Source organism: Cinclus cinclus, chromosome Z, assembly GCF_963662255.1.
Source record: "Cinclus cinclus chromosome Z, bCinCin1.1, whole genome shotgun sequence".
NCBI classification, from domain to species: Eukaryota; Metazoa; Chordata; class Aves; order Passeriformes; family Cinclidae; genus Cinclus; species Cinclus cinclus.
In genome coordinates, this window is record NC_085084.1 from 12,618,853 (window position 1) to 12,855,228 (window position 236,376).

Sequence of the window (236,376 nt, forward strand, 5' to 3'; positions counted from 1 at the left end):
TGGATAATTTATTTTGGATCCTGCTATTGTGCCAGAAGTATGATATATAAATATTCCTAAATTCATCTTCAGCAGTTTTTGCTGAAAGTTGAACATACATAAATCTGTTGTGACATTCATTCTTATGCTTCATTATATGTTCTCAAGAGTTTTTAGAGTCTTTTATGTCTTTGTTTTTCATTTACTGCTTTTGCATTTGTTGCAAAGATTAAATATATATGATATATATTTCAAGTTACCACTCATAATTCTTCAGTCCTGTATATAGTTGTTAAAAAAATGCCAGACTGATATGAAAAGTTTTGGTGGAATGAAACAAAAATTGAAAGCAACACTCATGACAGAACTTTATGGTCTGTGTTCTGCTATTTACTCTGTAGATATATGGGTTTATGATGCAAACCTTGCAAAGTTATTTCATTGCTCTTATATGTGCAAACAGTTTAATTGTACTTTGAATTTTGAAATATTTGATCTCAATATAACATTACATGATTTATTTTTTGCAAGAATATACTCAGCATACCTATAATTTTTCCATTCTAAACTATCAATCCGTCAACTCCACAAATGATTTTTGAATAAATTATGCATTTTACAGCAGATGATTGCTTCAGGGTATTATATAACTTTAAAAAAAATTTACAACTTCCATCTAAACATCTGTGTACACAGAAAATGGAAAAGCAAATACATGTGCCTCTTCTGCTATGTAGTTAAAGGGCACTTTTTGATGGAGGTGCACCTTACAGTGGAGTTATCTGTGTGCTGATTTCAAAGTTTGGTGGAGGTACAGTCAGTAATTATACAGACCCTGCACTGCTCTTGGAAATGAAGAACAGACTGCCATGTTCCAGTGAAAGGAGGCCAGATGACTAACATTACACATTGCTTTGCATTAATACAACAACTTCTCTCAGTTTCCTCATTCATGAAGTGGAAAGGCATGGGTGAAATCTGGGAGCCTTAACTGAAATTTATTGTTGTTTGAAGAGACCTAATCCCTCTGCTTCTGAAAAAAATGTTTTCACAGCACTTGTTTGGCCCTCAGTTTCCTGAACTTAATACATACCTGCAGTTAAGATTCATGCCAACAGAATTTCATTCCCAAAGTCACATCTACCTTTCCACAGAAAGTTATCTGTCTGCTAGTCATGTACCAGAAAAAAACTACCTGCCATTTCAACCTCTTATTTCCCCAGTGTTTTTCCATTATCTGGAGGAAAAAGCATAGTCTTAATCTACATAATAAAATCAATTTAAAACATGTTAATTATATGGAATATGCATGTATTTATACATACACAAAGTGCCATGTACATTAGCAAATGCCTCTTTAAAGATGAAATTTCTAAATTTTAAATTAAATACCGCATTTCTTGAATGATAAACTTGCAGGTGGTTGGTCTCAATTTTACATTTATTGAATTCTTGTTTCTCTAACGCCCTGTATCAGGTTTGAGAAGACAGAGGCTTTACTGATTAGTATTTAGATATTTGTAAGTTGTGAAAACAGATAAGCTATGGATTACCAAGGGTAAATTTAAGGTTCAGAGAAATTAAAGAAAATAAAACCTGAGGCAAAATACATTAGTTTAACTCTCTAGCAGCACAGCTCCCACTATACCAGATAACAAAGGTATCTTAGAAAAATGCAATGTCACAGATTCATGTGGAACATTAGGAGGAGAAGTATTCAAATCTTAAACCTGAAATTTATCTGTGTAGGACCCCCACAACTTTAGGTCTTTAGAACAATCAATAAGCTTAAATACTTGCCCACGTATAACTGAGTGGCAGCAGTACTCACATTATAAATTACAACAATAAACCAGTAAGTTTGTCAAGGATGCTGGAAAGGCAGTATTGAGGTAGAATAAAAAACAGAGTCAAGCTGATTCATGAAGAACCATGTGACTCTATTTCTTTATTGAAACCAAATATTCAAAAAATATTGACTTTTTACCTCAAAACCACAGATTACAGTACAAAATGATAAAATTGTTGGATATTAGGCAATCACACATTTACCAAAGTTGCTTGTATAATCGTATTCCATTAATCTAGGGACGGAATATGCATAACCATGTCATTAACAGGTATTGTAAAGAACATTAATGCATGAATTGCTAGTCATTTATCAGGTGTTTTCTAATGACTGAGTGCTTGTTTTACAAAACTAATTTTAATGTTTGTATTTACTGGGAGAGCTGAAAAGATACTATTTTACTAAAAGGTTGCCCTAAAGGTGCTGTTGCAGCAAACCTCCACCATCAATGAAGTTTGAAGCCTGTGTTTGGCATGGCAGACATAGTATTCTGTTTGACATAGTAACAAAAAAAATCAAACATTGAATATGATCTTGATTATGAGGTTCTTTGCCTTAGTTCCAGATGGAGTATGGATGTAACTCAGGGCAGTGTAGACACTGAGGCTATTGTCAGTTGGAGCTTGGAGCAATTTACTGCAGAAACTCTATAATCATGGTGGAGGCACCATCCCTGCAGGGACTGAAAAGATGTGCAGATGTGGCTTGGCAGTGCTAGTTTAATGGTTAGACTTGATGCTTGTAAAGAGAAAGACAGAACTGTCCTACTGTTGCCCAGTGGGCTACTGCTGAATTAATGCATCAGGGAGAAAACATAGCGAACAGGACACAAATCTCTTGTTTTGTTCTGGCTTTGCCTGTTTGATGGGGTTTTTGGTTTGGTTTGGTTTGGTGTGGTTTGGGTCTTTTTCCAGTGTGACTGTTTAAAGATTACATGTATGAATGTGTATGAATGTGAAGGTCAACGGCTCATTTGGAACAACTCCATGTATGGACATTCAGGTGTAAGAGTAGGTGAGGGGGTTTATTCTGGATTAGATTATTTCACTTGCAAAATGTATTTTATTCCAAATAAGAGTTCCCCAGAAGAGGAGGTTTTTCACAAAAGGTGTTTCAGTCAGTTTTACCACATATACAGAAAATGTACAATGAGCTATTTTAAAATAAACACACTTTCTTCAGTAGGAAATACTGCATTGTATCTTCTCAGATGTGCTTGCAACCTACTAACAGGTGATGTTGTCATGGATATAAAGGTCTTCATCCAGCAGTGAAATTTGTACCAGCCATGATTTCAGTGACTGCTTGTCAGTTTAGGGATAGTTGTCTATTAAATTTAGAGATATTGTCTTAATTTAGAAGAGCACTTTACTCAATATTTGGTAATTGCCAGTTCTTCCTGTGACACTTTTTACAGAATCACTTTCTTCAGGAAAAAAAATGGATTTTTTGATTTATTTTTACTTCTTTGCATGAGTCCTTAGATTTTAGTGCTTTTATGTCAGCACCATATCATTTCACTTGCTGCAATAATTGGTAACAGTCTATTCTCAAGTGATGCTGCTAAAGAGGAATAATCTGGTTCCTCCATCATTTTACTGATGGGAATTACAAGGACTTTCACCCCACCTGCTCAAGACCTTGCGTGCTTTTCTTGTACTGCCTTCCTGGTAATGTCAGTTAGTTTAGTCTGCAGTTCAAGTGCTGGAGTCCAAAGGTACAAGATAAAGCAAGATCATCTTTACTCATTACACCTAGATTAGAGAGTCTGCTTCCATTCATAAAGCTGTTTACAATATGGAAAATTACTACAGAAAAGTGGCTTTTCTCTAACAAGAACCTCCTCAAGAGCTATCTAGAAATCTTAGAAATCTCCCTGTTGCCATCAAGTTATTCTCTCATTTCGTGTCTAATTGGGCAATGTATCTAATCCCTCTGTCTTTGAACTGTTGCCTTGGGAGTGTGAGTAGTGTTTGTCACTAGAAATGATTGCACATATTTTTAGGGAGCGCCATAAAATAATATAAAATATTATATCAGCATATAATTGATGTTTTACTGTACATAAGACTCACTAGAACGTTATGAAGACCTCCCAGCTGAGAGGGAAATGAAATATTTCTACCAGCAGAAGCTAATTGGAAGAAGCTAGCCTCATGCCTACCATGCACTGCTGTGATGATGTACAAGTGAATTGGAGAACATCCATTTGCCATCATGCATATTTCCTGAGCAAATAGTGTAGATACACATCAAATTCCCTCTCCTAGAATAAAACATGGCTTATAGGTATCTGTCAGGACAGCAGTCACTAGAAAACAAGGCTGTGTCTAAATGTTAATCTGTTTCCCAAAATATCTCTCTTTCTACTATCTTTTTGAGTTTCATTATTATTAATGCAATTTCAGTTTTGCCCTGCTTCCAATTTTATTAATTACCTTTCAAAAGATGAAAGATGTTAAGATTTGGAGCATTCTGAAAGGGACATTAAACAAACCTAATTAGATATATTCCTTGCCATGAAGTCTCCTATTGAAGCCTGTTTTGTAAAAGGAGCTAAGTATATTAAATTGTTAAATGATAATTAGGTGTGAGCATTAATGGTAATGTATAGTTAACCTAGTTTGTCCTATCTGATCCAATTAATTTCTATAAATGCAATAACTTCCTTTTGAGTTAATTCAGTTAAGCCAGTGAGGCCAGCTCTTGCCCACTCAGGAAGGTCTGTTGTACACAACAGACTTTAATTCTTATTTTTGACCAGCTTTTCAGGAGGGATTAATACGATCAGATTGTAGTGATCATGAAACTTTGGGCCCACACTGTAACTGACAAATCTGACTCCTGTTGCTTTCACTTATTTAGGCTAAACATCCATGTGAGACATTACTGGATCAATAAGTAGTGTCAAAGAGCCAGGACATTGCATTATTCTTAAATTTAATTTAATCTTAAATCAATTTTAGAATCAGCAGACCTTCTAAAAGAATATAGAACTATTTTTTAATGAAGAAATGCCAAAGAAGAAGTCTTACAGTTACAAAAGTATTCCTAATTTTACACCCAAGCATCTATGGAATACATCTGTGCAATGGAAAAATGGTCAACTCTTATCAATTTTCAGTTAAGTATTTAATGTTAACGCAAGCAGTCTTGGTAAACTAATGGCACGTTACTTAGCAATCTGTTGTACAATTCATATTATTACTGTAATTTTATTGAACAAATATGAATGTTGCAGAAGAGTGTATTCAGCATTAAGTAATATTGCCAAGATTATGTCTCTTTTATACCCTAAAGGTTATTTGAAATGCTTACATTGCCAGCAAGGCCAAGCCCTGACATTTCTCAGTAAGGATTGTGGGTCAAGTACAATTTGAAATACATATTTGTTTGCACTCAGATATCCTTAAAGATGCATGTATAGGTTTGGATAGGAAAAACATCTGATTAAAATACTGTGCAAAGGTTCAACTTTTATGTTATGTTCTTGTGCATTTTATTCATTGACCAGTCATAAGCAGGCTTCCCCAAGGCTCAGTATTGGAGACCAACCTGTTTAATATCTTTATCAATTATTTGGACCAAGGACTAGAGGGCATCCTCAGTCGGTTTGCAGATGACACCAAATTAAGCAGGAATGTTGACCAGTTGGAGAGCTGGAAGGCTTTATGAGGAATCTGGACAAGCTAGATCAGTGGGCTGAGGCCTGTGGTATGAGGATCAACATCCTGTACTTAGGTCACAAGTACAACAAAACCCAAACCAATGCCACAGGTGTGGGGCAGAGTGACTGGAAAGCAGCACAGCAGAAAAGTTGCTGGTCAACAACCAGCTGAACGTGAGTGAGAGTCTGCCCATGCAGTCAAGAAGGCCAATGGTATCTTGGCCTTTATCAGAAATAGTGTGGCCACCCCATAGGTTTCACCTTATAGGCACTTTATGTGACTATAAAAAAAGTTAATTATGTACAATAGATGCTAATAAAATTGGAGAGAATATTCTGAACTCCAGTTTCCATGTACACTTAACACATTATTTGTATGGCTTGGAATATGTTTGCCTCATTTGTCAGAATACCAAACCTGCTGTCATGGAAGATCTCTGTAGACATGTTTTAAATCTAAAGTCCACTACTAATCTTCTAAGGTAAAATACAAAGCAAAGGTAAATGGTTTTTACACTTCATCACTTCCTTTATGATCTGGAATTACTTCACTGGCAGTAGAGGAAAATGTCTACTTCATTCTTTAATTAATATTTTGAACATTTTTTAAGCTCCAGTGCCTCACAGCCCTTTTGTGTTGCAGTGCTGTAACAAGATCTTTGGAGATTTGTAAGATGCAATTGTCCACATTTTCATTTTAAATGGTCTGATGCTTTATATGAAAAGAAAAAAAGAGCAATTAAGAGGAGAAAAACCTGCATTTCAGATAAGACCCTAAATCGGCATTAGTAATATGGTTACCCATAATGCTGCTGAAGCCTTTAGGGAAAAAAGCATGACTCCATCCTATTGAAGTGGTCTAAGTTATGTCCATAATAGCATCTGTGTGAAGATGTGCTGGGAACATGAATAACTCTGCTCAGATTGAACCCTTAGCAAGATCCTGCCGGAGTCCTTCATCAGGCAGAAAAAAATAGTTCCATTTGACTTCTAATGAAAGAAACTTAAGGAAAAATTATGGAATTTTTTTTACAGAGCTGAAGAGATATTAACCACACCTTCTATATAAAAAATGTTGATAGTTTTAACCAGTGTGTAAGAAAAATATCTAGTATTCAGAAAAATATTTAATATTCAGAAAATTTTGAATATCAAACCAGGATTACTTTGAATATGAATTTTACTGCATTTATCAAAATATTTATAAATATTAAATTCTTTATTATTTTCTCAATTCACTGTTAAGATAATCCTCTGAACACTGCTTGCAAGTAATTATTTTAAATAAAAAGATGCTTCTCAAAACTTCTAAAATGTCTCTATGTTTTTTTCTGCCACAAAATACATGGGATATTAAGTAAGGATTTGTGAGAGCAGTAATGATGATGCATTTTTGATTGGGAATAATGGCCACGCAGATTTATCCTGGAGCAGCTCAAAAAGGAGCATAGGTATATGGTCTATACAGGTCCCTTTTCATGTATTTTGGGTGATTTAATAAACAAACACCAAAGGAGAGACAAGGTCCTTGAGTGACATGAACTGGGGGCAGGCTGACTCCAACTCCAAAGTGGTGGATGGAAAGTAGAAGCATTTGCTTAACTTCTGTCTAAAATTGCATTATTTTCAGAGTGAGTTTTATATTTTTGAAACAATTCATAGTTTGTCATTCAGGTTTATGCCTCTGCAGTATACTGAGATACAACCTCCTTGTTTGGTGACACTGACATTTTCCTGTTCCTCACCTCGTGCATGTGTGAACAATTGCTTCCTGGATGGAGTGCCCAGAGAATACAGGAGAACACTTTAGTTTAGAACTACTACTCAAGATACATATTTCTGAGCTTTCTAGTCCTGTGATTTATGACATTAAGTTAATCTTGTTGAATCCAGATAAAAGGTGCTACCCAAAACCTGTCAAGGTAATTGTTCTTCTTTATCCTCTGAGACAGGAGTCCTTTGTGTCAAATAAGCATTTTTTAAATGTTCCACCATAATGTCCTCCTCATCTTCAAGATCTACATCTTCTTTCATCTCCCACCTGAAAGAAAAAAAACATTTCATTAATTTTAATGTGCTTTAAAGTAGTCCTTAGAACAAGTAAAAAAATACAGAACTTGTTTTTATCAATGCATTGCCCTCCCCAGCCATGGTTACACCAGTTGAGATTACTGAATCACACAAAATACAACCCCCAAAAACCTTGCTGCATAGAACTTGGCATGGACATAAGGCAATTGACAAAATTTGTCAGAGCTACTACAAAATCTTACTTATATTTACTGCAACAGTATTTTTTTTTTCCATTTTATGTGTCACACACACATTGGTAGAGGTGGAAACCTTGTAAAACTTGCAGAGAAAAAGTGGAAGAGCTAACACACATTTTGGAAGTTAAGCAGATGCTCTCAATACTCTCTAAGTTTGCAGTGAAATGTCACCACATGAAGTCCAACCCAAATATTTAATGTGAGTTGTCATAATTCTCTGGCAGTGACAGTACTATTTCACAAAATACTACAAAACTGACTGGCTCTTTGTTTCTTTAATGATCAAGTATAACGATCTAACCAGAAATAAATGACATCAGATTCTTCCTTCCCCTTGTGAATACTCATTTCTAGTTTAGGATTAAGAGCTAATACCACTAAAACTGCAAAAGTGAAGGACTGTGAAGATGATTTTTTTTTTCAGTAGCAGTCAAATATAGAACCTTAAAAGTCATGCAATATTCTGTTAAAGAAAATCAGGATAGTAAATGCAGTGCTGATACGTGGTCAGGCAAACTTGGTATCACTCCAGTTATGCCTACACAATGGTCACTTCTGTGGCTCTACCTCTTTTACAAGTTCTGTGGATACTTAACAGTTTCATATCCCTTTAATATTACTCTCATTCTGTTCTATGTAGATAATAAAGTGTAGGCTCCCAGTTCAGACCACCTTAAGACAAAAAGGTAAAACGCCAATACTAAAACTAGAAATCACATTGTCAAGTATTAAAACCAATAGGTTATAAATGAGCCATAGAATGATGCAGAAAAGTAGGAGATGTAAAAAGTCAGCCGAACAAGGACTGCTTTTAGGAAACTGTCAGGAGCAATACTTTAATTCTGTCCCCACACTTCTTAGGTCCTCATTCATACTGCAAAAATCAGAAGTCATATACAAGTTTAGATTGGTGAATAAATCAAATATAATACAGAATGGTGGGATGACTATATTTCATTCCTTATGTTTGCAAGTAGAGAACAGTCATCACTGGCAATAGAGCATGGTGTACACTTTGTATCTATTTACAAGTTTACTAAAACCAGAAGGAGAACAAGTGTAGTAAAAATCTCGTTGTTAAAAAACAATTAGAAAAAATATACTCAATGGACATGCATAAATTAGCATATATCCTTCACACCTTTACCTTAAAAACTGAATCTGACAACCATTATAACTGCCTGAAGGAGTATCAGAACAAGCAAAGAACACTATGAATAAAATTATAATCACTGAATGCCTATGATCAAGGTTTTGCAATAATTAATTTCCTATTACTCCACTCATATGTGACTGCTATCATACTTAACCTTATGTGCATATTAGCATTAGGTACAATTAATTGCTATGTCTGTCTGCTTCATTCTCTGGTTTATGATATAAAATCTGGCTGCATGAACCTTCAGTGCAAGCATCCCCAGTGAATACTGTTTAACAGAGTGACTAGTTTTTCCTTTTTCTTTTGGTAATGTACCTTCTCTTCACACTTAGGAAGAGTTGTGCAAGCCTTAATTTGAATTTATGATCCTCAGCCTCACTACCACACAAGCTGAAGGAATAAATTTTAATTTGATTTGTTGCATATTTTTAACTAGAGGAGCTGTTTGCTTAGAAGGACTGTCACATCTATGGAGACAGAAGGCAGAGTGTAGCATTAGGAGTGACCCAAAATCATGTATTCCATATCTTCTCTACATGAATCCATGCAAGGTAGTTTACTATTTCTTTAAGACCCTGAGTTGGAAGCAGAACCTCTGTGTTTTACCACGGTTCAGGAAAACGGGAGGGGTGCTGGGAACAGACACGTGGACCTCTTTGTTTTGCTCTTTCCGGACTCTGGAGAACCTAAGAAAGTGGGGCGCTCTGGCAGGCTGCTGGCCACGGCCTCTCAGGAACTGAAGGAAAAAAAATCAGACAGCGACCCTTGCCACGGTTGCTATAACAACCACGGATTTTGGAGCCCGGGAAGATAAGATGTTTCTCTGGACTTTCCGCCGCTGCTGCTCAGGACAGCCGCCGGTCACCAAGGGTCGGAGCCGCTCCACAAGTGTCCAGCTGCTGAGAGGGTTGTCCTTACGTCTGCTGAGAAGTTTGCTCTGGAGTTTCAGCAGCACTGACTCCTTCAGGAGAAAAATATGTTTTCTAGGTTTTGTTTTTTTCCCCGCTGTCATTGTTGCTTGGGGAAGGAGGCATTTGGAACCACGGATGTTCGTTCACATGGTGTGTTCTTGCGTTTGTCCCCTGTCTTGGCCGCATGGCCCACAGAGTGAAATCTGCACCACTTTGTCTGTGTTCCCTGGGACAATTCAGGAGACCACCTCTGCATTTGTGGGTGAGGGTTTAACTGTTTGCCTCTCTATTTCCTGGTTATTGCTGTTTTCTTTTAGTGAACTGTGTTCTTCTTTTTCACTTATACCTCTTCTCATTGGTAGAGGGGATAGGTTGAAAACTAAGGGGGGAAGTTATTGCAGAGTCTCTGTCCTGTAAAATAGTCTTAAACTAAGACATATTTGGCACCAAACTAAAAGGGGGTCAAGAGAGAAAGTGAAAAAATACAAAATAATTTCTGTATTGGGTACAGAACTCCCTGGTCATCACATTGCTTGGTGTGGTCATGGCACTATGGCTCCTAACTTTGTATCTAAATCCAAATACATGGAACCATCTGCCTGTGATAGTGCTCTTCTTTGGATCAGGTAGAGGAACCAAGATACAGTTGATGAAGTTTATGATACCAGTTTATGGAAGGATAATATCAAAGGCAATGAAGATAATTTGGTAAATGTATTCATTGTTGTTTGCTTGACCTGATCTGGGCTGCTGTCTCTGGGGGTTTATTAATAATCACACACAGCCTGTAGGGGGAAGAGGAGAAGATGATTTTTCCTTTTGCCTTTCACCTTTCTCCCCTTCAGGTCTGACACATCACCTCTTGAGAAACCTGAATTCCCTCTGGATGCTAAGGACACCATATTCGTCTTGCTGGTTCTGCTCTGTCTTTTCTGTACAGTCTACAGCATATTTGGAATCAGGATGGAGATTTCTAGGGAGGTGTCTTGGAGTGATTTATGATGGTATTCTATTCCATGGTCCTCTGCTTTATGCCCAAAAATGGTTGCTGTATCTTTAAAGCCTGGGACTGGTAGTGTGTGGGACTGGGGACGGGGGATCTTTGGGCTTTTGGTGGGCATTTTTGAAGCCTCACTTTCCAGGCATTCCATGGCATTGTGCAGTTTGGCTTTGCTTGGCTAGCTTAATTTTGTTGGCCCAGGCAAAAAGCTTTTCCCTCCTCTGGCTTAGAGAAGCTGCAGCAGCAATCTTCCATCTGCCTTGAGGTGAGCTCAATAGCTGCTGGTCCAAAACTCCAGGAGTGGGACTGGCTGGAGCAGGGCCACCCCATTCCAGCCCCAAACCTTGGGGACACTGAGCCAGGAAGAGAAAAAACAAAGATGCTCCAGCCCAGCTGTTTGTGTGCTGTGGAGAGGAGGTCGATGCCAGAGAGCCACTAGGTTTTTGCCTCCTTCTGGAATTAGTCTGTGGAATATCCACTATCCTCAGTGTGAAAGCCTGTGCTGTCTCATAGCATGTGTCATGGAGTATAGTTTGGAAGTCTCCCTCTGAACAAATACAAAACTCCGATAAGGTAGCAGAATATTTGAAATGAAATTGCTGTGGCAGTTCCAGAAAGGGGCAACTTATTGCTCTGTGCCGGGCCCTACTTACCGCTTACTTGCATGCTTCTTGTTACTATACAACAGCAGCTACAGCCAGAAGAGATGGAGAGTAAATTGGTGGATGCCACAGTCACTCAGGCTGCAGTTAAACAAGATGGGCAGCCTAAGTCAATAGCAGTGGCCCCTGTCCAATGGAGGAAATGTAAGACCAGATCCAGTTGCCCAGTAATGTGACCATGGGTAGTGTTAAGGCAGAATGTTCAAGGGGAATGTCCCTTCAGTACATCATGCCAACAGTACTACCTGGAGTAATCAGATCACTCTGATTGTACAGCAAGTTCAGAAGTTCAGATGAGAAATCCTAATTACCTCGCTGTCTTGGAAATTATCACAAACTGGCCTGAAGGGAGCATTTTGGACTAGCATCTGAAGAGGAAAAGGATTAGGTGACACATGCTGAGAAGGCCCTACCAGCCACCAGAAAGTCAGAGGTGACACATTCTCTTCACTGACAGTTCCTGCCATATTGTAGGGACAAGTCAAAAATGGAAAGCTGCCATAAGCAGCAAGCTTATGGAGCCCAAGCAGCAAGTCACAGAAACTACCAAAGGACAACATGGATCAAGTCAGGATGCAGAGCTGAAAACCCATCTGATTCTGGATATTGCAAATTGAGAGAAGTGGCCAAAACTATACCCGTACACTGACTTGTGGATGGTGGCAAAAACTCTGTGGGGTGGTATGATGGAAAAAGACCAACCAGCATTGAAGAAGGAAATTTGTCCAGGCTGCAAAAGTCTGGCTAGACATTGCTGCTAGGGTAGAGAAGCTTGTCATGTGGATGCCTAGATTCCTATGAGTCAGTCTAATGAGGAGCATTGCAGCAACAAACAGGTGGATTGGGCTGCCAAAATTAAAGGTAGATCTGGACTGGCAACATGAGGTAGTTATTTCTAGTTTGGTGGGCCCAGGATGCCTCAGGTTATGAGGGAAAAGATGCAACATGCTGATGGGTTTGTGACTGAAGGATGGACTTAACCATATCCCAGGTAACCCATGATTGCAAAACATGTACTGCCTCAAGCAGGCCAAGCAGGTAAAGCACATTAGTACAGGAGACAATGGGCTAAATATAAATATAGAGAGGGCTGGCAAATGGATGACATCTGCAGCAAATCTACCCCTGCAAGCCCTACGTGCTCGCAATGGTAGAAGCAACCACTGGATGGCTGGAGACCTACCCTGTGCCTCACGCCTCTCCTGTGGCAACACGGTGTCCCAGAAAGAATTGAGAAAGACAGTGGGACTCATGTTAGAAAGAACCTCATGGACACCTGGGCTGGGGAACATGGTATTCAGTGGGTGTATCACATTCCCTATGACCCATGAGCTGCTGGGAAAGTCAGTGCAATGGATTGTTAAAAACCACACTGAAGGCAATGGGACGTGGAACCTTCAAACATTGGGATCTGTGTTTACCAAAAAACACCTGGTTAGTTAACGTCAGCAGTTCCACTAACCAAGCTAGCCCTGCTCAGTCAGAATCCCTGCATATAGCAGATGAAGACAAAGTCCCCATGATGCATATGGTGCATGTTGGGATTAGTCCCATCTCAAGAAAATGCAAACCCATCCACGTGGGTTTTTTTTGCTTGATGACCTGGTTACACTTGGTGACTAATACAGGGGGATGGGGAACATTGTGTACCTCAAGGGGACCTGATTTAGGTGAGAACCATCTGTAACGTTGATTTATTTGTGTAATATTGGTTGTTGAATGCCACTGCCACTATACATCATAAAATATCCTCAGCAATGAATACAGACTGCTCAAGTTGCACCAGTAATGGACTAAAATAAACTCAACAAACATCTTGGGGAACAGTCAGTGACCACTTAAATAATACCTGTATCAATATAGTTATCTGTACATGTATATATGGCTACAGTTGAAAGGTATGAACAGCTGAATGCCATGTGCATGGTATAGAATAAGAGGTGAATATATAATGTCTTGGGTACAGAGTTGGAGTTTTCAGTGCTGTTTATTATAATTCCATTCACAGCTGCCATGGGCATGGGTTTTGGCAGAGATAATGCCACGGCTGGAACAGGAAGGGGTCTGTTTTTGGTCTGGCTCACCAAAGTGAACTGATCAGCAGACCCAGGCACTATATGACCTGTGGGTCTCTTCCTGCTTCCAAGCCCTCCAGGACATTTCTGCAGGACAACTGGGCTGAGAAGAAGCAGATCACTCCCAAGTTCATGGTTCAAAAATGATAGCCCCCAAAGTAACAGATCCAAAACTGCAGGCAGGAATGTTGGGCCAGTTTTTTTGTGCCCAGTGAGACAATTTTCCTCTTCCCCAGTGGGACAGCAACCTGAGGCAGTGGCACTGACACCAGCTGAGTCTGGCTGAGCTGAAAGGGAGTCCAGCAGGTGGCAGGAAGAGGCAGGAAGTGGTAGGAGTGACATCCCAGACATGCACCCGTGCTGTCACACAGAGGGAACAGGAAAACTGGCACTGCAGGCGTGAACCTACACTAGACAAGGCCAGCACATCCCATCTGCCATCAGAATCACACCATGACCCCTGGATTCCTTTTTTTTGTTTGTTTGTTTGTTTTGTTTTGTTTTTCCTTCTTCCAGAGGGGAAGGTGTAGCCAGGAGAGCCTCTCTACCATCTTGTCTTTGTCCTCTGGGGCACATGTGCTTCCTGGGTGGCAGCTGTCTTGTTTTCTTTGTTCCCAGAGGAACCAGTTGACTCAGCACCTGTGTATCTAGTGATTTTTGTTTTCTTTGTTGTTGCTGTTTTCTTTTAGTGAAATGTTATTTTTTTCACTTCTATCTTTTTGCACAAGGTAGAAGTGTCTCCTTATTGGTAGACAGGGATAAGGGAGCTAACATTTCAGATTTTCTGCACCATAACCTTTTCTTAGACTAAGACAAGGACAACAACTGAAAATGCTAAACAAGATATATTCAAAGCAGTTATTGCTGGAGGTGTAATATAGAAATCTAGCAGACTTGGCTAATGAAAGTTTAACAATAAATCAGCAGATTCCTTTTAAAGATACTGATTTCATACTTCTCAGCACATTTCATTGAATCTTAAACAATAGCATTGGTAAAAATTTTCAATATCATCCAGTTTAGATGTTCTTTAGTGTTCACTTTATAAGAAGTTACTTTACTACATTTTGATTTTATCCAAAAGTAATCTATTTTTAAGGCATTTAAGCAGATCCTTCTGTGTGTCTTCTGTGTATTCATTTAACAGCATCCATTAATTAAAGATCTATGAAATGAGCATGACCAACATCTAGTACCTTATTAATTGGGAAATTTTTCCAGTTTTATGCTTTAAGTCTGGGACAATGTAGCTTTTTAAAAGACTACTGGACTGTAAAGAAGCAGGCTGTAACACATGTTTATTGTTTAAAATGGGATGAGAAATTAGCTGTTTGTGTTTAAGGGGAGAAAGTCAATGTTTACTAGTAAAAATTGTTGTCCAAAATAGATGTTTTTACTAGCATATCAAAACTGTGTGACAATTGTTCTGGCAGTAGAAATTGATACAAATCCAACTAGCCAGTTAAAGTAATGTGAATATGAATAAAATTACCATCAGGAATTACTTTCAAAATGAAGACTCACCAAGTGAACAGCCAGCTTGCATACTTCTGTTGTTTTAAATCATTAGTAACACAGCTCTTAGAAAATAATTTCAAATTCAGAGGTGGCATATGTTTTATTTCAATCTGATATAACTTGGAACATTAAATAAAATCAGCATTTTAAAAGGATATTGGAATTACTTGAACCAACCCTTTATACCACCAGCTACATTTTGCTTAGAGTTCATTTAAGCATAAAAAGATAAATTCAAGTGCCCAGAAAGCCCAACTTTTAGTATATTATTATTATTTAAAAGATAGCATATGTTTAGAATAAAATGACATCACCTTTGTAATCTTTAAGGTAGCACCAAAAATTTTCAAGCCAATAGTAACTTGTGACTGTACATAATTAAAAATTTTAAATATATTTTCAAAATATGCTGAAATATCAATTAATGTAGACGACATATTGTGTGAACCTGACATGAAACACTTTCTGTGTTGCAAGTGGCTAATCAAGTTGGGAAAAATGTAGTATTTTTTTCAGATAGATACAGAAAAACACGTCAGCACAGATAAATATAGGAATCACTGAAGTTTTCTGCTGGTCAGCTTACACCTTAGATCATGAGGTCAGAATGACTAGCACTGGGTGGGCATTTGTTTCTCCTCATAAATAAGAAGCAAGAGAGGAAGTCCTGGCCTGCACATCCACAAGCTAACAAAGTGCAAGAGGGAAGTATTCGGTAACACAGGAAGATCAAGTGATTTCAGCTCAGGTTTCCTTAGCAATGTGTCAATGTGCTCCCTTGCTTATAAATACCATCAATATCCATTTCTATAAATCACTACACATAACTATTTTTTGTGATATTTTTGTTTCTCTCTATTAGATTCTACACAGTAAAGAAGTTAAACCTGTTTGCAGAGATGCAGAGAAAAATTTTCAGTGTCCCTGTAAAAAGCATGCTGGGCAGCCCCCCATTATTTTACTTCTTTACAGATTACCCCCATAATGTCTAGAGCATGCATAAAGTTGTTTATCTGACTTTCTGAACTAAGAACACTGTATACTTGTGCAAATGCATATATTTCAAATATATATGCATAGAACATACTTATATGTACACCTATATATATATATATATATATATATATATATATATATATATATATATATACATACATACATACCTACCTATACTCATGCAAGTAACACAGCAATGATACTGGCATTCAAGAGAGCTGATTTTATGGAAGAATGGGGTCAGTAACACTATGTCTAAGCTAAGTGCTTGGAGGTAAATATTCAAAGGATTACATCTTTTCAGTAATTTAAAATAACTTGGTAATAATGGATTGAATTTAATTCTCCTGAGCATTAATACAATTTTTTCAATACTATCATAGAAGGAATGTTATGATTAGAGCTCCAGTGATATTTTCATTCAGCAAATGTGTATGACTTACCTGCCTATGATTACATGATAGAAATGCATCTACTTAAAACAAACTGTTCTTCACATCATTACCTACTTGCTCCTTCTCTTTACCCCTCCCCATTCCATTTCAAATTATATAGCCTTTCCATTATGAATGTTGAAAATCCAGTGTAAATATTTTAAAGGACTAAAGTTTCTAATATGGTTACTGTGGCATATGTATGTTCTGTAAATACAAATACAAGACATATCTGCTGACAAACTATATTTGATAATTTGACAGCGTTGAGGCTTAGGAGTATAAAAAATTCATATTTTGTCAACAAGAAGCTTTCTCCATTTTTTAAGGAGGGGCTACTATGATAGCATAAAAAGATTAATATTTTAAAAATGCAAGGTTATTTTGGCTGTAGTATAATTCCCTTCTTAATGAATTGAAATTTTAACAAATATAAATTTTCTTGCTTTCAGAAGGATTTCTTTCAGTTCATAACTTGCTGAAAAAAAAGTGCAATGTAAGCAGGACATTTAGGGGAACCAGCACTATTGGTAACAAATTGGTATTACTCAAATTTAAGAAAATTATGGGCTGCTAAAAAAACTTGTCCTTTCATGCCCATTATAAATAAAAAAATTTGCTGTTTGGCCTACAGCCAGAATAACCCAGTTTTTGTGAGGACCAAAACTGATTTCAACAAGCCCAAAAATCTAGTTGATGCTTCTTTTTTTTATTTTCAAAAATTGATACCTGTTTGCATAACCCTGTCTCACTCTTCCTGAAGATTCCCAGGGACAGACTGAAAATGCGACAACCAATTGAAGCAGAGATACCATCCCAAAGAAGAGCAAATTAATCTGTAGATAAAAATTTACATAGCCCAACAAATCAATTTCAAACTAGCATACTAAAAAAATGGAGAGGAGATCAAGATAGATAAACAGGATCTCTGTCCACAGTAGGCTTCACTATTGGTCATTCAGGTCTTTCACTGCTAAACTGCAACCCTTTACAGAAACAGTTTGTTTCTGTTTGGAACTGAAAATCTAGTAACTTCCCCCAGTTCATTCCAAGAAAGACAATATTGCCTACATCAGTGTAACTAATATTTACATCCAGAAACAAGAACACCAGAAAAGCTAAGAAGAGAAAGGTAGGTGAAATGATGACTGACAGTTTTGGAATTTCATCATACAGATTTGGCACCTTGCAACCAAATGCAAAGGGAGAGCTCTAGAAGAAATAGCACACCTGAATAAATTGGCAGACCTTTACTTTCTCTGTTTAGTCCAAAGCCACTCTTTAAACTGTCATTAACTGGAAGAAAAAATATGAGTAAACAAAGGTGAATTTAATCTGGTTTTAACCCACTACAAAGACTGGCGACTTTACAGAATAGCATGCTGAGCTCTGGAATGGAAAAGTGAACTAATGGAAAGCATCTATAAAAAGTTAACTTCATACTGCTGCATATTAAATAAATTTTAAAATTATGCTGATTTATTTACTCAAAATATATACACATGGAAATCTTTTAACTGTAAATAGCTTTTACTGTATTTCAAGATACTTTATTTAAAGCAGTTTCTAAATAAGGGAATGAGTAAACAGAAATATGACATAATGAAATAATATATATTACATATCTCAATGTATCTCTTATATACTGTAATTTTTTTCTACTTCTTCATTCCTTAGAAAGTTAAATGCTACAGTTTTGCTTTAAAAATCATAAAATATGATTTAAAATCTTGTTTTAAAAATCATAAGGCTCTAGTTTTCAAATTAACTCAGAATAATTTAAATTGTAATATTTGCTTCACTAGTGAAAGCAGGAATTGAGGAATTTTCTTCTACTTAATATAGAATATACAAAAGGAATTGGCCTGTTACATTATTTTTATTAATCTGTCAGTGTTGCGATATCCAAAACCTGGGGTATATCTGCAACCAGGAAACTCGAAAAAATGTGTTTACAAATTTTTCTGAACAAAAATCAATATGGTGAAGATTTTTTAATAGATGTATAACTTCTTTAACATAATTTTGAAGAGGAAAACACATTTCATAGCTAAAAATCAAAAAGTACCTTCAGAAAGTTTAACAAGTCAGCCTTTGCCAGGCTGGACCACTGCAGCTTTGGTCAGAGATGTGGGGAGAACAAAGGATGGTGTGCAATATGCCATTAGGCTGCAATATCAATATACAATATATGTGAGGATTTGACTAATTCCTTAACACAGAAGAAAGAATGACTGTGAGATAGTTGTATCTTTCTATTTCAAATGACTCATGGGAGCCATGAGAGTGACAGAGAAAGGGCCTCTTATGTGAAGTCCCCAGCTGCCAGGCCCCTTGTCTCTCTGCGTGATGAACTTTAAAAGGTTTGGATTCCATCTAGAAAAGGTTGCCAACAGGTATCTAAATCTCAGAAATCCTCTAATTTATTTGTCAAGTATATCAAAATCATGAAACCATAGAAACATTAATATTGGAAAAGATCTTCTGGATCATCAAGTCCAGCCTTTGACTGAACACTACAATATCAGCTAAACCATAGCACTAAGTGTCATAGTTACTCCTTTCTTGAACACTACCTGGGATAGTGATTCCATCACTTCCCTGGGCAGTCCATTCCAGTGTTTAGCAATCCCTTAGGTGAAGAAATTCTCCCTGATCTCCAAACTGAACCTCCCACAGTGCAGGCCATTTCCTCGTGTCCTGTCATTAGCTGACTGGCAGAAGAGACCAATGCCATCTCACTACACCCTCCTTTCAGGCAGTGGTAGAGTGACAGGGTCTCCAACAAGCAGGAACCAGCACTGGCCTCATTGAACCTCACACCACCAGCCTGGGCCCCTTGGCCCAGCCTGTCCAGATCACTCTGCAGAGCCTGCCCACGTTCCAGCAGATCAACACTCGGCTCAGCTTAGTGCTGTCTGCAGACTTATGGAGGGTACACCCACTGAGGGGATCCACACTACCAATAAAGACATCAGGCAGCACTGGCCCCAGTACTGAGCCTTGGGGATTCCCAGTAGTGACTGACCACCAGCTGCAGCACCATTCATCCCCATGCTCTGGGCCCAGCCTTCCAGCCAGTTCTTAACCCAGTGAAGAGTGCACTTGCCCAAGCCATGGGCTGCCAGCTTCTCCAGGAGAATGCTGTGGGAGACAGCATCAAAGGCTCTGCTGAAGTCCAGGTACACAACATCCACAGCCTTTCCATCATCCACCAGGCACGTCACTTGGTCATAAAAGGAGATCAAGCTGGTCAAGCAGGTCCTGCGTTTTCTAAACCTGTGCTGGTTGGGCATGATTCCATGGTTGTCCTCTAGGTGCTGCATGATGGCATTCAAGATTATCTGCTCCATAACCTTGCTGGACACTGAGGTCAGGCTGACAAGGCTGTAGATCCCCATGTCCTCCTTCTGATCCTTCTATTGGATGGGCATCACATTGGATGGTCTCCAGTCATTTGGGACTTCCTCAGTTAACCAAGACTAATGATAAATGATGGAGAATGGTGCGCAGTCAACTCTACAGAAGTCCCAGTTAGAGGTTTTGTTGACAATCCAGATACTAATTGGAAATTTTAGACCATTTAAAAAAATAGAAGACAGGTGGAGCCTAAAATATCTTGAAGTAAGTATTATTTAATGTCATTTTCAGCATTTTAAACAGGAATGTTAACTTATTTGCAGCTGCTTACACATTTCAGGAGAACATGGCACTAGGCAATGGGAGTATATCAACACTGACTAGGATAGGTCTGAGATATCAAAGAGATAAAACCCATAATAATTCATTGCAATACTTGAACTCCTAGTAATGCAAGTATTTCTGAAGATCGGAAATCAGCACAAAGCTCTGTGCTTTCATACAAATAATAATTCCTGCAGAAAGAACAGTCAAAGAAATAAAGAAATTAGGGATATTACAATAAATGAGACCATGAAGTCAAAGTTAGGGCAACATTCTCTCTTTTTTGAAATTCTGATTTTTTCTACATTCCTGCTTAAAATTAACAGCATTCTGGAGCACCATGTGCACTTTATTCTGGGATAAAATATTAAAAGACTAAACAGTTGAAAATATATTGGAATTGTTTTAATTATTCAGTATTTTTAACAAGCTTGACATATTCGGAAATTACAAAGAAACTTAGGACCATAAAGCCTACTGTGTCTGCTGCAGCTGGCACCTGAAATGTCTACTTCACCCTAAGTAGCAGTTTTTCTGATTCCTAATATCTGAAACAGTCACAGACATGGCTGAAACCATGAAGATAGATGTGGACACTGTGTAAAAGTATTATTTTTTTGTCTAAATACAGTATGTCGTCGTGACTGAGTCACCTCTGAGGAAGAGATGATGTGCCTGTAATGGCTATTGAATATTCTTACAAGCATAAGAACTTTTACAAGGCTGTAGAATCCCAGAGGGTAAGGGGCTCCAGCACCAAAAGCCAGATGGCTATGGAACCACCATGGGAAAGAACAAGATGTGGCTGCAGATGGCCATGCAAAGGTAGGGCAGCACCTATCCAAGACATACATCCTTGTCCCAGTCCCTAAGGCTAAGTAGAACACAGCACAGCACAACTTCAAGAATGGAGACCAAGAAGTTGGCATGTACTACAGCGGGGAACAAGGCCATCCAGGGCTCCTGAGATCTCCCACACATTTCCAGAAAGATCTGAAAGTTACCATGACTGTGCATGGTAACTAATTTGCATAGAAAGTGAGATGGCTATCCTCTGGGTGGGGAAAAGCTGTAAGAATGTACCCCCACTGAGACTGCATGCATGCCACATGCCCCTGGCCTTTCCATTGGCTACACTGACACTGGAACTGATTGACTGACTGATTGATTGCCCTCCATTTTCTATGATAGTCTTGTAATTTATAATAAAATTTGGTGAGTTTTTGTAGACTCTGAATTTTGTAATTTCTTTTGAGCACAAGAATCTACAAATTCTTGGATCCTCCCTTTCTCCTAAGAGTGACATGTCACACAAGTCAAACACAAAATGATGACAGGTCTGGCTCATTTTTATCCTAAGCTTCTACAAGTTGTGGTTAAATAAACAGCACACCTACATTAAATAGTTACTCCCAACCAACTTTTAACACCTCTATTCTCTTTTTCAGATGTGGACATACTGGTGCTTAAAACCCAACTGCAGTGCTGCAGAAAACAGAAGTATATTTTCCTGTCAAAAATACTCTACTTCTTTCTTATAAAAGATGTGTAAAAAGAAGAAAGGGTATTTGTATAGAATTTCATTCTCTGCCTTGAAATTTCTTTCAACTATAATGCTGCATACTCTAAAATCCATATAGAAAAGTCATTAGAAGATCAGGCAATGTGGGTACCATGGAAAAGACTAACTTAACACTGGGAAAGTATATGTAGAAAAAAGTACAATGGAGTGTATGTAAAATGCTTTTAAACAGTTTAATAAAATCGACATCATGTCAAAGTAGGAGAGGAAATGCTACATATGTTCATGTATACATGGTGTAAGTTTTGCCCATGTTTCTGCCAACCAAAAATAACCTCCTCTCCTCCTTATGTCCACCACTACCGCTGTAAATTCTGTGAATTTGATATCATCTGTAAGAAGCCAAAAGGGAAGGCAGCATCACTGACACAACAAAATATGGAAAAGGCAGGAACATGGAAAGAGACACTCTTAAGCAGTACCTTTCTTTTTGGCAAAGCTGCTAGATTTGCACACAGATCCATCTTGAAAATTTGCAAACTAAGAATATTCACACTTCCAGAGAAGCAAGCTGCAACTCCTTGCACAATACAGCAAGTTAAAGAAAGATAAGGGGAATTCCTTCTGGTATCTATTCAATAGACTGACCTTCCAAGACTGGGCTATTACTGGACTAAGTAAGTAAAAAGTTTTAAAACTAGAACAGTGTATTAAAAAATATCCAAAGATAAAAGAAAGGGCAAATAAATATATAAATCACAAACAGGTCAATCTTAGAACAGATAATGAGTAGAGTATTAATCTTGAAGAAATATATTAAATGGATGGAAATACAAGTAAATAGGAAAAGTAAATTATACAATTATTTCAAATACGAAAATATTTTTAAGACTAATAGCATTTAACAACTTCATGGAACTAGATGAAATCCACACCACCACCACCACCCGCCCTCCCCAGAAAAGAAGACATGAAGATAAAAGGAACAAAAACCTATATGCACAGAATGCTGGGTGAAACAAAAATACTTATATTAATCAGCACAGATTATTTGTTTATACCAGAAGAAAATTGTGTCTGGATTAATATTCTTAGTATCTGTAAATGGTATTGCAGATCATAAAGCTATTAGTCATGGAAAAATCAGTGTTTTCTAGACAGAAGTATCAACTATAGAAATTATTAACTCATAAAATTTTTTTACAAAAGTGGAAGAGAACCACAATTTTAAAGGCTCATGACAAAATGGTATTATTTTTTTTAAGTATGCTTCAATGTAAAAATATAAACTCAAAGAACAAACCACCAAAAAAAGTTCTAGTAACACATCTAGAACTCCACCTGGTACTACTACACTACATAGCAGTGCATAGCAAAATAGAATGGGTACCTTCTGGAAAATTGCGTAGAAATCTGAAAACAACTATTTATTGGACTTGATAATAAATAATGTTCAAAATAAAAAGTTTAAGTACTTAGAAGAAAAGTCCAGTAGACATATTCTCTGACAGAAATTCAAATATCTTAAGCTTTTTCATATGGCAGTACACATCTTCATACAAGCTATGAAGATGACAGTACACATATGCTGTTGTACAAGTATCTCTTTGCAAAGCATGAGTGCAAAAACCATTTCTCCTTGCACTTAAAATATGGACAATGAATGAAGCAAGAGTAATTTAATAGAAAGAATAAATTTTCATGTTCTTTTGCAAAAGGAACAGGGGAATTTCTGAACTTAGCACTGCAGATGCAAACCAGGGTTTGTACTGACTGCTGTTGAAAACTGCAACCCTTCTTTTATATCCTGTCATGGGTGAGACACTAAAACTTTGCTTATCAGGAATGACTACCTCATGGCCAGCTATCTACATTCCTAAGATCAAGCCAGTGCATGGGAATTGTTGACACCTTATGTTATGGTCAAGTATTTTTTACCTGAAGTACTCTTTCAGTTAGGAGAAATATTTGACTGATTTGTGGTCCTGAGAAGCAATATTGCTCATTATGTTAATATTGTCTTATCTATTCAGTATTAAAGACTCAACTTACTATGAGCTCAGTTTTCATTAATAAAAAACATATCCAAACACACACACACAAAGAAAAAAAGCAAAGTAACAACAATTTGTTAGGAGTTAATGTGTATTGCTACTGAACAATGAATTGTAAAGCTCAGCATGTGACAGTTAATGGTCTTCATGCAGGTTTTGTGATAAAGCATAGGACACATTAAAAAGCCCATTTTTTCCCTTTTAACTGCTAGTTCTATGGCTTCCTTATTTTTCTAAATTTGCTGAGCCTCTCTCTTTCTTTATGTTGTGGTAGTGAAGCAGATTGCTGATAGCACAATACTTAGGACAACACGTCTTCTGCAGCAATTTTGCAGGTAATTTCCTCAAGCACAAAAGAGAAAACACGTACAGGACAGAACTAGTCTGTAATTTGTGCATAACAAATTATCAATTTTGCCATTTCTCTAACAAAATCAAAATAATTTTCATCTCTTAGATTGATTTTTAACTGTGCTATTACAATATTATCCAATACTAGTAGTATAATGCATATTTAATTTTATTTCAGAGATAAAACACTTCGTGGAAGGAAGAGGAAGATAAACTGACAGAAAGTGAGGCAATTCTTCATGTTAAAAATATCCAGCATGAAAACATAGTTGTGAGTAAGGTAGATTATAAAGTATGCATTTATACAATAATTTAAGTACCATAATTACACTGACTGTTCATCAAAGGTCTCTTAAGGCTCATTAAAATCATAAAACATTTCTAATTAAATATATATTTAAATGAAGTTTCTATAACATATCTACATGGTACTTTAAATCAGACAAAGAAGTTCTGCTGAAAAATCTAATTGAAGTTTAGGTAAGAATTAAAGCTTAAAGATGGGGGCACAGTGGCTGCCTTTTAATTAAAATTGAATATTACTGTGTTGTCTCCACATTTAGCCCAAACTTGTCCAACAAATAGTCAATCATCATAAAAGTTCGTGTGCCAAACATAGTAATAAGTTTTTTAAATGGAAATAGTAACTTTCCAATTTATCAATTGATGCAAGTGGAATTCCTTATATCTGATTTAACTGATGCTTTTAGAAGGGGACAAGGCCTGTGTTCTTATTAGTCAAAGCCAGGCTGAAACATCCACTCATATATGTTCTTAGTCTCTCTATTATCCCTATATCTCTTTTATCCCTTTCAGACATGAGTGCCTCTTTACCAGCCAAGGCACTACAATAATTGGGCTTTGTCTACTCTACTGGGATGGTCCTTCAATATTCATGTATTGACTCCCACAAAGTGCCCTTCTTTCAGACTACACAGTTTCAAGCCCTTGAAGATTTACATCACTATCTATCTTCTGATCTCAAATAGCTTTGGTGTTACTCAGGTTTATTAACAGCATTGCTCTTTCTCAGTCTTACTAAGATGACTGCTTCCTTTATGCTTTCAAGGATATCACTATGATGCGAAATTACTTGTCTGCTAAAGCTCTTTACTGTCATTTTGAGAACTGGACCAATGGACTTCCACAAGTTTCACAACCCAGTCTTCAGCCAGGTTCCATAGGTTAAAGCTCAAAATTTATGCAAACGTTGTCCATTAGAATCTGAACTCATTAAGTGCCATTCACCATCAAAGTTGGAAGGGAAATAGAAGTCATGTAGCCCTGCACTAAAACCAGGTGTAACTATATTGGTTTGCTCAGGTCCATGTCCGGAGAAGTTCTGAATTCCTCTAAGCACAGAAAGTCCACAGCATCTTTGGGCATTTGCTCCAGTGTTTCATGATCCTTAAACCCAGCATGAATATATTTAGCTATCCCTACCAATTTTCAACCTTTGTTGAACTGTATATAATTTGCTAACTATATTTATTAAATAATATTTTTTGTTTTCAAATTTTAGATGTGGTTCCAGCGAACTATTAAATATGAAGCTCTGTTAGAGCTTTCTGTGAGTAAAAAGGGGAGACATGGCAAACTTTGGCTTTTTCTCCGTGTATTTTCAGTGAACGTGAGTAAACTGTAGCTTCCTTTGAGGATTCAGAATGGAAGGATCAGAAAGATCAGATCCTGAGAAAGAAGATCCAGTATGGAAGTTCTCCCTAGCATTTGGTGACACTCAAGGTTACAAAAGCTCCCTCCCACAGTCTGATGAAACAAGGGAAAACTGTGGGAACACCACCTGCAGGAGAGGTAAGGATATCCTTTGACAAAAATAAAATAACCTATTCAGAAGAGGTCAAAACTCATAGAACTCCAAGAGTATAGAAGTAGTGCATGGAGATAAGATGGTAACAGAAGGCTGACAAGCTCACATGGAAAAGGAAGGTTTTTACACAGGTAAGGGCAAAGCTACACTGATAGATGAAAACGGGAAAAGAGAATATATATGTCTTTCTGTCCTTGAGTAGCTCAGAAGAATCGGTCAAGAAAAACCCAAAACTGCCTCCTTACAAAAGAATTGGCAATGCAGTTCTTCAGTTTTCTGTATGGAGATTTCCAGTGGCACAACAAATCCATACACCTGATTTTTTAATACCTTATTCTCAAAACAGCCACATAGAGAAATGTATCTCTATTTAGCAGAGAGAAAAAACAAGAAACAAAAAAATTACAGTGGCCCATAGTTCACAGTCTTTTAAACTGGGCATTCTGGTTTTCACTGAATAAGCAAAGGAAAAAAATAATCTTTCAGCTCAGTTTTTCCTTGTGCTCTATTTGTTCTCTTTCCTGCAAATGGTTTCATTAGAAACAAAGAGGCATTACTTTCATAAAGATCACTTCAGGCAATTTTACTCTGTTGTTAAAAGGATCATTAGAGATGTTTTCTCTGGCTTCCACATCCCTCCTGGTCACAGCGTCAGGTGAGCTCCTCTGAAACTGAGCAGTATTTCAGCAGGGGGTGAAGCTGGTGAGGCAGAGATTAATTTCCAGAATTCAGCTTCAGAGGAAGGATGTTTTATAAGGAGCCTCAGAACATGAATATTGTGAGAGGTCAGAAGTTTTGTCCATCTTTCTTGGCTCTTGAGTGCTTGTATTAAGGCAGCAAGGGCTCTGTCCAACCTGAGCAAAAAGAGAGGTACCACCCTAGCATGTCTGGGCACTGCTAGCAGATTCTGTCTTTTCAGACAAAATAGGGTAAATGCAGAGTAAATGATTTGGACTATTTTGTAGGATTTTCAGTCTTCATTTTCTGCCAGCTATGTTTGTTGATTTCCTATGGGATGTCTACTTTGTCATTTCCTCCTCCTCAATCCATCCATGTTTGAAATTCACAGACTCAGAATAGTTTGGGTCAGAAGGGATCTTAAAGATTGTCTCATTCTATCTCCCATCATGGGCAGAGATAAATTCCACAAGACCAGATTGCTCAAAGCCCCAGCCATCAAGCTGCTGCCCTTGACATTCCTTTTTTCTTTTCCCCCTCTCTTTCTCTTCAGTCTTTTCTCCAAACGCTTAAGGGACAAAAGGCAAAAAGTTAGACCTGTCTCACTCTATACACATATTCTTCTGCATGCGTTTACAAACAGAAGGGTAATAATGTAGCACAGATCTGAAAAAAAACCCCAAAAAACAAAAAAACCCGAGCTGCAGTTTTAGCAATAAATAAATTCTAATGTTTACAGAAATACCAAGACCTCTTTGAATCCTCCCAAAGATTAATTAGAAAGTCACTCTTACAGGTTTTTCTCTCATGTGCAGTCATCTGGTGGACCTTACCCTTAAGAACTAATAAATAAATGCTTAAATATGTACAAACTGGTTGGTAGGTGATAAAAAGAGTGGTAATCTTGGGTTTTATGCAAAAAGGCTGTCCTGTCATTTTATTTTGGTGGACAAAACAGTATCATGTAAAAGTAAGCTTTTCAAGTACCTGGTATTATGAATTATTCAGAAAAACTCCAATATTTCCAATATTAATGCAACATGCAAGAAGTACAGAGATGTACAGGGCACACTGCTTTCATATTATTTTTGCATTAGCTGCACTAAAAAATGGAAACAAACCCAAGAAACCTACAAAAACTATAATCTAGTATAAAAAAACGACATATACTTTATGTCAAAGTATATCTGCATACTGAAAGATAATGTTATGTTTTTACTTTTCAACGATTGTTGAAAGGTAAAAAGATGAACAGTATGCAAGATCTACTGACATCCACAGATTCCTTGGCACATTAAATGTTATATACTTGCCTCTGTCTTGCACAATATCTTAATAAACTATCACCTCACTTTTTTGTACACAAACCTCCTGACATAATGCACAAAGAGGGAAGTCAAGGCTATCTAAAAGCCATAACTCCAGTTCTGCCCCTTTGATCTGCATTTTCTCAAGTAAGTTATAATTTTAAGTGATCAGAAGAGAAATAAATACTATTTGTGCATACATAATCAAATAAGCATTTGCTCATTATATTTGAGTGTGACACAGGAAAACCTTAATTTTGTCATTTACATATCTTGCCATATGAAATCCTCGCTTGTTTCAGTATAAATTATTTTTTTCATATTTAGGCAAAGGAGTGGGGCCACCATGCGAGGTTTTGTTCCAGCACAAGCCAGGCAGGAGAGATGCCTACTTTACAATTTTCCTGAAGATAAAAGGAACTTAGCCCCTCTGGTTGTTTCTCTCTTTTTGCTCCCTCCAGGCAATGGACAATATGAAAAGAAAGTGCAAAACCCAAGAACAAGTGAAGCGATGGCTGGCTTCAATTCAGAGGATTCAAGAATTTCTGCTTAAGAGAACATTTGACTTTAAATACAGACAGCAGAATTTCTTAGGAACAAAAATAATATTTTTTTAAAAAGTAGATTAAAATGTACACCAAATTCCTTAGAGTCAGACCTCAACAATATTTTTTTCTATAGAAATTAGAAAAATATAATTGATAAAATTAACAGGACATGTTTGCTATATACTTTGAAATAAAATATCCACCTGCATTCTGAAATAGCATGGGATGTCAGATGCTAAGCACATCAGCAGGTCTTGGCAAAAATAAATTTAAGTAAGATATGGAATGTGTTATGCACTGGTAGGAAGCACATGAATTAATTTGACCTGTCACCTGAAAGTTGAAGGAGGTGTGCCCAAGCTTTGATAAATAATCATGCTACTTTTATTAATTAATATCTTTAAAAATCTACCCCTATTGAAAGAGCGCTTAATATTTCACTTATTTCTCCTTCTAATCTCTTTTCTGTACCTGGAGTTATGTGATGAAAATTATATTCCTGAATTTCTCACATGACTGCATTTTAATCTTTCTTTTGTTTCAATACACATTTTGACAGCACACAAATTTTGTGAGGAAATGCCTGGGCTGATACTTTGAACCGATTCACCACCCAAGTGGCTACATTTGGGCTAAATGAGGTGTGAAGAGCCTCATCTAGGATCATCTCTGTCTTTCTTCATGTAGCCTCACAGTAGCAGCTTCAAAAAATGATTTGTCACCACCCATCAATAGAAAATAAATTATTACCATTCTCACTTGTCAATGTGCTTGTCTTCACTTTGGCTGGCCTAATGATTGGCAGCTCAAAGGCAACATTTCCAGCCTTTCTGGAGCATGATTATGACTGAGCACACTACTCCTCTATGCATCCTGGCCAGTAAAAACATTCAGAGAAAGCAGATTATTTCAATGTTTGGCACCGATGATTAGAGCATTAGCCATGAATGCTAGAGAAGTTTATATTTGACAGTCAAGACTGTTCAATTCTGACATTTATCCTCTCATTTTATTGCCTCTAGTAAGTGCAAAGTTGCAGCATTCATGTATGTGCAAAGAATGTACCAGAGTGAAATAATATGGGTGAGGAGAACGACTTCAGCATGAACTCAAGTCTTTCCGGTAAAGAGACAAGCAATATGTAAAAGTGAAAAAAAAAATTAAAACTGTTTTCACAGTTATTTTGTCGCACATATAAATAAGTCTGACAAAATATGGCTGTGTAAGTATTCAAATGGTAGCTTACTTAAATTTTTTCTGAATTTTAAAAAGCAGTCATGGCTGACCTCTTTGGATGAACCCTGTAATGAGACAAGAGCTTTTAAAAATCCCTTTGTTTTCCTTAGGATACAGAAAATAAAATTTTAAGTATTTTCAACAACAGCCACCTATACTCTAGCTTAAAAAAAAACTACATATTCAAAGCCTCCATTAAGGGATCAAGTTTTGGTAACTGAGAACTTGGAACTGTTAAGGGGAAAATTAATGTATAAATGATGCACTTAGTTGTTACTTGGGATATTGGATTATTTTGTTTCTTCTAAAGGCAGCAATTAGGAGAATGTTATGTCTGTACAATACAACCACAAAATAGTATTGTTGTTAGAAGAGTAGGGATGGCCCATAACCCATCAGACATCCAGTGCCATGAAGCAGGGCACAGAATGGATGCTGGGTTAGTGAAAATACTCGATCTTTGATAAGGCAAATGCACCCGGCCCTTGCAACACCTAACATATAACAGATTATGGTCACAACTCCATTCCACAGTAAACCATGTTAACTACCTGTCAGGGGCTGGGAATGGTATATCAGTAACAGAATGTACAAGACAGGCAAATTATTAACAAGGGAGTATTGTCCACATTAAACCAACATTTGCTCTGCTGCACTACCCGACTGGCCCTTTCCTGCCACCCCTGCACATGATGGGAGGTGGAACAGAATAATCACAGGGTCCTGGAAACGCCCCTCCTGGCTACTGCAAAAAGAACCCTGTTCTGGCTGGAATCCACAGCAAAGTGTGAATTGCTCATGGAACTGTGCTCCTTGGAGGGATGAGACTCTCATACTTTGCAGGAAAAGCTGAACATGTGTAGACTAAAGACTCAACAATAAGAAGAAAAGTTATAAGAAGCTAGTGAAAAATTACATTTCTTTAAATCTCACTAGAATTAGCTGTGGTTGGGTTTCTAAGTGAAATAAAGGAAGAAATTACATATAAAACCATAACACAGAAGGTAAAAGTTGTTTTTGGCATCTGTTAAAACAGTACAGATATGTAGTCTGTTGCATAACTAGGGATGAAAACTGAACCAGAAATTATATTAAAGAATTGGACAGCTATTATGTGGATAGGTATTTTCAAACATGTATCAACTAAAAAATTGCCGTAACCTGAAGTTTGCTGTCAGAGAGAAACACCTAGACAAAAGTTATATTGAAGATAAACTAAATCCTTCCCCTATTTTTACACTCTCTGAAGTGCCTGTCCAGAATATTCAGTGTTCTGGTTCCAGTTCATCCTACAAAGACTAACTCATTTACATGTGCTTTTCCCCCCTCATCTGCTATAGTAATGCTACAATATAAACAGAAATATAAAAATTCTTTCAGATTCAAAAAGCCTCTTAGAAGTTTTAAAGCCAGATATGTAAAAAACTTTGAAAATATTTGTATGGAAACCATTATTTTTAATAATTAAGTTTCATATACCATTTTCCTACTTTGTTCTTTTTTGGGCACAGAACAGAGACAAATCTTTTATTTCAGTATTGTATTTTCTATTAAGCATTCAATAAATGACTTTGTATCTAACTTACCACACACTTAAAAGCTTGTATTATTATAATTAGTATGTATTTTCTCTTATGTTTTTCTCTTGCAGGCATCACTGCCCAGCTGCTTCACAAACACTAAGCCAATATTTTTAAAATATTTGAAACAATATTTAAAATTTTAAAAAAATACTTAGCCAACATATTTTGAGAGGAATAGTCATTACCCTATTTAATGTATCACCAAACTGGAACAGGGACTAAAATCAAATTTATCTTCCTAGTTTGAGACACCTTTAACACATTATTGCAGAATACTTGGCACCACACAATGGTTTCCTTTCTGAAAGAACATCTCACAGTGATTTAATCCACTGATTCCAAATAATATAATCTCTGCTTCCAGTAGCCTGATCTGCACTCTGCACAAACGCTGCCCCAAACTGGCAAGAGTGCAAGAATTATGCACACCATTCAAGTGTTAGGATATCACCTCTTGCTGCAGCAGCCTGCCCCTTCACACATTCCAGCCTCAGGAGCCAAGCAGCAGAGGTCATTCATACAGCAGCTCGGTTCATTGTACTATCACACCCCAGCAACGGCACAACCCATGTTCTTCACACACTGAAGGTGCAATTACATGGAAAAAAAGGTATTGAATCCTGTAATTACAGCTCTCCCATGCTCTGTGCAGAAAATGCTCATGTGTCAGGGTATCAGCTCTGCAATACTCTGCACAGATGTATGTATCTGAGGATAATACATTTTTCTTACAAGCATATGAGGGTTATAACAAATATCTAATTAAATATTTGGGTGAGCATTTAACTTTATATAGTAATCAAATGAAGCTGAATTGGAATTTTATAGCTTCATATAGCAGAATTTTCTAAAAATTATCCAGTGCAATAATTCGTCTGTCTCCTGACATAACGAACCAAAATGTTAAATATTCTCTTCCTGTTATATTTTTTTAATACCTGCTATTGTCATCAGAAATACAATAGAAGGACCTTACTGTGCATACATTATTTTCTTTTGATTAAACAGGTGCACAGGTATTTAAGTAATTTAAAATAATAATTATATATCCCATTTTTTCATTTTTTAAATAAACACATTTTGGCAATTAAATTCTGAAAGGAGACTTCTTTCCTCCCTCATTTTGAAGGTAAGATTTCTAAACAATGAGAATAGACAGACTTATTCATTCTGGAAAGCTGTAGGACCTTACCCAGACTGATCTGGTTGTTTTGTTCATAAAGGGAATGACTCTTCCACATTATCTGTAGTTTTACTTTACTCCTTCACAATATTTTTGACTTCCTTAAAGTTGCTCACAATTTATAGGCTTTTAGATCAAATAAAAACAAGGGTTCTAAAACACTGAGGTGAAAGATTAATATCTACATTATAAAGAAAGGGGTTTCTATTACTATGGGGGGGGGGGGATTGGTAAAACATGGCTAAACTGTTTTTGCAGTAAAAAGTTGCTAAAGTAGAATTGTACATATTTTAAATAATTTAATATGAAAACAAGCCAATACCCTGTATGTTCAGGAGTTGCTGCAGAACTTAGAAATTCTAAACTATGTTCTAGAAGGCGTACTTTTTCTAGTTAAGATGTTCCACATCATTTTCTCACAGGCTCAAAGTCAAGCCTTTTAGAAACATCTACAAGGTAACACAAAAAAAAAAAAACAACAGAAGGTATTATTCACTTTCAAAGGATAGGCCAACATGGCATCAGTCCAACCACAAAAGGTGGGAGCACGTTCACAATAAAACAACATACACTGGCTCTGGAGTGAGTGAGCTACCACAACCAATGCTCAGACATTGTGTTCATAAGTATGCAGGGTTTAAACACTTGAACAGTCTCTGGCTGGCTTTGTAATTGATTTGTGCTACAAAGGAATACGAAATTAAAAATTAAATAACCACTGCTAAAGATGTACATATGATAATCTTTTTGCAATTGTTTTAGTTAATGATAAATACTTACATTTTTATCAGAGAAAACATTATCCACTCCCACCAAAGAATAATTCTGGCTTTAAGGTTTAGAGAAAGGCCATAATCTCAGCATCTTCAACAGCAAATGGTACTATTTCTGGGTGTCTGACTCTCCATGACACAAGTTTCATTCCCCTACCTGCCTTTGGATACCGTCACTACTTCCTTCTTCTAAAGCACACTAGTTAGCAAACAAAAATGAAAGAGAATATTAAACTGGAAAAAACCTGAGTTACTTACTCTGTCAACAAAACCAAGTATCAGTGGGTTTTGTAGAACTGGCATGAAAATTGTAAGGATAAATATTAATGAAAACTTTTGTTCCCATAACTGAACTTCAATAATACATTACAGGCTAGTAGAGTGCATAAGCAATATCACATGATGAATGTATGTCAGTAAAACTCATCAGAAGGGAAGTAACACAGGTTATATAGGCATGCAATAATGACTTTGAGAATGGCATTTACAGAGGCACCAAAAATCATAAATTCGCTGTAACATTTATGTTTTTTGTTGAAAATTTCAAGTTATGAAAGATACAAGCACGTGCTTATGGAAAAAAAAAAAACCTGAATTATAAGTAGTTGAAAGAAATAAATTACAAGTATTTCTTCTTGCAGTATTCAGGTGACTTTCAAATAAATAAGAGTCCTTGAAAAACAGTACGCAATCTTGGGCTATTCAGCCTATCAGTATTTTCCTAAGCATGGTTTTTAAAACAAACTTTTAAATTATTATTTTCCATTTAAGTAAATTAATGGTGCATAGATGCCAAATCCCTTACACCCAAAACTGAAGGCAACATTGCTGCTTATGTATGCAGCTCTATACATGTACTATAAACATATGTTTGAAATAATAACATGAAACATTTACTTGTAAAAAACACCTTGGGTTTAAACAAGATCAATCTTTTTTATTATTTGAAAAGGTAACTATAGTGCTCTCAGTAGTTCAGAGCAAAAGCTCATATATTAAGACAAGACTTAATCACAAGTCTCTTTTAAAGGATAAAGCTACCTTCTTTAATTATTACACTGAGGATTTTGTAATTCAACAATATAGTCCTACTAATAATTCTGTCTAGAAGAAATTTGCATGTTTGAAATTGGAGACATTTTAAAATACCACAGTTAAATCCTGACTGTAAGAGAAAGTTCTTTTTTATATTTTTTTCAGCTTCTAGCAGGTGGCCTTATTTTTTCAATAGTCACTAACTCCATGTATCTCATTTGAAGCAGCTATGTCCAACCTATAATTATTTTCTTCTAAGCAGAGTAATTCATGGTTAATTATTCAAAATGATTCTTCTTCAAAATCAAAGCCACTTCTTGCCATGGCACTTTTAAAATGCATATTATAAATAAAATATTCCTCAATGCAAATTTTTGCAATAAGAGACTGTCTATTTTGCCTTCTTTAAATAGCATTAAAATCTTTGTATAGAAGTAAGGACTCTGAGAACAACAAAATCACAGACAAAATTATTTGCTGCTGCACAGGTACACATATTCCATGCACATTGTCTGCTGTAGGATCAGTGTCTTTAACTGGCAGTGACCAGACTGAAGTGTTTTTATGCACATAAGATGGCTTCAACAGTAACAGGGAATATCCTGAGACCCCAAAAGCACTGTAATGACCCAAATCTTCATACAGTGTAATACAAGATTTGAACAAATCTCATTTAACTACAGCTTTGCTTATTCATAGTTATGTAAACTTAATGTACTACCTTACCTGACTCAGGCTCCAGAGAGATGTCACTGAAGCCTGAAGTACATAAATGGAGGTTATAACAAATATGGACAGATTTTTTACCAAGACCATAGTGAAAGGACAAGGGGTAATAGCTTCAAACTGAAAGAGGATATATTTTAATTAGATAATAGGAAGAAATTCTTTACTGGGAGGACAGTGAGACACAGGAACAGGGTGCCCAGAGAAGCTGTGTATGCCCTAACCATGGAAAAGCTCAGGGATGGGGCACTGAGCATCCTAGTATAGTACAAGGTGTCCCTGCCTATGGCAGGGGGTTGGAATGATGATCTTTATAGTTCCTTCTAACATGGACTGTTCTACAATTACTTGATTCTTTTCACTCTGAAGTTCTACTGGAAAGTCTGAATAGTTACTCACTGTCTCCACAAGGATTCTCTTCTGAACATGTTTAAAAATGAATTGGTGACTGCACTGAAATTATTCCTTCATTTGGCTGTCCCAGTTGGTGATAGCTGCCCTTCCAATCTGCTTGAGGTGCATGAAATGAACACTCCCATTTTTCATGGCCAAGTCTATCAGATAAATTTGACTGAAACTAGCTGAGAATTTCAGGAGCTCTGTCCTGCAGGTTTCAGTAATTACATAATTGGTTGAATTTTACTGTTAGCCAGTATATAGTAATCTCTATATTTAGACGGATTTCACCACTTCTGTCAAAAGATAAAATTAGGTGTCAATTAAATAATCTTGCTTTGAAAACCAATTGCATGCTACATTCCTGCAAAATACATTTGGACTGCGTACTGCAAAACAGTGTAATCTGCATGACCAGAGATGTGACACATCTGTGTTAATAGTGAAACACAACGGGAAGAGCCACAGTGCTGTGACTGCAGTTGGATGGTTCCAGGCTCTCTGCAGGAGCAATAGGCAGGGCAGAAGAGGGGAAGGGGTCAGCCCTGTATGTAATGGACGGAATGGAATTTATGGAGTTCCTCCTTGGCAATGGCACAGTTGAGAGCCTCTGGGTAAGAATCAAGGGGCAAACAAATAATGATGATGTCATCATGGGAGACTACTACAGACCTCCCAGCCACGATGATAACACTGACAAAAATCTTCTTTGAGGAATTAAAGGACACTTCCAAGTCAACTGCCCTTGTCCTTATAGGGGAATTCAACTTGCCAAAAATTAACTGGGAGCATCACACAGCCGGTACAACCCAAGCCAAAAGATTCCTAAGAAATCTGGATGACAACTTTGTGGACCAGGTCCTAAGGGACCTGACTCAGGAAGATGTCCTCCTTGATGTACTGCTCATCTAAAGAGAGAATCTCATAAGCAATGTGGAGATTGGCAGCTGTCTTGGCCACAGTGACCACAAGGTGATTGAGTTTAAAATCTCTGTTGAGAGCAGGAAAAGTGCCAGGAAAACCTCAGCTCTTGACATAAGGAGAGCAGACATCAGGCTGCTCATGATGAAAGTGAGTAAAATGTCCTGGGAATTTTTTTTTTGCGGTTACTGGGGTGCATCATTGCATTTTTTAAGCATCACCTCCAAAGTGCACAGGGGCAGCAATTCAGAGATGTTGGAATTCAAGCAGGTGTGGCAAAAGGTTGGCCTGGCTGAACAGGAATCTTCTATTGGAAATAAGGCAAAAAAGCAAGTGGAAGAAAGGTCAGATGACACAGGAAGAATACAGAGATGCTACTGCCACTGTAAGGAGAACATTTGTGAAGTCAAAACTGGAGTTGAAATGGACCGAAACCGTGAAGGTCAATAAAAAGAATTTTTCAAATATATTAATGGCAAAATGCAGTATAAAAACAACATTGGCCCATTACGGGATGGGGATGGCCACCTCACAAACAGGGGTATGGGTAATTAATGCACTTTTTTGTTTTGGTCTTCAACATGGATGATGGATCAAGAAGGTCTCAGTGCCCTGAGCTGAAGGATCAAGACTGTGAGAATGATCAACTCTGAGCTGAACCTGAAAGTGCATGGGATCTGCTGCTCCACCTGGATCCCTACAAATCTATGGGACCTGATAGGATTCATTCAAGAATACTCAGAGTTAGCTGATTTCATAGGAAAACCTCTTTTGATGATTTTTGGGTGGTTGTGGGAATCCAAGGAAGATGTTCTAGCTGAATGAAAGCTGGTGAACATTGTCCCGATTCCAAACAGGGCAAAAAGGACCCCAGAAGCTGCAGGCTTGGCAGTCTCACTTCACTGCCTGATAAACCTATGGAGAAGATTATGCAGGGAGGTATTGAAAAACACCTGAAAGTCAACACAGTAATCACCCAGAGCCAGCAGAGCTTCATAAATGGAAAATCCTGCTTATCAAACCTGATTTTCTTTTATGACAAGGTAACCCACCCAGCTGATGAAGGGAAGCCAGGGGATGTAATCTTTTTGGATTCAGTCCAGCTTTCGATGCTCTCTCTCACAGTATCCTTATAGACAAAATGTGCAGCACACAGCTGGGTAAACACATCATGGGATGGGTGAGCAGCTGGCTCATGGGTCAGGCACAAGGGGTGATAGTGAATGAGGTGATGTCAGACTGGTGACCTGTCACCAGTGGGGCTCCACTGGACTCCATCTTTATTTATAGCTGCACAATAAACTGCAATGATAAGGCAGGTGTACACATTTTCAAGAAAAACAGATAAGCACTTGTACCAGAATTCAAGTAAATGTGTGCTGGTACTTAACATGTCTGAGTTATCAAGCATATAAAATATTACTAAGTCCTATAAGAGTTTGCTGTTGAACAGAATTCACTGTCTCTTTTCTTTTGAAGTAAACATAAATTTTTGGTCTTTTGTGGAAAAAAACGCAGTTAATTTCATTTGGATACACCAAGTGAACACACTCCAGCACACCTGTTTTGATTCGAGAAGTTATTTCTTTTCCCTTTCCAGAAGCTACCAAAAAATTGTAATAGCAAAACATGAAGAAAGCTGGCTTCAAAAATTACCATGATAGTATCAGTACAATGTTTTCCTCACAGTTATGAAGTACAGATAAAAACCAGGGCTAATAAGTCCCGTATCCTATCTCAGAAATATTTTTTCATAATGATGAACACACAAATAACGCATGGACCTGCCTATGAATCTGGACCTAAATCCACAGAAAAATCTAGTACACTTTTAGCAGCTTTGTAGAGTAGCTGTATGGCACCCAAATAAGAGGATTTACTACTTATCTGCCACCTCTTTCTGAGAGTTGCAGACCATCATCGTTTTCCTCCAGCCCCCCAAAAGCTTGTCTTAGGCTTCTTCCAGTGAAAGACTGCCATTAAAACAGCTCTTCCACAAAGATGGTCTCATATATGGAGCATATTTTAAACAGACTTGACTTTTTGTTACTAGAAGTCAAGTACTGTGGGACAAGGAAAGAAAAAAATCACTTTGTAGAGATTTTTTGATTTTACTCATGGCACCTCCTTATCCATGCAGCATCAGAAATCCTTCCACTGCTGTGCTGTGTATATCGCTGCCTCACATTTAGCCTCTCTGAGAAACACCTGTCAGCCCAACCCAGCTGGCTGACTGGACACCCTAGGAGCTCTAAACTGGACCAGCCTCTAGAATTGTCTACAATACTTATCAGAATCACATACTTGTTATGATCCAACTATTGAGAGATGCCTCTGCCTAAATTAAGGTGCAAACAGGACCACATGCTGAAGTCAATAGCATGGATTCTATTTAACAGTAAATGTGAGGTAGAGAGATAGAAAGTAATGGGGTGGGGCAAGGGGAGGGAGAGAGGGAGAGAGGGAGGAAGATAAAGTAGAAGATAGTCACCACTCCATGGATCCAGTAGCATCCTACTGGGCCTTCTTCATGCTGGGATTGTAAGTGGTGGGGGTCCCTGGAGTCGCTCTTCTGGGGCTACTACATTACCAAGTTCCTGGTATCGACAGAGTGTAGATGCTGTTCTCAGAACTCATTATGATATGTGTATAAGCATTTCCTTTCCCATGATTTGGCACACACGCAGTAGGAATTTTTGCCAGGATGCATAAACTGGGATGCCCATACCAGATCTCACCTCTGTTAGGCCTGAAAGTAGCCCCTTCCTGCTTTAAATTCTTTTCTTCTGTGCTTATCTCAAGGTATCTCTGTGGTAGCTGTTCTTATGGCAAATTCCTTCTGTGGCCTTCAACAGTGTTTGAGGCAATTGTGATCTTTAAGTCTCTTACAATATTATGATAATAAAATGAAGTAAATTACCTGTTACTAATGAATCAAAATAAAGAGGCAATGCCAGACATTTCCAAGAGCAGAGCACCAAGACCAAAACTCCCAGAAATTCAGCTGTCACATTTCACTAGATCCTGTCTGTAAAGAAAGCTCTGCAACGAATCACCTGGCCATGTTCAATACTGCTGGAGACTAGCAGTCACTTTGACTGCTGGGCCAACAAAATCCTGGTGTGCAAGAGCTGTTTGTTACACATCATCACACCAGGCTGAAGTAGCATTTCTGTTTAACAAGGCCTCTTTTGCCCCTTACTCCCACTGGTCCACCCAAAATTCTGTCCTGACCTATCTTTCTCAAGGTGTTTTTTTTTCCTTTTTCCCACTGAAGATTTCTCTGAAATCTTATCCTACTGTAGCACATATGACAAGGGATCTTTTAATTTACACTGGCCTCTGATAAATTCTCCTACCTTATCAGAAGGGTTTCTCTCAAAATCATACTCAACTCCCAAGGCAGAAAGAGGAAAATCCCTTGAAAATCCCTAAGAAACATAAACCAGAAAAACAAAAACCTATGCTTTGGCTCCTTTCTACACCCTGATGAAGGCTGACAGGAACTAAAAAAATCCCCAAACTGACAAACACAATAAATTTAATTTCCAGAATAAAGCAATCTAGACTCAAGGGAAGAGAACCGTATAGAGAAACACTTTTATCTTTTACACAGAGAAACTGTCTATTTAACAGCATACATTGTATTATAATGTCTCTCATTGTTTAGGATATGAAGTCTCTCAGTGATAAAGAAAACTCCCCTTATTTTTCTGCTTATTCAGTTTTTTGTCTTTTGTTTTGTGTTTGTTAACTTGCCTCTTTGTTTTTGCAAGGAGACTAACCCAGGACTGTTTTGCGAGGAAGTCTGACAGTACTGATGTGAATTGCACCAACACAACAGCAGCAGAAGAACAGATCTGGGAAGGAGCAGATTCCCCAGTGGTGGTCTCTTTACTAAAAGAAATGTTAATAGAACCATATATTCCAGCCTGCAATGAGTTGTTACAAGTATTATCCAGAGTAATAAGCCTCGGAAGAGTGCTTCCAGTCCTGCTTTCTGCTGCTCATTGTCAAGAGCACTGATCTACAGGTTTGGTAGTCAACGGTAGTCAGGAAGGCAACACAGACAATTTCTCAACCAGTCATTTTTTGTGATCAGATAATCATCACTTCTCACACTCTTCCATATCCACAGATAAAAATGTTATTCCTTATTTTCAGCAACCTGAAAATATCTTTCCAATGATGTTTTGTAAGGCTTAGCCTAGTCATTTGAAAAATAAAAATGCATACTTATGAAATTGAATAACAGAATCAGTAAGGTTGGAAAAAAATCTCCAAAATTATCAAGTCCAACCATGAGTCCAGGTCCACTATGTTCACCACTGAACTTTGTCCCCAGGTGACACATCATTTTGAACACTTTCATGGATGGTATTACCACTGTTTCCCTAGCCAGCATGTTCCCTTGCTGCTATTCCATATTAGAGGGGTTGGTAATGGAGTTTAGCAGTGAAACGGAAAAATCATGGCAAAAGGTTTTGGCTACAAACCAAGAAAAAACACAGATACCTGAAAGGGAGTGGGCACAAGATTGTCCCTTGCAGCATATGACAAACCATACTCTGTGTTTAGAGACTGTAGACTACAAGAGCAGTGTTTTAGAGGCTGATGGAGCTTAAAACTGGACCTAACAAGAGTTTAAATATAAAACAGGAGAGAGATTTGTGTATGAATTGGCACATACAGGGAACCAGGGCAACCAGCAATTCACAGCCAAAATGCGGAGAGTAGCTTATTTCACTACTCTGCTGACAACACTGGGCAGCAGAGGCACATGAGGACACAAGCTCTGTTAGGCTTAGTTCATCCTAGAGAGGAGCAGAGAGGCCTGTTGCCTGACCCAATAAATCAAAGGGCTTCACGCGTGCGCAGTTATCACAAGGCTGTGCTTTTATGATCTCTGAGCTTTTGATCTCTCTCTCTCTCTCTCTCTCCCAGGAGGAGGCTCAAGCATGTCTGTGAGCGTGAGTTACCTCTACACAGGAATTCTACTTCTCAAAAAAGGCACAGAATGAACAAGACTAGGCATAATAAATGGACTTTTCCCCCTGGTATTCTTAGCATTACCAGCTGCAAGGTCACTTAAGTGAATTTACTATCCTCCTTGTCATTGTTCTGCTTTTAACTCTTTCCCCCAGTAATTAACATAATAGATTATGACACAGGCAGACATATCATAAAACATATGTCTTACAAGTATACTCAATATTTCCTAGGATCTCCTTTCATAGTAATTTAAAATTATTTTGCTGCACAGAATATTTCAGTCCTGCTGAGATGACCATGACTTCGTATTTGCTACAACAATCCTGGAAGGCATGTCAAAATTTTACAAGCAACTGTAATAACCACTGCTGAATTAGTATTTAAATCTACCAAATCAATCAGCTATTGGCTGCTAGCAGTTGGGGTAATAGGCTTCCAGTAGAAAAGCTCATGAAAAAGGAAATCCCACACCGACTTTGAAATACAGCAGCTTCTGGAAAATCCCTTCACACACTTCAGCAAAATGGTCTTCATCTACCTCATATTCCATTGGCAAGGGCAATCCCACATGTCCAGAATTATTGCTTGTCCTTGCTTAGCTGAACAAATCTAGATGCTGTGACTCATGAAATAAATTTACTTCGCACTTCTTCCCCCTCTCACTTAGCCACAAAGGTGAAGGAAACATGGACCCAAGTACATCAGCCTCTCTGCCATCCTAAGGCACACCCACTACTGTTGCCTGCATTTATCAATGAGGCCAGTAACACCTCTCATCTGTAGGGTTTTACACTGCATCATAGGAAGAATCACAGGCGATACTGCTGATGAATGTTGCTGCATGATCTGCTCACAATACTAAATGGTTAATGATAGAAGTGCTCACCTGACAGATCCTATCATTAACCGATTTAATTATTAGTTTAGCTTGTACAATAAAGTGGAATGTTAACAGTTCTCTTTTAATTTCTGCATTTAAAGAAAAAATAATTTAAAAAATAATATATGGATGATAACATAAGCTCAGTTCCACTTGGGTGGACAAGTGGTGATCCCTTATGTATTTAAATGTTCATACCGTTGTAATCTTAAGAGAAAGCTTTACTTGATTTTGAAAGATGCATAGGAATCAATAAAATCTGAGTACTGTATTTTCACTGTCTATATACCTAAATTGATGGACTATGACAGTAATATCTGAAATCCTTGTGTTACTGCATTGCAATTTCTACAACAGTAAGGTTAGATTGTACACAACCAGTCTAGAAGAAACACAAATCCAAGCCAAAACCAAGATACCCTTCTGTTTTCACAGCAACTGGTAATGCTATGCTGTGGTCACTTGGAGTAGAGAGGCTCTGCAGTCTCCATTCAGAAGGGTTTTCAAGAACAGACTGGATAAAGCTCTGGCCTGACTCCCTGTTAACCTCCAAAGCCTTTTTCCAACCTGAATTATCTCACAAGTCTGTGAGCACTCTAAGTGCTTCACCTATTATTGCTGGATTATACTAAATAAGTTTACTTTTTTGCATTACTTATTTTTTCACTGCCAGAATTCTATATTTAACTCATTCTTGCCTTATTAAGTACTGTGCCAAACAGAAGGCACATCTTTCTATATTAGCAACATTCATTCTCAAGTACTAACAAGGCACTTTCAATTCCTTCTGTGCTAATCAGTCCACATACTCCAGATTCCAGTTCAGGTGGTGGGTGTGGGAGATAGTGGAATCACTAGCATTTATGAAAGGTTAAGACTGCTTTATCAGATACTCTGGCTTGCTTCTTTTAAAAGACAGTTATTACAAAACTGAAAATTGTTACATTTTTATAAAACATATAAATGAGGAATAAATATTGTACTTTCCCTTCTGAATTTTAGGTGAGCAATAAATTATTGAAAGTTATATTCAATAAAGTTTTGTGTCCAAGAATTTCTTGCTTTTTCCTGTCATGACCCATGTTCAACTATTGCTTACCGGAACAAATTTTTTCCAAAACAAGTAATTGAAGAGATTCTGCCTATTTTGCTGAATTTATATGCTCGGGACATTTTTAAGTTCTCAACTAAAAAAGAGAGCCAGTAAACTTACACCTTAAGTTCCCTCTTAAAAACAATGTGCGTCACTGAGGCAGTATCTACTGTAATTTTCATTTTATATTTAAACAAAATTAGAACATTAACAGGCTGTATTATGAGTGACTTTTACCACACTATGCCATTCTAGCTGTTTCAGCACTATTACAATAAGGGTCTCAAGTTTGTAAAGGTATGCTATTTCAATATACATATTGACCATTATGACCAAAACCACTGTTAGTATTTCAAACACAATCATAAATCATGCAAAATTTTAGGAAGCTACTGCATATTCTGTTTCTTACTGAAAATCACTATGTATAAATTAATTTTACAATATGTGGCATTTTGATTTAGAGAAAGAAAACAAAGGAGGCAGACACACCCCCTCCCTTTTTACAAAAGAAATGTAATAATACAGACAACTGCTACAATTTCTGTGACTTTTTAATCAATAGAATTAGTGGACCTATTTCTTAAGAGTATTTCTTAAACTGTTCTTTCCATTTACCACTACTTAATTACTTCCCTTTGCTAAAAATAAAGGTCATAAACCATCCTGAATCTTGACTTAGATTTCATTACTTAACCTGCTAGTTGTAAAACCTTTAACTATGTTCCATTAAATTCATTTAATAGATGCAAAAGCTCACAAGCAATGATATGAAGGATAATTTACACTTGCAATGCATTTTTGTCCAATTAATAGATTGCCTGTGTGTTGCATACTTTGCATGACAAAAGAGCAGAATATTAAACTGCCATTTATGAATGCATGAAATTGCACTTCGCAAATTAGAAGTGCCGAAACAGAAATTTTTCACCCTGTTTAGGAAATAAACAGTCCTTAACCAATTAAATTGCATTGTAATAATTCTATGATTTATTGCAAGTTGTTTAACTTTCAAAACTTGGCTAACCCATATTAAGGTCACAATCCATCATGTCTTGCTTGGAAAGTCAGCAAATAATGGCTGTTGTAGTAGCTGCTTTTGATGATAGTATGAAAGAAGTATTAGCACTTGTCAACAAAACTGCTTACAACTTAACATTAGCATGCATGGGCTGCTGTACCTATTTATTATTCTGGCAGCTTCACACATATTGTTACAAGCTTATAAAACATTTTGTCGGGTGGAAACCGAATGTACACTGTTTGGTTTTCTGATAGACTGGCAGCATAAATGTCTGGGCTGACTTAGTTTAGGTTAAGTGTAAATAGAGACACAAATTCCTCAGCCTGTTCTCTTATTGATACTGAAAAGTACTGAATTATTCAGCATCCAACTCTTCTGTTTGTGTCTATCACAGTTATCAATTACCCATCAGTCTTCTTGTCAAAACAGAATGGATTAATCTGGCTGAAAACAAGACAAATAAGTGGATACAATAACAGAGGTGCAGGGTTGCCAAACTGTCAAAGGGAAATCCAGGCAGTGACAATTGCCGTCAAAAGTCAGATATCTGGCTTAAGTGAGCAAGTGATTTCCCTTTACAAGCAAAGAATGCACTTAGCTTACTCAAAGTAAATTAATCTACCTACTTTGCCTACTAATGTATTATCAGCAGTGATAGTGACAGTGATTTTGTACCTACTGCTCAGATGACTTTATAGCTCAATGCTTTGTGTGATAGTTGATACTTAAATATGAATATACACAAAATGTTATTTTATACATTAAAAGATAATTACTTGAATGCAAAAACTTCTGAGTGTGAATACTTGTGTTAGTTTGATCCATTGTACCTGTAAGTTGCTAAGAAAGATCAAATAAATCTCTAAATTCAGGCCTGTGAAATATACTCAACTTCTGTTAGATCTAGTCTTCCATACACCTCCCAAGCTCTAAACTTGGAAATTTTGCTTGGCAAACTCTTTTGGGCCAACTATTACACTTGAAAAAGCATGCAGATGCATGTGATTTCATTTGTATCTTTAAAAAGATGTTAGTAACACAGCCCCCAGCATGGAACAAAGGTTTGGCACCCACTGAGTCACATCTGGGATTCTATCAGAGGTTTCTGGTTTGCTTACCTTCTCCACCTCCTCCCTCCCACCCCCCCCAAAGTAGTACTATCAGAAAAGACTTTTCTAAATTATTTCAGTTAATCATTACTCATGCCTGAAGCCTTGCAATCATGGTAGATTTCAAGAGCTTCACGTAAGCCAAACTTTTCTAGTGCATACTGCACTAACAGCTTTTGTATTTAGCATATTTTATACTTATTTTAGAAACTTATTTGCTACCTGATTTTATTTCTTACACAGATATGGAGTACTGGATTTTTAAAGGCATGTTAAAAATTAACAGTATTTCCTACCATGTACAAAATAATGTTAATAAAGCAGATTATTCACAAAATCTTGGGACAAAACTTGCACGTTAAACAGTTTGACAGATCAAAAAATTGATATCCACACATTAGTACATAAATTATTGTAATTTCTTAAAAGTCAAAATATGGACAAGAGTACAACCAGAGTAAGAAATTTGTGAAAACAAAAACAACCCCCCCAAATGAACAAAATAAAACAGAAACAAAACCACAAATACAAACAAAGATAAACAAAAAATAACCAACCCTCTCCCTGAAATTAGCAGAGATATTTTGCAGTCATTTCCCCTACAGTCTTGACTCACTGTTGATCTGTCTGAATATTCACTAAAAATACAGTGAAAGCCATTATGTCACATTATTCCAGTAAAGTAGTGACATTTATCTGTTATATGTTAATCTTCTAATTTTTTTTTTATTTCTATTAAGCATGAACAGTGCCATGGCTGGTCTGTTAACCACTTGGTATCACACATCACGATCTACTGGCAGACACTTAACAGTCAAGAAAAGATTGCACTGTTATAGAAGTTACTCAGACTGTACAGTTCAGCATTGCTAGACATCTGCCCAGTTCTTTTAACAACACTAAGACTGCAATGTTAGAAATAATAAGTAAGATAAATTTTCTAATATTCCTTGTTCTTCTTTTGGAGATATGCTCATTGGGATCTTTGAAAATTTTTGTGGCATTGGTGTCAGGTCCAGGTCTGATTTAACTTTCATGATTACTACTAAGTGAAACAGTGTAAAGAGATCTAAGGATATCTTTCCGGAAGACCCTTTCCAGTTCCAACAAGGAAACAATAAAAATTTACCTGTTACTTAATTCTAGAGAAAACTCCTCTGTTCTCCAGATAATTAAGAAATATTTTTTCCCTGTAACTGGTGAGAGCCGCTATTATTATTATAAAAGGCATAAAATAATTTCAACAGAAGAAACTCGTTGCTTCATGTCAAAGGTTTTGAAAACTAGTTATAGAAATCAAACACTGCAATGAGAAGAAAATTGCAGCAGAAGCACTTACTCACTTCAAATGTCAGAGAATAATTTTCATTTTAATATAAGTTTTTTTTGTCTTTTTTTTAAGATCCAGCTTATTTGTTTATTCCAAAAGTTATTAATCAAGGCTACTAGATCTATCTGCATGCTTAAAAACTGTGTAATTTTTTTCACTCAATGTCCACTGGATTTCCAGAAAAATCATAAGTTTCATTAACATCTGTCATGAGACAATAAAGAGAATAATGCTGACATTATCAATCTGTTGAAACACCAGCCCAGATTTAACATTAAGGCAAATTTGTACCAGTTGACATAGCTCGTATAACTTCCAAAGATTGTTTCTTATGGTAAACATCTTTCAATTCTAATCTCACTGTATTTTTCCCCAAAGAGAGGCACATATCTGAGGACTAAAAGGATACAATTTTATTTCTAATGCCTACATATATGAAGACTGCTGCTTATGAGGCATTATCTAGGTGTGAGTATGAAGCAACAAAATGGCTGCACCTGTTTAACTTTTATTCTTCAATTTAGACAAAATAGTTTAACCAAAAACAAGGGCTGAATGTAGGTCTTTCACTATTGTGCTTCTGATACAGAGAATTGAGAGGCCTCTCCAGTGGCAGAGACTTCAGGATGACAAAGCTGTTGGAGTTTCGTTTGAGACAGTCAGCAAATACAGACTTAGCACCCAAGCTGCAGATAGAGAGACTTGACCAAACATCAAGATCATAATGAAAACTGAAAATAGGCAAGAGGTAAATAAGTATCAGGGCAGTTGGTAGTAGATTAACATTCCATAAAGCACATCTCACTAGATGGTTTCTTGCATTCCATTTTGCATTGTCAAAATGTTAGGTACATTAAAGCACATTCATACTAGCTACAAAATTAAAATCTAGTATGCATGTTATCAAACAGCTTTTGAGGTAATCAAGCTTTTTACATGAAACTGCAAAATCATATTTTTACAGCTTCAGTAAGATTATGTAACAATAAAGAAGATCATTTGTCCAGTTTATTATGAGGTTTCTGAGGAATTTTCCAAGCCTGAAAGACAAAACAATACAGGAGACTGAGGCAATCCTAAACCTACCCACAGAACTATAAAGGCTAGGATGCTGCTAAAGGATGTGTTCAGAATTCTTAGCAACTTTCATTATCCCACTTTCAAAAATTAAGTGAAATGCAATATGGCAAATTTTATTATCTTTCCATGGTTTGAATGTTTTGTTCAGAGATAGCTTCTCCAAAGAATTAAACTAATTATGTATAAAGTAGTGGTGTAAATGTTAAAAGATTTTCTAAAATGCTGACAGCTCCCAAACGGAAGGATTTTGAGTGTACAGACTTCTTATTATTGCTTGACATTATTACTCTTTTTATTACAAGCATAGCAGGTTAGGAAAGTGTTGGATTTATTAAGCTGTCCACCATACCTGGTCCTATTACTCACCTGCTTATTTCAATATGGTAGAATCTGTCTTGTTTAAAGCATCATGCCAAGCAGAGTTATTATCAACTACTTGGCATGGGGCAGCATTTGTGGACACACAAGGCCAGATGACACAATAAATATCTTTTTAGTATTTCACAGTGTTTGATGTGTCACTTCAAGCTAATTCTATGCATTTTCTGATGGAAAAAACCCAGCAAGTTAAATAAAATAGAAAAATAAATTATTGTGAATTGGTACATTTGAATGGTGCTTTATCTCATACAGTCTGTGAAATTCTGAGCCATCTTCAGACAGGCGATTATCATTCTGAATCATCCATAAAAAGAGGACAAGGATTGGAACTCCCTCTGTGATCACAGCTTATTCCAATTACCATCCTAAAAATACTCATCTCTCACTCTTCAAAGCCTGTATGGAAAGAGAATCCCAAGGGTGGTCTAAAGAGCCCCTTCCCAACCTACAGCCTGTTATAAATGATAAAAACAAGACCCTGGCTAAGAAACTGACATTCTTAACTGCAGTAATAATGAGATACATGAACTGAAAATTGCTTTTGAAAATTCAAACTGATCAACTGATCATGGCACTTCAATTGCAAGTCAAGGTATCAGGGTAAGCAAAATTTCCCTTTCAACTCATAACTGTACTTAAAGCAAAAATAATAAAAAAAATCTGCTGGGTATTGGAACTTCTGGATTATTTTCATCAGGAGCCCACATTGGTATTAATAGTGTGGGTTGCATTGAGTCAGAGTTACAAGTCTCGGGAACCACATCTGTGTCAAGCTCAATAGGAAGGGCAGCTTCCTCCTATTCATGCTTTTCACCTAAAGTTTTATTTTGAGAAGTTGTATTGGCCTAGAGGGGAAACAAATACCAATCTTTCTATTGAGCACTAGTTTTTTGAGAATGAAGTGTCTGACAAAACATCATCATTATGAGTAACTTGCTTTCAGAACGTACCTATGGGTATTCAGTAGTACAAGATCTGTCTACTTTTGCTAACACAGTTACACTTACAATCACAGAAGCATTCCAAATTTTTTGAAAATATCACATAAAGCTTATAAAAACACAATTGAAATGAACAGCAGTTTAAAAATTAAAATCATTGAACAAAATGAAAAGCACTGATAAAAATAACCATAATAAATGCATAGATCTGACACACAACTTCATGGTTTCTAGCGAAAAAATATCTTGGTAGAAAATTTTGTTTAAGCAAAAGTTAAGTCCTCCACAGAAATTTTTTTTTTGCACTGTGATTCCTTATTTTAGAACAAAGAACAGAACTAATAACACCACCTCCTATTTCTGTCCATTATTTTGATTAAATTTAACTGTTCCATCTTCCATCAGTTCAACAATGTTGTAAGCTTACTGAGCTGCCCATACATCTTAGATAGACTGTGTATTTGTTGAATGCCTCATATCTCTCATTATTTCTTATGGGGAAGAAATATATTTTATGCTGAATCTTTGAGTTGGTGTGCAGGAGACTGAAATGCAATTTTGCCAACATGAACCAAATGCAACTTTTCCATTTAACTCAAAATGGATCATGAGCCATGCACAGATCAGCTCAGAAATGTTCCACACTAAACTATGGTTAAAAATGGTTAAAAATCTTCTGGTTTTGAAAAATAACAGTTTTATTTTTCAGTGTTGATAAAAATTGTCTAAATAAAGAGTATTGAGATCAGAAAGACAAAGCAGGCATTTAAATATATAAAAAAATTCCCTTACCCTATGTGAACTTAATTTTTTTCTAAATAGCTCATAAGGTAATAAAAAGCATTCACACTGAATTTAGTATTACAGTTATGACTACTTTTATATTAAAATTTTAAATTATAATAGAGATCACTGATTATTTGCTTTATTAACAGTATTGATCAACTTTTTTTTCTTTATCAAGGTGAGGCTAGCACATAACAGCTAAAACCTATTTATCAATAAACTCAGGTAGGATTATTCTGAATTCAAGAGGTATGATGATAGATTACATAGTCATAGGTGAAAATATGTAGCCTAAGAATAAATAAAAAACCCAGTTATATAATTCTGGGTCCTAGCAAGAAATAAAAACACAATTGGGGAACCTTAACAAGGACAACAGTTTGCTGCTATGGCTATACTCCAATCAGTGACTACTTCAAGTAGTTTAAAATGGCTTAGAATATGGATGGTATGCAAAAATATTCTTACTTTGGGAGTACAAAGATAAATTAACAAAATTACATGTATTAATATGTGCAATAATTTGCATAAGCAGCAAATGTTTTGCAGCTTTGGAGAGGAGAAAAAAACAGATAGCAAGAGATATGAAGAGAACACTGGACTAACCAGCCACAGGAGACAGGTGCTCTGCAGGAAAATATTTTAAAAGATACCAGAAAGAGGAACTTCTTTTGGAAAAACCTTTCCAGAAAGATTTTAAGAAGGAAAACTTAGAAGGCATGCACATGAAAACAAGTGTAGGATGTTGACATCCCCTTCCATCAAATACTTTTCCCAATCACATTTATTTAGAGAATGATGCAAGGCTACCTTTCACCTGTCCAGTTTGAGTCTCTTCCTTATCAGTAACTATTACAACACGGTACTGAAGGAACTTACAAGATCCAGCTTGCTTACTAAAAGAATACCATGGCATTTATCTTCAGGATACTTTTGTGCTGTATAGAAGTATATTTTATACCTGGTAAGAATTTGCTATCTTTCTATTTCCCTTGTGTTGATTTTTAATAGGAAACCAGAAGCTCTGTGTATGATCTACATATTAACTGTACACACATTTTCACTGCTTTCAAGTACAATATAAGCTTTCTAACCTTGCATAACTTTCTGAGCTCCCATCAGCCTCACTCATCATGGGAAACACAATTCAAATTCAGAGAGCTTCTGTATGGTATTTCTGCATTATTCTCTAGCCTATTTTTTTATATACCCTAATCTATTTTTGACAGCAACCTCACTTTTAACAGAAATTTCCATTCTTTCTCCAAATCAATATTGCCAATACAGTAATAATTGAGGAAAGTATATAAATGCTTCAACATTTTCTCATCCTTTACTTTGCTCTTCATCTGGCACTGTTCCTACCATTCATTTAACTTGGTCATAATTCTTCTCTGGACTTAACTAACTCAATCCCCGCCCCCATCAAATCCTCATGAACAAAACAAGACCAAAGCCAACCTCATCAGCATCAGGTTTAAAACTTGTCATGCAAGAGCTGAATAGCAAGTTTATTTTTAAGTGTCAGCAAAACCAAATTGTGATCAAAGATTCTTCTACAGTTGGAGATTCATGGCATAGGAATCAGTCATTAATATCTGGTTTAGTATTCTGTATTGCCTCAGGGCTATGTAACTCTCATGGAGGCACAACAGGACTAATCCTGTTCTTATGGTAGCATCACTGAAACTGAACTGAGCCCACTACTAATGTAAGTCACCATGAAGAATCATTAGTATAGCTGCCCAAAATTTCAAGGTACAATTTAGACAACAATCCCTTTGAATTATCTCTTTCCCGTGTCTCCTGCTTAACAAGCAGCATGCTCGATTCAATGTGACATAAAAGCCTGAAATGTCATTCTATTTAAATTAAAAACACGATCTACTTCTTTATTCCTAAAGGCTGGACATTATTTCTTGACTTTATCTATTTATCTATTTGTCTATGTATCTACATCAGTATCGATCTGTATCTTTACAAAGCAACAGGAACTAGTGCCAAAACCATTTAATCTGCTGGGTACTGGAACTAGGCATCCTTTAAAATTTAATATAAAAATAATGAAAAAACACATAGCTGGATATTTCCAGAAATTATTTCACTAAATATAATTCAAGTTATAATCTTTCTCACCAGGCCAGACTAAACAATAATGTAGAATCTGATCAATCTCAGGTGTTGTTCTATATGAAGTTTAACTGTTAAAAGAAAAAATGCTAATTTAATTTGAGAACACACAGTTATTATACAGTAATAATCTGTTAAACTGTACTCTGACATGATGTACCCCATCTATGATAGTTAAATAACACAAAATTTAAATACGCATACAATGGCAGTAAAGGTAAGAGATCTGCTTCTTTACTGCTACTACAAAAATACATGTTAATTGTGAATTAATTTTTAGATAATTTCAATATATAAAATCCTTCTCAATTTAAAAAATATGAATTGAAGAAAACAAACATTTTCCCTTCAGTTCTTTTGAACTCTCATGTGCTGCTGTTTTCAATAGTTTATTTATACTAACTGTATGCACATGAGTTCCCAGGTCCATTTAATAACTGAAGCTAACAAAATAAACATAAGTACTAAATGCCTGATGAAATTCAAGATATCAAATATGATATCCTGTGTGAACTAAATGGCAATGTACTTGCAATTTAAAATATAACTCATCATAATGAAAATGTAAAGCACTAGTTCTGCTTTATTCAGTCTGGCAGGTTACCGATCCCTGTGAAGCTACATTGAAGCAAAGAGTAGATTAATAATTTAATTTGGTTCAGGACTGTGCAAGTGGGGCACTGCAAGCTACTATTCTGTAACCAGCTGTTGACCCTAATATGGATCAAACATTTAGGCACCTCTCTTCAATTGTTGCTGACCCATGTGAAACTGACTAGGAATTTTTATTGTAAACAAAACACAGTGGTTTAAAACAATCCCAGTTATCCCCCTGGTGGAGACAGTGGGTTTGATAGAGGCTTATAAAGAAGATCAGCAAATGAAAAAATTGCTAGATCATTTTAGGCAGTGTTCTGTGAATGAGCCGTTTTTCAATATCCCTTGGTGATGATCCCAGCCCTCTCAGATAAACCCCTACAAAGCAAATAGCATTCATATGAAGTTATGTTTGCTCCTTGTTATCACAACTTATGCCACTTAATTCATTATTCAATGAATTCACTTTCTTATTTATCAGATGCAAGGTAGCCATTTATCCCTAAAGGCCATGTATGCAAAAGACTGCTTGTAATGCTGTCACTTCAAACCTCTCCATGCTTTTACATTGCTTCAAGAATTAGAAAAAAAAGTAGCAAACAATTTAGGTTTATTCATGCTGATACTAAATCTTTATATGACAAAGGAAATGAAAGAAACATTACATAGCTAGCTTAAAATATATTGATACAAATCAGCAGAATATCTTATTCCCTATAGTTGGGACACTGACTCCTGCAGTATAAAACCCACTAGACTGTATTTTATGTTTTTTAAGAGATCTGATTAAAAAAAAATTTAAAAGTATTTGTTTTTCACATTCCTTCCCACTGCAAGGTACCTCAGCCTCTTCCCTCAAGTGCATTTGATATATTCAGTCACTACCACTACCAGAATTATCTGTTCAAGTGCTGAATTCTCATAGAGAGCATCTGAAAATCAGAGATTAAATGCCACAGATATCAAAGTCCAAAATATTCAAAATATCCTTTTGTTATATAATGGACTGTAAGACATATTGCAGCTGATTTTTGTAACTCACAAATGTGTGTTCTCCAGTGTTTTTAAATGTAAATTTTGCTAATGATATTTAATAGCACAAAATAAGATCTTCAACTCTTTTCGCACTGCAGTAGCAGTCAACAAGATGTTTCAATTTTACTCTATAACCTTATGCTGTTAGAATCATTAAAATGCAAATGAATCACTGAATTAAAAAGACTTCCAATACACTCTTAGCACAATTAATATTGTATAAAATTATCTGCGTAATTACACACACCAACATTTATATAAGGCATTGTAAAAAGTCACCAATAAGAAACTGTATGTAAAACTGGCAAGCACGGGAGAACAGGCATTTGCATATGAAAATATAAGTGGTAGTTTACAGTTAGTACTCTACGTGGCTATTATTACACAGTTCATTCCACATTTCAGACACTGAAACATTTAAAAAGTAAGTATTTTTGTTTTTTAGGAATTCAATCTAATGATGCATAATAATGTACAACTTACAAAAGTTTACAGTAAATATTTTCCTGATATTAACACTACTTTTAAAATTATACTTAGTGACCTGACATTACATAAACAATTAAAACAACAAGAAAAAAAAGCCACACCAAAAAAATCATCGCAGGTATACACCTCAAGAAGTGATTGAATAAACTTAAAATAGTATTCTAATTATAGGAATTTATCGATAAAGTTGCTACAATAAAAGCTGCTTTTTAAAACACTATATATTTTTTAAGGATGAATTGTGATTTGAAAATATGTGTGTATGATTCTTACTAATCCTGCTCATATAGCATCAGTTATACCATTACAATTCAGGAACTGATCCACCTGAATAATTAAACTTTTATTCCTGCAACAGGCAAGTACAAGATGTATTGCTTTCATTGAATTCATAATGCGGCAAGTATAGAAATTCATCAAATGTAATGCAAGACCCAGTTGTTTTCTCTGTATCATGTAGCAGTGTCAGTAGCTGGGCTGTGTGGGGAACTGTATTCACATTCACTTGATATTCTGGAGCAATTCTGAAAACTTAGCAGGGAATAATAAGAGCAATGAATGAAAACTTTTCTGTTAATATACAGAGTGTCCTAACTTTATCCTATATTGTGCAATGTTTGCATTTTTGCACATGGGAGATTTTAAAAGTCACACAGAGATTTTTGTAGTGTGACCGTATGCTAGATAAAGACATTTAAGCTGTCAGTATAAACTGCTTCTGTTTTCATTTTGCATTTAATTTCAATGCCAGACTCAAGGCATAAATTTTTCATCACCTGCAATGGTATGAATAAAAGATTAAAAAAAGAACTGAGAAGAAATTCTAACACATGCAGTGCATGCAGCACATTGTGCAGACACAGTGTGCATAACTACATGTTTAATTTCCATCACTTTTTTCTATGTCAGGAGCACTATTATTTAGTTCATACATCATGCAGCTAATTTCCAGGATTTCAGCTCTGTGGAATTCAAATTTATCTAGCTCTGGATAATAATCCATTCAACACTCTTGAAATCTGAAGATGATACACATATTGGTAAATTCACATAGTACTTTCTTAACATTAAATAGAATATGTCTCTTGCCATCTAGTGTTGGTAAGTTAAGTACTATTAAAATTTTTCAACAGCACATACTCTTGCCTTACTTCTTGAAACAACAAATGAATAATTATTTTCCTATGTTCCAAGAAGCAAGAATTACTAAAAAATTCTGAGCTGATTTCAATTTCTCATTAAGGGCTCACTTCATATTTTAGCTGAAGGATGCTATCAATCCCAAGAGGTGACGTCATGGTCTCACTCTGACAGAATTTTTTATTTAGCACTTAAGAGAGTTTTTAGGAGCATGTTTGGTTCACAGTATTAACACTCAGAGGGCCTAGTATGAAATTCTCTTATTTCTCTCCAGCAGCCTCTGTGGAATAAAGAAATTTCTGTGGAATATACCTTGTTTAGCATTAATGGCAGCCTCCTATTTATCAGAAAATGTCTAAGATTCCTTGCTTGACTTTTGCCTAGCAGCAAGTTCTCGGACACACTATACATTAGTCAAAAGTAATAATATTCCTCACTTTTGCACCATTTCTAATAATGTACATATGTATAGTAATCTCTATACACTGAAATTAATTTAAGGGGAAAAAATTACACTGTACAATAATCAATTTTAATATAATAATGTGTCAAAAATGTTTCCTGAAAATTAGTTTGAACTGTGGTTTGTAGTGCTTCACCATCAAGAGATTGAAACATCTGAGCAAAGGCAATAATGGTACTACTCCAGTCCCTGGGATGAGCACTTTTAATTTGAAAGATACACTTAATGGATGGTGACTTGATTAATGTGATTTATGGCTGTCAGAATCACTAGGAGGGAAACACAGCGTTTTACTAGTTGCTTTTTGACTTTTAGCAAAGCTGGTCCAAGTCACCACCTTTGAAGAACTTTTAGAAGGATTGCATGTAAGTTTTAATTTCTAATGTTTCTATTAAGAGTTCAAGCAGATAAAAAAGAGGCAGAATATGAATAATGAACTATTTTCACATGCAGTGAAAAGTTGTCCATTTGTAATAGATTGTGACATGCTGCCAGAGCTGTATGACACTACACTTAGGACACTTACTTGCATTCATTCTCTACTTCCTCTAAACAAATAAAACTACATTCAGTGTTTCAAGCTGTCAAGGCACAAAAGCAAAATTATGTATTTATTTTTAATGGAGCAACACCAAAGGCAGCAATGTATTTACTGGCAATTTGCTTCTCAGTTCCTGGCATCAGCTCTGTAAAGTGCTAAGTATTTTAGCCTTGATCCAGCAAAGATCTTTGCTTTACTTCACATTGGATAGGACACCATCTCCTATGAGGATCTGAAACCTCTTTTAACAAATTTAACAAATAATAGTCTGTACCATACAATTATAGTCTTACCACATGAGATAGTAGGCAAAGGCCAAATATGAAAATTTGGTCACTGGAAATAGCTGTTTGAATTTGCTAAGTTAAATACAGTTAACTTTTTTTTATATAATTTTTGACAATGATAAGATACACAGTTACATTACAATCTCATTTTTTAGCTGTTTCAAAGTGTATGAATAACTTCAGCATCTGGGCATGGTAACTGTATACATCCACCCACACATATTATATATGTATATATAAAACAGAAATTAAAAACTGTGAAAACAGAACTGTTGTTCTTTAAACACACTTAGGAGCATAGGATCCAAGGAATTAAATTGAGAGTGGAAACAAGAATAAGAAAATATCTTGTAAAGAATATCGAAAATTACTTCTAGTTCTTTGCACCACTGTTTACAATCAATATTGAAAATTGAAAGTCAATTGGCAGTTAGAAGGTAACATTTTTCCATGCCAGATCCTTAGAAAAAAACAACTTCAATCGTTTGGACTCTAGATTGTTTCATATATTCACAGAAAATACTGCATTTCAGAAATGGGATGGAGAACAGAAAGGCATTGGAAAATATTTGAGAAGAGGGATGTGAGTAGTCAAACAAACCAGTCCATTAGACTCAAGACACTTTCTGTTTGTTACAATTTTTTCCACCCACTAGGCGTTATTTCCCCAAAAAGAGAAAGTGTGGTGCGATTTTTACAGTTGTGTCCATGAATGAACTCACTACAGGTAGTGTTGAACAAGACGTAAATTTAAAAGTTTGTCTTATTCTCCTGTTTGCCTAGGGGGGTTGTTTTGATGTTGCTTATACTCCATTCAGTTCTGAATTTTCTAAATATGAAACTGGAGAAGCTGGAAAATTTCAGCCATTGTCTGAGTGTCACTGTGTAAAGGTTCATTTTAGATTTAGGTATTACAGATTTATATTCAACATCAATGATATTGAATTTTGGTGTGTAAATAATTATTCTTATAATTTAATTACAGCATAAGCACTTAATTCTAGAACTGCAAAATATAATAAAACTACATAAAGTGCTTAAATTAATTTTCATTTCATCAGCTAGGTGCTAATTTTAAAAAAAATGGTAACTATATGCCTTGAAGTTTCTAGGCTAATTGATAAAAAATTAGGAGCTACTCTGTTTTCATTATGAAGTATGGCCACAGAACTTGAGGACTTCTGTCCTTTTGAAATGAATGCTCACATTGTGGTTGTTACATTCACATTTATTTTTTATTTTTTATTTTTTATTTATTCTAGACACAAGCTCAGGAGACTTCCAAGCTTTGAGTCTAATAGTAATTTTAGCCTAATAATTCCATTTCTAATTCCATCTATCTCATTGCTAATTTTTACTTAAAATCACTATATATTGACAGTTTATCATAAATTTTAATGTATCATTAATTACTAATGTAATTTGAGAGTATAAATCTGGTTTAATTTAATAATGTTCTAAAGTGCAACATGAAGAAGTTGATAAAATAAGTTGATAAAAATAATGTTGCAGTATTCAATTTCTGCTTGCTTACTACAAATCAAAGATTTTCTTCTTTTCATAATACACTATAATATGGTTACGAGTGCATTGAAATTCATCTTGTTAGAATGGTAGTAATATATCCCACAAGGACTACTGTTCCTAGTAGCAATTTAAAATAATTATTGTGAGACTAGATGCTAGACATCAGGTTTGCAATAGAATTACAATGAGGGAAGTATATTAGAGACAAAACATTGCTGGAAGAAAACTTCATAATGGTGCAATTTGGAACTAAGCCTCAATTTTACAGTAATAGATTCTCTTTATGATGGCACAAAGGAGTAAATGCACTTAGCAAATTTAAATCTATTATTAATCACACTTTGTCAATTGCAGTGCAGAAAGGAGAAAAGAAATTAGGTTTTTATATATTTCTTATATAAAACAAGTTCTGCAATGAAGAGCGTTTTAGCAAAATCTCCTTGCTATAGCTCAGAAACACAGTCTTCAAAACTGCAGGGAGTGAGAGAGGTTCAAAAACTTTCTAAAATAGTTTTGCACATCTTCTTTTCAGGATAGAAATAGCTCAATATGGTACACCCTACATCACGAAAACACTTTCACTTCTAGAAACAAAATATCCAACAGGAAAGGTGAAGTAAATGTGATATTCATGACTGCATTCTCTGATCACTCCTCTTAAATGGAGGGAGGCTTGTACCGTTCTTGCTTTAATTATGTCATAATTTAAACAAAAAAAAGCATACTCATTTAAGTATCTACAGACTGATTTGCAGTTTAACAGACCCCTGGATGCTTGCAGAAAGATATTTCAGAGAAAGTAACAAAGTAATACAATATGGATTTTAGAAAGTCACCATGCTGCAGTGGAAAACATTTCTTATTCTATCACTGTGAAAAACTCTGTTTTTTTATACTCTAAATGGTAATTTTACATCTAACATTAAAATAACACATACATTCGGTACCTCTTTTCTATTAAAAATGAATGAAATTTTAAATAAAAAAATATATAAACTATATATCAATATATTAGACTGGCAGATGAAGAGTTGTTGGTTCACCACTGATCATTTCAATAAACAGATGTCTGATGGAAACAATTCAGATGAAAGTAAAACTTCTAACTTCAGCACAAAGTAATGTGATAAAGATATCTGCCAAAGCACCAGCATATGAAAGTCTATCGTCATTATAAAAGCTTGTTTTAAATAATATTATTTTTACATTTATTTTATGATCAGTAAATAAACATTTAAAAATAAAAAAAATATTACATTTAATAAATTCATCTCTCTTATCTTTGAGAGGGAGATTAAGTTTACACTTACTTGTATTTTATCTTGATCATTTAAACTGTGTCTAAAATTACTGACAGGCAGAGGATCTTCTAATCTTTAATGACTTTAGCTCCATGCATGCTCCAGCCATCGCCAGACAATAAATGCACACCCACACTGCAGCTTGCAAAGAATAGAGAATTTCAAAAGCTACTTTTAAATGAGCTAACTTGGAGACCAGAAGCACTTTAAGCACGAGCTCATGTGGGCTAATTTACTCTGTTCAGCAGGAAAAACTAGGCTGTGAGGTCCAGACTATAAGTTCCTGGTACTCAAGGTACCTTACGTATCATATCCCTTGTATTATTTCTGCTATCCTGTGGTCTGTAGCATAGCCGTGGCATGAGGAAACCAATCAGTCTCACTGTGAGACAAAAATCTAAAAATGGTTCCATGTCAATGAATTCATGTGAATGAACATGCATTACCCCATCCTTGTCACATTATTTCTTGGGGATGCTGCACACTAATTGAACCAGATGACTATAGTAAGGTCTGCAGAATAGCACATCTATAACATTACAAAGAAAAAGTTCAATTACTCAAACCAGTTTTCTGAAAGAGGAGTTGAAGCCTGCTCTTCTTCTACTTCCTTCTGAAGAAGGTACCATTTAAAGGAAAATGTGGACAGATGGAACTACCTGATCTGTATCCAACACCTAGAAGAGGTGGCATTATTGCTTCCATAATTACTTCTCAAGTCTCTGACAGTTCCTTCATACCAAGGTGAAGAATAACTTTCATTCTTCTTAAAAGTAAAACATTCAACAATCAGCAAAACCTGACTCATATACTTCCATAGTTTTAAAACCAATTACACAAGTAGAAAAAAAAATAAATTAACAATATCCTTAGATAAATTCATGACTCAAACTGTGAATTTTTTTAATTGTCCTTATGGTATTTCAGAGCACAACCTAGTTTAAAATAAATTACTCAGCCAACATTTTTGGAGGGTGTTAGAAATTCCAAGTTATATCTTCACTGTCTTTTCTTTTTTATGAAAGCCTGTCAATGTCAATTGATCATTTTCCTAGTTGAAACACATTCTATAAACAACAGCTTAGCATTCCTGAAAAAAAAATCAACTGAAAATTTACTAAAACCTCATAAATGGCCAGAACGATACACGCTGAAACCTCAGGATAGTGAGATAACACACATACACAGCTTGCTCAAAAAGTACTTTCTTCTGTACTTATGGACATAAGTCCATAAAAAAAAAAAAAAACAGCTCCACATTTCTATTTTTAGGGATTCCTGCAGAAATTCTGTTATTTTCTATTATTTTCTTCACCTGGTCCATACACAGTCACCAGTTTATAATTTACAGCACAGGTGATGATGCATATTTATTACGAAGTCATGCCTTTTGACTACGAAATAAAATTTAACAATGCCTGCATCCTGCAGTACTCTTAACATCATTAAGAAGTCCAGCCCCAAAGCACCCATAACAGAGCTGACCACAGCTGGAGTGTGGTGTTTTAAAGCCAGCCTGCAGTCAACAATTACCCATTCTGTGTGTCATACTGACTCCATGAAGCCTCTCTTTTTCAAATGCCATCAAGAATGGCATTTCTCACAGATTTTCTTTCCTTTCTCTGAAATATTCTGCCTGATGATCAGAGGTCACCAAACTAAAATACTTACTAGAGAAAAAACAAAATCCTGTCAGTTTCTCAGTATGGTTTATGAATTACAAGATGCTATCATAAAGAACAATAATAAGAAGAAAAATAAAATATATTACAGTAGCAGTTCCCAAGATGGAGGGAAACAATTCCAGTAGTATGCAACTTTTAAAGCCGAAGAGCACAATCTGGAATAATACAGCAAGAAGAATGCATACACCTGACAAAATCTGTTAAAACAGAAGTATATCCAAGTCTTCTGGGGCAATTATATGCTTTTAGGACATGGTTCTAAAATTATATTTTCTGTCTTTTGACCTTATATAATTTTCAAAACAAGCAAACAAAATTATTTCTGTTTATACAATAGCTACTCCAGGATAGGAGTAGGTGCTCTGACTATAAGTTCTAGATCAGGCAAATGGCCATCCACAACCTGAGAAAGGAGAAGTTTAGGCTAAATCTGATGTAGTACTTTTTAAGCATTTGTTGGCTTCACTTGAAACCTCCAGTGCTGGTTGAATGACAGCACAAAATTTCTTTTCCATAATAAATATAATCTAGGGGCAAATCTAAATAATGTGAAGTAGAGAACCCCACCAAGCAATTTCTCCAGCAAATGTCAGAGTTATTAGTTATTATATAACTTATTATTATCTATATAACTTAATGGAGTATATTACATGCGGATTATTAATTTCTAATGGGACTGATCATAAGACACTTTTTGTCTCACATTATCATAATTTCCAATTCTTAATGTGAAAGTCTATATACATACTTCCAGAAGCACCATGAACCAAGGTCTAAGACAGGACGATGAGACTTTTACACTAAGTAACAGCCATATAGAGGAATATATACACAAATGAAAGTTGCCAGCATCAATAACAGGCACTAAAGTTAGTTTGACTTTCAGATGAACCAGAGCTTGTTTAAACAGTCTTCATATTTGCAAGCATGCAATGAAGAAATATAAGAGATTAGTTTTGCCTCTAAATAAATAAGACTGAATAATGGATCCATGTAGAATTACCATCTACTTTTCATTATTAGCAGAGAACTCAATTTCTTATAGTTATAAAATGCGTAGATTGCAAAATTAGAAATCCCAAATTTTTCAAGCCTGTGATAACCTGCATTTACTACTATAAGTGTATCTGACTATCCTGAAGAGATGAATGAAAAGGTACACAATGAACTGCCAATTTAAAACTTTTAAAAGAAAATCAGCGAGTCATTACCATGAGAGTCAAGATTATAAAAGAACTAAAAATATATAAAATTTAAAAAAAAAACCCATATGTATTGCAAGAATAAACTAGCTGTAATTTAAAATCAGAAATATACTACATAGGGCTACTGTGCTGTGGGCTTGAATGAACCACTCTCTTTATACACAGAGAGATGCTTCCCATAAAAGCAGATTTTTCTTTAATCAATGACATAAATACCCATATCATAGTGGCTCTTGCTGAATGCAGGCTCTTTGCCATGGTGGCTCAGGAGCCAAATCCTTTTGAGAGTTGAAATTCTAGAGTATTCCCACTATGTGTTCTTGCATCTCTTAAGCTATGTAATTTGTACATAACACTCCCAATAAAGCCACTGTATTCCTCCTACCCTCATCTTCAGTACTGTGATCTGCTCATTCTTCTATAGTATCTTTCCCACCTCTGCTTTCATAACTGCCTTTTATTTCTGAATGTTCCTTTCTGGTGTCTGTATCTGTACCTGTAACCTCTTGTCTCTTCATGCCTTCCACTTCCTTCTTTCACAGCTGTGCCTCTAATTTAGAACTTTATTACTTTCAGTACAATTCTTCTGTTATTCCTCTCAGTCACAGCACTGAATTGTGACCACTGCCTCCAAAAAACACCAATCTTTGTTTATTTTTGTGTCTTCTCTCCATTTGCCCCTCTACTACATCATCCTGAATATCATCATCTTTGAATTTAGGTTAAAAATCTTTTTCTGCCCTGTAAAGTCTCTCTTCATTTTCAAAGGACCACCCACCCTTATTAGTTCAGCATCCTCCAAATGATACTTGTTATTTTGATGTTTTCATCCAAACTGCAACCAGTTTCTGATGCAGGTAATTTATATAATCACACACACACACACAGTCTTATTTTTCCATGCCCACAATCAAAAAAATCACCAAATTTAGTATATAACTCAATGTAAGAGCACTCTTATGGAGTGATCTGCCTCACCGATCACTTTTTTGCAGACAGGGATGAACCTTTTTCACTCCAATGGCCCCCTGCAAATTCATGTATTGCTGGTTCTCCTAACCTTCAGTATAAAATGTCTTTACTTCTTCACTCTGTCTCAGCTTTGAGTTCAAAAGCTTATGCCTCCTTCCATCCAGCTACTTTTCTTTGATCCCAATTCACATGCTATGAAGATGCATCTGCACATAATAATGGCATCAGTAGTGCATTAACCCCTTGCCTAATCCCCCTTTTTCCACATGCAGAAGGTTTATTTTAAGCCCTTTTAATGTGTTTTCAAAAGCATTTTAAAACTCAATTATTTGTACAGCATTTTATGAATTACACTGTAAGTCTATTTGTGTCTGTAAAGTGCCATGTTCCTTTAACAGTTGTTAAATGAGCAGTAAGATAGATATAGGAACAGCAAAATAAATCAGACTTCAAGTGATTACAAGTGAGAACAGGAAAGCAGTATTATATGGCATAAATACCAACAATAAATCCACTTTTATGGTACTGTAGATAGGGAGTTTTGGAGGGTTGTTAAGAATTTGGTTTAGCTGGGACCAAACACATTAGGTCTTGACTGCAGCTGTGTTCATGATCAAAATGGGAACAACTTCATATTGGAATGATGTTGTTGACTGATCAGAACTGTGACATGCTGTGTGATATGCCAAGGGAGAGCAAACAGCAGGAATGCTGTGATACTGGGAGATATGGTTTACTATCTTATATCCACATATCTTATATCTTAGATGTGGAATAGAAAACTATAATTTTGTGACTGGATGGTATGACTGGATTTGTAGACCTGATCAACAGCTGACAGATGGAGCAGTCTGTTTAGTGGCCCATAGGAAAAGAAACAACCATTGTTTTGGTTTTGAGCAGAACAACAGAATGGATTTGAAACATCAAAAATCCAGTCTGTAACAGCAGCTACAATATACTAGATTTAAACCTTTTTGGGGAAATCCACATGACTGTGCCTTCCCTCAAAAAACTGCACCCAACTTCAGCAATACTAGCTGTGCTACATGTAAAGACAGAACACCTTTGTACACCAGAGAGAAGCTGCATTAAATCCCTAGAGGCAATGCAAAGACAGGTGGCATCTTGTGGGAGGTAGAAAGCAAATGGCCATTTCAGAGAAGTGATACACCAAGAAGAATTGAAAATAATTAAACAGGAGGGGAAAGGAAGCTCCTAAAAGAAAAAAGGGATCATTCTAGAAGTTGAAAATAGTATCCTAAACTGTGGTAAGTTAGTTACAAAAACCCAGGGAGGCAGTCCAGAAAAGAGTTTGAGTAACAATCCATGCTGTCACCAAAAGCTTGCAATAGAATAAAAGGTTTTCAAACATATCAGGAGGTTTTCTGCTTGAATATTTGCATGGCTAGAAGAACATTTGTGTGCCAGTGTCATTAGGTTTTTTGCTGATTTTTTTTGTTTGTGGTGGTGGTAGATTTTTTTTGCTTCTGAATACAATATGGAAAACTTGAGGAAGTTCTTACACTTGCAGTCTTCTTAATAAATGTCTCCGTAGAAAATCTGTCTCAAAATAAATGTCAGTCAAAAAAATTATGTGAGAAATAGAGGAATAACAAAAGATGCACAGCAAAATTCCAGTACCAAACAATTCTGTTTCAAAGATGAACTGATTAGCTGAACCACTAACTGTAGTGTGCAACTTACCAATTAAAGCCTACTTAATTAAGGACTGCAGAGCAGTAAATGTGCCACTCATCTTTGAAATACGTTCCAGGAAGTACCTGCAAACAGTTTGGTCTCAAGACTACATCAGACCAGTTAGTGGATACTATAATAAAGAACAGAACAAGTGTACAAATGGATAAATTGCTTATACCATGTAAGAATCAGCCCACCCCTGGTAAAGGAAATAGTTTGTGAAAAATTTATCAGTGATTGGGTTTGTAGAGGAGATCTGCCCAATATAGTTTGCTCCAATTCTAAAAGTTTCTGACATAGGCTTTCACCAAAGCCTTATAAGGAAACCAGTCATGGTGGAAAAGAAAGAGTCACAACAGATAAATCTGGCTGAAGCACAGGACTTAGTTTACATGATGCATGCCACAGGAATTCCACAATGACCCAAGTGTTTAATTTATTCATGGTTGCTGAGGAGAGGGTGATTCAAATGTGAAAGGAGAAAGTTTGCTGATGATTCAACAGCTAATAAAGTCAAGAACTGCTGCTATAATCATCAAAAAGGCCCTTATGAATGAAATCTGGGACATTAGGGTGGTAAGTGAAATTCAGCAGATATGAACTTATATGCACAGGAATCTCAATCCTTACTGTACTGGCAAAATGATGGACTCTGAGCACATAATTACCAGTCATGAGTGAAATCTTGAGGCCTTAAATAGGTCTGAGAAAATGTATGTTCAATGAGGACATTGAACATATATTCAAAAAATGGGGGAAAAAAACCAAACAAATTCAAACCCAAACCAAAATTTAAGAAACCAGCTTTCAGTTCAAGCATTTGTATTAAGCAGGAAAATAAGAGTAATATACAAAGGAATGGATAAGTTAATGGCTTGCTCATGTGTTGAACACCCTACACATTTCTCATTTCCCTTTAACTTATGGGGAAAAAATATATAGGAGGATTGAACTAGGTACAAAAAAAAAAGCCCACAAAATCTAGAGTAGTGTGGAATTAGAGAGAAGAAATCCACTTTACAACCATCTCTTCCAACTTACAAGTTGATGGGCCTCAAGTGCAGAGAACAGCATAGCATCAAAGCCAAAAAAATTGCTTCATGCAAAGTGCAGTAAACTTATCCATTGCTGAAGATGCTAAGACTTTATGTGGACTGAAGTGGAGAATGGACAAGCTCATGGAAGAGAACTCCTTCATTACCTAGTATATAGTAAATAGATGCTTCCTCTGTTAATAGGAAGCTGTGAGCCTGAAGTTGAAGCAAATGAAATCAGAGAACATTCTGAGTTGGAATGGATCCACAAAGATCATTAAATCCAACTCTCAAGAGAATGGCCTGTTGAGGGATTGAACGCACTCCCATGGCATGATCAGCACCATGTTCTGACCAACTGAGCTAATCCCAGTGCCTGAGTGAATACTGAGGGATATTTTGATATGTCAACTGGCTTTTGGAATGTTTGCTACACCAGAACATTCCCCACTGTAGTAATCAAAGACAAAGCTGAAAAAACAGACTCAGTTTTTAAAAAGTCTGTTCATTCAGTAAACTAAAAATGAGATACTCTAGGTCCTCAGATTTCACAGTAGTAATGTGTCACCTAAGTTTACTATGCAATGTTGAGGATGACATCTACAAATGTCTTCTTTATTTTAATACATGGAGAGTTATTAGTACCATCTACTGTGTCTGCTTGAGTCATCTAATTTAGATTGAGTCAGAATCTTTAAAATTAGTGCTACCTACATGGAGGATCAGAAGTATTTCCAGACAGATCTAAATGAAATGCTTAAAGAAAAAAATCCATAAATATTCCCTCCAGTGTTACTTCTACTCTACCTACCATTTGCCTGATATTGTTGCTTTCCACATACATACCTACTCAATTATGAGTAAAAAAAATATTAGGATGAAGTATTGGCATTTTTAATGCCTTCTGTTGACACCTCCATTACAGACCTATCTCAAAGCTAAACAGATTCGGACAATGACACTTAATGAAATAAGTAAATTGCCCTTCTGTAATTTTTTACTTTCATAAACCAACTTCAAACTGCAGCTTTAACAAAATCTTTACTTCAAAAATACAAATGAAACTCCACCTCTTACATGGTCTTACCTTTTTCAATAACTTCACAATTAGAAGAGTCTGCATCCTTCAGGTTGTTCTGAGGCATCATCCACATGGCAGGTATCACATGAAATTACACAAATTATGCTCTACTTGGCATCTGCCTCAATTTCAGTTTAAAACAAAGTGCAGCTTCTCCCACATAGCATTCTGATTAAACAAATAAACTATGGCACTGACTGCAAATGTACACACCAGAGTGTAAAAAATGAACAGATACAATGGCCAAATCTGTATTTAATTTTAATTAAATTTCATTCTGTAGCTCAATTAATCCACAACTCCAAATGTCAGCAGGGCTTAGGCAAATGGAATGACATCTGCTAGACTACATGCTGACTATAAAACCTTCACTGCATGCTAGAGCTCTGGAAATGTACCAGGAGAAAAAGAAGAAAGAAATGCTCTCAATAAATATATATATGAATGTGCACAAGTCTAATTTCAACAGAACATAGGAAAGGTACTTGATAGAAAATTGGGGAAAATTTCTTTATTTTACAACTCTGGCTAATAACACTGCATAACTAAAACTGAATACAGTGTAGTCCATTAATAATAACATACTTACAATGGAATTGTGTTATTTTAAAGTAGTCTATTACGAGATACCTTATAGCATCCTGTGTAGCTAAAAGAAATAATTGTAAACACTCTGTATTATTTAAAATATAGGTATGCATCTGCATAGAGGTATTATCCAGAAGTTTCTGCTCATGTTTGAGATCTGTAGGAAGCCATTATTTCTGTCACAGAGAAACTGATGCACATTTTTAACAGCATTAAAGTACTTCAATGGTAATCTGACATCTAAATATGTTTACAGTGCCAGCCACATGACAGGTGGATTAGAAGAGAAGTTGGGGAATTTGAGAGAGGGGGGAAAAAAAAAGGCACTAACAGTGAAAGTAACTTCTCGGATTTTCTGAGTCACACTGCCATACTGATAACCATGTTAGCGCTTAGTTGCTTTTAATTTTTTTTTTCTCATTCTGAAAGATTGGCCCCATGTTAGCCATAATTTTGGACTGACTTTTAAGACAAATTACAGACAAAGACAGGTAGGGCAAAGGGAGCTTGGGATGAGGCCTGTGTACCTTTGAGAGTAAGGAGAGGTTTCCACAACAGTGGTTGTGAGGTAAACAACTTATTTTTAATATTACCACCCAATTCAGTGGACCTTATTTAAAATACACAAACAAGGCACAAAGCAAAAATGAAAGGAAAAGCCTGTATATATTTCAGCATACTCTATAAATAAACATGTATTAAGATGTCTCAATTTTCCAGATACTGACCATGGCTTTGATCAAAAAATATAAAATAATGCTGAACTGCAGGATAATGGATGCTCTGTCATAAGATCTGATTCTGCAAATACTTAAGTCAGTCACAAAATGTGTTTACAGGACACAGCCTGTCATTTATTTTTCAATTTACTGATCTCTCTAATTATTTCCTCCCCTTACTGATAACCAAGACACCAAGCATGCAAAAAGTGAAATAGAAGTTTCCATGTTTTTTCAAATTATCATTACAAGTCCTTCCAGCACTATTAACTGTGGTTTGTGCAGCTCTTGCGTATTTTCAATGGTTGCAAAATTATCAAGTGAAGCAAGGAATAGATAAAATTATGTACTGAAAATTGAATTCCATTCTTCAAACACCTATTTTTTTATTCAGGTGGGTAGATTATATGGCTTTAATAAAAGTACTTACCTATAATGAAAACAAAAATTTTTAAAAACCCAGAAGATGCAGACACTTTCAAGGACTACATCCCTGTCAAATAATCCAATTATTTCTATTCCTCTTGCCCTTTTGCTATATATTTTGAGCTTATTTTATGTCAAGTGCATTCAAGAGTTATATTTAAATTTCAGTCATTGAACTAAATAAGTCTAAATATGATTATACTCAATTTTTATTATCATCATCATATAATTAACTAAAGCACCATCTACAGTTTCTTAACCTATTTTTATCTTTCCTTTATTTTTGCTTTAGCAAAGGCTGCTCTCATAGATACAGAGAGAGAATTCATCTAAGATATCAGCCTACTTTACAGATAGCTGTATCTGTTGATACCATTCAACTTAGTTTTAACAAATTTAGAATCTCTAACAAAAACAGTTCAGAACGGCCTAACATGTCAAAAATATGGCTTCACCATATTTTATGTACCTGTTAGCAAGAAAAGTTTTTATTTTTATGACTACATGTAAGGGTAATATCTTCAAACACTTGAAAATGCATCTTAGAAAAAATATTAATATATACTTAGATACAAACAATATATTCTTACAACTATAAATCCATGCAAAGTATTTAACTATTAGGATTTTATCCTCGATGTTATATATAGACATAATTAACAGTTCACAGTTTCCTCTATAAAATTCAAAAGACATGGACGCCAACACCACTGAAATCAATGCTGAAACAGGCATTCATATCAAAACCACTAAGGTTTGACCCCAGAATCTCTATGTTTCACTTTCAGGTCTGTATAACTCTAATTCTACTGTCTGTAAATCCACCCCACTGACAATATGAGACAATGGTACATTCACTATTGAAATAACCATGATAAGAACTTTTTTAAGGACATTAATGTGATGTCATGAAAATACCAGACCCAACACCTTTGAGCTTAGTGCCGAAAAAAGAAAACAAATGTAATAAAAACACTTATCTTCAAATTTCATTCCAAGAAGATTAGGTGACTATTTCCCTGAATATCCAAAAATTTCCCAGCATGAGTACTTTAGTGTCACTGCATACCTGCATCCAACTGGGATCCAACCTGCCCCCTCCGTCACCAGATATATACATATTAAACATAATGCTTCTATGAAAACATAATGTTCAGAAACACTGATAGAGCACTGTGTGTCTCTCAATACATGCATAAAATAAATGCAGTACAGGAACAGCAGCTAAGATAGGTAACAAACCACTTTCACTTTTACCTTGTGTCACAACACTGCAGTATACATAAATAAACACGTTCAGTTATTCATCCTCCTCTGTGACAGTCAGCAGATTGCTGATTAGTACTACGCACCAAGTACATCTTCAGATATGTGCCTAGTTGTTCTCTTCCTTAAGTAGAAAAATTGTGAGCTACCCAAGTGATGGGAAAACCTGGATCATATTCACCCTCATTGCTTCCAGTCATCAGTAGACATAAAGGAAGAACCTATTAAAGGCCATAAGAACGGCAGTGCCTATTCAAGTGAATGCTTCCAGGGCTTCAACTTTTGATGCCCAAAAAGCTGCTCCATCATATCTCCTCCTGTTAGTGTCACTGTATAATTTCAGGTAATGAGGTAGAGGGACACACTTGGGCTCTTTATACACCAAGATGAGGAAAATTGGTTTTAATGCTACAAAGATGGGAACACTGGTACAGACAGCCACTAAACACTTCCAACCTGCTCTAGTGTCCTGGAATCTGGACTGGGAATCTTGTTATAAACACTACAAGTACAGAGCAGTATTTTATGTTCCACTGGTGCAAAAGGGACATGGGGTGCTAGATAAAGAGGGGACTAGGAAAAATGAAATATAAAGGAAAGTAAGATACTTCTTTGCAATAACCGCAACAAATAATATTGGATTTTTTTAATTTTTTTTTTTTTTTTTTTTTTTTTTTTTTTTTTTTTTTTTTTTTTTTTTTTTTGGTGGGCAGGGAGGGAATAAAAATGTTTGTGGAAAGAAGTGTGGTAGTTTCATCATAGCAATAATTCTGTGCTAGGAAGGTCAAACTCCCAAAGAGATTTTTGATTTTACAGCATAATTCTACTTCCTGATTCATAGTGGATCAGTGAAGATGTAACTTGTGAACAAATACCTTATTCCTTTTATTTATCCTTAGACTTTATGTGCAGCTCACGTAAACTAAAAATTATTATGGAAAATTAAAAACATTTGCATTAAGTATCATCCTATTTTTGGTCTTTTGTGAACTTGTCTTTTTTAAATGATAGAAAGGAAAGAGTTCATTGCTACAGGTGTTTATTTTTCCTATGTAAATGATGTTTAATATTCTGATTTTACTTTTTCAACAGATAATAAAGTTCTCTAAGGTTATTTTGAATGCACTACTTTTATTTTCAGACCTTGTAACAAGCATATCTGGAAGACCTACAGCTTGTTACTAGGCATACAGGTACCATATTGCCATTTTTAATGATAAGATGGGCAATTTTACTTCTCAGTAGTAGAATTCAAGAATGATTTCCCAACTACTGACCTCATCAAAAAAACTTCAGGACTATTTAAATATACATACATACATATATATATATATATATATATATACACACATGCATATTTTAATTTTTCTTTTAATTCAAGTTTTAAAAATTATAATACATAAAATGCAAGGATTGTATCAGAACCATGAATCATATTGTATAATGCTGGAAGGTAAGTATTAAAATAAAGGTTGCATACTACAATTCTCTGATTTTTTTTTAAGGTAAAATCAACTGATCTGTAAAACAAAATTAAAGCAAATGCATTTCCTAATTACTAATGCCAACATTTGTAGACTGGTTAGAAGTTACATCTAGAATCAAAAAACTACATGAAAAACCTGCAATTTCCCTTTTCTCCAATTCCATCATTATTAGTAATAAAATTAATTGTGGCATCTAATGTTTAGTAGGGAAGATACAAATCTTCACAGAATGTAAAATAACCTAGTATAAATCTCAAATCATGTAAGTAATCTAAAGAACATAAAATCTAATTTGTAAGCTTTTCTCTGATTAAATTTTGCTCCTTCAGATTTTTGTTGTTTAGATTTTTTTCTCTGAAGTTCAAGGAAGAAAGGAGTGGTTTCGATTTTACACTATGAGCCATGTTCCTACTGAGTGAGCTGTGCATATTTCTAGACAGACAAAGCACTTCTAATCTACCTGCCACTGACTGTCAGGTTTCTGCCACTCTCAGGGTGAAAATCAGAAGGAATATCACAAACTGATGCACAGACAGATAAAATAAACACTTAATTTTCAGTTTCAAACTCACCATGTAGCTGCCATTATGCACTTTCAAATTGCAAACAAATTTTTTTACACTAAATGTACATAAATGAAGAAAAGAAAAAAGAAAAATTGTTTTAATGTACTATGTGAAAACGGAGCTAAACCATTCACAATAGGACAAAAAATACCCAACTCTCATATTGGCTCCACAAGTCTTTGCCCCTTAACTCAGGATACTGTTCTATTAGTGCTAGACCTCTAAAACAGAAACAAACCAGGAAAGGCAAAAAACCCCAAAAGTAAAGTTTGAAAGGGTCTCTGCTCTGCAGACACAAGAAGTGTATTACTGCTTTAAGGTCAAATTATATCCATATGTCACAAACTCTGTTAATGTTACTCTTTTTTCCCCACCCAGAATTAATTTTTCTTTTTGATTTGCAAAAAGAAAATTAGGTTCAAGTCCATTTTCACAGTGGAATTGTGTGAAGAGATGCTGTCCAAAAGCTGCACATTTTGTCTTTGACTAACAGGCAACTTTTATGACATCTATCCTTCTTTAAAAAAAAATAGGCATGTGTATATGCATGTATTCACACACATACAGTTTGAAGTCAGTAGAAAGGTATTAAAGTACTATACAAAGTCTAAAATTACTAAGAAAAATGAGACTGTAAGGCACAGTGCTATACATTACAAGAGTCAAAAAGATCATCAGTTTGAAGCAAAAGCAGTACCTATAGAACTCTGGGCAGAGTAAACCAATGCCAAAAAAAGATTTTAAATTCTCTTTGCCTCAATGACTCTCTCAGCTTTCATTTTTACTGTTCACTTTGAGTCTTCATTCTTTAAGCAAGCTTCTCATCATTAAACAATCTACTTAATTTTATAGCCTGGATGTGTGCTGGAACAGAGTTAACCATTTGTACTCATGGTAAAAAATCATGAAGGTTTTTCCAATACCAATGTAAAGATATTAAATTTTGTCTTGTTGTAATTATTTTACTCACAGGAAATTCTTATTTTTACCTAACATAGTGCAACAATATTAGTGGACACAGTATCTAGAGACTGATAGGAGAAATTAGTTGTACAGAGTTCAAACTGAGGTGAAACTAATAAAACAATGCAAAAGCAAGGTATACTCACATTAGCATTTTAGTAACGAGAGACTTTTAAAGAGAGAGACTTCAAATATTTCCTTATCATGTTAGAGCTGTAACCTATACAAAAAGCCTGACATAATAAGACTACAAGTCCAACTGCAGCAAAGCTTTCATTATGAAGAAGGCAATATAAAGGAATTTATGTAACAATCCATTTTTTATGCACAGCTTCTGAGGATAAAGAATTTATCAAAACCTCTGTAACCCAAAATCTGCTGTCAAAGCTGTGCAGGTAAACCTGTCCCTTCCCCACATGGAATTTGTGGGGTTATGAGGATGTCTTTCATGCAGGAAATGGTCAGTGTGAATATGGCTAGCAGACAAGAATTCTCTCCAGTAGTAAGATTCATATACGGACTACTATGTCTTTTTTACCCTGTTTCCTCTGAGTAGCTGTTAATAACAGTTACTCCTATCTTGAAAATGCTGGCTAACTATTTAGAGGAAGTACAAGAGCTTGTAAGACATCCATTGCAATTCTATGTAAATACAGTGACCTCACAAGAACATGTTTCATATGGAACAAGTACCTTGCATTACAGATGCTATCACTTGTCCTTATCCCGATCTGAAACAATAAAATATTATTCTGTCTCCACAGGTTTGTCTGAAGAATCTTTCTAATAACAACAGATCTGAACAAAACATTGGATACAATTAAATTCAAATGAGTGACTCAGTACTATGGTCCTTCAGTTGTGTTGGGCACCCTTCATGGCATGTACATACTCTTTCACATGAGAAACCAAGACCTACTGGAAGACTTATTAAGACTGACTTATTAGAACTACCACAAATTCTTTCTACTGAAGGTCAAACGTATCATACACCAATATGCCAGCTTCTTCCTGGACAATAACTGAAAAGTAGAAAACCTAAAGTTCCTTAAAATTATATTTTTTAAACCATACTAAAAACAAAATTCACAGAAATACAAAATTCCTGGGGATTTTTCTAGAGATATAGTTGTTTGTAGCATGATAAGGATATCATAAAAACACATTCCCTTCCAAATTAATAAATAACTATAAAACTATAATCTTAGCCTCTGAAGGTGAACCTTGAATTCAAGAACAAAAAAATATTACACTCATAAAAATTACATAAGGACAAATAGGTTCCATTATATGGTATGCACAATGTGGCAAAGGATGTCTCAGCTGTAAATATGCAGGTTTTAATAACATAATGAAGCAAAACTAAATAAATTTTGAAATATTTTCAAACCTTGTTTATATTATTAATAGTACTGTGGAAATAATACCATTAAATACTGTATGTAATAAAACACATTTAAATGTCTGAGGTATAAAGGTTATTTCTCATTTATATCTTATTAGATGCTTCCCTTTCTTCCATAACACTGTTCATCTGGCTTACACTTCATACTCAAGTCATGCAGATTGGAGCTGACTCTCAATTACACAAAGTCTTTCTCCAAAGATGACAGACCAAATACAGTAGAGATAAAATACATCAAGGTTTAAAATAGGTCCGTTCAGCCCCACTGCCACTTCATCATGAAATGATATAATTCACTGATGCCTCTGCCTAGCCTAACATATGTTCTATTCACAGCCTCCGTCACTCTTAATTTGTAATTCTTTCCCTTTTTTTCCCCTCATCTTGTAATACTTTGCTTGGTTGAAGACAAATACTGAAAGGAAAAAAGAGTATTATCATATGATGACCTGTTCCAGGGTGTTAAGTCCCTGTCAAGGTTTGATTTTAACATGGGGTATTGATGACAGTACATGAATTCAGGCATCATGTCTGGAATTAGACTATATTAATTATCACTTGAGTGCAGTAGGCATGAAAGTGCTGTTTCATTGACTAAAAGGATTTGACTGAATAAAACTCATTTCTCATCTGGTTGCTTATGGATAAAGACATTTTTTCTCTTTGCAGTGGATTTTTCTTTATTAAATATGATATTTATAAGATTGAATACACTGTCTCATTCAACCACAGATATAAATATTTTTAAACAAAAATATTAAATCTATTGTTTTGCTGACAACTATTATATATCGTCATTATATTGAAAATATAAAAGGTATACACAAAATGCATAAATATATAATAAAATATTATTTTAAAACACAAAATTATGAAACAGTAATTTTTCTTTTCTAAAAATTAATTTTTATAATGACATATATATATGAAAAATATAGTATAATTTTATTTCCACTTAGTAAGAAAATGCATTTTTACTCTGAAAGTTGTTCCTTGTTTTCATGTAATCAAAAAATGAAGTTTAAATTATTGAAAAAACCCAAGGTCAGTGTATCCTAGTTACCTGGAAAAAATCTACTTTATAGCCTTAACTATGTAAACCATAACTTAGCTACAGAGAAACTGGAAGGAGATCTGAACTTTGAAGTGTCAATATCCACAGAGATAGGTAAACTAGCATATGGCAATACAATGATACTAATATATTTAAAAATGTGATTTTTTAAAAATTTATTTTTTTCAGTTACCACTCAGAAATATGTGTTTCTCACTTTATGTTAAGTGCTGGCTGCCTCATGTATTTGCACTACCATAGTTAAGTGCCAGGAAACATTACCACATATGATGGCCATTGCACAGATGTTGCTCATGTGTGCCGGAGATTCTTCCACCCTCTTTTTAGCATCCAGCTGTGCTGGGAGATGATGTTGGGGCAAACGGAAGCTAAAAGAGTTTGACTCACTGGACAAAAGTGTACTTCACTGCTAACACCAGCTGTGGGTATGCAGGATAATTAGAATTGTTAATATTTTTATTAATTATATTTAATCAGCCATGCACCTTCTATCTATCTACCAATCTCTCTATGTCTGTATTTTTAGTTTTCCCGAGAGACACTAAACAGAAGAGAACTATATAGTGTTATTACTTTTTAAAATCATGCTATTTGATTGGAGATCTGAGGGAAGAAACTACTTCTTACTTCAGTAGTTATCAATCAAGTATGGGCACACCAACTAATCAACAGCATAATAAACACATTGAAACATTCCAAACCTTCTAAATCTTGCCTAATCATAGTACTGAATTGTCCTAGCTGACCTAGGTGACCCTAGACATCAGGTGACCAAAATCACGTTTCTCTCTATATCAAACCATGCAAGTTTGCTGTCTCTTCAAGACCTGCAGCCTGAACATTGAACTTGTGTGTTCTACCCTGGTTTACAGCAGGGAAGGGATGCCAGGTCCTTTTTCAAACAGGGAATAGACACAAGAAGCTCTCTCTTTTGTTCTTTCTGGGCTCTGGAGAGGTCTGCAACACTTCCACTGCTGCTGCCTGCTGTTTGCCAAAGGAGGGAGGCCCACAGTTGCCTATCACCATGGATCAGAGCCATTCTGCAAGTTCCAGCTGCTGCCAGCAGTCCACCACCAGCCCTTCTTTACCAGCACACTGCATAGCAAGCCTGCCCTGCCATGACACAGAGCCTGCACCAGCACCCCGGCAGCACTGGCTGTTTTGAACAAAAATACCTCTTCCTACGTTTGGCTTGTTCCCTGCTCCCTGTTGTTTTGTTTGTTTGGGGGGAGGCAGCTTGTTTCCTTGAACTGTGGAGGCTCGTCTGCCCTGCTGTTTCCTCTGCTCTCTCTCCCAGCCCCAGGTCTGCAGCAGGGGACTCTCTGCCCCTCCTGTCCCCTGGCACCAGCCACCTTGCTTTCCTTCTGCCTCGGGGACCATCTGACCCAGCAGCTTCTGTGTCTTCTATTACTAAAATGCTGTTTTGCCACTTGTATCTTTTTGCATTTGTCTCTCCTTATTGGTAAGAGGGGAGAGGTTGAAAACAAGGGGAAGGTAACTTACTTCAGTCTCCATCCTGTAAAATTGTCTCAAAATAAAGACATCAACTAAAATCAGAGATCAGCTTTAGCTAGTCATAAAGAATAATTTTAAAAGATTAAAAATTAAAGCCATTGAGAGAACCACACTGAATAATACCTACCCAGATGTTTCAATTAGCAATAAGTTGAGGGAGGAGTTTCTCTAAAGGGATAAGCTAGATGATGATGCTGATTAAGGTGGCATCAGGAAGGCATTCACAAATCACAAGGATCACGTAGGAGACACCACCTTGTACTGCCATAGCTGATGATGCAGAAATTTTTCCTTTTAAATCAGGTAAGTTTTATGGACAGTATTAAAGGTTCAAACAAAGGATCAAGTGGGATCAACAAGCATTCTGTATTTTGCAGGAAGGAGTAGTCAGCCTATTAAACTTTTCTCCTTTCTACTACTTGATTCCCTTTCCCTTTTCAGGGCATGAATACCAGCATGCAGTAACTCTTTGCTTACTCTTGTTGTGATTAGTTCCTCCATTTCTGCAACGCCTTCCTAAGCCTCTGCTTTCTCGCACTCTTACTTACTACCTTTGCCCAAGGACATCATTCTACATTCCCCAAAATGACTTTCAAACTGTGACTGTAACTGAGCTATGCTGATTATAGTGTAAGTGTAGCAAATAGCATTTTATAAGCAGTATATCATTTTGTAAGACAAAATTCTTTGTCTTACAGTTATTGCACATTAGAAGCCAACTGTTTGGTCCCTGCTTTAGAATAATATCTGCGGAAAAGTATGATGTGAATGAATTGCACTATTCATTTAAGTCAAGAGAAAGCCAGAGAGCTTACTGTACAAAACCAAGGCTGATTGACAACAAAATGCCGCATAGGTTATGCAGAATCAGGGAGGCTACAGTGTGGGAATGAATGAATGAATGAATGGGAGCTGAATGGGTGACTCACCACACCTACACCCTGCAGTGAGGTGCTAGCAAATACCTTAAGAACAGCCTCAGTAAAGCATCATTATGCCAATGGTTAAGCTCCAACCAGCTCTAGGAAACTACAAAGATTATTTTAATATTTCTAAATGTAATTATGGGTATTGTTTTAAAATATTCTTCCTTAAATACCAACTGCAATCTGCTACCTCAGAAAAACTGTCACTAGAGCTCCCTGCTTATTTGGATGACTCAGTAATCAAATGAAATCACATTATCTTTGATCTTTTCTTTACAGTGATGTAATTAAGAAACTTATGATTTGGGAGCAACATCTTTTAGCTTGCAGCTGTCTTCTATGAATATTTACAACATATCCATCTTTGTATGGATAATATAATCATTGCTTCCTGATGAGAAGCAACACATTTTTGTATCTTTCATGAAGTAAAAGGCACATGGTATTCAACAAGCACTTCTACAGAGGTTTGGTTTGGGGTAAGAAACAAAAGTAAACAGCCATCAAGAGAGCCTAAAAGAAAACATATTCAGACTGCTTCAAAATGTCTGAACCCAGCACCATTACAGTTGTAGAAACACTGTAAAAAAAAAAAAAAAGAAAGATCAAACCAGGAATAAACAAGACCAGTAACAACTCATTCTCACAGGACCTGCCCTAGAAATGATTCTGCACCTGAGACACAAATACCAGATCTTCAGGGCTCACAAAAATGATGCACTTGAGATGCTAATAATTTAGACTGTATTAAATAAGCTAGTATTGTTCCTAATGTTGGTATTCAATACACACTATATAAAATAATTGTTTACCAGAAATATAATGAAAGGGAAAACATGCCATCAGTGTCCAACCTGCAGCACAGATCACAGGACACTCCTATTTGCGAGAAAAGTGGAGCTGGGAAAGTCCACATAATAAATTTTCTTCTGACTTCTCCTTGATTCTAAAGATATTAGATATTACCACTTCCAACATTTTGCACTACAGGTGAACATTTGAAATTAATGAATCTCTATCTATGTAGAATGGTTTATGGGAGGGCCAACTGAAAAATTTAGGACACTGATTACCCCATTCAAACAAAAATTGCCGGCATGTATATGGTTTTTTTTTGACCACAGTATAATTCATATTTCACATGTAGTATATGAGACAGATAAGTACTGTGCTTTTATGAAATTCTGGTTCCTGGCATGTTTCCTTTCTTATGACAGAATTACACTTATTTAAAGCTGCTGGGCTTTGTACAGGCTGTTTGAACTTCTTATTATGGTTCAAAACAGTCACATCTATTCGAAAATATTTCTGCACTGTGCAGGCAGGTGAATATGACAGCTTGTGGACACTTGTTCCTCTGACATTTCTGACTCATTAGTATAGTCTAATGATATAAAACTTGAAAAACAATTAAATGATTTGAAAGTTATTCCATAAGGCACTAAGAGACTATTAATTTCTTTACTGGCTAATGAGAGGAAGATGGGGATGATTCTTAAAACAAGGGTTTAAATCTCTGGGTAGAAAAAGATTATAATTTCTAGGTCTGATATACATGAATCTGTAGTGAACAGGCAACATCACAAGTTTTAATAGAAACCTGCGTAAGTATGAAACCTATATCAGTGATGTTTTGAATTCCAAAACATAATCTGAGATTTTGTGAAAAATGCAGGGTTAAACATTTCACAGTCCAAACCAAAATATTGGTCCTACTTTAAATTTCTATCATAAAATTACTTGCAAGCTGATTCTACTGCTCTAATTTTTCCCTAGGCAGTCCTAATAAAAATGGACTATTTCACTGCTTTGCTAGTAAAACTTCCAAAGTTTCTTCAATTAAAGTGAAAAAAAAAGGTGGAAACCATGATGATTCTTCAATAGTTATGAAGAGCAGAACAATTGTACAGGAAAAACAAGAACAGAAATTAGGTTGATTATTCAAGAAATTAATGCATACCTTTGCATGATTAAGACTTACAAACCTGAGGAATCTCACACTGAGATCAAGTGTAAAGTAAAATTGCAGCACCAATATCAGGTTGAAACACCAAATACTTTTACCTAAACTATTCTTATGAAGATTTTGAAAAGCAAACAAACAAAAACAAAAACCCAAAAGGATTTCCAACATCTATATACTTCAAATACTTTCACACTTCATTATTTGTATGAGAGCATGCCTACTATATATGCAAATTCTAACTATTAAATCATTGTTCAAATCAAATATGCCTTTAGCCATGAGAGAGCTACATCACTCAGATTGCCAGGGCTAACAAGCTGGCATGGTTTGCAAACAAAGAGAAAAACTTCTGAGCAAGTATATGCATCTGCATTCTTATTTCCTTGCTTGGCATCTTAAAACTTTATTAACTAACTTCTGAGTCAAAGCAAGCAGACAGATGAATCTAGATGAAATGCTGATTGCAGAGATTAAGATCCAGGACAGTCCAGTCCCCCCAGACTAGCTCAGCTGTCCAGAGCATGGTGCTATTAATGCCAGGGTTGTGGGTTTGAGCCCTATACAGGCCATTCACTTAAGTAGTTGGACTTCACGATCCTGAGGAACCCTTCCAACTCAGAATATTCTGTGGTTCTGTGATTTTTTAAAGAGATTATTCTCTCTTACATTAAAATAATGGCCAAAGAGTATCCTTCCCCATGACAAGAAATAGTGATTCAGGCTTGACCAGAAATCTCTGATTTAAACACATTCATTTGCTTGCTGAAACAGTATTAAATACATAAACTAAGGACCAAGAACCTATTGAATAAAGTTACACTGGCCTCAACCATAACCCTAATAACCAGTTTGTATATATTTGGTGACATTTTTTAAGTAGATACTTTTGTTTAGTTACTGATATTCTATACTGAAGAAAAATTGTGACAAATTTGTGAACAAAAAGCAGAACATCAAAGCAAGCATCCAGTAACTGTCTCAAAAGCTGAACTGAAACTTAATTATAGGGCAAGATTACTTTATATCTGCCTCCACTGTATATAGGAAGGTCTATATCAAGAAGTTATAGATAATTTTTTAAATCAATCAGGACAAGTTTCAGCTTACACCACAGCCAAACAGCCACCATTATGTGAAACAGTCTTTCTGTTCTAAGTAGAACAGTAGATGAGTATTGAGGAAACTGAAATTAAGTATTCCCACAAAACTGTTTTCTTATATTCTAACAGTTTCAGAGTTCCTTACGTTACCTCTTCACATTGTGCAACAGAAGGTTTCAGTCCATATACCCTTATGTCCTTCTGATTTAAATCTTGATAGTAAATATCAACTACTGGTACTGGGTGGAATAATGAACATATTACCTCAGGAAAAATGACCTTTCCTTTCTCTTTCAAAAATCAAGGCTTGACAGAATGAAAGTCACTGAGAATATACTAATTCCAGTAAACTGTGACTCACCATTAACCTTCCCTTTTTCAAACTCCTAAAAAGTTTATTGAAAAGCCAAAAGACATGGTTCTAATGAATAATGTTATAGTCTCAGTGAAAACAGTGGAGAGAGCTTGACATTCATATTAATATTAGTCAGCCTCAACAGAATTAATGCTATTCCCATAATTCATAAAACTATTGACTATAAATAATAGTTACCCTCTTAAGAGAGCTTCATGAATACCCAGTTAACTTACTAAAATGGAGCAAGTATTTTCTCCTCTATTACTAGACAATATACTAAGTTCCAGAACTTTCTGTTCCTTCTCATTTGAGCATGAACCACCCATGGAATGATTTGGGAGAAATATCTCAGAAGGAAGGACTGGCAGTATATTGAGGTTACTGAAGTGCTATCTACCCATCACCACCTACAGCTATATCAGTATTGTCTATCAGCCAATAAATAGATGAAATCAGATCAGATGAAGAACATGACAGATGTACAGAGAAAAAGCATTTCAAAGGATTTACAATGAATGTACAGTTTCCCTTGCTTCAAGTGAGACATACATAATATTGGTCAATTCAACCCATAGATTAGAATTCTGGGATTTTCCCCTGACACTAAGTTTCAACTATTACCAATGCCTTCAGTTTCTTGTTGCTAGGAAACTTCTTCCAATCCTGGTGGACGATCATAAGATCATAGGAAAATTTAGGTTGGAAGGGACATTAGGAGGTCTTTAGCTCAACCTCCTACTTAAAGCAGGGTCAGCCATGAGGTCACACCAGGGTTATCTAAAAATGGCTGAATGAGTGATGTCCTAGCCTCATTACATCCACTCCTTGTCTGGACTATATGCAATAATTGGACAAATTTTCATTCTAAAAACTGGCTGGTATGGTGCATTCTTCTTTAATAAGATGTGCATTCTTACCATTAGGGCTTTTAGCTGGTGTATTCTTAAATATGAACATCTCCACTTGCCACAGTAGCTTCCCCTAGAGTGGTGATGTTCAAAGTCTGTTCAAAAAGATGTCAGCATCTTACCTAAAAGATTGACTAAAGCCAGACAGTAGTCCTCTGACCTAAAGAAGCTCTAAGGAAAAAAAAAAAAAGTGTTGGCATAGTCTGAGACTGCAAAATGCCTTCTCACAGGAACTACAGATCATCAGAAATCCCATGCCTGCAAGAATAAGTTCTATTCTGAGATATTATATTGTTATAACTAATATGCATACTTACATACACTTCTACATGTAACAAACAGTATCTCTATTTACTGGTATATGCATCTTGCTCCATAAATTTTCAGAGTTTATAAAATTTTTAAATAAAAAATCCCAAAATATTAATTTAGGTACTTCCCCGAACACACATTTCCCTTTATAAAAAAATCAGGGAAGAAGCACACTTACTAGCTTCATAGACTAATGATACCAAACTAAAATGCTTTGTTTTGCATTTCAAAGCCACGATCTTCATTGTATACCTAGAAGTATTAACTTCCAGATAAAAGTCCACACTCATTAGGAAAAAAGAATTCAAAACTGTAACTTTGAAATAGCTTGGCAGAAATGAAGCAATTTCCAAAGATACCCATCAGATAATTAGAAATAGCGTAACTGGAACAGAAATGTGTACTGAAACACTAACTTTGTTGAACACTAGAGTCACTGAGACAAACAAAAAACTGTTACTATGAAGAAATAAATGATATAACTTTGTATCGTAAAATATACTGGTTTGACTGTTTATTTACATATTTCAGTTCTGAAGTCATGTATTCTGAATAAGGAGTAAAATAAAAATTAATAAATTCCTCAAGTACTGACAATATATGTGGTATGAAATTGAGAGCCAGGTTAATCTGTTATATATACAACTCTTTTATTCACCTATTGAATAAAACTATCAATATTAATACGTTCAGCACATTTTACCAATTTGATGCAATTACGTGGTATGAATGATGAGAATTAATTTTAATTAATATTTAATTTATTTGTATTTTTATGTGCCCATAGTGATAGATGCTTTTGCAAAAACATTTTGCCAAACAGCCAGTGTAATAACTAAAACCATTTCCACCATTATTATGCAGTTCTGTTTTCTCTTCCTTAGAAGCTTCTCCACCAACAAAAATTCAGCTTATTTCAACATCTGCAATTTACTACTGAATTTTCTCTCATTTTAAAATTCAACTCGTTCCATTCTATTGTATTATTGTCTACTTACACTAACATTTTTATTTTCTAGTTATGACAATTAATCACCAAGGAAGATTCAATTTAAATTGTGGATAATAAAGACTGAAAGTAGCTCAAATATCTGCCAAAGATTTTTCATCTTAGAATGGAGGGAGAACTTGAAATAAGTAAAAATTGATTTGATGCTTGGCTTTTTAATGTCTTATGCATTATAAAATGACAGATATAATTAAAAAAAAACAAACACCAAACACATTCCTTTAAGTTCTCATTTGTCCTCATTAGTATAAATCCCCCAAACTGATATTGATCTAACTATGAGATTATTATTTTTTCCTGTGATGAAATAATTCCTATTTATAAAGATATAAGTATCTCAGAAGCTTTTCTAACCTGAGATCATATTGTAATAGAATATAAAGATTCTGTATGTTTTTTCCAGAAATACACAACTACAATTAAACTCTAATTTATTTTCAAATACTATAGTTTAACTACCACTTTTTTCACTTGCCTATTTTTATCAATTATATATATCTGTTGTCTCTTCTGAATGAGAATATAGATTGACAGTATGTCAGTTTATTTAAATGCTACTTTTCACAGATTTAATTGATTTTAGGTATGACTCAGTAATCTCAATGCATATGCACTTTTAAAGAAATTATAGATGAAAAGTTTTACTACTGGTTTACTTAAATTCATACAATTCCTTAGATATTATGAACTCTTTTCCTCAGACAGCATTCCATTATGGTTTTTTGTGTGTTTGTTGGTTTAAGTCAAGAAAAACATTCTCAGTAGCAAACAGTTTGAACTGTAAATACCTGTGTTGGGCCACTACTTGGTTTTGGGACTAGACCGCTTTAATGGGCAGCTAGGAGATACGACTTGCTCGTACTCACAAGATGCTAGAATAATGGAGACCTGGTGGGATGAGTTAGTTCTTGTTTCTCAGTGAAAAACAAACTCTCCTCACATTCTCCACCTCTCCATTGTCTGTTCAGTTAAAGCTACTCAAAAGGTATCTCTTACTAATTGATTATGATAATGGAATACAACATTTGCAGGCCTCTTTCAGAATTGCAGCCTTGTTACATGCCAACAGAATAAATTCATACTAAAACTGAACCTGGTTAGCGCAGCTATATTTACAGCAGTACATCAGCAAGCAATTAGGGCCAATTTTATTGTCACCCAAGAAACATGCATCTTACTGAAATCAACAAACTGAATTATGATGACTTAGCAGAATGACAAAAACCAAAACAAAACAAAAAAAAAACCCAAACAAAACAAAAAGCCCAAAAAACCAAAACAAAAAAAACCCAAAAAACCACAAAAAACAAAACAAAAACAAAAAACAAACCCCCCCCCCAAAAAAAAAAAAAAAAAAAAAAAAAACAAAAACAAAAAACCCAACCAACCAACCAACCAACCAAAAAAAAACAAAACGCCCTACCCATACAACATTTTCCCTATACTACTGCACACTGACAGCTACAGGTTATTGATGTCTCATCTATCAGGATTTCCGGCATGGAAAAGACTGAAAATATATGGACACTGGCTTAATTTTAAACTGTCCTTTGAGATCTCCATGGCTTCAGTGGACACACTTTCTCAAGACCTTTCAGCTCTGTTTTTAGGCTAATCAACAGTAAAACTGGAACACTGCTCATCAACTGAATAAAACATTTAATTTCATCTATGTAAGGGCATAATAATTATTTTCATGGTACTTTAATACTTCTGTGTGGCTTTGGATGGTAATCTACCAAGGTAATCTACCAAAGTAATGGCAATTTAGGTAGCTGTGCTAGAACCAGCTTCTAAATGAACTAACTTTCCTGGAGAGTGACAGAAGGAATTGCCTGTAGCAGAAGTTGCAATGCAGACTATAGAATCCTTGTGGGACTTTAGACGAATACACCCCAAAACATCTTTCAGCAGACCTATACATACACTGCATAGTGCTTAAACAATTAAAGAGTTAACACAACAACAAACATGTACTTGGATTACTGGTTATACTACTAGAAGTATTTTTAAAAGCTCAACATGTGCATTAAAAGGCTGTTTGCCTTTTTTATTTTTTTTAGAAAACCATAAAAAATTTGGAGTAGCAAGGGTGACCTCCAGTGTGCAATTAAGTTTATGTCATTACACCTTATATGTGACAAAATATTTTCTTGGCCTCCTATTAATTTTGGCTATCCTAAAAAGCAATAATTTACTTTATTTCTTGTGCATAACACAGAGATCAAGAACATTGCCTTCTGCTTTGCACTGTGATTTTTTTCACAACATTCTGAGCTTCCCTGTTTTACAGGAAACAGAATAAAAAATAACTGCCTAAACTGAAAAACTACAAAAATTGCTTTTTGCTCCTGTCCAAAAGCAGATTATCACAGTCTAAACTTTTCTTCTAGAATAAGAGTGACTAAAAACATTTAGTGTATTACAGAAGCTTTTGCATTTCAAGAATACTAGAAAATCACAGATCAATAGCGCTACTACTGTGTACCAAACACCTCAGCTAACAATTCAACTCACATGCATTTCATCCCAAATTTGAGCAAATTTGAAAATATTCAGAAATTCTAACAAGTCAAAACTATCACAAGAACTTATGGAAAAGATGTGTTCACGTCTCCTGGTAAGCCAATCATTAGGTGAAGTGTCTAATATACTGCACAGGTACCTATACTGAGCATGATCTATTCAAGAAGAGAGTTAAGCTCATGCTCCAAATCTACATTAATTATATTGCTGAGTTCTGTCAGATGGATATCTTTGAATGAAATCTTTAGTCAGTGGGGTGTCTTTAAATGAAAATAAAACAGACATCGCCAATATGAATTCAAAACTAAGAACATTATTGATATATAACTTTTTATTTCCATCAATACGCAATTTAGCTTTTGATGACTACTTTTGAGGTAGTTTTTCTAATAAACTAGGGAGCATTTTTTAGCTAACTGCAAGGACACAAAAGATCTAATAATGGGTGCCAAATGTGGCTACTATGTCAATGCAAGTGCTATTCAGGGTCTGTCAGTGTTCCTTTTATACATCACTACTTTCAGAGGGTTATAATGTGAAAGTTAAAACTTGGTTCAGGGCTGACTCCTGGCATACTGTGCAAGGTGTCACACTAGATATCTTTCTGCTTTTTGATTTTTCCTTTTATCAATTAACTTATAAGGGATAGTCATTTTAACCCCTATCTACAGAGAAGGAAAGAGCTAGTTGAAGAATATACTTTTCTAAATAACAATAATATAAAAGCATCTTACTCCTTTAGAAACTTAAATGCTGCACACTCATTATCAAAATGTAGAAGAAAGACCTCCACTGCAACGTTAATTCAAAAGAATGCCATTTCATGATTAAGGGTACAGGAAGTTGGCCTTTTGGTTTCATCAATCAGCAGATTACATATTTGTCCACAATCTTCAAAATACTCTACTTTCTAATTCATTCTTTGGAGTTCTTGCACGCTCTTATAAAGTACTTTTACCCTCAGCAGAAGTATGTAAATTCCTTTATAATATAGATCCTATACTTTACAATGTTTACAAAGTAGAGAATCATATAATCAGAAACTGACTTTCTCTCCAGTAGAAAGTGGTGTGCCATAAACCCAAGGCATCGGTGCTTGCACACAGTTTGCACGGTCACAACATCAACATGGCATGTTATTGTCTCACACTAACACCCAGTATGCACATTACCCACAGTGCATGCTAAGTGATCCACAACTACAGCACACAGAAAACAGGTCCTACACTGGGCTACTGCACTCTGGGGACACTAATTCAATATATTCTATCAAGGTTAGGAAAGGTTTAAACAGCATACGAGCAAGCCTTTTCTTTCTTTCCAAGATGGACAGACCTACCAGTATCTTCATTATGAAATTATGAAATCATAATATTAATTTTAGTTCAAAGTAATGCTTTTCTGAGCCAAATCAGGGCTACAATATGTTTAAGTAATTAAAAATGTCTTAAAAGTAGCATAATTCATATATATATTTTTTATAATACTTATTTATAACAGGGGCCATCATATATTTGAGAAAAAGATTTTTATCTTTCACAAAACAGGAGTTTGAACTTGATAGTCTTAAACAATAAAATAATCCAGATAAAACAAGTACTTGTATTTATACTTTGTTTTTTATAACTCAGTATTATTTATTTGGTAAAAGGATTGAGAATACAAGAAGAGATGTCTTTCTAGTGTCTTTACAAGCTAGTTGTTGTTTGACCTACCGATTCTTAAAGTGTTCAATACTACAAAAAAAGCTATAAACCAAAGACACAAGATTATAACAATCCACTATGAACTTATACACTGGCTGCTTTATCTCAATTTTACTAGTTTATTTACTGCAATAGAGGCCATGCACCTACATATGTTCACAGCATGAAAAAAAAAACTGCATTCAGTATGTCACATAATACTGAAATAATATGCAATACAGAAAATAATACTGAAGTAGTATATAATACAGCGAAAACTGAGGAGTGGTTCAAGTCACTATGAGTTGCTTTAGAGCAATAATTATAAGATTAGTGAGTTTTATACACTATAAACTTCAGATTTCCTGCTGCATTATCTTAACACATGCAAAAATAAATGAAAATCAAAAGGTTGCTACAAAACTTCACTGGAAGCATATGAAGTACTTGTTACCACTATATAAATACCCACAATTTTTGTGCATCTGTCTTTCAGACAAGAAACATTATTTTTTTTCTGAACTAAGTTTATGTCTACCTATTGACTTTAACACAACATTTCAGCAATCTGCAGGTTCTTTAAGTGAAGACTTCCCCTCACCCTCTATCTGTGTACCAGGAGACCATTTTAATTCACTCACGAATAAACTCTCAAAGGGACTGGTATGTGCGGTAACATAGGAGCCAATATTGCAGCTATCAGTTTTCATACAACCTGGCTGGACCTTTACATTAGAGCTGCCCCACATTTATTGTTCTTTCATTGTAGCTGTCAGCATTGCCCGACAGTATATTACAAAATACATGGCTAAAAGTCAGTATCAATCAGGACATGATCATGCAGATAATAGCAGCAGACTATTGATAATAGACCTTAAATCAGATCATCGTGTATGAGATTCTTAAAAGCCAGTAGCCTTGAGGGCCTTCCTGCTCAATTCTATCTGGTGTAACACTAACTTACAAAACACCTAAAAACTTAATAGGAACGTGTAATTAGCAACACTAAAAATAAGTAACAAAGTCCTATTAATTTCTCCAAATCAAGGTGAGAATTAGCAAGGATTTTCCCTGTCTTCAAAATTATGTGTGCTAGAAATAGTACACAATACCTGCCATTATACTAATGCTCTTTCCCCCACCACTGGAAACAGCCGTTTTGTTGTGCTTTGAAACTCTCTCACTTTAAAAGGACTTCAACTTGATATGGCTATTTAAAAAGGAGAACGGAAAATGCGTATAGTTTAGCAGTACTCTTCACCAAACATGAAAGCACCACGTTAAAAACAAAAGGATCTAATTTGTCCTAGACATAAATAATAAAACAAAACAAGAGTTGCATGCAAATTTAGTAACATAAAATTTTAGGTGATAAACAGAATGGAGCCTGGCTTCTTGTTTAGTATTCCTTAGTTATCACCATAATTGCTGAATGTCTGTCATCACCAGGAGAAGAAAAAAGTGTCTCTCTCAGCTGTTCCCCTGCTTGTTTTGTTCACTATATTCTTGTAAAGTGGGAGAAAATAAGTGTCATTTAATGAATAGTGCTATTCTTTGTCTGACAGCTTCATATCTGTTAGGTGTAGGAGGCCTAGTACTTTCCTTTCTGATAATGTTTTTGACAGTGTGCTAAATTCCTCCCCCAAAAGGCCGGTGTATATATTCTGCTAAAAGAGGCTTCATCTATCCTGAATGAATGCCCTCTTTTAACCCCCTTCAGCTTCTGTTCTTACATTAATTGAGCTGATCAGATTGAGCATATGAATTTGTCTTTGATGTATTCATATGTTTAGTTGATGCCGCTTGCGCTCCCATTGGCAAGCAGGCAAAGCTCTCAGACAAATAGGGCTGTTTCCATGGTAACAAGCAATAGCTAGGGATCGCTTGAAAAATATTTTTATTTCAAAATTCAAACTGGAAAATTCTCACTGGATATGGGTCTAGTTCTAAATGTGTCATATCTAATGATGGATGCAATTAGGAATCCCACCAATGTTTTAAATAATAAATTAGACTAATTTTCTAGGCCTGGCATGATGACATACAAATACTAAAAAGGCATCTCTCTTTTCTTATCCATGACAAAAGACTTATTAATTACTTTTGTTTTTAGGATTTCAAAACTAATTGAATGGTGAGATAGTCACATAGATGCCTATGTGCTGGAGATGAGAAGCCTAGAGGTAAACTCTTTATAAAAAAAAAAAAAAACTTCAAGCTGCTTTGATATTTGGTTATTCCATGTAAAAGCAGGTGAAAAAATCATTCTACAAATGCTATAGCAGTTGGTAAATCTCAAAGGGTGAAAAATGCCCATAGCCATTTTTAATTACTGAGCATGAAAAAGGAGAGACGTTGAAAATAAGTTTTTTGGACCCTTACAATCTGAGAATGCCAGAATTTTAACTCTAATAAAATCTCATTTGAAATACAAGAGAACAATAAAAATATGGAGCTTGGGGGAGTGGTGAAAAGGGGAGCAAAGAAACAGAAAGAAAGGGGGGAAAAGGAGAAAAGAAAGGGAGATGATGATTAGACTATGATGGTTTGTAACTAAAATACATATTTTGCATTAATCTGTCCTGGAAGTTTTTCCCTGAAAATTAGATGCTTGACATTGGCTTTTAATAAACTGCTTGTCAATGTGCAGCAATAGTTTCAGGGTTCTGCTTCAACATACAATTATATTACACTGAAATCCATTGATACTATCTTTCATGTTACTTCCAATTAGACATGTTCCATCTTGAGGGGTCAGTCACTCATGTCTCAGCATTCAGGAAAATTCAGTTAAATGTTAAAAATTTGACAATTCCTTGAGAAACAAGGTTATGTTTTATGCACTTCACTTGAAATCTACAATGTCTCTGCAGTTGTCAGAAGAGGAAAATAGTTTGGAGGAAAATAAGGGTCATAATCACATAGACCTAGTCATGATGTGGTGAAGAAAAACTTAAAATCCCCCACTATATTAATTCTAAGACTCTTATGTATGGATTTACATTCTAAAGATGCTGCTTATTAGAAAAACTCCTTTTCTGAATCCTCACTCATCTCTCCTCTGCTAGTTTTACAGTTAAGGAATTCTATAAATTTTAAGAGGTACTACATTTTCAAAGACATTTTTTACAATACTTCAAATGTTAAAAGAAAAAGAAAATTCAATCATACTTAGTCACCCAAGAGGAAATCATAGCTTTACTTAAATTTGATCATTGTCTTCGTTAGACTCGCACTTTCAGTCTGGGAATATCTTTTATTAAATCAAAGGAAAACAAAGTTTGAGACCATTATGAAAGCCCATTTAGGAGGAAAGCAATACTGCTTTACCAGTTTGTTGTCTACTAATCTTGTGAGATTACAAAATTGGGCTCTGGTTTTACTTCAGATAATGCAGTTTCAGTTCCTAAAATAGATTTCTAATGTAGCTATTTTTTATTGCCCAAAAAAGAGCAAAAAATTACATGACAAATCACTGTGTTAAATTTTAAAAGTGGTGCCTGTTTAAGAAATTTCTAGCATTATACTTCTGATCATGGTCAATTTAATCTTTTTAACTTCTATACATAGAAATACCTAGTCTGTTGATAGTTTTGAATGAGAAATTCTGCATTTTTTATAAAATAGGGGTTGTTTATCTCAGAAAAAAAATGTTTTGTACAACATAACGTGCTTTGAGGTGACAGTTGACATGGCTTTCTAATGCACGGTCTTTCCAAGAACCTCTTTATCAGAAAGAATTGAGTAAGAAAGTAATTTTTGGTCAACATAAACACTAATAATAGTTAACAAAATGGAAGATACAATGTAATTTATCACTAGTAGCACTCGTCAAACTGGAAGATATAGTCACATGATTGAACAATGATCAGAGTCATCACTTGGCTGGACACAGCCTTGGGGTTGACCAAAGAGATGTGTGGAACCTGTGTATCACGGGACTGGGGCACATATCCCACCACGCAAAGAAAAGGGGTCTGTACTACCCCAAGTCTCATTAAAAATGTAACTTGAGATTTAGGACTGGTACTACCTGCTTCAGTGCCCCCAGTAAGACTCTCCCAACCACACTGCTCTCCCTCCTTCACCCTTTTTCCCTTGTACATCGCCACCACAGCAGGATGGAGAGAACTGAAGGCACAAATGGCAAAGATCCTGGGTTGGATAAGAACAATTTGCTGGAAACAGCAATGAGATAAGTAAACAAACTGCAACAGCAACAAAAATGGCAGAAGGTGTAAGAAAAGATACAGTTCACATGCAAAAAATACTCCTTAATTTTAGACAATATAGACAATACAAGACGGGTCCCTCTGCAATGTTTTCTTGACTGGAAGGAATCCCTTTTTCCCTGAAGAGAGCCCTTTTCCTCTGCCTCCAGCAATAATTTAAGGTGGTGCAGAACAACATCCAGGTCCCAGCCATGCGCCCTCTCAGTTACAGCAAAAATTAACCCAGTCCTGGCTGGAACCAGGACAACATAGTATCACAGTCCTTCACAATCTTAGATAAATCTATTGATCTATCTTGTCATGTCTCAAAATCCAACAGTAACATTGCTAGCACATGAGATCTGATTTGAAAAAGCACATGAAGCTGTAATTTATTTAATGAATATAGGACTGCATATGTATTTTTTAAGTCTGAATCAGAACCTCTTCCTTTAGCAGAAAATTAGTCTCTCAGTAGGGGAATACCTTAGAGCAGTCAAAAGAAATGTTCAAAGATACATTATGCTAACTATTAGCAGCAATAATTCATTATACTTTAAAGGTATTTTAAATAGGATGGAAGATTACAGACTTATTTTTAACCAATGAAATCAATGTGCACCCTACAATAAATATGTGGATGTGTAATTAATTAGGCCTATTCCAAAAGCAAAGTATTTGGTTTAATTCAGCAGATACAAAAAAGTATTTAAATCATAGTAAAAGTCAAAATAAGCACAATATGTATACAACACAGGATCAGATACTTTGAAAAAAGTAATTGGATAGATAGAGAAATTTAGGTTTTAGACAGTAAAAGATTATGAGATGTGGTGGTGATTCTCTTTTCAGGGCTTAATTTCTCTTATTTTACACTGGTGTTTTACTTTTAAGTCAGTTCCTTCTTGAACTTTTTGACTGAAAAAAAATCCATAACTACTAAAAATAGCAGTAGATATTAACGTAGCTGTTTATTGTGAAATATAACTACATAAATAAAAGCACCAACCACAACATACTTTTTTCCAAAATTATTTTGTGTAGATTAGAATGTCCTTCAAAGGTTGCTACAACTTTTATCTTAAACATGACCTTGTACTAACACTACACAGTCTATCCTATTTGCAGAAAAATCAACTCAACCAAAGATTAGTGGATTTTCTGAGAGGGACTTTGGACAAGAGCTGTGGTCATGATCTTGCTACAATGGAATAAAAGATCCATTCACTATTAAGATGAAACCAAATCAATATTCAGTACTAAAATAAAAACCAATGGAAAGAATTGCCCTTCACAAAGAGTAGTCAGTGAAGAACTCTAATCCATAACTTGAATTCACATAAACAACATTTCACAATTCACTGAGTTAGGAAAGAAATTAAATGACACTGAATCCAGAATGCGGACAACACAGTCCTGTTTAAGGCCCTTTTAACAATTTATAGGTTATAATAAGTGAAAATAGACATCCACTAGGTAAAACAGAGTATAGTGGAAGGCTGAAGGTGCACCAATGAGCACTGATTTCTAATGAGGCATAGTGAAAATCAATCAATCAATTAAATAAGTCTCTGATGCCATGATAAAGAGATTCAAAATTGCCATATTTATTAGAAGACCACAGAAGTACAGGAAACCACATTCTTAGATGATGACCCTGTAAACTGCTAATATGCATGGAATAGCACTGGATTTTTTTCAGTGCATATTTACACTCAATTGCATTTTTTCCAATCAAGAAAAAAAAACCCCTAAGAAGTGCATACCAAGTCTGCTTGGCCCACATTTAAACTTTGATGCTGCTGCTTATTCCAAACATTGTTAAAAGTACACTGGAATGAGCAAGCAAGAGGAATGGGCATAAAAAAAATCCTTGGAATTAAAGCCATATTTTATTATATGGTATTTTCAGTTCAATGCAATTATACCTTCATACCACTGACTTAGCACTTACTTCACCTTTTTATGATAACTTTTCTAATTTTCTTAGGGTAAAAACTTGGAGTAAACCAGTCAGTTAGCTCCAGATATTTCTCTTAAACCTTGAAAAAGTATTGAGATACTCAATTCAGAAACACATTTTTTTCCATTGATTAAATACACCAAAGTTACATATCTGAACTTCAATCCAGAAAATACATCAACATAATTGAATACATGTTTTAAGTTAACTATCTGCTTTACAACTTTTTAGAATTGTCTTCCTCAAGCCCTCAAGAGCTAATTAAATTTTCCCCTACTATTTCTTAAACTTTCATTCATTTTTTGATATGGATTCTTCTAAACTACAATTTAACAATTTAAAATCTTAGGCTATAAATAGTCCAAGTTCCAAACAATATTTTAAAAATAGACTGTGTAGCAAACATACGGTTTTATCTTTACATCAAACATTTACTTCCTCAAAAATATTTCAAGCCAATGGGAATTTTCATTCTAGTAAACTGCAACAAGCTGTGTATAGGCACACTTTGCACTCCAGCTGTAGCAGTAAAATTACTGAAACCATAATTCTCTTAATATTTAAATAATATATTAAAATTTAATTTTCAGCACCTGGAAGAATCTGTTTGTGTGCCAGCAATGAGGTAGTTAGGCCTGGAGCTGCTATACATACGGGATTCAAAAACAACCTATCACAAATAATTACTAAAAACAGCTGTACTCACAACACCAGTCATTTAAAAATCAGGTCAAAGCTGCCCCAATTCTTTTTCCATTTTCAAGGATTTCTGCAAAACAGTTCTGTAATTTTTATATTTTTGAGCTGGTTTTTGTATGCTAAAATTTTTTATATTTTTCATTCTTATAAGGCAGTATCTGAGATTTTTAGCTTTCCTGATACTCCAGGCATTTAATAGCTGAAGGTTTCATGACATATTATAAAAACATGCAGTGTTCATTTTCCAATACATCTTTCAAGTTTTTATAGGACAGAAAATAAATAGTGTAATATGAAAATATATTTGCTGACATACAACATAAAACTGTTACACATGATACTAAGTACAACTCAACATACAAAAATATATAGATACATAATTTTTAAAAACAAAATAGATCATGTGGCTAGTGAAAAAAAAAGATTTTTGTAGGCTTTCATTTGTTTTTAAGTTTATAGTTGTAAGGTGGAAAGTTTTGATTTTAAAAGCATTTTCCAAATTATCTTTTTTCAGAACCACTTTTTTTAAACTGATTTCCAGAAGTTGCTTTCTAGCAACCCCTACCAACTTTATAATCATTTGTAAAGAAAAAAGCCTATGTACCACATTTTTTATCTCATACCTTTTCAAAATGTATTTAGAAGCATATGAGATCACATTTTTTACCTTTTAGATAGTATTAATAATGTCTGCACTGAATCTGAAAATTTTTACAAGTTCAGAAAGATTCAGATAGAAGCTTCTCTTTTATAATTTTAAAATGTTCTAACCTGCATTCCTACACATTGAAGTAAAAAGACTCATAATGAAAACCATATATTTTATAATGACATACTGAGAAATAAAACACATTACCCTTCAGGGGGAGAGACCCAAGCATTTATACACTACTACCTTCAATCACTTGAATGCAAGTCATTCACACCACCACTATTGCTAACAAGGCATCCAATTTACGAAACAATGAATATTGAAATTACATTTAAAAGGTACAAATGACTGTCCAAAGAATGACACTGAAAAATATTAAGTAACAGCTCTACCTCAAGATAAGCCTCACAATTAAAGACTTTTAATGAAGAGAGCCTTCAAAGGCTAAATCAGGAGGCATTGATTAGATTGCTTCTAACTTTGTGTTTTGACACCTTCATCTTTCATGGCATTATATTGTCTCTGTGCATCTTACAAAGGAAGCATTTTACTAAGGCCACACATGAACAGGAGACAGCAGTGCTTATAATAGAGACTGTCAAGGGTGTGAGCCAAAATGGGTCTCATTTGGATTTCAAGTGAAGAAAACTCCTAATGCATTTCATTACAATGTATGCGAACCTCTGAAAAGAACGATGGATTGGGATTCTCATACCTATTAATTTATTGAAATGGATTCAGTTTTTTCTTGTATATCAAGAGGGACCATGTGTTTCAAGCAAGGTAACAATATTATAGTACCAAATAACTAAATATGCCATGATGACGTATGCCCTTTTGTGAAACAAAGAGGATGCAATTTTCTTGATAAGTGGGATTTGAGTTCAGAAATAAATCCTACAATAGCTTGGTAACAACTAAATATTCTTTATTACTATCAGATTTAAACATATGATCAAGAAGCTATGCAATATAAAATGGATTCCATCTTTGTTACCACACCATGTTTTTACCATTTGAAATTGCATACTCTCCCTTCCCCCTGCCAAATCATCATTCAGGTATTGACTTTTCATTTCACTGAAAGATTGAGTGATGTAATTTGGGTGCCACCTAAATAAGATACCTTTGATTAAAAGGTAACAGAACAGGATGCAGAAAAGTAAAAACATTCAAGAAAATTGTAATACATTGCAGATCAACTTAGCTCTAGAAAGATGCCTCCGCTACTGTATCACCAATTATCTTATTCACAGAACAAGAAGTTTATATAAATATTTACTTGTCTTTTTCCCACTTTAACTTTGATAACAAAACTTATTATCTGCTATTCCCAAACAGTAAATTCTGATTTAATAAACAGAATACAAAATCCTTTTGTATGATAAATAATTTTACCAATATAACTATTAAAAATAAGGGATATCTTCTCATTAACCTTAGAAGTGATTGACTGTGCTACACCAGCAACATTTAGTAAGTTCAAAGCTTGTCTATTTTTTAAGGAAATCTTACAACCTGCTAGTTGAACTAAAGGTTAAATATACATGAAGTCTTAAAACAAGATAAAAGTATTCCGTATGTATGTATCTGATAAGCAGATATTAAAAAACCCGAGGCCTTAGGAAATCCTCCATTGTCACACAAAGACTTCAAAGGTAGAGTTAAAGAGTTTGATAACTATGGAATATTAAAAAACTATGTTTATTAAGTTAGGAATTGACTATCAAGTTAAGAAATCCACTGACATCACAATTACAATAGAAAGAATTCATCAAAACCATAATCAGAGCTAAAGATGTGCTTGCTCTCACAAATCAGTTCTCAACAAGTGTTTTACTTGAAGAGGGAAGTCCAAGACACATTTAGCTTGTTTAATAACAATTATGAAAATACATATATGCAAAAGTATATAACTAATTTATTTTTATGTATAACATGTAAAAGCAGAAATGTAAGTGAAGTGTATATATATATATATACACACATACACTGTATAAATTAAACAAACATTTTGAAAATTTTCAGCATTTGCATCAACATGAATTTTATACTTATATATCATGTGTTTAAGTGAGGTATGCACAACAGAGGAATCAGCAAGAATCATACAAAACAAAATCAAATTCAATCCTAGCAATAAAGATTGCAGATTTCCACATGCAACAAAAACCACATAGACACATTTATTTTATTTTTTAAGAAGTCATAATTAAATTAGGATGATGTATGTTCCATATTTTATCTTGACAGTTTCTGCGTACTCAGGCAGAGCCCATTAGACACAAGCATACAACAGCTTACTTGTTGAATTATGTATTTCAAGTGCTTAAAATTACTAGGGATTTGACTAAATCTACACATGAATACATATTTTAGACATAATTTTCTGCACTGGCATTTCTTCTTCTAAGTATACTTTAAATTCTACCATGAACTCAGTTAAAATTAGGCTTTTCTGTGACCTTACAAAGGTAATAACATTATCTTTTAAATGTAAGCTTTATGACATTAAGAATAAATGCAACATTTTTTTCAGTTATAAAATTTGATCCATAAACTAAGTGATATACTTATGTTAATTTACCTTTTAAAAGATACTATGTGTTGCTCATTTTTTTTGACAGGGCATTCATACTGAAGACATGTTTAAAAACACTGCCTTTTCTCTAAATAAGGAAAATCACTTTATCTACTGTCATACTCATTTCGTGTCAATAAAAAAAATCAATCATCAAATACTTATTTCCAGTTCAACTTGTTTTACTCTGATTTATGCATGTTGTCCTAATCAGTTCAAATTCTTTCAATTCTACTTGGTATTCTTGGTAATATTTTTAACAGTATTTGACATTTTAAAAGAACAAGGAGGAAAAAAACCTTTATACATATTATAAGTTTGTGATCCGGCAATGCTTAGAACCTTATTTTTTTATAAGGAAAAAACCCACCAAAATTAAATCTGTTATGTAGGTTTCAAAGTCATAAAGATTGAGCCCATTGAATAAGGCAATTGCATCGGTTGTCTAAATGGTAGCAATGTCAATGTCAGATACATGGTTATCTTTTCATCTTGGCCTATTCTCAAATGTAAAAATCAAATGTTTGAAGGACATTTCACTGACCTGTTATGGCCTCTGCAACTCTCCAGCACAATACTACTATTCCTCATATAAGTGCCACATTTTGGATAAAAACCCACTTCATCAATGATGCCTTTGCGACATCTGGCGGTCCTTATTATACATAAACTTTAGGTTTGTTTCTTTGTCGGGTGTTTTCAGTTGCTGTTGGGTGCTTTTAGTATAGTAATTTTATTTTATTTATTTATTTATTTATTTATTTGCAAACCTACCAGCATGTGAAACTTTAGTCCAAAAGGCTTTGATAACCCTAGCAGGGGAACAAAAGCAATCTAGCTTGCAAAAAAACCAAGGTCTACCATGATTCCATATGGAGCAAAAGGTCACAAATCTTGAGAAGCAGTGACATCATGACAATAAGACACTTTTGAGACAGAAGCTGACTCATTTTGAATATAAAAAGGACACTGATCAAATTCTCCCACGCATTTAAAACTACGGAGAAGAATAAGCATGAGAAGAACCTGATGCAGATGTGTAACCAAGGAGAATTAAAACAAACCCTTAGTTTTCACAATTACAAGATGCCACTGAGAACTTGACAAGTCTGCTTCAGAAGATTTAAAAGCATTATTTTTATGTCATAATCAGATGCTGTGAGAATTTTATTAAAGAAAAAAACACTCAGTTCACAGGGTGCATGCTCCCTGCAAGAACTCGGCTCTTTTAAAATTAATTCCGTTATGCCAAGCTTGTTCTACATGTTTCAGTTCTATTATTTATCATTTCAATAAACTATGAGAAAAGTATTATAAGCATCAGAAAAATATCTTCCTTTCTTTATCCTTTTTCCTTAGCTATTTCACTGCAGTAGGAAAACCTCATTCTCATTTCTTTATTACATTAACTGCAAGAGTATTTGACACCAACTTTGTGAAACCGTAACTTTGCTATTTCTTAGCCCAGCAGGAGGAACTAGTGCATTAAAACTTCATTTGTTCTAACTATTTTTATTTCAAACCAGCAGTAATACAAAAATTAAATGTATAATACTTGAGATACAGAGCATCACTTCTTTAAAATCTACTTTGCTGCATCATGGTAAAGACTCAGTTAAACACACTACTGATCCAAAGTGAGTAACATAGTAAATTGTTCGGAAATAAGTTTGTCCCCATATAAACAGATATGTAGCATGTATAACTGACATTCAAGAAAAATTTCTAATAAATCATAGTGGAATCAAATTGAAAAAAATAATCTCTCAAAACTGCTTTTGGAATGGACTTGATTTAGTGAACAGTCTAATGATGCATTTCACTATTGCCTTATTTTACAACAAAAGATTTCTGCATCATTAGAATATCCAGTAGTCCCCATAAAAGCTACCATCCAAATTTTAATTAAAATTTCAGTACCCTATGTTTTCAGTGTACTTATATGGACAAGAGACCATGCACTGTGGCACAAGCACATCATTCTTTGCCAATTACAGACATGTAACCAAATATGTGAGATATAGAGGCTAAAGAAACACTGTTAATCCTAAGCAGTCTTCTCATGCTGCAAAAACTACAGGCATACAATCTAGCCTAAAATGTTGAAGTTATTGTACTGAATTCACAGAGACAACTCATTAAGAATGTGAATGAGCAGATTCACTACTACATTTTAGTATGTATGGAAAAAAAGATTAATCAGTCATCAAACTCCACGTACAAAAATTCAGCATGTGACAGGATAGATTAAAATCAGAAAAAACTTAACAAATTTAAAAAAAAAACACATCAAGAAATGTCATAAATTGATGGAAGAATTAAAATATCATGGTATAAAATAGAGCTTTCCTTCTGCAAAGGAAGCTCAATCCTCACTGAAATAAATATAAATAAGTAAACAACAAACTGACAACACACACTTCTAGAAGTATTACAGCAACTCCTTTAAGTTGTTGTGAAATAAAGCATGGTATTTTTAGACTTCAGAACCTAGTAATTTTCTGCAAAAAAATGTCACCAATAGCGAAAACACTATGAAAGCATGATCACACAAACCTGGTTCTGAACTCACACCTTTCCTGGTGAAAAAGTAATAGAAAAAAGCAGCACTGTTTGTCAGACGAGTATCTCTGAATCTTTCTTACTCAGAAAGTTGTAACCTAAAGCTATTTAACACAGATCAGTTAATGTCCAAACATTGAAGCTTGGGCATGATGTTGGAAAATGATCTGTGAGCATAACTTAATATGAATCCCATAGGTCACCTTGAACCATGAAAATATGGCACTGAAGTTTAGATCAAGAGATCAATGACTATTCATTTTTAATGCTAAAATTCTGAAACCACTCTCAAATTTTCTTATGTAACAACCATCTTCCACTGGGATAAGCAAATAATACCCAGTTGTTCCTGCATTCACTTAGAGGCTATAAAGTCCACTGTTTCTATTGAATGATCTGACAGTGACTCCATACGAAATAATAAATAATGCTATGACAAAAATGAGACAGAGATGGAAAACAAATTTACTGTTAAAGAGCTATTATGTATTTTTAAATGTTTCTTTTTTACTTGAAAGACAAGAAAACCTTTTATTTTCTATATACCATTTACAGAGGTTTAACTATATACCACATTAATGCTCTCAGGTTTTATCCAAATACACTGTTACATTAATTACCTATGTAATTATCCCAGGAGAAATCATTATAGTTATTTTATTGACTGTATTTATTGACTAATATAGTTTGATTAACACTTTTGCAGGAAGAGTTTGGCAGTATTTAAATTCAGCTATCACACTCCTTATTAGTACAATTAAAAGGATAATTTCTGTACTATTTTAGAGGGTGGGTTTTCTTACAAATATGTTTAGTTACTTAGTTAAAGTAACAACAGAAAGGAAATGAGCAAAAATACAGGCAATAATTTATGGTCAAACGTGAAACAAAACTATAATTGTCCCTGATCCAAATAGTGAAATCTCTTTAAAATGCAAAAAACTGTTATTAAAGTGAAATAACAACAGTTCTTTCTAAAATGGCAATATGATAGCTGTGCAGGACTTAACAAGGTATATTCAAATATCTACTTACAGAACCTTGTAAAGGTAAAGCAGTTATAACTTTTGCTATACCACCAATATAAGACATTCCTGCAATAAATGCAGCACCATTGTTTCCCTATCTTTTGCATGTATTCCTGAGCCAGCAGGCACTATACTTATATACAGTTCAATTTACCTAAATAAAATAAGACCAAAATAACTTTGCAATAAAAAAGCCAGGAATGTGAATGGTAAATTAAAATTATTTTATGGATATGAAGATCAAAAGTAAGGCAGATGTTCTAAAGAGGGAAACAGAAGATCAGACTATGGCTATTAAGAAATTACTTATCCCAGATGACCGTGGGAAACTGTTCTCGTCTGCCTCAGATTTTAAAGAATAATTTTTATTATATTGAACATTTATTTTTGGAAAAATCCGAAAATTAGGGAGACCAAGGAATTAGCAAATACAAAAATTCTAACAAATTCATGCTCATTGCTCTTTGACAGAGTAAAATTAACTTTTATCCATGGGGAATATATCAATTTAAAGATAATCTGAGGGAAAAAAATTGATGGGGAAGTGTAAGACCTCTGACTAGACTCCTTCCAGGGGATCCAGAGAGTTTAAGGAAGCATGACGTGGAAAAATTGTATGGAGATTTCATTCTTTGGCTTCTTATTACGGGTTTTTCCCATCAGCACAGGTGAAAAATCCAGTGCAGGTTGATTAATAAAATCTTCTAAGTAATTTCACATTAAACATTTTATGACTGTCTACATTGCAGCATTACAGCATGATTGAATCTTTGTTCCAGATAATTTTTGTAGTAGGAGAAAGTACTGGAAAATCATTAAGAAAATAGCCAGTAATTTATATGCAGAAAATCCCTGTATAAATTTTTTCGGTCAAAACTTCTGTGCATATTTTCTGTGTACAAAAATTTATATTAAAACTCTTTACATTAATCATTGCAATCAAAACTGTGTTTCCATTTCAATGAATATGTTGTAGTATTAAAATGAACAAAAGGTGAAAACAGTGTCAGTGTTTACTTTTGCTTCCTAAACTAAACAAACTAAATAGTATTCCTTCAAAAACAAACATTTTTGTTAAAAAGAAAAAAAATAAATCAATAATGAAAACATTTAAAAGAGTTGTGAAAGACAATAGTTTAAGAATGTTCATAGATGTGCCTTGTTTAACAGTTTTGCATGTTGGATGTGACTTTCACAGTCTGTTGGCTGTTGCAGGAAAGCCATCACATCTGTGACTTGGCTGTTGATTAATGAGTCTTTCAATTCTTCGCTACCATCTGAAGAAGGGCTGTGGCATTTCTAAGCTTCACTGGTTTACTTGCCTTCAGCTGTAGTCTTACCAAGGTATCTTCCATAAGGAAAATCACACCTGGTTAAGGCTAATGAAAACCTTAATATGTCATTTTCTAGACAAGTCAAAAAGCATGTAAAACCAGACAAAAGATGTATTCAAGCAACATGAATGCAGTTTTGTCATAACCTGCCAATCTAATGATTAACACGAAAAAGCTTTCTTCAATGACATTTTACAGTGTCAACTATTAGAATGACAATTCTTAATTCCTTCTTCGGTATATGAGGCAGGATGCACAATGGCTTCCCATTCTTCACAAAGACTAAATTTTGTTGCTAGACCCTAGAAAGAAGAGGGGAAGAAAAATCCCAATCAAAAAGTTTTTCTGGGTCGAATCCTTAGTAAGCATCAGAAATGCCCAAATTACAGTGTATAGGCAGATTTTAAACTTACTACTCACTTCACAAAGTGAGTTCATGTAAAATTGACCAACTTTGCTGTATCTGTGTCATGATTGTAAAATTTCCAAGGTCAGTTTGACATCAACAGATGGACTTGGTGAAGAAGCAATAAGATCTGTCGGGCTTGTCATCCTTTCTTAAGCAGTGTCAGCCAGGCAGGATGGAGGAACTATATCCAGGAAAGCCATGTGAGAAGCCAATAACTCTGGGAAAGCTCTAAGAGCAGATTCCAGACCTGGAGCCACCACCAGTCCTTCATACCTGCTTTGTGAATATTTCCAGGTCAGGAGAAGGCAAACAGTCTTCCCCATCTCCTTCAGAGCAAGAAAAACTAAAGGGACTACCACTTCCTAAAATGAATGGGAGGTAATTAAAATTAGATAAGCACTGGATAAGGTCTCACTAAAGCTGAATCACCTCCTCTTTGTTGTCACAAAGGAATTGTGCATAGCAACAGCCACCACAGATCAGCTACTATGTGGTAGCTTTGTATCTTAAAAGAGCTGTGTTCTACTCTTTGCTTTGCCACAGACTGATTTTGCAGTCTAGAATAAACCTTATAAGTTAGTTGCATGACCAGATTTTCCACCTATTTAATTCTGATATTAATACTTCCCCCTCTACCTTACAAGGGACTTGCATGTCTTAGCTCATTACAGCTTGCAAAGAAATTGAGATCCCCTTATGGAAATTGAATTACTCCACATTACTATAATTTTGATGAAAAATCCCTTATCTAAAAGCAGCAAAAGGGAGAAACAATGCCTTGATGGACAAGACAGACTTTTAGCTTGCAAGCTTGTGTCCTGCAGCCTCTTCCCTTGCAGGTGTAGCAAGAAAGTTTATAGATAAGACGAGGAGCTAAGCCACTGCTGTACAATCAGGGAAGTCAGCGCTTTGAATACATGGATTCACATTCACACACCTACCAGTTACATGTTACACTTACAATCACTATATAACTATGTATCTATTAAGAATGAAAACTTGGATCAATAGGGGTCTGAAAGAGGAAAGAGAAAAGATAAGAAAAACAAACATAAGTACCTTCACTTAAAAATCCCTAGCTAGAACAGGATTTGAGACAAAGCTGAAAGGAGGGCAAATTATATGCAGACAAAAGGAAATAGCTGTTTTTAAGAAAGGCCACCTGAGTCACAGGACAGCAATCTCCAGGTTAATTAGATAGTGATAAAAATGCTGAAGTGCCACACTTCCAATAATGATTTGTAGAACACAAAAATACCCAGTTATGAAGAAAAGCTGCATACTTTTAAAGGAACCAATGAATCCTAACAAAAAAATACACAAATGCATTATTAACACAATACAATGAACACACCTAGCAGTATTCCCATGAAAGGTGTCCTGCTTCTGGGCAGGACAGAGTTAATATTTGCAGTAGCCAGGAGGGGGCATGGCTGAGACCTAGAGGTTATTCTATACCACGGTATGTAATTTTCTAGGGGTGGGGAAAGGGCTTTCTTCTGGGGCGGGAGGGGGGTGAGGGGAGAAGGAGCAGTTGGGTATTATCTCTTGGCAGGTTTCCATGTGAATTGCTCACCTCCTTCTTGTACCCTCTCTTGTTAGTATTGTTGCTGTTACTACTTTTTCCCTTCTGTTTTCTTCTTTCAGTGCTGTTTCCAGTAAATTACTCCTGTTTCAATCCAGGATCTTAATGTTTTGTGCCTCAAATCCTCCTCTCCATAGCACCACGGTGGGGGTAAGGGGGAAAGAGGAGTAAGCAGTTGTTTGGAGAGTCTGAGCACTAAATTGTGGAGTACCATTCCTAAACCAATACAAAAGCTGTGAAAGGTCAAACGTGGACAAATATGACCCAATTTAAATGCGGAACCAAGATACTGTGAGACATTATTAGACAAAAGGTTTGGATCACAGGCCTCTGTCCTAGCCAACATGCTGTGCTTACTACACTTTTGAACACAAAAAGATGTACCAGCAATACTTCCTTCTTTTTCATTCACTTGATTTTCACTTTTTCTAGAAGCCAGGTTTGTGCAGGGAAAAAAGCATCAAATTAGCACGAAACCTTATTGCAATTTCATAGTTGTTAATTAAAAGTGAACTGCTAAGTACCTGCTTTTGTATCACAAAGCCAGCAAAGGCCTCACCATAAAGGACTTCCAAGTATTAAAGACTAGCTTGTAGTAAGTAAGGCTAAATGGGATTAGGCAATCCTTTTGTTTTTAGCACATTCTCTTGGAGATTGTCATCACAGAATTTTCTTTCATATGATTCATCAATGTATCTGCAGAAGACAGAGACTGATAACAATCAGAAAAGCATATTGCATATGGGGAGCCTCATCTTTAACCTCATTTACTTGTTGAAATTCATGCTGTATACATGATAGGGGCTGGAGTGGCAGTCAAGCAGTGTGTAATACTGTTCCCTTTTGCTTACTGATGTATGTTCTGCCACCAAAGCTCGAAAAGTGCCAGGCAGGGAACTAAGCCTACTTCTGACAGATTTTTTAAGGTCACAGTACAGTTTGATTAGCTATGTCAGAAGAGGATAAGCAGACGAAGGATAATCCTTATGGTGACAGATGTGACATATACCTTGTTATTGACCAACTCATTTATGGAACAGGATCCTTGCTCACTCAGAAAGGTCAAAGAGGGATTTTCCACAAAATCCCATTGGCTTTTTTTGGTACATCCAGCACTAGGGTCTAAACCTGACATCATGATTAACCAAGAGATGTACAATAATGGATTAATACCTTTCACCTGCTTCTTTTGATACAGGAGCAATGAGATACTGCCTTTCATGCATTTTAGAAAGCCTGTTCTCATATGTATTATAAGGGCATCATTTATAGGAACACCAAGCAGGTGATGATTACTGCAGTATTAATGGCATTCTAGCTCTTCACCAACTATCATTAACAGTTGCCTTGTAGCTGCAACAACAATATGAATTTCCAATATCCAGCAAATTTGGATACAAAAGGTATCATCTGAAGTTTAGAAGACAGATTAACATATCTAAAAGTACACTAGATGTAAGACTTCTGTCCTCTGCCATGCAGATAAGCTGTCTTGGCATCATGTCAGTAACTGCTCTTCCATAATTTGTTTCTTACACAAAGAAAATTGTTAGAGAACTTCCTACCATTTAATACCCTGGAGGTTTTTTCTCTCATTTCTTTAGGCTTTTTTAAAGTTTTACCAAAAAACCTTTGACAGACAACAAAACACATGCAGTTTGCTGGCATTCTTTTCAGTTTCAAAACCACATAATAAATTTTTCCACACGTTGATAAACTAGATTATAAAAGTGCGTTTTCTGGATATCTAGATAACCAACAACACAATGAATATAAACATTTTCTATAAATAGTTCACCATATGGCTATCATTCTCAACAGATGGTGTCTGTGTATTCACTAGAATATACAAAAGTTATGCAAATTTTGCCCTGCAATCATTCAAAATTCTAAACAAGATTTTCTTCAGTTTTATTAAGCTTAATCCAAGTCAAAACACATAATTTTATCACCTTGATCTAATATGGGGGGGGGGGGGGAATGCCACATATACTAACAAATTAATTTGCAAAAGGCAATACAGTTGAAACTATTTTAATAAACAGACATTAGGTACATGATTTTCCCAAACCTAGGACAGCACTCTGCTGCTAATAATAGTTGTTACCTACCCAAAAAGCAGACCCACTTGTAAACAGCCCAGTAACTCATCAGAAAGAACGCAGTCTGGTCTATGTTATGAAAAAATCTGTAGTCCAAGGTATCTGAGAGTTTCTATATATTTTGCAGCAAATATTCTCATATGCATTTTAAGGGCATCAGTTGTAGTAATATCAAGCAGGTGATTACTGCAGTATTAATCAGACCCTAGGTCTTCACCAATTATCATTCATAATTGACTTGTATCTGTAGTAACAAAGTCTACTAGAAAGCCTACAGATTTTATCCAGTTTTTGTAAAAATAAACCCAAAAAACCAAAAAACAAGCATTCATTTTTTTACCGTTTAAAAGCCAATATATAAACATCTCCATATTTTCTGTTGGGCAGTTCAGAGTATCTATCAAAACAACACATGACAAACATTTTCTGGAAAGTTCTTAAGCTACACTGGCTTATCTGCTGGAAATCATATCCTAATTTTCAGTCTAGACATTTTTAAAGCATTTCTTGTCCACTTGAACAAATACTAGTTTTAATTTCTATAGTTTTTCAAACTTCTTAGTGCTTCTCACCTGATGCACTTATGGTAAAAATAACACGTTCCCATTCCCCTCTCAGTTATTAAGTTGTTAAGCTTTCTGTTCTGAAGGTCCTGACTGTTGCTGGCTTTGCCAGTCATGACTTCTCTGACTGTTTCTACAGCTCTCAAGGCACGGCTGCAGCAGGATCTACATCATTTCAACTAAATCACTACTTGTCCCTGCACAGGCTTCTTGAGACTTCCCTAAGTGCAGAGGAGGGAATCCCAGCCAATCCTCCTCAGAACTGCAAATTACTCCAATAGTGGATAATGGCTTCAAGATACAAAAATGTCTCTTTTTTTTCCTCTTCTTTATAGTGATAGGAATATCTTTACATTATTGTGATGTAATCAGTGCATCTGGAAGTCCTGTACAACTGCAGAAGGCAGTTGTACATCTCAAAGCCCAGCAAAACAATAGTATCTTCTAACCATGTACAAGTTGCCAAGATATTCCTCCGAAAATCAATGGTAATAAATGTAACATATATAAAGGAGAGTGCATAAACAAGAAGGATAATGCATGGTACTGTGCTCTGCAATTGTGCCTCAGTGTTGACAACACACCAGCTTTTTGCCTACTGCTAAGTAGTTTCTGCATATTTTCAACATGCTGATTTGGCCAGACAATGAGAATTTTAACTTTATGAGCAGGACACAAATTAAAAGTTGAGATATGGGTTAATTAAATAACAATTGCTCTTCTTGCTTTACTACATGTATTAGAGGTAAGGAACCCTCACTTGTTATTGGAGTAGCTAAGGAAGAACTTGAAACAGCAGCAGGTATCTGTGTAAGTATGCAGGATTTTTTTAAAACTTCTGTAAATCAATTACATAAGTTACTTGAATGTTAATGGTCTTATTACTAAAAGATACAATATATCAAATATATAGAGAAATAAATTTTATTCTTGCAACTTGAACTATATATATAATATATACACAAACACATTATTTTTGAGTAAATTAAAATCAGATAGGTTGAAGTTTGTTAAATTGAATGGGTTTAGAACTTGCTAAATTAATGTTTTATCAAATGCTTTAAATTGATTCAATGTTGCTTTAAACTTTTTCTAAAGTTCCCTGATTTTCTCAAGTTTGCCAGTTAAGTTTTTCCTGTTTTGACTCTTGAGGAATATCTTGGCAGTATTCCTCTCCTGCATCTACCTCAACTCTGTAAGCCCCTTTGAGGGACTCAGTGAGAGGATTCTGGGGCCTTACAACCACCACATCTTTAATTTGAAAAATTTCCTGGACACTTTTACTTTTGAGGATCACAGGAATACATGGATTAGATTCTCATCACTGTGTGAAGCCAGCAATGAGTAGTAGACAACAATTCATTCCCTTTTTAACCAGTCCTAGAAGTCTTCTACTTTCCCCTAACCACCAACCAATTAATTTGCCTAACACTTGCTGGCTCTGGGACAATGCTCTCAAAACATCCTCTCACCTAACTCAGTTATTAACTAGGTTAGGGGAGCATTTCCCTTGTAAATGAGTCCCCTAAGCGTTTTCACTTTTTTTTTCCCCTCAAAAGAAAGACCATGCTTTTTTAACTTCATATGCAACTGACAGTATTTTTTCTTGAAATATGAAAAGAAGGAAATAAATATCATTCCAACATCACTGCAAACTGGTAAAAAAATTTTTGCCCAAACAGACATAACTATTCAGGGAAATCTTTACCATGTGTCAAAGTAAGGAGTAATTAAAATATTATGCCGCTCCAATTTATAAAATGATGGCTCCGACACAGTTCAAGTACTGCCCATGATTTTGTCTAACTCTTCTCAGGAGAGAAACAGTAGAAATGGAATAGGTTCACCATAAATGGAAGGTCATAATAATCACACACTCATTCAGCTTGAACATTAAGTCTTGAGCACAAGCTGAAATGTATGCAGTGCTAGGAAGGATCATGAAGAATCACCTAAAGATAGGGCACACCTGAGTGTTATTGAAAAGCTTGCTTGAGTAGCCACAAGAACAGCTAGAATTGTCCTAGTCAGCTGGAAAGTATCAGCAGACACACTTCAGCTATGCTAAAAATAAAGTCACATAAAGACAAGTTGTGTTGAGGATGCTGGTTGCTATGACAGATACTAGATCAGCTATTCTATTTTATGACCACGGTGGATCTAAACAATCTGTTGGTTTGTAGAGTGGTTGAAATAATAGAGCCATACTCTAATTATTAATTACTTATATAATGTCACTTCTAGATAAGAATTTCTTTACCATGTAGAAGGGCAATGAATGAAGACATTTTCAAATTAGGAAAGATAACAACAACTAGGGAATTTATTAAATTAACAAAAAGATGATACAACAAGGTTGTGAAATACAGAGAAGGACAGAGGAAGCATACACATGATTTCTTTCCAACATCTATAAAGAGATCAAAAGAAAAATGTGTTTTAAGGGAGCAGAGAATGTGAAATGTCCACACAAAATATTTCCTCTGAAAATCACAGCAGTCCTCCTCTCCCTTTGTCTCATATTGATAATAACACTAAGTGAAGTTCAAGAACCAGTTTTAGTCTAAGAGTTTCTATGACAGTCCCTTTTAAAAAGAAAATCTACTTTTAATGAATGACATGAGATAGCAGTCAACAGGAGAACCATAATAAAAACCCAAATTAATCCTGTATCGTCTCTGACATTTAACACAAGAAGTTTGCAAAGTTTCATATTCTGTCTGGTAACAGGTAACAATGGACATCAAGAAGAAAACTGAATAACAAATTTTTGATGGCATGACTTTTTGTGCAATTAATCTTATGGAAAAGAATAATTTGGGTAGGGAAAGAACCAAATTAAGATGGAAGACTCAAAACAGACGGCACAAGTATTTCATATATTTGAAATTAAGGAAGAATTTAATGCTTAAGGCAAACTGCTAGTGATAAATTGAGCAAATGGGACAAAAAACCCAAAACCTTTATGGCATGCAAATTCACACACTTTTGAAGTTTTCACACTCTAGCTTCTAGATAGACAAACAGCCCAGTTCAAAGACGACTGATAGGATCTTATTAGGTATCATCAGGAGGATTCAGAATTAAGAAGGGAATGTGTTTAGCTTTCACAACAGCAAATATTAACAAAAAACATATAACAAACAAACAAAAATCACCTCCCCCAAAAATGCCACCTAAATTTTTTCTGAATTAAAGAAATTGTTGTTTCTGAATTAAGCAGTTACATTTTAAACGTGAAAAGGCAGTAAAATGTGAGAATAAGTGTCATTGATTAAAAAGTATTAAGGAAATTCTTTCTATTTCTAGCTACACTTGTCTTGTCTTCAACTGAATTTAAGATACTTTGCAACCTCAGTAAACATAGCCTAAATTCTGTGCTGAAATTTCCCTGAGCAGTATAGGTTTGCAAAAGTTATTAATTTTTTTTTTCAAAGCATTATTTAAGTGCAATATCAACATACTCTGTCTCAGACAGAAAGAACAAATTATACACCCTCAAAACAGGAACAGAAAACAATCTGAGTATGGATCAAATACTACAAAAAAAAAAAAATGTTGCTCCATTTTAAAACTGCATATTTAAAAGGAAATGCAGAGTTTGTTTTATAAATTTTACCAGTAAAATCCTCATGTATTCATTATTACAAAGTCAAAAATATAAAAGGAGAATGTGATTATTTGCCAAAATCTCATTACCTGTGTGTCAGTAGCACCCTGAAGGCCATCTGATTCACTCCCAAATAACCTGGCAACAAGCTTGACCAATCCCAGTTCCATTCAGTAATGGCTGACTGTTGATACATGGCAAGAAGCTAGTTAGTTATTAATCAGCATTAATATAATTGGTACATCAAAGCTCCAGCTGTGATATACTAACCAAGGAGGGGGATCTAGAATGAAGACTTAGAAAGATGATATCAATCATGTTCACAGAAGGTTTTCTATTCCTTCTTAAAGCAGTGATTAATTAATTAGGGACCTAGCTACTATTTATAAAAAGATAAATCAGTTTTCTGAACCATTATTCTTCCAACTGCTAATGGCATTGTGATCAAATACTATGTCTGAGAAGCAAAGTAAAATAGTTGGTAACTTTTTATATAGCAACAATTTGCATTTTCTGCTGTCAGCAAAAATTTTGTAGTGAAAAATTTGGTATAGCTGGAATTCAAGAAGTAGCCTGTAACAAAATTAGAGTTATTTATTGCTGTATTATAAACAGCATTAAATCTAGACAACATGAACAAATATAACTCCATATTGCTTATCTGATAAACAAAAGTCATCTATATCATCAGTGGGAGACAAAAGACCATACACAACATTCTTATTTTTACAAAACAGTAAATCCTATTGCATAATATTTTTTTTATTCCTTTTGGTCAAGTAGTGGCTATAATTCAATCTTCTTGGGGGGAAATAAGGATGAAGTTATTGTTGGAACACTAAAATAGCACTGAGTAGTTAAAAAAATGTTTAAGCAAGTCAAAACAATAGAAATAAACCTAAATAACAGTAAAGTATAACTTGGAGTGCTTCTTTTTCTTCTCACAGACAGCACTTGGTTCCTCTGGGAGAGCAGAATCACTTCAATTCCTCCTGTTCCTTCCATGTATATTTTATTACTTTCCTTCTCCTTACTTAATTTACTCCCTAACCCTCATCTCTGCCATGCATGTTAAAGTAAAGTAGAAAAACAAAGGTGAAATACAGAGTAAGAAAAGGAAATAAGGGTAAGAAAAAAATAAAATACTGAGAAAGTGGAATGTGAATGAATATGAAAGGTTCTTGCCAGTGCTCCGGCATCTTCTACAGGCACTGGCAATAATTTTCATTATAGAAACTAGACACTCAGGTATACTTATCAGTGTTTTATAAACGGACAGCCCCACACCACTAAATAAATGTGCAATTTAATGGTAAAGGGAACTGAGGTATTTAAAACATCATTAAGCTTGGAAATAGAATCAGAGAATAGAATTATAGAATAACTGGGGTTTGAAGGGACCTGAAAGATCACCTTGTTCCAAGCCCTTGCCATGGGCAAGGCACACCTTTCACTAGACCACGTTTCTCAGAGCTCTGCCCAACATGACCAGGAACACTTTAAATGGATGGGCCAACCACAACTTCTCTGGGTAACCTGTTCCAGTGCCTCAATACCCTCATAGGAAATAATTTCTTTCTAATATCTAATCTAAAGCTACTCTTTGTTAGTTTAAATTCATTTCCTTTTGTCCCGTCATTACATGCTCATGTAAATTATCTTTCTCTACTTTTCTTGTAAGCTTCCTTCAAGTACTGCAAGGCTGCATTTAGGTATCACCCCAAAGCAATCTCTTTTCCAGGCTGAAGAACTGCAGTTCTCTTGGCCTTTCTTCATAGAAGGGCTCCATCACTCTAGTGATGATTTTGGTATCCCTCCTCTGGATTGGCTCCAACATCTCCATGTCCTTCCTGTGCTGAGTACGCCAAAGCTGGACACAGCACTGCAGGTGGGGTCTCACCAGAATGGAGCAGAGGAGTAAAATCAACACCCTTGACTTGCTGGTCATGCTCCTTTTGATGCAGCCCACAAGTTGGTTTTCTGGGCTGAATATGAGGAAGAACTTCTTTACTGCCTAGGTGACCGAGCACTGGAACAGACTCCGAGAGAGGTTGTTAAGTCTCCCTCACTGGAGATACTCAAGAATCATCTGTACACAATTCTCTGCCCATGTGCTCTGGGAGGACCCTGCTTGAGCAGAGAGGTTAGACCAGATGACCTAGTGTGGTCCCTTCCAATCTCACCCATTCTGTGGTTCTGTGATTCTTGATTGGAAGGTCCTTTTCAATACAAGCTATTCTATGATTCTATTGATTCAAAGATTCAATAAGGCATGTTTCTCTGCAGTGGGAACCCTTGAGAAACCCTGTGGAATTGGTATTTGTCTCCTTTCTCAGGATATTATCATAACATAACAATGATTAAGCATTCATTAAACAAGTAAGAAAAGCAAATATATTTTACAGAAATGTAACTGATGAAATAGACCAAAATAGTCCAAACTGGGCTAGAAAATTGCACTGCATATAAGCAGGGTTGCACAGAAAAAGGATGCATTTCCACACAAGTCTGTAAAGTGAATTTCATGTCACTGTAATACCACTTCTTTTCAAATATTTGGATTGAATGCTGAGTTATTAAGAATATATGAGAATCAATGGCATAAGATTTTTTTTAAGTATCAAAGTGGGATCAGAAACTATTTAGCATTTTGTGTAATGAATTGGTCATGGGGTGCTCCAGCAGAGATTTAGGCAACCAGATCTCTTTTCTTTAACTGTTCCATTAGCAGGAAACTAAATTCTGTAAGTAAATTATAATCCCTTATATATTACAAGCATGACTTAAAGAAAAACAGAAATTGATGCTTTTTTTGTTTTCTCTTTTTTGTTTTGTGTTTTGCCCCTGCTTAGTCTCACTGTTCTGTAAAATCTTTGTATTTCTAAAGAATTTTTTACCTAACTGTTTAACATATCTGTGAAAGACCAATGGGAAAGATTCTAAATGTGAACTTAGAGTTCTGACATGATTTTTCAAAGGACTAAGACTAACCCTATGTACTAATGCACAGATGTAATAAATGTCATTGCCAGAATGGGCTTTCCCACAGTATACTGAACATAGAAAGTGTAAGCAAATGCAAATTGGTCTTACATGCAATAATTCTGATAAAAGAAAAGGATGGTAATGGCTCTCTGAACATCATGATATTTTAGAGGGTACCCTCATTAGACTCCCAAGAAATAATATTCCTTTATGCTTCATCAAATGTGAACACACATAAATAATTCCATTTTCATACATTCAGATTTTGTCATTATCATGATCATAAAAAGACCAACAAGCAAAAATTATACTATAACCAAGGTTTCAGATTTTCACAAACCTGATTGAATATGTTTGCACAAGATTGTCTGTACACCTGGAAAGGGTTGAAGACAGGCCGCTCTTCTCTGCCCTTCAGCGTCAAAGGCAGGCATTGACTCGAGGTAACACCATCTTCAGAAGAATTCTCACAACACAGCTGCTCTTTCAAATACTCCTTTTGGAAGAAAAAGAAACCACAGAATAGTACAAGCCATCTAGTTTTCTAAGTGAAATTTAGTGTAATTGCCTACATTTCAAGCATGAGTTTACAGAATGCTTGATATAAGTTCCTTTTAAACTTCTTTAAAAATAGAAACCTTTTTGAGAATATCACCATTTTACAGTGAACAAGAAATAACCTCAAAAAACATGCACCCAACTTAAGCAAAACAAAATGAACAATCTAACCTATTGTTTTGAAATTGTTGTCTAATTATGTGTATAAGTTCTCATTATATATATATATATATATATATATATATATATGCACTAAGTATACATAGAAGTGAACAACAAATGTTTTCATGTCTTGAATTAAACTTTTTGGAAAACAGTCAACAATTATTATATGACTACAAATTGATTCTTCAATTAACATGTTCTAACCATTTTATTTAAACATAGGAAGCAAATATTCTCCCACTCTTCAAAGCTTTTTTTATATGCTTAAGCATTCAGGGACCAGAAGTAGTATGATTTGCATAGCAATTTTAGAAACTATACTGTAACAAATGTATTTGGACCCAATCTTTTCTGTTTTCACCTGTTTGATTACTCTGTAAATAAATCATAATTGCAGGCCACTAAAGTGTTTTTATTAAATAGAATCATTTTATGAAGAACTATAAAATGAAACATTTACACTTCAATTTGCTGGAAAGACTACTGTGATTAAACAGTTTACTGTTATTAAAATGAAGTCCATAACATGAAGCAAGTGCTCAAGGTGAGTCATTAGGATGGGTGGACACAAATGCTCCTCTTATTTGCAGTACTACCGAGATGGAATAACATGCAAACTACCTGCCAAGGCATCCTGTGTCTTTTAGTAGGTCTTTCTAGAAGAAGAACTTAATAATCTGTTTAAAATTACCCAACTATGGCCTGACCTGAAAGGCACAAGTTCACTTTCAGGCCATGCAGACTGTAGCAGTTTCTCCCTTGTGGTGGCACTAGCATATGTTGTGAAACCAACCGGGAGGAAAAAAAAAGTTTCATCCAGATAAGCCACATGATTTCTAGTATACTAGTACAAAGCAGGGACCTAGAAGTGCAAAAGCACAGGGGCAAAAGAAAGAGAAGGACTGTCTCTCTGCTGGTTGCAGTCAAATGTCATGTCTGACCAAGAGAATCACAAAATTGTCTTAGTGTATGAAAAAAGACCCCAACCAAACAAAAGAAGAAAAACAAATTGAGCTTTTTTTGCTTAAAACATCAAAAATCAACTGTGAAAACATACTGTCTTTTAGCTATTTTTACTCAGCTTTTCAAAAATATCTGGATTTTTATTTCTTCATTCACTCATTCATTCATTCATTCATTCATTCATTCATTCATTCATTCATTCATTCCATTATGCTGTAACTAAGATTTCAGGGCCACAGTGAAGGAGGCTATTCAAAAGATATTTTTGTACATCTATCAAATTTTCATAAATGTACTGCCTTCCATGGACACATTTTTACAAAATCTGTAGACTAAAGCAACCCAGACCTCTGGATGTAACAGAGTCAGTAGAAGCAGATTGTGTTGCTTTTTCAGAAACAATACTGGAAATAGCTGTCCATGTGTTGCCAGATGAAGAATTATTTGCTCAGCTGATGTAAAAGTACAATGCTTATTTTGCAAAACCAGTGGTCTACAGGACGGCACAATATGTATTCTGTAGGACATTAACAAAATAACGAACTAGCCTGGGTATGACATCTCATCTCCCCTTTTGGACAGCAACAGCAGTTCTCTGAACAGGTAACTTTGGGGTCTGGGACCACCAGAGACCACCAGAGGGACCCCCGGCACAGATGAACGCACGTGCAAAAGGTGGGGGAACATGTTACAGCTCCAGGAATTTATTATTATATGTATGTTCATTCTAGGAAAATCAATTAATATGTATGTAAAATACAGTATATAAAGCAGGAGCTTTTTCTGCACTTGATGTGCACAATTTTGGTGGAGACATCCCTGTGTCATCTGGCACTGTAATAAAGAATGCCGGCTTCTTAATGCTACGGTGGTGTTAGGGACAAGGTTTTTACCAACTTCGGTAAGACCTGCTTGCCAGTGTTTGAAAAATTCAAGTGGTATATAGCTGACCCCAGCAAAGGTATTTTTCTGTCTTTAATAAAATATGGTGGATTTGGTTGTGATTAAGGTGCTTATTCAAAAATGGTAAATATATTACATTAAGATCTCATTTAGTATAGTAAATACCGTAGGCTCTGAAAAAGTCATGTTTCAAAAATGTGAAAATATGAAATCACGTCTGTAAACATGTGAACTACATCCTTGCTACACTGACTGGGCATCAAACCAAGTATACAGAATGTTATTGAGCTTGATAGCTCAGAAGAGTTACCTCTTCAGTTGCCATTACTAAAAAATTATCTTAAATATTATTATTTTTGGTGAACACATGAAGGGCTGTAAGCTGTTTTGAGAACTACGGTATCTATTACAAGTTTTTATAAAATCATATCTCTATTTTCAAATCCAGCTTCCAAGAATCCTTTTTCACCTGCTTTTCTTAAGAATATTACTTAGAACAACAATTTTCTGTCTCATCATTTTGTTTTTACACATTTTAAACAGTGTAGCATAAAGATCTCTAAACTAATTTTAAGAACACAATCCCTTGACATTCTAAGGAGTTTTTCAACAAAAGAACGGACCTTTGAATAGACAATCAAATATATTTCTTGGTAAGCAGGTGCATAAAACATAAGTTTTATGATAGGTTTTGAAAGATAATATTGAAAAGTGTATTATAATACCATTCTAAGCATTAAAACGGTCTGTAATGGTTTCAAAAGAAATTGAAAGAAATAGAGTTAAATACTTCTGTAACTCAAGCTGGTCAGGATTTCTCTTCTTCTTTAAAACAATACAGTTTTTTCCACTGAGAAATGTTCTATTTTTACAAAAGATCTTACTAGCTGCAGAAATTCAAGGAGAGACATGTGGGATATGAAAAGTCAAGCTGAAGTCCCTCTTCCACCTAATTCTCTTAGCCTCATACCTCCTGTTGGAGCTGCTCCACTTTGTATAAATAACCAAATACTCACAGGAGTCAGATGTTAGATCAGGGTCTCCAAAACCCAGCATGTGCCTTCTATTTTTGACCATAAAAGTTACAAAATGCATTTTTACCACTATTTCTATGAGGCAAAAAAACTCCAACAGGGGAAAAAGGAGTTCTGTGCTGATAGCTAATGGTATGGAGGTTTGGGGAATTAGTTCAGATGTGGGACATGCAGATTCAATTCCCTGGTATAAACGAGGAAGTATAAATATTTGAGCCTGGATATCCCATCCCCTAGGTAACCATCCTAACTACTGGACTATATGCTATTTTTGGTGGCCTTTTCCTCACTCCTTTATACCTAAGAGTAATCTTGAATGTGCTCCAGGTAAAAAGGTTTTTATTTATTACAGTAATAATTTTCACTTCACTTCCTAAACCAGTTAATTGTTCAGGAAATTGGAACTTGAAAAGATTCTGTATGGTACTAATGTTAGATTGAAGTCTCTGCATATATGTTTATGTGGCTTTTAATGCTTCCAAAGGTAGATTCATAAAAGTCGTTTTTAAGCATATACTTAGGAACTAAAACAGTTGGATCTGATTTTCAGAAGCACAGTGCCAGTACTAAGGTGCTCTCTATGGCCTTCCTACAGACACTGCTGTCTAGTCAAGTTTTTCTGCTACCAGGTTTTTCTGAGAAAAATCCAGGCCTCTGGCTGTATTTTGTATATATGTATATATATATTTGCATACTTGTATATACCTGTGTATTTGTAATATTTTGTATTTTATTCTAAACACTTCTGTACACATGCAAGGATCTTAACAGCACCTGCTTACACATTCAAGGAATTTAATAATTACAGCTAAAACCAGAACTTTCTAAATTAAGTTGGGTAGATCTGCAATTTAAACAAACCTATATTTATTTCAGTGAATGCAATCTGAATGCTTTTAGTAACTTGAGGCAATTTAGAACAGCCTTAAAAATAATGCGATAATACTTTTAGTTTGCCAAAATAAAGCAAATACATCTGAATTTGTTTCTTGCAATTTTAAAAGCACTTCAGCGGAACAGAGTTGTCTAAATTGAGTAAGATTTCATGTGGATGCATTCACTTCCTCTGTACAGCCACAGGGGTTGCTTGTTTGTTTAAATCAAGAGAGTTAATTAACCACATGTAATTTTACTTTTTGTAACAGTCAATTCTTCAGCAGCCTCCGTTGATTTTTAATTTTTTTTTTACTGTGCTCAGACTCCTACATGAAGGAAGTTTATGAGCCATACTATTTATCTAAGTACCTAAATAAAATCTACAGTGTTTTCTATAAAGTAATGTCATAGTTTCTGTAGAAATGCAAAAAGCCTAAACTGAATGGATTCTATTAAATTACAGTATAGGATTCCATATTGACTTTAAGAACTATTATCACCTCCTTGACTACCCCTTAGCTGCCAGCAGATGTTGCCCCAGGCCAGTACACACCTAATTGCTCTATGGAAAGGCCATTTCCCTACCTCATTGAGCCGGATGATGTGATAAATTTGCCTCAGGTACTCCTTACCACCTGGTTTGTGGCAGATATCCAGGACCATCATGCTTATATTATGCTCAGTGAATCCAAGTGCAATACCTCCTTCCTCTAACGTTGCACCTTTAACTGTGACTGAGGCACTAGAATATAGAAAAGATACAGTTCTAAGTTAAATTTCTAAAAAGCAAAATATTAATAAAAACTCAGCTAGAACTACACTTGACTTATACAAATGCTGATGTACAAAAATTTATCATGTAACACACGCTACATAATAGTAATATACTAATTTTAATCACCTTAATAAGAAAGATGAACACATAAAATACTCCTTAGGGATAAAAAAGTAGCAAATATTGTCATTTCCCCTAGAGAAGTATCTCTGCTACTAGAAATAGCATTTACATTCGACCTCTTGTGCACTTTTCTTTGCCTGTCACAGCACACATTAAAGCCTAATTAACATGTCAAAAAGGTAGCCATTACTCCAAGTATAGGTTAGAAGTTTTAAACTGAAGTAGTTTTCTTTCCATTGGTATATTGTTAACCATTTAAAAGGTACTTATTTGCCACTTGTTGAATTTTTTTCCCTATATAGTTTTTCTTTTGTATTTGTGTGAAACTTCTACCAATAAAAATCTGAAGGTGACATTCCCAAATGCCTCCACAACTGTGCATTCAAATCTCTGATCATTGTCAGACTCTCTGCACACTAACACAAGTTACTATATTAAGTACTGTTACCAATAAAGCCTAAGAAAGAAAAAGTACTAAAATTTTCCTCAAACACTAGAGCTGCAACACAAGTATTTGACATGTATGAGTCAAGAACTTGAAAGATTAACAAGAATATATTGTCCTTTCTATAGACACTACTAGATTAACTTGAAATATACCAAAGAAGCATTCTCAATCAATTAAAAAAACAACAACCAACCAACAATATTGTATTCATTTAGAAGTAAAACAAAAAAAAAAACATTAAAAAAAACCTACAAAAACCTGAAAACAAAACCACTGCGGTTGCAGTTTACTGTTGAAAGTGTGCCATGGTTACAAAGTCAGTCCTTCTAAAAGTTGCTGTTTGACCTATGGGCTCTCTGAAATGCTGTACAGCTGCTGGACATTAAAGCTGACATTGCTTCCACATGCAGTTTCAGAATTTCCTACAGAGCAAATAGTTTCAAAATATAAACTATAATTTTGTTCTTTGCTGAATGTGATACTATGTTATTATGGTGTACTTCACAGAAAAGCTTCAAAGAAATTGATCTTTAAATTAAAGCACTCTTAAGGCAGGTATTTGATGCCATGTACAGATATAACCTGAATTTCTTGTCAAAATTCTTAGCAACTAACAGTGAAAAAGCTAAGGACCTCTGACAAAGGAATGTATCAGTGCCAGCACCCAAACTGTATTCTTTACTGCCTGTTACTGCGCAGGTGAAGCAGATTATTGGATTCAGGCAGCACTATGATTAATGACTTCCCTTCTGGATTTGGGACTGCCTATCAATCATGTCATTAGCAAGAATGTGCCCTGAGAGAGGCAGACCTCAGCCAAGGAATAACTGCATTCATCTTAATCTGTATATGCACCCAGCCAGCAAGGTCAGGGTCACCATGATGAAAAACAATAATCTTCAATTCAACAAATTACTCTGCAAAGACAGACATTTCTTTTCTTCTCAGGACGTGTGTTTTTTAGAATCTAATGTGACTGTTTACAGCTCTGGTGCTGCCATAAAGTGAAGGTTATTTTAATGAATAGCAATACTTTCAGACAGTACACAAGAAAGACAAAGAGTGCAACTGCTGTTTTCTGAACCTTTCAATGAAGGCTATAGTTTTTGAAATATTCTTTAGAATTAGGTTAATATATATTATTTAGACTTTTTATGTAGGTAGAAATCCTGATAATAATAACATAAAATCAAGCAAGAATTTTACTTACAAAAACCCACTGTACTTCAAGATGTTTATATGGCTGGGTAGCAGAGTCCCAAATAAAATTTTTGAAATGTATAGGTCTTTTTTTCTTTCATATGTACCTATTAGAAGTCTATAAACATTCACAAATATGAATACATATACTCATGTATATGCACATCCATCCAGCCAAATCAGAAAACAATTTGAGTAATGAATGGCTACATATACATACATAACCCCAACTTAATATATAGCATACAATTACAATATAGTAATTTCATTCATTAAATTCATAAATCTCCTCTTGAAAGATTGCTTTTAGTTTAGTAATTATATGGCTGGTAGTTACTTTAATTGAATATATGAATTTCAGCTTTAATATATATTATTTTTGTAATTTGCATTTATAATAACATTTCTCTAGATTTTGTATCTCAGGTATTTATAAACTGGATCTTTTCTTCCACAGATATTGACTCATAATATTTGAATGAAAACTGGATAAACAACGTTCTTATTAGACTTCTATTGCAGAAATGCAACTGAAGATATGAGAGTCAATTTCATAACTGCATCAAATAGCTGCTCACTTGGAGAGCAGGTAATGTATTCTCCACTATCCTAAGCTTAAAATTACCAGGCCTAGTCACAAGCTAGTTCTCTCTTTGGTTGACACTGAACACATACAGAAACATTTTCCCATATTTACTTTCCATAATCTGATACCTAACGTATAACACATCATTTTTTGTAGTATTTTGCAATAGAAAATACAGCAGTATATTAACTTAAATTTCTCAGCTTCAGAAGATCAGTAAATTAACTGAAGTTTTAGTTTTTAGAGGAAATCCACAATATTCTCTTCCTGTATTGGTATTTTTAGTAAGTGCCTATTCTCTCACCAATATTAGAAACTATATTATGGGACCATTGTGTTAAGTATCAATTTACAAATTATGATTTTTTTTTCCCTACAACTCCATTAGTCACTGGCATCTGGCTTCAATCTTTTACTCGTTAGATTAGATCTTCTAAATTAGAATTAAATGGAAAGGTGAAGATAACAAAGGTCAGTGAAAATGAGCATTTTTGTGACACTATTACTGCTTACTGCTACTCACATTAACTGACTACTCAAAGGAACAGGACACTGTCCCTTAAAGCACTGCATGAAAACCTTTTCACTGGTGTCACTGACTCCAACCTACAGTCACTGTATCCTTTGTTTATATAGACAAATACTGACATGATAGCAACAACTGCAACCTTCATGAATACTCATTGAAAAAAACCAGCAATCTTACTTTCAACAGTTACAATTTAATTCAGTAAGTCATGTCATTGCAATAAATCTAACATTGCAAAGTTGATTAAAGGTATTTTTACAGAATGATACATGACTGCAGCATTTAAACAGACTGGACTACGAACACACTGACATGTACACAACTCCTTGAAAAATCACTGTAAAGATCTTAATGTCAAATATGAAGGAAAAATTGGTATTTTCTCAGAAAGGCACAGCAGGATATTATTCTTGTCCTGTTTTTGATATATCCTATTTGCCTCAGGGTTTGATATGTTATAGAATAAAGTATGCTTACTTTTTATTTACAGATGAGCACTGAAAGCTTCTCACAGTTCCTCTTAATTTAAACACCACATCAAAATAAAATTATAAATATATTTAGTAAATGTCCACATTTTGAAAGATGTAACAATGGACTTGTCCACATTTCTGCCTCACCATGAAATTTTGTCTACGAACACACCATTCTGATGAAACAAGCATGTTTTAATGTTTCAGCAATGAACTTAAATTACAAATCCACAGTATAAACCCATCAATATTAAGGACTAATTTGTTTCATATAAGATCACTGCTCATCTCTTTTCATTAAAACTGAGCAGTAGCCATAAACTTGCCAGTAATCCAGTAAAATAAAAAGCGAATAATAGCATCTGAAAAATACTATGTTCTTACCAGTCTATGCTCAATTTTCTTGCCTTCAGCAACTGGCTTTCAATCCAGTTTGGTCTTTGCTGTTCAATGCTTTGTATAATCTTCTGGGTCACTTGCTTAGGACCACTTTTCTGTTTTCCCATAATACTTTCTAAGCACACACGAACTAAACTGAGTTTTTCTTTGCTCCATCTGTCAAGTGTTGCACCTGTTAAAAATTCTGCAGTATTTCCATCCTCAAATATCTGACATATAATTACAATTAAGTTCCAGACAAGAAGACCAGGTTTCTTCAATTCAGCAAAGTTTCTTGACATTTTTCTCTCAGCCAGAAAAAAGAAGTATTTAACTGGGGGAGGCAAACATGCAATCACTGTAGGTAACTTGCTGATTACAATAGATACTGCTTGAGCTGCAAGCCTTGTGAAGCCTTAAAAATAGAAAGAAAAGATTATATGATTAACATTAACAGTACAGCTCTATCTGCTTCTGAATGTTTTGTGATGATTTTTAATTTTCGTACTGAAAATGGCTAAAAAGAGTAAGTACTCAACACTGTAGTTTCATTTGTATTATGCTTTCTGCACATAAATCCCACAAAATCTAAACAATCACATGAATCGAAAGAAGAAAATTTAGAACTTAGATTGTGACTCTCTTAGTAATTAGTCCTGCTGTGCATAGTCATTACAGGATTCCTAAGAAAGACAGTAGTCAGGTATTTTGAATGGTAAAAAGTTGTATTCAAAATTGTAGTATGTTTTCAACTTCAAAGCTGAAGCATTGCACTAAGTGTATCAGAATATTACAGACATTTATAATCTCTAGTTTTTATCAATGCCTTTCTATATTCAAAATGACAAAACTTCAGTTTATCATCTTTCATATAAGCATCTAGATAGCACTGCATTTTAAGGACCCCATAATAAAAGCAGCTATAAAAATAACTACAAAGAAATGATGCTGCTGAAAACCCAAGAGACATATCTAAAATGAAAAATATAGGAAAAGGTGTCAAGATTTTAAAAAGCACCAACCTCTAAATGATCTCCAAACAATTTAAGAAAACCCTGTATCATTGTACCTGCATTCCAAGTGTTTCTATTTTATTAAAAAAAGAAACCATATCTGTTCTAGACAAAATACCTAAAAATTTAAATTGTCTTGAAGCCTAGAGTCTTACCTCTCAGCTTACATATCAGTTCACACATAGCAATTAGCCTAAAATAACCATACAAAAGTTCTAGATTAAAATGAGAGTGCAGTGAAGATGTATTCTCAAAACTGTATGCCACAATATACTAGAGTATTGAGAAAAATCAAGTAATATTTTGGTGCCAATAATTTATCACGAAATGTTTCCAAATGTTAGCCTTCTGAACCATGTAGTGAAATGACAGATGCTTTAGGCACTGTGGGCTATGAAAATGCCAGAAATCAGCTTTACATCGAATCACCTTCAAAACACCTCCTGTTCCACATGATTTCTTTATTTCTTTACTAACTCTTTCAACAACCAAGCAGTAGGATATTCCATAACACTTTCAGTGCTTTTTTTAAATTCAAGCATAAATTGCTGTGTTGTAAAGTTGGGATGAATGAAACTCCTGAATGAAAACATGATAATGAAAAGGAAAACTGTTTACAGTCATTGAGGTCAAAATATAGGCATTATTCTTCACTTTGTTTGAATCCCATCTGACTACTGCCAGATGCTAAAAACATCTTCAGTACTATTATTATCAATTTTACAATACTGATTATTTTGAAAACCTCGTTTGTATATGTATGGGTGTAAGCCTTAAGAAAGAATAACTGAATTTTAATGCAAAGTACTTAAAAAAACCCAATCACCACAGGATGTTTGGAAATTGTTCATTGTCAAGCTACAACACTCACAAAATTTAACTGCCCAGTTTTGGAGTAAAGGAGAAAAGGATTTATAAGCTCTTATGAGAAGCTTATAGGGTGTATTCTATACATACATAAATATTATGTATAAATTTCACCTACATTTCCCGGATTCTTTTCTCTTCATTTCCCGAGGAGTATAATTCCAATCCTTCGGAACAGTTTTCAGTAAACTTTCAGGAACTATTTGCTTGTGCTGGTATGTTCCGTAGTTTTCTGCTGCCTCCCATGAATGCATCAAAGAAATTATCTGTTTCACTATACCCTTGACTGAATTAATCAAAGTCAACTTCAAGCATCTGATCACTTCTGGCTCTGACTTACCACAACTGGAAACTTCAGAAAGAAAAATTATTAACCATTCAGTAACTGCAGTCAGTTGTGTAGATCTTTTTCAGAAAGTGTTTTCAGAATTCTTATGGAAGAAAAAGTAACATTATGATTCATAATAAATTAGACCTATTGGTCTGTTACGAATAAAGAAAGTGTACAATACAAAATATATAGCATCTTGGTACCATCTTAATACAATACTGACAAAAAAAAATATTTCCTTCATTCTCATTTCTACACCGATATATTTACAAAAATTCTATCTAAGCTAACTGATGTTTTCCTTTTTATGTGGTATTCCTTTTTATATGGTAAACATTTAAGTACTTGTTAGATATCAATGAGGCAAACAGATAGACCTTTTTTTCTACTTCCTTGTTTTGATAGCATTAATGAAGTTGCATTTATTAGATACCCAAACTGCTACACTACACACAGTAAAGGAAAAAAAAAAAAGATGAAATATTTTGGAAACAAAAATACATACAAATAATAGTCATCAACAGAAACACAGCATGTCATCAGAGATTGCATGTTCAAAACACACGATCCTAAATACAGTTATTGACATTACAACAAGTATCAATCTTCTCCACATTCTTAATAGCACAGAAAACTGCAGTTTCTCCATTGTCATGGAGCTGCAATTGTCAGTCATAGTGCTGCAGAGCATATCAGACATGTGTTTTGACATGTCAGATCCTTAGATCCTTTGCTCATACTTTTGCTTCCCTCTACTTTTTGCTGATCTAATCATGGCCTTTCTGGAAGCTTCCATATATCACTTTTCTGTTTTTCTTTATCTTACACAGTAAACTTCTACTTTGTGCTATCCCATTTTTCTCTGAGGAGTACCTGAATGATTTTATCACTGTTTTCTATTTTGTGATGCTCATAATTTCCCCCTTGCATTCTCCCATTTTCATTGCCTCTTTCTGAGCCTTCCTGCTTTTAATCCATAATTTGCCATATCAACCTTCTAAACCTCACATCTCTTTTCTGGTTGAATACTATTTTTACTTGGGGATATAATTAGTTACTCTAATTGTGAGGGCAGCTCTCCTTCTCAACAGAAAATTGAGAGGGTGAGTGCCTGCTGACAGCAGAGACTATATGCTCATCAGATTATTTCTCCCTCAGTAGGAAAGTCCTTCCTTCTCTTTTTCCACTCTTCCATTCTTCCCTACTTTTAAATTGTGGCAAAGGTCTGGAGCTGTTAAATGCATAGAGATGAAGAATCTCTACTGGTAGAAACCTAAAAAAATGTTCTGCAGCCAGTCTGCTGGTAAGTCAAACAATTAAGGTCATCAGACTCCTGGTCAATAACACTGTTCTGGAACCTCTCCATTCTGCAAAATTTTCACCACTCCTAACATGGCCTGACTGCACAAAACCCTTCAATAATACTATAATTTTGAAGTAAGATAATATACTGATTTATTATGGTAAAAATAATGCTTACTACATGTCTGAAAATAAACAACATTTAACATCAGATTTGAAATGTTTATTAATAAATTAGATACCTGTCATATTGTATAAGCAGTTCCACAGCAGCTCTTTTTCCATGTAGGACTCAAAAGCAATGCCAAGAGATTTGGGTGATAAAGTGCAGTAAGACAATACTGTGAAGATTGTTTCAATCAGAGTAGGCTCTTTGTTATTTTCCTGTTCCAAGAGAGAACTTTGTTCATCACAATTTAATGCTTCATTTCCTTCAAAATAAACAAAAACATGGTTCCAATAATTTCCAAGTAATTCAAGATCTGGATATAATGGATAATGGTAATGGATAGTATTAATCAAAAACTGCAAAGTGTAACTGAGTAATATTTCAAACAATAGCACTTGCAGACACTGAAATCTGATCTTTCTCTGCCTAATGACAGTTGACTGTCTTCCTGAATTATGTGTAGCCAATAAAAAAGAGACTCAAGCATGTTTTCAAACTATGGAATATGCCTATTTAATTCAAAATTAAATTGAAATTGATTGTAATTGGAAATTGATTATTTACTGAAGATTAATCATTAGTAAACTGCAGAATCACAGTCAAAAAAGCCATTGCTGCTTATCTCCTCTTCCTTATATAATAGTCATATAAAATAATTAAATCCTATTTAGATATAAAAAAAATTAAGAAAAGTAGCAACTCCATATTCCCCAAAATGTGCTGGCTTTGTTTTTCAGTATAAGATGAAATTCAGAATAAAACAGTTCCACAAAACAAAATCTCAGCCCTCCTAAGATTTTAAAGACAAGTAGTGGTTATCATACAGTTCAGTGATAATTTCTTCCAAATATTTACAAATGTTTCTGATAATCATTGTAACACAATCTGAAGGTAAGCTCAAAGATAAGGATGTGTCTAAAACACCAGGAATCAATGTAATTCAATGACTTTGACTTGTGCTAATGTTGAAGATCTGAGCTTCACATCTGTTTGTGAAATACGCTTCCAATGTTAACAACCATGAGAAATGCCCAGAGCCATAACCTGTTAAATACCCTTAATTTAAATTTCTAGTTTGCAAAAATAATGGTTTCTGCAAAAAGTATTTAGATAAAATCATACTATAAAATGTCATTGCTTTCTACCTGTTAGGTTGTCTTTACCTTTAGCTACCTGTGGAAGAGAAAGACAGGAGCCTTCAAAATCTACCATAATAGAAAAATCATTGCTTTCAACTCATCTTTGAATGATTTGAGAACTAAAAAAAATCTCATCTTACTCTCTTCTGAATTCCTACAAACTAATTCATATAATACTGTAAATAATTTAGTCTAGGTAGTATGCAATCTTGGTAGAAACAGAGGATGTAGAAAGCTGAAAAACAGGATCAGTGATTTCATAACAAACAAGCTGTGTTGTATTTTCTTCTCCCAAGGTAGCAGACAGTTCAGCAATAAGACAGTTTTTTAATTAGCTTCCTTTTTCCTATGAGCTGAGTGAGCTGACACATTGTTTTCAATGCCAGATGCTTTTAAATGAAGAATCAAATTGATTCCACTTGTTCACTCAAACCAGAGACATGTATTACAAAGAAATAATCATCAAAGCACAAAAAGCAGTTCAAATGGTTAAAGTCTTAAAGTCTGAAATGAACTCTGATTCTATTACTGTAAGTATATATTTTTAAAATTAATTTAACCAAATTCTAGGGAGAGGGTTTGCTAACATTTCAAGTACTACGTAAACTGTCTTTGCAGTACATGATGGGAAATCAGTTTGTTTAAAGATGCTTAACTTGAAATCAAGCCAAAATCTGTTTTATGACCATGCTGCATGGAAAGTTTGAGTCACAACTTACTAATAACTTCTCTAATCAATTAGTGCTACCAAAAGATTTAGATAAAGAGAAAAGAGCACAAAACAATTTTGTAGAAAGGGCTATACATACATCTTGTTGTAACTACTGTATAATGCAACTCTTGTACTTTTAAGCAAAGATCTTCATGAATCTACTACTAAATCGTTCTGTGGCCAAATATAACAAGATATGTAATTATTCATCAGCTTTTTCTTGCTTTTCCCTGAAGTAAATGTTCTCCTTGTAAGAACAACCTGAAAGCCCAGGTTAAAATGAGTTTTCTGATTGATAAGTGGGCATGGATCTTAGAATCTCAGAATCCTTTGGGTTAGATGGGACCTCAAAAGATAACCTCATTTGAAAAGTTTAGTAAGCAGATCAGTGTAGCTGGTTATATATTATTAACTGGGAGTCTACAAAAATGTATGCGCATTTCTCTTGCCTCAGATTTTTTTTTAATATTTTTTAGCTGACGTGACAAAACTAAAATAATCATCTCAGTTTGAACTCCAATGCACACTTCTTGTTAATTATCACATAGAAAAGAATTTATATGATAGGTATTATACCTACTTTCTGTGATGCTTCCTTCTATACATTTCTTTTTTGCACTGACTGCATTTGCATAGCAAAAGATAATTTGTGAAGGGAACCTAAAGCTTCCATAGGTAGCTCAAAGATCCTTCTTTATTATTTTAGCAAGACTTAGCATTCAAAATTAGCTCTTATTCATTTCCATATAGCATGATGTTCTGTGTGCACAAAAGATACCAAAATATATTAGAATACTGTTGTTTTTAATAAACATCTTTATAAGAAAATTATGTATCTACTGAGTAACAGCTATGCCCTAACCATTCACAATTAATCATTCTTCCTATGACAAAATTATGCACTGAACCTCTTGGGATACTACCATGTATTTTAAAAACATAACTTCAGAAAGGCAGACTTACAAGTGCAATTTACCTATATTTCTGTCTTAATGACAGAAATACCATCCAGTAATTTGCCAATGTTATCACTCTTTCAGCTGTATCTGACTAGTCTAGCCATAAAATGAATCTTGCCAAATTAAAAAAATTCTCTCTTACTGACTCTAGACTTCACTCTCCCCAGTTAATCCATACACAACAGCCAAGATACAGTTATTCTGTCTTTTTTGACCAAAAGAGGTAGACAAAGCTCTTATTCATACATGCTGTTTCATTTAGAGGTATTGAAGATGGAACAAATTATTCCTGATACTGGTCTTTAATTTGCAAAGAGCATGAAACTTCTGCTTCCTTTATTGAATTTAAAGGTTTCTTTACATCTCACCAACTGATGAGGATAAAAACACCAAAAAATATGCTTTATTTGTTTATAGAATCAAATCCTTCAGCAGGCACTCTGCAGTATGGTACTCAGTGTACACTCCTCAGTGCTTCTTATGTCACTGACTCTTTTTTTCTGTTCCTTTACTGTATCTGACCTGGTAGATCATTTTACTTCTCTTTCAGAGCTGCTCCTCCCCAGTGACAACTAAAATCTATTGTAAATTTGAGCATGGCTTCTTTTTGGCAGAGAGCGTATTATTTTAGTTCTAAATTCTAAGGTAGAATTTTACATCATAGATTTATGGAAGAGTGACAGAATACTTTGAGTTGGAAGGGATTCACACAGCTCATCAAGTCCAGCTTTTAAGTAATGGCCCATATGGGGACTAAACCCACAACCTTGTTGCTAACAGCACCATGTTATAACCAACTAAGCTAATCTTGGGCCATATTACTCCTATCCTGAATAAAACCCAGAACTTAAACCTACCCATTTCAATTTAATACATTCCAAACAATAATAAGCCCTGTATCAGCTGCTACCTATGAATCAAATAAATCCTAAATTTATGACAGCTAAAAAGCTCAACATGGCAAAAAAGCTTTAACAACACTTATATAATCTGCCCACAGATTGTTAACATATCAGTAAACTACTTCTGTAGCTATATATTTATATGTCGCCAGTGCCAGAGCATTTTCGTTTCATTCAATTCCATTTAGATTTTTTCCTCCCTAAACAATTTATTTTCAACTATCTGAGAAGAAGCTTCCATTAATGACTTTCTGAGTTAGTGACTTCTGCAGAATGTGTCTTATCTATGGCTGAAAGAGAAAACCCATTACTGTCAGAATACCTCCAGTATTGATTTTATGGGACAGTAGGCAGAAAGTGTGACATTCTCACAGCCAAAATTTGAGAAGTCAATATTGAATGTAATGTCTTATGAACACATCAGCTCCCTTGTGTTCCTCTATGTATTGTGGTAGATACTAAACAGCTTACTTTCTTAAAACTTACTCAGTCTAGAGCTCTGCTGTAACAAGAAGTTCCTATCAGAAATTACTACGTCTTTGAAAAGCTATCCATATGACCATATATAACAGAAACTGAGTCTATCACACATATATCAGACACTCTGTCAAGAAAAGGTAAATGATTCACAGCAGGGGCTCAGTATAGTTCAATTAGAAAAAGGTATTTAGGTTTTCAGAAACTCCGTTAAAGCTGTTTACTATTTTCTCTAGTTTATCACTGGAAAATCATCAAATGGAACAGGATACCTGTATTAAGGTCCCTTTTTTACTTATCTTCCAGCTAGAAGTGTATCACTTCAGTACATCCTTCATTAGTTATGCAGGTACAGAATCCAGTAAACTTACTGGTGAGACAGACCTTTTGAGAAGGTGCCACTTTTAAAGTAATCATATAACCATTAGGCTACCATGACTGCTATCAGAAGAGGCTAATAAAACTATACAGACTGCTATCATGAAGGGACTAATAAAACTTTCAGAGGTAAATACCTGGAGGAGAGATCTATCCTTGCACAAATATACACATTACTCTGAGAGATTTACTTCTGCTCTCTTCATGAGGGAAGGGTTACAGATTAACATCGAAGTTTTGTGACCAAAACCTGCAAGACTATTATTCCCCAAAATGGTGTGTGGTTGAGCCATGGGACTAGAACAGTATTTTCACTTGTGTGATAGACCATGACGCAGGATTATTAAATCAAAGGAGTCATTAGAAGAAAGTACAACATAGTACAATGAAAGTACAAGAAAAAAGAATGACCCTCAAGAACATAAAATTAAAGTGTCAAATTGTTACAAATTTTAATGCGTTTTGATGGAGTTGGTAATTTATGTAGGACATGTACATTTTCTTCTGTAATAACTCACTACTGCCACTAATAGTTCAGTCCCCTAAATGAGGTCAACTGGTGAAGTTAACACTTTTCACTGTTCTTTTAGGGTAATTCACAAAAATATCAGTGCTATTTACTCTTATGTGTCTAACATAATTAATTAAGTTTGATTAAAAATTAATTAGTACTTAAAATTTTCCTTAAAGTAACACATTATATATCATGGCAGTTAGAGAACTGTTTCAAAGAGGGCAAAGAATTGGAGTGGGGAATAAACATCTTCCAGCTCTATAAATACATTTCCAAGTTCTCTTTCCAAAAAACTAATAATAAAAGAACAATCTTAAGAAAACCCTTCATATCTATTAGTGTCTAGAAAATTGTCTAATGGTGTACTACACAATTATATTTTCTTGGTGGAAATCTTCCCTTCCCCAACCCGCTTACGTGTGCAAGGTAATCGATCTCTTTCTGAAGCAATTCACATTTATTTGGGTCCAATTTCAGACAGCCTTAGACTTATTACAGAACATTTATAAATGTTACTATCAATTCTTGCTTCAAAATTTTAGTGGGGCCCAGAATATCATCTAAGTTGAGATGTACAGACTAAACAATATTGTCTTCTAGTAGTCTTTCAAATATGTATTGTGCAAGACAAAAACATTAAGTGAAGCAGCCAATGATCTGGTCCTGCTGTGAATGCAGTTTTCTTAGAGTTTATTTTCACATGCCAATATTCACTTTAAAGCTGTGTGTAGAAAGACAAAATCAATTTCTGTAACAACTGGAGTCCCAAGTTTTTATGGCAATGAGTAAGATTCTTTTTAAGACCATAAAGAAACACATTGCCTTTTCTATTATTCATCACCAACTTGATACTACCGACTCCTCTTAAACAAATGTATGAGACCCATGGACTGACGGAAGGTATGGAACATGTCTTGCAGACAGTTTTTCAGTGACAATTTCTTAATGACCACTGTCTTATCTGCTATTCATAAGTAGCCAGATGTCTATTGTCTGATGGGTTCCCCTCTGGTATTAATCCTATATTGGGCCACTGCAATCCAATAAAGCTATTGCTGTTTGCTTTATTATGCAAAGAAAAACTCCTGATTCCTAGAAATAATTATTATCAAACTAGAAGTCACAGACTGTTCCACAGGCACGTTGTGTATTTAGAGCAACTCTAGCAGAAATACTGAGAATTCACTTTCATCCTTCACATTTTCATGTCAGCATCTGCTGGATTCTGCTACTTATTTTATACAGGCAGCACTTCCTTTTTTCCTCTATTATTTGTTGCTTGTCAAAATAATCCATTTTTATTTCACACCCAGGAATGATAAGGCAATATTGGTTAAAAGAAAATCTGCCAAGTAAATTGCAAAATAGTTTATTTTGTCAGAGAATTAACACAGTACCTTCACTATTTCTCTCTGCAAAGCCACAGCAGAGACTTTAGACCCTTTATTCACTCAAGAACATGTCTTGAAGAAAGGTGCTGGATGTTGTAACTACAGAAAAATACTCTAGCATTATATGGCACTGTAATTCAACACACCCAGGTTATTTAGACTTATAGGCTGTTACAGAGATTAAATATGCAAATAAACTTTTTCAACTATTTTTTCAAAGTTGCATGCATGCAGTAGCCATGTTCACTGAAGACAAATGGTTCAGTTTCGGGTAACCTGATTTATTACCTTTAGTATTTTTTGATGCAATAACTTCATATTTCCATATTCTAATTTTTATGTACATTTCATATATAAAATTGCATTAAAATGACAAAAGTGTGCATTTTGTCATCTTCCTGTCCAGGTAGTATATAATTATATACATGGTATTTCAATAGCTTCAACAAATATGATATTCTTCTTATATTTAGCAACATGAATCATGCATACAAATACCCTACAAACACATCTACAAATACCCTTTCTACTAAAAAATTTTGGCAATCCCAACAGTACTCCCTACTATGATGGGGAACATACATTCCTTCTGAACCTCCCCACGGTACAACCATGAGAACAATGGGAATACAATAAAATTTAATGTGTTTGAATGATGCCTACTTTGAGTATCCCAAAGTGTTAAAACAATACAGAAAAATTCACCAATACATAAGATTTTTTTTTCTTCTGGCCTTTTCTTAAAAGGAAAAGGAAAGACTGAATGTAAAAAATGTGAGAAGGCTTTTCCGTTTTAAAAAATTTGTATGTAATTAAATACCAGGAAGTTTTGTTATCACTAGGGCCAATTGCTCAAAAACTATGGAATACTTAGCTATATAGGAGAAGGAATGAAGAATACAAATTTTTTTGTCATTAGACAATTAACCCCATTAAAATTAATTTAGATTATCTAGATCATCACAGATATCAACTTTACCTAAACAGAAAGTTTATTGATTTCAATACTGAAGTTACATGAATGAAGTCTGTACAAATAACACATTTCATAATTCAAAGTAACATGGATTTCCCTGAAACTTGTTACCTGTAATAATTTAAACAGATAGTAAAACTTAATACTGGATAACACTAGGGTAGGACTATGAACCTGATCAAACATTTGTCAGTCTTGTAAAAGAAAACATATTTGAGTAGGCAAGTGCATGCACTGCAGCTCTCAATAAGATGTGTGACAGCAGTGGAAGACGTTGCAGTCCTGACAAATATTAGACCATTTTAAAACAAGAGAACTAAATAATGCTAGATAGAAAGATAGATAGATAGATAGATAGATAGATAGATAGATAGATAGACAGACAGACAGACATAGACAGACAGATAAATATAAACATCAATATAAATAAATATATATATATATATATAAAATATTATGTGGGCCTAATAGTTTTTTTTATAAACTAGAAGAATTCATTTGCCATAAAAATTAAGAAACCAAGACTCTCATATTCCTCAAAAATTAAGTCAAACAAGTGATTATACCACTAGCTATTCAACAGTATGACAATTTGATCTGCAAACTACTTACAGAAAGATGTGATAAAGTTTGTTGCTTCAAACACAACACCATCAGAATGCAAATAAAAATTTATTTATGCATTTATAAGAAGCATATATATACATAATTCAAGAATGCCTACAGTGACAAGCATATAATAACTTCAAGAAAACATCTAAGAAGCTTTCCAGGGTCCAAATGTAAGGTGGTCTTTGAAAGTGGTCTTTTAGACTACAGATCCACACATATAAAAATCTGTGTACAGTAGTTGTGGTATCAAATCTCCGTTAAACTCAAATTCATTTTGACTCTTTTGTATTTATTATAGCAGCCTAGTTTATTGAATAGCAGTTTGCTTTGAAGTCATTAATAAACTGGTTGAGTGTAAAGTCTCACTAAAAAGTGATGATTTTTCTATATTTTACCAATTCAGGAAGTGTCCTACTGGTAAGTAAATGGGTACCTAACCCTCAAAATGGCTGACAGCCTTCCTCCAGCATTTAAATAGTTAAAAATCAATTTGTGTTTCTCACTGATACTCTTATATGGATTGACAGTATCAATACTTACTTGAGCTTCTCAGCAAAATTTTCACTAAGAGACAGTCGTGGTGTAGCAATGTTTCCAAAAGCAAGTTCAAATTACAGTACGGCTGGGATAGGAGCAGCTTCAGCAGACCTTGGGCTGCCATTTCTCTGGCTGATGGAGTCCTTTCAGTATGTAAGATAAAGACACAAAAAATAATTCGGTTAATTTATCTATGAAATTAATATCCTTAAATTGCAGATGTAACACTAATTCCCTTAAGTGTCAACTCCACCCAGATTACTCTGAAAGTGCTTTCATGCTTCCTTACTTTAAGGCAGCTCAGAGAAAGAATTAACTTTAATTTCAACTAGTTAAAAGCACACTGACATTTGTTAGTCTGCTACAATTACATCTGATACCAATCACCTGTGTTTTTCTCTTTCATTTATCTTATTTTACCAAGCAAAAAGGAGGGTTCTATTCCTGCAGTTCAATAAATGTAGGGGTATGATTTTTTTAGTGTATTATTGCAGTAGTTGTTGAGTAAGAGATCTGAAGTGTCTGTCCTTGATGAAGCATATAAAGCTCTTCAGTAAAAGGCAGTTAAAATGCTCAAAGGGGTTGCAAAATTCCACTTTAGGTTGAGCAATCTTATGTGTCCTGAAAAATCCACAAGAAATATGAGACTGTTTGCACTACTGCTTCATCAGCAGGGAGAAGTGAGAAAGTGTAGTACAAATTCATTAGCTTTGAAAAAGATTGCAGTTTATTTTCTGTTTGCAGTTTATTTGCTTTTTGTGATTTCCATGTTCTGCAAAAATTGAGGTTTCCAATACTATTCCAGGACTTATTCTGAACACATACAGTGACCCAACACCACTCACTGAATTCACATTACAGTTAAACAAAAAACAAACAAACAATTCTGTCCTGCCAAATGTTTACCATCTATTGTATTTAGTACTTTGTTCTTGAAACATTTTAAAAACAAGTTTTCAAAATTGGATTGTGGATAATTTTTTCTTTAATGTGTAAGTTTTTGTTAATTTGAAGGTTCTTTTAAAATTAAATTTCAATTGATGTTCAGCCACTGTATTTACTTTTTTGTCTACAAGTTTATACAATAGTTGGTAACCATGAAACTTTATGCACCTCTTACACAAACTTCTATGCACATGAATTTTACATGTATGATTTTAAGGATTTCATATGGACTGACACATTGACTGGGCAGTTGTATTATCTACCAGTATGCAAAAAACACCTTCAGCATCAGTTAAAACCTTCTTCAAAAGGAGGTTTTCAGTCTGGTATTTTCCTGACAGATTAGAGAAATATTTATATGCCTCTGCTCAAACACCTTATGTAACATTTACACATAACTTTTGGGACAGAAGTAAAATGGGCTCATGTGGTTGCTTTAACAGAAGGGTACTTCTCCATTAAGTTGCACACTTCTACTACCTCTGACTTAGCCAAGTGTGCCACCTCCCAACTATGCTTGAATGCACACATGAAAAGAATAGATGATTGCACCAACCAGTACTGCACTGTTGAGTCAAAGCTGCTATTTATACAATATAGTCAATGCAAACCTACAAGTCCTGGAAAAGGAAATGTCAGCTGATACATTCCTCCAGTTTAGTCCCACACATGTCTATGCTTCCATTACCAGAAAAAGCAGTATGCCATGTATCTTGCAAGGCAGCCTTGAAGTCACCTAAGGAAACCACAGCACCATCTTCTAGCAGGGCTCTTACATCCCACTATTATGACAAAACTCCACTGTAATAGTCATCTTAGTAAAGGAAGATTTTAGACAGCACAGTCTTTGCACTTTTAACACTAAAGCCTCTAACTAAATACCTCTAAACAGTAAATACCTCTAACTTCATAAGCAATGTCTGTGCCAGGAAACCTTATGTACATTTTGTGACTTTTATCAGACACTTTTATATATTTTGCTGACAGTGTAGCACTGACTCTACAATTATATTTGCATATTAGCACATACTGGATTCTAATAACATTTATCAAAATATATACACATATACATTTAAATCTTGCTAGAATGTGCAGTCACTGTAAGTTCTCCATATTTAAAATATATACTGCATTCAAACATTAGGCCTTTATGTTCTTAAAATAATTATCCGTATGTTCTAAGTTAGTTCTATATATATCATTTAATGCATGTATAATCTGTATATAATCTAATCAGTAGTAAGTAATTAAAGCTAAAATTAAAACAGTTACTATATTCACAGTAGAATTAATGTTATGGCTGACAGCAAACTCAACTCTTCACTAATTCAGTTAATATATTTGAGACAGTTTAATTTTTTCCTCTTCCTTTAATGTCCTGTTATCCTATCTAATAAGGTCACTCATTGCCTTCAAACTAAAAGATAAGTGACAAGTTGGGTCAATTATATTTATGAATATTTTATATTAAATTCCTATAGAAATAAATTACATTTTTAGAGTATCTGAATTGAAAAAAAACGTGTCTGTCATTGACCAGATGGGAAGTTATCATGTTGTAATATACACCAGTTCTTGGCTCTTTAAGCATCTTGCAAATTGAAATGTACAGTGGTGTGACTCACTTGGAGGAGAAATAAAATATAGCAGACATTCCCTACAGCCATGAAGCTAGCACCAATAAATGCACTGAGAAGTTTTGTAACGTGCATATGGAGAGACATATGTTCTCTCATCCTCATAGCTCAGTACTAGTGAAAATAAGACTAGCCTCATAAAAAGTGACAAAAGGTGAAGTACATATAAATATCACACATATAAATGTCCTGTTTTGTACAGTAGAAGGAAAAACCCCCAACTCTGATTTGCAAATTATATAATTATAAACCCCAAATGAGGCAAAAAATGAATCACAATTACCACTGAAGGAACTGCCATATAAATTATCAGTAATTATTTAGTTTGATAACCAACTTATTATTTTGGTTTGCATTCAGGATAGTAAGAAAGAAAACCCCATGTGCTAAGTTCAAGATGTTGTAAGGCAAGTAGATAGGCTAAAACATGGTAAGAACTTTGACATTGATGTGGAAATCAAATTGATAAAATTAAATAGACTGTAGCCATTTTAAGGAATGAAAAATAACGCAAGAAATCAGGTTACATAGTAAACAAATTAATTTCAGGAATTAGTCAAACTTTTTTTTTGAGATAGCAAGCTTAGGAAGACTAAATACTTAATAGCTAAATGTATAACAAATTAGAGTAGTCAGTTAAAAATTAGGTGGCCACAACGGAGAGGTAAACAATGACCAATATTGTTACAGACACTGAACATATATTTTAATTAGATATAAGATGTAAGATCAGAAACCAACCCATGAATAATAAGGATACTCCAAAATACAGTTTTCTGCAATACTTAAAGATAATGTTTATTTATAATGTTCTAAAGGCAGTATTCGAAGGGGAAAAAGTTTCATTCACATAGAGTATAAAACCAACAAAAAAACTAGAACACCCCAGAATTATTCATTAGATATAAAGTCCTTCATTTTTTTTTTCTGAGCAGCTGAAAGATGTGTTGTTAAAAGGGAACATTAAATATTTTATCAATATAGTTCACTCATTATCACCAGGGCAGTATGCAAGTCTCTCTCTCTATATATGGAATTTTCTCACAAAGGTACACTGATTGTATATTCTCAGAGATGAAAAAGAAAGACTTTCTTTCTTATTTTGCATTTTACTATTTGGTGATCAAGAAGTTGTGTATTTTAGTACCTTTCTTCCACAGAAAATAAGTGCATACTATATAGCTCTGGAATAGTTTTCTGCTATTTATTCAAAACTATCTTAATTCCACCTCAGAAATGACAACTATGTCAGACTGAAATGTTACCACCATTTCCTTTACATACAGTTACAAAATATAGCATACTTGTGAAATCATCTTCCAAAACTCACACTTCACAGTATTATTTAAATTTTGAGATCTGGCTTTGCATGAGGACATCAAAAAACTTATTGTCTTTTCTACAATGAAAACGTAATGGAGCATAAATTTTCCAGAAATGGATGACTAGATTCCCTTCTACTGCAGTCACTCCGTCTACTGTATCCCTCCTTTTCTTCTCCTTTCTCTACAACCATGCATAACTTAAAGAGTCACTGACAAAGTTCCTTGAAGGTTGATAAACACACATGATCTTTCATGCTTTGTAAGAACTCAAATTACTATTTAAAGCAGGACACATTCTGAATTCACCAGTAATTCAATTCTGTTTTGCATGTAGTTAGTGAACCACATGACTTTGATGAAGTCACAGCATGTATTGTCTCTGGTTCCACAGGTATCAGAGGCACCAGGGAAGGAGAGAACAGGATTGACAACATGTAGTTAGGAGTGGAGCCTATGGATAGAAATCAGCGTGTTTTGTGTAGTATGGGGCAAAATTATAGGGAAGATACTTTCACATAAAAGATACTATGTCTACAAGCAAAGAGGTAATAAATCCAAAGCACATGGGTCATCCATAGGTTACCACTCATTTGATAATGTACTCCTCCAAAATATAAAACTTCTTTCTCAGAAAAAACAGCAACATTTCACAAAAGCAGCTATTCATGAAAATGGAGAGTGAAAACCTCTCAGGAAATAACCTTGAAAAGGAGGAGGGGGAGGTGAAGGGGTTAGGAGAGGATCTACACTGGTGTGGGAGTGCCTCAGTTTCAAAATTAGAAACCAAACAACAGCACAGCTGGTAGCATGTATCTTCTATGTCACTTGTCATTATATGCATGACACAGAAAAGTTAAGCTCTTGCTTCTAATCATTCGATAATCTCCAAAAAAATCTACTATGATCAAGCAGCATATTGTTCAATGAGTTATTTGTGTACCAAATATTTTTTTAAACATCAATCCTAAAGAGAAAGGCATACATTCTTTATCTCCCCTTTAATTATAAGTCCTTTAGAACCGAAACTGTGCTAAACTTCTCTGTTGTCAAGTATATTGTCATATACTCTTTAATTAAAGCCTTAAAGCTTTAAGAAAGCATTACCGATAATCCAAATATCAAACATAATTAATAGACTAGCAAAATACAGTGCTTTCAGTGCAACTTTCCTTCAGACTCTAAGAGATCAGAGAAATATGCAATGAATTAAAAAAAGCTGCTATGACTTCTAAAAATCAGAATATTAATTAGACATTTATTCAGATATACTCTTCAAAATGTAACAATATTTGACTAATACTGACCATCTGGTGATCCTTTTTACAACAATAAACTTTTGGTACTCACTTCAGAAGGAAAAAACAGGATGATGGTATGCAAAATAACCAGTGTAATGGATGATAAAAGACTTCTGAAAAATCTTGAGGAAGATGTTCATCAGAATTATCCAGAAATGTCCTGGAAGAAACAAAATACTTCTGAATTACATGGCAGACTGAAAATCCCCTTGGATCACAACTACTAATTATACCTATGATAAATAATATTAATATATGTAGGCAAAGACATAATTGCAAAACTGTCTATATACTGTAAAAAATGAAATTCTTCTATTCCCTTTCACTCTTTGAAACTTGGTACCTAATAACTGTTATTCAAGTTTTCTTCGTATTTTTATTCCTATATAACGCATCATAAAACTATGTTTGAAAATGCATTCACTAAGCCAATTTCTCTTCAGCCATTCATTTCTACAGCTCTTTTCTTCCTGCATAACAAAAATGCATAGTATTTTCAACACTTTTTTATAATAATGATATGTAAAGTATCTTTTGAAATTATACTGACTGACATGCAAGTATAGAGAGACTTTGGTTTAAACTGGACAGAAATTTGAACCTTGAAGCTTTTGATCTTCACTGGCTTGAGAGAAACAGAATACTGGTGGTTTTCAAATACAAAGGACTAGAGAAGAACTAGACTGTGACTAGATATCACTTTTGTAATACTTCACTTACTCCAATGATGCAAGGTAAAATCTATAGACACTAGAAATGAAATATTTAATTAATTAATTATATTATTGAATTATAGATATGTGTAAGAACAGGACTCTATCATTTTATATTTGCCTTTAATTATTGTTTAGTAATAAATTATTAGTATTTGCATAATATTCTAGCATTCTACTAAGATTCAATAATGTGTGATAGCAATAGATACCCCTTGGCCTCTTCCCTTTTTATTCTCATTTATACTTCCAGCAGAGAGGAATTCCAGCCCGTTACATCCATCCTCCATTAAATATAAACAATTATCACTTCACAATCACCTTACTTTTCATCTTACTCGACTGTGAGTTTTTTATCTTTCATCTAAAGTAATTCAGAACTATAGCTACATGTCTATTAGGCCTAGATAAAAGAAGAGAGAGAATTATACTTTTTCAACAAGAAAGGTAGATGTATGGCTTCTTAACTTCACCAAAAGGTAGGCTGTTTTATTTGGGAAACAGTCTTATTAATATCAAAATAATAGAAAGAATTTACTGCAGAAATCTAAATGATCTTAAGCAAACAAAATCTGAGCAAAAAGATTAACACAGTGAATTTGTGCTCTTTTTGAATTCAGGAAAACCTGAAGATTAAAATAAAGCTGAGATTCTAATATAGCCAAAAGAAGAACACAAACTCAAAAAGGATTATTTTAAGGACAGTAATTTCATTATTATGAAAGTAAAAAAGAAACCTTATTGTCTCTCATCCACTGAAATACTTTTTTCTGAAAATAGCAAAGTATAGCGTAAACATCCCATACAAAACTGTGATAAACACATTTTGGTTAGCAACCTAATTTAAAAAAAGGATCACATCTTGTCTATTGGTTGTGTAGGAACCGTTTGAGAGAATTCTGGACTAAAGCAGCTTGTTAAGTACGACTTCTTAGCTGTATCCTAAGAAGAAGAACAGGGCAGATTTTTGTATTCTGACTTATTTGCTTATACCAAAATCTCTACAGAAATTTTTTAAGTTATATAGAGATAATATGAGTGTTTTAAAGACTGTTTAAATATCAGAATATCTTCAAATACTATTTAAAAACCAAGTGTCTAATTATAATACAGAACTTCTCATGACAGCATTTTTTAATGTCCACTGCTGGCTAGGAAATTCTTGACAGGAAAACCCAACTCTGTGCCAACTTGTTGAATTCAACTACTCTTCTGACAGAAGTATAGTAATAGTTAGTTGGGGATTTGTTTTTGCTTCAAGTTATGGTAAAACAGCTGCCTATTGTCTCAAAGTAGCAGATAATGGATTTAATACCAAAGCAAGGTATCAAGTTGTAGTAGTTTATTCTTCAGTCAAGTATGACAAGGTGAGAATTGATCCTGTAAGCATGAGTGCAGGTGTGAAGAAATGAGATGCCAGCAAGCTGCATGCTAACAGTATCTCCTTGTCGTGTTTGTACAGTTTCTCTTTGTATAAGGAATAAACCTTACTAAAAAGCAACTTCATGAGTTATAACTCATATATTAAAATATTTTCAGTCTTTAATACTGAATGACATTGAATTTACAATAATAGAGAGCAATTTTGCCAAGAGGCTCCCTAAACACTTCTCTCAACATTTAAATAATTTACCTAACTTCTTGTTGAGAAAAAAAGACATAATTCATAGTATGAAATCACAAAAAGGTGCCTCCACCGCACTCTTTATGCTCTTCCTTTAGAGACTATCATCACCTACTTAGTACAAAAAAACTAAAGAATATCAAGCACAAGAACAGATCTGCTCCAAACTAAGCAACCCTCAACCTGAGGCAGAAGACAGTCTCTTCTTTGATGCTTAGATAATTTACTCCTTGAGGTGGGTCTTGTGCTGGCTAAATCACTAGTGCACCCACTAGAATTATCTATTCATCCCCTGCTGTGAGACAGGATTAGGATGAAGGCAAAACAGGCTAAAACTTTGAACAAGAAAACTTGGTACAAACTTGGTACTTGGTACAAAGAATAACTTTATTACTAGAAAATACAAGAAAAAATACTGACTCAGAATAAGACTTTTAGAACACTCCTCCTCCTCCCCCCCCACAACTCATTTTTTTCACACTGACAATGTAGAGAAACAAATCAGTCAGTTCACCATCTCTAAAAGTAGTCTTTTACCAATTTACATCGGGAAAGGGGACTTCTCTTCAGTCTATGGAGACTTCTCCACAAGAAACAGTTCTCTCTTGGCCTCAATGCCACAGTGATCAGCTGCCTGGGAGAATGGAAATCTGATCATTGTGTAAAGGTTCCCTCCTCGACTAACAGTCTTCCTACTACCATTATTGAGGACCATGTCAACTTATGGGGCACACTTTAAGGATTATAACAGTTCAAACAAAAGCTCTCCTCATCTTTGAAAACAGAGGTCTTTCTTATTCTCTTCCCTGGGGGGCAACAGGGATCTTCATCTCTCCTCCCTGTTCAACTTCTCATGGGATCACAGCTGCTTCAACACCTGCTTACTTCAACAAAAATGCCTTTGCCCATGGCCTCAGTGTGAATGGTTCATCCACATCAAAATGCATTATGAGTTACAGGGAAACAAGAGTATCTTCTCCACAGCTTAAAAAAAAGAGGATCTTCAGTCTACGACTCTCCTCCTTCCCTCATCTAGGACCTGATTCTTCCTTCTGTCTGACCCCAGTGTTTTCATGCTGTTTCTGTGCATATCTTCATTAGTATTCCTTTAAAATCAGGCATAACTTCAAAATTTATTAATGACAGATTCTTGATGTAATTAACTATGCATACCCCAGTAAACAATAGACCTAAGTACTATACCTAAAATTCACTATATCAAGGTGTTTCCAATTGAATATAGTCATTTAAGAAGCTGATTGGCTACACCATTTTTTTTCTTTGTACTCTGGACACTGGATTAGGTTACCTGAAAAACACTGGCTGCAATTAAATACATAATATAAAAAGTTGTTTTGATAATGGGACCTCACAGACTGTGAAAACACAAATTCTGAACAGAAGTTCACTTTAAATATCCAATTTTACTTACTCTAAACCATGCATCATCTATATGGAAATGGTCTTCAGGGATAATATTGTTTTTGTAACTATGTAACAAAATATGACAATTTTTCAATATTATTTTTAAACAAAACTGCCATATTTTGGTGGTGATTTGCTACAGTACTTTGCAGTAAATTAAATGAGCTGCTACATTCTGCACATGTCAAGTTTTTGATCTCCAGATAAGCAAATTCAGGTAATGAAATTCACATCCCTAACTATGAAAGCTATATGACCAAGTTGTTTACCTGCAGCATTTTACATAAAATAAAAAACAAGCTTTTTATTGGCACTTTGTTCTCAAACTCCATGAGTTCTCTGGTAAGCACACATTTCTTGTCATGCTACATATACATAAATATGTAAACAGCACTGATCACTGGAAGAGACTAGAATGGCTAAAAGGAACAAATTACACTGTGTATTTATTTTGGTCTATCATTTTAATGGTTTTCATAAAAGAAAGATGAAATATCAAAACTGACAATAGAAGCAGCTACAGCTACTGCAATGTCCTTTCCTGTCTCTATTTCTACTGCCACAGAAGGACTACCCAACCTAAGTCACCTTCTAAATTGCTATCTGTTCATAAGCCTGTGTTATATAAGATCAAACATCTAGTTACAATCCACTTTTGCATGTTCTTTAGAGCCCACAAATATTAACATGAGCCCATGACAAAAAAAATTTACTTAAAGCAGCTTATATACAGGAGGTTCTCCCTCCTAGCATTACCTAGAATTTTCTTACTTTGCATAATGAAGTAAAAGACAGTTGAATAGGATGTGGCTTCATTAGTTTGGAGTTTTGTTGTTCATCTTTTTTTAATCTGTGAACTCACAAATTGTATTGTCTTTTACACCAAATTTACAAAAGAATTTTTTCAACAAAAAAAACTCAGACCCAATTTCAGTGCAAGTTATATGTCCATTTTTTACAGCTGTGACTTGCAAATACATGATTTTATAAATACAGTCATTCTATATTCTTACATTTTTAACTATATTTGTTGAGGCATACTGGTCATGTAACCAGATTATCATTTTAGTAAATTATCTTTACACACCAGTACTTCTAGAAACATTATCAGATGGCAACAGAATATTCTGATTTAGCTGGAAGCCTAAAGTAGATAAAACTGAACTAGTAAGATGATTTTTTTTCAATTGATGAATGACTAAGTGCTGGAAAACCTCACCAAAGTATTTGGTACCATAGTAGTAAATGTTTTCAGATCAACAAGACCATATTTAAAAAGAAATATGTCCTAGCTGGAAAAATAAATTGCAAATTTGGGGCAGTAATAATTAATGAAATTCTACTAGTTTTGTCATAGAGGACATCAACCCAGACATTCACTATGGGCTAAGTTATTAGCAGAAAAGAAATGTACAGAAGGAGTCTGATCCAAGGCTAATAAAATCTCAGCAGATATAACTGGGCTTTAGGTAAGATCACAAAATAAGTATGGGGTCAAAATGAGAAACAGTCCAAGGCTATTAAAATGAACCAATACTACTCATTGCATTTGATTTCAACACAAAAATTCAGCTTGCAAATCCTTCCACGTAAGCTCAAGAATCAACTTTATCTCAAATTGAATGTTCATTTCATACTCACTCATACAAATTCTTCAGGGGTGAAGTTAAAATAGCCAGCACAGAGATCAGACTATTGCAGTGGCTGTGTATTTGATAGATCTTGAGATCTCTGTCTTTGTGGGGATTTAGAAACTCCTTCACAGAACTACAAATCGACCAGAGCATATCTTCAGTGGACATCAAAATTGCTGCAATATCAATTCTGTAGGGAAAAAAAGCCCAAGAATAACATTACTTAAGACATCTTGATAGTGGTACATTCCAATTAAACATTTTCTCTGACAGGATAAAACACCAGAATCATAGCATGGACTTCAAAGTTCCTCTTCAGCAATGCAGGAAGACTCTAGCACTACTCTGTAAAATATCAACTCTTTCACAGAGAAGTTGTTATTGAAACTAGCAAAAAGAAGACTTAAAAATTTGGAAATGTCCTTTGAAAAAGGACAGTGTCACTGGGCATGAACAATTTACTTTCTAAACCACAAGTAAATAAATATAAATGTTGTTTTCTTATAATTAAAACGTACATAGTATTTCCAAATCCTGATGGGTGAAAAAATAGGAACAAAGTTAAACACATTTAGCCTTCAATTTGCAAAACTAACTCCATGCAACATTGTACAATGTAAAACATTTCTGTTGTCAGTAATCTTGTTGACACTGGTTGGCAGAAGAGCACATGTCATTAGCCTGAACAATAGCAAGAACCCAAATTACAACAAAACAATCTCACAAGACTATGGTGACATACAACACACAGGAGACACGTGAATAGTACAAAAAATATAGGAAGTATAAGGTTGGACTTTAAGAAGTACTTAAGTACCTAAAAACCATGGATGCACATGTGATCATATGCATTTTTAAGGATAATTTTATTTTAAGGACCATGTTATTTTTGAAAAATCTAGGGAAACACACATAAACAGACATTTGTCCATATTGGTCCATCAGTTCTCTACCATTTGAAGAACCATTGGGAGAAAAGGTACCCTCACAAACTACAACAGTATTAAATAATATGTAAATGTTCTGTGATAAAATGTATTGAATTATATAGAATATTTTTTTCATTTATTCATGACTGGTTAGATCCTTTAATTTAGTGAAAAAATTCAAGAATCACCTTAACAAATATACAACCTTTCTACAAAATGACAAGGTAGAAATTTCTTTCTTGTTCAGTAGCTTCAAGTAAATTCATGCATAATTGATTAATATAACATTTAAGTAATACTGCATTTTTAATATTTCAGGGAACTTTTCCCCCAAAAAATTTCCAGGCAAGTCTTCAGGAAACCTCTCTGTAACAAAAGACATAGAAGAACCTGATTACAGTAAGTTATTGCAGGAATAGAGCACACAGACAGGTATGTAGAATAAAACTTCATTTTTTTCCTATCCATTTCAAGAATGTGATCTTTTGCAAGTTAATTGAGCTTTCATAACAATATTCCTTTTCATAATAAAACTTGAGATGACAGCATGTAACTCTTAGCTCACACAAAACATGTACCTGTTTAGTGTCACTAAACCTATAAAATTACAAATTCTTAACTCTTCTCAGTGGTGCTGTGCAATAGGACAAAAGGTAATGGTCAGAAACTGGTGCATAGAAGTTCCACCTGAATATGAGGAAGAACTTTGCTATTGTGTGGCTTACCAAGCTCTGGAACAGACTGCCCAGAGAGGTTGATTCTCCCTCACTGGAGACATCTAAAAGCTGTCTGGACTTGGTCTTGTGCTATGTACTCTGGGATGACCCTGCTTGAGCAGGGAGGTTGGACCAGATGACCCAGTGTGGTCCCTTTTCAACCCCACCCATTCTGTAATTCTGTGTGATTCTGTTAGGAGAAATACACCTATTTATTCAATAAAACAATACACTGGATGGAAAGGTAGGGTAAACTTCCACTTGAAGACACCTGCTTTAGTATTTCTCAAAAAGACCCTCCTCTCTGGCTAAACATAAGAATTGAAACAAGAAACACTTCCAATTTCTTATTTCCTAAAATGACAGAAAATGAGTAGCCTCTTTCTCCTCTCTCCTACACCACTGGTATCATTCTGACAGATCTTTTGATGTAACCTTGTAGCTCTTTCACTAGAAAAGTGCTATAAAGACACAAATTACACTGGAAAGCATTAAATTTTCTTAATGAATCAACAGCTTGATTTCTAATCCTGACATTGCTAATTCGGTCCACATTTTTGGTTGCATCACCAATCCTCAACACACTTTCATTGTGAGGCTTTCAAATCAATCATGCAGTTTGTGGAACAATTTTAGAGAGAGGTGAAAGAGGCCTTTGATTCTGCCCAGTTTGCAGTATAACTACTAAATATATTTAAATATACAAAATATATATTATTAAAACAAACATCAAAATGCACAGATTTGGTCTATCCTCTCTGCTGTGTTCATTAACATTGAAATTTGAATCAAAGCATGAATAATACAAAACTAACATTTATTTCTTTTATCTATCAAAATGGTGCATTCAATATACAACCATTACCTGATTTGTGGTGTTCTTTTGTAACTCGGACACACCTGACAATATCTGGAGGACAGAATATCCAGAGATCGCTCTAGTACATCTGTAAGAATCTCCTGGGCTGTCTTTGGAGGTAGAATAGTCCATAGATCATGATGAAGAGCACAGCAGAAGTAATGCCACATCTGGACAGAGAATGAGCATCTTTCCCCCTATCAAAACCACCACACATTACAAAACAAAAACACACCTTTCAAAAGGTCAATTTAACTCCTACAGGTCTAATTAATTCAATCTGAAAGGAAATAGGTGAAGAGTTCCAGGAATATGATGGCCAAAAATGGTACTTGAAAAGATGTGAGACATCTTTATTTGCATGGAAACACATGTTGCATTTCAGTCATGAAATTAGCACTGCCACAGAATGAGATCACAGTATTTGAACTCTTATATCCTCAATTAACCTATTCTCAAAACCCATAGTGGTGAAAGTTTAGATTAAAAACACAGACGGTATTCTGTATGCAATAGAATAGCCAGATAAAGTTAACACAGTAATTTCTTTGTCTGCAAAGAAAATAATTATTTAAATTACTTAAGTATATGTATTTACCCAGTTTCAGAATTGCTATGCATAACCATGATTATAAAATCTTGGTTATGTATAATAGATATGCAAGAAGAAAAGAGAAAAAAACAACTGAAATATTAAACCAATAATAAGAGATATCCAGATTTCTTACTAAGGTATTTTTTCCTCTTGTAATTTGAATGTACTAACCAAACATTTTCTGGCAAGGAATCAGCACTGGCATTAATATTTCATTGTTGAAACAGATCTGTCCCATTATGACACAGAAATAAATACACAGGAGTCAAAATCACAGCAGTTAATCCATAATATTTCTGAAAAGTACACAGGACAATTCATGTTTAAATATTCCAACTAATACCTTTTCAGCAAATAGCAATATCATGAAGCTTTTTAAGAACAGAAACTTCAATTTTCAGTTCCCACATCCCAAAGGAATTGAGAAATATTTTAAGAATTTGTTGATATTTTAGCATTATTAGAAATACAAAATAACTCCACAATTTTAAAAACACTTTTAGAGTACCATAGGCATTCTTTAACAATGAAAATCAAGAATAACCTGGTTTCTATTTAAATACATTAGCATAAGCATCAGCAGATTATTGGAAGTTGACACTATTTGGTTTTTTTCCTGACATAATGTCTGAAGTGCATTTTATATTAAAAAGTGGCAAAAATTATGACAAAAAACAAAATAAATGAGCTTGTAGACAAGATTTACTTTTTAACTTAGTAATTATAAACACAAAATGTTTCACGTTCTCTGCTTTGGTTTATTTAAGTAATAGCTCTTTTTCCCTTTTTTAGTATTGTACCTCCACTGCAGAAGTAACAATATCACTGAATATTTAAGTAAGATTCACTCCCCTTTTCTGACTTGTGTTTTTACTTGTTGGCATTTCTAGACAATTCCATGGATAAACATCTGCTATTTTTGCAGGCTTCATATAATAAATCCAGATGTGAGCTTCTATTTAGGTTATACGAGGAAACAAGCAGCTGTGGTTTATTACATAGGCCACTCAGTATTATCTCTGAACAGATAATTCTTTATTTTTTGACTGTTAGGAAACATAAATTCCCACAGCAACAGCAGATGTCTGCTACACTGAGAGCTTCATTCAGAAACATAATCTGGAGAGCTGGCCCAATGGCACACTCTTCCTGCTGAGCTCCTGTATTGGAAGAAGCCACCTCTCCCTGCTGATAGTTTCAGCAGGGAATTGTCTCTGTAACAAGCAACAGATCTTAATCCAATCTCTTCCATTTAGGATGCCTACAAGATGCCAATTGAAGTAACATCTGCTCAGCAGCATACCTCCTGAAGGAACTCAGAGCAGATCATGGTCCTCCCTTGGGCCATCTCCCATGGCCCAGTAAAAAGAGGAGTGATGATGTAAAATTACATTCTTTTCACCTCAAATCCTGCAAACATACAAAGCTGAAGCACCAGTTTTCCTTATTTATTCCTATACACATCACTTCTGTTCAGTTATCATAAAACTTTTAGCTACTCCATATTCTTTCTCATCAGACAATTATTTCTCCATGGTGAAGTTCCTTGGTCACCAATAAACAGGACACAGCACCACAGGCACTACAGACAATGAAGATCATATAATGATTCAGCAATGATTGCCAAAATCCACTGCATTTTTTACCTTGTCATCGATCATTAAACAAAATTGTTTGTATTTATTTACTTGTCTTTGAGGGATGGACATTTTGATAAATTACTCTGTGGTCTCCACATCCTGTCAGATTTTGTCACTGACTGAGCAGCTTCTTATACTATATATGTAGATTACATGTATCAGATGGAATTTTCTTTCCTGTAAGAATCCTAGAAAATGCTTAACGGAACACAACAACTGTATCACACAAAAAATTATACATGGCAGGACATCTCCAAGAGATCTCAGTTATTACTGATTAAAAACCCATATAATACTTCATCATGAAATTAAGTGAAAATAATTTTAAACTGTGTATGTCAGCTTACATTTGTATTTAACTACGATGAAAGAAAAAATCCAATAAATGGAAATAATTATCTTAATTTTCTTCATAGAATCATCAGGATTATAGCTATAGATCAGACCCATGACTTCAAGATGCAGGTGAAATGGCACTGGTTATTTCAGAAATACATTGTAGAATGCTTTAGGCAACTATATTGACCATCTTTTTTCGTTACACCCTTTACTCACAAAAAGTAAAAAGGGAAACAAACCAATTGAAAATAAAAATCAAAGAATTAGATAAAAAATTTCCTAGAAAAAGATTTTCTAAAAGAAATTTACAGTTCTTTGAGATTAAGATGATGGTATCCTCTTTACTGAGTTCTATTTAATGTCTTGACACACAATAAATATTTTTAAGCAAATGATAGAAACACTTCACAGTAACATTCTATCTCATCTTTAAATGACTGTTTTCCTACATCATTTCTAGAGAGACACTTGCCTGCAATAATAGCTATTTCAAAATATTAAATTACAATAATCCTTATGTAAAAGCAATAATCACGTGCTTCTGATTAGCCAGAGAGCTAGCAACCACTAAAACATATTTTGTATAAGGGAGCCATAGTAAACTTAACTTCACACCTCATAAAAAGCTTTGTAGTCATCCCAATAGTGGCTCTCAGCATCCTGTAAAATGCTTGTAGCACAAACTCTGATGCAGTAGTCTGTAATTTGAAACTGGAGAATGTTGATGAATTCCTGATATTTTTGGACAGGCACTTGGAACAGGGGTCTGTTCAGAGAGAATGATTAAGACAATGATTGAAAGGCTGTGCACTACGAGGTAACAATCCCTAGTACTGCAAGTAGTTTCGATTTGTAGCTATCAATTGTTCATTTCCTCCTGGTCCTGAACCTAGCATTCAGTTCTGCAGTGTTTTGTTTCAAAAGATCTTAAAATATGTCTGTTTGTCTATAAACTCTCATTTAACCAATCACTGAGAAATAAATTACTTCATCCTATTTTCTGAGACAAGTACATTTATCATTCACTTATTTGGATGTTGCAGCATTCTTGCATCAGAAATTATTACATCAGCACTGAGTGTGACAAAGTAAACATAATCACAGAATACAGAGATTGCTTTTGTAGGTACGTACTAAAACTCTTTGATAATACACCTAAGTAGAATTATTGAGCAGTATTTTGGATCAGACTTTCCACTCACAGAGATACATTTCATGCAGGAGACAGTAAAATATCAGAGGCAAAGCAGCTCAACATGCATATAACCACTTAGAAATCATACATTCCTTAGAAATTGTGCTATTTCAGGGTCCCTCCCCAAAAAGTCTGTTTCTACATTTAAATTGCACATGGCTGGAAACATGTGGACCAATAGGCTCCTAACACCTTAAGACAAAATCTCCTAAAAGCAAGTACAGTTATATTTCCTCAGAGGTCAAACACTGCCTTTGACTTCACACTCCCACTTCATATCTTCTCTAGTTTCTGCATGTAATAATAAACTATATTCTAAAACTACAATGTATGTATTTCTTTATGTCTGAATACACATGGTGTTAGGAAAAAAGCACAGAAACGTATTTTTAAATTGTTCTCTACGACTGCTATGTGTTGAATCTGATCTTATGAAAATAAGGAATTGCAAAGGTCAGAAAAGGAAAACAAGGTCTTAGCACTTTATTTATATGACAGCAGAGTACTCAGCTCCCTGGACAATCCTATTTTCTCATATTTAATTTTTTTTTAAATTGATCTGCAAATCAAATGCAGATCTTACCCATAAATTGTTTTGCAATGACTGCTCTAGACTATCAGGTTGATTTGGGTATTTTCATAAATAGCACACATACCGCATGTGCTAAAAAATATGATGCAATTTGGAAAACTACCACCATACTGTATCACCAAAATGGAATAAAGTCTCATATTATTTATGTTTGAATTAAACATTTTATGTAAAAAGGACATACCTTTTGCTTGTTTCTCTCATTAAATTGCTATACATTGTAAAATGCTGAAAGACATATATCGCTGTGGAAAGGGCAGCATGCAGGTCTTGCAGGGGAGCCTTCAAAGGAACGTCTTTGCTTTTCTCCTCTAGTCTTGCCAAAACAGCTGTTGCCACTTTGCTGCAGGCCTCTACAAAGTTTGTTCTAATTTCTTGGAGAGAATCATCTCCACAGGCCAGAGCCAATGGAAGCAGTGTGTCGAGTTCTTCCATGATGTCAGAACAAAACTGAGAGAAATAAATGTAGCACCAAGTTATTTGTATTCTGACAGCACTGCTTAATTTATACAAGCTAGGGTCAGATTCTTGAATAACAAAATTGGCATGAAACATAAATATATTGAATAAGCTTTACAAACACTTTAATCTCTTAAATAGAGGAGGAACATTTCTTTAAAGTAAATTAAATATTCTTTCATTCCTTCTTGCTTTAAAGCTGCATATTCTATACTAGGGGAAAAATTTAAACCATTTTATGCTATTAATGCCTTCATTTGCTTTTGATGTCACTAAATGTACATTCAAAGCACAAGGTTAATTCCTTGTAAATGAAGATAATTTTCTAAACTAATTAATTTTGAAAAATACACAAACACATTTCTTAACACTGGATTTGGAAACAAACATGTCATCTCTTCATAAATTCATACATTAATCTCCCTAAAATTATCTCCCCAAAGCTCAAGTGTTATTTCAAGCAAGAATTCATTAAAAGCATTCCAAATCTGCTAGAATAGTTGCAAATCTTACTAAAAAAAAAATATTTCAAATATACCTTTCCTTACAAAAGGAATTTAATTAATAGATGACCTTTCAGCCAAATCAAATAACTTTAAATTGGCTTTATTACTGGTGATGCCAATTAGTATAACAGCATGTCTAATTATATGAATAGAGGAAATCCCTTCATAGCCATATTTCAAAGATTTTGACATTTTCCCATCGAACCACTTGGTAACAGAGCAGATACTAATCAGAATGCTTTAGAACTTTTTGGCTGAAAAAAATAATGCCAGTGAAGTTTAAAAGTTAATTCTTTCAAGTACAAACTATGGGCTATTGTATAAATCTCCGTTCAGCTTCACATTGTAATGCCTCTCACTTTCTTCTTAATTCCATTTATATAAGATGTAGAATATTAACAGTACTGTAAGTACTTCAAAGCATAGTTGGCAAACAGCCTTGGCATTCTGTCTCCCTTCAAACTTCAGATCTTTTGATACCTGCCTTAGCAATTAGTTTTGGTTGCTCCTCCTGTTGGACTGCTCTGCAGGACTCCCTCATTTGCTGGTTGTTTACAAGACTCATTGCACAGCCTGCAGCTGAAAAATCTTCTTTCTGCTCATGTTGAAGAATTTTAGATGAAAAATCCTCAATTGCTATTGTTATACAGTGAGCCACAGAAGAAGACAGGTCTTTAAACGCATTTCTCCAGCCAAAACTCAATAAAATAGGCTGAAATACATAATAAAATTAAATCAATCTAAAGTCATTATTGAGTGTTAACATTGTCTGAAAATTAAATGCACATTCACAATTAAATTACAGAACACCATCATATTTTGAAATTAATTAAAAAAATTTAAATATAATCCACTAGTGTTGAAATCATACTAAAAGCAGTGTTTTTAGCACAGCAACATTAAACTTGTCATCAATTTTTTTAAAAAAACCCTCCTGTTTAAACATGACAACTTTTAAAAAAACATGCTTTATCTTTACTTACTTTGTAATCTTTAACAGAATCTACTTAACAACGTCAAGGAATTTATAGATATTTTCAATAATATAACAAGTAATCTAGCAATGTACCCTGTAATAATTTTCACAGCAAGGTAACAACTGGAAGTTACTTACCATGAATCTTAATGGGAAACACTTAAGAGTAGCTGGTTTTAACACAGCCACACCGTATTTAACTTCTCTAGAACTGGATTTAGAAAATATTAAAATGTTTAAAGAGAGATTTGTAGTTTTTAGCCAATGATGGCTTTTACTGTGGTTTACATCAGTTCCTTGCCTTCTTTAAAAATAGACTTCTGAAATAATCTGAAATGTAATAGTTGCCAGAAGTATACACAGTAGGACATCATTACTTTTCGACTTATCTGACTTTGCATTGCTCTTATGATTTACATCAGACTTAAACCTTTCCAGAAGTGGCCACTTGAGAATTGCACCACTGTAAGAGACATATTTTAATGACATAAGATGATGTTCAGTAACTATCTCCACCATGAGGGCACAGTAGGAGAATAGAAAAGACAGATTCCTAACTATTTCTGCAGCTATAACACTAAATTGGAAGAGAATGAAGGGCTACAAAGTAAAGACCTTTCACTTTACTTCAATTTAAAGTTGTATCCTCCTTCCTTTCCCTTTCCCCACTAGCAACATTCAGTTCTTGTAAGCACAGTGACAGCCTGCATGGGTGCACACTTTTGCATTCTCTCATTTTTTTAATGAACATTTTTTAAAGAACATCCCAATCTACCTAAAATATTCTTCTTTGTAATACATATTAGTCTCAAACACCGAACCAAAGCACGATTTAAAAAAAATTCAACATTACAATCTAGCCATTAAGAAATTAATTACACTATCATAAAGTATCAGACTTGTTGGAGCATTTAGGCGTCAGAAAATCAACAACAAAAATATGTTTTGTAGTAAATGGGAGCCAGATAAAAACAATCTTGTACCTGTATTCTACAAAGCACAGTGCTTATTACACAGTAGTTTGCTGGCATGAAAGAAACTAGACACTGTATGAATACCTATACTTCTAGGAAGAATCATTATGATCAAATTCAAAGAACTTCATAAGTCTTCAAGATTCTTTGAGATTATATGTATAATACTAAGAAAGCTATCATAATTTAGTAATCTTTTTTTCCATTTTGTTATGAAGTATCTTATAATTATGTTTTTTTCTGTTATTAACTACAAAATACCAACCACTTCTTTGAAAGCTGTAAGGGTTTATTCCATATAAACTGAAACTTTGCACATAAAAGTAATCAGACTAGCTGAAGTAATGAAACTACAGCAATGCGTGTTTATAATGAACATGGTGAAAGCCTACACTGAAGACACACACAAAAGAAAACCCCATACAAAGTGTAAGACTCTTTTCATACTCACCTCTTCTACCTGAAGTAACTGTTCAGGAAGCACGCTGGTTTCATTTGCTCTGGTTTCTCCTATTAAAAGCTCCCCACTAGCTCTCTTCAGAACTCCTGCACAGTATGATAAAAGAGATCAAAGTTAAGATTAATTCTGTAGAAAAGTCAGCAGCCTACAACATATTCTGATATATTAATATGAAGCATAAAAAAACTCTCAAGAAGATGTAGAAGAATACTAATGTTATAATAAAGTCAAATTCAAGTTAAACACAGTTTCTTTTATATAATATGATGAAATCAACATCTGGTTGTACTTGTATTTGATACAAATGCACATATAATGTGTAAAATATTCTTTTGTCAGTAATGCATTTTTATAGTGAATGTGAAGTCACTTATTAGATCAGCTGTATAGAAATTATTTTCTCCTCTTTGTTCAAAGAATTATATCGATTGAACACTAATATATTTTTACAGCTTTTACTTATTTAGAAACACCAACACAGTAAGAATAAAAAGATGGTTAATTAGTACAGCTATTATAAGCAAAATTATGGTTTATAAAAATATAAAGAACAAGAGAAGTGCCTTAAGAAGGGCTGGTACAAAGCTCACTCATAAATCTTAGGGTAATGGGATATTGCACCAGTTTTGTAAAAGGCAAACCATTATATGCGGTTGAATTCACTTTTATCAGTGTTTCAAGAAATCTGGGTTCCTGAAGTGCATTGATGATTCCTATTCCAAGTGAAACAAGCACAAATGAAGGTGCTTGTTGGGGATTTGAAAGTCCAATGCAGCCTCAGCTGCAGTGACCACGAGATAGTGCAGTTCCAGATCCTGAGAGCACAGAGGGTGAAAATCAAGCTCACAGCCCCGTCTTCAGAAGAGTAGACTTTGTTTGGCCTGTTCCATTATCTGCCTGGGAAAGTCAAATAGGATAAGGCCTTAGGTAATGGACACAAGAAATTTGATTAATATTCAAGGATCACCTCTGCCAAGCTCAAGAGAGTTGAAAAAAATGGCAGAAGACCTGCATGCATCAACAAGAAGATGCTAGCTGAACTCAAAATGAACACAAAATGAAGCATACAGAGCATGGAAGTAAGGATGGATAACCTAGGAGGGACACACAAACAACTTCTGAGCATGGAAAAAGTTAAGGAAGCTAAAGCTCAAATGCCACTAATTTGGCCAGGGATGTCAAAGACAACAAGAAGGGCTTCCAGAAGTACACAGGCGATAAATGGAAGACTAGAGAAAACATGAGCCCATTGCTCAACAAAATGGGGGACCTGGTAACACAGATACAAAAAAGGTTGAGATATTGAATGTCTTCAACTCAGTATTTACTATCAAGACCAGCCTTCAGGAATCCCAGGCCAAGGAGACCAGGAGGTAAGGTTTGAGCAAGGAAGATGTACTCTTGGTGGAAGAGGATCAGGTCTGAGAATAACTAAGCAAACTCAACATATTGAAATCCTTGGGTCCTAATGGACATGCACCTGCAAGTGTGGAGGGAGCTGGCAGATACAGAGAATAAAACAGAGTACAATGTAACTGATAAAGGGGACTGATCTCTTAGGTCTTGAGCATAAACCATGGGAGAGACAGACACAGATAAATGCTCACTGGGCAAGAAGTGACTAAGAAACATGTTGAGAAGCTTTGTGATAAGATAATGTTACCAGGTGACCTGATGTCATGAAGAATGTGTAACCAATGGGAAATTGTTATTATAAAGAGAACCCTATATACATGCCATACAAGTAAAACCCTATATAAACGCCTTGTATACTCAACAAAATTGGCTTCTGATCCAAATTCGGATGTCCCTGTCTCTCCATCGCTGATAGGCAGATGTTGCAAGGCCACTCTCAGTAATCTTTGATCAATCATAGCAACTGGGAGAAGAGTCCAAAGGCTAGACTAAAGCAAATGTCACTCCTATTTTCAAAAAGGGCAAGGAAGATTCCTCAGGGAATCAGAGTCCTGTCAACGTCACTTCAACCCCAGGGAAGGCAATAGAGGTATTTCCAAGCACATTACAAAGAATTCATCAGGAGCAGTCAGCATGGCTTCAGTAATGGGAAGTCATGCTTGACCAACTTGATAGACTTCTAGATAGATGAAGAAATGATGGCCTGGTAAATGAGGGGTCAGACAGGATACTGTCTACACGGACTTCAATAAAGCCCATGTCTCCCATAAGATCTCATTATAGGACAAGATGTAGACAAGCTCTTGATTTGTGGACTAGACAAACAGTAAGGTGAGTTGAAAAGTGGCTGAATAGATAAGCCCCCAAATGCAGTGATCTGTGACACAAAGTCTAGTTAGAGGCCAGTAATTAGCAATCTATCTCAGAGGTCAATACTAGGTCCAATCCTGTTTAACATCTTCATTAATGATCTGGATGATGGGTTACAATGTACCCTCAGGAAGTCTGTACCTGACATCAAACTGGATGGCAGATGGTCACAGTGCAAATCCAGAAGGACCTCAACAGGCTGGAGAAATGGGCTAGAACCTCATAAACTCCAAGAAACAAAGTTATGAACCCGGGGAGGAACAAACCCAGGCATCAACTCATGCTGGAGTTCTCCCTGCTGGAGAGAAGCTTTGCATAAAAGGATTTGGGGGTCCAGAAGTACACAAGGTTGAGCATAAGCCAGCAAAGAAGGCTGATCGTACATGGTCTGCATCAAGCAAAGCATTTTCAGCAGGTTAAAGGAAATTACTCTTCCTGTCTGCTCAACATTGATGTGCCACACCTGGAGTGGTGTGTACAATTCTGGGTTACTCAGTAAAAGACAGACATGAACATACTGGAGGGTGTCTAACAAAGGGCCATGGAAGATGACAAAAGGAATGGAAGACAGGCTGAAAGCACTGGGACAGTTAGCCAACAGAAGAGAAAGCAAAGGGAAGGATACATCACTAATGTACAATACCTCAAAGGGGGGTCCAAAGAGGTCAGAATCAGTCCTCCAAAATGACTGGGCCAGTGGTCAAAAGCACAAACAGATGCAAAGCCAGGAGGTTTCCTCTGAACATCATGAAACACTTTACTGTGGTGACTATGCACCATACGGTTGTCCAGAGAGGTTATGGAATCTCTATCTCATAAGCTATCTCGACATAATTGTGAGCAATCAGCTCGAGGCCTTCCTCGAGCAGGGGCTGCTGGACCATATGAACTCCAAAGGTCCCTTCCAACCTCAACCATTTTGTGATTCTGTGAGTCACAAAGAGATACAAGAATAACACCAAAGGATATGGTATTTTAAAAATCTGTCTTGTAGCATAAAGCTGGTAAACAACACTGGTGTGGATATTTGTAACATACTTCATATGAAATTAAAAGAGGTTTTAAATGACCAGGTGCTGCTAAAGTACTGTTAAATATTACCTTCTTGGCATAACTTTAGAGGTCTTCAGTGATCTGAAGCTATTAGTGGGCAAGGTTTAAAGGGCTTTTCTCTTTCCATGAAATTTTTAGCATTGGATTTAATTTATCCAAAGTAGATCTTACCTTTCCCATAATCAATTTGCATTCTGAAAATAAACACTGTTTTTCATACACTTATACAACATTGTAGAGCTTTGAAGTTTTTGTGGTTGCTTGTTTTGGGCTTTTGGTTTTTTTTAACTTTTGGTTTTTTGTTTTTTTCCCCAATACATTTTTGTTTGCATTTTCAAAAGACACTGAGAGATTTGACCTGGGAAAAATGAAAGATAGAACATAAAACCAAAAGATATTAACCAGGCCATCAAACTCCCTGATCATTCAACACAGTAGCAGATTTATAGACAGTACGAGAAACTGGGGTTTTTTTTCAGCATGTTTTAATGTATTTTATGCATGCAACTTATGATGAAGTTTTTAACAGTTTTCTTCAGAAATTAGTCTAAATTTAAAAAACCCAAACAACTCTGACTGAATATTTTCCCTGTTTTCCATTTGGTGCCTTCTACCTTGAATTTACCCTTTCTTCCTTGCAACTTTCCTTTTTTATAAATATAACATCACATTCTAACCATGATATATAACCACAAGTAAGCTATATATTCACATTCTTGTATTATTGTCACTACTTAGATCTGATATTTATAACTTTCTATATCAAGACTTTAAATAGAAACATTTAACCTAAAATCCTTGTGTATTCACAGCTCTGTTGCCTTACTTGTTCAGAACTCACAGCTGATATAAATAGGTAGATTGCTGATGGTAGATTTGTGACTCCAGAGTCACAGGGAAAGAGCCAAATTATGCTTACACCCACACCAGTCATTTTACAGGTTACTTCATTATTAAACCAACATGTTCTACTAGATTATCCCACCTCCTTTTCTAATTAACAGTCTGGGCACTCCTGCTTCATACTTATATGTATCTCTACTTGTGCATGTAGGCTTACACACATAAAAAACTAAACTGGTCTTCTCAAAGAAGTCCCAGGTTCAAGTCTCCCATACTTTACTAACTTCCTACGATTTCTCATATTTTTGCTTACCCCAAATCTCATCTGGGCTGGCCTTAATATGGCTGGCCTTAATCTTCTTTGATTTTACCTCCAGCTAGCAAGGGTTGCCTTCACACTTTGTATTGAACATTGTACACTTAGGCACAGCCCCAATAAAGCCTCCTCTCTTCAGATGCTACTACAACCTTCCTCTCAAACACTATTTCCACAGAGACAGATAACAAATTATAACCTTCCTGTCCTGCAACTTCTTCACTTGTGTGGGAGACTAGAAGGATTGCTTCCTCAAAATGTTCTGGGGGTGTGTGTGTATGAGGGAAAGAGGCGGGTCAGGCCTTGTTCTGATGAGGCAGTGCATTGCTCCACACACTCCACGCCCCAGAGCCTATACCCCAGCCCCACAGTGGCTATCAGTCCCTGGCACATTGCAAGCAACGCTCCACACCCTGCCCCTGGAGCCCCAGTCCAGCCCCAGAACAGCCCAGAAAAGCCAAAGGGTGAACACATCTTGGCTCTACATCCTCTTGGAATCTCTATGAGCTGACCACCACTGGAAACAGGAGTGGTAGTTATGTTTATTCTTTTCTATATCTTTTCTATCTTCTTCTCTGTCTCCTAATTCCTTGTTCTTGAAATTTTTGAGTAACTTAAAATTGAATGGGCTTAGAGTTTGTAAAGTCGAAAGAGCTAAGTTAATGCTTTGAAAAATGTTTTATGTTGATTGAATGCTAGCCTAAACCTTTTGCCAAAGTACTCTGATATCCTGAAGTTGCCAGTAGTTTTTGCTGTTGTTATTGTTGTTGTTTTGACCTCTTGAGAATATTTTGTTGGTACTTGTACTTGTACAATGTCTAAATGAGAAAATATGAAAAACTGCAAGCCCTTTTAAGCATCATCAAGGACTTTAGGGCCTTACAACTTGTCTTCTGATGGTCTTGCCCTAATCAGCAACCTTGCATGGGAAAGAGAAGTACAGCATTATTCAAGGTACAGCTGCAACTCAGCCCAAATTAGTTTGCCACTGCAAACAGAAAGGCAGACATGGGTTGGAGGAAGCATACCTACCTAGACAGCCATTTTTCTACACAAATTCTCTGACTCCTCTCTTTAAATAGCACATATGAAACTGCATTTGCACAGATAGAAAGAAATGCATGTTATTCTTCTCACATGGTTGTTTAGAGAAGACAAATTGCAGAAAGAGAGCAGAAAAAATTTTGTGAATGTTGTGAAAGAAGATGGGGGCTGAAGGAAAACATGTCATTTTCTCATATTTGCTCCTTCTCCAGAGCATAATCCTTGCTATATATACCTTTCTTGAAATTGATGTTCTACAAACATCTGGTCTTGATGGACTGCTCATAATGTGTCTCCTACCTTTAGTTTAACAGCCAGGCAGCTTTAATAATTTTGATTGTAAATAATGAGAACAAGATTATATCTAGTGCTACACTTAAAATCAAAACTCTTCAGGACAGCTTTCCTTGTGTGTATTAAAATTTGTCTGTGATTATTCTTATCTTCAAAACAATTGTTTGCCCAGGTCCCCCTTATCTACAATTTATTTAGTTCTTTCTCCAATTCAGTGTTTTTCTGTTTTTGTAATGATTTCAAAGACCAACAAATGACAGTGAAACCTCTCGCATCTAACTAGAATTATTTTTATTTCTTGTAAGAAGTTCGATTTTTTTTCTATAGAATTCCATAGCTTTCCAATTTTTATAGCATTTAGGCCCATAAGAACAGTCATTGTGACATTATCTTCCATGCAGCATAGAATACCAAAGTATCAAGGAAAGCTTCTGTATGACTACTCACTATCTGTGTACAAACTAAGTAATGGTGCCATCAAAGTACCTCACAAACTGGATTCAGCCAGCTTGGTCAGAAATTTTATTGAAACCATACTGGAAATAATAAATCTTGCAGAAGTGGGAAGAACCATTCCTCCAGAAATATAAGAAACAATAAAAAATCCCTGACTAACTATGGGTCAATAAAAACCCTTCTGCTTTCTATCTTCTTTTACTCATTGTACTCTACTGAACAAACTGAACTGTGTGAAGGAAAGATTTTTGCAACTCTTCCCAGCCCCATGAGACAGATCTTGTAAACCCAAGGACTTGACAACTTTACCCAGTGTTTACAAGCACTCCACTGGAAAATGCCTTTCTTGGTATTCATTATCTGATCTGTCAGATAGTCCAAAGATCATCTTTCTTACTGAAATTAAGGGGGGAAAGTGAGATGAAAGCATATTAGATTTTTTTTTATTTTTTAGAAGCCTTAACAAGTAGCATCTGAAAACCCAAGAGCAAAGAAAAATCTAACTTAAATATGGAAAGAGAATGCAATTTGGCAGAGTTCTAAACTCCTGATTGCAGACAAACATGTTCCTGATTGCTTTAAAGAGAAGCGTGATGATGGAAGTACTAGTACATCTCACGAATTTACACTGAATGTCAACAGAGAAGTAGACTATCTCAACACAGTAGGCATGACAAGATGCTGCAGATGGAAAGGTTAAATAGTCAAGAAAAAAACTGGGGATGGTTACTCCTTTGATTGCATGAAATTCAATGCCTGTAATGGAATGAAGTGGGTTATGCACCACTGTAAATAAATGACAGAAAAAATACAGGTACCTTTTCTCTGAAAGGCAGAGTAGGAGTCTTGTCCAGATGTCACACTAACGTTCAGGGGTGGAACAAAACCATACCATCACTTGTTTGCCAAATAACTTTGCATGATTTTCTCCTTATTTTGATTTAAATGATAACTTGAAGAACACATTGGTAGTAGTGAAAATTTATATTTATACTATCTTTTTAGAAAAACTGTGCTTAGATAACACAAATAAATTTAAATTAACATCAAATCTTGGCATGTACATACTGCTCATTGAGGAGCACTAAGTTACTGCTGGTAAAGTCAAAAATTAAAATCAGGAACAACTGGAGGGAGAACAGTGAAAAGAACTTAAAGAGTGGAAAATGCAATTCAGAGAATTCTTTTCTCCAATCTGTGCAAAGTAAATTGTGAAAATGAGGATTCTGAATATATTACAGAAGATGCCAGATAAAGAACTCTCAAACTGAACTCAGAGACCTATCCATATCACCTAAAAAACTCTCTACATCCATCTCCCTACAGAGTTCACTCTGGTTCACTGTTTCCTTTGGTGCTATTGTGTGCCATGGGGTTACCATCAGAGAACACTGGTAGGCAGTACTTCCCTCTAACATCTATTTTCAACGGCCTAAATTGGTCTTCATAGGATTCCATTGTGCAAGCTGCAAAGAAACTTGTCTTGTTGCCAGCTAGAACTCTGAACTACATGTCTTTCTTTTCTTCACTGTTCTTTTTTTGGTTCACAAGCAACCTCCTACCAAAAGCAGAATCTGCAGAAGAGACTACATCCAAGCAATAATGCAATGAAAAAGTATGAAGAGAAGCCCAGGTGGCCACCTTGCAAATTTCCAATGTGGAAGCCTTCGACCTCTCCGCCCAAGAAGCAGCTATAGTCCTAGTGTAATGAGCTTTACAAACCCTGGGAGCCTCTTTACCCTTAACTACATACGCCTCTCTAATACAATCCCTTAACCATCTAGCTAAGCAAATCTTAGAAGCCATTTGACCCCTCTTAAGACCCCCTAAGAGTACAAACAATCTGTCAGAAGATATGAAATCTTTGATTCTTCTGTGATAAACCCTAAGTGTTCTTCTTACATCCAATTTATGCAGCCGTTGCTCTTTGTCATTGCTGGGTTTAGGGAAAAATGAGGGCCAAGAAACCGTCTGGTTTAGATAAAACTCAGATGCCATCTTTGGGACAAAAAAAAATTTTAAAAGAGGAACCATCCAAAGGACTACTTTGTTTCTGATGGAACTTTATACATGTTCTAAATACCAAAATAGAAGTACTATGGAATATAAAACAAAAAAACAATTGACATTGAAACAGCTATAAACATACCACTTGACACAAGAACATGAAAAAAACATTATTTTTGTTGCGTCTCTGTGTGAGTTACATAGATTAAAAGTCTCCTATGAATACTAAAAGCAACCAAAAAATAAAGGAAACAAGTACAAGGCTTCTGTCTATGCAATGCCTAGGGGAACTTTAGGTGACTTGGACATTCATCTACCTTTCATGAATTGGCCATCTTCACCTAATTTGCCAGCATTACTACTTGCTGAGCGCTGACATTTCAGGTATCTCTCACTGCAGAGATAGGCTGGATATACCCAACCTAGCTTTAATCCTCTGAGAGTATGGGTAACGTGTAGCACCATCAGCACACACTTCAGCCTGGGCTTATTCACTCTGCTTCTTAGGCTGGTTCTGCAGCCTGTTCTGCACTGTAAACCTGACCTTTGTACCCAAGTTAATTTCAAACTGCTTCAGACATATCTACACTCTTGACTCTGTCAAATTAAACAAGATTTCTAGTAATAAGGCTTCTAAATAAGTAAAGAAGATGGTCGTTATATTGTCTAGTCACATATTATAATGTGTTACAATGAAAACGAAACAAGGATTCTAACCAACCTTTCTCACCAAAAAACTCAGCCATCATCAGTGGAAACAGTAAGATTATCAACCCAATATAGGACATTAACAGAGACAATCTTAAATCCGTTTTGGAGCTTAACACAACCTGGAACTACTGGGAACATAGCCTTCATTCTCCCACATCAAATAATCCTTCACTTTCACTACAACTGAAATTTCCAACAATATGAAATTAAATAACATCAATAAACCTTTCTTCTAGTCAGGCCTCTTGTTAAAAATTTCTCTGGACATGTCCTCTTTTCACAAACTATCTGCAAAGATATCACTGAGCAAAGGGTTGTGAATAGAACCACCTGATCAAAACAGCAACTCTAAAAACAAAAGTATGTCTGAAGACTTCATTAAAAGCACCTGAAAAATATTTACCCTCACTTGGTTCTTCAGGGCAAAATGAATTCCATGGTTTTTTTAGAATGTACCTTCTAACCACAAGACTGTCTCCTACAAGATCTAATAGTATTTCCTGTTCAGATTTAAGTAGAGGTACCAATTAAGAACCTACTTGCTACAGACATGATGAGTCTAAAAGAACATTTCTTAAAAAAGGCCGTTTAACACTCTTTGGAGAAACAGTTTGGGATGTAATTAAGCTTGGAAAATGCCTGCAGGGCAATTTTTACTTCCTGGAAAGTAAAATATTTCTTGCTAATGTTGAACTCTTTAAGTTTTCTGAATTACTGGAGACCACATGCCCTACAATACAGTCACATAAATACCAAATAAATTTCCCATTCAAGGCTTTTTAAATTTTTTTACACTTTCTCACATAATACAGAAATAAAAAGTACATTTGTCATTGCCCTTACTGAATGTATACCCTGCCCAACACATGAGGAAAACTTCATAAGTTTATTCTAACACCTCTTTCTAGAATCAAGGCCATCGAACATAAGTTATAATAGCTTAACATTTCTTGGGAATTAGAAAAACCAAGTGACTAAATACAGATATATAGTATATATAGAAATATAGAGCCAGAAATGCACTGAAGTCAGTAAGAAAAATGGAATGCCCATTTTATTAGAGCTTTGATGTATATTCTGAAAATATATAGGTTAACATGTATTTCTTTATTTTGGAGCGTCAATATTACAGGTGAAGAATACATCAACAAAATGTGTGCCTTGGAACTCTTCTTATTATTTAATACTTTTATTTTCAGCAATATAGTATTCTGAGACTACATCATTCCCAAAACACCTTTCACCTCAGCTTGACTACAGAGATAGTAAACATTTGACTTCACCTATCCTCTCTCTCCCAGAGCAGCCTGGCCTCATTTCTGGTCTGATCTTTTCCTGCAATAGAACAAAAGCTCTTGAAAGCACTTCTCTCTCATGAATTGGAGTCTCTACTGGCAGAAAAAGCAGACTAGAAGAATGTTTATGAGCATACTCCTGGCAGGTTTTATTCCCCTGAATTTTCATGATACCAAGTTCTCCTGAATAAAATTAGATGGAAAAAAAAGAGTGAGTTTGGGACCTATAGCAAATGCAAACCTGAGGCTTGACCATTTTACTGATGTAGAACCTCCTTCTGTAACACACCCACTGAAGCCAGTGGGATAAGCATGCCAGTAAACCTGGTAGACATGAGTTAATGTGAGAAATACAGGTTAAACAAGGACTATATCCTTAAGCAGTTAGTTTCATGTACATTAAGATCAACTAAACTGATATTAAAGTCAGTGCTTTTCTCTCTTGAAAAAGGCAGCTTACAAGGACAAGTTCAGAAAAAGTCAGTTTCAAAGAATTCAGACTCCAAGTATTGTGTCCTATGTGAGACACAGGATTTTAGAGAATCCAGCAGGAGATCTCTTGTTACACTGTTTGACAGTTTTACATCATGGCCATCCATCAATATCTACAGTTAGTATATCACATCTTTATAGAGAGTAATCAGTTATTTTCTCCAAGTCATTGTGCTCAAATGTAAATCTTCACATTTAGAAGCTTTTTCAGTGGATATGGTAACACATTTATTTGAAAGATAGGATGACATAAATTAGGTCATTAATGTTTAAAATAGATTAAAATTATTCTTTGCACAAAGTAAACGAATAATTCAGGACAAACATTCATTACCTTGAACATTCTTATTCCTCTCTGTAAATGAAGGGAGCAGCAGAATTTCTGTAGAGAGCTCTTCAACTTTTTCTTCCATTAATAAAAAGAGTTTGATAAGTTGAGAAAGACATTTGAGTTGATACAAGGTTAAGCAGAAGTTCCGTCCTTTCCTGTGGTATTCCTGGGAAGCTAGTCAAGCAAAATTATAAAATAGCTTTTATTATAGCTGGATAAAAAAATAGATCCTGCAAAACTGTTTATGCAAGACAGTATAACTTATCAAGCAATTTTATTTTTCTTATAATATAATGTATCTTTTTCTCATTATAAAATACTGTTACATTATTTTTTCCAAAGTCTTCAGCACTTCTGAATTATCAGTGAGGTTCCAAATGAATTCCAGGATTTGTTACTCATTAACTAGGACTTTTTCCATGCAATGGATCGACTCAGAAATGTTCTCACCTGTGTTTTACAGAAAACCCAGTGTGTTGTAAAAGCCGAAAAGGAAAAAAACACATCATTACTGTATTTTAATGGTTTGGGACATCACATCACTTGTCATTCTGCAAGTCACCTTGTCTGTTTAACAATCTGCTAGCACAATACAGTTGATGAATATGACATTTGAGTGAAAGAAACATCAATCTGACACTCCACAACTTTAAATATGTGGGGTTTGAAAACAAGTGAGACTGTCAGTGAGAAAATATCAGCAAGTATTATAACTATAAGCATTTGGTATTTAAAGGAAGAAACTGAACATTTTATTTTGAAAGGTTAACACATGCACTCATAACATATAATCATGTCACATCAACCAGGGAACTCTGATTTCAGCACAGTCAGACTATAAATGTGAGACGTTTCCAATTCAGTATTACCAAACCACATGGATTTAAGTACTTTAATTTTAAAATGTCTTTAAATGTAACAAATTTCAACTTCTATGGAAATTGTGGTGAGCTGATACCATGTTCCTACACAGTTCTGCTGCAGATGTAACATCAGTAGAACAGTTAATCTAGAAAGTGTAAGAGGGAGAGCCAGATTACTTTGAAAAATATTTCAATTACTCTGAAAGATGAAAACAAAAATAAATTGACTGAAATGTACTTTTATGCTTCAAATCTTTCTTACCTTTGCAATTTTAAGTACTTTGCACCCTCCTTTTCCCTCAAAGATCCTAAATATTTTTTTAGGCATTTACAAATCACTTTTAGATAGTCGTAGATCTAAGCAGCACAGCTGAACTCTGAATATTAATTCCATAATTTGCTAACCATGTAATTCCAGTTTTGCAGCCTTAGAGACTGGACTGCACATTTTGCATCCACATCTGAATTTCCTCAAAGTTTCAAACAGATGTATTCATGTTAGTCCCTTGCATTTCTAAGAATGTCAAAAGAGTTATGCGTAATTGCCTCTGTTAGTCTCTTTCCTCTCTGAATAATGAGTAAATAACAAATATACCACTGGATTTCTATTTTAAGTCTTAAACCTTAAAAGTCACTTTCTGCTATTTAGAGGATTTTACTCCTTACCTGAAAACTAGAGAATATAATCTGAGTTTAACCGCTATGAAAAGACTGCCTAAATATGCAATGCAAGAACCACAAAACACATAATAAAAATGAACACAACACTAGTTCTATCTCCTATAATTTTAAAACCTTGTGATGCTTCTGCCCCATCTACCGAGGAACAAGGAAACTTATTTGATTGCCTTAAGTGATATTTTTCTTATTAGACTGAATGAAAGTGGCTGTAGAAGAAAAAGGTATACCACACTAATGCTATTTTTAGAATACATTAACAAATTCCGAAAAAGTAAAAACTTGCACTTTTAATGATAATTAAGAATATGTTTCAGTTTTATTGTACATTATTGTATTTTATTATACATATTCAGTTATATTATTTCTCTGAAATGAAAATTCATTTATTTAGTGCTTGATGCTCAAGTAGTGTGCACAGACCTGAGTATCCAAAGCTTGACTACAAGGCCTTATATACATTCAGATCATTAGGTTTAAAATACTCATGGCAGCATTTAATTTTGAAGACCACTGACCAGCCTGCTTGAACAAGCACATCACTCTCCATGTTTTGGCAGAGTAGAATAGAAAGGCACTTCTTTCTAGGATCCTATCCATCCAACCCACAGAGGACCTTATACAGGGTGGCTGAAAGCTCATGAAGCTAAACTCAGCCAGCCATGAATCAGTTAAGCAATGGCATTCCAGTCTAACTGCAGGATGTAAAGGAAATGGAGAAAGTTACATGATACAAAACAACTTCCTTCCTGAACCACCTGCAATTTATTACTATCATTCTCCTAAATATGATTTCTTTTCTGCATGTCTGAGTTTAATTCATATAGTCCTTGTACAAGGAAATACCTGCAGCAGGATCTCTGGATACAGACAAATATCAACAGTACCTCAATAGCACCTCCTAATAACAGGACATGTTGGCTTCCTGCTAAAGCAGTACCTAGAGAGAAGAATTTCTAAAATGGGACAGGAAGGCTGCTACAGAGGCTATAGAGAGGTAGAGTGTGTTCTACAGCCTTTGTCGGTGTGCCAATGAGCTGATTTTGCAAATATTGCTCAAAAAAAGTTGAGATCAGGACCTAAACAAACACAGAGATCTAAGAAAAGGTTCTGAGCTCCTGAACATGGCCCCATGTTTCCATCTCTGCCAAACAAGAATCACACCAATACTGCTGTACAAAAACAATGCCTATGCTGATGATTCCTAAACTGCTCTGGAGACCAAATCTGCTAGCAGAAATATCCTAAGTCAGGAAAATGAGCTATCTTTAGCTACACCAGAAAAGATTCAAATCAAGCAGTCTCAGGGATCACTGCAGTCTGGCTGCTTCTTGAGGAACAGGGAGTCAAGCATGATAACACAGCCTGAGGACAGCCAGGGCGTGACATACTGCAGATACTAAGCAAGGTAGACCCTGAGATGATGAGATTTCAACCAAGACTCCAGATCATCAGCCAAGCTCATGGTGATGACACAAATCTGAGGTCAAGTCAGGAAGCTAATTCACCCTTTTGAGTCTGGATCTGGTCTGGTGAATGCAACCACAAGTCAGGCACAGTTCAGTGACTACGCAGTGGAACCATAATGAGAAGGCAGGTTCAAGCTCAAGGCAGGAAAATTGAATCACGGGGTCCACAGCTCTGGGGGAGATGAATATCAGGACACTTGTGATGTAGTTCAAGCAGGGACTGACAACCCAAGTGCAGCTGAAATAGATCTCTTGAACGGGCTGTGGTGTAAGCCCCTGAAAAGGCTGGTCAGAGCCTTCAGGCTCACTAATGCGCACAAGGCTTTGTTGTATAGCTCTTAGGGAACTTTAGTTTTCAGACAAAAACCTCAGAAAAACTGGGAAACTGTCTTTCTGTTTCATGGAGGACAGCACAACTATTTTGCTAAGAGGAGAAAAGAGAGTACTCAAGGTTTCTGCTATCTAAACTGCAGTTCTTTCTGGACGATAAGAGAGAGAGAAGACAAAAAAATTACTTGAATTAACTTGAACCTGCACTGCATTTATTTGTAGCAAGTAAATAAATCTTGATAGCTCATTGCACAAAACTGGAATGAAGCAAAGGAGTAAGCTCAAAACTTTCATGCAATAAACATCTCTACATTTAGATAATCTGTACTCTTGAGTTCGTGTCACACAGAGGCAGAGTGGACCTAAAGGATATTTTAATTTATTCAGGAATGCTGACTTACTACCCCAACTATCAGGCACCACAAATCTGTCAACAAAAATCTGTAACACAAGAGGTTACTCTTAGACAGCTTTTCTTATAGAAAAAGAAGACCCAAGTAAAACCATTACTGGATATCTATCTATGTGTGCAAGATTTGTGTGCTCGTGCCAAGGCAGCTGATGCAGTTATACAACACTGGAGAAACTAGGGGTACTATTTTCAGGTTTGGTCTTTCGTGTTAGCAGAATGTACTGAAGCTGAAGAAATTTTCTTAAGATCTGAAGGACATGCCACCCTTGTCGAAGAATAAAGCTGTCCATTTTACCAGAGACCATTTGGCTGGATGTAGCTGGACAGATGGTAGCATAGAATTTCACTTCACCAGTGATGAAGTTGAAAGGTGCCCATATGAATTCTAAGACAGCTAATAAGTTAATTGAAGTATCTTTCAAGCAACACAAAGTGAAAGACATTCTATAAAAACACTTGATTATTGCACATGACCTTCTTCTAAGTACTTAAATTCAGTAGCAAGGTATCTGCTTTATCTTAGCACTTTTAAAGATTTTCCCTTACCTCTGAAAAGGAAGACACATGAGAAACAAGGCTGAGCTAGATCTAGATGACCTGTGTATATCTGGTAACTTGTGATTTTATAGCAAGTTTCAAAAGTGATACTTTCCTCAAAGCTGTAGCTCTTTAAACCATTAAAAAAGTGCTCCAATGCCCTTGGTTATAGTCTGGAGGCACTCAAAATCTCAAAAGGCATAAGAAAACATGAATGAGACCCATAAGCTAAATGTAACTTCTGTTACTTTTTTTTTAATGAGCATGGCACCTCAAATACTTTAAAGAATTTTGAATTCACAACATCTCAAAAGCTGAGTGCCTAATTCTGATAATTTCAACTCATCCAGGCATGTGACACAGTAAAGTGTGGCACAGAAATACCTGCATCAGAGGTGAGCTTGCTCTAAATGTTAAAGAATAACATTATGACAGTACTGCTCTCAGATTAATTAGCCTTTACTACTTACTCTACAGAGCCACATGGCTAAACTGCTTCTGAGACTTATGGTGGAATCCTTGGAAAGCAACCTGATGACTGTTTTCTTGAGTGATTACAGTGGGGATTTCTCCCTCAGCAGGAACCAAGGGTCTAAAACCCTCTTTAACAATTATACTATAAAGTACCTTCCTGATACACAATACATTAAATATCATTCATCTGTCCCCATTTCTAAGACTTGATTTCATGTAAGACAGATCTATAATAGTGTTCTACTACAGACACAAGTAGGCAATGTCAGGATTTTCATTCAATAAAGCTATATAAGGAAGAAAATAAGAATAAATAAAATAGTGAAACATTAAATTTAAAATCTAACTTCAACCTGCATACATAAGAAATGGAATTACTATTTTACTAAAATCCAAAAAGAAAGACTAATAAAGCAAAACAAACTCAGCTGCTGACATTCACTGCATATAGGGGTATTCCAAGAGGTAAATTTTCAAAGTCGTGCACAGGGAGTTACATACATAAAATTCCATTAACAATAATGTGTTCCTCAGATCTCAGTAGTATTAACTTTTAAGCAATGCTATAACTATTAAAATGATCTAAGTGACACTATAACTATTAAAATAATCTTGCATTTATGACAGCATTCATCTGCACACTATCTCCTAAACAATATATAAGTTATATTATTCTTTCATTTGCTTTTAGTAAAGATATATTCCATTTTTATGGACATCTGCTCACAGTTTTCTCAAACTGTATGTTGGTATACTATTTTTAATGCAACTGCTAGGTTTAAATAATTGGTATTGCTGGATATAATCAGTAATTTGCTTATACTGTAAAAAGCAACTTAGTATTTCTGCACAACAGATGTAATACACCGTATTACACAGAACTAAATTATTACAAACAGTGCCAGCAGTTTTCTATACACAGCACTTAAGATAATTATAAAAAATCATCTTCATTACTGCAAGCTAGCATTTTTTTAACAGTTTAATTTGGATTTGTTACAAGATACATTCAAGTCACATGGATACAATTACTGCAAACCCAAGAAGCTATAAAATGTTCCTAAATAAATCCCTTTGACCCTGTTAATGTCTGCTTCTTATTAATCTAAGGCTACGTTGTTTGTAACATGAATTTTTATGGAATATGAAAAAGAAAGGGAATCCCTTAACAGTTGTTATTGATTCCACCATTTACTCACTCAAAGATAAGTGCCATTTACAAAGCAGAACAGATGCAGATGCTGACAGAAATGTAAACAATTGTTGCATGGCTTACTGCCAGATTCTAAGCCAATACATTAAATTCCAAGTGAAGCACATTTCCCCTATAGATTGCACTTATTGCCACTTCATTTCCTATGTGCTCTGTCTCTCTATTGCTGCGCCTGGCACTAAGCTATTTTCACTTTGTTGGTGACCCCTGAGGCCTAGTCCTACCTCACATAGCCATTAGAGAAGGGAATTGCATGTGTCTGACATGGTCTGAAACCAATTATTTGATATTTTCTTCAGAATGATGCCCAACTCTGTTGGGAATGAGCAATCATGAAATAATTTACCTCCTGATTTAATTTTTTTCTGCACAAATTAGTTGCAGCCTGAGCTAGCTATACACAGCTGCTTGTATCTCTGTCTTATCAAGATTCTACTTGAAATGGTGAAAAAGGAAAGGAGAGACTAGAGTTGAACAGAAGAAATTGGGGAATCCTGCTTTAAAAAGGCATTGACAAGTTTATCAGATATACTGATCACATGTGCTCTCTACTGATTGAAACTGACAGACCTAGAAAGAAATATTAGTAATGTAAACTGTTACCTGAGTGGTTAAGACTTTTTAAATATGTCTTGCTTTGTGGCTCCCTGTTAGGTGCAGTGAGACCCAGGAGTTCCAGGATCATCTGGTAAATCAGCCCTCACAAAAAAACTATAAATTGGCATTTTTTTGTCCATTTAAAAAAAAAGGTCACATATCTAAAAATGGTAAACATTTTCTTATTAGACATCTCCATTACTGTGTGACTCTCATAAATGCTTACCCTATACATCCATACTGTGCACGTGGCAAAAAAATGCAGTGAAGTAAGGGATCTCAACTTATATATAAACATGATAAGCATGCGTAAATTTGCATATATTAACTGAGGGTCTCTCACAGATATGTCACTGCCAGATATTAAACAACCTCAGTGAAAACCACAGTAGCTTTTTGAAAGATTCACTACACAGGAAACTGATTAGAATTTATTAATTTTATTTTTTTAAATTTTATTTTTACTTATTTTATTGATCAATTATTAAAATCTGCTCCATAATGTTTCCCAATAAAAGGAGATAGTTTTGACCTAATAGTGAAGGTTGATTCCATGTCAGGTTGCTAGATGTTTGCTGCCAAGTGCTGAAGTTCTTTATAAACTCTGCATGGGTAGGTTGGCCAAAATGAAATCTTTAATTGTAAATCATGTTTACTGACCAACTAATGAATACAAGGATCAACCAGTGCTGGAAACACAGGATGGAGAATAGGAACATTGAATCACAGTCTGACTTCAAATTTATGTTGTCATCCTAAGCAAGTGATCTCACAAATATGGCTCCTTGAGAGAATACAGCTCCTTTGCAACCCTGAGGGAAAAAATACAGAGACTTCCTGAAAGAATCTGAGGATGAAGTGCCTTGTAATCATGTTCAAGAAAATTACTTTATACACAGATACCTATCTCAGTTTGCTCTGAAACCAGAGACTCAACCTCCTTAACTCTCAAAAGTATGCATAACCTCTAATAGATTACAAGACATTCCTATCATACACTTCAATTCTTGGTCAACAGTGACACTTTAAACAATTCAAATGTAAATTAATTATTCTGTTTCTGAATTAGAACTAACTAACTAACTGGTTAATTTAAGGAATTTAGCATCTGAAATACAACAATTTTTTGATAATTGCCAAAATACTGACATAGCAGACATTTTTTAATCATCCCTTCAACTAAAATGACTTTAAAACCTTTACATAGGCAATAGTTGCAGTTGTTTCTAGCAGTTAAGAGAGGTTTTTTGGATGCTATTCTACAATTAGTAATTTCTTCTGAAGTAATAACTATCACCAAAAAGCCCTTTTTGAAAACTGCAAGAAATATCTTATGACAAAATTATGCTCTCAGTAATATTTCTCAGAGATTTGAAACAATATTTTGGCCTTGCCAATGACATAAACTGCTTCCACAAGCATTTTTTTTATTTTTCTTGCCTACACTGTGAGCTGAGGGAGTTACCACATTCTCTGAAGTCTTCACACTCACACAATATAAACATCAAAAGTAAGTCTAACAGACAGAAAAGAGGGAAGACACTGCCACTTAAAAACATCTAGAGAAATGTTTCAAAATTCATAATTTATAAACAAATATTTTGTAGAAAGACTGATTAAAAGAAGGACTAATCACATGTGTCAGTAAAGACACAAGTTCCCAGTCACTGAGCTGAGATTACACAATTAAAACCTCATGCATGAGCTGATAGTATGGTGCATAACAGAACACGTAATTTCTGTGTTATGGAAAATTGCTGGAATTTCCCAGCACATGAACATAAAATCAGTACACTGTCTCTTGTGCTAGAGTACAAAGATCTGGTTCTTAGCCAGAGGATGATCAGCATGTGAATCTACTGAGGCAAAGGAAACTCTTCTGGAAAATCTGAGACCAGTAACTGATCTAATTTCAGACAGTCCACAATATTTCTGGGCACTGTGTGCTAGATTTCTAACTAAGAAGTTGGACTGGGTTTTCACCATCCTTAATCTCTCGAGGTCAGATAGACCAGAATATAACCACTACCTTGCTTTGTTCAGTAAATGTAGTGAAAAGTACTAAAAAAATGACTGAAAGCCTTGTTTTTCAAAAACTCAGTACATACATTGGCCCCTTCATTGAAGATAGAGGGGTTTTTAAAAATTATGACTAAGTCTCAGTGAAAAGGGTATTAATATTGCAATTTAATATGTTACAACTATCTTGTGGGCCTGACACTGTTCCCTAATTTAACCACCTATATTATTTTTCAAAACAAACTACTTGCAACTAAAATAATTTTGACTTTTTACAAAAGTACAATTTTTATGGCAGAAGAGGTTGTCTTTTTTGACAAAAATCATGACAAAAATCAGTCAAGACCATCTTATTAATTTGTGATTAATGATGGTAGATGGAGATATTGAAAAGACTCCTGAAACAACTTTCTTTGAATCAATTCTGCAGGAGCATATTTTAAAGACATTTTTGAAGTGTTCTCTAATCTGCTATAGTCCTACACACTCTTCTTCATGCAGGCCCATATTCTGAAGTAAAAGAGAGACTTTCATGATAATTGTCCCTCAGATTTTGTCACATTTTACTATTAAAGAAGAAACTACAGTATATAAATGTCAAATTGACTTCTGAACATTCACAAAATGTCAGACTATAGAGTAAATCAGTTTTCATCTTTTACACTTGGGAGGAGACTGCAATGATTAGAGAGCACAGTGAGTTAAATGCTCTCTTCATTCTGAGGAAGAAAATGCAGGTATGCTGTGAAAACACAAAGGATGGTAATTAGCTGGTGTTCACCAATTGTGAAAACATTAAAAAAAATATCAAGAATGAAACCACGTGCCTTTCAATCTCTGAAGAATTCTGAATATATTTGAATACCTGTTTAAAAAGATGAAGTGGAAGAACACTTCAGTCTTAAAAAATAGAAACCAAAAGATCATAAAGAATTTAATGTTAAAAAATATTTCAATAATTGTAAAAACAAAGTTTAATAAGTAAATAACAAGATAATAAAATTTTCCAATAAGTGTATTTTCAATATGACAAAGAGTAAGTAAGGAAATGTCACTGTCCATTGTCATAATTTAGGCTTAATAAGCCATTTCAAGCAAAAAGATGCTCTAAAAAGATAGAAGGTCTTCAGGCACACTACCCACTTTGCAATTTTGCCAGTTCAGCTGACATTTCCGTAACTTAGATACTGTTCTCTTTCACCATACTATAAGCTTAAAATACAACAAGCTTAATGCTTTTGTAATATTTATAAAATATCATTCTCACAACAGAAACACATTCGTGGTCCTAGGGATATTACGGTGTTATAGCTTTTAAGAGTGTACTTCCATTTTATTAAAACTTCAACTCTGCATGTTCAAACAGATGATTTTATTTTCTTCTCAGTATTATTCATATTTTCATTTAATATAGTTGTGCAGAAGAAATCAAACACAATAATTGCAAGGATAATAAATAAGTAATACATGACAAAGAAGCTATAAAATACATTATTTCCAATATTAAATTTAAGGATATTTATTTTGTAATGGGATCTCGTTATCCCTGTCAAAATTTTATAGGATTCCCAAGGAAGACAGAAAACTGCAGAAATTTGTATCATATCAACAAATATGTGCACTGATTTTCAATTTCAAATTCATATTTTAAATTCCCACCAGCACTATTTGTTCCATTATTTTAAATAGCTGACAAACCTATTGAATATCTCAATGTTGACTGGTTTATAATAAAAAATTAGCAATCTCTGGCATATAGAAAGCAAAACAACTAATGAGTGTATCTGCACTTTTATTCAAACCCTATGTAGTAACATTTTTGCTGTTGTCATTCTGTGTATTCTGAGACAGTTACATATGCATCAGAGAGAAGTGCTGAAGTTTTACTTGACACCTGTTACCTCCCATCTTTCATGGATGGAATCCATGTTTTTTTACTCCACCTGTGTAAGGTATGGAGAAGATTGTGCCATACCTCACAGTATCAGAAGACAGGCTGAGATAGTTGAGTTTGTTCAGCATGGAGAAGAGAGCAGGGAGACATTAGAGTCCTCTCTAGTAGCTAAAGGGGCTACAGAAGAACTGGAGACTAGGGCAGGGAGTGACAGGACAAGGGGAGATGGCTTCAAATTGAAAGAGGGTAGCTGTAGATTAGATGTTAGGATTGAATTCGGGGTTGTGTGGGTGATGAGGCACTGCAACAGGTTGTCCAGAGAAGCTGTGGATGCCCCATCCTTGGAAGTGTTCAAGGCCAGCTTGGATGGTACTTTGAGAAACCTGATCTAGTGGAAAGTGCTCCTGCCCATGACAGGGGACCTGGAAATAGATGAACTTTCAGGTCCCTTCCAACCCTTACAATTCTGTGAATATATGTGCAGAGCAGCTCAAGGGGTCAGTAGTTGCAGTGGGACTTGCACACAGGTACCATTCTTTCCATATCTTGTTTTATATAAGTCCCTAAAGCCCTGTTCCTACAGAAGTTATGTTGCCAGGCACTCTGTAATGGGACAGAGAGATTAGAAATAAATGACAGAATGAGATGCCAAGCAGGCAGCAATATAATGGAAGCACGTGAAGAAATTGCTGGTTGTGCACAAACAGAAACAACATCAGCATGTCCACAGGAGGGGATCAGCAGGTTATTGTGGGTCTCCTGAAGAAAAAACATGAGGGACATGCAAGGAAGCAAGGAGGATGAAGTTCCAGTTTTTATTATAACTTCCTTATTTTTGTCTTTATAATGTCTAAAGACCACTACAATAGTTATGTGGGTCTTCAAATACCCTGAAGTTTAAATTTATCAAAAAAGCCAGTTTCAAATAATATCTCTAATTAAATTCTGAAACTTTGTAATTCTAAACATTTGGCCCTTAGGAACACATTACATATTTAACTGTGTAAAGTGAAAGCTTGCTTGTACCAGTCCAAGGATTTGGACAAGAGAATGAATTTGATCTGCAGAAGCAAGATGTCATACTAGATATTATCATCCGTAATCCACATGGACTACTTTGAATTATGTGCCTTCCAGCACTTAAGAAAGATGCAACAGGACTTTCAGGAGTGAACAGCAGCAAGTCAAGTGACTGAAACACTTTCCCCTTTCACCCTCATACTTATTAAAAAAAACAGATAGTGGACTACGAGGAAGAAAACATAGTGGGAAACCAATTGTAACTACAGCACAAATACTGTAAATGATCTGCAATAAATGGTTATCTGTAGAGAAATATAAAAAAGTTGCAAAGATATAAATATTAATAGTAATATTAAATATTAATCCAAGTTTGAAACTCTTTAATTTCCAGATATAAATGGGAGATGAATTACATGAAGTTATTGAGATTATTCCCAGATGTGAAGAGTTGGGATATTTTAAATGATACAGTCACTAAACCAGAAAGAATTAGTACTATTTTAGGTATATTTTTAGTAGAAAAAACAAAAATCAGAGAAGAATGATTGTAGGCCACAATGGTGGATATTGAGATCGTAAGCCAAGTGAACATAAATTACACACAAGGATAAAAGCAAGTCTGAAACTAAAGCTCTTAATTTCAAAAAGAAGAAATTATAAGATAATGGGAATAAAACCATATGCACATAAACAGAGTAGAAAAATAAAATTTAAGTTAAATGTGCAAAACCCAAAACTCGTACCTCAAGTTAGCTCTTTAGCAAACTGCTGGGAATATGTAAGTATAAGTGGGCTTAAAATAGGTTTTCCTCACCAAGTACTTTATTTTAACATCCCAAAGTTTTCTTCACTTCAACAAGTTACTCCAGAGCCTTTTTCTCTTCTTGCTCTCAACTCCACTGCACAAATGCAGCTCTTATAAATGGTACTGCATGCTTCTATTTAAGATTAGCTATATGCCATATTCATTTTAGGTGTTTCACAAATACAATATATTATATAGGAAGTCATGAACATTTAAAGATAATTGTTTTAAAATATATTCTTATCATATTCTGGAGAAAGAAAATTATATTCTGGTTTATATTCTGGAGAAAGAAAAGAGAAGGGAAGCCTACTAGACATTTAACTAAAAGGATATATACTGGGGTAAAAATGTAATGCATTAATATTAAAGGATATCTCTGAAGATACTTTATATTTTAATTGTTTTCTAGCTAAAAATGTGCTTAGTCAAGTCAGCATTACTTTAGTTTACCTCCACTTTGCAATAATATTTTTCTTAAAAAAAATGAACAGCTGATATTTAGCAACACATTTTCTATTGCCTCAGATTTTAAAAATAAAGTTCAGTTATGACTTTAAATGTTTAAGGGTACCTGGAAAGTTTGTGACATTTAAAAATATTAAGTCAATCAATTTGAAAATGTCAGAAAAAATAAAGCTCTATTCTCTGTTTCATTTTAACCACAGGAAATTTAAAACCCCAGCTAATTAGTCTACATAAATATCTATACTCTGTTTATACACAAAAACCATATAAATAAAGCCAAAGAAAACCTTCCATTAACACATAAACTGTTCATAATTCAATGAGGTTTAAGTTTCTTTGGCAGATACCACATGTAAGAGTAGCTGTTTCTTCATCTAACAGATGACAAATTAATACAGGTTAGTCATGCCTGATTAAATAGCTTAACATTTTTGCAAACAAAGGAACACAAAAAAGGTGCAAAAGGTAAAACTACAATACGAAGACTTACAGCAAATAGTTTCTGAGAAATACCACACTGGAAATTGAAGCAAGAAATTGAAAGAGATAACCTGAAAACCAGCTGTGATTCTTTGCGTGCTAAGTATTGTCAATTTGATTTTTTTGGTATACTTTTAAATATCACAACATTACATAAAGTTTTGAAAGATGCAAATGATTAATATCATAGAAACTCTGAAACAACAAAATCCCACTAATAATAAAAAAAAACTTGAGGGAGTGGGTTGGGAAACATTCCTTGCACATCATTATAGCAAACTGGAAACACTTATTATGTTCTGAGAATACAGACAGAAATTATAATTAATGTTACATAAAAACCTCCTACAATAACAGCCCAAATTCTATTGGCTGAATCCAGCAGATAGATTAAAGGTAATAGGAAGCACAGATCTAACAGGTAAGAGTATCAAATTGTAACATAAAACCACCTGCGTCCACTAGACCTGGCAATTGAAGATACTGAGTTCCAAAATTTGCCTCTTTTCACATGCCATTTTGACAGCTTCTCTGTCAAGTCACACACTTCCTAGGTACTGATAAATGGAAACAATCTCATTGAAGCACTTCACAAATAACTGCTATAGTACAGAATGAAAAGAAAAATGCTAATTTCTTACTTCACAAATAGATTATTATATATGGAATATTTTAAAGATAACTCTGTTAAAGCTTGTTATACACTATCTCTATTTTCCCAAAAGAAACAGGTTGTCTATATAAAGTTTTCTGAGGTTCTGGCACTGCTTTATTATTATCTGTTTTATATTACCTATGCTGTATAGTAGGATCAATTACAGCAGTTCTTATGAAAAAAAACCCACCAACAAACATCAACTAAAAACCACATTACCCTGGGAGTGGACTAAGTAAATACAAACCCTTCTATCACCTCTGGGATAACAGTCCCAAAAGAATGCCCCATATCAAACTATTTTCATATTCTGCAATGTGCTGGTGTGAGGGGTCCCAGAGGGCAGAGGCAGCATACAAAAAAAAAAAAAAAAAAGAAACAGATCTGGTTTTCAGCCAAAAAAAACCTTATTTCTGTCCCTCCATAATTATGCACAAGGTTCTTTTGATACTAGGCAAACTGGGTATCATAGTCAAGGTAATATATTGAAACTGTCTTCTAACCTATGTAAAAATAAATTTCCACTCAAATTTATTGGAGGGCAACAAAGTACCAGAATTCATGATGTCCAAGCAGAAAAAGTCATTTGACATTAAGAAACGGGCAACAAAGTACCAGACTTTAGGATTTCCAAGCAGGAAATGTGACTTGACATTAAGAACTTGTCCACCACTACAAACTTCTTAAAACATTTCCCAAATAGTTATTTCACTATGAAATGCCTTGTGAACACTTTAATTTTAAAGGAAAAAATGCATTTATATAACTTAGTGTGGTACAAATGTAGTATATTCATACATTTATAGGAGAGAAATGTCTTTCCAAAAAACTCTTCGCATATGAACTCATATACAAATAAATTACTCAGTAATAACTGTTTTAGTTATGATACAGGATTAGTTTTGCTTAAATTGATCAATAACCGAATAATAGGACATGACATATCCAGAAAATGAAAGGAACATGAAATCACAATCAAAACTTCACAACTCTGACCTCATATTTTGTTTTAGCCCTCTGAGTTCTGATTTCACTATTGGTACCTTATGGTTTCCCTGCCTGAAGTCCATTTGAGCAATTTTCTGCAGAAAACTAGTAGGAAACCAGTAGGCTAGTCAATATCTACTTCCCATACTAACTTCTTAAGTAAAATAACATGATGGCACGACTATGACAGCCCTTGTGAAGAAAGCAATCCTGAGAATTGAATTATATTAATGAACATCAATTCTAAACACATTTTATAGGTGCTAAGGAGACAGCTGCTGCATCTGAAATCTGACATTTAATGAATTTTCAATAAAAATTAAAATCTGGCCTAATATTTATGACATAGAGATATTACATTTTAATTAATTTCAGGAAATCTTTTAAAGTTGCAAGCAAGTCCTAAGATTTACTTTCTTTTCACATTCCTCTGTATTTTTGACTATACAAAAGAAATGTCCGCTGGAAATCTGTACTGACAGATGTATTGGCACAAAAACATGCAAAGTCACATCCTGTGGCAAAAAAAAAATTAAGCAGAGGAAGTAGTGGATTAATAAATTGAATAACTGTTTTCTTCCATCTTGTAATACAGAGTTAAAGTACGATTTTTCAAACAGACACGTTTGTGATCACTTTAAACTCCATGTATTAGATGTAAAATGGAGATAACTGAACTGCCCCATCTTCGTGAGCTGTTTTGAGACTGAAAGAAAAATCGGGTTACGAATTTCTGTTCACTACAGGTAATTTTTTTTGTCAGTGAATCCTTTCACTGATGACTCACATCTCACTATGTAATTCAAAACCACATTTCTTGTTATTTCACATCTCAACAGTACTCTGACACAACTTCTTTTCATTGTTTCCCACCAACACTGCATTCTCATCCTTTCAACTTACTTTTTTTTTTTATCAAAGTCTCATTGCCTTTTCCTTGTCTTTCACATGTTCCAATATTCCTCCATATTTCAGTTGCTGTTGAAAAATTATCTTTGCATTTCTTCCACTGGAATTTTTAGCTGACTTATACTAACACATATGCTGACTTTAAAACTTGGACGTGTGTAATTTTCTTCTATAGAGACCTGACAAATCCTCACCTCACTAATCCTTTCTCTATGCTGCACAATTCAAAGATCTTTTGTTTCTGTCTTTTTCATACAATTCTAAACTTTTAATATTTTCTGTCTATGGATCGCTTTATGGAAAGCTGTGCTTTAAACAAACAGTTCCTGCACAGAGGCGTGCTCAAGACACTGCATTGAAAAAGCAATTACATAAAATTGTGCAATTATGTTATGGAAGTTTCTATTCTGTATTATTTTTTCCAAAGCATTGGTTCTTCCCTTTGGAAATTGCCATGTCTGACTTAAAAACAACAAAAAGAAAATACAGAAAACACTACATCAATAACAGATTCCTTTCTTGCTCGACATTTCTTGGAACAAGAAGAAATGACCAGGCTGTATTAACTCTAACTTGCTGTACTTTCACAAGACTAGCAAATGTAAATAGATTTTTTGTTTGTTTCTTTGTTTGGGAATATGAATCTGCATAGAATCTTTTGGGTCAGCTCTGATGTGTGAATCAGTATCTGTTTCATGGACACACAACTGTACAGTCTTTACATATATAACCTCCTTTAAATGCCTGACAAAAAAAAATAAGTAGAAGATTGAAGGGTTTGTATTTATTTAAATCTGGATTAAATAGTTCTTTTTTAAGTACATATTTCAACAGCTGGAGTAAAACAGGCTGAAAAAATTACTATGACATGACAGTATTATCCAATGGATTACAATAGGGTTTTGTTAAATTACGAGTTTCTCTCTCTTACTTCTGCACCACAATTCTGACAAAGTCTAGAATTCAACTGCACTAATATGTTTAAAACATAAAGCCGTAATTACTAGTTTTGGGTCTCTCTCTTCACAGAAACTAATCAAGTATATTTAAAAAAAAGGTAGCATAATTAAAATAATATCTAACTACAAAGAACATAAAATAAGACTACTAACCTACAGTGTGAACTGTTCCTCTATGCTTCTTTGAAATCTTGTTTGCTTTAACTATGTGTAGAGCATTTTCTTTGAACTGCAGCTCACAAAGTCTTTCAAGAAGAACAGTCATTTCTTCAGTGATGGTATCCAGGTAAGTTTCATTAATAAACTTTAATGACGAAGATGGACCAATAGTTCCACTTAGTATATACAAATCCTCTTTTATCATTGCGCACAATCTGGGTATAGAACTTTGATAACCATGAACCACCTTATCAAAATTTGTTTCACCACAACTAGACAAAATACAGTTCTGTAGAAGATCACTAACCAGTTTATTCTGCATATTTTGATACTTCAATAAGACTTCTGATTTGGGATAAAGAAACAAAAGCTGCTGCACACACTGTGTTTTAAACTCCATTTGTTGTTGCAAAGCATTAGTGTTTGTTTCTTCTTGACTTTGCAGTCTCTTTACTAAAAATTGCCGAAGATGCAATCTCACATCATCCCAAAGAGATTTCATATCCACAGCTGAATCATCCTGAATGGTATGAAGGGAAGATGTTAACTCAAAAGACGTCCCGCTTGCCGTACAGGGAAATGAAACACCACACTGACTAGAGAGATCCAGAAGGAAGTGAAGGACCATTTCTTCTTGATTCTTCTCATTCTTCAGCAAGCTTTGCTAACAAAGATAAATCAGACAATATTTTAGAAATTTTTGTTAATTCTGGTTCATTAAATGAACAGCTTCATACTTCAGTAAAAACTGTGTTTCCAATACTAATTATCCTAACAGCAATTAATATATTTAAGCAACGGAAATTATAAAATCCATAGAAAACATGATTTATATGCGAATTAATTTTCTTATCTACCTCTGCCAATAATTCACATTCATCTTCTCATCTTTCTTATATCCCCAACTTCTTTTCTCAATCAATTCTAGACCCCAGTTCAAAGGAAACCCTTGGCAGCCTTTTTGTTGTCACACCACCTTTTAAAGAAAACTGTATGTAAAAATTACTTAAAATTTATACAGACAATGACAGGTTTTTCTCATAAAACCAAACAATGAATTTCTAAAATGGTCCCTTTCTATGGCTCAGCAGGCAATCATCAAAAAGACCATTCTAAGGATAAGAAAGTCTTCCCAGGACTCCCCCTTAAGGAACTAAAATTGAAAACTTGTTAAGAATTAAAATAGCCTTAGATCACACAGGACAGAAGAATAAGAAGCTGTGTATCCCATCACACTAAGATGCAGACTGATATTAGTGACCTCCATATACATCTATGCTGTATGGGTTGGAGAAGGCAGTCAGTTAAAGCAAGTGAAACCACATGGCTGGTGTTTCTTCTTCATTCAAGTCTGAAGAACTCTCTCTCAAGTCCAGGGCTAGGATCTTTGACCTTAGAGCTGCTTCAGCTTCAAGAGGTCATGCAGCAAATAGCAGCTCCTCTTGTAGCAGCTCAATATTACCATTACAAGGAAAGTGAGTGGAATTGGTGCTATTCTTGATTTTCTTAGTTTCAGTAGGAAAGTCTTAAGTGGATGAGAATCTAGAAGCCCTCTCACTTGCTTCTTTACCTCCCACTGCTTCTCTCCAACAGAGAAAAAGCATTGTGGCAAACCACCTCAGAGGGGTTCATTCCAGTCATGTCCTTTATCTGTGTCTCTGTCACAGTTTCATCCCAGCCAGCAACCAAGCCCTAGTTTGCCACTTGCTCTTTCCTGTACCAGCAGAGAGTTGGAAGGGTAAAAAACATAAAACTCATGGGCTGAGAGACAGACAGTTTAACAGGGAAAGCAAAAGCTGATCACACAAGCAAAGCAAACCAAGGAATTAATCCATATCTTCCACTGGCAGGCAGGTGTTCCACCATCTCCAAGAGAGCAGGGCCCCATCACACATTACTGTTACTTGGGATAACAAAGGCTGTCACTCCAGACATACTCACCTTCTTTCTTCCCTGCACTTTATATACTGACCATGATGTCATATGGTCTGGAATATCCCTTTGGTCAGTTTGGGTTGCCTGTTCTGGCTGTGTCTCCTCCCAGCTTCCCATGCACCCCCAACTTCCTGACCAGTGTGGCAGTATGAACAGCAGAAAGGCTCTGTGTAAGGCCAGCTCAGCAATAATACAAAAATCTCTGTATTATCAACTCTGTGTTCAGCATACATCCAAAACAGCCTTGTACTAGACACCTGAAACCAGCAGAAGTCTCCAAGTCATACTCCATCCTATAAAGCAAGGCTGGTAAAGAAACCATAGCTACCTTCCAACTTCAGCATTACTCATTTATTTAACTTATAGTATTTGAAGAAATTATGAGTTTCATTTCTCTTCCCATTTTGAAAGAGAGGTAAATCAAGTTTGAGTATGATACTGCAAAAATATAACTACTTCTGAATGGCAAATATTAAATTTTTCTCTTATATCAAGTTTTTATCAATAGATAATCATGCTTTAGAGGCACAAAAATTTTTAAATTCAGAACTCCTATTCTTTGTTCTGGATGCTTTAAACTTGTTACATACCTTAGATTAGACGGCTTAACCTTTCTGGTGCCCTCTATTCTGACCAGAGTTTCTCGACAAAATTTAAAAAAACCCCCACTTTCACTACCGTAGCTAATTCTGAATAACAGACTGGGAGCATGATTGCCTCTTATAACTTAAAAAAAACCAGACTACCTATTTTTCTTCAATTTTAGATCTTTATTTCAAAATAATTCTTATTAATTCATTTTACTTACAAGCAGGAGAGATATGGAAGACAGAATAGTAAAGGAAATTATCAGTTGAATATCATCCTACAAAATTATGTGTGGGTAATAAAAGTATGCACAACTGGTTCAAATCTTAAATCCTATATCTCAAAATGCAGATACATAACACTGATCCAATTTTCTTTTATTATCTGCTGAACTATTCTACCAAGTTTAGTGGCCCCAAAGAAAATGTGTTTCAAAGTGTAAACTGAAACCCTGATTACTAACCACTGTGCTGAAAGGTGGTCTCTTAACAAGTAAACTTCTGAACTTTAAATGTTGGTGTTTTTAATGAATCATTCTCAAATACTACATTCTGAAATGTACAAAGCAAGAAAAGCTGTCAAAACAGTGCATGCACCTGATGCCTTCAATGATGAATCCAAATGATCTTCCAAGAAAATCCCTACAGCTGCTTTTTATGGCAAAGTAGAAATATTTTTATATATCTGAGAATGTTTTGCAATTTAAACTACAGCACTAAAAACAGGTGCTTGCAGATGCTATTTTAGACTTAATGATACTAGAAAGAGGACCTGAAGTAAACTTTGAAGCTCTGAAAAGTGCCATCAAGTGTCTTCATACATTGCCTATATTGATACAGGCTTTTTAATTTAAAAATTAACCTACAGAAATATTGCAAAAGATTATGCCAACACTCTTCAAGAAAAGATCCAAATTAGTATCCGAAGATTTTGGAGAAGCATAAAAAGTTCCCTTTTGAGCATAGCAAGTTAGTGCTTTCTGTGCTCAATAACAATACAGAAAATCAGTTGCAGTTTACCAACTGGACTACTGCCTAGCATGGACAACTACCTACCATATCAATAAACAAGTATAGCAAGACGAAGGCCTGCTTAAAAAAGCAATCTACCATTATTTTAGCAGGAACAGTGTGTTAGCGCATATATTCAGCTTTTAAATACTGAGTTACAAGACAGTACACACAATGACAAAATTTCACATAATTAACATTTTCAGGCTTCATGAAGAAATCCTTGGTATTTTCATACAAATTTACAAATGCATTATAATAAAAATAAACCTAAATACTGAACCCCAGGCAATGCCCAAGAAGTATTTTTTACTTCTTTTAAACTGTTCCAGCACCTTAAAACATAAATATTCCCAACAAAATAAACACACATAGCAGATGATAACAATGGAATATTGTCCTGAAGTAAAAAGAAAGTTCCTGTTACTGAATATGAATTATATATACTTAATTAAAAGCATGCAAGAAGAAATTATCTAATTACTTTAATGAATAGAGTTATATATCTTTGAAAGGTCAGATCATAATAAAATTAATGCTGAGTATTACTGAAAATAGTTTACAGCAGACCTATTTATGGAACTGAAGATTATCTGTTGTGAATATAACTTCTTACAAGACAGAGTGTAGTACATTCAGTACTACAGATACAGACAGACAGATACACTTTACATCTGTAATCCTATCTACACAACAGGCTGGATTATCTAAGCAGCCATAAACCTGGAAATAGTGATGTGAAAGTTGCTGAGCTCCAAAGATGCTTTCGTGATAAACTCTGCAGAATTGAAACTTTGAAGCTTCTCACTTTGCTGTCTGTTTAGCAGCCTGCCACAGAGCCGTTCTCAATGCTTAACTGGATACTACAGCTCACAGCAAGACTGTCATGCAGTTAGTAAGCTCCTGGGAAGCTGAAGAGCTAGAAAGCACATTATGCGTAAGATGGGGACATTTTAGAGTTTTCCAAACAAATGCCGCCATCTGGTGTTCAGGCACATGGCTTGGCTAGACCACGGAGAAGGAAGTAAACAGAGAATGGACACAAGTAAGTCATAAGTGCCATGCCAGATTCTGAAGGAATTCAGTAAGGATCTAAGTGGACTAAGAGGAATAACAAAAGACTCCTGAAACAAGTACTTCACAGTCAGTTTTTTCTGGGATTCTCTTATTTAATCTAGATCAAGTATGACATGTAGCATTCTCTGACACCCTTGAGTACGATCATTAACAGCAACATTCATACTGATTACTTTTGTCAGAAGAGAACAAAATCACTCTTTATCAGATGAACACTGAAGACCTGGTGTCTCTAAAAGTTACTTCCTCATTTGACACAGGTCAGTATCCAGTGAAATCAACGGTGACTGAAAGAGTAACAAGATTTAAAGAGTTTAAAAAAACCCCAAGAGCTCATTTCATTAAGCTTGTGCTCTAGCCAAGGAAAACACTTCTCTACAGATTTCCTCCTCCATTACAGCTAATCTTAGCCTAAAGTTGTTCATGATCTACAACTAAACCATGATACGGAAATTACAAAGAATAGTCACTGGAGACTGTTTATTTGTTTTGACCTCCTATATATGTATCATATCAAATGCGCATATAAAAAGTTTATATATGAACTTGAAGACCATCATTTACAGAGGGATCAACCTTCACTAATATTGCCAATTCAATTTCTCAGACTCTCATTTCCACACATATTTGAATGAAAACTTTTAATAAAAATTTTGCATAAAAATACTCTCTAAAATGATGGTACTTTTCATTGAAGTGAAATTTGATTTCTGGTTGCATCTACTGGTATAACTTGATAGAACAATGCATATAGCTCCCACGTTTACCATTGAGAAGTGTAAAATCATAGAATCATTTGGATTGGAAGGGACTTTCCTAAAGCTCTTTTAGTACAATTATCCCACAATGAGCAGGAACATCTTCAACCAGACAAGGCTGCTCAGAACCCAGTACAACTTGGCCTTGAACATTTCCAAGGAAAGGACATCTACCACCTAGTCCTCTGGCCACATAGCAGGTAGGAAGTTTATCATTAAATAATGCATAAAGGATAGCAATATCTATTAGATGAGTTAAATTCATACTGATACAACTGGGTTTTTTTTTACCAACATGTGTTTTATAAAACAATCCAAGCAGAGCTTAACATATGGTAGCATCTGTGAAAAGATTTTGTTCCAAGTTTGTCTATTTAAGGCATGATCAAAAGGAAACATAGCACCCTTCTGCAGACATGAATTTATGAACTATTCTCACAAGAGTAAAAACTGAAATGAGAAAACGAATTGAATTCACCCACCCACTCTCCCACCTCCAATCGTATAACCAACTTTCCAATATTAAAGTCTTTAATAAACAATATTTACCAAGGTCTTAAGGAACTCCAGCAGCTCTCCATGGTCTGTAGAAGAAGGTCTGAGAGAACTAAAATTGCAGTTATTTAGCCACTGAATGCAGTCAGTTGTGCTTTGTAGTACTTCATCAGTACTTATTTCATTTACGTCTGATTGCAGGTCCTTAAGACACTTCTCTATGCTAAAACAAAAAAAAAACAAAACAAAACAAAACAAAACAAAAAAAAAAAAAACCACAATATTTTTCTTCATTATTTGGAGACAAAAGTATTTCATATATTCCGTATTTTAAAAAGAAAAACTACTTAAAATTAAGGTAACACTAGTCCTTTTTATTCATTGATTAAGCTACCCTTACAAAATAAGGCCTGAATTTGCAGAATTAACAATTAACATTTAAGTACTGTTGAGCTATAGCTAAAAAAATTTTCCTTCAGGCCAGACTGTACCATCTTCAGTAAAAGTAGGTATGGCCTCACTTTCAAACAATCTTTTTTAATTAAGTAGTTAATGAATAAGACATTATCCAACCTAATATCTGGTCCTTGGTGCTTAATTAGCTGAAGCAGAGACTATAAACTGAATCAATTACTGTATTCAAAGGTGAATGTGTCATTCAGCTCCTTTAGCAATCAGCAGTTGTTTTATAAAACATAATATATATTAATAACTTCTTAGAGACCCACTGACATCACAGAAAATGCACAGAAAAGAATTTTAGAACTAGTTATGCTGAGAAAGCAGATATTTTCTTTCTTGTTTTGTCATCAGAATATCTGAAAGAAAACAGACTTTGTTTTCAAGGAGCTGATCCACTCCTTAACATTAATCTAGAATCATAACTCTTTTTATGAAACCAGATGTTTCTGTTAGGTTATTACAGTGATTTCAGTTGCAAAGGTCACAAGAACAATTGAACATCCAGAACTATTTTATTTATATTTGTGTGGACACTTAGGTGAAAACAAAACAAAACAATCCAAAACAATCTGAAAGCACCTTTTCAGTATTTAATTTCTGTATGTTCTTCAAAAGCAGTATTTTATACAGTTTCAGTTAGAAAACAGAATTTAGATCAAGGCAAAACTAGTTTTAAGAATAATAATAATAAATTCCAATTCTAAACGTGACAAAAGATTGGCAGGTATCTTTTTAGCTTGTGAAACCTGTTCTCAGAATTATGAAACTAAATGTCTTTTTCACACACTTTGGCTCCTGGGACACAGTCAAAGCCTCTTATGCACTTTGTGCTGATGTATCTCAAACATACCCAAATAGATTACAGCATTGTGCAGTATAAAAGACACTATGTGTTGTTAAATCTGTGCCAATCTACTACTATTATGAGTGAATTCCTACATGTATCTGATACGAATCTGTGAGCAAGCTAATAAACTACAAGGTACAAATAAGCTACAGCCTTCTCAAGACCAGATATTTTGGTAATTGGTCCCAATACTGATAAGGGGATTATATCGATAGATTTCAGCGCCACTCCCCAGCTCCTTACCTCCCCCACAAGTATAAATCATGATAACTATGTTAATTTTATTTAATCCTTTTATCCTCCTAAAATAAACATTTAATTAGGATCAAAGCTGTTTTTGATGGAATAAACATATTTTCATCCTGTTTATTTACAGCATGCAGAATACTGTAGGCAAACAGTGTCTCAAAACCATTGCTGCATCTTACTAAGAATTTTGTCAACACTCAGTAATACAAGGACATGGTTAACTACAGTTACAGAAATTACATTAATTTAATATTTAGGAATTTGGTTACCTTTAGGGGGAAAAAAAAGTGTGTTATCTGAGTTTAGAAAGCCAGAATTTTAAGTAAAAGACTTCTCTTAAATATAATTAAAATTATTCTCACTACCTAAGCTGATATCAAAGACTTTATAATTTCATACCAGTGTAGGTAGAATGAGACTTTGATTTCCTGGTTTAGAAAAGAAATTTGCAAGTTTCAGAAACTGCAAACAAAAATGTAATTTTAATGTGAAAAATATGCTTAATGTATTTAATTAATTTTACTCTTAAAAGTACAATTTTTTAAAAAGCCGCATAAAGTGCTAACTTATTTTTTTCCCCAATAATCTTTCTTCATTAAGTGCAAATGTATTTTTTTAAGTTCAGAGCAGCAAATTAGCCCCTTTTTTTGAACATACTGAGGCATTAGTCCAGATGATGTCAACTCACATTATATACATACTGTGGATGTGCAAACTTAACAGTCATCAACACATTTTTTGTCCACAGATGACCCAACCTTTCTTTTGGAACCTGTGGAACTATTCAGACACAGACAGAAAAAAACCCAGTCATCAAACTACTAAGGAAGGAGTGGAATGTAAAAGCTCAAACCTTTCCCTGTAGCCAAGAAACCTGATAGTTATGTTTGCATGCTGTTTTGGTTTTTAATTGACTGATTTTTCAAGGAACAAATCTTCAGTCCCATACAAGTAGTACCTTGAGCCTTTGTGGGCACATATTCTCTGCGGCTAGTACTACTAGCATTCCATTATGCAAGTGAAAATTATTTTACTGAAGTATCTTGTTCTTCTTCTTCTTACAGGTGAGAGCGCAGTTTAACAAACCAAAGCAAAGTTGTATTATATTATCTGTGTCCACATTGGAGTGTTTTTCTGGAGAAACATTTGGTAAGTACCCACACTCCAGAGAGACAATCTCAATGTAAGGGCCCTTAGGTGCTCTTATTATGTTAATGATAGTTTTTACAAATAACCTAATCATCTGGAGAGAATGCTTTTTAAGTGGCTTCATCAATGGACAAAAAGTTTTAAAAGTACTATCATGGCACATACAGAGTAAGCACTATCATGTTGTGTCACACGTTATTTTAAAAAATACAGCATCAGAATAAGTGTTGCCCTCTCCATGTATCATTTTTCACTAAGATTTCTATGAGTAAGCTGAAGTATGATCTTCTAACTCCTTTCAATTTCTGACAAGCACATTTCAATTTATTTCATCTAGCATAGAGAACAGCCATAAAATGACAATGACATTGGTTAAATTAAACTGCTAAGCTATAAAGCAAAATTATCTTTTAACCTCATGCTCCTTATTCTTAAGATCCTCGCATTCATGGAAACACAGTTTAAAATCAGTTTACATGTTTTTTATTCAGAACAGACTGTTTCAAAATAAATGAGACCATGTTTTTCACTGCTGTTGAAGATGTAAGCAATGTTATAAAACTACTGTTATTACTCATTAAAAAGCTTGAATCCTAGAGGTATATGACATATGTATAAAAAAAAAATCAGATAATTTGTAAATCTGTGTATCAGATGACCTGCTATGAGTAGTATAAAATGTGGAGGAAGACTTCCAGCAGTATAATTCACACATATATTTTCATTGTCAAAACTTTCTTTTGATCTTGAACCCTAAGATGTAAACCAAAGACACAGCACCTGGTTAAAGGACCTTGGAAACTATGGTGTATCTATAATTTACGTATAATATTTTACAAAATATTTATATCTATATAATATATGTATATATACCTATATCTATATATTATATGTATATATAAAATATATATATATAACATCTATAATTTACAAAACAGATCCACTCTAACTGCAAAGTAACTGTATCATTGAAACCAGAAGAAATAGAATGGTGATGACTTTGCTACACTTTAGCAACAGAAAATTATTCAACAGTTAAACCATGTAAGAACAGTCTGTTCTAACCCAACTACAGCCTGCCCACCTTTAATTTCCACTTTTGTTTTAAAGACTTGAAATATTCCAGTCACAAGATGTAAGTTTTGCCTTGGTAAGTTATTTCAGAAGACAGGCAGTAAAACATGAGTTTCTCAACTCCACTGACCAAAACATGACAGTGGCAAGTAAGGGTACAAAACCCATCATCTCATATACACTTGCATGAAATGAAATGGGATACTTTGCAGGGCAGTCAAAGATCTGATTACCATTTCTATACATGTAGATGACAGCTAATGAACCACCTAACTTAATGACAGAGTGATAATCACTAAATGTATGAGTAAAGAAATAGTGTGTCAGTAAAACAGCCAATTTCTGAGTAACTGTGCTGCCCAGCTAGCAAGTTGATATGGAACAACTAACTCAGATTCAATGATTATGCACAAAGACAACCAAGACTGCACAGGAAAAAAAAATACATTTCTTTCTCAGTTTACTTACTTATTCCTAGCAATTGGTCCAGTAAAGTGATTGGACAACTACTATTCTGACAAAGATTTTAATAACGTTGCTCTTATATCTTTACAGGCATCAAATTCTCAGGTAAACACTAAAGTAATACATTTGTACAATGAGCCAATTACATTCACCTAAAAGATTCAAGTCCTTTGGAAAGATGTGATAAATATTAGGTCCAAGTAAAACTGATAAATTCATATTTTTTTTCCTCTACATTTAGTTCTTATTTTGAAATTCTCCCAAATACTCAACCACTCTTGGAATTTTGGTTGGAGGTGCCAAGATTTTGATAAATCTCTTGAATAACAGGAATGTGAGGCACAGCTGCTTCCTGAAAATTCCAGACCAGAATAAACCAAGACATTCTTCAAAATAAAACAGAAAGAAAACTCCTGCAACACATTTCATTTCAAAAACACATAGCCCTTGCACACGTCAGTTCTGATACAGGAAAATGGAACGAGATAGTTTGACTTAATATCCTGTTTGAAACATCTCCATCCCTCTGTTGCAAAGTTTTGATATTGGTAAGCATTTCTTGCCAAATCAGCAGAGTTATGATGAACAGCTAGACCATGTCATACTAACATCCTTACTGAGACACTTTCCCAATCTACAATTCACAAGGTAAAGATCTTGCTAGTTCTCAAATAATTATCATAATTTATATCAAACAGTGATGGGAAAAGATGCAATGCTATAAGCATGTACTAGCATTAACCTCATTGTAGCTCTTCAAAATAGACCTTCTTCAAAATCCTTATGACTGAAAAGCTGTTAATTAGGTCAGGTTGAAGTCTGTCATGGTTTGACACTGTTAACATGCCAGGCACCCACAGACAACCAAACAAAAGGCTTGTGAGTTGAGATAAGGATCAGGAGAAAACACTCTAAGGGCAAAACAAGCTCAAACTTAAAGGTATAAAGTAAACTCATTATTAACAGAGTCAGAAGAGGATAATGACGAGTAAAATAAGCCTTTAAAACACCTTTTTACCCCCCAGCCCTTCTCTCCTTCTCACCGACAGTGCAGGGAGACAGGAAATAGAGGTGTTTGGTCAGTTCATCACTCAAAATTTTTCTTGAGTTTTCTTAAGGAAAGGAGTCTGTCTTCTGCTATTGCCATGAGGTCCTTCCCACGGAGACAGTTCTCCATGAACTTCTCCAGTGTGGTTCCAATTTCACGAGTAGCAGTCCCACCCAACCTGCTATAACGTGAGTCCTTCCCACAGGCAAAACAGTCTTCCCAAAACTGCCATGGCATGAGTCACTGGTTCATGAGGTGTAGTCCTTTAAGGATAAGCTGCTCTAGTTTGGAAGCAAGGGCCCTCTTTTTTCTGTCTCTGGAAACAAGGGCCCTCTCTCTCTGTTTGGGTCTCCCATTGGATTACAGTTCTTTTTAGCATCCACCTGCTCTGGTATGAACACTTTTCCCATGGGCTGTGAGCGGATCTCTGCATCCCCCATGGACTCCATGGGTTACAGGGAGATAGTTTGTTTTATTATAGTCCTTCCCATGGCTTGCAGAGAAATCTCTACTCCAGTGCTTGGAGCACATCCTGCTCTTTCTTTTCACTGACCTTGTGTCCTGGTTTGAAAGACAGGTGTTTGCTAAGGAAATGATCCTTCCTTCCTACAGATTATTATGATTCTGAAATTAAGGCAGGTCTCAGGCAAAGATACAAGGATAGGAATAACAGTTCTTTACTAGTAGAACTAACAAGACAAACAAGAACAACACCAGCTATGAAATTACCCACAAACAGAACAGTAACTCAGTCCCAGTGTTTTTTGGCTGCAGGCACCTTTTCCCTGAGCTGCAGTTCCCGGTGCTGGGGGTGGGCAGGTCCCACAGAGCTGCAGGAGGGCTGGGGGTGATGGCAGAGCTGTCCCAGGGGGAGAGAGAGATGGAGAGAGCCCTCCGCTCACGGTGTGGGTCCCAGTGCTCAGCAGAGTGCTGGATGGTGGCAGGTTACAGCGAGAAGGCAGCAGGGCAGGGTCTGACAGCAGTGAGGATGGCTCCTGGTGCTGGGATGGCAGGGATGGGGCTGAGGCACCGATCGTCCTTCTCGTCCGAACTCCGTTGGGGAAACGGGGAGAGCCAGAGCCTTCCGTCTGCTCTTCTGGATGTTTTAATATCGTGGGGTTTCCCTCTTCTCTCTCCTCCCCCTTGCCACCAGTGCCCAGTTAACAGGTATCTTAGCATGACAATGGGGAAAACTCCACAGAGGGAAAAGGGAAAGAACCAACCCCCAACACCTTGGTGCCACCATGTCTTTTTCCATGTCTTCACCTCTTCCTTTTTGTCCGACTAGGAAACAAACCTGTTGCTCTTAAATACCGTTGCCAACAAATTCCACCAGTTCAAAGATCTCTGCAGGATCTTGCAGCACTGAGAAGTTGATTTTGTCTAGGTTCTGTGTGGGGCAATCGCTCACCCTGTTTCCACTGCCAGCAGCTGCAGGTGGTGCATCCGCCGCAGCGCCGCTGCCATTCAACATCTCTCTTTGTGCAGGCACTGAGGAGGAGAAGCCCTTGTCGCTGCCCCTGCCCCTTCTGCCTGCAGCATGGTCCCAGTGGTGGTGCCTTGCCAGCCATGAGAAAAAACTACCCCTGTGCAGATTTTCTTCTTAAATGTGTCATCACAGAGGCATTACCAATTTCTCTAATTGGGCCAGCAGCATGTCCATCTTCAGAGCCATCAGAGATTGGCTCTGTGAGACATCATGGAAGCTTCTAGTAGCTTCTCCCAGAAGCCACTTCTGTGGGTCTCTGTTTCAAGCTCTGCACTGAATTTCCTGCTTAGAAGTATTAAATATAAGCTGTAAGTTTAGTTCTGTGGATTACTTACAAATGAAACGCTAGTAATTCTTAAACCACCAATTAGGAAAAAAAATCCAAATACTCAGTTTTGATAAACAGTAAAAGTCAAAATAAATGTGAAAGGAAAGAATGAAAACAAAAGGCCAACCTCATGAATACAAGTTCACACTTGAGAATAACATTGAGACCACCCCTGTACCCAAAACTGGCTAGTAATGACGACAGTTTTGAGAGACCATATTCACCTGCTTCTATGAACTGCTGCAAAAATAAATGTAACATTCAAGTGTAATAAGAGTTCTGTTACAAAATAGTGAATGAGTGAACCACTTACTACATTAAAATTTACATATAAAACAATTGCACACAGATGGCCTTTTTTGTTGTTGTTATAGCACCAAATAGAATTGGTACTGTACAAAAATACTGAAGGTAATTCAACAGCTGAAAACCGTATCTAATTTGTCATGTCACACAATTTTATAAAACCTATTCAGTTAGAAGGCAATAAATGAGTAGTTGAATGATTTATACACTCTTGCCTCATAATTTTTAACACAATGTTTTATTTTAAAATATATATATATGATGTATACTATTATGTTCATTCTCTGTGGTCTAATAAAAGCATAAATCTATCTGCTGAAAAATGGATTGTATTTCAATTGTATCACTGTATCATACAGAGCTGCTCTTATCATACCACTTATAAAGATCAATGGTAACTTGAAAATTATTTTGTTCTACGCTACCTCTTAATATATTAGCAATAAAAGGACTTTTTTTAATTTAAAAGTCACATCAGCTGCTGTCCATCTTATTTTAAACTCTCTCAGTTTCTGAAACTGACATATTACAGGAGCAAAATAGCACCTGGTAACTACAGAGCTACTTCCCCATTTTCCTTGTGAAAATAAGGTTAAAGCTAGCTTAAGTATCAATTCAGCAGAAATACAAAATTTTTCCTGACCTGCATTGCTGTTTACCACATCCTAATCCAGCTTTCTGCTCACCTTTAATAAAATATCATTTGGATCTTAGAAAACTTACTATGAAACATCCTTCTAAGTTTTAAGAGTAGATAGGTAAGACAGGGACAATCAGCCTCCTTCAAGACATACAAACACTTCCACTGTGATGATGATAATGTAAAATCCAACATATAATGCTAAGTGGCTATAAAGTACCACTTAAAAAAGTGAATACCTGGCTTCCCTTTCCATAGTAAGATGATTTCTCAACAAGCAGCATACATTTTTCACACATTAAAACAAAAAATAGTAGTGAAACATTAATCCTAAAGATTCATTTTGAGAATAATCTTCCTAACTCCCAGGACATCACTACACAATGACAACAAAATCACTTTTATTTGATAGTTGAAGAGGTGACAACAGTCATGCTAAAAATGCTGATGCTTTTTTTTTTCGAGATATACAAGACCATAGACACTCGAAAATTATTCACCTGTGTAATTAACCATGTTATGACATCAAGTAAATTCTAAGTAAGTATCTACATTTCATTCATGTCAACAGCTAGTAAACTCGTAAACTAGTAAACAGCTAGTAAACATGAAATTGTATTACATAGTGGTCCATAACAGCATATTTACCAGATCTTAACTAACATTGCTACTGTGGGATTGTTAATATTGCAAGTACTTCAGGAAACACTAAGTTTTTAAACAAAAATGTGAGGCAAGAGTAATAGACATAAATCCTCCCCCCAAAATAAACCTCTTAGCCCAGCACAACCAGCATGATAATAATCGAGAAATTATCTAAGTCAGTTTTCAGTGAGATATGGCAATAGTTTATTTTCATCCTTCCAGAAGTACTTTGGGAGCAAAGACCTCTGACAAACATGGGCTACACTAAAATGATACAATCTTAAAAGAGATGTCATGAAGGACATTCTTGGAAATCATACAACTCTCTATAAGATGCACTGTTATCCAAAGGGGAGCATTTTCAAAATTTAATATAAAACCCTGCCATTTGCTATATCTCTGACCATACACTTACTTTTTAAATGGACAAAAACTCTATTTGCTTAAGAGTATCTTTCACTGATGAACACTTTACAAAGGTACGAAGGAGTTAAGCTATAAGTAAGTCACAGAACTGAGCTGATTGCTTTGCATTCATGCAAAAAATCTGCATCAACAATGAACTTTTTTGCTACTCCACTGTTTTTATAACACTGACCTTTGGAAATCAGTATAAGGAAGTGGACAAAGAAATATATTATAAATTGTAATAAGAAATTGTGTACTTGCAGCACAAGAGTTTTAACTGAAATAGTAAAACAATGGATCATATAAGAAAAGAATATACATATACTAACTTAATTCATTTTTCTACTTCCATTAGAAATGCTTAAAGAACATACTGAGCTTAGATCTTGCTTTTTGTCAAATTGTGTAGTTCTTTTAGTCAATAAAAATTTATCTCATTAGTAGGAAATTTTGTCTCAGTAGAAAATACAACTGTCATGAGAATTCACATTTTTTCCTTCACTATCACACCTACTGCAACAGAACCTCAGATTAAGATGATACAACTATTAAAAATACCATCAAGAGAAAGACTACAGCACAATAATTATATGGCATTAAAAATCTGTTAAATGCTCAAGTAGTTAAAATAAAATTACTGCTGAAATATTTATTAAAATTTTAACTTACTACTAGAAAAGAAAGGTAACTTAAGGCACTTTTCTTCCCAAATGCAATAACTTTCACAAGTACTTTGGATACAAATAAAATACTTTGTACCTGGAAGAGTTCTTCTTTATTTTTTCATCAAGATCACTAAGGATTTGTTGAAATTCCAATTCTCCAGGGAGGACATTTAACAAGCAGTCTAAATTGGAAGAATCAAAAGAACACTCTCCTCCCCACTCCATTTTTAGAATCTGTAAAACAAATACAACAAAATGTTTAAGTAATAGAAAGATGTGGACTAGAAGTACCAAAGTATACATCATCTTGTTCTTTGGAGATATTTTTATTATAAATATTGTATTATTATGCTACAGAGGGAAATCAGGAAAGCACATGTTGAGGTAATTGTCATAGTATCTTGCATTTCTTCAGTTTAAAGAAATCAGTTATTTTATCTTAATCACAGCAGTAGCTTTTTTTTCTTTTAAGATTTAAAAAGAAAATTCTCACTATTATAAATGGAAACTAAAAATAAACACAGTGCAAGGTAAACTTATTTTCTGTATATATTTTCTGTTTTTCTTATAATTTTTGTCCAAGGAGTAACTGTTGCTTGGAAATTCAGCACATCATTGCAAATACATGCAAATATAAAAATCTAGAGTAAACCAAGCTTCATCTTGCTTTGTACTCATTTTACAAAACACAGGTCAAATCCACCAGCCTCTTCAAACTAATACACTACCTTGTGTCTTTATATCAGAAGCAAATCATTAGTAGCAAAAACATTCTCTTTTTGAGAAATAATGAAAATTATTTTACCATCAGTGATGACTTAGTCCCAAAATTAAAGAAAAATACTATATAAAACCTGGAACCTTCTTAATAACCAGTAAATTTCATTTCTACTATCTAGTATGTCATATTTAATACTATTCATATTGCAGCAACAACATGAGGAACAAACATAATATTCAATTGCACACAGTTTGGGCAACAAAATGTAATAAACACATTATTTATCCTGCATGCATTGTTCTTTTACAAAGCAACTACAGTGCTGGTCATTATCTAGAGGCACTACTAGAAAAACAGATTGAATTTTTCTATGTGAACTGTCCACAAAACACATGTTTAAAAAGAGTATCAGAGATTTAAGATGCAAGTCAATATGATTGGTTTTGGTCATAGGTGTAGACTTAAAAGTAGCAGAAATGCACACTTCTGGTTTTGCTCTTCCAAAGCAATGCTTGAAAAAACATGGAAGTTCTCCAAAGCATAATGTCTCACACATCTCAGTTAACAGCACACCAATATGACATATTTCATGGATAAAGTGTTTTCTTAAATTATCAGAAACTACAGAATACCCCTTTGCAAATAACAATTCAATCACTTGCAACGTTTTGGGATGTAACTGAAACTCAGTCATTTGCTGCTCATAAAGCCTGGATGTAAACCAAATACATCTCCTAAAGCATTAAGGAAATGTCAGTAATTTAATATAAATCTTAACAGATGTTACTGCAATTAAAGACTCTAATTAAAACCAGAAGTTAAATGGAAACCATTCAACAGCACTTTACAGAACTGAGATAAAAGGAATACTGAAATTACAGCTCTTTCTTCAAGTACGATACAATAGACTCAGTCACGCACTCCCTTTTCTCTTATAAAGGGTTTACACAGAATGTGATTTTACCTACATTCAATACTTATAACTCAAACCCATATTTTATTCAACTGTCTTGTAGAACAATCAGTGATTGTGTAAAATCAACTGTATAATATATTAGAAATATATATTTACTGCAAAAATACTAAAAGTTTGGAATGGGTTAGAATTTTCATAAAATAGATGCACAATCAAAATTGTGCATTTATATTGAAACCTAACTTCTTTCCTTAAAGGACAGCCAGAAGAAGCTTATGTTCCTTGGAAAAAAAAATCAGTATAGTTTACAGACTAGTGACTGTTTGAAAAATTCATCAAATAAAAAAAATCACCTTGTAAACATGACAGCCTAGTTTTCATGCATGCATTCCTTTAAGACTTCTATGTCATACTTCTTTGGTTCACTTGTCAAAACAAAGCAATTATTCCTTTCAGTCTTGGTTTATGGAAGAAAAGCAACATTGATTATTCAGTTTTAAAATACTGTTTTAGATGGCTAATACTAATTTCTTCTTCTGAAAATCTAAACCCCAAAATGTTTCTGAAGGCAAAAATAAGAACATCAAGACATAAATTAGCACAATTGAGAAGAAATTTTACTGTTATTTAGCATAACCAGAGCCATGTCGTCCATGCACCAAAAGGCTCTAACTGTTGACCTGAACTCTAAGAGGAACTACACCACCAGCCTGCTGCCGGCCCTCCTTGCCTCCCTTGGGGCCAGCAGGATGCACACCAGCTAGCAAGGGCCCTTCCCTGCAATTTGGGCTTTTCCCCTACTCTCCTGTTGCTCCAAAGAGCAGACAGCTGTTGATGCTCCCAAAGAACCTGTATGACACAGCCCTCCACTGATGGCAAAACCCCCAACACTTGTTTTTTAAGAAGTCCATTCCTTAAAATTTTTATTTGCAACAGTAGTGGAAGAAGAACTATGCTTTGAAATTGCAAATTCAACGCTACTAACCCACTTTTTTTCTGTAAAGAAGATTAATTTAACCCTTGCTATTAAGCTGCAGGAATCAGCACTGCTTTTTAAGATTTGCTGCTACTCGCGACTGGCAAAAAAAAGTTCACACACAATTAAAGGATTCTCATCTACATAAACTTTATCAAACACTATTGGTCAAAGGCAGTGACTTCAAAAGAGGAACATGCCATCTGGAGTTACAAGGCAAGTCCTGATAGTTAAGTCAGAAAAAAGGAATAAAGGATAACATGATTTCATAACCTTCAAGAAAGAAGAAATGGCCATTTTCTGAGTAGCTCTTGAAAGAAACAGTCCTATATCATCGTCAGCTCTTAGCTAGTTATCCTGCACCTGGAATCCCACAGTGTATAATAATCTATATGGTTACTAAAACCATTAGTGTGACAGCACATTAGTGTGTCTGTATACAAGTGCAACTATTTTGTTTTCCTTTTTTGGTTTTTAAAATTCAAGATGCCTCTTCTCAGCCCTGTTTTTTTCTTTTTTTCTTTTTTTTGTGCCTGCACTCCTATTTATTAAGTTTGGGTTTGTTTTTTTTTAAATCTCATGCAATGCTGTCTTCTTTATATATGGTATAAGGCCTTACAAAAAATAATTTACTAACCAGCTTTTCTGCCAATGCCACATACAAGTACAGGACAAAATTATTCTGGCATTGTCACCAATGAAGACTACATCAATCAGTCTTATTGTCAAACTATTATACTTTATGAATGATGGATGTTTTAAAATAATTTTCAATTAAAACAATAATTACCAATCAATAGGCCAAAAGTAATGATTAACGCATAGAAAAGAGATTCTTAGAACCCTAATTAGAAATACTTACTCAATATTTTCTTATAATCTTCTTAGTCAAGAAAGTATACAATAAATGGAATGATTTTGAAACAGACTATAGTTTACCTAATTTATTTTCCACTGTTCCAAATGAAGTGAATAAATTGAATTGAATCAATGTTGCACAGAGGTATGAGGAAATGTCTAAGACCAATAACTACTTTGCCCAGAAAGACTGAATGGCAGTGATTTATTTTTCCTGAAGAACAAGAATGTAAGATATATATGAGACTAATGATGCATCCTTGGCAGAACTGTCTTTCTAATTGTGGCAATAAGAAGTTCTATTTAGGTACAACACTGGAGTTTTCCTATTTTGTGGCACTTAGAAACTCAGAAAGAAGAGGCAATACTTTATAAAATCCACACCCTCCCCGCCAAATCCCTCACAGAACTATGCTCTAAAAAGCATCTGCTATAGCATTCCTATCTTGTTCATCATTAGTGTCTAAAACTGCACAGATTTATAAGGCCTGCTCTGAAAGAACTTATCTTTTAGCACACTGGTAAAGAACCGAAAGTATACTATTTTCAACTAAAAACCTTACAAATACCTACTAGCTGCTTCTAAAAGACTTTTCTTGTTTATTGGAAAAATCCTCCATTGTAACACAATACACTTTAAGGACAATGGTATTTAAAAGACAGAAATTTCAAGACCTTTAAGGTCTTGTAGTTCGGTAGATCAGACACAGAGTTGCTGGAATTTCAACAGGAAATAGCCTTCCAATGAAACTATTAGATTATAAAAGAATTACAAAAGAAGTCTGTGACCACAGCTCTTAAAAGGTAGGCTGCATTTCAGTCCCTTCATTCCCACACACTCTATTTTCTTTCATTACTACTAAATTTAAAGTTGAGAACATGAAAGATGTCCATTTTATAAAAATGAAATACAGAACCTCTCCACAGAGATGCCTCTTAAATTGGCCCCAGTTTATAGTCACATTCTTAAAAGTTTGTTTCATAGTGTAAATGTAATGGAGTGTGACTTTTTCCCCAAAATACTATTATTACTGCTATTAGTAGTACTACATAAGGTCATGTGAAACATTTTACTAGCCATGAAATTCCCTTTTTTTCTATTTTATCTTTTTTAATGAAATGTTTACATTTTTTTGCTGCTATTACTCAGCTTGTAAAGTTTGATGTGATACTGCCTAATGCACAATGCATCACTCAGATTCTACACCACAACAAAGTCTCATATGCTTATTCAGCTATGTTTTTCACTTTCAAAAGCACTGCTTTTCACCTTCAAAAGCATCTGCTTGCTTCTCCTTAAGAAAAAGACACTCCATAAGTAAAATAATTACAATCTATTTCTACCATGTTATTGTGATTTAGGAGTCACTACTGAAACAGTCCAAACTGCACACTGATTTGCTCACTCCCCCTTCTCCTCCCCCACTCCCTGAGGCAGGAGGGAGAGAAGAATTATAAAAGGTAAAGCCTACAGGTTGAGAAAAGGACAATTTACTGGAAACAGCAATGAGATCAGAAATATAACTGAAACAATGTTACACTAAATACACAAAAGTTGTTCAAGAAAGGTGATTGATTTTTACATGGAAAAGCCCACCCCAGAAACCTGCCCTGAACAAACAGAGGCCACATTCCCCATAACCAGAAGAAATGCCCTCCCCTTGCCCCTGTCGATGATGTGAGATGGCAGAGAATAACCTGTAGGTGCTAGGCATGACCTGTCCTAGCTGCTGCTAAAAATAACCCTGCCCTGGAAAGAACCAGAACACCCCTTATTATGCACCATATAATTTATGCCTAAATCCTACACCTTCCAAAAATACACATACAGGACATACACACAAGCACAGATATCACTTCCACCATCAACTGCCATCCCTCCAAGACATCTGCCAAGTTCATTGAGTCTGTGATTGTGAGTTCTGTCTGTCCTAGATGTCCTCCAGGGCAGGAGGTGTGCTGTCAGGTGGTTGCAAGCTGCATCACAAGCTCATGACTGGTGTATCTGGAGCAGTCCATACTCGCTGTCCATGGTAGTTATGGCACACAGTGGCAGGGTCATTCAGCTACTGATATTATACAATGAAACATTAGAGTGCTCTCACATAAAAATCAAATCACCTTCATGTACACAATGTGTTCCTCCATCCAACTGCATTACTCTACAAGAGCAACCAGGTCATTGAGCAAAAACAGTCCCACAGATGGGTTTGCCTCTGCTTAAAGGAAGAAAAATCCAAACTATCTTCCCTAATACATTCCCTAATATGCACCACAGGAACTTTATCCCCCTCTTTGGCATGAGATTTGACTGGGTAGGGCCATGTCGATTCATGGAGCCTCCCTCTAGTGTTAACTAACCAAGTGACCTTTGCTTAGTGCAGAGCTCAGTGTATGAAGTTCCCACCACCTATTTATTTCCATGTGGTTTTAACCACATGGAGTTTAGTCCATTGTATCATTCAATTTTCCCAGGTGCATGACAGGGAATATGATACACACTCAGTACCATGCTTTCTGGCCATAACGTCTATGAGGCTATTTTTAAAATCAGTTCCATGGTACAACTCAATTCTTTCTGGGATGCCATGTTATTACAAGATTTTCTTCTTGGGATGGCATTCCAGGCAGTGGTGTGAGGCACAGGGTACATCTCCAGTCATCCAAGTGGCTCTTTACACAACTGTCAGTACTCAGGCCTGCCTTGGCGGGTTTGTGGGAGTACAATGTAAGTAGCCAAATCAGCCCATATTTATATTTCAACCATCATCTACCACACTACAGGGGCTTTACCCATCTGATTGCTTAAATGCAGTCACATTTCACTTATGAATAACCTGGAAAATAGTGTCCATCATTAAGTGCACCTCTCTATCACAAGCCCATCTTTATGCTGCATCTCTTCGCTGATAACCTGACGTGTCCTGGGCCTACTGACTGGAAATAATTCACCCTTATGCTGCCAGTCCAGGTCTACCCAAGACACTTTAATCTCAAAGCTCAAGCTACCTGTCCATTCCATTGCTGTGATGTTTTCCAGCAGCCCAACTCCTGGGTGCATGTGCATCTATATGATGAACTTTCACAGCCAACTCCTCTAGCTGGGCAGTGAGATCTTGCCACAATTCATCAGCCCAGATGCCTTTACTTCTGTGCTGCCAGTTGGTCTTTTTCCATTGGTTTAGCCATTCCCTCAGGGCATTTGCTGCCATCCCCAAGTCAGTGTAGAGGTAGAGCACTGGCCCTTCTCTCACTCAGCATTATCTACACTCTATTCCACTGCAGTCTGGCTAAGTCCAAGGCAAACATTCGGACTGTTTCCCTGGGGCAGTTGATTGCAGTTGTACTAGATACCCTCCAGGTAAAAGCAAATTGTTGTGGGCACTCTGCTGCTAAAGGAATGGAGAAAATAATGACGGCAGCACTTTGTTGCCTTGGACTCCAGTTCATACTGAAGTTCCAGCACACATGGTGGTGTGACTTCCTTCAGACCACAACAATTCTGTCAATCTCCACTCTCCACTGGACTTATGCACTGGCCATGTAGGGCTCTAAAGGGTGAGAGAATCTTGCTGACTGCTCCTTGGTGCTGCATTTTATGAATCACCTCACAGGTGGGGGTCATGGAGTCCTGGTTGGTGTGATGTTGCCAACACTGCACTGTTGTGGTAGTGACCATTACCTGTTTTTCTTCAACCTTCAGCAGTCTCACAGCAGAAGGGTCCTCTGAAAGACCTCTTCAGCTACTTCATGTTCTCTGTCTCTACAGCAGTGTGACTGACTGACTGGATGCCGGGCACACACCAAAGCCTCACTATCACTATCACTGTTACTATCATTATCACTACCTTTTGCAGCTGGATAGGGAGGAGAAAATACAACAAAGGATTAATGAGTCAAGGACCAGGGAAGATCATTCACCAAACACCGTCATGGGCAAAACAGGCTCAAATTGGAGATATTAACTGAATTCACTACTAACAAAATCACAGCAGGATAGTGAGTAGAACCTTCAAGAACACCTTTCCTGCAGCCCTACCTCCATCCCAGCTCTGCCCCTAGTGGCACACGGGGAAACAAGGAATGGGGGTTATGGTCAGCTCATTGCACATTGTTTCTCCCTCTGCTCAGGGAGAGGAGTCCTTCCACTGTTTCCACAGGCAGCCCCTCCCACAGGAGACAGCTCTCCACAAACTTCTCAGAGGTGAATAAATCCCACAGGCAACAGTCCTCTTGCACTGAGCTCAGTCCTTCAAGGACAGGCTGCTCCAGCATAGGCCCCCCATGGGGTCACAAGTCCTACCAGGAAATCTGTTCCAGCATGGACTCCTCTCTTCATGGGCCTGCATATCCCTGCTCCAGCACAGGCCCCCCACAGGGTAACAGCCTCTTTTGGGCCTCCACCTGCTCTGGTGTGGGTCTTCTCCATGGCCTGCAGGTGGATCTCGGCACCCCCATGGATCTCCAAGGGCTGGAGGGACACAGCTGTTTTACTATGGTCTTCACCATGGGCTGCATCTCACAAGCTGCTCAGCTTAGTCACCTCCTCTCCCCCACTGATCTCAGTGTCTGCAGAGTTGCTCCTCTCACATATTCTCGCTCCATTCTTCTCTAGCTGCAATAAAAACTGTGCATACTTTTCTTTCTTTCTTTTCTCCTTCTTAAATGTTATCACTGAGGCATTATCACCATTTCTAACTAGCACAGCCTTGGCCAGCAGCACACTGATATTTGGTCTGCCAAAGATCATCTCTGCCAGATGCTGAGGAAGCTTCTAGCAGTTTCTCACAGAACCCATCCCCTATAGCCTCCACTTCCAAAAGCAGTTCATTCAAACCCAATACTACCAGCTATCCCAAAAGACCAATGATGCCCTTTTGGGTCCCTGAAATGCCCTCTCCTCTCCTGGGGTAGTTGGTTCCAGGTGTATTGGATGCAATACAAAAAAAAAATGCTGTGGCCTGCACTCTGCGGCTGAAGACATGGGAGAAAAACACATTTGCAATGTCAGTGTGGCACCACTTTGCTGCCTTGGACTCCAGTTCATACTGAAGTTCCACCATGTCTGGCACAGCAGCATTCAGTGGTGGTGTGACTTCCTTCAGACCACAGTAGTCCACTGTCAGTCTTCACACTCCACTGGACACACATGGGCTACACTGGGCTATTAAAGGGTGAATGAGTCTTGCTGGCCACTCACTGGGTCTCAGTTCAGTACTCACCTCATGGATGGGGGGTCACAAAGTCCTGGCTGGCATGGTGTTATAGCAGGAGGGTCCCCTGAGAGACCAGGCAAGGTGTTCAGCTGTCTAACTTCCTCTGTTTCCAAGGAAAAGCCCAACAATGTCCTTTTTGAGTCCTTAAAATACCCTCTCCTGAGGTAATCTCTGCCAAGGAAGCACAGGGCCTCTGGGCCAGTCACAATGGAGTGTTTTTGCCATTCATTCCCAGTCAGGGTCACTTCAGCTTCCAGTACAGTCAGCTGTCCAGTTCCCCCTGTCACCTCACAAATAGAGATGGATTCTGCCCCCACATATCTTGATGACATCAGGGTACACTGTGCACCTGTGTCAACTAAAGACTAAGGTTCTTGTGGGTCTGATGTGCCAAGCCATTGGATCCACACAGTCCAATAGATCTGACTGTCCCTTTCCTCCACCTGGCTGGAGGCAGGGCCTCTCTAGCTTGGGTCATGGTATTTGTTGCTTTTTCTTTTTAATATGAACTAGAGATCCTTTCAAGAGGATTATTAGTAACACTAAACCTTCTATTCTGTCTGAGGACTTGCTCACTTGAAACTGGAGCTGCATTTATACTTGAGTTTCCTCTGATGATTGGTCTTCCTCTCAACTCACATACCTGTGTTGCTAGCACAGAGATGGGTTTTCCATCCCCCTTTCTCATATCCTCTCTGTGGTCACACAGCAAAAAACACAGGTTATCTTGTACTTTGTACCCTCTCTCTTGAGCAGAGGGGTACCTGCTCCCAATAGCAGAGACTCTGGTCCATACTGGAGGCACTCAGGACACTTCCTCTCTAATATGCTGAAGTCTTTTGAGTCTGTCCACAGTCTTGGAGTCTTTTCACAGACAGGGTGCAGGTCAGCAGGGAGGAAAAAAGATGATCATCATATTGCTGTAGCTAGGTAATCACCTAAGCACTTTCTTTGTTCTCCTGCTTTCGTGGACATCCATGCCAATGAGTTGATGTAGGACGATCGTGTGCTCCATACAAACTTTTGCCACGTGGATTGTGCACACTGGACCTCATCCAGATCTACAGGGGACTGCACACTATTTGAATCCCGTGAGATTACCTCCAGCACAGCCAGTTCTCCCAGGCACTGGGGACCTTTCTCCACAGGGTCCTGTCTGCCGGGATGCAGTACTAGATCATCCTTGAGAAAGCACCTTTCTCTCACACTTGACAGGAGTCATCTCCAAAAGCTTCTGTCCTCTTCCCAATCTCCTCGTCAATGCCCACATCCTGGGACAGGAATTGCAGCTGCATCTAGTTTCATATCATGGGCTGTGTTTTTGCAGCATTGGAGCAGCCAGGTCAGACTGGCAGCTGAAATCTTCTTGCACACCCTGCAGCTCATCCAGAGATAGGGACTGGTGATTATCTCTGGCCTGCCTCTTCTTCCCATTCTATCAGCATGGGCTGTTCCTGCAGCTCAGCTCCAGTATGAGTGGCCACAGTGGCTGTTGGTCTGATTTCCTCATCTTGTTTAGTATCAAGCAGTTGCCAATAAACAGGAGCCAAAGGCCAGCATGTTGCATAACTGCTTGCCTCTCTGGGACTGCCACAGCATTTTTCTTTCAAATATTTTGCCACTTCATCAGGGTCCTCCAGTTGTTCAGAAGTGAACTTCAAAACCAATGAAGCAGAAGAGACCTCCAAATGCTGGCCTATTTTCTCAGTCATTCCATGCTGTTGGGGGTTGGTTCTCTCCCTTTTTCCCTCTGTGGGATTTTCTCCATTGTCATGCTAAGATACCTGTTGACTGGGCCCTGGTGACAATGGGGAGGAGAGAGAGAGAGAGAAGAGGGTAACCCCGCGAGATTCAAACAGCCAGAAGAGGAAGCGGAAGGCTGGGCCTCGGCCCATTTCCCCCACGGAGTTCGGATGAGAAGGACGATTGCCGCCTCCTGCCTCTCTGTCCCATCCCAGCGTCGGGAAACCACCATCGGACCCTGCCCGGCTGTCTTCTCACTGTAACCTGCCACCATCCAGCACTCTGCTGAGCACCAGGACCCACACCGTGAGCGGAGGGCTCTCTCCATCTCTCTCTCTTTCCCCTGGGACAGCTCTGCCATCACCCCCAGCCCTCCTGCAGCTCTGCGGGACCTGCCCGTCCCCAGCACCGGGAACTGCAGCTCAGGGAAAAGGTGCCTGCAGCCAAAAAACACTGGGACTGAGTTACTATTCTGTTTGTGGGTAATTTCATAGCTGGTGTTGTTCTGTTTGTCTTGTTAGATATACTAGTAAAGAACTGTTATTCCTACCCCATATCTTTGCCTGAGAGCTCTCTTAATTCCAAAATTATAATAATCGGAAGAATCACATTTTTTTTTTTCAGTCCAAAGGGAAGCTTCTGCTTTCCTTAGCAAACACCTGTCTTTCAAACCAGGACACATGCCTTTTATGACTTATACACCTTTGGAGCAGAGGACCTTCTTAAAATCTTTCATGACTCCAAACATGGTGAAAACCACACTAAGGAGACCTGGCAGATCTAGTAGCACGAATATGACTACCTTAATATCCAAAGAGAATTCAAAATTCTCAAAAGCTTTGTAACAGGTATGAAGGAGTAAAATGGGGTGAGAAGGTGGGGAAAATAATCCTTTCCTGTTCCCCTCATAGACTGGGTATGATAACTAAAGAACTCCCAGAGGTTGCACCCAAGGCCAGGGTAAGAAAGGAACACTGAGCACATATCCCAAGTTATTTCCTTGCCCTTAATGTTATCATGTTGTGAACTGATATCACACACTACAGCAACAAAGCCATCCTGATCCCCTTCTCTGCTCAGAAAATAGAGCACTGTGGTGGACACACAGTACACACCAAAGTATGTATAGTGTAAACTACCATACCCACGTAGCCAGATCACAGTGTGAGCAGTACTTCTGTACCCAATAAAATAAATGCTTAGACCAAATTTGTTTCAAACCCACTCTGTCCAGATACATTGTTATCTGAACCCCTTGACCTTATGCTGGCTGCCAAATAAGGTTGTCATGGTTTAGGAATTGTGTTCCCTAATTTAGCGTTCCCATTGAATCACTTCAAACCAAGCATCATTCGCTCAGTCACCCCTCCCCCTGCTGTGATATGGGGAGGAGTTTTGAAAGCACAAAAGGTAAGGATTGTGGGTTAATGAAAGAACAATATACTGAAAACAGCAATGAAGTAAGTAAGAAACTAACAGTAACAGCAACAATATTAATAATGGGGTGTACAAGAAGTGATTCACACACAAAAATGCTCATCACATAGCAGTGTGCATGAACCACCTCCACACTACCCTCAGACGGAAAAGACACTCTTTCCCTGCCCATGGCAATCATGTGAGGTGGTAGAGAATAATTACTTGGCTACTGCACAAATTACCCCTGTCCTGTCTGTAACTAGGCCATAAGTACAGCAGAGTACATATACTGAAGAACACACAGCCTAAAATATGTTAGGTATTTTCAAGCTTGCAAGACAGGTTCTTGTTTGAATTGCTTGTTTGTTTACCCCCACACCAAATCCAGGAGTAGCTTCCTACTCAGCCTCTCACCCAAACCTTCAAAGCACACAACAGATCAAATCAGACTTTTCTTAAGGACTGAACTCATAAGAAACCTTCACTGCTCTCACTCGAAGTGCACAAGAGAATTCATCATGAAGCCCAGAAAAGACAATTACTTTGGTTGTGAATATTTAATTATATAGAAACTGTAAGTTAGCAGAACTGACCAAATAATCTAAAAGGCATCTGTATCACTTCCTTTCAGAAAAAAAGCTTTTCAACATGATGTAAGTCAGATTCCACCTACAATAGCACCTTTCTCCTCAGTGTCTACAGCCCCTTCCTCACAGCAAAATTTGTGAAATAAAGTTAAATTTTAAAAGTTTCCTACTGTTTTTTTACACCAAACTCTAATTAATTAATTAATTAATTGATTGCCTTCTCAACTTCTATTCTTGTACTTGACTTCCTTTATATTCCTGTTTTTCAGTCAACTTTCCAAAGAAAATGAGTCTTATACAACCATTGCCTGGATATTTGTTCTCCAAACTGCCTCAGGCACACCCTATTCCCAACGGAAACAAGTTTTACAAAGAAGTAAAAAACTCTCAGAAAATATAATTGTGAAAGGTTTCAGGACCATAGTTGCATAAATGGAAAAGAAAATCCCTGCAACTGACTGCTGAATTTAGTCAGATTTTTTTAAATCAAAAATAACAGACAAAGTCTTAAAACAGTAGGTATTCCTAATTAAAGATGTAATCACACTGTGATGGTGGAAAACATTGAAAGTGATCACCATTGAACCTTAAATGTCAGGGGCAAGATAAAGTTCATAGTACATGAAAAACTAGCATCAGTCATCCGAAGGGATCATGACTGCACACACAGCTGTGTCTTGATTTCAACTTTCAGTGATAACAGCCAGTATCTTCTGCGTAGACAATCCTTACTCTGATTTGTGCTGCCTGAAGGTCTTGGAAAGCAGGGAAAGAAAGTCAGGCTCCGAAGACTTTTTTACAAAAGAGAACTGGATGAAAGTGACAGTGAGAAAGGAGCACAACGTAACATACAGTAAAGTCACCTACCTAGTTAGGGTCTGAAGTCATCTACACAATGATCTGGAAAACACCTTATCAAAAATGAGGACATATCTCTAAAAGGCTCCCTATCTACCAAATGCAGGAAATAAATGGATTGTCCTGGGACATCTGAAAATCAAACAACATGCTTAGCAGTTGGCAGATGAATCATGCATTAAATTTTTAGAATAGAAAGTACCTCTGACAGGCAAAATCAGAAAAGGCAAATGGAAGGAGACCCTAGGACACTTTGAGACCATTTACACTTGTCATGGGTTCATGTTGGCTGGATGCCAGGTACCTACCAAAGCCACTCAATCCCTTCCCTCAGCAGCTGGATAGCAGAGAGAAAATCTAATGAAAGGTTTATGGGTTGAGATAAAAACTGGGAGAGAACACTCTTCAAATACCATCACAGGCAAAAAAAGGCTCTAATTAGAGATATGAATTAAGTTTATTATTAATTAAATCAGAGCAGGATAACAAGAAGTAAAATGAACCCTTAAAAATACCTTACCTCCTTCCCAGATCTACCTCCTATCTCAACAAAGAGACAGAGAGTGGGGGGTGTGATCAGTTCATCACGCATTATTTCTTCTTCTGCTCAGGGAGAGGAGTAGTTTTCCTGCTGCGCTGTAAGGTCCCTCCCCCCACAGGAGACAGTTCTCCATGAACTTCCCTGATATGAGTCCAACTTACAAGCAAAAGCTCTCTGTGAACTGCTGCAACATGAGTCTATCCCACAGGCAGCTGTCCTCCCCAAACTTCTGTAGCATGGGTCAGTCTTCCACAGGGTGCAGTCCTTCAAGGACAGGCTGCTCCATCCTGGGAGCAAGGCTCCTCTCTCCACGGATCTCCTATAGGATTACAGCCTCCTCACAGGCATTCACCTGCTCCAGTATGCGGCCCCTCCACGGGGTGCAGGGGCACATCTGGTGCAGACTGCACCACAGACACAGGGGAATCTCAGCTGCAATGCCTAGAGCACTTCTCCCCCTTCTTCTCCACTGACATTGGTATCTGGAGAGTTATTCCTCTCACATGTTCTCACAGCCCTCTAGTTGCAATAACAACTTCTTGGTTTTTTTTCTTCTTAAACGTTATCACTGAGGCCTTACCACCATTTCTCATTGGCCCAGCCTTGACCACTGGCACATTGATCTCTGGAGCCACAAGGGATTGGCTCTGCCAGATACTGAGGGAGCTTCTAGCAGACACTGAGGGAGCTTCTAGCAGCTTCTCACAGAAGCCACCCCGTGTAGCTTCCCCCCTGCTTCCAAAAATCAGGCTATGCAAACCCAAAACAATACGACACAAGCATGTCTGATGTAATTTTAAGTACTGATGGAGAATGTCTGCCACATCCAGAAGCATCTGATTGACTGGTCTCCTCCTTGTACCAAGGCAAACAATTCTATCTGTGGTCCTTCAGCTTACTCAAATGTTTAACCTGAGCTGCATCTGTACCCGCAACATGAATGACAAATGGCATTCAGGAGATCTCAGCACATTCAAGACAGTGGTTTAAAACAACCCTGAAAGACATTTCCTGACAATCTCTTTGATAACATCAGCTATTGCATTCAGAATGGTCTGCTGACTGAAATGACAAGAATCCTACAAGATCAGAGTCCCAGAAAGGATTTCAGGACTCGGATTATTATTAAACACAGAGATTTGGCTTTGTTAGGCACTTTGAAAGCCTCACTCAGAATAAGAAGCCAAGTGAGTGGCACACAGTATACTAGTCCAAAAGTAATTTCTCCAGTATCTGAGAACCATGTCAACATTCTCTTTGTTTCTGAAGAAGTTCTCAAGCCATATATTTGCACATCACTGCTTCATGTTGCACATGAAATTATCTAGAAACATGACGCAGAAGGGAGAAAAAAATAAATGAAAAAAAAGTCAAGAAAATTATATGAAGATATGTGTGGATTCTTCTTGAAAATAATGAAGTGCCAAAACCACAAGAGACATGAAACACATAACTTGAGAACAGCATCATTGTTTTACATAACTGAGAGGAACTGAAGTAATGCCAGCTGCACAGTGGCCTAAGTGTTAATAGATAAAGCATGAGAAATGGGAGGGCAGAACTGCAAGTGATACAGCCTTTCATTACAGCCCTCCAAGTGTTAACCACAACAATTCTACCTCCTTCAGCTGACAACCAAAAAACAAACCTGGCTTGCTTAGTAAGAAGTGTTGACTCAAAAATTTCTGCATAGTCATCACTGAGATTGAAAGATACATGATACATTACCCAAGCAAAAAGAACAAATTAGTTAGGGCCTATGTGCTCTTTCTTATAGAAATTCCTTTACTAAGTTGGTTAACCTATAAAAATTAAAACTCTGTGATTAAGATTGTTCATAATTTTTATAGGGTTAAAATGCATAATCATGTTAAAATTCTAGAAATTGCAAAATTACTTACTAATTCTTGGCATACAAGTAAGATCTTACAAGGAATACAAGAGATTTTCAGATTTGTACTATTTTTTAGTATTACTAATTAATAGAAAGTTTTGAATTACCAAACCAGAAAAATATTTTTTTTACTTTTACTTTGAGAGTTTGTTACTAAAAACATTGTTTACATCTTAACTTAGATATTTATCATTAACAAGTATGCAAGATATGAAAGAGAAAACGTGAGAAAGGGAAGAAAATGGGAAGAAAGCTTGACATGGTTTAGGAATCATACTCCTCAAGTCAATGCCCCCAACTCAGATTCTCCAAAACCACAATGCTGCTCACAGTTATTTCCCCCATTTTTCCCTGCCCCTCCCCACAGCAGTGGGATGGAGTTGAGAATTGGAAGAACAGAAGTCAAAGATCCTCATGAGTTGAAAGGAGAACAATTTACTGAGAAGAGCAATGAGATAAGAAAACAAACAGTAAGTGTTACAAGTGAGGGTGATTTACATGCTCACTGCTGAGTGTAATCCAACTGCAGCATCAACCAGAAGGAACCTCTTTTCCCTGGAAAAGAGTCTGCTTCCCCTGCTCCAGGCATTGACCTGAGGTGGTATGCAATAACCTCAGGGTCTTTGTCATGCTGCCTCACAGCTACCACAAAAATTAACTTTTTCCTGGTCAAAACCATCCTTCTGACTTGTTCATGTTTCTTTCATGTTTTCCCCATTTAATTAACAAAATTCTTAAAACCTACATTTAAATCTTAGTATAAAGGCTATACTTTCTCACCTTCAATTATACTGAATCCAGTAGTGATTATATTGGAAATGTTTTATCTAATACTTGGCAGATCAAATTAGTTTAAATATTGCAATTTTAGTTCTCTGTCAATTTTTTTCAACTTCCACTTTTTTCAAAAAAGATAGAAGTCCGCCACTGACAGATATTCTTCAGATAAGGGAATTTTCCTTCAAAACTGCTATATTACATTAAAAATAGTGTACTTCTACAAAAATGCCATGCAATTAGTATTTCACAAATATTATGTAAATATTTAATTTTTTTAAATAAACATTTTAGAAATAAAATGTCAGTGCTTTTCCTCTTCATAACAAAGTGTTGCCAGGCTGTCACAAGTATCCAATTACACTAGTTGTTGGCATTCCCCAGGGTTATGGAATCTTTTAAATTATACCATGTTTTTCACTGGCTATGTTCCTCAAATTCAGCTGCTACTCTATTGAATGCAGCAGGCTGAACGGCCAAGCAAATCCTCAAACCCCAGTTTTCTTGCCTAGCATTACATTCTCAATTACCACAAACTATATTACCTAGGCTTATGTACTATCCACAGTATAGATAAGTAGGACAGACGATTATTGTTATGGAATAAAATAAAGTAATTTCTACAGACAGCTCATCATGAGAAATTAAGCTGGATGTTTCTGTGCTGGACTTCCAAATACCAAAAATTCATTCAGACATAATATGGGTACAGAATTTATTAGGGAAGAAGTAGGAATAAAGAAAAATTAGACAAACTATATAAATTATAATTTTAAAAATGAATACATAGCTTTTAGAAAGGAAATTACATAGACTAAACTTACTAATAGTTCACAAATACACATTTTCTTAAACTTACACAGTTATGCTTTCTTAAGCCAGGTAAATTAAAGATACAAAAATAAATTTTTGCAGCACTGATTTGAATCTTTAAGATTCTTTTATAGAGGTATCTGTGTATGTCCCTGTCAGATAATTTCAAACAGATGACTAGAACAAGTAGCTAGTATTTCTACCTTGCAATAGCTGCTGAATGACTGAGTCTCAAGACTTTTTATAGATGATCACATACTCTTACTCAATCAAGCATAACTGGAATGGTTGTTCAAGGGAAGGCAGCAGGATTCTACATGTAACTTATTTTGGCTTCCTAGATCACAGAGCAGTTTGCAGTCAATAGCTTTTCAACCTACAGGCCTATTTCAGCTTTGGAAAGCAGTGTAGTAAGACATATACTAAAACTGAATACTCTGAAGAACACAGAAGTAGAAAAGACAGCTCTTGACAAACATTACTATAACTTACCTTGCTTATAGCATCAGAAAACATTAAGGCTGGAAAAGAGCTCCAGGACCATCAAATCCAACCTTTGACTGAACATCCCCATGTCAACTAAACCATAGCACCAAGCACCACATTCAGCTCTTCCTTGAACACTTCCAGGGATGGTTATTCTGCAACTTCCCTAAGCAGCCCATTCCAATATTTAACAACCCTTTCAGTAAAGAAATTCTTCCAAAATTGACCTTCCCTGGCACAGCTTGAGACCATTTGCTCTGTCCTGTCACTAACTGACTGAGAGATGAGACCATGGAGAACAGTCTCATCTTGCTACATCCTCCTTTCAGTAGTAGGAAGTTTTAAAGTTGAAGAAAGTGATAAGGTCTCCCACAAGCCTCCTCTTCCCCAGGGTAAACAACCTCATATGACCCTACTCTCTACACCCTTCAGCAGCTCTGTTGCCCTTCTTGGACACACATTACCACACCTCAGTGTCCTTCTTGAAGTAAAGGGCCCAGAACTGAACACAGGACATGAGCTGGGGCATCACCACTGCACAGGGGGACAATCACTGTCCTGCTCCTGCTGGCCACACTATTTCTGATAAAGACCAGGGTGCCACTGGCTTTCCTGGCCACCTGGGCACACTCTGGCTCATGCTCAGCCAGCTGGCAATCAGCACCCCCTGGTCCTTTTCTCCTGGGCCACTTTTCCCCCAGTCTCTAGTACTACACGGGGCTGAAGTGCAGGAACCAGCACTGGCCTCATTGAACCTCACACCACCAGCCTGGGCCCCTTGGCCCAGCCTGTCCAGATCACTCTGCAGAGCCTGCCCACGTTCCAGCAGATCAACACTCGGCTCAGCTTAGTGCTGTCTGCAGACTTATGGAGGGTACACCCACTGAGGGGATCCACACTACCAATAAAGACATCAGGCAGGACTGGCCCCAGTACTGAGCCTTGGGGATTCCCAGTAGTGACTGACCACCAGCTGCAGCACCATTCATCCCCATGCTCTGGGCCCAGCCTTCCAGCCAGTCCTTAACCCAGTGAAGAGTGCACTTGCCCAAGCCATGGGCTGCCAGCTTCTCCAGGAGAATGCTGTGGGAGACAGCATCAAAGGCTCTGCTGAAGTCCAGGTACACAACATCAACAGCCTTTACATCATCCACCAGGCACGTCACTGGGTCATAAAAGGAGATCAGGTTCATCACACAGGACCTGACATTTCTAAAACCACACTGGCTGGACCTGATTCCCTGGTTGTCCTGTATGTGGGATGTGACTGCAGTCAATGTCATCTGTTCCATAAACCTCCTTGGCATTGAGGTCAGGTTGACAGGCCTGTAGTTAGCTCCCTGAATCCAACTTCCAACTTTTTCTGTAGTCACACTGGCCAACCTCCAGTTGTCTGGGACCTCCCCAGCTAACCAGAATTCATGATAAATGATGAAAAGTGGCTTGACAAGCTCTTCTGGCAGATATCTCAGTACCCTTTGGTGAATACCATCCATCCCCACAGACTTGGGAGTGTCTTAGTACCACAGCATGTCACTGCTTCCTCCTGCATTGCTCCCTGCTCAGTCCAGGAGACTGGTTGTCCTGAGGATTACAGGTCTTTAACATAAAGACTGATGCAAAGAAGGCATTAAGTACCTTAGCCTTTTCCTCATCCTTGATAGCAAAGCTCCTACTGTGCCATCCAATAAAGGATCATCCACCTGGTCATACAACATGTAGCTGTTGTCTCTCCCTGTCCTCTGGTACTAATGGCAGGCTTTAACACACTCTGCAGATGGAGATTTAGACAGCTACATGTTTCTGAAGGAGCTCTCTGGGTTACCATGCTCATTCTAGCAACAGCTTTCCACTGTTTGGAATCCACTGCTGGGCCTGCTCTACTTGAGTGGGCAGAAAACACCAGCTGAGCTCACCAGAGGAGCTGGGGGGTGCCTGCGCTCTCCTACATGCCCTGTTCACAGAAGCTGCTGAGATAACTGCTGCACTTCACCCCAGCTGGCGTGCTTACACCCCTTGTCTGAAGTAACTGTATTTCTTAATAGCACATACATTGTCTTCTTTCTTATAAATTCTACTGTTGATCTTGACTCAAGTTTTAGACATTTATGTCTGAGCCATAACTTCTATAACACATTGTTTCAGGTTGCTACTCCCTTCTTCTTATGCAAGTCCTCATGCTTGCGTCATTGTAACAGATACCAGATCAGGAGTCAGAAAATAACTCTTTCTTGTTTAACTTGTTAAAAAGATGTAACTAATGACTCTTGATGTTGTTCATGCTACTGGAGATAAACATAATTTAGTAACAGAATCCCCTTCTTTGGATATTAGTTTCAACAGCTACTCAGCATCTAAAAAAAAAAAATCTCAGTTCAAAATTACTCACTATTTTCTCAAAAACCTTCAGACAGATATAGGAGTCATAGAGAAATAAGATAAAAATCCCCTGTGGTATAAAAGTAATTACAGAACAGTAACAATTAAAAGAGAAATTTTTTTAGTAGAGAAAAATACAAAATCCTATTGCTTCTCATGTATTCATGTACTCAATTTCATTTATGTGATTTCTGAAATATAGAAATTATTTCATTTTCACATCCTATCAAGATATTCTTAAAACTACTGAAAATGGTTGTTTAGTACAATGCCCTTACTTTAATTTTTTTCTTTTTTTTTTTCCTTATATTATTTTACTGTTCCAACAAGCTTTCAACAGCTGGTATCAGAAAAAGGCAGAAGGTTAATGTGTTACTTTACCAAAATACAGCATAACTTTCTAGCTGCAGTGGCTCTGGAAACAAAAGCCATTACATACCACCAAAACAAGTAATCCTTTTACATAAAACACTGACAGAAATGTAAAGAGGAGATTATCCCTTAGAAATTAATCACCCTCAACCTGTGGATTAGTTTCTGGTGACCATGGCCTCCACAGAGGCCCACCAAAATCCTCTAGTATCCTTCATTTCTTAGGAGTTGTCTTTAAGGAAAGATTCCAAGCCCTTTAGCCCTTTCATTTACATTTGTATGAATTAGCCTTTGAGGGGAGGATGGAAAGAAAACTTTTGCTAATCATATATAGTGGTGCTACATAATTTCTTTAAAAAATTATAAAGACATGTTTTTGTCACAACTGAAAGCTCTGCTCCAAAAATGAATTCTACATGAAAGGGATCTGAGCTGAATTACACATCTTTCTAAGAAATTAAATATAAAATTACTTCTTCACAGACTAACTTATTACAAAATGTAAACATGTGCACTATACCCACAGTAAAAATACTATGCTGCATAAATTGTGACATGCATTTCTGTTGTTTACATTAAGAATAACACTCAGTACAACCATTACACGCTAACACAGACAAGCAATGAGGAATATGAAATTAACTCTGGAATTATACAAGATAATCAATACACACTGTTGCCAGCTGTATCTCCTCTGATCTGCCATGTTTTGAATCTCTAAACAATCATCTTACTTTTTATACTTAAAACACTGCCAATACTGAAATGCTAGGTTTTGAGTTAATTATTTCCCTCTCCTTGCTCTTCAGATGAGTTCCACAGATGACATGAATATGAATATGTTTTATGAATACTAGACACCAGAAGACAGAGATGGATTCCAACAGAACAGGGATATTCTCAAAATTATGGGAATTAACATGGTAAAACCTGTGTATTCAGGAAATACAGCTCTCCCACAATCCTAACTAATCTAGAGTAAGTTTAACTGAGTTTAATTGTGAACTGAATTTTAAATGTTCTTCTGTTTTAGAATACTACAATTTGTGATTTTTTTTATTTCTGCATTTGGAACTAATTCTGTGGGCAAAGCATCTAAAGAATACCACTGAATCATAGAATCTCTTGAGTTGCAAAAGACCCACCATATTCATTGAGGTCAAACTCTTGGCCCTGCAAAAGACACTCCAAGAGTCACACAATGTGCCTTGAGAATACTCTCTGAATAATTCATGAACTCAGACTTGATGCTGTAATCACTTCTCTGAGCAGCCTGTTCCAGTGCCCAAGCATCCTCTGAAAAACCTTTTCCTGATGTGTAAACTAAACATCTCCTGACTGAGCTTCATGACATTTCCTTGAGTCTCGTCAGTAGTCACCACAGAGATCAGCACCTGCCCCTCTGCTTCTCCGCATGAGGATACCTGAACTTGCAATGAGGGGTCCTCTTAATCTCCTCTCCTCCAGTGACTTCAGCTGCTCCTCATAAGGCTTTCCTTCCAAACCCTTTAGCATCTTCATAACCCTCCTTTGGATATTCTCCAGTAGGTCTTTCTTACATTGCAGTGCCCAAAAGCGCACACATTATTCAAGGTGAGGCCCAGTCAAGTGCAGAGCAGAGCAGGACAATCACCTCTTTTGACCACCTGGTGATGCTGGGCCTGGTTTGCCCTCCTGCCTGTCAAGGCATATGACTGACTCTTATCCAACTTTCCACTGACCAGGACCCTCAGTCCCTTTCCACAGCACTTATCTCCAGCCTCTCATTCCCTGGTCCATGCACACATCCAGGGCTGCCCCATCACAGGTGCAGAATCCAGCACGTGACCTTGTTAAACTTCACACAACTGGTGACTGAACATCTCTCTAACTTGAAGTCTCTCTGCAGGGCTTCTCTGCCTTTAAGGAAGACAACAGCACATCCCAATCCAGTGTCATCTCTAGATTTACTTTCAAGTTCTGCATCCAAGTTGTTAATGACTGTGTTGAAGAGAACTGAGCTGAGAATGCAGCCCCATGGAACCCCACTTGTGACTGAACAACAGCCTGATGTCACCCCATTCACCACAATCCTTTATGCCTGATTCATGAGTCAATTGCTCATCCATTGCTGGTTATTCAGCTAGAAGCCAAATATTTTGTCCAGAAGGATACTCCGAGAAGCAGTATCAAAAGCTTTGCTGAAGTCCAAAAAAAGATTACATCAACTGGCCTTCCTGGGTCACATAGGCAGGTTACTCTGTGATGACATGGATACAGAAGTAAATATGAAGATATATAGATGACATTTACTTCCCTGTAAAACTGTCTTCTACATACATTTTTTTTTATTTAAGGGTGGCTGTCTATGTTTCACATTTCCCCATCCAGCCCACATTACAGTCCAGAACTTTCTTTTTACATCAGGTTCTGAGTTATCTGAGCATCTTCTTTAGCAATGTCACAACTGTGTTTTCAACACCACCATCTCTTCTCATGCCAGTCCTTATTTTGCAAGTCTGCAAACAACTCTGTGCAACCTCTTTTCTCTCAGTCAGTCATTCTGCTCCCTTATCCCTTTTTTTCTGCCAGATGAATCACTCTGAATGCTAATACACTGTTCTCTGCTCTAAGATAGGTGAATATGAAATGCTGGCATGGCCTAACTGTTCAAATGTTGCATGACATTGTTTGAAAGATATGAAGGTAAGGCTATGCTAAGTAACAGCAAAGGCTGTCATGTGTCACCTATTTTCTTTTGAGTTCCCTATTTTCCTGTAAAATCGCAAGACTCTACGCTAAAAACTCCCAAAATACAATTTTTCACAAAGTTCCCACACCAGAAAATAGAAAAGTAAACCAAATAGAAATGACAGCATTCATCAAACTTGACTAATCCGATGTCTTACTTCTGCACTAACTAGTCTATTGAAAAATTGAAAGTCTACCTATACTACTAAGAGATTAACAAAGGATTAAGATAAATAATACATTTTATTTAGACACCAAAAGATACATACCATTGGTAGTTAATGTATCTTCAGCAATTAAAAATTCAGCTATATGAATATTGCAATAATTTATGGTTTTTAATTATTTATCTCAAAGTGGCAGAAAATACCACTATTTAAAAATAGCATGCAAGATGCAAGTCATGAAAAATTGATGTGAAATAGCAATCTGACTTGAGCTCACTTTAAGCAAAACTATTAATGCAAAAAAATTCCTACCAAATTCAAGTAAATGCAAAAAGAAATTTCATTATTTGCTCCACCAATTCTTAAGTCTCAGTTTTATTCCCTCTGAAGTATGCTAGCAATCTGTATAAAGCCAAAACAAAACAAACAAAAAATTAAGATCAAAGAGAAAGAAATCAAATCACAAAGGAAAAAATTAGGTTCTTTCTGAACCACTTCCTTTTCTCTTCTGTTTCCCCCTCTAATCTTTCATTTTGTGCTACAGTCCCCCTCCCAAACTTCCCAGTGAAAATAAATGTTGGATGGCATTCTCTTAAGTCAGAAAAATAATCTCTAACTGCATTTTACTGTATTTGCTGGTTAATATATCTCCATAGTAAAACTAACATTTAGAATCTATCATATCAACATAGTCATCATGATCCAAGCTGCAAATAATAGAGAGTGTCACTATCAATTTTGCTTTCTCACACTTCCTTCCCTTCACTTCATCTGATTTTAATAATCCCTGTCAAACCACAAACAGTCCAAATTACCTTCTTGACACAGAAGCTTTCAAGGAAGAGACAGAATCTCAACTTTCATTTAGTGACTACAAAAGCAAGCTGTCCGACTGGACAAATATTATTTTCACTCTTGACAATCTCTGTAGTAAAGCATGCTTTTTAATTTTCACTGAAGCTGCCAAGGGTTTCAGATAAGCTGCTTGTTCAGTGTAGATTGATTCACAGGATTAGCAAACCAACAACTGTAATTGTGTTTAAAAATCCAGCAGTTTTGAGGTAAAAAAAATTTGCAAGAAATGACAATTGCATGTCATCAGCTAACTGAGTTAAGAAAAAGATTATACAAATAATTTCAACTTAATAGATCTCATAGAAAGTTTCAAGATCATTTTACATTTCTAAGATTGACCAAATGGCAGTTCCTAACAGTGTAGTAAAAATCAGATTTCAAGGAGAAATGTGTATTCAATGACACTAGCAACAGTCTAAAAAAGGTTAGCATTTGACAACAGGAAATATATTCAAGGAAAATAAATACTGCAGAAGGATGTCATCTGTAACCATTTTCCACTCTGTTGGCTTGTCCTCAAAGTAAGCTCAAGAACATAACACTCTGCTTCACCTGTATCAATTTAAAACTAATTGATTTCTCTGATGAGGCAGAGTATTGCATAATTAGCATTAGTTTTAAGTTTACATGGTTAATCAAAGCATAATACATTTTAATACAAAATATTTTCTTCACATAAACACAGTGGTCGCTAATTATCTGAGTCTATTGCTTTTGGTATTTTAGCTCAAAGTTGTAATCAGGTTTTGAAATGCTACTAGCTAGGAACAAAGAAAGCAGAATAACCAAGATGCTTCCTATCAGAAGACTCATGTTCAAATATCTTAGACAATTGTCCCATGCATGGACTTAATTTAAGCAAAGTCAAAGCCATTTTAAAATATTCTTTGACAGCTAGTCAGTATATACAAAAACAATAGAAGCTCATCTTCGATAGATCTGTAAAATCACAACAAAATGCGGAGACATGCACATAAATGTGTTTCAAGTTCCACATCAAGAGAATTATGCTTTCTACTAATACAGAAGCCATACAGTGTTCTTTGAACAGTTTGGGCTGGTAACTGGCTCTTCATGAAGACTCACTCATCTTCATGGCCAGACATGTTCCTGCTTGCCTTCTAATTCTGTTTTTTCTTCCTGCTGAAGACTGGGTTTCAGAAGCTTACCATTTTCCTTCAGCACAGCTAGTTAAAGCACAAACTTGATGCTCAGCACTATATTGATTCTACCACAGGTCTGCATCAGATTGATCTGTATGTTCTACTCTTAAAAGTATATGATCAAAAGATCACTTAAAGGAGAAAAAAAATATATAAATAACACACAGACCCATGGTATTGTCAGTTTGAATTAAAAGGACATTGATTTAAGCCTCTTTACGTGAAGTGCTTAGCCATGACTATGACTTGACTTCCAGTTAATTAGCAGTTTATTCAGAGCAGAACTCATGACTGCTGCCAGGCAGCTTTATACATTAAAAAACCTCACAGATTATATATGATTTAGAGTTTTTTCCACTACTTAAGAGAATAAAAATAGAAGATAGGAGAGACATCTGCAGAATACTACATTAAAGTACAGATATACTGATTGATATGACATCACATCTAGTTAGTGATTATCAGACTAATTGCAGAAAACTACACCCTGTGTCTAACTAGCTTTCAGTTCTGTAACTATTAGGGAAGACAAAAACAAGTATTAAGACAGAGCCTTTCACTAATTCACAAGCCACATATAAATAAATTTTCCACCTAGTTTTACAGTGGTAACTTTTATCACCCCAGACCACCCTCCTCACATTTCAATTCAGTTTTGTTACTTGATAACTTACATTATAAGCTCTTACATAATTATTGCTTTGCGGTAAGTCACTCCAACTATGATGCTACAAAAGCAAAAGGACACATAACCAAGTGAAAATTTTAAAGAATATTCATTCCACAATATTTTTCCATTGCTGTTGAAGAATGAAAGAAAAACAAAGGAAGAGTTACATTGAAAGGAACTTCCTTCTTATCAAAGACATCTTAAACAATACTTTTAAGCTCCAGCCTGAAGCTCCTTATCATAAAGCAACAGAGTCCCACAGCTGCCATATCATGAAAGGAACATCTGTATTCATGGTGAAGTTCATTTACCTTTATACTATTACTACATATGCCATGGAAATGCCACATGAGTACAGTTCAAGAATACTCAGAGATCATTCTAATACATTCAGCCATCTCTTCTGGGAAGATGCTGTGTCAAGAATATTTTTTCAAGATATGATAGTGGCAAGAGCACAAAAAGGGAGAGAATTAATCATTACTAAATGCATTCACACAGGGAAAAAGAAGTAATTATTTGGAACCAGACCAGGTCATAAATTAGTATTAAAAAAAGAAAGACAATCAGCTGATTTGTGATGCAGAAAGGGCTTCCTCCCCTCTACCTTAAAAAACCTACTATAAAATTTATGTTAGATTCTTTAGTGCCAAACCCACTTGGCCTTTGGTTTCATGATTAAGAGGGCAAATACTCATAAATACCTTGTGATTGAACAGCATGCACTATGTATTATTTCTTACATAATTACAGGACTTAAATGACTTGTGCAAGCAGCCAAGAAGTAGAAATACAGTGTAAAAAATGTGCACTACTTGCCTATTACATCACAACAAAACTCCACTGAAAACTAAAAACCAGTTTTTGGTTTTATTGAAGGAAGACTACATTTCAAGTTCAAAGAAAGACAGGAGAACATCACAAACTAAAGGAGTAAAATTTTTTCCCAAGGTCACACTAACATTTTAGCAAATTTCTTTTTCCTTATATTAATTTCAAAGAATTTTACAACTTAAAAAAAATAAGCCACATAAGATTCAAGGAAATAATCTATATTACAGTCAAATTTTTAGGGTTTACACTATATCTTTTTTAACTGCCTAAATCTGTTAATAACTAACTAATAATAAAGTAATAATTTTAGCAGAATATCCTTCAGAGGCATGAGTTGTCATCAAATCTATTTACAGATTCCAGCTCTAGTTCTCCAGTGAACCAGTTAATTCTATTCCTTTAACCTGTAAGATAAATTGTGCTTGTGACCCAGCCAACAGCAAGCGGCCTCCAACCAAGACCCCCTTCACTGGTACACCACAATGAAGCAATTTGAAGGACATTATAAGCAAACCCAAAATATCCAATGAAAAAACTAATTAATTCTGAACAAAGAAGAAAGTGTTTGAAGATAGAAAAGTGGGGTAGCATTTATTGAAATGATGGTTTTCCTAGGTAAGCTGATAATAAGTGATATCACAACACCCTTATGTTAATCTTTGGAGCTAAACATTACTTTTTAAAAAATAATAAAATAGTAAATTTTAGGTTTATTCCAAATAAGTGAATCAAAAGTCAATAGCTCTGCAACCGCATATTCAAGCAAGGGTATTTAACATATAATTTGATTTTTACTATCAAGGCAGACCATAAAGATTTTTTCAATTTCTTTTCCTCTACCACAGTGTGCACCAGGGATAAGTCTGTTACAGTATAAGCACAGAGGGCCGTAATCCTCACTATTCCCTACATTTACATTACCTCGTGTAACTTACCTGTACCCAGTCAAGTGGCATCTTAAGAATCTAAAACATTGTAGAGACTGTTATTCTGATTTCAGACAATCCACTTATCTGTACTAGGAGATGAGTTAGCTCTCTAAACCAATTCTTCTTGGAATGATCACAACTTCTTATTCAAATTAGGTTCTTGTACTATTACGTGCTAACAGTAACACAATAAAAAGAACAGTGAGAAATTGATTGGCTGTGCTGAGAAAAGAGATTCAGACAAGTTGAACGAGAGACCACATTTTCTGACCCTTTCCTCACACACTCCTACCAACCTGCTGTACCAGCCACTTAGCCCATGCAAGCCCATTTATCCCTATTTACTAGGCAACTCTCTGAGCACTGATGGTGGCATGGGGCAGAAGTGAGTGACGGGTGCAGGTCTGACAGCTTGGCAGTAGCACCAGTTTTTGCTAGATTAAGTTGACAAAATGATGACGAAAATAATAGATTGCCTGCATTAGACTTACAGACCTTGAGAGATCATCTCTACAGATCCTCTGAAAGGACTGTGTTTACATATGCATGCTAAGATACCATTTAACAGCAACAAAATGGGAAAGCATATGTAAAAAATATCAGAAACTACCGTGTTCATCTGCTTTTGTTTCATGTATTTTTAAATTAGTTTTAAAGTAATTTAAAATCTTTTAACAAGGCTCTCTGTATGGTTTAGGCAGTAGGGTTCAATTAAAAAAAAAGTGGTTCTTTATGTGAAAAAGAATTAGGAATTCTCAATACTTTATGAAGCTTTTGTTAAAATACTCTAGGACTAAAGTTCCTCTAACTCATAAGTTACATAGAAAAACCAAAAAAGACAAAAGCAAAGAAAGTTTGAAAGAACAGCATGTAATTTTCAGAACAGGATAGCCCCTGTTTTTTGACCAATACTCTTACATCTGTGTTTTATACTAAAAACAGAGACAACAAAGCCTGTACTATTTCCACTGCTTTTATTATTTTTATGAAAACAGAGGATATGGAGAAAAAAAAAAACCAAAAAAAAAACCACTCCAAAACAACAAAAAACCCTGTACAATAAAGTGACAGTAAGGTTCTAACTCCAGCCCACAAAAGCCAAGAAATTTAAAGTTAGTCTGACATTCAATCCTTAAATCATGCAAGGGTGCTTCATTTTTTTTCAAAAATGACAATGCAAGATAATGACAAGTTGTCAGCCCTAACTTTGAATTGCCTGAAGTTTGTCATTTGGTGTTTGTGTCACAACCTTAATGTTATTTAAATGTAGTTTTTAGTATCTATTATTTAAAAAGGTCTACTTTATGACAGCAAAAAGCTTTGATGGAATAAACCTCAAAGTACACTGTAGCACTGGTATGCCACTTCATTAGAAGTAGTGCATAAAACATATGCTGTTGACAAATCTAATTCATTAAAATTGAGGTAGAAGCACTTTAAAGCAACTGGATGGCATCATTAGCTACAGTTCCTTTCATAAATTATTCCTCTTTTTTCTTTTGAATGATTTTGTCAGTGTTCCCTTTTCAGACCATGAATGGTTTTGCCTTGAAGTTCAATACCTTCAACAAGTTTGGACAAGTTAAATGACTAGCTTACTTGCTAACACTGAAACTGTAAGCTGATTATTTCACCCATATTAACTAAAGAGGAATAAAATTAAGCAACGATGTATAAGAGTTCCAGCTTTATCAAACATAAAATTTTACTACTAAGAGAAGTAGCGATTACTCAGTACAACAGACTAACACTCTGGCAGCATTTTCCCTTGCTATTGAGATAACTTGGATTTGATACCAAATTGAATTCTGCAACAGAGAAGATCAGGCACATTACAGAGCTGATGGCTAGATGACATATTTAGTTATAAAAGGAAGAGTTCCCAAATATACTACTCGGAGATTCATGTAAAGATCAAAATTGGTACAGGAACTAAAGACTACAATAAGGTCCATAAATGCAGCAGAGCTGGTATTTGAAGCATAGCCCATCAGAGCCACCTTCCAAAAGCAAAAACACTTAACAAGTCAAAACCTGATCAAATTCCATCTCAGAATATTGTTGCCTGTGAGAACATTTAAGTTCTTATCTTCAGATCAGTCCTATCACAGAGGTCTTTAAAAACCAAACCAAAGTGCAGGAACTTTACGGAATATCTAAACAATCAAGTGAAAAAGGATGCTTTTGAGGACTAAATATACACAACTTATTATTAAATCCCACTAATAACATATTCAAATAAATTCTAAAATACACTGTATACACAGAAACTGAAAATTAAAAAATTCAAAATTTCTTAATTAAGGATTATGTAACACAATTTTCCTTTTGATTTCTTATAAAATGACCTAAATTTATTCATTAAAAAAACCTCACAGAAATTTCTGCATAGAATACATAATCATACTTCAATATGTCAGTACCTTATACAAATATTTTCTAATGAATTACCTGGATTAGCAAAGAGTGCTGCCTTGTTTAAGAGAAGCCCATGAACAAGAGATTACACCATCCTATATATTTTTAGACACATGTACACATACACCTTTACAACTAGATTAAGTGCCTCAGATTAATTCTATACTGTCTCTTGCAGAGACAAAATTATTTGCACACAATACTTACTGTGAAAATTTAAGTGGTGGATATCTTACTTTGAAAAGTAACTTAAATATGGAAACACTTCCAAATAGAATTCACTGAGGCCTATTTTATGCCTCCAAGGATTGCAGCAAATCAGGATCTTGAAGCATCTCTCAAACCAGACAGATTAATTTACTGTAAAAGTTCATTGAGAGACAACAAACCATCCATTTCTAGTTCTCTATGCTTGAATACACAAATTTCCTTCTAAAGGTGTGCAAATGCTCTGCTCAATATGCCTGATTAATTCATTCTGCCAACTACACCACTTGTAGCAGTGTAGGAGAGAGAAGACTCTCAGTCAGGCATGAGAGATATGACAGTGATTATGTGGATGACTATGATTAGAATTAATGCTAACACAGTATCTAAATGTGTCAATCCAGTATATAATATAAGTGGGTCTAAAGGGTTGTACTATCAGAGGCTTGGCTAGAAACATACAGGTTTACAGTCTTTGGCCTTACATAATGCACAGTTACAAAGGAACAAAGTACCTTTGGAATTACTTTTGGATATTATCTGTGTATGTGGATGGATCTTACTGCTTTTTTACTCAAACCTCCAAAAGTGAGTTTTCCCTGCCTTTGGGTTGGACATTCCCTGCAGGCATCCCTGCTGGGCAGCAGGGGGAGACGTTTCACCCAGAAGCTGACTGCAAGCTCAGGAGACCAGTTTGCCCAGTCTCCAGTAACATTTTATACACTTTTGCAGGCCAAGACGCATCAACGGCATTCACAATGATCAGAGCTCTCCCATCTCTGGAATACAACAATTATGTAACCGTGCAGTTCCTCCTGCAATTCCTACCTGGTGTTCTTACCTTTGGACAATTTCCAATGCATGTTTTTATCTTAGGACAAATAGTCTATCAGAGACAACCAAAAGGGAGGAGGTGTGTGTTGCAGGCCAGGGGAGAGAATCTGCACACAAAAACCTGGCTACCTTTTTTCAGGTCATATTTACCACATTAGACAGCACATTAGACAGACATAGAAGTTTAATGACTAGTATGTCCAACATGCTACAACTTAAAATTTTCCCAATTAGTCTCGACATTAATCCTCACAGTCCTGCTCTTTTTTCCATTTTGTTCCCTCTCCTGCCATACTGTCTTTACATGTATATGGAACAGTCATTATGTTTAAGCTTTGCACCACCAAAATATGTGGGAAGAGTTACCTCCAGATGGGCAAGCAAGAACAGGTGCTCCACCTTAAGGGACAACTCAACAGTCACAAAGAACTTCTATGATCCTCTTAACTGCTCAAACTTCTACTCAGCCCTGGTGAGATGCTATCTGGAGCACTGCATCCATCTCTGGGACCCCCAGCCTTAGAAGGGCATGGACGTGCTGAGAGTGGACATGAGAACACCCTGGACAAACCTTATTATAGTCTTCCAATATTTAAAATGGAGCTTGTAGTGAGTAGAAATTAGATGACCTTTAAGTCTTTTCTAACCCATCCCATTATATGAATTTCACCTTAAGTTGCAACATATGGGTGTCAGACATGGATTTGCTATCTAATACTCCAGTTACGTATTGATAAAAAACCAGAACATTCTGTAAGCTGATAGTTTCTTGCTCTTGTTACACCTTCATTATCCACCCTGTAATTCATGCCATACCTTCTCCTAACTTCTTTTCAGTACTTTTGTCCTTCTTCCATCCACAATCATCTCTACCTTTTTCCTCTATGCTGACCTACAGTGAACTGCAGAGAACGTAGAAAGTGTACACGTAACACATTACCCCACTGGCTATATCACGTCAAACTTGATTTTCTAATGTCTGCGAGCCAGGGTTCATGTTTATCTGCTTTCTGGGCAAGCTGTTAGAAATTGCCTAGTCAGAAATAAAACTGGAGGGAGAGACATAATATTGCAGCGAAGAAACCATTCTGGAATATTTATAGTATATACAGATTGTAGTTAGCAATATTCAATCATTAGCAAAAATTTACAATATCTTCTAGCATTACCTACACTCAACATTTCAAATACAGTTACTTAGAGAAGAACAAAATACCAAAAGACAAGGAAAATACATTTTACAGCTCAACCAGTAATCAGCAAACAAGACGCGAATCAGCTTACGGGCACTCTCAAAAAAAAAAAAAAAAAGAAAAAAAAGAAAAAATAGAGAGAGAGGAGAAGGTGAAAGGACTTTGATGAATGAAAAACTGCTGATCATATCAGAATGGATCTCCTAAGTAGGAAAAAAATTATTACGTCACCGGGGAAACTAGGTCAATTAAGTATTCCAGGCAGCTGTATATAGCACATTTAGGACAGGGCAGAAGACCAGTAATATGATTAAGAAGGTCTAAGAAGCAGCAACAGATTAACTTGTGTCAGACAATGAAAAGAAACTTGAACTTTATGTGGCAGGAGAGTTAGCTATTAAATGCAAAATAAATCCATTTCATATCTATATTTTCAAAGAAACAACCAGAACCTTAGTCCAAGACATGAGAGACAGAAAGCACACTAAAAAAAATGCAGTTCACTAATTCACTACTGAGTGAACTAATGAACAGAAACTCATGTACAGAAGAGTTACTGAACAAGCTGAACACTATTCTGTGCTCTCTACATTTGTCTATCAACATTGACTCACTGACATACATTAACAGAAAGTGAGCTGGCAGAAAGGCGAATAGATGAGTGCAAGGAGATTAGAAAATGGGCTGAGCTTATAATAGTCATAAAAAAATGTTCTTTGGAATAAAAATGGTTACATGAAAGAAACACAAAGGGTACATCCTGAGAAGGAAATTATGATTTATTAAAAATAATTATTAGGTTATGATAACAGAAGATTTATATAATCAGTACGGCTTCAAGAAACGCAGCAATTTTCACCATGCTTGTTCTGCCTTTCCTACATTCATTAGCTCATGAAAGAAACTACAGGTATGTTTACAGAAAGACTATTACTACGAAGAAGCTCCTGTAGCTTCTGTGGATTTTTATCGCATTATTTCTAACCCCTCTAATTCCTTATCACTACAGAAGAAATTTTAAATTTCTTCAGTTTCAAGAAGCCAGAGACCATGTTTCCTAAGGAAGAAAAAATGGACTTTAAAGAGGCACAAAGTTAGACTTTAATCCACATGAAGGCAGTGTGGAGACACTTCATACTGCTTCAGATTTTAAGACTGACTTTCCAGTGTAATTTCAGGATTTTTTTTTTTACAAAGCTGTGATTACTATATGTTTGCCTATTGCATTGTGAGTATCTTTTTAAAAGTATGTATGTTATGTTCAGACAGAAGAAAACAGCTCCAATGAATAATTTTACTAGATCACTTAATCAGTGAACTGTTTGCATGATGGCAAGTATTTTAAGCGCATACTACAAGATGTATTCCACTAATAATCTGTCAGTTTATACTTTACGATGGAAAAGATGTTTTTGCATGGGTTGTTTCACTCTCAAAATGCACAAGTAATTACATAATATTTTCAACAGAGGAAGTTAAAAATGGCTTATGAGGGACAAACAGTACACATAAAGACTGAACAAAAAAAAAAAAAAAAAAGAAACCTTAACTTGCAAAGTTAAGGAAAGAGTGGCAGAGGCTTTGAGAAACAGACTGAGAGTTACAGAAAAGGAGGAACAGTGATAAAACAGAAAGTAGCACCGCCAATAAGGCCTGAAGAAGCATAACTGTGTGAAGAGCTATCTCTGGGAAACTCAAGAAGTGAAATTTCAAGGCAGAAGACATGGCGGTAATATAAATAAGCATAGGACATAAAGGAAATAAAAAGTATAAGGTAGAAAGCCAGAGCAGTGTAATGAAATAAAAACTTTCTTTTCTCTACATAATAAAATTAATAAAGGAGGTCTGAAAAAAGATGGACACCTGATACACTCTAAAAATCTTCCTGTGATAGGGGAAAAGGAATATTTATTTTTCTGATCTTCGCTTTTCAATGAACTGGACACAAGAAATGTACAGCCATTCTTGATCACCCTTAAAATGTAATGAAGTCAAATACCATGTGTGTAGCACTGAAAATCACTTCCTAAATTTTATAAAATATGTCACAGGTACTGTAGAAGAGAATGTGTAAAAATAGATACAATCAAAAACCCAGAGACCAACTGTTTAAACTTAATTTATAATACTGAGCAACTGAACTGTATATTTGACAAACACATTAAAGGAAACCTAGAGGAACTTAAAAATACATCAGTTAAAAAGCCTGCTCCCTATGAGACCTATGAGACATAAGAGACACTTAGTTACCATCATGAGATCACAAGGATGGAAAGGAAGAAAATATTTCATACTTTTAATGAACCAAATAATAGAACCAGGGAGTGAGTGAATTCCCAACTTAGCAGACATAACTGAAATAATGGTTTAAAAAATTAATTTCTTAAAGCTACATTTTGGTAACAATGTATTTTGAAGAAAAAACAGATGGGAAAAATGATGTGAAATGTTTGCAACCTCAGCTATTTTGATTCTGCACTATTTTATGTGCCAGAGAAAAGAGGGGAAAAAAGTTCTTAAAAGTAAAAAATGATCATCATATAAGTATGAAAGACAGAATCAAGAATATCCTGAGTTGGAAGGGACCACAAGGATCATTGAAGTAAGACTCCTGGGCCTGCACACGACACCCCAAGAGTCACACCATGTGTCTGAGAGTGTTGTCCAAATGCTTACTGAATTCCGGCAGGCCTGGGGCTGTGATCACTTCACTGGGAAGCCTGTTCCAGTGCCCAGCCAACCCCGGGGTGAAGAGCCTACATCTAACTTAAATCTCCCCTGGCACAGCTTCACAGCTTTCTACAACTTCTTCACTAGGAGTTACTTTACGCTATCTTCTCTAGCCTGCTAAGAGTCCTGTGACATAAAACTGCTGTTATCAGTTAAGTAATGAACAGTAGCTACGCCTAGTTAGTAAGAAGTAAACGGTTTAAAATAAAGCAAAAGTTTACAAGAATTAAAATCAATACCTTTACAGTCCAGACAAATCAAAACTAAAAGTATAAAGGTGTAACAGGTATAAAACAGAAAATGCAACTAATTTTCACTGTCAATAGAGAAGTGCTAGCAATAAATGTAATCTGAATATTAACTCTAAATATTTAAGATTTTTTTTTCAGTGTCACTTTTGCAAAAAGTGTAATGACGAAGGTTGTTGATAGTTATTTCTTCATGCTTGCATACAAAAATATAACTCCAATGTTAAGGAAACAAAACATAGGAAAAACTTCAGTAAGCATTAAGGGTACCAGAATACTTTTTTAGCAGAAAGACAAGATTCACACGTGGCCTAGAAGAACTGGTTTTCTGTTTTGATGCTCTGGGAAACTCAAATTTGAACCAAGCATCCAATCTCCTGTGAAATTTTAGATGCCTGCAGCTATGTGGTTTTGCTTTATCAGGGATACCTATGTTCCATAGCAGTGGTGAGGTCAAACCATTGCTTCTATTGATCTAAGCTGCAGTGACAAAAAAAACAGCACTTGTGAGTTTCGTTGTACATATCTCAGTGTGCAGGTCTTAAATATGAAAGAGTATCTGAAATACCTCAATGAGTACAGGGTGACTTGCCCACAATTCAGTTCTCTAAAGAGGTATTTTAACCATCTTTTCTTCTTTTTTTTCTTTTTCTTGAATGCATATATTCTACTTTCAAACTGTAGAAAAGCCATATAAAAGTGTTCTACAAAGCTACTTCCATTTGCTAAGAAACACCAATAGATTTCTTGTGCAATATCCGTTCAGTGCATTACATGACAG

At 35.6% G+C, this 236,376-nt stretch overlaps 1 protein-coding gene and 2 long non-coding RNA genes across 4 annotated transcripts; 2 read left to right on the plus strand and 1 right to left on the minus strand.

Annotated features, from left to right (window-relative positions):
• Positions 1–7,412: 7,412 nt before the first annotated feature.
• KIAA0825 (KIAA0825 ortholog) lies at positions 7,413–210,922 on the minus strand. Of its 2 annotated transcripts, none has more exons than XM_062512691.1 (20): positions 208,755–210,922; positions 200,156–200,295; positions 190,341–190,509; positions 184,418–185,087; positions 167,496–167,666; positions 156,356–156,450; positions 154,439–154,666; positions 153,174–153,439; positions 151,818–151,968; positions 148,635–148,825; positions 146,132–146,314; positions 140,778–140,888; positions 135,527–135,666; positions 127,000–127,188; positions 125,243–125,476; positions 123,251–123,659; positions 119,318–119,474; positions 114,574–114,729; positions 111,338–111,432; positions 7,413–7,536 (listed from the first exon to the last, which is right to left on the minus strand). In XM_062512691.1, exons 2-20 carry the CDS (start codon positions 200,284–200,286, stop codon positions 7,413–7,415), a joined length of 3,870 nt encoding a protein of 1,289 aa, XP_062368675.1. In that variant the 5' UTR covers positions 200,287–200,295; positions 208,755–210,922. The 2 variants fall into 2 exon arrangements, with proteins under 2 accessions (XP_062368675.1, XP_062368676.1); XM_062512692.1 differs by lacking the exon at positions 208,755–210,922 and adding an exon at positions 64,131–64,197 and having other exon boundaries at positions 111,339–111,432; positions 200,156–200,291.
• Positions 161,268–164,926, plus strand: LOC134056132 (uncharacterized). The gene is made up of 2 exons (XR_009934132.1): positions 161,268–161,394; positions 164,208–164,926. It is a non-coding gene; the product is annotated as an uncharacterized LOC134056132 (long non-coding RNA).
• Positions 184,413–198,177, plus strand: LOC134056131 (uncharacterized). Its single transcript, XR_009934131.1, has 4 exons — positions 184,413–184,550; positions 184,869–189,991; positions 192,909–192,993; positions 196,869–198,177. It is a non-coding gene; the product is annotated as an uncharacterized LOC134056131 (long non-coding RNA).
• Positions 210,923–236,376: the final 25,454 nt, after the last annotated feature.

Excerpts from the sequence above, each read along its gene's own strand:
- KIAA0825 (XM_062512692.1), bottom strand. The coding sequence starts at position 200,286 with ATGGAGTGGGGAGGAGAGTGTTCTTTTGATTCTTCCAATTTAGACTGC. Across the intron at positions 148,826-151,817 it reads ACTACAAAGCTTTTTATGAG|GGGGAAAGATGCTCATTCTC; the intron begins GTGTGAAGTTAA and ends TGGTTTTGATAG. Across the intron at positions 135,667-140,777 it reads TCCTGTTTTTTCCTTCTGAA|GACTCCATCAGCCAGAGAAA; the intron begins GTGAGTACCAAA and ends ACATACTGAAAG.